The sequence below is a fragment of the Vulpes lagopus genome, chromosome 17 (assembly GCF_018345385.1).
Source record: "Vulpes lagopus strain Blue_001 chromosome 17, ASM1834538v1, whole genome shotgun sequence".
NCBI classification, from domain to species: domain Eukaryota; kingdom Metazoa; phylum Chordata; class Mammalia; order Carnivora; family Canidae; genus Vulpes; species Vulpes lagopus.
Genome location: NC_054840.1, coordinates 16556864 through 16845221, shown reverse-complemented (window position 1 = coordinate 16845221; position 288358 = coordinate 16556864). Strand labels below are relative to the sequence as shown.

At 37.4% G+C, this 288358-nt stretch overlaps 1 protein-coding gene across 1 annotated transcript; it reads left to right on the top strand.

The window, feature by feature from the left end:
* Positions 1-63830: 63830 nt before the first annotated feature.
* Positions 63831-272440, top strand: IQCJ (IQ motif containing J). The gene is made up of 6 exons (XM_041731645.1): positions 63831-63943; positions 238573-238637; positions 244924-245004; positions 257367-257502; positions 267924-267998; positions 272363-272440. The coding sequence occupies exons 1-6, from the start codon at positions 63935-63937 to the stop codon at positions 272438-272440; spliced, it is 444 nt and encodes a 147-aa protein (XP_041587579.1). The 5' UTR covers positions 63831-63934.
* Positions 272441-288358: the final 15918 nt, after the last annotated feature.

Genomic DNA, 288358 nt, shown 5'->3' with positions numbered 1-288358 from the left:
CTTTTATGTTTTCTAACTTTTTAGTGAAGGTCTCACTGAGTTCTTTAGCTCTTCTCTCTAGCTTGGTGAGTATCTTTATGATCATTGCTTTAAGTTATTTATCAGATACATTGCTTATCTCCCTTTCAATTTGTTCTTTTTATGAGGGTTTTTTTTTTCATTTCTTTTAGAGCGTATTCCTCTGTCTCCCCATTTGCTTGACTTTCTGTGTTTGAATGGATTAGACAGAACAGCTACTTCTCTTAGCCTTGAAGGAATGGTTTTGTGTATGGTCATCCCTTATGTAGGCTGTGTGGTTGGTGACTTTTGTTGGCTGGAGCTGTGGCTGATATGGGCTAGAGGTCCTGGGGCTTTCCATGTAGCTAGTTTCCTGTCAGGACAGCTAAAGCTGAAGTGGATGCAGGCTGGGGTACCCCGGGGTTCTGTGTATTGAGGGTATCCTTACAGGAAGCTAAAGCTGAAATAGATGCAAACTGGGGTATCCTGGGGCACTCTGTGAAAGGGGACCTTGGTGGGGAAGCCGGAGCTGATGTGTTATATGGGCTGGGAGAGCCATAAGCTTTATGTGCATAGGGTGCCCTGGCAGGATAGCTGAAACTAAAGTATATGTATGTACATGTCAGGGGATACTGGGGCCCTACACCCAGAGGCCATCTTGACAAAATAGCTGAATTTGAAGTGTACATACACCAGGGTATTTCAGGACTCTCCACATAGAGGGTGCCCTGGAAGGACAGATGAAGTTCAAGGTGAGAGGTCTTGGGGTGATCTGGGTAGAAGGCTCCCTGGCAGGATAACTGAAGCTGAAGTGGTTGTAAGCCACATTGTCCTGGGGTTCTCCATAGGGAAGATAGCTGGTGGGACACTTGGAGCTGAATTGGGTGGATCCTGTGGTGTCCCAAGGTATTTGTTCTGTGCGGGGGATTCCCTGACTGGATGACTAGAGTGTAGGCCAGTGCTCATGAGAGTGCTCTGGGGTGTTCCACACAGGTGATGCCCTGATACTGTGTCTAAAGCCAATGTAGGCACAGGCCTGGGGTTCTTGGTGTGCTCTACACAGGGGCACCCTGGCAGAGTGGCTAGATCTGAAGTAGATCAGCCAAGAGGTTTTGGAGTACTTTGCATTGTAGGTGCCCCAGTGAGCTATGTGAGGCCAAAACAGTACTGGAGTGTTCTGAAGGGTGCTTTGCACCTATGTCAACTTGACATGAAGGCTGGGGCTATAGTAGTATAGACCAGGGGTATCCTGGGGTGCACTGCCTTGTGGTCACCTTTGTGAGATGATTGGGGCTGGCATGGGCTAGGAGCTCAGGATTCACTGAGGCAGCAGGCCAGTTAAGGCACCCAGAATGTAGATTAGTTTGTGCTTTCAAGGTGTAGGGATAGTGTAGACCATGTCTGTCAGTTCCTACCATTCCTAGAGTGTTCCAGTAGCTCCCCTTACTATTTGGTGGAGTTCTAGGGCTCTTTTATATGCCAGTTGTTTTTTTTAAACAGTGGCCTTTTGAATAAAAACAGGAGAAAAAAATGAAAGCATAAAAGAAAACATAAGAAAAAGAAGAAAGGGGGCGGGGGGGAGAAAGAAAGAAAGAAAATAAAAGAAAAAAACTCCAAGGTTTATTTTCTATGCCCTAGAGTGACTGGGGCTGGTGTGGGCTTGGGAACCCGGGGGTTGCTGAAGTGGCAAGCTGGTTATAGGGACACAACTGTGCTCCCATCTGTGCTTTTAGGGTAGAGAGGAAACCCTGTCACTTTTTTTGGTAAGATTTGTTTATTTCTTTTGGGGGTGGGTGGGTGGGTGGAGGGGCAGAAGAAGAGGGAGAGAGAGAATCTAAAGCAGATTCCCTGCTGAGCATCCCTTCCCAGATGCAGGACTTGATCCCATGATCTTAAGATCCTGACTTGAGCCAAAGTCAAGCGTGGGATGTTTAACTGACTGAGTCACCCAGGCATCCCACCATTTCACTCTTTAATACCTCTGACCCAAAGAGCATTTCTGCAGTTCCTTGGCCCTTTTAAACCACGTCTTTCTGTGCCTTGGTACTTCCAGGGCTGGTATGGGCCTGGGGACCCAGGGTTTGCTGGGAGATCAAGCCAGTTATGATGTATAAACCTTGTTCCAGTATGGGCTTTTAAGGTGTAGGGGGAATATAAACTGAGCTCTCCAGTCCCTCTGACCCAGAGAGGATTCCACTATTCTTCCTTCCACTGCTATGTGGTGGAATCCTAGTGTGGTCTCTTTTATATGCTGGTTGCTCTTTACACTGTGGCTCTTTCTCTGTACCCAAGGGCAGAAGAGTCTGTTTCTGGTCCCTCAGTCCTTCCCCACTATTGTCTGCAGCATTGGGGGGTTGGAGTTTCCTTTGTTACCATGTCTTTGTCTCTCTTGGTGTTCTCTTTTGCCAGTCTTTCTGTCTTTTGTTGTGCAGAAGCTGTTCAGTAAGCCCTCAGTTCTTCAGGAGGAATTGTTCTATATATAGATGTGTAATTTGGTGTGTTCCATCAAGTAAGTGAGTTCAGGGTCTTTCTACATTAACCCCTTGGACCAGAATCAAATGCATAGAAATGTTGAATCATTATGTCACACATCTGAAGCTAATATAACAGTGTATGTTAATTATAATTTAATTTAAAAATATCTTCCATAATTCCATATATAAAAAAATAAAGATCATTCATTTAGCACATAGTTATTAAGCACTCAATTTATTGATTGAAACAATTAATTCTATAGTTATTGAGAGCCAATTATGTACCAAGCACTGACTCACTAGAGGGGATTAGGAAAGGATTAACAGTCTTATAATTGGCTAATTCTTTCTAATTATTTACTGTATGATTACCAGGTGTTTAGTCCTCTAACTTGCAGTTCTTAAGGTAACTTGCAATTTTTAAAGGTAAAGTAAAAGTGTGTATGAATAAAGTGAATATAAAACAAGTCTTATTGCTGGGAAGGAGTCTTTGCTTGTGGAGGAATTGCCTTCTGAACTCCAAAACACTTCAATCTACAGGTGGGCTATAAGAATTCCCTTAAGAAGACTATGTAGACTTTTAGCTTTGCTTAAACTATGAGGAAAGGGTTAAGTAAGAAAAAATTAACCTGTATACAAGATTGTGAGGGAATGTTTTAAACTACTTAGGGACACTTGTGTGTGTCCTTTAATTATTACTTTTTTACTTTGTGAAAATATACATAACATAAAAAATTATCATTTTAAGCATTTTCAGTGTGTAGTTCATTGCTGACATTGACATTATTGACCATCCATGACCATCATGACCATCCTCCATCTCTAGAACTTTCTCATCTTCTCAAATAAATTTCATACTCATTAAACAAAATCTTCCCATTTCTCCCCCCACCTAATCCTTGGCAATCATCATGCTATTATTTGTATTTATGAATTTGACTATCCTCATGCTATAGATAGAAGTTTTTTCTCCACAAAGTTTATATAACAAAGCCTAATTCCCAGTGTGACGTACTGGGAAGTGGGGCCATTGGGAGGTAAATTAGATCAAGAAGGTGGAGCCCTCATGAGTGGGATCAGTGCCCTTATAAAAGAGACCCCTGAGGGGGTATCTGGGTGGCTCAATTGGTTAAGCATCTGCCTTCTGCTTAGGTCATGATCCCAGAGTCCCAGGACTGAGCCCTGTATTGTGTTCCCTGCGCAGTGGGGAGTCTGCTTCTCCCTCTGACTCTCCCCCTTCTTGTGTTCTTTCCCTCTCACTCACTCACTCTCTCTCAAAAAAATAAAAAAAAAAAAATAGAGAGAGAGATGAGCCCTGTGGATATGGTAAAAAGCTGTCTATGAACTAGGAAGTTAGATCTCACTAGCTGCCAAATCCACTAATATCTTGATCTTGGATTTTCCAGCCTTCACAGCTGTGAAAAATAAATGTTTACAGTTTATAAGTAGTCTATGGTATTTTATTATAGTAGCCCGAACTGGCAAAGATTTCTAGGTACTTCATATAAACGGGCTTATACAGTATTTGTCTCTTCGCGACTGGCTTATTTCACTTAGCATCATGTCTTCAAGGTTCATTTGCGTTGTAATGTGTGTTAGAATTTCCTCTTTTTTTTTAGGGCTGTATAACATTTTGTTGTGATGTATGTACATTTTATTTATTTTTTCATCTATCAATGGACATTTAGTTGCTTCTACCTTTTGGCTATTGTAAGTAATGTTGCCGTGAACATGGGTGTTCAAATATCCGTTTGAGTGCCTGCATTGTGTTTTTTTGGGTAAACATCCAGAAGTGGAATTGCTGGATCATATGGTAATTCTGTGTTTAATCTTTTGCATAACCACCAAATTTTTCACAGTGGCTGTGTATTTTACATTCCCATCAGCAATGCACAAGTTTCTAATTTCTCCTTGCCAACACTTGTTACTTATTTTTTGTAATTATTTTTGATAATAACTATTTTAATGGGTGTGCAGTGGTATCTTGTTTTGGTTTTGATTTGTATTTTCCAAATGATCAGTGATATTGAACATTTTTTCATGTGCTTATTGGCCATTTGTATATTTTCTTTGGAAAAACATCTATTCAAGGCCTTTGTTCACTTTTAAATCAGTTTGTTTGGTTTTTTTGTTGTTGGGTTGTAGCAGTTTGTTTACTCAAGATATGAATCCCTTATCAGATATGATTTGAAATACTTTCTCTCATTCTGTGGGTTACTATTTCATTTGCACATCTTTCAAGCATCTTTAATATGGCTTAGAAGCATGTATTTACGTGGAAGTATTCAACATTCATTGAGGCACAGAGGCAGGAGAAAAGAAACTTTGCCTTGCACATTTCTCATAATCAAGTTGGTGGAAGAGAATAACAAACATGTAATTAGAAAACAATGTAATAGGGAACAACCAGGGCTAAAAGAGCACAGAGAAAAGAGCTCTGCTGCATTAAGTGTGAAGTGTTTATATCTACTCATTAAAGATGTTCCTCGAAAAACCTCCACTAGGGTTCTCATCCAACCCAGGGTATCAACAAATGCCCATATATGGATGGCCTATCAGAAGGTGAGAACCCAATTTCCATTTCTAGACTGAATTTTTTTTCCCTGGATGTCTTGCAGGTATGTCATAATCTTGTCCTGGCCAGTCTGTATATTTAAAAATAAAATGTGTGAATTTTATTTTATCAAAGAGTGTAATGATTCACCTTTTCATCAAATTCTTTTTTTTTTTTTTTTTTCATCAAATTCTGATTAAATTTATTTTCTTAAAAAAAATCACTGAACTTTCACTTTCAAGGTCATTTTTGTACCTAGATGATGCTTCGATAATACAGAATAAATAAAAAGAAGTAATATTCAGTTCACTTTGTCACTGTCATATTTTTAAAGTTTGAATATGAAACATTATTCACAATGATATTTAGAATTTCACCAAGAAGGTTAGAATAAATTACTTACAACTTCAAGTGATCGCTTTCAATATTCTAGAAAGATTTTGATAGAGTAAATATGTTAGTATTTTAAAAACTGGCAAGAGCTGTGGATCATAAAGAAAACAATATATGTGACTCCACTCTAAAGCTAGACTAAATTTTTAATCTTATCTTTAATTTATTTTAATCATTGAACATTCATTTTACTTATTTATTTAATGATTGATTTTGGATAGCATTATCCTTCCAAGGAGACCAAAACAGAGCAGATAAGTCAGATTTTTCTGATGCATAAGTGCTTTCCTATGAATACATTAGATGTTCAGAATCTATACAAATGCCTTCTGTAAGGCTGCTTATTATTCATAGATGATGATAAAAATGATGACTAACAGTTATGTGTTTTTTATAGTTTATAAAGCACTTTTTACATATATTATCTCATTTTATCCTCATAGAAGATTTGTGAAATAGGCATTATTATCATCATTTCTACATTACAGGTGAGGAAATAAAGGCAGAGAGAGTTTAAGCAACTTGCTCAAGGTTACGGGACAAGAGCTTGGCTCTAACCCAAGCCAGCTAACTACAGATTGTGTTCCCTTTCCATCAGTTGTCACATCTCCTCTCATGTCTTTTGGTACATGAGTTTGCTTTTCTTTAAAGTTTTCTGGTGCCATTACCTGAACAAAATCACTTGTGAGAGCCTTCAAAGTTGTCTCACGTGGAGAAGTTGAGCCTTGTCATTCACAGGAGAAATTTGGTTATTATTGTGGAAGGAGTGAATTCTTAATCTGTCAGATGAATTACTTAATTTCGAATTTGTAGTCCCATGTTGCCAAATGCTTTCTAATAGAAAAGTTTAATCAATCAGGATAATATATTGTTTTGTATTTTCAGTCAAGATTTTCTTACACCATCATCTTTCTTATGAAGGCTGCTTCTAAATTCCCAGAGACTTCTCAGAGACTTTTCAGAGTCAGGGCATCTAGGACAACTGGAGGAAGCATTAGGTCTGTGAGTTTCATTTGTCCAGGCTGGCATCTGCTGAACAGTACATTGGCCCATCTGGTCCCTGAGCATCATTTCTTTCTGCCAGCATCTGCTGAGACTTCTGAGCTCCCAGCTGGCTTCTAGTAATCAGCCTCCTTTGGCATCTGCTGTGGTGTCCTTCTTGTTCTTAGAACAAGGTTCTTCAGAGTTGATTGCTTTTGATGCTGTATCTTCCTGGCTTTTGGCCACAAGGGCCAAAGGTCTTCTGCTCCTTCAGTCTTGCTCAGAAGCTATGAACCCTTGTGTGCTCTCTGCAGACATAGCAACGCAACTGTTCACCAGCCCTGCAGTGCAGGGGAGCTTCTCTACAAGCCTTGCCCCACCCCAAAGTGCACCTGGAAAAGATATTGCCTTACCTATTATTTCCTCCCCTCACTCCACTATAGGCCACATCTATGGGTGGGCAGTATGAGGGTTTTTTCCAAGGAATACTCACCATTGGCCATATATCTTGCTTCCCTAAGACTCACTATTCCATTCTCTAGTCCAAAGATTTATTTTTTCCTATGTGATTTCCTTGAATGTTCAACTCAATTTGTTACTTAAGTGTTAAGTACTAATTACTTATTTACTAAATTACTTAATGAATAATTTTCTTTTATCCCCATGATTCCTTCTATTCCTTCTTTACTTATGAACAACTATTTCAACCTATATAATGTATATTTTTGTTTGTATATCTTCTTAAAAATGCATATTGTTTTAAGTGCATTCATTTAATTTACATGGATTACTATTATTTATATTATAATACATAGTAATAACAATAGCATTATAAATAATATTATTAAAATATTACCCTTTATCTGTTTTGTCCTCATAGTAGGTAGGTACTGATGGGGGACTGGCACAAGGAGACTATACATTCTTTTGTGAACAATGGAAATGTTTTTGCTTATTTGGATAGTTTACTCTTCTTTAAACAGATGTTGAGGACTTCACATTAGCTGGACAATGGTGGAAAAACAAATGCAGCCAACTTTTAACAGCATCTAGTCTTGAGTGTCATGTTGAAGCTCTGTGAGAAAAGATGCATGTACTGCCTCAAATCTCATTTCCAGAGGTGAAAGAGAAGCCAGGAAAGCGTTAATTAGTTGAGAAAATATTCTGTCACTGAAGTATCTGCAGAACCCATTACTATAGAGCCCCTGTGAGTTAGTTGGTGTCAGAGCTGCTGCTACTGCCGAGAAAGGAAGTCAGCTAGTTATGGAAAGACTTAGTCCTGGCTTATGTGAAAGAAAAATATTCTAGGAATCAGCAAGAAATTTAAAAACGCATATTGTAGGGTGAATGGGTGATGGGCACTGAGGGGGGCACTTGACGGGATGAGCACTGGATGTTATTCTGTATGTTGGCAAATTGAACACCAATAAAAAATAAATTTATTATTTAAAAAAAGGAAAAAAAATAAAAACGCATATTGTAGATCAAAATTGTTTACCATACTCAAGCTTTATAAGTACTAAGCCTCAAACCTCAAATCCTTGCACTTCTGGGTTGAGTGTATTCTTTCTGCTGCTATAAGTAACACTTCAAGGCCACAAGTGAGTGTGGGGCTATTTAAGTATTATGATAATTAACCATTTTAGCCTCATTTTCTGGTTGCCAATACCATGGGGGTCAACATATGGCTCTTCTGTCTCTGTTAATGTTAACCTTCAGCACAAGGATAGCCAGACCAGAGAGGCAGAGAAGACAAATTTCTGTAAAATCCAAACATGTACATATGCATAGCCTTATAAGACAGAGGGATGGGATTGGAACAGGGTCAGTCCATATGGGGTGGAGTGATGAAGATGTGGTGAAAAGAGGCAAGAATTGCCATTGCTTCATCGGAAATAAGTCTAGCTTTAGTCCTCGAATCTTGGAAATATTTTTTTTTCATTATTTCTAATGCTTGCTTCCTGAGTCTGAGTACTTCCATGCCACCAGATCCTCTGTGCCCCTTCCAGCATTTTGTGTGCCTGCATTCAGGAAGCATTCAAAACCACATGTAGATCATGCCTTATAAGAATTGTATTATTCCTTCTCTCCTTCCAGGAGGTTTTACATTGTTATTAGGAAATGGGGATGCAGAGCCCTTGGTCTGTGATGATTTGATTTGCATAAAACTCAATCACTTAGATATTTCTGAGATATTATGCTCTGGTAAAAAAAAAAAATATATATATATATATATATAGTCTGTATTTGGGAGTGCAGGGTGGTTCCTGTAATATGTTTCTGAATTTCTTGAGAAATTCAATTGCAAGGCCATCTGGTTCAGGGGTTTATGTCCTTGTCTTGAGATAATTGCATTATCTATACATCAGCAGTGATATTCTCCTTAGCTAACTGAGTCATCTCACAATTTCTGAAAATATTTTGATTTGATCTTTACTTTTGATTAAAGGACTAGAACAATGGAATCCTAGTGGATGGTCACAAAAACATTGAATATAGTATTTTTCTAGCTTAACTTTTTAAAGTAGAGCTAAGGTGGATTTCTTTTGTTTTTTGTTGTTTCTTCCCTTCCCCCGTTAAATCTTTTAGAAAATTTTACTAGGACATAGCAGAAATGCAAACTGGTAAACATTGACTGTAGGTAAAGTACTCATTAAAAAAAATTATAAATGAGTGTAGTGATAGGAAAAGGCTAGAAGAATATAAGGCGGTTTGCAATTCAGGCATTCAATTAATTGTGCCTAAAAGACAGAGAGACAACATATGTATGTATACTGGTGTAACAGAATGAATCACAGTGGACAGACCTGGATGAAGGAAGAAAAATAACTTAAAGGTTAAGACAATAAGGGTACAGACAGGGAGCAGAGTGAAAATGAGGAGAGGTTAATATGAGAAGTTTGAGCCTAAAACATGAGAGAAAAACACCTTCCGATTATAATATAATGAAAATTTGAATTCAGTGTTTGTAATGAAAAACATTAATTTGACAAAAGGAACAAAAAAAGGAAGCAAGTTGAGAAGGAAATCAACCAGAGGAGAATAAGTCATCTGTGATGGTCTATTCATTTTTTATTGGAAACACTGCTATGAACTTGGTTGATATGAAAACCAGTAACCTAGAGTCTAATGCCATTGTTTCCAATTAGCAGTTTTTTAGTCATCATAAGGAAAACCTGAAGTGTAAATGAAATTGATCCAAAATATCCTGGAATGATCAACTGAATAGGAAACTGAATGAGAAATCTGACTGGTTGAAATGAAAAAGCAGGTACCTTATCTGTTTCTCTAAAGAAGTTTCAAATTTGAAGAAAGTCCATGGTATTTTGATAGGGATTGCATTAAATGTATAAATTGCCCTGGGTATCATTGACATTTTCATAATATTAATTTTTCCAATTCATGAGCATGGAATATTTTTACATCTCTTTGTGTCTTCCTCAATTTCTTTCAGAAGTGTTCTGTAGTTCTTAGGGTATAGATCTTTTACCTCTTTGGTTAGGTTTATTCCTAGGTATCTTATGCTTTGTGGTGCAGTTGTAAATGGGATTGATTCCTTAATTTCTCTTTATTCAGTTTCATTGTTAGTGTAGAGAAATGCCACTGATTTCTGGGTATTGATTTTGTATCCTGCCACACTGCCGAATTGCTGTATGAATTCTAGCAATCTTGGGGTGGAGTCTTTCAGGTTTTTTACATACAGTATCATGTCATCTACAAAGAAGGAGAGTTTGACTTCTTCTTTGCCAATCTGAATGCCTTTTATTTCTTTTTGTTGTCTGATTGCTGAGGCTAGGACTTCTAGTACTATGTTAAATAGCAGTGGTGAGAGTGGACATCCCTGTCGTGTTCCTGATCTTAGGGGAAATGTTCTCAGTTTTTCCCCATTGAGAATGATATTTGCTGTGGCCTTTCGTAGATGGCTTTTAAGACATTGAGGAATGTTCCCTCTATCCCTACACTCTGAAGAGTTTTGATCAGGAATGGATGCTGTATTTTGTCAAATGTTTTCTCTGCATCTATTGAGAGGATCATATGGTTCTTGTCTTTTCTCTTATTGATATGATCTATCACATTGATTGCGTTAGGAGTGTTGAACCAGCCTTGCATCCCAGGGATAAATCCCACTTGGTCATGGTGAATAATCTCCTTAATGTACTGTTGGATCCTATTAGCTAGTATTTTATTGAGAATTTTTCATCTGTGTTCATCAGGGATATTGTTCTATAATTCTCCTTTTTGGTGGGGTCTTTGTCTGGTTTTGGAATTAAGGTGATGCTGACCTCATAAAACGAGTTTGGAAGTATTCTGTCCCTTTCTATCTTTCAGAACTGCTTGTAGAATAGGTATTGTTTCTTCTTTAAATGGTTGATAGAATTCCTCTGGGAAGCCATCAGAGAGTTGGAACAAATAATTTTAAGATTTGTGTGGAATCAGAAAAGACCCTGAATAGCCAGGGGAATATTGAAAAAGAAAACCAGAGCCGGGGGAATCACAATGCCGGATTTCAGGTTGTACTACAAAGATGTGATCATCAAGACAGTGTGGTACTGGCACAAAAACAGACACATAGATTAATGGAACAGAAGAGAGAACACGGAAATGGGCTCTCAACTCCATGGTCAACTAATATTCGACAAAGCCAGAAAGACTATCCACTGGAAAAAGGACAGTCTCTTCAATAAATGGTGCTGGGAAATTTGGACAGTCACATGCAGAAGAATGAAACTAGACCATTCTCTTACATCATACACAAAGATAAACTCAAAATGGATGAAAGATCTAAATCAGAGACAAGAATCCATCAAAATCCTAAAGGAGAACACTGGCAACACCCTTCTTGAAGTTGGCCACAGCAACTTCTTGCAAGATATATCTGTGAAGGCAAGAGAAACAAAAGCAAGAATGAACTATTGGGACTAAATTAGGATAAAGAGCTTCTGCACAGCAAAAGAAACAGTCAACAAATCTAAAAAGACAACCTACAGAATGGGAGAAGATATTTGCAAATGACGTATCAGAGAAAGGGCTAGTATCCAAGATCTATAAAGAACTTATTAAACTCAACACCAAAGAAGCAAACAATCCAATCATGAAATGGGAAAAAGACATGAACAGAAATTTCACAGAGGAAGACATAGACATGGCCAACAAGCACATGAGAAAATGCTCCGCATCACTTGCCATCAGGGAAATACAAATCAAAACCACAATGAGATCCCACCTCACACCCATGAGAGTGGTGAAAATCAACAAGACAGGAAACAACAAATGTTGGAGAGGATGTGGAGAAAGGGGAACCCTCTTGCACTGTTGGTGGGAATGTGAACTGGTGCAGCCACTCCGGAAAACTGTGTGGAGGTTCCTCAAAGAGTTAAAAATAGAGCTACCCTATGACCCAGCAATTGCACTACTGGGGATTTACCCCAAAGATACAGATTCAGTGAAATGACAGGACACCCACACCCCGATGTTTCTATCAGCAATGTCCACAATAGCCAAACTATGGAAGGAGCCTCGGTGTCCATCGAAAGATGAATGGATAAAGAAGATGTGGTCTATGTATACAATGGAATATTAGGCATTAGAAATGACAAATACCCACCATTTGCTTCGACATAGATGGAACTAGGGTATTATGCTGAGTGAAGTAAGTCAATCTGAGAAGGACGAACATTATACGGTCTCATTCATTCGCAGAATATAAGAAATTGTAAAAGGGATTATAGGGGAAAGGAGAGAAAATGAGTGGGAAATATCAGAGAGAGAGATAAAACATGAGAGACTCCTAACTCTGGGAAACGAGCAAGGGGTAGTGGAAGCGGAGGCGGGCGGGGCTTGGGGTAACTGGGTGATGGGCATTGAGGGGGGCACTTGATGGGATGAGCACTGGGTGTTATCCTATATGTTGGCAAATCAAACTCCAATAAAAAATATACAAAAAAAAGTTTCAAATTTGGCATGAGAGATATGAGTGATATCTGGATAAGTTGTTTTAGTAATGTTTTTGAGTCCTGTTCTCCCACACAGTTTCAAAGAGTTTTACTTCTCACTCCTCCTCCGCTACCCTTCCATTTTGACTTTTACGTTTTGCAAACGTTTTCCATAAATATAAATTTTTTAGCAATTCTTTTTTCTAGGATTTTATGTTATTGACAAACTAGCACATGCAGGCAAATATATAGGTCTGATCTTGCAGCATTGTTTGTAATAGCAAAAGAAAGAAACATGTCCATCTACCTGAGTAAAAGGGCAATATTTAGAAAATTATTACTGTGTTTTTCTCTTTCTTCTTTTTGAATGCATGAGCATCTGCAGTTAGTCCAAGAAGCTCATCAGCCTGGGAAGGGAGAGTTCAGTTTCTGACTTGCAAAGTTGGATCATACAGCAAGGTAGGAAGCCAGGCAATTGTCTGAAGAGGATTTTGCAGATATCACTATTTCTCTCCTTTGACATAGGAAGCAACCAGAGATGATCCTCCGGCCTTTGACAGCAAAGTGATAGGGCTTTTCCCCCCATATCTTTAATGGTAGAAGGAGCAAGGGAAATCAGAGAAATCCCTGACTGTTTTCTACCCTGGGAGATTTGGGGAAGAAGAGAAAAGAAGAAGAGATTTGGGGAAGGAAGTCAGTGGAATAAAAAAAATATGTATCCTAGTGCTCCCCTTTCTGATTTTTGCGATGAGGACTGGAACATTCTGCAAGAGTTTAACCCTGAGGTGAAAGAGTTTTCTGCTTCCGCATCCCAGGTAGGATCTAGAGAGATCTCTGGGCCATGCCCTCATGCACCTGGGTAAGGCCATGTAACTTTGATATCACATCTTCAAATTCTACATGGTTCCAGAAAACAGGGCCAAAAGAACTGAAGTTTTGTTTTTTTTTAAAGAATCTCTTAGTGAAAGCAAACAGGGTTTGGTGCTATTATTCTTATCTAAAAGCATTGGCCCTGTGGCAATGAAGCTGAACTTGGATAACTGACCACCTATGTGAAATTTCAGAAAGTAACAGCAATGCTCCAATCCTTATTAGTGACTGCCAAGGACCTTTACCTATAATTAAAAGGATTGTCAAAGAGATATGGATAAAGTACTTTTCTTTGTCACTTGGGATGGGGTGGGGTGTGCAGTAGTGATTCCAAAACCTTTACACTGTTAATCCTTTTTCTCAGCTTCCTTTTGACCTGAGGCTGTTGCCCTTAGCCAGGACTCCTCCCCACTGCAGTAGGCTGCACTGATATTGCTCTGTGTCAGGGGAATGAAGATAAGTCACCATTTAGAACATTCCAGTTATTTAGAGCATCACCATTCTGAGTAACTAAAAGGTTTACACTTAGAAATAAATGATGGTTTATCTTCATTTTTTTTTTTTTTTTCTGCTGTGGGCTGGTATCAGCACACAGGCCCAACAGCAGCTGCTCTCCAAATGCCTGTACCCAGGAGTCTTTGAGAGCTGGGCTCAGTGCCCAAAAAAGTACAAGCACGAAAAATGAAAATACACACCGAAGAACATTGGGTAGAAAACAACCCTAGCTTGGAATTAATGAGCCCCAGAAGATCCCATTCTTATCAGGAAAATTTCATGTCTACTGTGTCTAGAGGTCAATTTTGCTTTAAAATAAAATTCTGATTCATTTCAAGGAGGGCTTAGAGATATTTATGATATGCATAGTATTTCTGAGCCTAGTGGCAAATTCTGATTCAGTATTCCTTGTCTTTTTTTTTTTTTTTCTCATTAATCAAGTTCTGGAAACAAGAAAAACACCTATCTCCCTCCTGTCACCCTGAGTTAAAATAGAAGCTTAATATATATATACATATATATATTTTATAATGTGTATATTATATATGTTTTAAAGTAAGCACTTTATTGACAAATAGATGGAGATTCTTTTTTTTTTTTTTAATTTTTTATTTATTTATTTATGATAGTCACAGAGAGATAGAGAAAGGCAGAGACACAGGCAGAGGGAGAAGCAGGCTCCATGCACCGGGAGCCCGACGTGGGACTCGATCCCGGGTCTCCAGGATCACGCCCTGGGCCAAAGGCAGGCGCCAAACCGCTGCGCCACCCAGGGATCCCATAGATGGAGATTCTATTTGCAGATTTCCCATTATCTGGTTTTGTGACGTTGAGCAAGTCACTTAATCTCTATGGCCTTCAGTTTCCTCACCTGAGAAGTGGGCATAGGCTTTGATGAATTTGTTCCAAGGTGCATTCTAGCCCTAAGAACCTCTGAATTCAGGCATGTACCCCACTCCCCCTTTCTGTGACCTTCTCTACCCTCTAAGATGCTGTTTTATCTTTCCAGACATTCAGTAATTTTAGGCTTGGGGCCTGCCCAGACCCCTGCCCTTTTCTACCTCCATAGTTTTTATGTTCCCTGTCATCTCCCCTCCCACCTTATCTCAGTTGGCTTAAGAAGCCAGAAAGCATCTAATGTGGAAGACTACTGAGAGCATTAGCACTTAACTATTTCAGTTCCTTCACTGCAGTTTTTGCCATGGTCACCAGCTGTAATCCTTTGTTTTTGTGGCTATGTGCTTGGTTAATGCCTGCCTCCCATATAGATAGTAAGCCTCAATGTGGGCAGACAGCATGTGCCTTTGGCTTGCCCTGGCCTGACATTCTTAGTACCCAGCCCAGTGTCTGGTACACAGTTGTTTTCCAATATATATTTGTTTGAATAAATGAATGTTTATTCATTTATTCCTGTTCAGGCAGTGCATCTGAACTCACATTTAGCAGGTAGCATAAGGTGGACCTTATTGGAATCCTTGTTCGTTTATGTAGGTCCATCCTATCTAAAGTAGCTACCAGCTTCTCTCCCTTCCATCCACCTCCCATCAACTTTCTCTATTCTTTAATCCTACCTTATTTTATTACTATCACTTAATACAACCTGAGTTTATTTATTACTTGCTTTATTATCTATCTCTTCTACTGTAATGTAAGATTTGTAAGGGCTAGGACCATCTTCACCTTATTCAAGGTTGTAACTTTAGCACCTAGAATAGCACATAGGAAGCTTTTAATAAATGTTTTTTGGCTAAAAAAAATGAAAAATGACTTATTATTTGTAGCTCATTTAAGTGACATGGACTTCCTCTAGTTCTTTTTTTTTTTCTTCCTTTATTTTAGTTCAATATAAATTATAGACTTCTGCCTCACAGTGTCCCAGACTATTACCAGGTACTGTCCTTTATCCTGCTGTCAAGAGCATATTGGCTTGTCATATTTTTGCCATTTCCCCTACAAGGCCCGGAGCAGAAGCCATGTTCTTGCATGACATAGTTCAGAATAGAGCATCATCTTCTTAACTTGCCCTACCCTCTTTGTCTTTATTGTAAATTTTCCACAACTCTGAAAAGAAAAAGAACAAGAGACTTGGACAGAGTGTACTAACTCCTCAATCTAATAATGTTTCCTTCACTAGGCAGGCAGGCATGCGTGGTACCCAGGCCTCTCTGGTGAATGAGAAACATCTGCCCTAACTAAGCCTGATGTCTTGCAAAACACTCAAGGCTCCTATTGGCTTTGAGCACAGTACCCAGGGTACCTTCTCTGCTTGCTGTTGCTGCTGCCTATTTGGTGGTTGCTTTTTCCTTTCTTTGTGCCCCTGGGTGTGTGTTTTTTGTTGTTATCTATAGAACCTCTGAGCTTTCTTATTGTAAAAGCCAAAAGAGGAATTGCAATAACAGATGTTTTTGTTTTGCTGTATAGAGGAGAATTAACGACTTCCTTGTTCAATAAAGGCCATTTTCACGCTGTTAAATATCTTGCTTAATTATGTTTTAAAATCAAAAGTGTCTCTGTTGGGGCGGGGGGTGAGGCACTGGAGATGGGGCAGGGCAGTGGAACATTTGAAATCTTTTCTAAAGGAAAGACTTCCTGGCTTCTAAAGATATCATAAACATATTTTTTATGCTTCTTATAAATTCTTACAATTGTCTGTGTAGCAGGCACAAATGAACTTGAATTTAGCCCAAAGTAGCTAAGTAGTTAACCTATGCTGCTCCTTAAAGTTTGAAAAAAGTCCTAAACATTGAGCAAATAAGAAAATAGATTAGGAAAAAGAAAATGCTTACATTGTAAACTGTTTCTCTACAAACTCTCTAATGAGTTTGATAGAATTAGGAGTCATGAAGCACTGACTGCTTTTCTTATTATGTTGGCCTTTAATACTAGCTTTCTAGCGTTAAAGTAAGCTTTAGTTTGGGAAAACATTCCATTTATAAAGTATCATGCTTTTCATGAATGCTTAACTTTCTTAAAATGGGTTATTTTTCTTAATAATACAGTGAATATTGGGAGCAGTTTCTTACTAATTTGATGTGGATTTCATGAAAAAGGCATTGTTTCTGTATACAATGTACTAACTCCTTAAAGAAAAAAAACTATTGTTTAACCTGTTTACTCACTTGCTTTGTATTGGAATAGCACCATATAAATTATTCCTACGAAGGAATTGCTGTTTTATATGACTTCATTGTTAGCCTTCTCCTTCAGATTTCTTCTATAGCTAATTTAGCAAAACTGCATTCAAATCAGTCCCCGATGAGAGGACCTGGAGTTCACATTTTTGCTTTTAATAGACACATTAGTCTTCCTACATGGTAAGATTTCATAAATGGCTTCTTATTTTTTTCTTGGGAGATAGCTATTATATATCACTCAGTGCATTTCTGGTCTTACCTTAGGGAATTTACAGGGGTTGTCATTGCTTTGGCTTCAGCTGAAACATAAGATGTTTTAAATTAGATCTTGTATTTGTGTTCAGGATTGTTAAAACTCCTCGTGTATATTTTAACAAGAATCGTGTAAAGGTTATGTTGGCTAAGCTAATTTGAATAAGCAAATAATACTTTAATATTTAGTTATTTGAAGGCTACATTATCCCCACCCCCAGTAAGGAGACTACTGGCAGGGTTATTTACATATTGGCATTGGGGCATAAAAGCTATGGAAAGCCATGAGTAGGGTATTATCCTGCTAGGTGAGAAGCTATGGTAGATTTTTAAACATTACACAGTGTAATTCATGTTCATATTAGAAATACAGATAATGCAAATTAACGAAAATGAGAAAAAAAAAGATCATTCATAATGCTTCCATCCAGAAATAACTTAAAATATTGTGTATATCCTTTTGATACTTTTTAAAAATATTCGTTTTTTTTAACACAAAAATGGAATCCTCTCATTAGTTAGTAAAGGGTGCCCAACTAAAAATGTGTATCTTTTATCTGTTGCTTGATAAATACCCTTACTTTATGTCACATATTATACATAGTATTTACAAAGAGAAAATAATGTGGCCACCACCCTAGGTCACTAGCTTCCCAAGTGACTGGTTTGAGATGAATTGGAAAAGCATATGGAAACCCCACAGAGCCTTCAAAAAGAGAGCAATATCATGTAGAAAGCTGCATCAGTGAAGCCTTTAGTTAAAATGAAAGCAAAAAATCCTGATTATGCATGTTCAGTAGACACAAAGCAGGACTAGAACATTTGCATAAAGACTCATACCCAAAATGGTGGGATGGGCATTACATTTTACCTATTTACTTGCCATTTGTCAAAAACTAGAAAGGGTCTGATATTTGATCCTATTTTCAGGCTAATAAGTTAGCCTACTATAGCTTTATGGATGCAGCCATAAGACACAAATTGCCCAGATCTGAGGCAAAGGACTTTATTACTCATGGCACAGTAAGAAGCATGAGCTTCATGTTCATGTCAGTTTCCCTTGTCCCTGTAGTCTCATGACATGACACAGAGAGACCTATAAGTGGGTGTCCCTTATAAAAGTCGGGCATATTTTTTGGTTTATACAAAATGAATGTCCCATAAAACTATGCCCCAGTCCCCTTCTCTATATACATCTTCACACACATAGGAATTTTCCTTACCCTAATAAAATTTTCTGCCCTAGTAGAGTTTTCCCTTTAAAAAATATTGTTATGAAGCAGTTGCTGTATTTCTAAAGAGCCACCAGTTTTGAAGGACAGCTTACCTAAATATCAGTGAATGCAAACAAAACTAGGCAAGTTCTTTCCCTATTAAAAAGGAATGTGCTATGTATCTGGGCCTCCTGCAGAGTTTAGGGGCCTATTTTGGGCCTCGCATGGGGAAAATCAGTGATTAGGTTACTACTTAACGGGATACTAGATCATTAAGTCTCAGAGGAGACCTGGGTATTTTACATTTTAGGCTAACTGCTCCTTTTACGACTTCAGATGGCATCTAATTTGGAGAATAAACACCTTTGTAATTATCCTAGAGACACGGAAAGGTAGTTGAGGTTTGCACCTTTGTTATCAGCATTGGCTCTGCCAGCCACAGTAAGTTTGAAAACTCTGAAGGTAGAGCCTGTATATATTTAGAAAACTCCATTTAGGGCATCCAGTAATTTAGTATTAATTTTCATCCTGGGTGTCCAATTAATATAATTAATATAGTACATTGTGACTTGATCTGAGGATATGAATTACAGTGTTTCTTATTTCACATTGTGAATTTGGGAGGTACATTTGGGTAGGGTTTGGAAGGTATTATTTCAAGCCTGGGGATATCCATGAGTTTGACTGGATTCCACTTGCCTTGTTGGTGAGAGAATCTTTAAAAAGTTGCTAATAATCTCCAGTCCTAACCTAACCTTCTTTCCCAACCTTATTGTTCATTATTTCCATTAGAAGGATTTGCTCAGCCAGGCTGCTTTCTCTCTGGCAACAGAGAGTCAGTCAGTCAGTCATTCTCACCTTCACGACTTCGCCCATAACTTCTTCATGGAGGTATTTCCTAATAAAGCCCAGTGAAGTCCCGATTCTTCGTAAACCTCTCTATATTCGTGTTCCCTCCTCTTAGATCCAAAAGTATCTGTTCTCTTTACTATTTCATTCATTCATTCATTCCACAAATATTTTAAATCTTTTGCATCCAGGGAACAAGACAGATGCTAGTTCTATTTCTACTTGGAAGTTTATTTTCTAGTGGGAAAGATGGACTCTAAAAAATAATTACAGAATTAATTATTATTGTTATAATTCTGAAAAGGAGAAAGACTAGGTGTAAGGAGATTCTACTCATCTGGCACTTGTTTGATGCCATCTTTAGAGAAAGAAGATAGGCACTAGGCACATAGTATCTCATTCCAACCTGCCAACAGCCTTTTGCACGAGATAATGTTATCATTTTTCATAAGAGGAGCCAGCAGCTAGCCAAAGTAAAGGAATGTTGTCTTGTTAATAAATAGTAGAAATTTGACTATTACTTTTCAGAGCCTGTGTACCTATTTGTTATTGTTGTAGGTGAGTTTCTTAACTCCCTCAATTAGAGATTGAAATTTGAAGACAGGAACTTCACCTTGTGCCTTGTTTAATGTGCTGCCTTACTCGTAAGATCTCAGTGGCCAATGGGCTATCTGACTGGATTGAATTATGAAATGAAATAATCACTTTATAGGAACTTGAGGAATTTAGGGGCTAATCTAAGAAAAAGATATGACCACAGAAGGTATTTAAGGGATGATCTAGGATAATAAAGGACACCAGCTTTATTGGTGCTTGTACAGGATTGCAGGAGAAGGAAAGTCCTCATATCCAGAGGCTTATGGTGAAGGGATGAGGGCATCTAGAAGGTGAGGAGGACAAGTGAATTCTTGGGGAGAAGGGAATTAGGAGGGATTTAACATCTACATGATGTCCATCAACAGCACAGTTTGGGGAATCTCTGGGTCAGAGAGTTCTTTAGATCAGAGAGCAGTTGTTTGTTGCCTGTAGTTACAAGCCCCTGTCCTAACACTAGGTAACATCTATTGGATTGAAGTTTTGTGGGGTATGCAAAGAAGATAGGCTCTGAATGGCTAAAAATTTGCTAGTTTGGGCTAATTTTAAATAATTGAAAGTGTTAAAGTTTAAGTTTGGCGCTGGCGAAATTTTAGCTAATGGACCTCAGACTGGAGTGAAGAAATAAATAGCCTAGTAGCCAAACACAGAGACCATCTTAAGCTCATTTATATAAAGTAGTGAAATGTGGCCCACATATTCTTCTGAAATTCAAACTCAGGCTAATTTGGTGGATGCTTTTGTGAGAGGAGTTACTTATTCCTGCTGTTGATTGCCAACAGCACCAAAAATTGTATTTTTGTAAGCATACTTACCTAAGAAAAGGCTTTGGGAGTTATGAGCTCTGCTCATTCCTTTTCTTGCTGTCTTTTATGATTATTTACTGGAGATGAAATGAAGGAGGAAGTGGGATAACTGTGGGCACTCAAGGAACCATCTGCTCTTGTTGGGAGTGGTCAGTGCAGTCCTGATAGGGTAACTGTGGGTGGTCTTGCCTTTTTGGTGGGCAGAGTACTGGAACAAGGTTTGATTGTAAAAGATTGATCTTCAGGTTGTTATTTATTTTATTTCTTGGCTTCTGCATACTTTTCTCTATATCAGTAGCTTGAGTAGGATAATACACTTGGCTTTAAAACTATAACCTTCTATCCTTGCAAACTATTCTTTCTCAGTCTGCCTTCTAGAAGGTTAAGGTATTCTGACTTTGACAGCTGCATATTACTCCATCATGTTATTGATGTTGCATTAAGGAATCTTTCCAATTTTTATCTTGTGTTTCTTCTGAGAGACATTAAAACCCAAGAAAAGACAATAGTGAAGCATTAATTATTTATCACTCTGTGTTGAAATAGTCATTGGTTCTATAAACAAAGCATTAACTGAGTGCTGATCATTTCAGTCTTATTCCTCATTCCTCTAAGAATAACTAAAGATCTCTATCTACCCCTCAAAAAAGTTAGACTGAAGAATTTAATTTGTGTGAACTTGCTAAACTACTGATAAACAAATATTTCTTTATTTTAGAGGAAGTGGACTTAATCCTATTGCTGAACAAGAACTAAAATGCTCATGACATGAAGGTTAATTAATTTTTATGTCATTAGTATTTAGAATACTCAGTAGATTTTACTTATGACCATTTTCTAGTAAATCAAAATGGTATTGATTGGCCATCACTTCATACACTATTCATTTTGGAAAAAAGGACTAGACTAGTTCTTTGGAAAGGATTTGAGGTGATGTGGTAGTCATGTGGCTTAAATAGACAACGATGTCTTTTCTCTCAAATTTACTGTATTGTACTCATTAATCATATTTCATTTTCTTCTCATTCAGCCCAAACCTTTCTATTCATTTGCCTTTTCCTCATTTTTCTCTCCTTTTCTTTTTTCCCCCTTTTTCATATTAACTTCCTTCCTCCTTGTATCATCTGTGCTGAAATTCATATACCTAATCCCAGAGTTAGTAGTTCAACATATAAGGGAAAAGAATGGTCTATCCTTGTCCTATCAATTTATCAAAGTGATAGGTGTGGAGGCTACTGGGGGAGGAGGAATGGGAATGGACGTGATGGGAAGGATTGAGAGCTACCGTATTTCTTTTGCCTTTTCTAAACAAAGCGCTCATTGTGGTAGATTACAGAAAAATCAAAATACCTGAGTTTTTCTTTCATTACATGACAGATAGATTCTCATAGACTTTTACACAGGAGCAGGGTGAGATCACTAAAGACGGGTGATATTGAGAAAGGAAGAGAGCATTGTAGGGTGGACCTCTAAAGACTGCCAATAACTGATGTAAGTAGAGCAGAGAAAGTCACCAAAGACAACCTAGGAGATGAGAAGCACACCAGGAGAGCATGAGGTCGTGGAAACCAACCAAAGGGAGTACTGGGAGTACAAGGGCTGCTGAGCCATCAAACATTCTGAGCTTAGCAATGCCTTCATTCCATTAGCTACATGGAAGTCTTTGGTGATTTTGCTAAGAAAGTTCAGAGATATAAAGAGCAGAAGACTGATTGGAGTGTATTGAGAATGAGACAGCTGGTGTGGTCATTTATACTCATTTCCCCTTCCTCTCCAACACATAGATATTTCAGGAGATATCTTATAATCGCTTTCGAGGATGTCTGCCAGCAGCCAGGTGGAGGAATGGATTGGGAAAGCTTGTCAGGGCCTTGGGTATGTGTGGACTCAGCCTGGGCAGAAACTTTTCAACCAATTATGACTTCAGCTGAGCTCTGGGATCTGATAGCAACATAGTCTACGGATTTTGACTTAAATTCCTATATTTAGCTGTGGGTTAAAATGTCTTCAAAAAGGATGAGACTGTGAGTCAACATTGAATTCAAGCATTGTTAGACACCAGAAATTGTTTATGCTAACAGTGACATTGAAGACTGTGGAAATGGCCAAATCTCTAATTCTAGGCTGCAAATTTTCAAAGCTAGGAGTTTAGGAGAGATGATTTGTGCTCCTGGACACCTATTTGTTAAGCACATCTGGCTAACTTTCAAGGAAAGCTGTTTAGCACTACATTAAGTAGACTTTTTAAAATGAAATTAAAATAATATACCTTATTCATATAATGGCACTTATTTTGAGCCTAAGTTTTTTCATCTAGAGCTTCTGAATTACTTTTAGGCATTTTCTTACAGTTATATTTAGCATTAGGAAGACATACTAATTTTAATAAGCTAAGCCCAAGACTTTGATTTCTTTATCACATATAAGATTTAGCGTATAGTTTTTCCCATAAAGTAGTCTTTCCCATACAATGATGAACTTTACTGGCTAATATTTGTTAAAGATTTTTTTTAATATTTACTTTTTAATTTAGGTATAACTTACGTTTAGCAAAGGATACAAATCTTATATGTATAGCTGACAATTTATACATATGCATATACATGTACAACCATACTCAGATCAAAATATAGAACATTTTTTGTACCCCAGAAGTCTCCCCACAAAGTAATTGCTATTCTGACTTTTACCACCATAGATTAATTGTGGCTATGTAAATTTAGGAGTACCGTGGCTTCCAGTTTTGCATGTAAGAAGCTTAGAAATTGCCACTTTATCCTAACATTATGTAAAAAGCTGAACAGACTAAAAAATAACAACTCTTATAGGATCTGTAAGAGAAGCGAGGTCAGAGGGAAACTAATGCCCTAAGATTGAGACATAGACAGGGGAATGCAAGAAATTATGTTTTCTAAAGCATAGACTTATGAGAGGAGACTGCAGTGGGACCAGCGCTGGGGTAGAAAAACCTAAGCTATAATTGACAAATTATTAGGTACTCAGTGTGGACAACTCAGAGTTGTCCACAGTTGGACAACTCCAGAGAGGGTCATAAATAGGGGTCCTTCACAATAATCCAAGTTTTATATCCAGCTCCATCAGGTTCTTACAGTGAATATCAGAGAAAAATCCCTTTATGCTTCTAGCAGGGGAGGGGAAGAGGAACTATTTTGAAATATTTCAGAGCATTCTGTTCTTAACAAAACCTGACCTCTATAGAAACTATTTTACTGGGGCCTAACCTTCTAGATTATTATCAGAGCCTAATTAACCTGGGTGTAGGAAAATAGTGAACTGTAGCCCATTATAGTCATCCTGTCCCACCTAAGGGGGAAAAAAATCTGAAGAACATAGTTCACACACCAGAGGTATAGGTTCACTAAGAGATCGAGACCTAATCATACAGCTATAGAACACTTCTCCCCTAACACCTCACCAACACATTACTAAAGTTTATTTATAATGGTTTCTTTTGCCCAGTACACCATATCTGGCTATTACAAGAACTACAAGCATACCAAAAGACAAAAAGCACAGTTTGAAGAGGCAGAACAAGCATCAGAACTAGATATGGTTAGGGATGTTGGAATTATCAGACTGGGAATTTAAAACAACTATGATTAATATGATAGGGCTCTAATGGAACATATAAGAACAGACAGGCAATGTAAGCAGAGATATGGAAATCTTGGGAAAGAACCAAAAGGAAATGCTATGGATAAAAACCACTATTACAGAAGTGAAAACTGACTTTGATGGAATTATTACATAACTGGATATAATTGAGGAAAAAAAAATCTCTGAACTTAAGGATATTTCAGTAGAAACTTCCAAAACTGAAAAGCAAAAATAATAAAGGCAACAACAACAGCAAAACAAGCAAACAAGAAAAAAAAAAAGGAACAGAATATTCAAGGACTGTGGGACAACTACAAAAGACGTAACGTATTAAAACATATAAAATGGGAATATCAGAAGGAGAAGAAAGAGAAGAAGGATGGGAAGAAATATTTGAAACAATAATGACTGAGAATTTCTCCAAATAAATGTCAGATACCAAACCAGACTCAGGAAGCTCCGAGAGAACCAAGCTCAATGAGCACCAAATACATTCCCTGAAAACTATACCTAAATATATCATTTTCAAAATACAGAAAATTAAAGATAAAAAATCCTGAAATGGATGCCTGGGTGGCCCAATGGTTGAGCATCTGCGTTTGGCTCAGGACATGATACCAGGGTCCAGGATTGAGTCCTACATCGGGCTCCTGCATGGAGCCTGCTTCTCCCTCTGCCTGTGTCTCTCATGAATAATAAATAAATAAAATATTTTTTAAAAACCCTGAACAAAGCCAGAAGAGGGAAAAATGCCTTACTTAAAGAGGAAAAAGAAGATAAGAATTACATCCAACTTCTCAGAAAACATTCAAGCAAGAAGATAGTGAGTGAAATATTTAAAATATTAAGGGAAAAAAAATCACCAATCTAGACCTCTGCAGGCCTAAAAGAAATAAAGACTTGCTTAGACAAACAAAAATTAAGGTTTGTTGCCAGTAGCCCTGCTTTATAAGAAATATTTCCTTCAGAGGGAAGGAAAATGATAAAGGTTAATAACTCTGATCTACATGAAGAAAGAAACAACATTGAAGAAGGAAAGTAAAATAAATTTTGTTTTTCTTATTTTTTCTTAATTCATCTAATGATAACAGGGTAACAGTTGGGAACAGTTGAGAATAATAATAAAATGTATTTGATTATGTATTTATATATATCTTCTGTATCTATAAATGCATATGTGTATGCTTACATGTAAGTTAAATGATGATAATGATACAGAAAGGGAGGGAGAAATTAAGATTATTATTATTATTTTAAAGATTTTATTTATTTATTTGAGACAGAGCAAGAGAAAGGAAAGGCAGATGAAAAGGGAGAAGCAGGCTCTCTGCTGAGCAGGGAGCCCAAGGTGGGACTTGATCCCAGAACCCTGGGACCATGACCTGAGCCAAACATAGACACTTGACTGACCGAGCCACCTAGGCATCCCGAGATTATTTTTTTATTATTATTATAGTGTATACTATCTGTGAAGTGGAACAGTGGAAATTTTTTTAAAAGGGAAATTTATAGCATTCAATGAATATATTAGAAAAAAAATCTAAAATCAATGATCTGAGTTTCCTTAGAAATCTTGGGAAAGTAGAAAAATAAGAGTAAATTAAATCCAAAGTGAACAAAAAACAGTGAAGGAAACAATTGACTAAAAAGCAGCCTACAGAATGGGAAAAAATAATTGCAAATGATCTATCTGATAAGGGTTGGTGCCTAAATTATATAAAGAACTTATCAAACTGAACATCCCAAAACCAATAATCCAATTAAAATTGGGTAGAAGGCATGATAGACATTTTTTTTTTCTAAAGAAGACATACAGATGGCCAACAGACAATGGAAAGATGCTAAACGTCACTGATTATCAGGGAAATACAAATCAAAACTACACTGAGATATCACCTCACCTGTCAGAATGGCTAAAATCAACAAGGCAAGAAACAGTAGATGTTGCCAAGGATGTGGCAAAAGGGTAACCCTGTTGCACCATTAAGAATGCAAACTAATGCAGCCTCTGTGGAAAACAGTATGCAGGTTCCTCAAAAGGTTAAAAATACTCCTTGGTTGACTACTTCATAGTTTCACTTCTTTAAGGTGTCCATACTATAGCTTCTTTTTCCATCCCTACCTCCTCTGCTCACTCAGTCACATATAGCTGGAAGGCAAAGGCAAGAAGGGTTTATGTTTAGAGAATCTAAGGGGTTGCTTCAGCAGTAGAATTTGCCTGCCTTTAATTTCTTTGGTGCCTGATATCACTGCAATGAAGTGTCCTTTAGATTGAATGAGTTGTGTCTAGAGAGCAGCAGTATCAGGTTATTAGTATAAAGCAGCCTATTTGGATTCTTTCTTGTAGAGCAGCCAGGTAACAGGCTTTGATAGGGAAGAAGTAATGGAAAATTGAGTGTTTAGCAAATGCAGTCTGGAAAGAAAGTGTTTCATAAAGAGAAGAGAAGCTGAGTGTGGAGCTGGACAATAGCTGACTCCAGGCTACCCCTTCTCCTAGTCAGGTCTCCTAGGCTCCCATTTCTGATGATGCTGCCACAGGTCACCCTTCTCATGATCTTGCCTCTCTGTCTCCCCTTAGGCACCAAGCCCCTTCTGGTTTTTTTTTTGTTTTGTTTTGTTTTTTTTTTTTAATCTTAGAGTAGCTCCATGAGCTCTCCAATGCCCCAGTCCCCTGTGGTCAGCTACTCAGGGTTGTAATGGCTCAGCATCACTGACCATGGCCATGAAGATTATGGCTGGTGACTTGTGATGTTTCTATCCACAACATCTGTCAGAACCACTGGTGTGGGGAGATGGTTGGGATGTTTCTGTCACAGTGTGAAGTGATTTGAGATTATTTTCTTGCTCTTCAGCTAAAGGGATCCATCTCATTTATAGAAGATGCCTTAGGACTCTTTCTTTTTAAAAAATATTTTATTTAAATTCAATTTGCCAACATATAGTATAACATCCAGTGCTCATCTCATCATGTGCCCTCCCTAGTGCCTTTGTACTCTTTCTTATCCAAGTTTTGTCTTACGGTATCTGGAGAAATGTAACTCATGTCTGGCTTACATCATTGGACATTTTGAGACAGTTCAACTTTATGGCTGTCCTTGGCCAGGTAAAGGGTTGGGAAAATTCAGAATACATCCCTGCTTACTGTTATCTGCATTCCACTCATTTTCTTTAACATTTTTATTTTAGTGATCTCATATTAAAACCAAATGTAACCTGGAGCTGAGAAATGGATATCTCAAAATGGTGTCCAATAGTCTAGAACCCTGCATGTGAGAGGAAAGAGAAGGGGCTATTCAGCGTCCTCGATACTCTCCTTGCTTGATTATGGAACATAAACACCTCAAGTATTACTCTTTTTGGTCAAATATATATATTCTGTTTCTTGTTCCTGAAAACTCATGAGAGTTGTGTATGATACCTTGAATAGTAGTCACAATAGTCTTATTCTAAAGAGTCAGAATACAAAGGGTTTGGACATGGGCTATAGAATCATAGTACCTGGGTTCAAGTAGGTAGGTAGGTAGGTAGGTAGGGCCTCCTCAGAATGCTAAGGTCTGAATAATGAAAAAGGGGCACATATGCACAAATATGGGGGGAGAGCATCCTAAATAGAAGAATACTGCAAGTGCAGATATTGTGAATAAGCATGTCATATTTGAGAAATAAAAAAAGTATGGAGTAGAACTGGGTCACAGTGAATGGGGAGAAAGTAGTTGGAGAAACAGGTGGAGACAGCTTATGTACAGCCTTGTAAGCTAGTTTAGAGATTTGGATTTTACTGTAAATGCAATAAAAAAAGGAACAATTAGAATTTGATTTGGGTACTTTAGATCACAATCAGTCTAGATGGATTAGGGATGAATAAGAGCAGAATGCGGGGACCAGTTAAAACCCACTGTAATAGTCTAAGGTAAGAGAAGAATGTATCTTGGACCAGACTGGTGAGGTGATGGAGTTAAGTGAAACAGTTTGGATATATTTTGGGTGTGGGTCCACAGAGTTATTCATAGGTTGAATGTGAGAGAAGATGGAGAAGGAGGATCAATGAAAACTCTAACATTTTGGCTTGAGCAACGACTGGGTGGGTGCTACTTATGATAGAGAAAACAAAATTTGGGGGAGAGAAGAGACTATGGGTACAACGTATGGAAATTAAGAGTTCAGCTTTGGTAATAACTGTGTGACATAGAACATTAAACACCTAAGTGGAAATGTCATGTAGGCAGTCAGATATAGGATTTGGTACCCAGCGAGGATATCAAGACTGGTGATATTTGGAAGTCATTGGTATGTAGGTGGCATTTACAGCCTCAGGAATGGATGTGATCTTGGGTATAGAGGGAGAAGAAAGGAGGGCTAAGATCTGAGCTCCAGCAATTTAGAGGTCAAGCAATAGAGAAGAAAACTGGGAGCACTCAGCCAGAGAGGTAAATAAAGTACTTTTTCCAGAGCTTGCCACGTAGTAATAGTAGGTACTATTTCAACCACTACTACTGCCACTGTTTTTATAGAGCTAAAATATATAAAATCTCTAATTTCACTTTTCCCTGTAGACATTATCTTTGATTATACAGTGCCAGCATTTCATGCATGTTCTTTAATTTTCTTATTTGCCTTCACAGTTGAAGACACAGGCAACTGGCTTGAGTCCAGTGAGCTTCCAATTGAGTCTAAAGATTCACTGTTTTTAGCACACCTAGTGATTTCCAATTTTATACCAATTATATTAACTTTATGAGAACTGTACTCCCTATCACTAGTATTGGCACTTTCATTTCTACATTTCCCACTCATTTTATAAGCCAGAAAAGACAAAATGCAATAAAATATTTGCATAATTGCACAAATTGCTATACAAAGATGGTGACTGCCAAAATGGAACTGGTTGCAAGCAGGCAGTGCCATAGTGCGATAGATCTAAATATTTACTACTCAGTTGAGGTATGAAAATATGCATATGAAGACAGTTTTGTGGGGGCCTATATGTTATCGACAAATGCATTTTTCTTCCAGAAGTCACATATATAAAAGACAAGGCACAGTTGCACTTATATGTTCATCACCAAGTGGACCAACTTCCTTTCATATACCTCTTTAGCCCCTTTTCTTCATAGAAGACAAGGATCAAAAAGTTTGGCCTCCATATGTAGCACTGGTGCTTGACGCAGTAATCAATAGCTCAAAATATCGTTTGGTTGAATAGTCCTCTTGTTTAATAAGGAGTTAGAGATTGGCTAACAAAAGACATCACAGATGGGAAGCAACAGACTTAAAGGGAGCTATGCCAGCCACTAATTACTAAGACATACTTGGAGAGCATTGGTACTTGTCTTAACCCACAAATGAGAACTTCCACTGCTTCAGACTTCCTTCCATTCCAACAGCATTTAAAGCACGGTTTAAAGTCAAATTCTTTAGCAATTGGCTTGGCTTCCCAAATGTCAGGCCCATTTTAACTTTAAAAAAAGAATCTTTCTTATGCCATAAGAGATTAAAGAATTTTAATTTCTGTAAGAATCCCCACCCCCTGCACCCCATTACATATCTGCAAACAGTAGCTGCTTACTGATTTTAATCAGTGCATATTTTCTTTTGGACTCTTTATGTTGCTAAAAAGAAAAAAAAAGCCCTCAAGTTTACTTTTGTGACCCACTTCTGAAGGTTGATCATTGATAAGGGTTATCCCATTTTACAAAATTTGCTGGATATTGCAGTATTTATTTATATCTGGAGTGAAGAGATAACAGCACAAAAACACTTTTTGAGAAGTTTAGAAATATGTATCACATATATACATTTAAAGCACAGAAATAAAGTGAGCATTCATAAACTCATTTCCTGTTTAAGAAGGGGAACTTGACCAATGCTACTGATGTTTCCATGTATCGTTGCCCCTTTCCTTCTTTTTTTGCTATGTCATCTTTACATTGTCAGAGCATGCAGTACTTTCATACTTTTTTTTTTTTTTGCTCTATCATCATCTTTTTTTCTAAGGATTTATTTATTTAAGGGAGAGAGAGCAAAAGCATGCAGAGTTGCGGGGATCAAGGCAGGGGTGGAAGGAGAGAGAATCCCCAATGAGTGGGGAGCCCGACTCAAGGCTTGATCTCATCACCCAGAGATCATGACCTGAGCTGAACCCAAGAGTCCATCACTCAAGTGCCTGAGCCACGCAGGCATCCCTGTCCTATCATCATCTTTTAACCTTAATTCTGTAGTTAAATGTGTTCAATGCTCAATCCATTTTTTATATGCTGAAGCTTGTTCAATAATTTATTTGAAGCTCATTTTCCAGTAGAATACTCAGGAAAAGCTTACAGAATCAGTATGTCTGAGTATTTGTGTATTGATAATTTGGCTGAGGAATTCATTCTTTAAAGATGGGTATAAAATCCTTGGCTTATAGTTTCTTAGAATATCTTTTAGAATGTTGTTGAGTCTAAATTGACTCACAATTGTTCTCACTAGAAAATTTTGCTTTGAGAAGTCTGATGTCAGTTCTATTTTCTGCTTCTCATAAGTGACCTGGTCTATTGTTTGGATGTCCAAATAACGTTTTCCTTTTCTTTAAAATCTAGTAGTTTCCCTAGAATATATCTTGATGTTAACTATTGTGGGATAATTTCCTTGAGTACATGGTATGTTTTGAATAAGATTTAAGTCTTTTTTTATTTTAGGCATGTTCTTTTAAATTAAAATTTTTTCCCTGTTTTATTTGCTTTAATTTTATTTTTTTGGGGGGGCGCATTTATGCATATTAGAGCATTTTTTGCTTGTCATTTCTTTCTCTTGGATCTTATTGCTTTCTGTATTTTCCTGTGAATTTCTTTGTTTTCCCTCTTATTATATATTTAGTTCCCCAAATTTCCATGGGTTTGTTCTGAACAAAAGATTCTTAACAGCCATATTTTGGTTTCAAAAGGAAAGAAAATTTTATTATTACTATAGAAACCCAATAGTAACAGAAGAGGAAAGGAATCTACACATAGATAAAGGTAATAGTAGGCAATAAATGAGAATAAGGCAAAGTAACATCAAGTCGGGTACTTATAACATCCAGCCTTATTAGCTGGAGAAGCCCCATAGAAACAGTGAGGCCAGAGTCCCAAGTGAGAAGCCTGAACACAGCATCTTTCCCTTAAGTGAGACTTTCAATTGACCAATTGGGTCATGTTTATAGGGGAAATAACAGGGTTTGAAATTAAACATTTGTTCGCCTATATGCAGTTTGGAGCAAGCTACATTAAAAAAAAAAACATTATTTATTCATGAGAGACACACACACAGAGAGGCAGAGACATAGGCAGAGGGAGAAGCAGGCTCCCTGTAGGGAGCCTGATGCAGGACTCGATCCCAAGACCCCAGGATCACTCCTGAGCCAAAGGTAGACACTCAACCACTGAGCCACCCAGGTGTCCTGCAAGCTGCATTTCTATGTTATCATGTCTTTATATTTTCAAAGAGCCTGGACGGAGTGTGTCTGCCTCTCTCCTCAGATTCCATTCCAGGCAGCCAGACCAGCCTGGAACAGGAGGGGATATGCAACAAGATTTGTAGCTCTTGGTGTCCAGAAGAGAAGGGCCAGTTCTGACCTGGAGGCCAGATAATATATTTTAAATAACCAGGTTCCCAAGGTTACTTACATAGCATGAGTCTCACAACCAACATTTCCTAGCCTGCTTGTGTACATGCAAGTTCAAGTGGGTTCTGCACACAATCATAGAGACATCTATCCATATAGATCAGGGATCTATCTCCTCTTGTGTTCCTTTTGATCATTTTTTTCTAATCTATCTCATCTTTTTCTACATTTCTAATAACAAATGTCCTTGAATTTTGTATTTCTTTTTATGTAATGTTATTGTCTTCAATAAAGAGAATTTGTCAATCGTGAAACAAAATGTAATTTGATTTTTTGTTCATTGAAAGTATTTTTTCACGTAAGTAACAAATTAGGAAAAAATTTATTGGATCATCTATTCTGATGGTAGGGTTGGCAGACAAGGCAGAGGTTAGGTTACCAGTGGAAATTTAGCTTTTAATTACCTTATGTTAAACTATGCTAGAGAGTTCTTCTTCTTCTTCATTGTCCTCCTCTTCTTCTTCTTCCTTTTCCACTCCCCACCCCTCTCCTTCTTCTTTATCTTCTTTTGTTTTGTTTTATTCCCTCTACCCCTAAGACCTTGGGTACAAAATGGAATCCGTAAGGAATTTGGGTAATTCAGCTAGGAAAGTGTGGCTTATGTCTTTGAAACTGTATAAAATTTACCAAACTATTTCCTTCCAAAGTAAAGGATAGATTAAAAAAGCACAGGATCTTTCCAAGGTTTTTTGTTTTTGTTTTTGTTTTAACCTTTTGACCCCCTCTCCATGTGTTATTCTTCCAGTTCCACTCTTTGCCTGTAGCAACTACCAATCTTGTTCTGTGTCTGTGAGCTTGGTTTTGAGATCTCTTTTTCTCAATGTGTGTGTGTATATACACATATTTTTAATTTTTTTAGATTTCACATATAAGAGATTATGTGATATTTGTCTTTCTCTGTCTCACTTATTTCACTTAGTGTAATGCCCTCAAGGCCCATCCATGTTGTCACATATGGCAATATTTCATTCTTTGAAATTTTTTTTCATTCTTATGACTGAATAATATTCCATTGTGTATATATACCACAATTTGTTTATCCATTCATCTGTCAATGGATACTTAAATTGTTTCAATATCCTGTCTCTCTGATTAATGCTTTAATGAACATAGGGGTGCTGTTATCTTTTTTGAGTTAATGTTTTTGTTTTTGGATAAATTCCCAGAAGTGGAAATGCTGGATCATACGATAGTTCTATTTTTAATTTTTTACAGAACCACCATGCTAGAGGTTTTCCATAGTGACTGAACCACTTTGCATTCCTACCAGCAGTATATAGGGTTCCCTTCTCTTCATGTTCTTGCCATTTCTTTTTTTTTTTTTTTTTTTTTATCTATTTGATGCTAACAGTTTTGACAGGTATGAGTTGATAGTTCATTGTGGTTTTGATTTAAATTTCCCTGATGATTAATGATGTTGAGCATCATTTCATGTACTCTTGACCATCTGTATGGCTTTTTTTTTTTTTTTGGAAAAGATATCTATTTAGATCTGCTGCCCATTTTTAAATGGGATTCTTTGTGTTTTTGCCATTGAGTTGTACGAGTCCTTCATATACTTGAAGTAATAACTCTTTATCAGATATAAGATTTACAAATATTTTCTCCCATGCAATAGATTGCCTTTTCATTTTGTCAGCAGTGTCTTTTGCTGTGCCAAAACTTTTTAGTTTGTCGTAAACCCCCTTGTTTATTTTGATTTTGTTACTTTTACTGTTACTGTCAGAATAAAAAGAGGTCATTGCCAGGACCTATGTCAAGGAGCTCACCACCCATGTTTTCTTCTAGGAATTTTATAGTTTCAGGTCTTATGTTCAAGTCTTGAATCCATTTTGAGTTGGTATTTGCATATGATGTAAGATAGTGGTCCAGTTTCATTCTTAAGTATATGGCTGTTCATTTTTCCCAACACCACTTAAAGAGACTATCCTTTTCCTAATGTGTGTTCTTGCCTTCTATGTTATAAATTAATTGATCATATATGTGTGGGTTTATTTCTAGATTCTCTGTTCTGTTCCATTGATCTATGTATGTGTATACTGCCAATACCATACTATTTTAATTGGTAGCTTTGTAACTGAGCTTCAAATCACAGAATGTGTGGCATCCAGCTTTTTTATTCTTTGTCAAGATTGCTTTGGCTATTTGGTTTTTTTGTGGTTCCATACAAATTTTAGGATTTCTGGTTGTACTTCTGTGAGAAATGCAGTTGGAATTTTGATAGGGATTACATTCAATCTGTAGATTGTTTTGGGTACTATGGATATCTTAACAATATTAATTCTTCCAATCCATGAGCACAGAATATCTTTCCATTTATTTTTGTATTCAATTTTTTCCCTTAATGTCTTGTAGTTTTTAGCATATAGGTCTTTCACCGGATTGGTTAAATTTATTCCTAGGTGTTTTATTATTTTTGGTGCAATTTTTTTAAATTAAATTAAATAATTAAATTAAATTAAATTAAAATTTATTTATTACAGAGAGAGCATGTGTGAGCAGGGCAGAAGAGCAGAGGGGGAGTGAGAAGGAGAGAATCCCCAGCAGACTCTGTACTAAGCTCAGAACCTGACTCAAGGCTTGATTTCACAACCCCAAGATCATGACCTGAGCTAAAACCAAGAAGAGTCCAAGGCTAAATAACTGAACCACCCAGATGCCCCTATTTTTATGCAATCATATATATATTTATGCAATCATATATATATATATAAAGATTTTAAATATATATATATTTTAAAGATTTTATTTATTTATTCATGAGAGACAGAGACACAGGCAGAGGGAGCTGCAGGCTCCCATAAGGACCCCAATTTGGGACTCGATCCCGGACTCTGGGATCACACCCTGAGCTGATGGCAGATGCTCAACCACAGAGCCATTCAGGCATCCCTTTTGATGCAATTATAAATGGAATTGTTTTCTTAATTTATTTTTCTTTTTAAGATTTTATTTATTTATTTCAGAGAGAGGGTGAGAGAGCATGAGCATGAGCAGGTGGAGGGGCAGAGGTAAAAGCAGACACTCTGCACTGAGCATGGAGTCCGATGCAGGGCTTGACCGTAGGACCCCAAGATCATGACCTAAGCCTAAGTCAGACGCTCAACCAACTGAGCCACCTGCGTGCCCCTTAATTTCTCTTTTTGATAGTTTGTTATTAGTGTATAGAAAAGCAACAGATCTTTGTTTATTGGCTTTGTATCCTGCAACATTTCTGTTCTGATATCTAGTGATTTTCACATTTTATTCTTTTCTAACCATTTTATTTATGATACATGCTATATTTTTAAAAAGTATGTTTTCTTGATTTCTTTTAGCTCATTTTGATATATTAAGTTTATAGTTTTCATCTGTTGAGTCTACATTTTTCTGATTTGTTGTCATTGGGATATTTTATAGTTCATTTTTTTCTGGCAATCATTTAGTATGGAATTAGTATATTCCTTTCATAGTTCATGAGATGGGTTTTCTTGGGTTATGAGAAGAAGGTTTCAAAGTGATGTGTGGATTGTCCAAAGTAGCTTTCATAACTTTATAGTTTAAAGGCTTTCTTTTCTATTGTTACTATAAGAGACTTAGGTATGGCTTTTTCTGCACAGCTATATCAAGACAAAATCTGGTTCAGGAAGGTTTTCTGCCCTTAGTCCTGTTTTTCTTAGAGCTTTAGAGACCTTGTCTTCAAAAGAAGTGCTCTTACCTTTAGATGGAGTATTTTTGCTCTTCACTATTACTTGAGTTCTGCTTCCTCTGGACTCTTCCTCACTGTATAGTATTTGAAATGTCTTTTTCTGTGGCCTTTCACGGTCCTGCCTTGCTCAACACTTTTTTTTTTTAATTTCCACCAATTTTTTTCTTGGATGATGTTCCAATTTTCTAGAAGAGAATTTGCTATTTAATACCTTTTGTCTTAAAATCACTCTTTTTTTAAAAACCGGTGTTGACATAGCTACCTCAGCTTTCTCTTGGTTAGTATTTGCACAATATATCTTATCCTATAGAGTATTCCCCCTTTTATTTTTTTGTTATTTTTTTAAAAGATTTATTTATTTATTTTAGACAGAGCAAGAGAGATAGATAATAGTCCCATGGGCCCGAATGGGGGGAGGGGCAGACAGAAAGAATCCTCAAGCAGACTCCCTGCTGAGCACAGAGACCAATGCAGGGCTTGATGTGGGGCTCCAGGTGGGGCTGAATCCCAAGATCCCTGAGGGCATGACATGAGCCAAAACAAAGAATTGGGTGCCCAACTGATTGAGCCACCTAGGCACCCCGATACAGTATTCCCTTTTATTCATAGGGGATACAGTCCAAAAACCCCAATGAATGCCTGAAACCATAGATAGAACTGAACCCGATATGTATTATGTTTTGTCTTATATATATATATGCCTATGATAAAGTTTAACTTATAAATTTAGCACTGTAAGATGTCAACAACGAATAATAAATAAAAATTATAATAATATATTGTGATAAAAGTTATGTGAATGTGGTTTCAGAATATCTTGTTGTATTATATTCACACTTTTTGTAGGAGATGAGATGAGATGATAAAATGCCTATGTGATGAGATGAAGCAAAGTAAATAACACAGGCTTTGGGACATAGCATTAGGCTACTATTAACTGATGATATGTCAGAAGGAAGATCATCTGCTTCTAGACCCTAGTTGACCAGGTAACTGAAACCTCAGAAGTGAAACTTGGGATAAGAGGAGGGCTGCTTTCCTTTTTATTCAACTTTTCTGTAGCCTTCTCTTTCATGTATGTACTTGTAAACAGGCTGCAGTTTGTTTGTTTGTTTTTTTCCAATTAGACAACCTTTATAACTGCCAAATTAATTTTCTTCACATTATTTTATTACTAATATCTGGAACTGTTTCAGCCATCTAACCTAGAGTTTATATTATACAATTTTTATTTTGCCTATGCTGTTTGTCCCTTCCTCCCTCTTTTTATGTTTTATTTATTTTCCTTTTCCAAGTTTCCCCCTCTACAGGTTTGAATTTATATATTAAATTCTTTTAGTGTTTTTATTCTTTTTGACTGAAATCTTGCCATTGAATACTAAACAATCCAAGAAAGTCTAAAGTTCTTTAGTATGTCAGGCTCTTTCTTAAAATAAAAAAACACACATAGACCAAGATGCAATCTGGTCATTCTCCTGACTAGTTTACATACTAATATTGTTCATGATAATTATTTTTAATTTTTTGCTGTTAAAATTGGACTTGACCTTCATATGTTTTTGTTACTATCGTATCTGTTGATACTATCATATTGTATTATTTATGTTTCCATTTTCTTCCCTTACCATTCCTTCTTGCAACTTAAACCTTCCTATTCGGATCATTTTTGTTATGTAGCAATAGCTAACATACAGTATTTTTGATCAGTTATGGGAATTCTCAACCATTAGTTCTTTAGAAGTTTATTTACATTCTCTATATTTTCTTTCTTTGACCCTTCAGTTTGACCCTCCTTATATGATCTTGATCTGTCCATACTTCTACTTTATATTTTTGACCATTACAGATTTAAGCTGTATTCTGTACCATCTACTGACCAATTATAATTCTCTTTTTTCAGCTCTCTCTTATCTACAATATAACTCATCTATTGTGTTTTTAATTTTAAAGGTATATTATTTATTTGGTATTTATTTATTTATTTATTTATTTATTTATTTATTTATTTATATTTAAAGATTTTTTATTTTATTTGTTCATTAAAGACGGAGAGAGAGAGAGGCAGAGACAGAGGCAGAGGGAGAAGCAGGCTCCATGCAGGGAGCCCGATGTGGGACTCGATCCCCGGTCTCCAGGATCACACCCCGGGCTGAAGGCAGGCACTAAACCAATGAGCCACCCAGAGATCCCCTTTATTTGGTATTTAAAGGTATATTACTTATTGCTCAATTTTTTTTCTTTTCAAATTTCCTTGGTCATTTTGATAGTCTCTTATTCCATTCTCATTTTTTATTCTAAAATTTAAAGCATTCCTATTCAGGTATTTATTTTATATATGGTATCTAACAATTTCACTTTAGATATGCTTGGAGGTCTTTTTTGAAGTCTCTTGACTCTTACTTATGAAGGTTTATTTCCATCTGTGTTTGGTGGGTTTTGATTGTAAACTCATATATTACTGAGCTTATCCTGTGGAGATTTTGAGGGCTTAAATTTTAGTTGTTTTTCTACAGAAAAGATTTCCAATTGTATCTCCTGATATCTGGAAGGTATTGCCAACCTGGAAAGCTTTAGCCCCTTTAAAGATTCCTTGTTTAATGTGGGTGTTTAGGTTCATCTCTTTCACATTCTGAAAGGCAAGATTCCTGCTATCTTATCATCATTGGCTCCTGGAAAATCCTGACTTTGCTTCTTTATCAGTGTTAATGGAATGGCATTATGCAAGATTCAGCTCTTCATTTTTCTTTTTTTTCCTCTTGGTTTTTGGGGTTAACTCCTAAGCCTCAAAATGCCTTATAAAATATATTTAAATTAGTCTATGCTTTTGTTATATTTCTTCAGAGTATCTGGTTCTGGTCCATCATACTCCTGGAATTGGATGTCAGGATTGTGGATCACTCACTTTTCTCCAAAGCAAATAGTTTCTCCAGGATGTAGTACTTTAAGTATGTAAAATTCAGAGGGCAAAGATATAAGCTTTTGTATTAATAAACAAAGACCTAATGTTAGATCTTCAAAAGAAACCCCACAAGAATCAGCTGATAACATTATTTGTTCCTCTCTTCCAGCATTCCTCCAGGATGCTAATAATTATAATATGTAAATATATAATAATGTATAATTTTAAATTAATTATAATTTATAGTTTCTATGTAGTTTATTAAATAAACTTTTTTCTTTTGGTGTTACATGTGGGCATGGTTCAATAAAAGTGTATATTTTCTAAATTCTTTTTGAGACTATATTTTTAAATTCATCAAAGCAATAAAACATAACAGAAAATTTGGGGGACACAACTACAACTCTGCCTCCTTAACTGAGCTGAGACACCCAGAAAGCACAATTAGAGATGAGTTAGTAAACCCTAAATCAGTGATTCCCCCGATCACAGATCAGTCTGCTGGGGCACATGTATGAGAGGATCCATGAAGCCTGGAAGAAGACACATCCAGAAGGGAGAAGAGAAAAATCTTTCCCTTGATCCATGGGTACCAAAAATGTCAGAATGTCCATTTTTGAATCCTATCCACACTCCTCTGATCAGGATCTGAATTTTTGACAAACTCTTGGAATGACAAGTTGCCTAACAGCAAAGTTTTAGAACCACTGGTCTAAGGTTTCCCACTAATTTTTTAGCAAGAAGAAACGAGATGTTGAAATCAGACTCCTGAGTGCTCTCGGTTGTTCTAATATCTGTGCCTGAGTTAATATGGGGTAGACATTTTATAGTTCTCATTTCAGATTATGAGTTCAGTCATTCTTAAATACGTTGCTTGATACATTATTATGATTTTCATGTAACTGTCACTTTTAATTACAATATGATATTTTAACAAGGACAATAGATAATTTTCTTATGTTGTACATTTAATCCATTTCCAACTTTTGGCCATTATATGTAATACTATAATAAAACTTGATATGTGTGTAGACTTTTTTCTTAAAGCATTATTTCTTTGCACTTAGATACTTAGATTTGGAATTACTGGAAATGAAGACATTAACACACTTAAGACTCTTGTTGAGGATTTCCAAATTGCTTTCTGAAAGGTTATACCAATTCTAACTACTGCCAGCAATGTAAGAATATATTTCAGGGCACCCTGGCCAGCATTGGACATTATCATTTATCTATTAGGCAATTAGTGTTCTTATTGATTTTTAATTTTCTGCTGTTGAAGACCACGGTGTCTACTAAATGAGTCTTTAGAAAGGGTTGGGCTGAGTGAATAGTGAAGAGATGTAGGATGAGGGCATCCCAGTTGTTTGGACATTCATCATAGAATCTAACCAGACCTGTTTCTTCTTGGACTAACAGAATTCAGATTACTTCTCTTCTTTCAGCCTCTGTTTTTTTTTTTTTTTTTCATTCATAAAATGAAGAAGTAGGGCCAGCTGTCCCCAAGATCCCATTTGGGTTCAAGATTCTGATCCATCTCTTGGTGTGGACTTCACATTTCAAATTTGTGCAGACTTCTCTGGTTGTCTTATCAATAGCTACAGGAATCTACCTGTCCACCATGAATATTATTTTCTTTTCCTTGGTTTCCTTGGGAGAATGTATTTTAAATTTTGTTCCTCCTCTGCTTCCCCTTCCACTTTTGAAAATTCCAATTAAAAAAAAAAAGATAATGCAAATATGGTATATGAATATTTACAATGTGATTTGCATTTAACAAATTACACATGATCACATAATTCCCAATGTGATTTTGCATCAGGGAAGAAATGGCAATATGTATTTTATATTAAATGCATAGTATTTAAATAGTTCAATACAAACAAACTGCATTTGAATATTAATCTCTCCAAAAAAGACCTTGCCAGACACGTTAAATATTTAGAACTTTTCCTTAATACAAAGTTCTCGAACTCCTTGAACATTTTCACTTTTCTCTATTATTTGTAATTTGGAGAATCCTATTTTTTACACATTTATTGTCAATTTTGAATATATACTTATGAAGTTTTTCCTCTACAAGGACAAAAGTGAATTAACAGGCCAAGAATCCCTTAGGGTAGAGAGATTTAACCTGTTATGCTAAATGCAGTAGTGGGGAAAGCTGAATATATGGTAAGGGGAAGGAAATTGGTAAGATAGTCTGATCAAGAATGACAGAAACATTGATTCTTAATATTGGACATGGCCTTGGAAATCATCAAGTTGAATCATCTATCTAATGCAGAATCCAGGTACCACATCTCCAGGCAGTTTGTCAGCCAGTTACTTCTTGAATACCTTCAGTGTTTGGGAGCTCACCACCTCATAAGCCAGCCCTGTCTATTAGTATAATTGGACAGTGTTTGGGAAAGTTCGTATTGTTTTGACTTTAATTCTATTTCTAAATGAGCCACTAATTTTAGTTTATTCTCTTGGAGCAATTACATGTGATTAGATAATTCTCAAAGTGATTTTGTATAAAATAATATTCTACAGGCATGTTCAGTGTTCTTATTAATGGCTAAAAATATGTTTCACAAAAAGAAATGATTTGTCAAGTATTCAGTGAGGAAATTGAACTCAAGAAGAAATTGGGTGATTTTTTGGATTTTACATCCAAAGCAAAGACAAAAAAAGCTAAAATAAATAAATGGTACTACAACAGACTTAAAACCATGTGCATAGCAAAGGAAACCCTCAACAAAATAAAAAGGCAACCTACTGAATAGGAGACAATATTTATAAATCATATATCATTATTATAAAGACAAGCGTTAACAGGTATTGAAAGGAAGTATAGAAAAGGGAATCCTTGTGCACTGTTATGGGAAATGTAAATTGGTGCTGCAACCACTTTGGAAACAGCATGGAGCCTCCTCAAAGAGTTAAAAATAGTACTACTATATGACCCAGCAATTCTACTTCTGGGTATATATCTAAAGGAAATGAAATTTCTGTCTTGAAAAGATATCTGTATTCCTATGTTCATAGCAGCATTATTTATAATAGTCAAGACATAGCCACAACTTAACTGTCCATCAATAGATGATTGGATAAAGAAAATGTGGTGTATATACCCAATGGACTATTCTTCAGACTTAAAAAGAAGGAAACCCTGCCGTTTGCAACAACATGGATGGATATTGAGGGTATTATTATTAAGTGAAATAAGTCAGAGAAAGACAAGTATTTTATAATTTCACTTATATGTGGAATCTAAAAAACTGAATTCAACCAAAATAGAGAATACATTTGTGGTTGTCAAAGGCAGAGGGGTGTTAGGAGTATAGGAGAAATGGACAAATGTGGTCAAAGGATGTAAACTTCTCGTTAAAAATAAATTCTAGGGATGTAATGGTGACTGGTTAGCAATGATGTATTGTGTATGTGAAAGTTGCTAAGAGTAGATCTTCAAAGTTTTCATCACAAGAAAAAATTTTATAACTATGTGAGGTGATGGATAAAAGTAAATTTATTGTAACCATTTAACAATATAAACAATATCTAATCACTGTTTTACGCTTTAATATGCCAATTATATTTCAATATCAGTAGAATGAAAGATCAGAAGTCAATAAAGAGATCTTTAAATCAGGATTACAACATACTAATAACGACCAGGAGATTGTTAGCTGTTAACAAGCACAGTACTTTCTTTTTTTTTTTTAAGCCCAAAATATGTTTATTTATTTATTTTTAATTTATTTTTTATTGGTGTTCAATTTACCAACATACAGAATAACCCCCAGTGCCTGTCACCCATTCACCCCCACCCCCCACTCTCCTCCCCTTCCACCACCCCTAGTTCGTTTCCCAGAGTTAGGAGTCTTTATGTTCTGTCTCCCTTCCTGATATTTCCCACACATTTCTTCTCCCTTCCCTTATATTCCCTTTCACTATTATTTATATTCCCCAAATGAATGAGAACATATAATGTTTGTCCTTCTCCGATTGACTTACTTCACTCAGCATAATACCCTCCAGGGCACAGTACTTTCTCATCAGTAAATACTTATTTGGTTTATTTTTTTAAAAAAAACTAGTTAAAGAGTTAACGGTGGTAACAACAACAAAAAATAGTGATGGATAACAACAACAAACATCTAGCACTTAGTGTTTCCTCCATGCCAGGCAATGCTCTAACCACTTTACATACATGGAATCATTTAATCTTTACAACCACTTATATGTACTATTATCCCCATTTTACAGGTGAGGAAACTGAGATATGAAGAAATCAAATTTTCCAAGTTATAAATGACAGTGATTGGTTTTAACCATTTTGATTCAGAGTTTGTGTTCTTATCTATTATGCTATGCTTAGAGTGACTACGTTATTTATCGTTCAAACCAAGATGATTTTGAGAGTGATAGAGGGCACTAATAATAAGTACTTCCAGATAGCACCATAGCAATACTGCTTCTTAAATGACAGCCTGAGAACATACTGAAATCTCTCAATATCACCCTGAGGGGCAGATCCAAGTTTTCTGAGGCCTGGATGTTATGCAATTTTGAGGGCCCTCTTTCAGAAAAACAACATGGTAGCTATGAATACATTAGGTATCAAAATGATTTTTTTTATGAGAAAGGGATCACAACAAATTAGTGAAATCTTGGGGATTCATATATCTTTCTTCTGAGATCTATTTGGGAAATTTACCAGAAACCCTTGTTGCAACTTGGCTTCCCTCCCTCCTTGAACATCATACAACTTACAGATTTCACAGGGGTGGTGCAAACTGGAGCTCTGCATTAGTTTCATGGTAGGTCTGTCTCTGCTCACCATTTTCAGGTCACTTAGAAAATCAGTTGAACACCTAGAATTCTTGTGCTTACTACTTGATAAGATAAAACAGCATTTTAAAATACATGTCCAAGGGTGACCACAGACATGTCAGAGTGGCCAATTTATAGTTCCCTAATCCCAGTAAGTTACCATTTGGAGCCTCTGGAACCTACTAGAACTGTTCCTATCTAGGCAAGTGTGGGGCGACTTCCTGTGAGTACTGGTTCAAGTTTTAGCACTAGCCAGTGTATTATTTTGACATAACCCCGCATCTCCCTCTTCCTATTCTTGATCTCTTTGACCCTTCCCCCCAGGTCAGAGAGAACTTCATAATCTTTATTTTTTTAAATGTTTTATTTATTTATTCATGAGACACACACACACACACACACACACACACACACACACACACACACACAGAGGCACAGATACAGGCAGAGGGAGAAGCAGGCTCCGTGCAGGGAGCCTGACGTGGGACTTGATCCCGGGTCTCTAGGGTCACATCCTGGGCTAAAGGCGGTGCTAAACCGCTGAGCCCCCCAGGCTGCCCCATAATCTTTAATTTCCAGCCTTAGAATATCTGTTTTGTAAAGAAAAGATTAGTGATTCTGCAAGCCCCCTTATATCTAGGAATCTCATAGTGCCATATTCATTAGCAACATTACATTATTACTAATAAAGGATAAGAGAGGCAAGTGCTCACTTATTTGTAGTCCTATGTAGACTTGAATGTTCTCAGAGATACAAATTAAATTCTTATGAATGTTCTACTACGTGGTGCCAAGTCTGTTCTTATTCTTTTCTTCTCCTTTACCTATTTTCTCCCCACTATCCCTTAATCTTCTAAAATAGTCAGTCCAGGAATCTGGGTTAAGAAAGAGTGAAAACCTATTTCAGTTTTTTTTTTTTCATTTTTATGGTGAGGGGATAGATAATGGCTATCACATCTTACCTATTTTTTTTTCTATGATTACCCCTATTGCCTTTTTGTAAAAACAAGTATTAGAAATAGGAATTGGAAAAGTTCCTTCTTACTGTCCCAGTAAAGGACAGGAAGCCTAAAATCTGAATCTAGCTACTGCCTGTCAGGCTAAGTTGTTCATTATATTCTTGTTTGTCCTGTTTAGATTATACATCCCCTGGGCAAGAGGCAGGGTGGTTTTATTACAGTACCCATCGTCTGTCAACACCATCTAAATTAAAGCAAACACTCTTCTCAAATGGCACTTTTTGATCATGCCTCCCTATGCCTTAGGACTGAGAGCTTTGAGTTAGCTATGATACCATTAAAATGGACTGAACCCAAAATGACTAGGATGTTCTTGAGAAAATTCATTTTCTCATCCTGACATGGACTGCAGAAGACACATTGAAGCTGTAAAACACAGCTTGGAAATGACTAGACTAATTTTAGAACCCGTTTACACAGCTGCTCCACTGAAAAGCTGACTTTCATTGTAATTCTTGCTCTGGGAGGGCTTGCCTTTTATTTAATTAAAAATGATCGGCAAGGCAGGCTTTTGATATAGTAATGTCCACAGTAAAACTGCAAAGTGAGTGTGGTTGCAGTAGCTCCCTGACATTCTGTTTTATTAGATGTCAGTTTATAATTAAAAGTTTGAGTGACAGAACTCTGAGTACCCAGCAAAATGGTTTTGAGGATCTTAATTATTTCCAGCCATCTTCCTAGCAAATATATGAGACTGTGAGATTTGACATGGAGGGACACATTCGGCATTTCCCAAACATTCCCTTTGAAAAATGCAAAAATAGGAAATGCTCTAGGGTTTAGAACCCAGGAGAAGGAAATTCATGTTTTGAAATGCAATTGAAATCATCCCCTGCTCAGTGAAAAAGTTACATGTTTGAAGCAGTAGATGTTAGAAGCAAAACAAAGGGAGTCAAGTATCCTAGGGAAAGACATCAGTCTTGGTTATGAAGTTAATTAGAAAAACAAAAGTGCTTTTCCCTTCTAGTTATGCTTGTTATTACTTATGCCATGATATTCATTTTATGGAATGCTTTTTAGAAACACCTAAATTTTATTGAAAAGAATGTTTTGAGATTTTTTCCCCCATTTATGCAAACTAAAGTAACAATACACTAAACTTTGGGACTCTTCAAATGCTTTCTTATTTTGTGACACCTAGGTGCCTAGAACTGAATTAATCACAGTCATCAAATCAAATGTTTTTCTCATAAGGGCTATTTATATATCTGAAACTTCACACTTAGAGAGTGAGCCAGTTAGGAATTTCTGGGGAACCAACCACCTCAATTGTTAATCTTATTAGCAAATTACATAACAGTCACGTGTACTTTATATTAATTGACTCAAGGCTACTGGTAATTTACTTAGGTTTGCTGCCTTCAATACTACCATATTTTAAAGATCAAGTCAAGCTTAACAATAAAACTGTCAAGGTTGCAGTTAAATCTATGTGAAGGCTCTTTTAATGGGTCAAAGTTAGGTTTGTGGACATCATTACTCTTTGTAACCCAGTATTGTTTAATAAAGGGACTGATTAGTTGATAAGGCAGAAACAGTGTAAAGAGAGATTACATGTTTCAAATGACAGATCTGGTGTGGAGTCTTTGCATCCTTGTTTTCTAGAAGGAAATAGTAGCAAGCAAAGAGAAAACAGCCATTTTCTGCAGCCATCGCATTAACAAGTGGCTAAAATTTCTGCAAACTAAATTTTAAAGCTAAGTTCAGAAAATATTAAGCCGTATTAGTTTCCAACAACATCAAATTGTCAGATTTTTAGAACTGTCTGCTAATTTAAATGTGAGAGGTGAATTACAGATTTAAATGAAGTACATGTGGTGTTTGGAGATGACTTTTTTAGCATGCAAGTTCCCCACTAATTAGCTCCCAGGAGGTGAATGAGAGTTTTTGTTGTTCTTCTAGGTTCAGTTTTAAGCAAAGTAAACCAGCAAAGGTAGCCAGCCACAGGCATTCAAAGTATTGTTTAAAATACCACCTCCAGCCCCCACAAAAAAGAAAGATTGTTATATAGGTGATAAACTAACTTTGGTTTACAAAATATACTTTAAAATAATGTGTTTATTATAGCATCTTCTTATAATCATCTCATTTTCAGAATCATAAAGTTAAATAATGTATTTTCTTTTAAAAAGTCTGCTGTGGCCTTTCAAAAAACTTCCAATTAGGGGTAAGTTCAAGTTGCACCATATTTTGGGAAACAAGCTGAGTCTGAAGTGGAGGCATTATGAAGAATGAAGAGACCATTAAACATGTCGATAGAGAACCTCTCAGCTGGCTGTTAGAGAACAACATCCCTCATCAAGTCTTCATCCAAATTCTGTAATGTCCTAGCCATCTTGGCTAAATTGCTCTCCTCGAGTTAATTAGTAATGTTGGGAAAAATAAAGGCCTATTGAAGAAATTATTTACCTTCTGCAGTGTGTGTATGAAAGACCAGATTGGGTTTTAAAATTCTTGGCACAAATTGATAATGTTCTGTGCAATCTCCCACTCTTTCTTCTTTATCATTTTTTTCTTGATGCACAGTAAGTGTTGTAAAGTTTCCTTTAATTCCGTAAAAATAGCACCCAAACTGTATTGAAGTGAATTAAAGCTTTTCCTTTTTTCTAATTTTAATGACTACATGTGTTACATCCTTTAAAGGAGTTGGGCTGTATATTGATGAGAATCACTGTAGTAGCATTGGTCTGTTAATGAATTCATTCAAAGAGAGTTTACTAAGGTCCAACTGTGTGTTATGGATTAGTCAAGGTTCTGGAAATAAAAGTGAATAACGCATAGTCCCTGCCTTTTAAGGGAACAGTGAGTCAGGGCAAGATCTGGAGATGGATGAAGATAATCCACTGTAGTAGTGCTACAGATGGCAGACAATACAGGACATGTTTTATGCTTGAAGGGACTACTATACACACTTACGTGTATTAATGTTAATACGATCCTCACAGAAACTCAGTGAGTTTGGTACTATTATTAACCCCATTTTATAGCTGATAAAACTGAAGCAAAAGAAGTTAAGCAACTTATCCAATGTCACATAATCAGCAAGTAGCTGACCCAGAAAGCCTGGCACATGAATCACTTTATTTCTGCTCAGGAAGACAATGGCTCCATTTTGAACCCCATATTTTTTTCTGCTTCATCTTTCTCCCTACTCCCCTCTCCTACACATGCAATAAGCCATTACTCTTGCAAGGCCCACAGGAGTGTGTAGTTCCTATATTTTCATGACTTTCCTTGTCTGGGCTGGCTTTTGAATGGTCCCCTTGCTTTTTCCTTTCTCCTGATTTTGTACCACAAGACCTGGGTTGGCAGATGAGACACATGGACATCCACTTTCTTATACCTTCTGTATTAGACAAAGATAGACAAGACATGCCAGTAATGTCACTTTGAGATACAGGTTTGAGCTATCAAATAGTATTGGAGTGCATGGTTTTGAAGGAACTTGAGATCTGAAACAGTGACTGAAGTGATTTATGTTTCTAACATTCCCAAAGGTATATAAACAGGGAAACGGTATAATATGCTGATGTAGATGTGGCTTTAAATTTAAGCTTCTCCTTAGGTCCAGAAAGATCCTTATATAAGAGAAGGAAGATTCCGTTTATTCATTCAATATACATTAATGAAGTACATATGTTGCTTTACCTGGTTTTATGGTTTCTTTTCAGGAAACAAGACATGTATACAGTAATGCAATAATAGAATAATTCCGGAGTGCCTGGGTTGCTCAGTAGGTTAAGTGTTCAACTCTTGATTGAGGCTCTGGTCATGACCTCAGGGTTATGAGATTCAGCCCTGCATTGAGCTGCATGCTGGGCATGGAGCCTGCTTAGGATTCTCTTTCTCCTTCCCCTCCTGCCCCTCCCCCTTCTAAAAAATAATAATATAGAACAATTCCAAGAGTCGTCTTAGCAACTAAGTGGCATAGACAGTGCTTCAAAATTTGCATTGATAGTGGATGCAAGGTTTCTGATCATTGGCTTATAGTTAGAATGAGAAAGAATCCTAGAAATAATTTAATCCACCATTTCTCAATTCTATGTAATTAGCACCTATATATATATTCTCTAGTTAACGTTTTTTTCTTAAACCAACTTCCAGTTTTTATTTGCATAAATTACATTATATTGTAATCAATTTTATATGCCATAAATAGAAAAAATATATATAACTTAATACAGTAAAGGTAAAGCAACATTTTAATTCTAGCTAAAGGCTGCCTTTGGAAGACTAAATTCAAGGTGTGCCCTCTGTTAAAAAAGGAGATTTGCTGGTATTAGGGAGGTGTCAAAGCTATACTAACACCAAGCTGAGACTTTCCTCTTGACCTTCTTAGAAACTTAAAAGGAGAATTGAAAAGGAAATAATTTTCTTACTTAGAGATTCAGTATTATTTAATACTTTTAACCAGCTTGTCTACTCTTTCCACTAATAAAAAGATCCCAAACTTTGGGACATATTTTTTTAAAATTTTTTTTTAATTTTTATTTATTTATGATAGTCACAGAGGTGGGGGGCAGAGACACAGGCAGAGGGAGAAGCAGGCTCCATGCACCGGGAGCCCAATGTGGGATTCGATCCCGGGTCTCCAGGATCGTGCCCTGGGCCAAAGGCAGGAGCCAAACCGCTGCACCACCCAGGGATCCCCAACCTTGGGACATATTAATTTAATTGCATCTCCTTAGTTTTCAACTAGCAAACCTATATTCACAAAGATAAATTACTGGGCAAGTCAACATTGCAACTTGGGTTCCCTGATCCATGGTCTTTTTCTTGCCCTCTCTCCCTGCAATTAAAAAACAACAACAACAACAACAACAACACAGAAGTGGGATGCTTTTTAGAAGTAATCTTTCAATTTAGGGCAAGGCCCATCTGAACTCTCTTGTAACTAGTTATGGTTGATGCTTTTAGTAATGAAGTAACCATTGTTTTTCTGCCTTCTTTAAGTAGATTTACGATTCCCTTTACATATCTGCTTGCTTATTTGTATATACTTATTTATGTTTAAACACAGTATATGTGGAGTTTGAATTTTGAAGTTTCTCAAAATTAAGAGACTGAATTAAATTCAGCCTAAGCAAGATCCCCTCCTCTCCTGCTATCCCACTACATTGCCTATGATGAAATGATGAACAGCTGGAGTTTTGCCATTACCCTGGGAACAGTTTATTTTGACCTTGTCACAATCTACCTGTTCTCTATTCCTTGTTTAGTACATCCTCTCATCAGAGAACTTGAAGCATTATATTATGCTCTTTAAAATTCAAGCTAAAGTAGGGCTTAGGACTATACCAAAGCAATATACTTGAGGGGAGCAGTGCTAAGGCACATTATTTTCTCTGACACATTTCATCACATTTTAAAAAATATATTTTATACTTTATACCTCATTGTGAAAGAAAATGAGCTATTAAGCTGTCCAAAGAGGGCAGATTTAAAATCACATAAATGTTTTTTGAGTTTTTTTTTCCCCTGAAAATATTGTCCTATTTGGATCTTCTTGTTATTGTTACTTTTATTGTTCTTGGCTTGGGTTTACTTGTTTTATTGATGCTGCAACTAATTTTTAAGAGTACATTTTGTTTCTTTTTTAGTGAATCTGAGATTAATATCAAATAAATATAGTCTGTAGACTTTTAAACTGTTTTACCTTTGGATATTGGTATATTGCTGCTATAAAAAGCTACCACAATCTTAATGTGTTAAAACAACACAAATTCATTATCTTACATTTCTGGAGGTCAGAAGTCTGACACAGGCCTCACTGGCTAAAATCAAGATATCAGCAGAGCTACATTTCTTTTGAAGCTGTAGGGAAGAATCCATTTCCTTGCTTTTTTACAGTTTCCAGAGAGTACTTGCATTCCTTGGCTCATAGGCCAGCAGTGGCTGGCGGAGCCCTCTCCATCTTCAAAGCCAGCAGTGGCTGGCGGAGCCCTCTCACATTGTATCATGTTGACACTAATTTTTCTTCCTCCATCTTCCACTTTTAAGGACCTTTGTCATTGCATTGGACCCACCTAGATAACCCAGGAAACTCCATCTCCTAAAGTCAATTGATTAGCAGATTTATTTATTTTTTTAGGTTTTTTTTTTATTTATTTATTCATGAGAGATAGACAGAGAGCCAGAGACACAGGCAGAGGGAGAAGCAGGCTCCATGCAGGGAGCCCCATGTGGGACTCGATCCTAGGACTCCAGGATCATGCTCTGAGACAAAGGCAGATGCTCAACCGCTGAGACACCCAGGCATCCATGATTAGCAGATTTAATTGCACTGGCAGCCTTAATTCCCTTTTGCCATTTAGTTAGTTTCAAGGTTGTAGACATTTTTGGGGACCATTCATTATTCTGCCTACAACAGTCTTTTCTTCAAAGTATCTCTTTATACTTTTTTAAAAGAGATTTTTTATCTTTTTTGTTTGAGAGAGAGAGACTGAGCACATGAGTGGGGTTGAGGATCAGAGGGGGAGGGAGAAGCAGATTCCCCACTGAGCAGGGAGTCTGACTCAAGCTTGGTCTGAGATCATGACCTAAGCCTAAGGCAGATGCTTAACTGACTGAGCCATCCAGGAGCCCATCTCTTTATACTTTTAAAAATAAAAATATATCAAGCAAAATATGAATCTATTATAAGGTAATTATCAATTAAATTCATTTTAAAATCAAATATACCTCATTCTGTAGATTAGCATTTCCTGGAGACATGCATTTTAAAGGCTTAAATTCATTATTAAATCTTAAGTTTTTATAATTAGGATGATATCATTGAAAGTTTTTCCCACTGACCATTCAGTCTTAATCTTTTATATGTTTTTGGTATTTGGATGTGAAGTTTACAGAGATATTAGTCAACTCTTTGGTAGGTGGATTTTATGAAGTTTGGTTGTGATGTGCTTTTCAATCCATTGGCGTTTCCTTCCTCCTCTAGTCTATTCTCTCCACATCATCCCTGTATTTACTTCTATTCAAAACTTTTCTTATAATTACTGATAAAAATCAACACCTCAGATCCTCAGTTTTAAGAAAAGACTTCAGATCCTCAGTTTTAAGAAAAGACTATATTCTCCTCTGGATTTACTTTTAATTTGTTCTGGCCTAATCTAAAAAAGATTCAAAGATTCTAAATTGATTCATCATATCAACAGATATTATAACTTGGCACCTACAAAAGTGTGCAAAGTGCTTTCAAAAAAGTCAAAACATGTATGTTTCTGTTCTCAGAGTGGCAAGATGAAGAAATTAAACTAGCATAAGAATAATGTATTAATACAGATTGACAAGACAAGAAATGTCACAGAGAGCACATGATCAGTGATTATTTGGCAAATCAGTGGAACAGGAAGTAAATATGAGTTCTGAGAAAGGATAATTCTCTTTATATTGTGTGCACCCCATGCCCATATATTACCCATTACCACTGAATTAACTATATCAAGCATGCCCCAAAAGTCACAGTAATTCTCCATATCATCATTAACTTATCCTTGTAAAAGAAAGTCTTAAGTACTAGATGCAAGTAAAGTTGTAAAGCTCATGCCAAGATATGGAGGAATTATGATTATTTTCTGATAACTGGGGTTAATAGGCTTATTTGCAGGGGTGGTCAGCATAAAATACTCAGGGTGAATGCTCAGCAAATATTTATTGAAATAAAATATGAGTCAGCTCTTTTTTTTTCAGACTGATGGACACTTTCCTAAAGTTTTTCTATGTATTATTTTAATCTTTTCATGAATTTCATTTAACATTTACTGTGGGAGGGTTTTTCAGTTGTTATGTGTATTACTCAATTAACAATCCACGATGGGTTTAATTTGCACAGTGTTTTCTAGTCATTAATGAGTATTAAATACAATCCAACCTAATATAATTTTAAGTAATATTTTCTGTCAAAGGACCACTTTTATTCATCTCAAACCTTGAGATATTATCCATGTTATGTTTATCCATGCTATTGATATTGTCGCAGATACCTGTATAGGATGGGTTCATTTGACTTTACTTATATAATTTTTAGCCTAAGAATTTTAAAACTACAGAAGACTATGTTTTAAAAAGGCATTTTTACCTTATTAATTCAAGACAAAAGTGTAGAGTTTTCACACCATAGATTTTGTTCTTTAGTGATTATTTACATACTGACTTATTCCCTGGTAATCATGGTTTCCTTAGTTGGATATTACTTCGGGAAGTTTTAATTGGACTGGTTTTAGTATTGAAAAAGACTTTCTACAGAGTAATCCAGTTCTATTGTATGACTCTAATTTCTTGCCTCCCTAATGCAGATATTTTCTTTCCATTATTTGTAATTACATTTTATTAAAAAAAGGGGGGGTGAGAGAGAGAGAAGGCATGACAAGGATATGGATACAGAGAAGGTGAGGCATTGGAATCATTAATCTATCACAACTGCTATGGATTATACTAATATATATAACCCTGACAGATGTCAATTTAAACAACTTCAATAAATTGATAGCATTATGTTCTCAATATCTACCTAGAGTACATTAAAAAGACCTCTATCTAGGTATACAGTTGCATTTTAGAACAACAATACCTAAATTTTATTATTGCATATATAATCTCTAAGTGATCCTCACAACAATCCTGCTAATGTGAGATACTGGAGTAAGAAAATTCAGAAAGCAGCTGGTTGCTGACTTGCAGATGGATCTTGTGAACCAGTGGAGGCAGATGAAGTGGGCAGATGATTTTCTGTGTATGCAATATTCCTTCCTCATCACAACATATCTCTGCTTGTTCCTTTAATCCATTATAGGTATCTTTCTTGTTCTTGTATTCCCATCTTAGTAAGGTTACTTGACAGTAGAATATGTTTTAGCTGGCAGCAGATAACTAGGAATTCTTCAATCTCCTGTCTTATATTATTATTAGTGGCAACTATGGCTCAGATAAAGACGACTTTATAGAGAGCATTATTTTCATGCATGCAAAGGAAGAAAGCATAGCACCAAGAGGAAGGTGCCTTGGCCTGGTAGAGCCTAGCTAGCTTCTCACCAAATCCTTTGTCCTCATATTCCTGCTGGACTACATTTCCTATTCTCCTGTGTAATAGGTGGTAGTCAAGAGATTAGATGATAGTCAGCGAGTATGAGCAGAATTCGTGTGTGCCACTTCCAGGTTTGGCCCGTTATAAACCTCTTATATGTGATCCTCCATACTCTCTCCCTATCAGACACTGGAGATCTCACACTTGAAGTGAGCTGGAAGTCTTGTTTTGAAGATGGCAGAGATACAATATGGAAGCAGCCTGAGTCCCCTGGAGGAGAGTGCCCTGCTATTCTGGGACACTGGCAATATAAGCAAGACATATACTTCTAGAGTTTGAGTTTATGTTTATTTTGTTATAGCAGCTAAAATTAACTTAATTGATATATGTGGGTCTGTCAAAGTCATTTCTCAAGGCCTCAATTTCCTCTTTTATAAAATGAAAGAATTTGCTATTCTGGCCTTTCTGCTCTTCCCCCAAAACACAGAACATTTGGGACTTCTGCACTTGCTGTTTCCTCTCTCTAAAGACTCTTCTTGGAAACACACTGCTTGCACCCTGAATCCTCAGTTCAGGCTAAATGTTACCTTATCGGGGCAGTCCAGGTGGCTCAGTGGTTTAGTGCAGCCTGCAGCTCAGGGCCTGATCCTGGAGACCTGGGATCGAGTCCCACATCAGGCTCCCTGCATGGAACCTGCTTCTCCCTCTGCCTGTGTCTCTGTCTGTCTCTCTCTCTCTCTCTCTCTCTCTCTGTCTCTCATGAATAAATAAATTAAAAAATAAATCTTTAAATGTTACCTTATCAATGAGGCTTCCTTGGCCACTCTCGGTATAACATTTCCCCTTCTCCATCACTCTTTTCTCCTTTTATTTTGTGCTACTTTTCCTTATAATACAGTCACCAAACAATTTATTTGTTTGGCACTCAGTAAAATATTTGTTGAAGAATTGTGTGAATGAAGTACCCTCCAAGGTGCTAAACAGCTATAAAAGATTATGTTTTCTAAATTCAAGAATTTGTAATCTAAGGGGAAAAATAAAACATTTAAAAATCAATTTTAAATACACAAAAAGCATATACAGTTTATCAACATTATATTGGCAAATATGTAAGGAAAAATAGAGATTCTAAGTATTGAGTACTCCTTAAGTATTATACACTAAAATTTTCAAGACATTATTTCATTTGATGACTAATGCAAAATTAGCATTATTTTACCTATTTTATAGATGAGGAAACAGGTTAAGAAGGCTGGAGTGGGAGCTTCGTAAGAGTAAGATCACATCTGTCATATTCTCTGGCATTTAGGAAAGTTTCCAACAGTTGGCAAGAAATAATTTTTTTGATAGAAAATGGGTTAAGTAGCTGATCCATAATAGATCAGTTGAGATTAGAACACATATTTACCTAAATACAGAGTCCATGCTTTTTTTACACTCCTAGGATGGGAAATATGTTTCACTTTGATCTAATTCCTGACTCTGGGCTGTAGCTTTTTCTGTTTCCTCTCATGAAAGGCTGTTCCCTTAGTAACCACTAGTCTGAGTTTCCATTTTATCAGACCTCAGCCTAACCATCACCTAGTGGAGAAGCTTTTCAGGCCCCACCCAGGCCTGTTGTTCCAGAACTTGCATGATAACAAGATCCCCAGATGATTCCTGTGCATATCGAAGTGTGAGCAACATGACTCTAGGAGAATAGGTAATATCAATCATTTAGCCTTGGCAGATAAGAACCCTCTTTACCATCTGTGTGCTTATCTATTATACTTATCCAGAATCTGAGTTCTAACTTTGGCATTATTATATATTATCTAGACTGATTAGGACTGAGTGGAGTTAATGTGGAAATATTTCAAAAATATATCTTCAAGAGTTTAAAAACAAAAAGGTATTGGTTTGCTAAAAATCAGGAAGAGATGGATTCTGGGTCAAAGAAAATAGAACAAGTACATTTGGGATCAGCTAACCATGGCAGTAGATAAACATCTACATGACAAGTTGGAAGAATACTTGATCTAGAGCAGCACTTACCTTTAATAGATGGATATAGAATGGAGGGAAGTTAAAGTAGTGGCAGAATAAACAGATGAAAGTGGCATTAAAGGCACAAGGACAGAACAAGGCCATGTAGGGTCTAGGTGAAGACTGATCTTAGCAGTTAAAAATAGGAGGGGGAAAATGCCAGGGACAATTAAATTTGTTAAGAAGAAAACTATGAGTGTTCTTAGAGAAATAATTATACTCGGTAGTGAAAATTATGAGTGTTCTTACAGAAAATAATTACACTAGGTAGTGAGGACACAGGTTATAATGTGACAGGTTGCAAAATCAAAGGCTACCAACAACAACAAAAAAGGCTGATGAAAAAATGAACCATGGATACAGATCATTTATTCATCAAATTTACCATTAAAGGAATCACAGAAGGAAGAGTGTTTAGATGGAAGGGCCATGGGTTCAAGAATTACCTCCTGAGACCTGGGTACCTAGACTCTCTGTGCTGAGTCCTGCATCTTAGAGGCCCCAGTTTGTATCCTTCCGTAGTTGTGCCCTTCCCTATTAGGTCAAGGATTAAGGAACCCAGGAACCTGCTCACCTGGAGTCTCTGGCCCCCATTTTAGAGTATGGTCTCGTAAACTAGACTTCAGAAATCTCCACCTAAATGTCTCCAAGGTCATTTCCGGGACCCTTGAAGACTTCTTTCTCTGGTCTAAAATCTTGAGGCTAGGACTGCATAACTAGTGTGTACATATTTAAGCCCAAGGGGTGTGCAACAGGGGTGTTTATGGCCATGGATTGGGAGTGATCTGAAAAGAGCTTGCACTTCTCTGGGTTGTCCACTCACATGCCTATGAGGCCCCACATATTGCTTGATAGAGGTGGGGATATGAAAAGAAAGGGGCTAGGCTAACGGGTGGGGGTGGTAAGTTCTAACCAGGTTATTATCCCAGCCTGGTATGGGATTCGAGTGAGGTTTTCAACTCAGTTCTATAACCCATGAATCCTTTTTTTCTAAGAGAAAAGATGTCTTCATAATTTAGGAATTTAATTAATTTTTCTTGAATCATCAATTAAGGAAGTTGAGTAATACACAGCTGAATGCAGTTATATTTACTGATTCTTCAGACATTCAGAAGGCATCAATATGGTATTTTCAATAAATATTTGTAGTCTCAGTGCAGATGTGGGACTAATCAGAGTGCAATAGGGGAAAATATAGATTAAACTCAGCCCCTATTTGTAATGCACTTCCACTTTTAGAAAAGATCTTTTATCATGAGAGCCATTCCTACTATACTAAAATTAACTACCATGCGATTGTAGCATTTACTGTAACATCATGCTTGTGTCTGGCATCTGTGTTTGTCTCCCTGTTAATTCCTCAACCTTTCCATTTATTTTTCATGTTCACAAAGGTTAATTGACATCGACTACTGTTTATATGAGGAATTCCTTGGTGAGTCTTAGTGGTGGCCACTTTGTAAGGTTTCAGTTCAGTTGAGCAAGAATTCTGATCGTCAATCTACAAGGCTCTCTGGAAGCCTAGCACTTAATTGAAGTGCATTACCCCCTGACTGGGCTGGATTGTTAGGCATGGGGGGTGGGAGTTTGATTTTCTTGTCTCTCTCTTTCTTATGGCTTAATCCTCCATACACTGATTCCCTCTTAAGGTTTTTATAGGCACTTTCTCCCTTTGCTAAGACATTATGTGGATAGAACAGTAATGATTTACTAGTGATTCTCTGATGCTTTGGTTTGAGGTAGGGCAATAAGACCACAATACATTTGTATGCTGTGTTTGGTTTGATATACAAATTGGTACACATGTTGTTGTTTTTCCATACATCAACACCATAAAGTAGTCTAGGTAGACAAAATACCCATCACACTGTTGGGAGATCTGAGGCTAAGGTCACAATGCTAGGTGATGGAGCAGCAACTGAGACCCTAGATCTCCTGACTCCTGGTCCATTGTTTGTCCCCTATCCCACATGGAACATGGGTCCATTTCCTCTGAAGTGAAGATTAACTGTGCTTGCTGTGGAACTCCTTCGTATTCTGTACACTTTGAGAATCACTGCATAGATGTCACTTCTTAATTTTGAGTTGGCAATTGACTCCTAGTCACTTGCCTTTCATACTTTGGATTTCTGTGGGTGGTACTTGCACACTGCTCTCATTTTATTCCACTGGCAGATCTTTCAGGGCTTGAAAGATTGTCACTCGCTGTTATCACTTAAATAATACAACATATTTGTTTTATAGCAAAATATGTAACAATAAATATAGAATTGTGTGTGTTATAGTATCTTGTGATTTTTTTAAAAGATTTTATTTATTTATTCACGAGAGACACACACACAGAGAGAGAGAGAGAGAGAGAGAGAGAGGCAGAAACCTAGGCAGAGGGAAAAGCAGGCTCTCCATAGGGGGCCCAATGTGGGCCTCTATCCCAGGACTCCAGGATCACACCCTGAGCTGAAGACTGACGCTCAATCACTGAGCCACCCAGGCGTCCCATATCTTGTGATTTTATATCTACGATCACCAGATGGAATCAATGTAAAAAGCTTGGTTGGGGGTAATTTAGCCTAATCACTATTGCTGTACCAGAGGGGGGAATTATATCAATTTTCCCTTAGGTAAATTAGTTTTTAGGGTTGAGATGTCTGTCTAGCATGACAATGTCTATTATCCTCTCTCATGAAATCACTTCCTTATCCTTTGCCATTTGGATCCAGAGAAACAATACCCATAATGCCAGGGAAAAGGGACTAATACCACTACCCCAGCTTCCTGTTAGGGCCACAGGCCCAGTAATGGCACCCAGCCAGCACTTTGGCTGGTGCTTCACGCAGACCCATGGCTCTCTGCCTCCCAGCTGTCTGTGCAGGACACCATCTGTGGCTGCTGGCCCCGTGGCGGTGACAACCTCTGGGGATGGGTGGACACCAGAGGCTTCCAAACCTCTAGCTTCTGCCTGAGATGGTAGCCAGCTCCTAACAAGTCTTCCACTAATGCCTCAATTTTATAGTATCTAAGGATGGATAGGCCTGAAGATGGGCCTGAAGATGGACATGGGTGCACCATTGCCTGCATAGGCTTTCAGGCTCATGGAGGAAGCTGGGTGGCTTCTTTAGCTTCTTACTGGCTTGATGTATGGGAATTGTCAGGGATCTTCCAAGCAGTAAGCATGAATTTCTCTTCATAAAGAGAAGTCACAGGTAGAATGATTTTGCTAAACTGTCACCTATGGTACTGAGGCTTTGTTTTATTTTAAACTTCTTTACCTATGAGTATAAGTGGCATGGAATTGCACGATCCACATGGTCTCATTAGGTATATGGTATACTTCTGCCAACCTCACTTGCAGAAGCTGGGTTCTTATTTAGTGCTGTTTGCATGAAGTCTTATAAACAAAGCCTTTTTTTAAAAATAATTTATTTATTCATGAGACACAGAGAGAGGCAGAGACATGGGCAGAGAGAGAAGCAGGCTCCATGCAGGGAACCCGATGTGGGACTCAATCCCAGGACCCAGGGATCATGCGCTGGGCTGAAGGCAGACACTCAACTGCTGAACCACCCAGCAAAGCCTTTTAAATCAAAGGAAATCAGAGAGCACAAAAGGTAATCTGACGTTAAGAGACAGGCCCTTATATTTTTCCATTAACTGTGTTTGTCTGAAATATCTGAATGGTTGAAGGAGCTAGAGAGCATTTGTCTCCCTGACTCTGTCCTCATTAGGCGGGATGAGCACTAAACACACACATGGGTGTGTGCATGCACACACATGTGTATACACATAAACCCTGCAGTTGGGTTCTTGTGAGGGTGCAGTCCATGTTGCTGTTTACCATTTATCAAAATATGTGAGATCTCTGTTACGAAATGTTCTGTCTCCAAAAACAGATATTTCTTCTCTTTTAGAAAAATATCTTTGGCTGGATCTCTGGTACTTTAATTAAAATCCTGGTTGCTCTTTAAAAAAATGTTATTGCATTTCAGACAGCTTGGATGTAAAACAGTAAGGCCAGGAACCAGAACGTGTTGCCAGTGGGATAGAAGGGACCATGAGGACAGATCAAAGTGCTGCCTGGGCTAGCTAGCCTGACGGGTCTCTGGGGATGGCTCTTGGGGAGAAACCTGCCACTTAATGAGGATTAGCCCATCAGCCCGAGTCCCTAGGCTTGAAGGTAATTATTGGAAGCAGTCCCAAATTTTCTTCCATTTGTGCCCTTGACATTTTCTGGGCTGTTGTATGCAGGAAAAAAAAAAAAAAGTAAAAGATAATCATTAAATAATTAATTAATTCATTTATATAGTGTTATGGACTGAATCCTTATGTCTCTTTAAAATTGATACATTTGAAGCCCGAACACTCAATATGATGGTTATTGGGAAGTGGGACCTTTGGGAAGTGGTTAGGTTTAGATGAGGTTATGAGATTGGAGCCCCCAAAATGAGATTAGTGTCCATGTAACAGAAGAAACCCAAGAACTTCCTCTCTCTGCCCTGTGAGGTATAGTGAGAAGATGGCTGTCTCCAAGTCAGGAAGAAGTTCTTACCAGGAACCAAATCTGCTGGCACCTTGATGTCAGACTTCCCAGCCTCCTAGAACTCTGAGAAATAAATGTCTGTGGTTTAAACCACCCACTCTGTGGTATTTGTTATGGCAACCTGAGGAGACTAAGACATATTTTATTTATTCATGGCACTTATTTAACTGTTGTCTCCCACAGTAGACTGTGAGCCACATGAGGTCAGGAGCCACCACTGTCTTCCCCATTGCTGTGTCCTTGGCACCTCGCTGGGAATGTGGGAATGATAGATGCTCAAAAAAAAAACTTATGGAATGGATATGAAGGCACATGGCAGAGTAGGTAGGAGGAATATGAAAATGACTAAAACATAGTCCTTGTCTTTATAGGCTAATGGCATACTGAAGACAATTGGATACTTGGATACTTTTGATTATTATGAGTTACTATTTCTTAAGTAACTTATGATGCCTCAGGAACTTTTCATATTTAAACTCTCAAAATAACTTGATAAGGGGGGTATTTTTTCTTTTACAGAGAAAGAATCAGGATGAGGGAATTTTTTAATTTTTATATTTTTTAAAGATTATATTTATTTATTCCTGAGAGACACAGGAGAGAGGCAGAGACACAGACAGGGAGAAGCCGGCTCCCCACAGGGAGCCCACTGCGGAACTTGGTCCTGGGACCTGGGATCAAGCCCTGAGCCAAAGTGGTTGCTCAACCACTGAGCCACCCATGCATCCCAGGATGAGGGAATTTCAATGGCTTACCCAAAGACACAAAGACCCTATTTAGAGAATAGTGTCTTCAAACTCAGGTCTGTGTGTCTTCAGTGCTACCATCTTTGGAAATTTGTGCCTTTCCTCCTCTTAGTGTTTCAAGGTCAGGCTTTTCAGACTTTCTTAACTGAGACCCGGAGTAGATAGAAAACATTTATTTTTTTAGTAGGATTGCTACATGAAGAGGATTATATTTTAGTTGGTCACCTGAGCTTTGCCTTAAAAATATCTGCTAAGGTTGGTTTCTTCTTGAGTGAATGAAGGTGGTGCTGAGCACAGGATAGTCAGTGGGGGAAAGAGGCTAAATGAGCCCTCCCTTTTGAGCTATTTTTATTGTCATGGTGAGTGGGCTTGTGGGACATAGAGTGAGCTGTGATGTAAGTCAAAGGGGGCAGGCAGACTGGCCTCTGAGAATGTTGTGGCCATATTCTTCTCTTATACTTCTGAGGGGTGGCACAGGATACTCCTCCAGGCCATAGATTAGAAGTAGAGCCTAGAAGAGCTGTTCTCATAAGCCCCAAACCTGCCTTCTTAGGCCCTCCCACTTATTTGAATGGGATTGCCCATGGAGGCAGGAGGTCTGGCTATATCACCATTCTGTTTGATGGTTCCAGGATCTGCCATTCACCAGGGGGTCCTCCAGGCTGTAGCTGAGGCAGTTGCTGAAGCAAAGGCTGGAGTTGGCAGACAATATGCTTGTTTTCATGCTCTGAATTCCTCCATGGTTCCCTCTGGCCTCCTCTCCCCCCACCATCAACATGGGAAAATGGAGAAGGAGAGGCCTATGATTCTGGGCCCTAGAGCCTCAGGCTGAAGGTTCACCTTCATGAGATTTGATTTGATGACTAAGGACATAAAGCAGTAAGATAGTAGAAGTTGGGAATTCTAAGTTTTTAACCTCAGGTGTGCTCTTATGTAGGTGTCAATATAGCATAGGACTGGCTTTCTCAAAGAAAGTGCTCATACATTTTGGCAAAGAAATTATAGACTCAAAGCCAGTCCTGACTTCTCATTTTATAGATAAGGAAACAGGCCCAGAGAAGTTAAATGAGTGAACAAAAAGATTTGGGCTTTTTTACCCCCCTTTCAGCTTTGGCTTCCAAATCTGTTAGAACCTTACAGACTCAGGCTCTGGGCCACACTGATTAAATATGGGCCATCCCCATAGTAGAGAGAGATGAGCAAAGACACAGAAGTACTGGTCAGTTTGAGTAGTTTGAGTCTATATGCAGCAGTGGATGGGATACCCTCCTCTCAGTTACTAGAGGGCTGATAATGATTGTCTTGAATTGCTGTTAGGTGTATGAAGTGGAGGAGGGGATTTAAATCTGAATCATTTGGGGAGATTTTCAAAACTTGTGTACAAACTCTGCTTGCCTCTCCCACCAAAAATGAATCCAAATAGGGGATCCCTGGGTGGCTCAGTGGTTTAGTGCCTGCCTTCAGTGTAGGGCATGATCCTAGAGTCCTGGGATCGAGTCCCATGTCAGGCTTCCTGAATGGAGCCTGTTTCTCCCTCTGCCTGTGTCCCTGCCTCTCTCTCTCTCTCTGTGTGTCTCTCATGAATGAATAAATAAAATCTTAAAAAATGAATCCAAAATAGAAGAAGAGATAGCAGTGAGCATGGGTATTTGTAAATAATTCTGATATGCCTATCCCTCACTGGGACCCATTGTGGTATTACCTGACAATGGTAAGCTCCTTGAGGGATGATCATGTCTTAAGTGTCTCTGTATTTTCCAAAGTGGAGTGTCTAATTCACTAGATATTTGCTGAATAAATGGATGAAGCAGATGGCAGTGGAGAGATAAGAAAAAATATCCTAGACAGAAAAGACTGGGCACTGGAATGTGAGGAAGTCCGGAGGCTGTTCAGTCAATATGTGTTTATTGAGTGTGCTTAAAGGTGAGCCCAGCCATCTTCAGCTGTCTTGCCATCGACCTTCTATCAATAAACATAAACACTGTTTTGCCCTTGACTGCAAGAGTTAAAATAATAAATAGCTTAATTGGTCATTATTAATTCCACTTGGAATTTATTATAGATAAATGTGGCCTTGAAAAGAGAATCACTCCTACATTCAGCCCATGCATTTTATCGTCGAGCCTCCCAAAGGTGCGTGTGTAGTAAAACAAATAAAATCGGCCTCCCACCTCCACCCTCCCATCGATAGCACATTTGCTATTGAGTCCAGGCAAATGGCCATTTGCAAGGTTGGATGAGTAGTTAAGCCACACAGGCACAATGTAATATGACAACATTCTTCATGGTAATATCGTCCTTCTCCTCATTACATTTGAATATAGATTGCCAGTGTGTGATGCTTCCAACCTCACTATTCATGAGCTGTGGAATTTTTCAGACAAGGTGAAGTCCATATGTGCTCCCCAGACATTATTGACTTATTTGTAAGCCTAAACAAAATCACAGCTATTGTCTCTAAGAAGTTAATTTGCCAAAGCTCTTTTCTTTCTACCCTTAATTATGTATATATTTATAGGCTTGAGCCACCTGCCTGCTCAATGCTCGTGTATAACCATATCTCTGTGTACCACTTAATGGCTCAGGGCTCTTCCTTTATGCTCTCTTTGCTTCAAATTCAACATTTAAATATCTGTACTCAGCTTACCTTCTGAGTATTAAAACATTTTTTCTTTACTTCCTTGAAAAGCTGCAAACAAGCCTTTTAACATTTTATCTGGACCAAACAGTAGTGGTTACACAAGAAACGAGAACTCTGTAAGTAAATCTGTGTATTTATATGACTAAAGTGCATTATAAAAAGAAGCAGTAAATCCAGTTTTCTACATAAAAGGAATTAGATTTTCCAGTTTACCTCTGCACTGGGATTAATAAAATGTGCAACAAATAGCTGATGGAATGATCCATTTGAAGTTTGTAAAGGCATCTTGGGAAGCTGGCTGGAGTAGCCTTTTTATTTTTTTCAAAAAGGATGCCTTTTAATTTTTTGATTCAGTCTTGTTCTTGAATGACTGTTTTAAAATGAGCTGAGAGACTGTTACCTGCCCATTTCTGCATGGCTGAGCAAATTCACCCGTAAATCCAAGTTTCTCTTCATTTCCATCACTATACGTCTCCAAATTACAGAGAATTCATTCCTGAGCTGGAGAGGTGCCAGAAGTTTCTCATCTAGCTGTCTGTGGGCTGCCTTTTTCTCTCCCCTCTTTGAGGCTTTCTGATGCTTAGAGTGAGCTCAACTCAAAGGTTTCCAGCCTCACACTCGCCTTACATTCCCCCACAGTCACACCGAGCTCTGTGATTCTGAGGAATACCGCGTGCCAGCACCCGATTCACAGTCTCCTTTTACCTGCAGGTGTTCCAGAAACTTCAAAATGCGTCTGGTAATGTATTTGCTTCTCTAAACATGCCACTTTGGCATGCATTATATGCAGCTGCTTATTCTTTTTTTAAAATCTGTCTTCTGAATAACATGCATGCTAAAAAATGTCAAAGGGGGCTTGTAGCACAGTGTAAGCTTAATTATTGGTCTAGGTGTGTGTGTGTGTGTGTGTGTGTGTGTGTCCTTGTTAATGTAGGCATGTTTGCATAAATATGTATGATTTATGCACATATATGTCTGCACAGGCAGATTTCACTAAAGAAATCTCACTGAAAGCACTACTTTTTATGTACATACAGGTTTTCTAATCAGATCTGTAAACATCTTACACAGCAGCAAGTAGAGGAAAAATACGTTTTTCATCCCCTTGCAAATGGCATGTTTTAGGTACCTATTTGAAAAACCCTCCTTTCTGTCTTAAAAAAAAAGGTGATTATGTATGTGTGTGTATTTGGGGTGTGGGGGTGTTGGTTTTTGAGAATTTGGAGAGAAGAGTTATCTTCCTGCTGCATGAGAATTTCTACCCCGTATTACCTGCTTCTTAAAACTCACTAATCACTGAGGAGAAGAGATGTGGTTCTGCTTAGAAGTAACCCCAGGGGGATGTTGAGCCGCAGTGTTCAGCAGGCATTTTAGGTATTCTAAATACTACTGCTTGAATAATAAGTAGATGGGGTAGATTTGCTATTGCCGAGTCCTGCTCTGTTCTCTGGCTTGTAGAAATCACAATCACACTGTACATTTAGGATGTGCGTGTGTTTATTGAACTCTAGTAAAGCAGCAATGAGAGTCTGGGCTCATAAATCACATTATTTATTTGCCAGTGTTGGGTGGTAGATTTCTAAAATTAAGAAATTACTTAGCAATTAATAATACATTCAGCATCCCTTGTCTCATTGGGTGAGATTTACATCCTTGGGACTTGCTCTTCTAGTTATAGAGACAAATGATTTAAGGTTCAAGACTTAATTGCTATTTCAAATCCTTAAGCTAGAAAGATGCTTATAATACTTTATTTAAAAGACTTATTTTGAAAAATGTGTATGTATGTTTCTAACAGTGGTGGTGAGCTAATTATGCCTATAATGTGCTATATGTTTAAGATATACAACTTGATTATTATTCACTTGAATAATAGAAATTTTCTTTCTTCATTTTATAATAATTCTTTCACTTTGCATGATGTTCTTGCTCTTGAGAGATCAATAATTATTATTATAAAGATGAGGATAATGTAGCAACTTGGAATTCAAAGAAAAGTAGGTTGGACTAGCAGTTTTCTAAGAAATTAAATAATAATAGATTTTCCCAAGTAGGTTTTCTAAATGTACAGTGGGTTTGTTATTTGAAAATGGAAAGATCTTAAATGTAAACTTGTTAAGTGGAACAGGCTAGGATAATAGGAATGCCTTCTTGTTATAGTTCCTCACTACAATTAAAATGAGGTAGTAAGTAGGTTATTTTATATTGGCTATTAATTACTTTTGCTTCATGGTATTGATTATAAAACAAACAATTGATTTTTTTATTGCCTTTGAATTGGAGATGACTGTAAACTTCAGTAAAATAGTTAACTGAATTGTAACAATAAAAATGTATATTCTTGAAAATCAATGTGAAAACTACTTTTACTTTTTAGCATTCAAAATCTAATATTTCACCACTTCTAGAGCTGTGTACTTACAGAAGGTTGTGTATATTTCAAGAAAATTGCCTGTTAATGCTGATTTTTGTCAACCTTGTCCAATTCATAATTACTCAAAGTAGCACTGTAAAAGTGCATTTCAATATGTATGAATGGTCTCTTGAAAGGGCATATTATATTAGGAGCCATTAAAAACCCATGTAGGCTATTAATGTTATACTCATGTATTGCTCTGTGTGTAAGGATTTTTATTTTAGGTACCATTCATTTCCAGTATTTAAATACACCTAAGATTGTGATCTATTTGATGTGGGAACCTTGTCTTTGAGTGTGAATATCTTGATAAGGGTTTCAAATTGGATGTATAGGATGGCTGGAGATTTAGTAGCACCTTTTAAATATGTATTGCAATATGTATCAATGCATATATACAAATATTGGGCTACCTAAAAACATTCCTTGCATTCAGCCACATTACAAAGCACTTTCATCTTACCTTTGAAGTTGGTTATTTTGTTTGAAGCCACTTTCATAGGCATAAAAAGAGGTTTTATTTTTCTGAGCCTATATAGCACTGTGTAGTAGCAGGAAAATATTCAGTGCCATTTTGTAGGGAATATTACATCTACTAAATAGTGAGAGGAAAAATGCCTTGTTTCTGTTTCTAATTGTAATTTCCCACTGCCTTTTAGATGTATGGTAGACCAGGACTTTATTGTATAAAACAGATTTGTATTACCTACAATACTTGAAAGGATTGTAAAACACTTCTCCATACATTAACTTTCCCATTATATGACCGAGGTTGTTTTATGAAACATTTCATTTTTAAAGCTGACATATAGAAAGAGGATATAGAAATATAATTTGTAGACTTACCATGCACCTACAACTGAAAAAATTCATCCTTAAAGTAAGCATTTATTGAGCATAGCTTGGCCAAGCCATCTTCTATCCTTGGGCAAAAGAGTGAGTAGAGGAGAGGGGTTCTTATCTAAAGTCACAGGAGATGCTAGTCCTGCTATTTCATCGTTAACAAATATTTATGGACACACAGACACTTTCAACATAGCTTGAGAATTTTATGCATATGGTGTGTTTGTATGTGTGTATATATATATATGTATATGTATATATATATATACATACAAATATAGTTTGTTTATTTGTTCCTAGTTTCAAGATGATACCATTTTAGAGTTTGCTCATAGAGAGGAATGATCACAGTTGGAATGGGTAGAATAGAAAGGCTGGTCAAGGAAACTCTGGAGAAGGTGAGTTCTCAACCAAGTTTTAGAGGAGATTATTAGCAGGATCTGATAGAAATGGGAAGAATAGACATTTGAAGTGAATGGCAAAGAATGATGTTGGCAGGAGACAAGGTGATGCCATTACATGGAGGAGAGGCGCCATATTGGGAGTAATATGGAGGGAAATTGAAAAAAATCACAGGGTTGAGTTTGAAATATTTGAAGATAAAATAAATTGAAGATTTAAGTAATATTCATTAGCTCTACCATATCCTGCGGAAAATCTTTCTCAAGTAAACATTTCTTCTATTTTATCATAATCAATAACCTCTATAAACAGCATTTCAAAGTCTATTCAGTGACAAAATGTAACATTTCAAGAACATTTATTATGGGCCACGCACTGTGTTTAATACTTTCAGTGCATTATCTTGTATAGTCTTCATATACTATTAAAATCCTCATACTGCAAATGAAGATGCTGAGGTACTGAAAAGTTATATAACTTGTCTAAGGTTGTACAAAGTCAGAAGTGGCTGAGCTGGGATTTGAACCTGGTGTCTAGAGCCCAGACTTTAAACTACTACATGACAAGACCACTAAAATTGATCCCTTCATCTCTAGTTCCAGGTCTAGATTGGTGTGATCAATTGCTTATTATATGCATAATTTAGGTCCTCTGAGAACAGTTGTTGAGAGAGAATTATTGAGCAAGTAGTTTATTGGGGAAAACAGTATAAAGATAAAAGGGGAGGAATCAGAATTGGACAGAGAATGCCTTTAGATCTGACAGTCTCATCCAACTTAATGGTAATCTTCAGGGGGAAGGATTGCCTGTTTAGAGGGCCCCACCTTGGACAGAAATTGCCAGGCTGAGTACCCTTAACCTACCTGGTCTCTGACTAGGTGTTCCTAGGAGGGGGTATGGCTGTGACTCAGAAGCTGAGACAGATCTGATCTTGAATGTTCTATAGGTACAGGCTCTTACCTAACTGCACTTTTTTGCAGCTCAATGGCAAGTTCTTTCTTGAAGGGGGATCTGAATGGTGTACCCCCTTAGTTGCCAAGGTGATGTCTCTACAAAATCTGTAAGAACTCAGGGTAAGGCAAGATAGGCACCTAGGATAAAGAATTGAAGGAGGCACTCAACTGTACTTAGTGCTGAGTGGATACCTGAGAAGTTAATTTTGTACCATGATTATTTTGCCTGCCTCACCCTAGTCCTCAGAACCCCAAATTCAAAACACTTAGAATTTTGTTCATCATTTTCCTCCCCCTAACACAGCTCTTTCAGTCTTCTCTCAGATCCAATAGCTGCTTAATGGGTCTTTCCATCTCTAGTCTCCTTGCTCCTCTAGTCTCCACTGCAACAGCACCATGAGGTAAATGCAACTCTAATTTATAATTTCAATGTGTAATACTCTTCATTGGGTCCCTGTATCCTAGAGAATAAATTTCAAGCTTCTTTCTATGGGCATAGAAAGACCTCACATGATCTGATGGTGTGAAAATCTGGACCCAGTGATGGAGGAATTTTAATACTACAGCTAAGTGCTTATTTTTATATGGAGAATAAGTTATATTTAATTTTGGGGTTGTAGGATAGGCAGAAATTTTTAGGACTGAGAAGAAGATATTCTAATGTGAAGGAAGCAGAATGAAGTAATTTGACAGAGATTAGAGGGAATGGGCTGTTTGTATGGAATTTGGAAGTATATAGGAGGTTAATGGAAATGGAAAAGTAAATCAGAACTGATCAAAGGACTGTAGCTGTGGATATATATTTTTCATCTGAAGGTTTTGGAGCAGAGGAGTGACATGATCGAAATGGTATTGTGTGAAGGTGAGTATGATCATGATGTAGGGACTGCACTGAATGGAGAGCAGTCAGGAGTCAGGGAGATCAGTTGGAAGGCTTTTTTGCTATTACAGGTAAGAGGAAATGAAATCTTGAACCAGGTATGTAAAGAAGAAAAAGATATAAGAAAATATGATGTGCAAAAAAGGATTTCAGGACTGATTAAAGAAAGGGGGTAAGGAAGAGAGTACTCAAGAGGACTTTAAAGTTTGAATTGGGTGACAAGAGGCTGATGTATGGGAACCAGCAAGGGACACAGAAGAAACTCTTTTAAGGGAAGATGACAAGAGTTTCAGAGATCTCTGCAGATGAATCTCATTTATTTTCCCAAACAAATGACACACAGATCTTTCATTTTTCTCTCATCTCCGGCACTGCTTATTCAACTCCTCAAGTTTTGCCTGAGTTTAACTCACTGCCCTAATCCTTTGAATAGAATGTTGAGTCATAGAAGACAAAAATTACGTCTATAGACACCAGCCATTCTAACAGGGCTTAGGTTCTTTTTCTCTTAATTCAACTATACCTTTTTTTTTTTTTTTAAGATTTTATTTATTTGAGAGGGAGAGAGAAAGAGCAGATTTCTGAGCTAGAGCAGAAGAGCAGGGGGAGGGAGAAACAGACTCCCCGGTGAGTAAGGAGCCAATGTGGGGTTCAATCCCAGGATGCTGGGATCATGACCTGAGCCTATGGCAGACATTTAACCGACTGAGCCATGCAGGCACCTCCAACTATACGTTTCTTTGTATCCTGCGGTTTCTAACTGCCAGTTTGAGTGAGTTATTATTAATTTTCAAGAAGACATTTTTGGCTTTATAGACCTGATCCAGGTTAGCAGAGCCTGGCAGGTTGGCCTAATTCATTGAAGGCTTATCTCATGAGGTAAATAGAAGAGCTAACACTGTTATCATGAGATGCAGACATCTTCTCATAGAGAAAACCCTGAAGCCACTGCCTCCCATTGCCCAGCTAACAAAAGGACAGAGGTAATTGATTGAACATAAACAGAAAAAAAGACTAAATTCTTGGCAAATGAAGATCCACATAATATAGGATTGTGACGTATAATTGAAAACGTGATTTTTAGTGAAAGGGAAGTAATGACAAAGACTTAATGCTACCTAAGCTTTAGGTAGAGGAATGAATAATTTTTTTTTATGGATTTGCAATGCAATGTGAGGAGCTCAAAGCAAATATTTAATTACCCTCAAAAGTAAACATAATAATGGTAAAATCTTTGTGTTCTTCCAGGCTGACTTGTTTTACTGTATAGCATAAGAAAATACTTGTTCTAATATTACATTGATATCCATGGGGTAAAAAAAAAAAAAAGTAACTTTTAAGAGATAATCAAATTAATGTCCAAAGCCTAGTAAGCAACCACTCACAGATTTGTGCCTACCAAGATGTGTTTATCCAAAGATAAGCTCTTCACTGTGTTGTTTATTTGTTTGTTCTCAATGATAACATAGATCTGATGCCCCATTTATAACTAGGGCTGCCAGACACAGAAATATAGGAATTGCACACTCTGATCTTCAGAATATGAAACTATCATAAGAAGATGAGTAGAAATCTCCTTCCCAGCCCCAGACTTAGATATAGGACAGTATGTTTTCCTGATTGCATTAAAACAAAAAAGCAATAAGACACTGAAATATGAAGGCAAAGGTTCCATCTCTGTGAACTTGGATGATTCTGTGCTTTACCCTCAACCTTCAGGGAAGTGATCTGTACTAGAAAATATTTAATCTTGTGACAGACTAATGTTGTCGATACTATTGATTATTACTAATTTTACAGATGAGGAAACTTGCTAGAGAGATTTAGTAACTTGCCCAAGGTCACACAGCAGGTAAGTAGCAGAACAAATTTTGAACCCAGAGCCTGTAAAACTCTCATATACTGTGCTGGACACTGGGTATAAGCAGAGCAGAAACAGGGCTTTCCTATCTAGAAGCCTCTTTTCTGCTGCATTTCCTCCTCTTGCTGCTCTTAGCTTCCTTGGATTCTATCTCTTTTCTGTATACTATAAGGAAATATTGTTGTAAACTCAGGAACCAGCACCAAGCTATTTTGTTAAGAACTGATAAGCATCTGCTTGCTAAGATTAAAAATATGTTGCTACCATATTCTTGTGATGCTTTCCCTGCAGTGTGGAATCTACCTGCTTATCCTTGCCCAACTATTTCACTCTTCTTAAAAGGGCTTTGTTGATGTTTAGAATTAGGAGACTATAATTCTGCCTTCAATTTTGGTTCACTTTGGACAATTTGAACTCACACTTTATGGGAGAGAGCAAATTGCCTCTCTATGGTACTGTATAACCATATGCATATGAATTAAACTACATGCATAAACATTCTAACTTTATAGAACTCTGAAGGGAGAGTTCTAGGTGTGATATACAGAGAGAGAAGGGAGAACTAGGTGTGATATAGCTCCTGGTAAGCTCTATTTGTTGACAGGGACAACCTCTATTTAGCCTCCTTATTCACCTCATTCTGAAGACTTGATTTCCTTAACTGTAAAATGGGTATCATGACAAGTAGCTTCTCTAAAGAAGTATGGTCCAGTAGAATAAATAGAAGTTTCAGAATTAGACATGTCTGTGTACTAATTCTCCCTCTGTCACTTTGGCAGGACACTTTAATATCCCTGAGGAATAGGGATAAGATTGTTGTGAGGATAAGGTGGTTCATGTGTTATTCCAAGCATAAAATAGTCATTTAATAATTATGTTTAACATATCATAGGCGCACAGAGGCAGATAGATGCGTAAGTGGTTAAAAGCACCTCACTCTGGACTTAAAACTCCGCAGTTCCAATCTGAGCTCTATGACTTATCACCTGAGTGATGTTGAGAAATTTACTTCTTTGTGTTTAGTTTTCTTGTATGTAAAATGGGAATGATAAAAAGTACCTTCCTCATAGGGTTGGCGGGGGCAATACATGACTTAATGTAGGGAAAGCACTACAAATAGTGCCTGGCACATGGTAAGCATGAGTGTTAAGCCTCTCTTTAAGAAATTGAGTTCACTGCAATCTTGTTTCTTTCCAGAATGAGGAGCCTCGTAACTCACAGTATACCTAAAAACAGGAATTTACAATTTCTTGATATCCAGTGTCCACTGAATCATTGATATTATATACCTCAGTCTAACAGTTTCTCATACATTCTATACTGTTGTTGAAGAAAATCAGGCTTTTGCGTACCAATTATAAAAAAAGAATAAATTGGTACAGCCACCTTTAAAATGGCAATTTCCAACATCTATCACCATTTTATCTTATTTTAATATTTTTATTTTAATTCCAATAAGTTAAAATACAGTGTTACATTAGTTTTGTGTTCAATATAGTGATTCAACAATTTTATATATTACTCAGTGCTCATCAAGATAAGTGCATTCTTAATCCTTTCCACCTGTTCCACCCATCCCACCCATCCCCCACTCAACTCCCCCTCTGGCAGCCATCAGTTTGCTTCCAGTTTGATATTTCTGTTTTTTCCCTTTTGTTTGTTTAATTTCCTAAATTCCACTTATATGTGACATGTCTAGAAAAATGTTGCTATGGTTTGTGCATATGCTCTCTTCTAGTATTTTTATGGTTTCAAGTTTCATATCCTTTTTGTGTTTATTTTTGTATATGGCGAAAGATAGTGGTCCAGTTTTATTCTTTTCATATAGCAGTCCAGTTTTCCCAACACCATTTTTTAAGAGACTGCTTTTTTCCCATTGCATAACCTTGCCTTCTTTGTCAAAGATTAATTGACTATGTATAATCATAGATTTATATGTGGACTTACTATTCTGTTCTATTGTTCTATGTGTCTGTTTCTGTGCCAATACCATACTGTTTGATTACTATAGCTTTGTAGGATATCTTGAAATCTGGGATTGTGATGCCTTCAGTTTGTTTTTCTTTTTCAAGATTACTTTGGCTATTTGGGTATTTGGGGTCTTTTGTGATTCAGTACAAATTTAAGGATTGTTTGAGTTCTGTGAAAAATGCTATTGATGTATCTATTACTGTTTTAAGTGCACATATCTTTCGACCTATCAGTTTTACTTCTGAAAATTTACCTATAGATGTACTCACATAATTGAGTAAAGATGTGGAGTTGTTGCTTTGCAAAATTATTTGTGATGTTAGAAATCTATTCAGTAAATATACATATACAGAGAAAAATATTTAAACAATTTATGGTATATCCATGCAATAAAATACTGCAGAGGAGATTTTAAAACTGTTAGAGTCATAGGAGTGGATATGAGACACTGTACAAGTGTATTTTTAAGAGGAAAAAAAGCATTTTTAAGAGCAATCTCTATAGAATGAGTGATATTGTTTGTGTTAAAAAATAGATATATTTATATCCTTTGCTTATTTAAGTATAGAAAAACTCTCCACATATATATGAGAAACCGTCAGTAGTGTTTACTAAGGAGAAGTGGAAATGTACATTGAGTGGGCACTTCTACCTTCCACTGTACATGTACTATTTGAATTGTTTAACACGGGCATGTATTGCTTTTACAACTTAAAGAAGTAGTCAAGAAAAATCCCTTTATTTCTCCTACCTCCAGATATTATTTTTTAAAGAAATTATTCCATCATGCAAATATCATGCTAAGCCTAGGTGTAATATTTTTGAATTATTGAGCCAAGTGTTATCCTAAGTTAAAACAGAATGTGTAGCAACTCAATCAGTGCCAAAGCTCCAATTGCCTCCCAGGGAGCAGAAACCAAAATGACTAAGGAGATTTCCTAACATCAAGTCACAGGAGAGTCGTAAGTCCTGTGACAAAAATTCCTGGTGTTCAAAAGTTCATGCACTTAGAGAAGAAACATTAAGTCAAACAGCATCAGATGGGGGAAGGTAACATCTATTCAGTGACTTTTCCTCAGGACTTATTTAATTGAATGCTAAACATGGGAAAACATTCCACATGGGATTGTTTTTTTTTTTTTTGTATATATTAAGGTTTCTCTGTATTTCTGAAGCCCTTCACACAGTTTTTTGCAAAATGCTATATAAAAGTTACATTGCTTTTGGGTTTTGAGGGCAGAAGTAATTTGCATGGAGAGGTTAATCAAGATTTTTGCCCTTTGTACTTTTAAAAGTGCTTACACATACATTGTCTCATTTGATACTCACAAATGAGGTATTTAAGAGAAGTATTGTAAAACTCATTTTCCACATAAGGACCTGAGGTTTGGAGAGGTTAAGTGACAAGCTTAAGCAAGTCAGTGTGGAGCTGAACACATAAGGACTCTTGGTTATGTCTTGGCCGCCCTTGCCACTGGTAGCGAAGGGCATGGCTGTGTAGCAGAGTCATTTCTATGATTGTAATGTTGGTCTAATACTTTCTTGAAATCACTTTAATTCTGGTTTAGGAAGACCCAGGCATGACCAATTGAACTTTCTTCCCAATGTGAATTATAAACACACTTATTTAAATGGCTAAAGGACATCTAGTAAAATTGAGATAGACTCAAGTTCCCATTTTGATTCTACTCCTTATTAGCTATGTAATCTTGGGCAAATTGTTCTCTTATCTTTAAAATGGGAATAAGGATAGCATTAATCTTTCTGGGATGCTTCTAAGAGCTTAACAAAATAATGTATGAACAGTGCTTGATAAAATGCATGGAACATATAGCAAGGGTCAATAAACACCAGCTACAATAATAATTGTTAATAATACTATAAACAAGAGTTCAGGCAAGACTCTAATAGAGACCAGATCTTTTGTGCACTTGGAGATGACATCCAAGAGCTGCATCCCAGGGTGGACAGCAATCAGTTTCTTTCTTTTTGGAGAGAGCTACCTTAGAACCATAAAGAGCTAACTAATCACAGGTAGAAAATTTGCTTAAAACTTCAGTAAGTGGGATCCCTGGGTGGCGCAGCGGTTTGGCGCCTTCCTTTGGCCCAGGGCGCGATCCTGGAGACCCGGGATCGAATCCCACGTCGGGCTCCCGGTGCATGGAGCCTGCTTCTCCTCCCTCTGCCTGTGTCTCTGCCTCTCTCTCTCTGTGACTATCATAAATAAAAAAAAAAAAAAAAAAAAAAAAAAAAAAAACTTCAGTAAGCATCATTGCAGGGGCTTGGGAATCTTGGACTTCAGAGACCCTCCCTGACCAGAAATAGAGCTCACCAGTTTTACAGTTTGTGGTCAATAGTAGGAGGAGGTAGGCAAATCTCTTAAATTTCAACTTCTTAAGTCAGATTTTGGGGGAAATCTGAGAAACCAGAGCTCAGATAATTATAGCTCTGTGTAATGAATAGTGAAGGGATTTATTTGCTAGTTAGCTTAAAACCACCTTACTAATTCTTTTGAACTCTTTAAACTTAATTTTCTTTACTATATAATTAATTTATGCATACTGCAGCAAATACACAGAACTTGAACAGAGAAAATAGAAGCTCTTTGAAACATATTAATTTTGGTATGCAGTTTTTGACACTTTTGTAAAAAGTGTATTTTATAAAGCAAAACTTTACAACAGTCTGTGTATAGTTTATGGCCTTCCAAATCCTAAGTATGTATATCATGCACATCTTTCCATGTCAATAAATGCTTTTCTAGAACTTCATTTTAATGATTATATAGTATTCCTTTGGATGGGCATTTCATAATTTAATCTTCTAATGTTGAATGCTTAGGTTGTTTTCTTCCAACAAGAAAAATTCCTGCAAGAAAAATTCTTCTTGAAAAATTATTGTACAAATCCTTAATTCTTTCTTTAAAATATATTCCTAGAAGTGGAATTTCTAGGTCAAATTGTAAATGTATTTTTAAGGATTTTGGTGTCAATTTGTCTTCAGGTTAAATTTGATCAATTTTATCCTTATTATTAGTGCACAAGTGTAATAAAATTATTGAATTTTTAGTATATTTTATTTATTTATTCATAAGAGACACACAGAGGCAAAGACATAGGCAGAGGGAGAAGCAGACTCCCTGTGGGGAGCCCGATGCAGAACTTGATCCCAGCACCTGGGGATCATGACCTGGGCCGAAGGCAGACGCTCAACCACTGAGCCACTCAGGAGTCCTGAGATCATTGAATATCTAAGTAAACAAAATTTCTGTTCATTTAATTTAAAAGGTGAATACTTTTATAATAGCCTGTATTGCTATGCCAGGAGTAAAGAGTAATGCCAACTTCTATTTTTTGTTTTCATACTCCAAACACAATATATCCATAAAATAGTGTGTTCATTTTTCTGGGGAGTTTGATAATGATATCAGTATAATATGATTAGCTTTTGATGAAATGTAACAAAATTTGGAAGTAATTTGGAGGAAAAGTTACTACAAGCACACTTCCACTGCAGTGCATTAATTCTACTCACATACCTTTTAAAGGTGTGAGAATAAAACAATCAAGGACATATAAATCCTTCCACTGTGGTTATCATCACATCAATTTTCTCTAGAGTTGAAAGTAACCCTGCCTGATCCTTTCGGCACCAACTAGGTTTTTCAGAGTGGAAATGTTAAGATTGGAACCTTTTCAGTAGAAATTACTCTTGATGACACCAGCTCTGCTGTCAGAGTAACTCCTGCTGGACAGAAAGTGTCTGAATTAATGGTCTAATAAACTGAGTAAGTGTTTCATTTTAGCAAAGGATTAATTAGGGGAAAAGAAACTAACATTTATTTGGGTTCGTATTTGACATATTACGTTTTTGCATTTAATACTCCCTATAAACCTATGAGGTAGGTATTACTGTGGGCATAATGAAGCAACTAAATAAATCATCTTCCCTAAGGCAGCATAGCTGGTGAGCTGCAAGCGTGGGATCTGAACCTGGGTTACCTGCTTCTGGAACCTATGCTCTTTACACTGCTCTTTCTTACCAGTTATACAGCAAACCTGACTGTTTCTTTCCTAGAATATTCATTTTAAGTGGAATACACTGTTAGCCAACTAAACTGTAGGTTCTCTTGTATAAATCAGCATGTCAGAGACTGGGTCCACTTATTAATGCTGTTTCAGTTAGGATACATTTGTAGACCCCAAACAGAAAACCCACTATCTTGCTTAACAAGATATCCTGAGACAGAGGATTTTTTGGGATATTTGCAGAGGCTTGGGGACTTCATTAGGGATCTACATTCTTTTCATCTTGCTGCTCTGCTACATTCAGTGCTGGCTCATACTTGCCTTTTATAGTTGTGTGGTGATTTCAGGAGCTCCAAGTACATCTTCATACAACAATATTTAGAGACAGAAAAATGGAATAGCTCCTTCTCCCACACCTTTTTTTTTTTTTTTTTTTTTTTTTTTTTTTTTTTTTTTAGCAAGGCAAACTGCCCAGTAGATTCTCTTTTGTGTCTCATAATACAGAACAGTGTGGTGGGCTCCTTCCTAAACCAAACACTGGCATGGAGAATGGCTTAGGCCCATCAGGATATATCCCCAGGGCTGGAAAGAATGAACCCTGAAACTAGGGCCAGGTAGCAGGAAGAAGCAACTGAAAAGGCTACCAATAATGTTTTGTGGAGATTTTTTTTTTCCCTAAGTAATTGTGTATATACTTTGAGGTTCTTCAATGGGAGAAAAGTATACTGTTGCTTTTTCTGGAGATATATATATATATATGTATATATAATATATATATATTTCCAATTTTTATCACCTTCTAGTAGAGAACTAGGTAAAAGGTATATAAGATCTCTACGTATCATTTCTAACAACTGCATGCAAATTTATAATTATCTAAAAATAAAAAGTGGAAAAAAATGTGTGTGCTAGGGAAGATTTTTGTTTGGAAATGTCGAGTTTGGGGAGCTAAAGAAGCTGAGTAGAATGTTTTAGGACAGTTCTAGGATTTAAGGACAATGTTAAGGATGAAGGGAGTTAATAAATCTGGAGGCTGTTTGCATAAAAGTGGTTAGGGAAGTCTTTGGTGAGATTCCCTGGGGGTTAGAGTAAAGCCATAATAATAATAATAATAGGAGCTCATATAATTGATGAATTACTAAGTGCCAGGCATTATGCAACTCCTTTAGCCCTATAATGTACCTACTATTAATAGATCCAATTTCAGATGAGGAAACTAAGGCTTAGAAGAGTTAAGTAACTTTGTCAGGGTCACAGAGCTGGTAACCAGAGAAACTAGTCTGTGTGACTCCAGAGGTTACTCTACCTCCAACGGTAGAGAAGATCCTCTGTAAAAGCATAAGAAACATGATCATTACCAAATCTTGGCAGGAAAAGAGAAGCTCATGAAAGTGACAGAGATAGTAACCCTGTTTCATCCCGTTTCTGTAGCCTCAGTTTTAATGAGGCTTTATTCTTGTCCTCTCCTTCGGTTTTCAGAAAATCCCAGTGTGCTGGGAATGGATAGACTCTGTGCATGGGGTTGGTAGGTTGGCAGGTTGGTTCTAAAAGTATGTGGTCCACAGAGCTGGTGGGTGGGGCTGCTACTGAATCTCTTACTGGAGCCAATGGACCAAGGCCCAAGGGAGGGAAGTAAGACCACTGATCAGGACACTTGGCCCAGGCTGAAAAGTAGGATGCATGCAGTGGAAAGAAGGGAAGGAGAGGAAGTAAAGGTCAGCTGTGAGGAAACCAATGTGCAAGAGGATGAAATTAGATCATTCTGGAGCTCAGTCCGGGGTTATGGAGAGCCTGCAGTGACCTTCCTTTCCATAAGATCTGAGATAGTCAGGGCCCCTCCTTTGAAGAGAGAGCTGAGTCCAACATAACCCATTTGTCTTGTCTCAGGCTTCCTGCCTTTTCTTTTCATTAAATTGGCCAATTGGAAAGAATCAAATTGATCACTTGTCTGGTTTCACATGGGCATAATATAAAAGCCTCACCAGATTTCAGGAAAAATAATTTAATTAATTAATTAATTAAAATTTTACTTAGTTAACATACAGGGCAGTATTAGTTTCTGAAGCAGAGTTCAGTGATTCATCACTTACATATAACACCCATTGCTCATCACAATAGGTGCCCTCCTTAATACCCTTCACGCATCTAGCTTTTAGTTTCTTGAGTGCCGATTTCACCAGTTGATTTGTATCTTAGCTCCTAAAGATGTAGCTTTAAAAAATAAACTAACTCCCTAAAGTATACTGAAAAGAACCAATTGAGGAATTTTAAAAATTATATTAATAATTAATGTTGACACACAATAACCCTAATTTGAATTATTCTTAGTGTTTTCTGAGTACTTCAGCACTGTTATTTTTATTTTTATTTTTATTTATTTTTATTTGAGAGAGAGAGGAATGAGGTGGGAGGGGGTGGACAGAGAGAGAGAGGGAAAAGCAGACTCCTTGCTGAGCAGGGAGCTTGACAAGGGACTGGATCTCAGGACCCCATTCACGACCCAAGCCAAATGCAGACACTTAACTGACTGAGTCACCTGGGTGCCCAGCCCTGTTATTTTTATAGTTTATCAGTTTTTACTACAATAACATTGCTTAAAAAAGAATACCCTTAGGATAAATGGATGATTATAGGTATAGAGTAGAGAAATGCAGGTGAGTCCATAGTGCCAGAAATCAAGGCAGTTCTCTTCCTGATTTCAAATTACTTTACAAAGCTATAGTAATGAGAACAGTAAGTTTTTGGTATAAAATCAGATATATAGATCAATTGAACAGAATAGAGAGCCCAGAAATAAACTCAAGCATTTAAGGTCAATTAATTTTCAACACAGACACCAATAGTTCACAATGGAGCAAGGATAATCTCTTTCCTAAATGGTGTTGGGAAAACTAGATATTCACATACAAAAGAATGAAATTGAACCCCTATCTTATACCATACACAAAAATCAATTCAAAGTGGATTAAAGACCTAAATGTAAGATTGAAACCTATAAAACTCCTAGGAGTAAAAAGCTCCTTGATATTGGTCTTAGCAATGATTTTTTTTTTTTTTTTTTGGATTTGACAATGATACCAAAAACAAAGCCCAAAAAGCAAAAATAAACACATGGGACTCCATCAACCTAAATCTGTATAGCAAAGGAAACAATAAACAAAATGAGAAAATAATTTGTGGATTAGGAAAAAATATTTGTAAATCATATATCCATTAAAGAGTTAATATTCATATAAAATTATATTATTTAATAATATCATTAAATTATTCTATTCCATTCTACTTTATTCAATTATATATATGGGACTCATACAATACAGTGGCAAAAATACCAAAAAACTCAACTGAAAAATGGGCAAAGGACTTGAATAGAAAATTTTCCAAAGAATAGATACAAATGGTCAAGAGGTATATGAAAAATTGCTCAACATCACTAATAATCAGGGAAATACAAATCAAAACCACAGTGAGATATCACTTCACACCTGTTAGGATGTCTATTATCAAAAAGACAAGAGATAAACATAGGTCAAGGTACATGAAACAGGGAACCCTTGTATACTGTTGGTAGGACTATAAATTGGTACAGTCATTATAGAAAATAGTATGAAAGTTCTTTAAAAAATTGGAAACAGGGATCCCTGGGTGGCACAGCGGTTTGGCGCCTGCCTTTGGCCCAGAGCGAGATCCTGGAGATTCAGGATCGAATCCCATATCGGACTCCCGGTGCATGGAGCCTGGTTCTCCCTCTGCCTCTGTCTCTGCCTCTCTCTCTCTCTCTCTCTGTGACTATCATAAATAAATAAATTAAAAAAAAATTGGAAACAGAACTATATGATCCAGCAATCCCACTATTAGGTTTATGTCTAAAGGAAACAAAATCCTATCTCAAAGAGGAATCTGTGCCTCCCATGTTTAAATTAGGATTATTCACAATAGCCAAGATATAGAAACAACCTAAATGACTATTGACTGATGAATGGATGAAGGAAATGTGATATATATATTTTATATATATATATATATATATATATATATATATATATATATATATATATATATATATATATATAATATTCCATTGTATATGTATACAATAGAATATTATCCAGTCTTTAAAAAGAAGGAAATTCTGGCATTTATGACAGTATGGATTAACCTAGAAGATATAGTAAGCCAGACTCAGAAGACACATACTACGTATCACTTACATGTGAACTAATAGAAATGAACAGTAGAATGGTGGTTGCCAGGGGCTGGGGTGTGGGAGAGGAGGTAAAATGGAGAGAGATTGGCCAAAGGGCACACATTTTTAGTTATAAAATGAATAAGTTATAAGATGAATATAGTAACCATGGACAGCATGGTTACTAAAATTAACGATACTGTATTGTATATTGAAATCTGCTAAGAGAAGATATCTTAACATTCTTCCTAAAAAAAAAAAAAAGAAGTAATTGTGTGAGGTGATGGGTGTGTTAACTTGATTGTGGGAATCATTTTACAGTGTATGAAAATATCAAATCAGCAAAATATATTACATTTCTGTTTGCCAATTTTACCTCAACAAAGCTAGAAAAAAAATCAAGGAATTTCTGAAAACCTAGAAGTAGCATTAAACAGACAGACACACACAAAGATGATGTGAAGGAGCTCCCTTTGGCAAATTTTGGGACAGTTTGAATATCAAAATAATAATAGCATTAAAGGATTATAGCTCATTAAATAAAATTTTCAAAAGTCCATGGTTTGATAGTGATACTGAAAATAAAGGACGAAAGAGGAGTAAGGAAAGTTGTTCTTTGTAAAATACCAGCTACTCAGTGAAAACAATGATGGAATTAGACTACTATTTTTAAATTTCTAATAAAGTAGTCAAAGATTATCAGTGGATGTGAAAGTCATTTTGAAGACTCAGGACCTTCTCATAATCTTAACATATCACCCCTCAGATGACTTAAATTATTAAAAGGGGAAAATGTGCCTCTAGAGTGGAGAGATTCAGAGGACACCATCGTACCCAAATTAGCATTGCTGAGTATGGGACAAACAGACATTATCTATTTCCTCATGTGTAAGAAGAATACAATATCACTTACATAGTACTCTTGAAAAAAATGTTAAACCAGAATATAATTATAGAAGTAATCTGACAAGTCCAAAATCCATTTTATAAGACAAGTGGCTGGTATCATTAAAAAAAAATCCAGTATAGTTAACCTACAGTGTTATATTATTTTCAGATATACAATAAAATGATTCAACAATTCCATATATTACTCAGTGCTCATCAAGGTAAGTGTACGCTTAATCCCTGTCAGCTATCTCACCACCCTGCTCCAGCCACCTCTGCTCTGGTAACCGTAAGTTCCTTGGCTATAGTTAAGAGTCTGTTTTTTGGTTTCTCTCTCTCTCTCTCTCCCCCAAAACCATTTGTTTTGTTTCTTAAATTGCACATGAATGAAATCATATGGTATTTGTCTTTCTCTGACTTATTTTGCTTAGCACGATACTTTCTAGGCCCATTTTGTTGCTACAAATGACAATATTACATTGTGTTCTATGAGTACAATTCCATTGTATGTATATACCACATCTTTATCCATTCATCTATCAATGGACACTTGGGCAGTTTCCATAATTTGGCTATTGTAAATAATGATGCAATAAACATAGGGGTGCATATATACTTTCCAACTAGTAGTTTTGTATTCTGTGGGTAAATACCCAGTAGTGTGATAACTGGGTCATATGGTAGTTTTATTTTTAATTTTTGAGGAGCCTCCATGCTGTTTTCCATAGAGGCTGCACCAGTTTGCATTCCAACCAGCCATGCGTGAGAGTTCCGTTTTTCTTCCCAATCCTCTCCAACACTTGTTGTTTCTTGTGTTTTTGATTCTAGCCATTTTCAAAGGTGTGATGTGATATCTCATTGGGATTTTGATTTGCATTTCCCTGATGATGAGTGATGTTGAGCATCTTTTCATATATCTGTTTGCCATCTGTATGTCTTGTTTGGAGAAGTGTCTGTTCATGTTTTTAACTGGATTATTTGGGAGTTTTGGATGTTAAGTTGTATAAGTTCTTTATATATTTTGGATACTAACCCTTTATCAAGTGTGTCATTTGCAAATATCTTCTATTCAGTAGGTGTCTTTTAGTTTTATTATTTCCTTTCCTTGGTAGGAGCTTTTTTCTTCTTTTTTAAAATTTTTTTTTAAATTTATTCATTTTATGAAAGAGAGAAAGAGACAGACAGACAGGCAGAGGCACAGGCAGAGACACAGGCAGCGGGAGAAGCAGGCTTCATGCGGGAGCCCGATGTGGGACTCGATCTCGGGTCTCCAGGATCACTCCCTGGGCCAAAGGCAGGCGCTAAACCACTGAGCCACCCCAGGATCCCCGAGCTTTTTCTTTAAATGTAATTTCAATAGTTTATTTTGCTTTTGTTTCTCTTGCCTCAAGAGGCATCTAGGAAAATGTTAGTATGACACATACTAGAGAAATTTGCAACCTGTGCTCTCTTCTAGATTTTTTAGGGTTTCGGGTCTCAGATTTAGGACTTCAGTCCATTTTGAGTTTATTTTTGTGTATGCTAAAAGAGATTGGTCTAGTTTTATTCTTTTTATATAACTGTCCAGTTTTCTGGACACTGTTGAAGAGACTTTTTCCCATTGCATATTCTTGCCTCCTTTGTCGAAGATTAATTGATTATGTAATTGTGAGTTTATATATGGACTTTCTATTCTGTTCTATTATCTATGTATCTATTTCTGTGCCAGAACTATACTATTGTGATTACTATAGCTTTGTATTATATCTTGAAATCTGGGATTTTTATATCTCCAGTGTTCTTATTTCTCAAAATTGCTTTGGCTCTTTAGAGTCTTTTGTGACTCCACACAAATTTTAATATTTTTTGTTCTAATTCTGTGAAAAATGGTGTTGACATTTTGATAGGGATTGCATTAAATCTTTAGATTGCTGGGATCCCTGGGTGGCGCAGCGGTTTGGCGCCTGCCTTTGGCCCAGGGCGCGATCCTGGAGACCCGGGATCGAATCCCACGTCGGGCTCCCAGTGCATGTAGCCTGCTTCTCCCTCTGCCTATGACTCTGCCTCTCTCTCTCCCTCTGTGACTATCATAAATAAATGAAAAAATTTAAAAAAAATCTTTAGATTGCTTTGGGTGGTACAGGACGTTTTAACAATACTTGTTCTTCCAATCTGTGAGCTGGAATACCTTTCCATTTGTTTGTGTCATTTTCAATTTCTTTCATCAGTGTTTTATAGATGTTAGAGTATAGGTCTTTCACCTCCTTAGTTAAGTTTATTCCTAAATGTTTTACTATTTTTGGCACAATTGTCAATGGGATTAATTTCTTAATTTCTCTTTCTGCTACATCATCATTAATGTAGAGATATGCAATGGATTTCTGTATTTTGATTTTGTATTCTATACCCTTGCTGAATTCATTATCAGTTCTAGGAGTTTTTTGGTGGAGACTTTAGGTTTTTCTATATATAGTATGTCATCTGCAAAAAAGTGAAAGTCTCACTTTTTCCTTACCAGTTTGTATACCTTTTATTTCTTTTTCTTGCCTGATTGCTGTGGCTAAGACTTTCAGTACCATGTTGAATAAAAGTGGTGAGAATGGACCTTGTCTTGTTCCTGACCTTGGGGAAAAGCTCTCAGCTTTTCACCATTGAATATAATGATCACTGTGGGTTTTTCATATATGGCTTTATTATGCTGAAGAATGTTCCCTGTAAACTTACTTCGTTGAGAATTTTTTTTTAAATCATGACTGGATGATGTGTTTTTTCAAATGTGTTTTCTGCATCTATTGAAATGATCCTATGGTTATTCATTCTCTTATTGATGTGATATATCACATTGATTAATGTGTGAATATTGAACCACCCTTGTATCCCAGGAATAAATTTCACTTGATCATGGTGAATAATTTTTTAATATATTATTGGATTCAGCTTGCTAATATTTTGTTGAAGATTTTTGTATTTATAGTCATTAGAGATATTGGTCTGTAATTCTTTGTGTTATGTGTTTATCTGGTTTTGGTATCAGGGTAACACTGGCCTCAGAATGAATTTGGAAGCTTTCCTCCTCTTCTATTTTTTTGGAATAGTTTGAGAAAAATAGGTAGTAACTCTTTAAACATTTGGTTGGATTCACCTATGAAGGCTTCTGGTTCTAGACTTTTGTTTTTTGGGAGTTTTTGATTATTGATTCAATTTCATTGCTGGTAATTGGTCTATTCAAATTTTCTATTTCTTCCTGATTCAGTTATGGGAGATTATGTGTTTCTAGGAATTTCTTCTCCATCTCTTCTAGGTGGTCCAATTTGTTGACATATGATTTTTATAATATTCTCTTACAATCCTTTGTATTTCTGTGGTATGAGTTGTTTATCTTTTTTGCTCATTTTGTTCATTTGAGTTCTCTATTTTTTTGATAAGTGTGGCTAAAGATTTATCAATTTTGTTGTTTTTTTCAAATAATCAATTCCTGGCTTATTAATCTCTGTTCCATTGTTTTTTCAGTTTCTATTTTGTTTATTTCTGCTCTAATCTTTATTTCCTTCTGTCCACTGGTTTTGGGTTTTTCTTTTTGTATTCTTTTTTTCTAGGTCCACTAGGTATAAGGTGAGCTTCTTTATTTGAAACTTTTTTTGCTTCTGAGGTAGGCCTATATTGCTATAATTTTCCCTTGTAGAACAGCTTTTGCTGTATCCCAAAGATTTTGAGCTGTTGTGCTTTCATTTTCATTTGCCTCCATGTATTTGTTTATTTCCTCTTTGATTTCTTAGTAGAGATATTCATTGTTTAGTAGCTTGTATTTCTGTTCTTTCCAGAACTTTTCTTGTGATTGATTTCTAGTTTTCATAGTGTTGGGTTGAAAAAGATGCATGGTATGACCAATCTTTTTGAATTTGTTGAGACTTGTTTTGTGGCCTAATGTGTGAGCTATCTGGAGAATGTTTAAAAGAGCGAGTATTCCATTATTTTACTATATTTTAATTTGGAATGTTCTGATTATACCGGTTAGATCCATCTTGTCCATTGTGTCATTCAAAGACACTGTTTCTTTGTTGATTTTCTGTTTGGATGATCGATTCATTGATGTAACTGGAATGTTAAAGTCCCATACTATTTTTGTTCTGTGTCAACTACTTTTTTTTTTTAATACAGTTTTTTTTTAATTTTTATTTATTTATGATAGTCACAGAGAGAGAGAGAGAGAGAGAGGCAGAGACACAGGCAGAGGGAGAAGCAGGCTCCATGCACCGGGAGCCCAATGTGGGACTCTATCCCGGGTCTCCAGGATCGCGCCCTGGGCCAAAGGCAGGTACCAAACTGCTGCGCCACCCAGGGATCCCCTGTGTCAACTACTTTATGTTTGTCATTGTATTACTATCAGTTGCTTTCTTTATGTATATATTGGGTGCTCCCATGTTGAGTGTATAAATATTCACAATTGTTATATCGTCCTGTTGGACTGTTCCTTTTATGATTATATAATGTTTTTCTTTGTCTCTTTTTACAGTCCTTGTTTTGAAATCTATTTTGTTGGATGTAAGTATGCTAGGCTGGCTTTTTTTTTTTTTTTTTCACTTCCATTTGCTTGATAAATGCTTTTCCATCCCTTCACTTCAATCTGCAGGTATCTTTAGGTCTGAGATGAGTCTCTTATAGTCAATATCCATTCTGTCATCCTATGTATACATATTTTTGGAGTGGTTAGTCCATTTACATTCAAAGTAATTATTGATAGGTACAACTTTTTGACATTTTGTTACTTGTTTTATGGTTGGTTTTGGATTTCTTCACTTCCTTTCTTCTCTTACTCTCTTCTCTGATAGTTGGCTTTCTTTAGTGATGTACTTGGATTATTTTCTCTTTATCTTTTGCATATATATTACTGGTTTTTGATTTGTGGTTACCATTAGGTTTATATATAACACCTTATGCATATAGCAATCTAATAAAATTGATGGTCATTTAAATTTTAACCCATTCTTTACTCCTGTCTCCCCAATGTATTAAGTAAATAGTATCATACATTGTATCCCTTTATTTTGTGAATCCCTTGACTAATTTTTTATACGTGCTTATTTTTATGGCTTCTGTGCTTCCTCCTTTTCTTACTCCTACTTTTGATCTTTGCTTTCCACTCAAAGAGTACCCTTTAACATTTCATATGGTGCTAGATTAGTGATAATGCATTCCTTTAATTTCTGTTTGTCTGCTAAGCTATCTATCCTCCTATTCTGAATGATAATCTTGCTGGATAGAGTATTCTTAGATGCAGGTTTGTTTTTTTTTCTCTCAGCACTTTGTATATAACATGCCACTCTCTTCTGACCTGTAAAGTTTCTGCTGAAATATCTGCTGATAGCCTTGTGAAGTTTTCCTTATAGTAACTATCTTCTTTTTTTCTTGTTGCTTTTAAAATTCTCTCCTTATCACTATTAGCATTTTAGTTACTGTGTGGCTTGGTGTAGACCTTCTTGGCTTGATTTTTTTAAGGGTTCTCCGTACATCCTGGATCTAGCATTCTGTTTCCTTTCCCACATTCATGAAATTTTCAGCTATTATTTCCTCAAGTATTTTTTCTTCCTTTTCTCTCTTATCCTTTTGAGATCCCTATAATATAAATGTTATTACACTTGATGGTGTTGCTGAGTCCCATAAGTCTGTTTTCATTTTTTATTATTTATTTCCTTATCTTTCCTTCTTCCTTGTTCACCTTATTTGCTTTCCATTACTCTGTCTTCCAGGTTGCTGATCTGTTTTCTGCTTCCTATATTTTACTGTTTATCTAATTTACTATATCTTTACTTTCCATTATTGAGTTTTTCATCTTATTGGTTCTTTTTTATGTCTTCTCTATCTTTGTTAAGGGTCTCACTGAGGTTCTCCACTTCTTTCTCAAGTATAATGAGTATCTTTATGACCATTACATTAAAGTATCTGTAAGGCATATTACTAATCTCTATTTCCATTCAGGTCTCTTGCTATGATTTTGTTCTTTGCTTTCATTTGAGATATATTTCTCAGCTTCCTTGTTTTATCTAACTCTCTGTATCAGTTTCTATGTGTTAGGAGTATCAACAGTGTCACCTGCTCTTAAAAGTAGTGGCCTTAGTAAGAATAGTTCCTGTCCTGTAGTGCAGTGTCCTCTGTTCACCAGAACTTGGTACATCAGAGGTATTTCCAATGTGTGTTGTGTATACTCTAATGTGGCTGAGCCACTTTTGTCTTCAGTCCAATTATCTGCAATGGCTGTCTTTGCCTATTGTGGGCATGGTTTTATTCCTGTGTTGTTAGTAGGCCAGTCTTGGTCTGCCTTGGTCTTAAGTTTTCAGACCAGGCATTTGCCAGAGATGCAGTACCACCAAACTGCAGGGCACTTTCCCTGTGTTGTCCCCTGAGAAACTTTTCTTTTTTGGTGGGCAGGGCTTGCATTCAATCTATATGGCCTGTGGAGTTGGATGGGTGTGTGGAGACCTTCCTTCCTGAAGCAGGAGTTACTTTGGTGTGGTACTGGTCCCTGTGTTCACTATTTGCACATTGCCAGACTTGTGGCACCACTTTGGATGGGCTCTGGCTAAGGGCATATTTGAGGGGGCAGATCCATAGGAGAATATAGGATGGGATGTGCTATGCCAGTAAGGTCTGCAATGGTCTGCTGCAGGAGGGGACCTGTACCCAGGGTCTGAGGCAAGCTAGATTGGAAGTGGTGGGTCTGCAGAAGTACGTGGGAATAGGGAAAGGTATTAGCAAGGTTTGTGAGTATCTGCATTGGGAAGGGACCTGGACATAAGGCCTGGCTGGAGTAGGTATGTCATCAGGAGAACAAAGTAGGCAGGGCATTCTGTTAGCAAGTTAGGTAACATTGTTGCTGTGCTGGTTCCTGCAGATGTCTGTGTGTCTAGGCTAGGGGGTGCAGGAGGGATATTGCTTTACCATCTTATTTTTGTTCTTGGAAAAATCTCCCAAAGATCCCTGCATCTCCATCACATACTCTGAGATTAGTAACAAATTTTCTTGTATACCCCAGGCAGTTTTCAGACTGCTGCTTCTATGCTGTATCTCCCACCCCTACTTTGTGCAAAAGCTGTAGAAAACATTTTAGAGAAAACAAGGGAAATTTAAACATGGACAGAATATAAGATAGTGTTGAATTAATGTGATTTATCTTAGCTGGGATATTGCACTGAAGTCATGTAAGAGAATACTCTTATTCTTAGAAGATATATGCTGAAGTACTTAGGGTTGAAGTGTCATGATCTTTAATAACATACATATCAATATCTATTTTCAAATAACTAAATTTTTTTATGGACTTACAATTTGATGCAGTTGGTTTAGATATTTAATTTATTGGTTATTAACTTGGACTTTTCTCATTTCTCAAAGTTATGAGAATTCATTTAAAACCCTTCTATGAATATCAGGAAGGGAGACAGAACATAAAGACTCCTAACTCGGGGAAACGAACTAGGGGTGGTGGAAGGGGAGGAGGGCGGGTGTTGGAGGGGAATGGGTGACGGGCACTGAGGTGGACACTTGACGGGATGAGCACTGGGTGTTTTTCTGTATGTTGGTAAATTAAACACCAATAAAAGTTAATTAATAAAAAAAAAAAAATAAAAAAAAAAAATAAAACCCTTCTATGAAGGATGCCTGGGTAGCTCAAGTTGAGTGGCTACCTTTGGCCCAGGTTTAGGGATCAAGTCCTACATCAGTCTCTCTGCAGGGGGTCCTACTTCTCCTTCTGCCTATGTCTCTGCCTCTCCCTGTGTCTCTCCGAATAAATAAATAAAAATCTTTAAAAATAAAATCCCTCTATGGTAGTTTGAACTCTGTCTCCCATTTCATCAGTTTTTTTGTTTCTTTTCACCCTCATACTTTCTCAGCTATGATGAAGCAAATGCCTGGATTTGTATTAGCCTCCCGTGTCCTTTAGAATCCTTTCCCTGCACATTGGTATAATAAGCCTGCATGATCCTTACCATTTTATTAGATTCTTACAACAATTTTGCAAAAGGTATTTAAGTCTTTTCCTTCTTTCCAACTAGCCTTTGTTTGAAAATGAATCTATCTCATTAGTTTCCTAGAGAAAAATCATTTAGAGAAAAGTCAGGGACTTTTATATCACCACTTCCAATGCCTTTTGTTAACTAATTATTATATAACAAAGGATACATATGAAAATTTTATGTATTTTCAAAATCCCAAGATTTAGCTCCCCCATTTTCCATAATATGGCAGCCACGGTTGACTACATTGCATACTGCCTTCCTAATGGATCTTCACCAAAACTAGTGAAACTGGAGGGACAGGGGGCCACCCTCTTTCTTTTCATGTTGGGGATATGGAGACTAGAAATGAGCTGTGCCACACAAGTAATTCATGGTTAAGTGATAGGAACAGGGTCTGAGCCCCTTGTACTCTAACTGAGGCTTCTTCTTTACATACTTCTCAGTAATGTCCCAGTCCTATACCTTCTAGCCATTCCAGCAATGGTATTTCTGTGAATCACAATTGTATAATGAGAATCTGCTGTATGTTCAGGCCAAAACTGGACATCAAAAACAAAGACAAATGCTTTATTGTCTCTGGCCTCAAAATGCTGTGTGATGAAAAGGACGAGATATTAGATATATCTTATAGAAATTAGGTATATTAGATATAGATTAGATATAAAAAATAAAATGAAGAAATTGCTTAAAGTCACTTCTGTGATCTTTAGGATCTTACCTTTTACGTCTCTGGAGTTTTTCAGAGAGACTGTTATCCCTTTGAACAATGGATGTTTCTTTTCACTTTTGGGAATTGTGGCTAAACATGTATTTCTGATGATTCCTTTCATTCTAGAATTAAACCCAGGCCTGGAGAAATGTCAAAAGAACAGATATCATACCACACCTCACACCGTCACTTCCTTCACTTTTTTTTTCTTTTTAATTCATGAGAGACAGAGAGAGAGATAGAGACACCGGCTCCCTGCAGGAAGCCTGATGTGGGACTCGATCCTGGAACTCCAGGATCATGCTCTAAGCCAAAGGCAGACACTAGACCACTGAGCCACCCAGGCGTCTCACTTCCTTCACTGTTATCTTTCTTTGTACTTCTATAAAATGGAGAGAGCCAAATGTGTCATCACTGGATGGGTTCATGGAGGAACAGAGAGTGACAGAGGAGCCTCTTGTGAATCCTTAGAATAAAAGGATGAAATTAATGCTGCTAAAAGATATCTGGTAGTTATCCAGTTTTAAGTTTATGTAATTGTGTTTTAGGAGATAGAATTTGATCTTGGATAGATCAAATCATGAATGATGTTTTAAAGACATTTTCCTTATTATCAACTGTTGATGTAATTCATTTCATTATAACTAGGTTGGTATTTATCTAGTATGCACCTGTACAGCAGGGCCAGTGTTGTTACAATATTGATATATTTCCACATTATTTGATAGTAACCATTGCTCTATATAACCACTGCTCTGTGAGATCCCTCATCTCCACTCTCCTTGAACTTCTCCAAAACTGGCTGTTCCATCTTTATCTCCAAAATTCATCAAGCAAAAGATGAGTGCTTGGTACAGCAAGGAAACTGGTTGTTGTATATTTTGAATATCTTCCTTTCCCTACTAATTAGAGTTTTTAATTTCATTTCCATCAGTCATTCAGTTCTTCCTCTAAAATATTTTCACAGTTTATAGCTGGAAGAATGTTTAAGACTATTTCAAAATCATGACATTAAGTGAAAACTCACAGTCTTAGTGGTTTTCTAATTATGATAGTAAAATTAAATGTGGATAGTGTTCATATTACTGAATGCTGGATAGAGAAAATCCTCTTTTTTAGAGTATAGAGAATATCAGTCAAGAGGAAAATTAAGATGGGACCAAGCATGATGTAGTTTTGCATACTGGAGGTATTCCATGCGTGTTGGCAGATCATCCTATAGGGAATGAGGCTGTTCTGTGTGGAAAAGAGTGCTGGTCAGTGGATATCAGCTATCTTATCAGTGTGTTTTGCTTTAAAGGCAGCCTTCCCCAGTTACTGATTTCTCTTGATTCCATTTTTGTCCAGAGAACAAGGTCCTGATAGTGACCTTCAGGAGTTGGCCTTAGCTATCCCTCATGATGCTTTCTCTTGGACCATGGCCTTAAACCTGTTTAATGTCTTCCAGACCTGGACTCTTTCTGTCTTGTGGTTTCACCAGATATAGCTCAGATCTTTCTGAGATCAACACTTTCCTAATGCTGGTACCTCTGTCCCTAGCCCATGTTCGGTTAAACATTTTTTTTAAGGTGTCAGAAAAGCTAAATTCATTAACTTATTTTATAGTTCAAGTGAAAATATTTCTATCCAAATCTCCACGAGAGTGTGTTTTTGTATACAATTTCATTTATCTACTATTTATACATAGCAGCTGCACATATTTAGTGACTGGGATGTCAGATTGCCTTTCAGATTCAGAAAAAAGTAACCACAGCTGGCATGAGATCTGCAGAATGGCTATCTTTGACTATATTTTCCCTAGCTCTTTCGCTATGATGAATGTCATACCAGTTAAAAGCATGTTTACCTGAAATGATTCTTTTCCCAAACAAGAAACATGACTTTGAGGGCTGTACATCAATTGCTAAGCTAATAAAATAATCCTCTTTTCATTTCAAAGTCTATAATCTTAAAACAGAAGTCTCTTTTTCTCTTCTCTTTGCAACAGTCACTGGATAAAGATTCTGCTATCGTAATCCTATTAAAATGTATTCACTTTTGCAATACACCTTGATAATAGTATTTATTCCTCTAAGCACCTAAGAAGAAGAGCGATAAGAAAAATCTATTTAAAATTTCAGGGAAAAATAGTTGCAGAGGGAGGGGAGATATGTTAAAAGCTTAGAAATGAATGGTAACTAATATCCATAGTAGGAAGAACAATCATTAATTTATGAGTTAGTTTCTATTTAGTCTCTAAGTGGGAAAGATAGTAATTTTCCAGTTGAAATTCCCTATACTGATCATATGTATCCACACAGGCAAGTGTTAGATAAACTGAATTTCCTAAGCACTGAACTAGACACTACTCCTCAACTGTGGCATCTCTAATATATCACCCTTCATGGGTCCTGATGGCTTTAAGGTTGCTAACACCATTTCAGAAATTAAACAAATGATTAGCTTTGACAGGAGGTGTGTAAACAGAGCTATAATTAGTGAATTGGTTCTGCTAAGAACTTTAGGTGGTACTGTCTCTTAAGTTGATATAGATACTGTGCTTTCGCTTCTTCATTTTGTATGGGAGCAATTAAAATTCTGGTAACTTCTGACATTTTTGCCTTGAGTGAGGGGATCTCTCTCTTTCTCTCTCTTGATCTCTCTTTCTTTTTAAAGAAGAACCAATAGTAGTTAAGTTTAGTATTCTATTCCTGATATGATTATGTATTGATCCAACTTCATTTAGTAAGAGCTGCATAAAATGATTTGCCATTTTTTTCTAATTTTTTTTTGTTTTAAATCAAACTGCATTTCTACACACTTATGTATGTACCTTACATCTAGCACTGGGCTTTCATTTATTTTCATAATAGAGTTTAGGCTATCTTGTAGTAGTGTTATATTTGAGATATCTCTGTGGTTCAGATTACTGAGAAAATAGCACTTTTATTTATAAAGTTTCAATGTGAAAGTTGCTCATAAGTTAGTAAAAACTTAATGCTTAATATTATTAAATGTCCTCTTAGTTGTAAAATGTGTACATAATTATAACTTTGCAGAAAACTTATAGTATCCATTTTATATTTTTAAAACCTGAAGAATTACTTATTTTGTAGGTAAATTCACTTGACTTGTGCTTTACACTGTTAGGCACTGATGTATGATTTGATGAACATTTATAAAGCTTTCTGAAATATATCATGTTCCACTCCTGAGGTGTTCAGTAACTAAAGAAAAATAGAGTCATAATAGCTTATAGATTGATTTAAAGGTGTTTTAAGATCTACATTCTCCTCAAGTAAAGAACAAATACATAAAGCAACTATTAACAGACATTAAAGAAGAAATTAGCAGTAACACAATAATAGTAGGGGACATTAACACCCCACTTACATCAATGGCTAGATAACCCAGACAGAAAATCAACAATGAAACAGTGGCTTTGAATGACACATTGGAAAAGTAGCAGATACTTTCAGAACATTCCATCCTTAAAGAGCAGAATGCACATTCTTTTCAAGTGCATGTGGAGATTGTATGGTAGATCACGTTAGGCCACAAAACAAGTCTCAGTATACTTAAGTAGATTGAAATTATATCATGAATCTTTTTCAACCAAAATGCTATTAAACTAGAAATCAATCACAAGAAAAAATCTGGAAAGAACACAAATACATGGAAGCTAAATAACATGCTACTACAAATTGAATTGGTCAACCAAGAAATCAAAGAGGAAATAAAAAATAAATAGGAACAAATGAGAATGAAAGCACAATGGCACAAAATCTTTGGGATACAGAAAAAGCTGCTCTAAGAAAGATTATAGCAGTACAAGCTTTCCTCAAGAAGAAAAATCACAGGTAAACAACCTAGCCTTACACCCAAAGGAGCTAGAAAAGAAAGAAAAAAACCCCAAAACTAGAAGGAAGGAAATAATAAAGATTATAGCAGAAATAAATGAAATAGAGACTAAAAAAATCAATACAACAGATTAATGAAGACAGAAACTAGTTCTTTGAAAAGATCAACAAAATTGATAAATCTGTAGTCAGACTCATAAAAAAGGGAAGAAAGAAGACTTAAATAAAACCAGAAATGAAAGAGGAGAAATAACAACTTACATCACAGAAATACAAAGAATTATAATACCATATTATAAAAAATTATATGCCAACAAATTGGACAACCTAGAAGAAGTGAATAAATTCCTAGAAATGTATCATCTTCCGAAATGAATCGGGAAGATATAGAAAATTTGAGCAGACCAATTTCTAGCAAACAAATTGAATCAGTAATCAAAATACTCCCAACAAACAAAAGTCCAGGATGAGAAGTCTTCACAGGTGAATTCTACCAATTATTTAGAGAAGTTAATACCTATTCTTCTCAACTATTCTAGAAAATAAAAGAGGAAGGAAAGTTTCTAAACTCATTCGACAAGGCCAGCATTACCATGATATAAAAACCAGAAAAGACACTATGAAAAAAGAGATATGGAACAGTAAGTCTGATTAACATACAAACAAAAATTCTCAACAAAATATTAGCAAACTGAGTCCAACAAGACATTAAATATATATTCACCATAATCAAATGAGATTTACTTCTGGAATGCAAGTCCCAGGAATATTTGCCAATCAATCAACATGATACATCACATCAACAAGAGGAAGAATAAAAACTATATGATCATTTCAGTAAATGCAGAAAAAGCATTTGACGAAGTACAACATCCATTCATGATAAAAATTCTCAAAAACCTAGGTTAAGAGTAAACATATCTCAACATAATAAAGGCCATATGTGGAAAATCCACAGCTAATATCAAACTCAATGGTGAAAAACTGAGAACTAAAATCAGGAACAAGACAAGGATGTCTACTCTCACTGGTTTTATTCAACATAGTACTGGCAGTCCTACCCATAGCAAGCAGACAAGAAAAAGAAATAAAAGGTATCCAAGTTGGTAAGGAAAAAGTAAACCTTTCACTATTTACAGATGACATGAAACTATAAAGAAAACCCTAAAGACCACATTAAAAAAACTACTGGAACTAATAAATTAATTCAGTAAAGTCACAGAACACTAAATTAATATACCCTAATATACAAAATTACACTAATAATGAGGTAGCAGAAAGAGAAATCAAGAAAACAATCCCATTGACAACTGCACCAAAAGTAATAATATATCTAGGAATAAACTTAACCAGGAGGTGAAAAAGCTGCACCCCCAAAACTACAAAACATTGATGAAAGAAAGAAAAGATGACACAAATCAAAAGATACTCCATGCTCATGGATTGGAAGAAACACTGTTGTTACAATATTGATACAACCCAAAACAATCTAAAGATTTAATGCAGTCCTTATCAAAATACCAAAAACATTTTTCACAGAACTAAAATAATCCAAAAGTTTGTATAGAACCACAAAAGCCAAAACAGTCTTAAGAAAAAACAAAAAAGCTGGAGGTTTCACAATCCCAGATTTCAGCATATTAATATAAGCTACAGTGGTTAAAATAGTATGGTACTGGCAGAAAAATAGACAGTAGTAGATCAGTAGAACATAATAGAGAGTCCAGAAATAAATCCATGCTTTTGTGGCCAAGTAATCTTCAAAAGAGAGACAAGAATATGCAATGGAAAAAACATAGTCTTTTCAACAAATGGTATTGGGAAAACTGAACAGTTATATGCAGAATAGTGAAACTGGAGCACTTTCCTACACCATACACTAAAATAAACTCAAAATGAATTAAAGACCTAAATGAAAAACCTGAAATCATAAAGATCCTAGAATGAAACATAGGCAGTAATTTCTTTGACAACAGCCATAGAAACATTTTTCTAGATAGGTCTCCTGAGACAAGGGAAACAAAAACAAAACTAAAGTACTGGGACTACAGTAAAATAAGAAGCCCTCATACAACAAAGGAAACCATCAACAAAACAAAAAGATAACCTACCAAATGGGAAAAGATATTTACAAATGATATATTCAGTAAGGGGCTAATATCCAAAATATAAAGAACTTAAATTACTCACCACCAAAAACCCAAACAATCCAATTAAAAAAAAAATGTGTGGGAGGCATGAATAGATGTTTTTCAAGGAAGACATACAGATGACCAACAAACATTGAAAAGAATGCTCAATCATTAGAGAAATGCAAATTAAAATTGCCATGAGATATCACTGCACATTTGTAATGATGGCTAAAATCAAAAACGCAAAAAATAACAAGTGTTGGTGAAAATGTGAAAAAGAAGGAACTCTCGTGCATTGTCGGTGGGTTTGCAAACTAGTGTAGCCACTGTGGAAAACAGTATGAAGTTTCTTCAAAAAATTAAAAATAGGATTACTATATGATCCAGAAATTTTACTACTGAGTATTTATCTAAAGAAAATGAAAACACTAATTCAAAAAGCTATATGTACTCCTATATTTTTGCAACATTATTTACAATAGCAAAAATATGGAAGCATCTCATGTGTCCATTGATAAATAATGGATAAAGAGGATGTGATACACACACATACACATGCACACACACACACAATGGACTATTACTCAGCTATAAAAAATGAAATCTTGCCATTTACAACAACATGGATGGACCTAGAATATATAATGCAAGTGAAATAGGTCATATGTGGAATTTAAGAAACAAAACAGATGAACCTGGGTGAAAGAAAAAAAAAAGAGGGAGGCAAACCATAAAAGACAACAATAGAGAACAAATTGAAGATTGTTGGAAGGGGGGTAATCAGGGGGATGGGCTAAATGTAATGAGTAATGGGTATTAAGGAAAGCAGTTGTGATGAGCACTGGGTATATATGTAAGTGATGAATCACTAAGTTCTACTCCTGAAACTAATATAACAGTGTATGTTAGCTAACTGGAATTTAAATAAGAACTTGAAATAAGAACAAAAAAATAAAATAAAAAAGAGAGACAAAAAAACAGACTTTTAAATACAAAGAAGATGCTGGTAGTTGCTTAAGGGGAGGTGAGTGGGGTGAGGTGCAAAATAGGTAAAGGGGATTAAGAGTACACTTATCTTGATGAGCCCTGAGAAATGTGTAGAATTGATGAATCATTATATTGTCCCCTGAAACTAACGTAACATTGTACATTAATTATATTTAAATAAAATAATTAAAAAGAAAAGCAAATACATTTTATAGAGTACTTTAGGGCAAAAAGTCCAAACTAAAACTTGCACTTTTGAAGTAAAATATTTATGAAACATGTTTTGTTTCATGTTTTCCTTTTTGGGGGCTAAATCTAAAATTCCATAATGCTGGTATTTCTTATAGAAGTTTGTGAAGGATCTTCCCAAAGTTGACATTTAATCACCCACTTGTCTGCAGCAGTTTTAAAAATATTTTATTTATTTATTCATGAGAGACACAGAGACAGAGAGACAAGACATAGGCAGAGGGAGAAGCAGGCTCCCTGCGGGAAGCCCAATGTGGGACTTGATCTCAGGACCCTGGGATCATGCCTTGAGCCAAAGGCAAATGCTCAACCACTGAGCCACCCAGGCATCCCATGTCTGCAGTATTTTATATCAAAGTTGGTGATTTCCTGGGACAGATGCATCCCTCAGTTCTTTTTACATCAGACAGGGACACTTTATATTCCTGGTAACTGCTTAGGCTAAAATGTGGGGGATATATATATATTTTTTTTTTTTTTTGAGAAGGAATAATGCTGTTTTAGTTTCCCAGTTTTGAAATAGAAATCCTGCAGTGATTTAATTTCATGTATATTAAATTTGCACACACCTATATGGGTTTCTTTGTTTCATTTCAAGAACAAGCTAGTGAGGCAGAGAGAACCTCTGTCCAGATCTTGTGCTTCTTGGCCCACAAGGCTCAGCAGGGCTAGTTAGTGGAGAATTGACAGATTAGAAATGAGCAAGCAAATGTCTGTGATTTTAGGGGCATGTCAAGCTACACAGAACCATTTGCTCTTCTTCAAACGTGCCTTAAGTGTTCTCTAGTTTCTGGCCTTCTCCCACAACCCTCTTCCTTTTGTTCCTTCTCTTTGGACTCAGATTCAGAATTGAGTTAATCTCACTTCTCAGCTCATTTTATGCTCTCATCAACAGGTCATGCAAGGTCCCTTTCTTGTTTTATGAATTTATTTTCTCCTTAATCTCTGATCACCATACTCATTCTCCCTCTCCAAGACATACACTCAAATATGTTTGATGTGTGATTCTTTATAAAATATACAGTCATTGTGTATATTTAAAATCATATAAGTGTTATTGTGTTATAGCTCTCATTCTTTCTTCCCTTTCCTCTCAATAAATTTTGCATATATATTCATGAGCATACAGCTAGTTCACTGCTACTAATTCTGCATAGGTTTTTATGTTAAAAATTTACCATATTTTACTTACTATTCTCCTAGAACTCCTGCTCACCTCAGTGGCCTCCCCATCGTTTCTCCATATCCTGAAGTTTAGGCATATTGACTTCTTTACATTACGCTAAAGTAACAGAAGTCTGCTTCCTGTTGGCTCCCAAGCTCACCACCTAGATAACACCTGTAATTGTATATTCTTTATATTTTTCCTTAAATGTAATTTAGTTCAAGAAGTCTTTTCTGATATCCTGTCCAGAGTATGCTTTATTCCATGTTGATTGTATTTTCCTTGTTGAAATAAAAATGGCACTTTATTATAATGCTCTACTAGCAAGTAAACTCCCAAGGAGGCTAGATCATATCTGCTGTGCTCACTGTTGGATGGCTAACTTCTCCGTAACTAATTCAATGTCTAGAACATATTAGATATTCTATAAAAATGTTGTTGATTGAACAGACAAATGCATGTATGAAATCAAGACATGACCCCTGAATCCATGAACTCTTAATGCTCCTAATGACACAACACAAATAGTATCCTCATTTTATTGGAAACTGAAGCTCAGAAAGATTAAATAAATTGTTAAAGATATATACAGGTGAATAATGGAGATGAGATTCAAATAAATATATCTTTGTATGTGGTGATATTTTAGATTCAAAAGCCTTTAGGGACTAACCGATGACTTTTTATTACTGACAATTTTGTTATATTGAGTTGTCTCCTAACTGCAGTTACCTAAGATATTTTTCTAGAGCTATAGGCTGAAGAGGAAGATAGCAGATTAATTCATCAGGACATCTCTATTGAGGTCCTGCTATTTTCCAGGGATTGTCTTAGGAGTTGAGAATATAGTGGTGGAGGTAATAAGCAAAATCTCTATTTCATTTGGGATGCCTGGGTGGCTCAGTCTGTTAAGCATCTGCCTTCAGCTCAAGTCCTGATCTCAGGGTCCTGAGATTGAGCCCTCCCCCTCTTGCTCAGCAGGAAATCTATTTCTCCCTCTCCCTCTACCCTCTCCCCCTGCTTATACTCTTTTTCTCAAATAAATAAAAATATTTTTAAAAATTTCTTTAAAAATTTCTAAAAAAATATTGTATTCAAGTTCATATACTCATGAGATAGACAATGAATAAGTAAATATATAGTTTCAGGTAGTACTTAAGGGGCTTGAGAGAGATCTTGTATAGGTAGTAGATAATTTGAATTGATTGGTCAAGACATTTGAATACATGACAAGAGTCTAGACACAGAAAAATCCAGGGCAAGAATGTTCCAGGCAGAAGGAAGAGAAAGTATGAAAACTGAGAGAGGAGAACAAGCTTGGTGGTTTGAGGAACAAATAGGAGGCCCCTGAGGTTGTAGCTTGGTGGACAAGTGGAGACACAGTAGATGGTATCTTAGTCCATTTGAGCTGCTATAACAAATACCATAGACTTAGTGGTTTATAAACAGTGAAAATTTGCTGCTCACAGTTGTGGATGCTGGGAGTCTAAGATCAGGGTGACAACATTGTTGGATTATGGTAAGAACCCTCTTCTGGGTTGCGAACTGCCAACTTCCCATTTTATCCTACCTGAACAGGTGAAAGAGCTCTTTAATGCCTCATTGATAAGGACACAAATTCCATTCAAGAAAATAAAGCCCTCTTGACCCAATCACCTACAAGGTTTCCATTATATATATATATATATATATATATATATATATATATATATATATATATAATACTCTTTTATAATTATCTGTATATATATATATATAATATAAAGTAATATATAGAATATATATAATCACTATATATATATATATATATATATATATATATATATATATATATATATATATATATAAAATCACCTTAGGAGTTAGGATTTATCATATGAATTTGGGCCGGGGAAGGACACAAGTATTAAAACTGTAGCAGATTGTTAGGCAGGTGATGGTATACATAGGTCTTATAGGCCATGATGAGGGCACTGTGAATGTGTTAGGAAGTCATCGTGAGGTTTTAAGCCACAGAGTTAACTGATCTGACTTACATTTTAAAAGGATCATTTTGAGTGATTATAGGGGCAAAAAAGGTGAAAGGTGAGATACCAATTAGGAGACTATTGCCATAGCCCAATGTGATAACTGCGGGAATGGTAAGTAGTGGTTACATATAATGGTAAAAAATGGTAAATATATTTCAAAGTATTACAAATAAGGTTTACTAATGCATTGAGTGTGTGTATGGAGGAAGGGAGGTGATTGGATGATAGATATGAGGGAAATTAAGGAACCAAAATAGGCTGCTTATAGGGAATGATGGAGCCACTGACAGAGATGGGAAAGATTTAGGATGGAACAGACTTCAAGTGAAAAGCCAGGAGCTCTGTCTTAGACATGCTTGGTTTGAGATATCTAGTAGACATCTAGGGACCTTATCAAGTAGAGACACAATCCAGAGCTTGAAGGAAAGTTTAGGCCTTAGAATACAAACTTGAGAGCTGTGTATAGATAGTTTTAAAATCAGGCTCAGAGAGTAAAGAAAGAGAAGTGGGTGAAGGATTGTAGTTCCAGAGTACTTCTACACTTGGAAGTCAGGAGGAGGAGGAATGCCCAGCAAAACACTGAGAAAGAGGTAGAAGGGAAGAGAGAAAAAGTAGAGAAAACATCCAAGAAGAATGGTCAGCTACATGATAAACAGGTGAAAAGACATTGATTGCTGGAACTGGCATAAACCAGATTCATGAATGACTTTCCCAAGACCCACTTCCTATAGTATGGCTGAAAAGCTAATGTATATACTTTTTATTTGTTCTTTATATTTTTATAAATCAAGTTTTGCTTTATAGGCATCAGAGGATCCTATTACGAAAATGTCTTTATGGAAGAGAGTCCTTCTATGAAGTCATCTGTTCTGTTATACTGCAAATTAACAGTCCGCAACCCCCCCCCCCCCTGTAATTTTTCTAATGTGATTCATGTAGAGGTATCTTTCTTTTTCTTTCTCAAGTGAAACTCTCATTACTTTACTGGATCTGCCTAACTGCTTGAAATCCTTAAAATCTTTAAACTTATTTTCCGAAAAATGACTATCTACCAGATAATGAAGCTTCTGTCCATTTTGTTTAAGGGCAATATTGTTGAGTCTGATAGTAATATTAATAAGCTGATAAGTAATAAGTAATAATCGTAATAAGTCTGAAAGTAACACTAATAATAATTTATTAAGCATTTACCATATGCCTTGGCATTATCCTAAGTTCTTTCTATTTATTTACTTATTTAATTCTCACAACAGCCTAACTACTGTTGTTACTTTCTTTAATGGAAAGATAGGCACAGAAAAGGTAAGCAAACTTCCAAAGCTCAGGCGTTTAGTAAGTGGAGGTCCTGAGTACCCAGAGCTTTCTAACCATCAAGATAGATTGTCTTCATTTACTCACTCTTTTATTGGGTGATCTTGTGGTTTGGGGCACTAGTAGCAAGGAAAAAGGTATCTACATCCTAAGGACTCTCTGTCATCCCCAACTCCTGCTTACCCAGGTTGTCCCAGAATAGCTGTATAAATTGAGCATATGCATATTGCATCTGTGTGGTTTTTTTAAAAAATAATTTCTAGAAAACAACTTGGTGAGTGTGAAAAGAACTTTAATATTGGGGTGGGTGAAGATGATATTAATCTCTAGTTCAAGTAAGTGAATCGAAAACTTGCATAATGTTAAAGTGCCTGCCAGGAGCCCTGAACATTTGCCATTGTGATTGCTGTTTAATTTAGAGATTGTAAATATTGACAAATTGAGATGAAATTTCCCAGCTCCCCTTTTCTGTCAGCAATAAGGACACTGAAGATATGGTTAAAATTAATTACTTGATTTGCATGCATTTTGTTAATCACTCATTCCCTACAAACCTGATATTTTCCCATCTTGTAGAATAAAATAAAAAAAAAATTAAAAATGGCAACAAGACTAGAAGAGATAGAGGCTTAAATTTATAACTGTTCACAGATTCAAAAGTAAAGGCAGTTCTTTGGCCTCTTAGGTGTTTAATTTTTGCTGTCAAAGAGGAATGCTTTCTTCCCTACATAAAATAGATGATGAAGAAAGAAAACAGCAAAGAGAGGCTTTTTTAGGGGAGGGTGGATTTGTTTGCAAAAATATCCTATATTCTATCTGGTTACTTAAACTGAGTCTTAAAAAAAAAAAGACTCTTAAGCAGTGATTTACATAGCAGTATTAGCTATAAACTGTGCTGCAATAATTTATTGGTGAATTTCATGCCCCAAGATGGAGCTCAGCAGTAAATCCCCATCATCTTGATACCCTCTCATGCCTACCACTTAGTCACAGAAGCAACTATTTGAAGTCACAAAAACATCGAATGATTATGCACAAAAACACAAAAACTCCTTGTATTTTATTGTTTTTTATTTTTGCCCTCAGATTTCTAAGAAACTACTATAATGAAAAATGATGTTATTTGGAAGTCTCCACCAGATGGTAGGGAGGGAATAAAATGTGTGGGAAGGGGGTTGGGATCAACCTATATTGGATGCTGCCTGGGCCCAGGACTGCAAGACACTTTGAACACATTATCTAATTTAATTTAGGATTATCTAATTTAATCCTCCCAACAACCCTGTGAGATGGGTATAATTGCTCTTGATTTATCAATGACAAGCACTTAGCTCAACCAGAAATCTTTGTACATGGGCATTTCTGCCTATCTCCAGTCTTACGGTAGCCTTGAGCTGGGTAGAAGCTAAGTAGAATGAATATAGCACATGACACTTAATGAGTAGGTTGCTAGAAAATTGTTTCCATGCTTGCTGTTTTCGTTATGATTTCCCCTTTTGTTGGGTAGAAGGGATTAGCTCCCCTACAAGGCCTTTCTCCAACTGTGGTAATTTAAATACGTAAATCCACCTTTCTGTCAAGCTCACTTGAGGAGAGCAGGACATTTAAGGAAATGATTTTACAACCTACAACTGTTAACTCTTGGTTCACTAAGGACCCTATGTGAATGATATTTATGTATTCTCAACTAAGGAGACAACTGCACTTCAACTCTCAAATACTCAAATTAAAAAAACAACAAATAAAATTTCTCAAAGGCTAAGAAAGCACATAGTGCCATAGACTTTTTAATCATATTAGCAAAAAAAATGCCAGTTGTAATTTTGTATTGTTTGCCAATTAAAAACTCTACTTTTTCAGTAACAATCCTATTCCCTGTTATTTTACTGGTTTCTAGAGTCAACCTCAGATCCTATATTTCTATAGCTGGTGTGTGTGTGTGTGTGTGTGTGTGTGTGTGTGTGTTGATTTCCAAACATGGAGTTGGGACATTTGTACTAATAAAGGGTTTTGTCTAATTTATGATTTATTTACACATGACTAACTTATGAAGATGTTCATCATATCCACTTAACTATTAAAAATAATAAGTAAACAAAAAACTACCTTTCCTAAGAAAAATTTTAGAAATTATATAACCAAGATCTCTAATATGTATAAACATTAATAGCATAGCTTGTATATGAAGCATCACTTCTATCTTTTGCAAGAGAGAGAGATTTAAGAGAGATTTATAATATTTTATCCTCATACAAATAAATGTTGATAGAAATATAGTATTCTAGCAGTCAGATATGTTTTTCTTTCTCTCTGCTTTCTAATTCATGCTTTAGCAATATCAGACTATTTATAGCTTTCTGAACAGTGGAGCAGAGAGACTGAAATGGAGACCTTGTTCCAGGTTTGACCTGAACTTTGCCACTTATTAGCTGTAGGATCGTTGACAGATGAATCTCTCTAAGGCTCAAATTTTCATCAGTAAAATGGAGATAAACCTGTTATGAAGATTAAATGAAATAGCGCACCTAGAGAGTTTAACATAGTGCCTGGTGCCCAGAGCCATGCAGTGAAGGCTAGCTGTATGTTACCATCATTGTCATCACATTATACAGTTTTATCCTTACGTGCCTTTGCGTCTATGTTTCCTCTGCATCTTCTCCCACTTAGTCTTGTTTCTGGTGAACTCCTTATTGCTTCAAAGCTTGGCTAGAAAGGTAGTTTTTCTAGGAAGGCTTTCCTGACCTCCAGCCCAGGCACAATGATGTGTTCCTCTTCAGTGCTCCTTCCTCATCTTGTGCTTGATTCTACTGTAACATTAGATGCCCTGCCATGATGGTTATTGACTGAGTGAATGTCCTCTCCTTATCTAGACTGTGACCATTACAAGGAACTATTCTTTCTTATTCATTGTGTGTTCTCAGCACCCAGTGCAGTACGTGGCAGACAATGGGCACCCCATGGATGATTTCTCAGTTGAATTTCTAACACACCGGTTGTGCTTCTCAGTATAAAAGAGTTCAAGGACTGTGAATCTGAGAATTAAGGTTTTTTTTTTTTTATTGAAGTTCAATTTGCCAACATATAGTATGGCAAAGGGTGTTTAACAATAAATAGTCTTCTCTCCACCTGTTGCAACAAATTGAAATCTGTTTTCATACTCAGTACGCAATCTGAAATTGTGGTTAAAGAAATTTTAGTGCAACGTTGTACACAATGAAGCTTAAATGAAAATGACATAAGAAAATGACTAGGTCCTCTGATAATAGAAGAAACTTAGAGCAAACCTTATCGATGTGGTTTTGCAAATCATAGTTTTAAATGCTTACACTCGGCCCCCCTGGTCTTATTGTAGGCCTCTATGCTGCCAGTATTCCCACCTTGTGGTTTATTTTCACTAGGGACTTATATATACTGCTGCATTGTTTTGATTTACATTTATGATTTTCATATTCCCAGTAAGCTCTAAGACAAAACTTTGTGCATATAGAGAGTGTCCTCTAATCTCTTACCAGAAAATTAATGGAGTACATTCATAGTAGTGGGTAGAGTTCAAGTATTAAAATGATCTTCTAACTTGAAATTATATAAAACTATCCAACAAAAAGCTCTTCTGTCTTAATCACGTCATATTGAAAATATTTCTTTTTGAGCCAGCTTTCTACTCTAGGATATTAAATGGAAAACAATGAAAAAATAACTTCAAAGAATAAATTGACCAGTATCTTTCAAAGCTTTCTGGAACTATATTCTAGAGGTTATGGTCCCTGTCCTATGACAATCTTTAAAATTAGGGCTTTTGTTTTGATGACAGTCTAAAAATCAGTCTAGGCATCTTCTGGACCATCTTGTAACTGAACACTGGGCTTACATACATGCGGGTGTTGGGACAAAATGATCCTAACTTTCTATGGCTGGGGAAGAAGACAAGAAACTGGCAAAATGACATCCCTTATACATGGCAAAGTAGGCTTGCTTAGCCCAAAAGAACTTGTGTTTTAGCAGTCAGCACCACATGCATATTTTCAAAGGTGATTCAGTTTTAGCAAAAGCACATAAATTTGTCACAATAGAATAATGCTATTAATTGGATTGTATTGGTTTTGTAGTTTTATTTGTATTTAATTTTCAAATTTGTTCCCATTTGATTATTGCTTAAAAGAACAATAAGCACAAGGGATTTAGTTTTACATTTATGCATATTTAAATAACATTTTTTAATGTAATGCAGTATTTTGTTTTGATATTCTTTTTTTTTTCATTGAGTTCTTTGAAAACAAACCATATAATTAATCCATTTTGAGAAATGCTATAATGGGTCCTACTTATATTGCTGATTTTTTGGGAAGTGTTTGTCAGTAAACTAAGAGCCCCTTATTATATGACATGTTGCATGTCATGGGTGCTCAGCAATCCCTGACTACCTGGGTTCTTGCCCTCATTCTGCCACTTACTCTTTGTGCACAAGTTGCAGACTCAGTTTCCTTATCTAACTGACTTTGTGCTTGGATTTAAGGATCTGTTAACTCCTTCCATTTCTAAAATCTGAGCCTACTCCATAGATTTCTTCCATTTGTTTAGTTTTCTACTTCATCACCCAACCTGACCTATAAAATTGGATTTTTTCAACTTTTTAGACATCACTGACAACACTGACATGTTTGACTTCATTCAATCAGTTTTCTTGAAACATGAACTCACCTTTCCTATTGGAAGTTGTAAAGTCTTTTCTTTTTCTTGAAAGAAAACAAATATAAAAACACTTAACCCAGACCTTTGGACATGCAGAACTAATATATCCCCTTTGAAATGACAAAGGCTGCTGGATAGAATCCTGGGTAATGTTAAATGTTCCCTCCTCTTCCTCTGATCTGAGGTCATCCGTTCTCTTAATTGGTGTGAAATCTCTCCAGAACTATGACATACATAGAACCTGATCCATAATCCTGCTCACCCTTATGTTGGGACTATGGGGGAAGCTAAAACAACTCAGCTATGTGCAGCACAGTTGAGGTCCCTTGAACAGACCTTGTGCTTAATGGATAGGTGAGCTTGTTTGAGCAATCTTAAGACATACCCAGATTATTAGTCTCTCTGGGGGTGGCAGGGAGGGAAAGAGCTGGAGGGAAAATAAGGAGAAAAAGGGGGTGCTTTCCCAATGGAGTAAGTAGAGTAGAATGGGCCCTCCTCCAAAGAGGTCACTTAGCCCCAGCTAGAGGCCTAAATCAACCTTTATAAGTTCCTGAAGAAATTTCCCATTTAAGAAAATTCATCTCTAATGTGTGATTAATTCATGGTATTGTGTGCTGGGTGGCAGATTGGAAAAAGGGAATGTAATCTTATAATAACTTTTTGGTTGATGGGTTATAGGTGAAGTCAGGTTTGTTTTTTAAAGCCAAAAAAAAAATGCCACAAAGAAAAATGTTTATAGTTGCCATTTGGTTTAAAGAGCCCTGGGAAAAAAAAATAAAAAAATAAAGAGCCCTGGGGCTCCCATCTTTATTATGAAATATAGTCTTAGAACAAAAATATTTAGCTGTGCTTCTGTAAATTAAAATCTAGTTTCTCCTTAGGCTTATGATTTGAAGTCAAGTTTCTGACTCAAGTGAGATAATTAAAAGGAAAACAAAGCAAGAGGATGATAGATGTGGCCCACAGCCTTGGCATACAGAAAAGTCCCAGCTATTTTTCTTCAGCTCAGCATAGACCGTAGATTTATCATCAGGACAGCAAACATATTCAAGGGGAGGAAAAGAAAGAGAAGTTGCGTATAAGCCTTGTGACAGCATCTGTCACCGAGAAGCAAATGAATATTCGTATAGGGACAGTCCATTTAGAGAATTCCTTTTTATTGTACTCTGAGTTGCTTTATGTTCATGTAATAAGCAACACTGAGTTCAAAGATAGCTCTGCCCTTACAACACTGATGATATGAATATCCTTGGCACCGCGATACAGTAGGCTGAGATAGTAATTACATCATCGGTACCTGTCAGGAGCTGGGCACCCAAGTGAAGGCACTGGCTGGGGAAAGCACTTAGGGATGGAAGACCTGCAACTCTAATTAACTACTGCTTACTCTGTGATCTCTGGCAATATAAATTGTATGGACTCGATGAAGCCTGAAGTAGTCTATAAGATGGATGGTGCCATAATAGGGGGATAAGTCGAAAAACATTTATTTTTATACATTCAAAAATTAAGAGACAGTGATAGCTTAAAAACAGATGCAAATATTTGACAGCATAAGCTCACTAGAGACAATAGAAAGTCAAATAATAGTTCTAATTGATTATTCCTTTCAGTCTGTACTCGGCTGCTGAGGGTAATTTTGTTATTATCTCCTTCTCCTTCTCTCTATCTTAAAGAAAAAAAGAAATTAGTCAGAGGTTTGTGTACTTCAAATTGACACTTGTTAATTTGCTGACCTCATTTTCTCTGAGTTGGAGGTGACTGAAGCAGGCTCTAGGGCACCTGAGTGGCTCAGTTGGTTAAGCATCTGTCTTCTTCAGCTCAGGTCATGATCTCAGGGTCCTGAGAATCGAGTCCTATGTGGGGCTCCCTCCTTAGCAGAGAGTCAGCTTCTTCCTCTCCCTCTGCCCCTCACCCCTGCTCATGCTCTCTTTCTCTCTCAAAGAAATAAATAAGAAACAGGCTCCAAGTTCCCTGAGTGCATTTGGGTTTCTGGATAGTCTTGCCATAGAAACAACATTTTCTGGGGTTCTTTGTTGTGTGAATAATTCTTTATATTTCACACTTATCAGTAACATAGGTTTAATTTCACGCAAGACTTCTCATTTCTAAATGGTTTTAAGTAGTTTCTTTGGGCTAAATTCTGAGCTCCTTTACACCCTCAACCTAATGAAAGAAGAACTGGGATATGGGGCTTGGCCTCTGCTTGGCCTCTTTGTTTCATCTGCGAGTAGAAGCTGAAGATGTTAAAAGCAGCTGCTGGTTTCTCAGGCTGCCCAAGAAACACTTTTCTTAGCTTTGCCGCTTCCTCTCTTTTTTCCATCCTCTTGCTCTGTTCCTTCGGTTTAGACAAAGATGAAGAAATTTTTCAGTAGAGCCAAACAAAGCTAAGTGGTCAGATGTCCCAACCTCTTCACCCTGGAGTAAGGACCAATATATAAGTGACCAATTCAAACCAAGAAATATATGTCAACTATAAGGGTCTATAGAATGTTCCATAGATTCTATATAGCATTATTGCTTAAAAAAATCAAAGTCTTGTGTAAAATGTCAATACTGAGATTTCTACTTGTTCCCTGGTATAGTTCATTTTTCTGGGATGGGGCTGAGAGGGATGGGGCTTGGGATTTCCACCCTGATCCACTACAGCAGCAGTGCCATCACTTGTTTTCCCTAATGGCCTCATGTGGAAGTTCTCATTTAAATAATGAGTTTTGGGATGCCTGAGTGGCTCAGCAGCTGAGTGTCTGCCTTTGGGTCAGGTCGAAATCCTGGGGTCCTGGGATCGAGTCTTGCATCAGGCTCCCCACAGGAAGCCTGCTTCTCCTTCTGCTATGTCTCTGCCTCTCTCTGTGTCTCTCATGAATAAATTAATAAAATCTTTAAAAAAATAAATGATGAGAGTTCTGTATCTTAAAAATGCTTTAAAATCAATTCTCTAGAACAATGGCATTCATGATTTTTTAGAATTGTGCATCTCATTAAGTAAAAAACTTTTTTGGGGTATACTTTCACTGTAAGTATATTTATACAGCACTTTACCAACATATTATGCACATTTAAAAATGTCCCCCCCCCAAAAAAAAAACCCCAAAAAACAAAAATGGCCCAAGGGCAGCCCGGGTGGCTCAGCAGTTTAGCACTGCCTTTGGCCCAGGGCATGATGCTGGAGACCTGGGATTGAGTCCCACGTTGGGCTCCCTGCATGGAGCCTGCTTCTGCCTCTGCCTGTGTCTCTTCCTCTCTCTCTGTGTGTGTCTCTCATGAATAAACAAAATCTTTTTAAAAAATGGCCCAAAATTGGTTAATTAAAAATGTAGTTATAATATTTTCATCCTATACCTCAGCGGATCGTCTTGCATATCTCCTACAGTGCTTGCCCTCTACTTTGGAGCCCATTCCTAGAGTTATATTCATAGTACAATGACTTCTGTAAAAGCAACCTCAAAATCTTGGTGACTTCACACAAGAAATGTTTTTTTGTGTGTGCCCAGCTTCTGCGAGAGCAGGGCTCTGCCTTCTGGGTCAGGGAACTGGGCCTTTTCCTTTGTGTGACTCTTGTCATTTTTCAGGCACTCTTCCTCCTTCACATTCAGCTGGAGTATGGGAATAGAGCTAACATGGAAAATTGCAAAGGAAGGCTTTAATGCACCAAATCTGAAAATGGCATACATCACTCCCTTCCCTTGATTCCCTGGGCACAACTCAGACACATGGCCACATCTGGGGAAAGCTGTGAAATGTGCTCAGCAGCGGGACCAAGAGGAAAACAGGATTTGGTGACACCTGCAATGCTTCTGCCACCAGAATGAATGCTACACTGAGGGGGAGATTTATCCTCTTCTGCCCATTCTCCCCGGACTTGAAGTCTCAATTTTACTTTCAGTTTGTTGAATGAGGCATTTAGAGAGGGAGATATGCGCCTATTTTTCAGTTAGGGATTACGTTCTGCTGAGTGTAACAAAAACCCATCTACAGAGGCTAACTGAAAAGGATTTTATTTTCTCATGTCATAAGAAGTGCGGGGGTGGGCAGTCCAGACCTGGTGGAACTGCTCGAGGGAGTTGTCAAGTACCCAGGCTCTTTCCAGCTCCCTTTTCAGTGTTCTCATCTCTGTTTTTTTTTTATGCTCGTTGTCCCCAGATGGCTGGTCTTTCTCCAGATATCTTGTTTGTTTTCTAACAAGATGAAGGATGGAGAGGGGGAAATAAAAAGCACAAGTGTGATTTGAGTTTGTCCTATTTAGCAACTTCCCTACAGCCCTTCTGGTAGACTTTGCTCATATCTCCTTGGCCATAATTGTGTCCCAAGACCAGCATATCCAGCCATTGCTGCAAGGGAGTTCGGAAACTGATTATTTTAAGCTGGATATATTGCTAACCTGAACAAATTTGGGATTCTATTACTTAGAAGGAAGAGAGAAAGTACTCTGTAGCCATTCGATAATTTAGAAATCTCAGTTTCTGCATATGTCCACCGTGGTGAAAGGATACCAAGCTGAGTAGATGCCAAGACATAACTTACACTTTTACAATTTTTTGTCTAGACTTCAATTTGGCTGCTGCGATCATTTATAAACGGCATTATAAATTAAGCCATATTTTCTTTGAGGTTGAAATTCTTTACATGTGTATTTCCTTTTTGCTAACTATAATATAAACCTTTTGAAACACGTTTTTTAGTGAACGGGAGCATAAGCATTTAAAGCTCACTGTTGTATTGGTTACCAGATGCTCCTGAGCCAACTGGTGTGTGACAGAGAGCATCAGGGACACACCAGCTCTCTATATTCTGGGTTCTCTAATCTTGATCCCTGCAACGATCCTGTTCTTCAGGAAGCACGTACTTGGCATTAGATTATTCTCCACGTTTCTTGATACACAATTAGATTATATGTGGGGCTAATAATGAAATGAAGAAATTTTTGCAGCCCTTAACATTGCTACTTGGTTTGATATGTTTGATATGACTGTTTGATATTAGTTTGGTAGCAGAGGCAGTTGTGTCTCTTTTAAAGAATAGAGAACATGCTCCTTGCAAGGTCTGAGAGAGATACTTTACTTTGGCTGCTAGGAAACTCAGAGCTAATTTAATGCTCATGAATAATGTCTTATTTCAGTTGCTGATAAAATTATTCTCATTTTTCTCTAAATAGCTTCTGATATCTTTCTCTTAACTTCACATTTCTATCTGCTGTCGTGTAAGGATTTTATCACAAATTTCCTTTTAAAATGTAGAGTAGAAATGAAAACTAAAGTAAAAGTAAATGAGGAAAATCCAGATTGTTTATTAATGTCTTATTCTATCAAAGCGATTTCCTTTGGTAGGGAGTAATTTAGGCTGTCAGATTTGTCTTAAAGTCTTTGGAGTGTAGAATGGCACTTTTACTTTGGAAGTAAATAAATAAGCTACGTTCTTCAGTCTGTTCATCTTTGTGCATTTTAACTGGTGTTTAAATCTTGAGGGGTGTTGGCATGAATGGGTAATTACCACCAAGATGAATGGTGATGATATTTGTTATTACGATAATTTTTCTTTTACTTGAGCTTTCAGAGGGAAGCAGCGTTTATCTCAGTCAATCATTAAGTTTGGAAAGGTAAGGGCATTAAATTTTTCTGTTATTTCAAAATAGTAAATTTTATTTTATTTAAGATTTTATTTATTCATGAGAGATACAGAGAAAGAGGCAGAGACATGGACAGAGGGAAAAGCAGGCTCCTTACATGGAGCCTGATGCAGAACTTGATCCCAGGACCCCGGGATCACACCCTGAGCTAAAGGCAGACGCTCAACCACTGAGCCATCCAGGTGTCCCCAAAATAGTAAATTTTAAATGTGATGGGCAGTAAGTAAGTTATGCTTAAAACAATACAACAGTGTATTAATATTAATGGGGAATATAACTGGCGTAAAACAAGCAGCAGGTGAGAGAAGAGTTCACAGCACGCACATGAATATATGTCCCTGTTATAGATATCCAGGATATCCTAGTATCCTCACTGTAGATATCCAGGATCGTAGACACTCCTGTCCAATTGGCTTCTGGAATCTGTGTGGGGTGGCCACGGGACAGCTGCTTTTCCTGAGGGATGTAATGGGGAAGATGGTTTAGAGCTTGGATGAGTGGGCTGGATTGTCCATAGACTTGTACTTGATGTCCTTCGAGACGCAGGGGAAGTCAGAGGATGGAAACAATGAGGCAGACAGACCAGGAACTGGAGACCATGAGCTAAGGGGTGACTTTCCCCAAATATCTACATTCAAGCACCAAACTCCGGAGAGTCTGAGAATTATAAATTTTAATCTTTCAGCTTTAGGTTCTTTTAGGCTCAAGAACCTAAAAGGGCAATGCTGATATGGATGAGGGGTTAGAGGCTCGTTGAGGGTAGAGGTTGCCTTATTTTGAATGAGTTGTGGTGAGGAAAAGTTTTAGGGCATACAGAATTAGGAACTCCATCTAGACTCTTTCCCTGGACCACGAAAATGTTAGGGGCAAGCCTAAAATATTCCTGTCTTTCCTCTGTTCTAATGTACAATGTCCAAGCTCCTTCAGGTGGCTTTCAGGGTCCTTACCCACCTGGACCCCAATCCTTTACACTCTTGCATCATCCTTTCATGCACCCTGTGTTTCATACCTGTGTTCTTTCAGTGTGTCATTTTCCCTAAATATCACTGCTTTCCATCTAATTCCCCAAGACAGAAAAGTAGAGTCCTGCTTCATGGTGCTGGCTCCCTCACATTCCCAGTCTGTGTCCCACTCTGGAGAGCTTCTGCTTCTCATTTCTTTGTAACCATCTGTCTGGTATGAGTTGGCATAATTATCACATGGATTTCTGCAGAAGCTTGGCCTCCCCACATCTACTCTGACCTCTTTCAATCCTGGCTTCACTCTTGGCTAGGGTAATCTCTTTGATATTTGGTATGGGATCAGGTCACTCTTTGCTTGAAAGTCTGCAAAGGCTACTATGGATAAACACCCAAAGTGTGGTCCACAGGCACTGTTGGTGTGGCTCTGCCTACCTGTGCAGCTTCCCATCATACTACTCTTCTCACTTTCTGTCCCTTACTCATACTGCTCTTCTCACAGTTGCTTCCTTAGCTATGTGTTCCCCAGGGCTCCATCTTTCAGCTGTCACTTCAGAGAAGAAATAAGTAGATTCCCCGTAATATGCCCGTATAGCACAACATGACTTATCATTGTACTTGTCATTATTTGGAAGTATATATTCATTTGTGTGATTACTTCATTAATTTCTCTCTCTCGCTTGCTAGATTGCGCTACATTCTATAGGTCAGGGCTGTATTTGGTTTTGCTCATTGTAACCTTAGGGTTAGAACAGTGCCTGGCCTAGTAGGCACAGTACTCCAAACATACCTATAGAATGGATGAATGAACACATGTATGAACAACTATCTCAATGTGCTTTTCCACGGTAGCTGATATAAAAGCAAAGTAACAGTAAGCTTTAAAAAAAAATATCTACAGTTTAGTCTGTGCCAGGCACTGTTCTAAATGTTTTACATTTATTAACTCAGTGTGCACAACATATCTACAAAACATGTTCTATTATTCGCTTCAATTTTATATCTGAGGAAACTGAGGCACAAAAGGCAAAAGGGCCCATTCTTTTAGTGTGGGCTGCATGTAGTGACTTTCTTCCAAACACTGCAGTATGGAGAAGGGGGAAAAGAATACCTTTACAGGGAGAAACCTGACAAACACTACCTCACCAGGTGGTCAGGCTCAAGATCAACAGTCCTCAACATCAATAAGTTATATTGATAGCATGTTCCCTTGATAGGATGTGATAAAAATGGTGCTTTACCTTTGTAATCTTCCTGTTCGAAACACAAGACTAATCATGGGAAAAAAACATCAGACAAATCCCAACTGAAGGACATTCTACAAAATACCTGATTAGTCCTCCTCAAAACTGTCAAGGTCATTAAAAACAAGAAAAGCCTGAGAAACTTTAACAGCTAAGAGGAGTCCAAGGAGACAAGGACTAAATGTAGTATGGCAGGCTGAATGGGAACCTGGAACAGAAACAGGACTTTAGTTAGAAAGGAAGACAATCTGACTATGAATAAAGGATGGGATTTGGTTAATAATAATGTATCAATATGTTTGTTAATTGCAACAAATGAGGCATATTATGTAAGATGTTAATAAGGGTGTGGGGAATAAGGGAGCTCTCTGTTCTATCTTTGCTTTTTTTCTTTTTTTTTCCTTGCTAGACCTAAAACTATTTTAAAAAGTAAAGTTATTTTTAAAAAACAAGCAGGGTCATAGAGCTATTGATGGATGTAGACAAAATTCAATCCCTTGTTAACTGACCATATTCCCTGCTCCTGACCTATACATTACAAATTCCAGTGTTCAAATTTGGCCCACTCAGTACAAATCTGGATGTGAAATTGTGGCAGTCTTTATACCCACAGGAGACCAATCTGGGGGATTTCCAGTTATAAAAGGGACATAGATGTGCCACAAGAACAATATTTTAACCAGATTAGGGAAGAATTGTAGGCAGTGAGTTGGGGAGTGGAGATACTGCCTACCCTCAGACGAGGTTTGTGTCAGGCTGCAAGTAAGGTAACTTCTCCAGCAACTTATACCAAAAGAAGGGATGAACTTATTGCTAATGTCTGGATGGCACTTACCTCAATCTCCTTCTGTTGAAACCTATGTATCATTTCCAGTACCCCTATTATTCACGAAGCTACTCTGATCCTCTCATAAAAATTAACCCTGGCAGTTTGAAAGAGCACAGGCTCTAGAATGGTTGCATGGGCATCCTGTCACTGCTGGCCAAGGTCATGTGACCCTAGGCCAGGTATTCAACTGTCTAGATGCTCAATTTTTTTCTTCTAAAAACTAGGGATAAAAATTCTTTCTTCTTAGGGTTCTTGTGAAAAATAGGAGGAAGGGGGAATATGAAAGCACCTAGCTCAGTGCCTAGGATGTAATAAATTCTAGGTAGAAGTTAACTCCTTTATTTCCTCCACACTGTCCTCTTAACACAGTACAGATGTCATTATTAAGCCCTGGTTTTAATCTCTCCTATTAGTTATATACATGACCGTGTCACCATAATCACAATTCCTTGAAGGGCAGGATCATATTTAATTTATTTATGTTTTTAAAAAGTATTTTAATGATTTTATTTATTTGTGAGAGGCAGAGAGGTAGGCAGAAGGAGAAGCAGGCTCCCTGCAGGGAGCCGAATGTGAGACTCGATCCTGGGACTCCAGGATCACGCCCTGAGCCAAAGACAGATGCCCAAGCACTGAGCCACCTAGGCGTCCTTATGTTTTTTATTTTTATTTATTTTTATTTTTAAAAATATTTTATTTATTTATTCATAGAGACACACAGAGAGAGAGGCAGAGATACAGGCAGAGGGAGAAGCAGGCTCCACGCAGAGAGCCCGAAGCGGGACTCAATCCAAGGTCTCCAGGACCTGCAGGCGGCACTAAACCGCTGCTCCACCGGGACTGCCCAGTCCTTATGTTTTTTTTTTTTGTTTTTGTTTTTGTTTTGTTTGTTTGTTTGTTTTTGTCCTTATGTTTTTTAAAGTTTAATTCCAGTTAGCTAACAGAAAGTACATACTTAGTTTCCTATTATGTTTCAAATTTTTATTTAAATTCTAGTTAGTTAACATATGGTGCAATACTTGTTTCAATAGTAGAATTTAGCGATTCATCACTTACATCTAACACCCCATGCTCATCATAAGTGCCCCTTTAATCTCCATCACCCATTTAGCCCATCACCCTTCCACCTCCCCTCTAGCAACCCTCAGGTTGTGCTCTATACTTGAGAGTCTCTTTTTTGGTTTCCCTCCCTGTCTCTTTCTTTTGCTAACTGACCATGTGTTCATCTGTTTTGTTTCACCCACATCTGGGTGAAGTCATATAGTATTTGTCTTTCTCGGACTGACATATTTCACTTAGCATAATACGCTCTAGCTACATCCATGTCATTGCAAATGGCAAGATTTCACTTTTTTTGATGGCTGAAAATATTCTATAATTTCTTTATCCATCAGTTGATGGGCATTTGGGCTCTTTCCATAATTTGGCTATTATTGATAATGCTGCTATAAACATTGGGGTGCACATGCCCCTTTGAATCAGTAGTTTTGTATCCTTTGGGTAAATACCTAGTAATGCAATTGCTGGGTCATAGGGTAGTTCTATTTTTAACTTTTTGAAGAACCTCCATACTGTTTCCCAGAGTGGCTGCACGGGCTTTCATTCCCACCAACAGTGTATGAGGGTTCTCCTTTCTCCACATCCTCACCAACATCTGTTGTTTCCTGTGTTGTTCATTTTAGCCACTCTGACAGGTGTAAGGTCGTATCTCATTGTAGTTTTAATTTGTATTTTCCTGGTACCATGTGATATTGAGCATCTTTTTATGTATCTGTTGGCCATCTGTATGTCTTCTTTGGAAAAATGTTTATTCATGTCTTCTGCCTATTTCTTAACTGGATTATTTGGGTTTTGGGTATTGAGTTTGATAAGTTCTTTATATATTTTGGATACTAACTCTTTATCAGGTGTGTCATTTGCAAATCTCCCATTCCAAAGGTTCCTTTTAATGTTGTTGATTGTTTCCTTCACTGTGCAGAAGCTTTTTATCTCAATGAGAGTTCACTTTTGCTTTTGTTCCCATTGCCTCCAGAGATGTGTCTACTAAGAAATTATTATGGTCAATGTCAAAGAGGTTGCTGCCTGTGGTTTTCTCTAAGATTTTTATGGTTTCCTGTTTCATATTTAGGTCTTTCATACATTTTGAATTTATTTTTGTGTATGGTGTAAGAAAGCGATCCCATTTCATTCTTTCATGTGTTGCTATCTGGTTTTCCCAACACCATTTGTTGAAGAGAGTGTATTTTTTCCATTGGATATTCTTCCTTGCTTTGTTGAAGATTAGCTGACCATATAGTTGTGGGTCCATTTTGGTTTTGTCTATTCTATTCCACTGATCTCTATGTCTGCTTTTGTGCCAGTACCATACTGTCTTGATGATTACAGGTTTGTAATGCAGCTTGAAGTCCGAAACTGTGAAGCCTCCAGCTTTGCTTTGCTTTTTCAACATTCCTCTGGCTATTTGGGGTCTTTTGTGGTTCCATACAAATTTTAAGATTGTTTGTTCTAGCTGTATGAAAAATGCTGGTGCTATTTTGATAGGGATTGCATTAAATGTGTAGTGTGCTTTGGAAGTATAGATGTTTTAACAATACTTGTTCTTCCAATCCATGAATGTGGAATGTTTTTCTATTTCTTTGTCTTTCTTAATTTCTTTCATAAATGTTCCACAGATTTCAGAGTACAGGTCTTTTACCTCTTTGATTAAGTTTATTCCTGGATAACTTATGGTTTCTGTACAATTGTAAATGGGATTGGTTTCTTTTTTTTTTTTTTTTTTTTTTGGGATTGGTTTCTTGATTTCATTTTCTGCTGTTTTATTATTCGTGTATAGAAATGTGACAGATTTTGATACATTGATTTTGTATCCTGCAAATTTGCTGAATTCCTGTATCAATTCTAGCAACTTTTTGGTGGAGTCTTTTGGGTTTTCTATATAGAGTATCATGTCATCTGTGAATAGTGAAAGTTTGACTTCTTCCTTGCCAGTTTGGATGCCTTTTATTACTTTTTGTTGTCTGGTTGCTGAGGCTAGGACTTCAGTACTATATTAAATAATAATGATTAGAGTGGACATCCCAGTCTTGTTCCTGATCAGAGAGGAAAATCTCTGTTTCTCCCTGTTGAGGAGGATACTGGCTGTGGGTTTTTCATATATGGCCTTTATGATGTTGAAGTTTGTTCCCTCTATCCCTACTTTCTTGATGATTTTTGTTAAGAATGGATGCTATACTTTGTCAGATGCTTTTTCTGCATCTATTGAGAAGGTCATATGGTTCTTAACCTTTCTTTTATTAATGTGATATGTCACGTCAATTGATTTGCAAATATTAAGCCACTGCTGCATCTCAGGAATAAATCCCATGTGATCATGGTAAATGATTCTTTAATGTCCTATTAGATTCAATTTGCAAGTATTTTGTTGAGAAAATTTGCAGCCATGTTCGTCAGGGATATTGGCCAGTAATTTTCCTTTTTATTGGGGTCTCTGTCTAGTTTTGGAATCAAAGTAATCCTGCCCTCGGAATGAGTTTTGAAGTTTTACTTCAATTTCTATTTTTTGGAACAGTTTGAAAAGGATAGGTGTTAACTCTTCTTTAAATGTTTGGAAGAGGGCACCTGGGTGATTCAGTCAGTTAAGTGTCTGCCTTTGGCACAGATGTGACCCTAGGGTCCTGGGACTGAGTCTCACATTGGGCTCCCTGCTCAGTGGGGGGTCTACTTCTCCTCCCCCGCCCTTGCTCCTCCCCTCTACTCTTGTGCACTCTCTTTCTCTCTCTCTAATAAATAAAATCTTTTAAAAAATAAAATATATGTTTGTTAGAATGCCCTTGGGAAGCCATTTGGTCCTGGACATTTGTTCATTAGATTTTTGATAACTGATTCAATTTCTTCGGTGGCTATTTGTCTGTTCAATTTTTCTATTTCTTCTTGTTTCAGTTTTGGTAATTTATATGTTTCTAGGAATTTATCCATCTCTTCTAGATTGCCCAATTTGTTGACATGTAATTTTTCATAATATCCTCTTATAATTGTATTTCTGTAATGTTGATTTTGATATCTCCTTTTTCATTTGTGATTTTTTTTATTTGGGTCATTTCTCTTTTCTTTTTTGCTGAGTCTAGCTGGGGGTTTATCAGTTTTATTAATTCTTTCAAAAAACCAGCTCCTAGTTTCATTGATCTGTCCTATTATGTTTTTATAATTTCAATATCATTTTTTCTGCTCTAATCTTTATTATTTTCCTTTTGCTGGCTTTAGGCTTCATTTGTTATTCTTTATCTAGCTCCTTTAGGTGTAGGGTTCGTTTGCGTATTTGAGACTTTCTTCTTGAGGAAGGATTGTATTGCTATATATTTTCTTCTTATGACTGATTTTGCTGTAACCCAAATACTTTAGGCCATTGTGTTTTCTTTTTCACCTGTTTCCATGTATTTTTCTTATTTTTTCTTAGTTTCATGGTTAACTATTTATTGTCCAGTAGGATATTTTTAACATCCATGTATTTGTGATCTTTCCAAGTTTTTCTTGTGTTTGACTTCAAATTTCATAGCATTGTGGTCTGAAAATATGCATGATATGATCTCAAACTTTTTGTGCTTGTTGAGACCTGATTTGTGACCCAGTTTGTGATCTATTCTGAAGGATAACCCATGTGCTTTAGAAAAGAATGTGTATTCTGCTACTTTAGGATGAAATGCTCTGATTATCTGTTAAGTCTGTTTGGTCCAGTGTGTCATTCAAAGCCAGGGTATCCTTGTTGATTTTCTGCATAGATTATCTGTCCATTGCTGTAAGTAGGATGTTAAAGTCTCTTCCTACTATTATAATATTATCAGTGAAGTTCTTTATGTTTGGTATTAATTGTTTTATATATTTGGCTGTTCCCAAGTTAGAATAAATATTTACAATTTTTAGATCTTGTTAGGTAGACCCCTTTATTATGATACAGTGTTCTACTTCATCTCTTGTTATGGTCTTTCATTTAAAATATAGTTTGTCTGATATAAGTATGGCTACTCTGGCTTACTTTTCATGTCCATTAGCATGACATATGGTTCTCTACGCCCTCATTTTCAAACTCCAGGTATCTTTAGGTCTAAATTGAGTCTCTTATAGGCAGCATATAGATTGGTTTTGTTTTTTTATCCATTTGGATACCTTATGTCTTTTGATTGGAGCTTTTAGTCCATTTAAATTCAGAATAATTATTGAAAAATATAAATTTAGTGCCATTGTATTACTTGTAAAGTTGCTGCTGCTGTAGACTGTCTCTGTTCCTTTTTAGTCTTTGTTAGTTTGGGTCTCTCTCTGTGATCAAAGGGTCCCCTTTAATATTTCTTGGAGGGCTAGTGTAGTGGTCATGAATTCCTTTAGTCTTTGTTTGTTCTGGGGACTCTTTGTCTCTCCTTCTATTCTGAATGACAGCCTTGCTGGATAAGGTATTCTTGGCTGGATGTGGTTTCCATTCAACACGTTGAATATATCATGCCACTTTCTTCTGGCCTGCCAGATTTCTGTGGACAGATCTGCTATGAACCTTATTTGTCTTCTCTTGTAAACTAAGGACCTTTGTTTATACCTTGCTTTTTTCAATATTCTTTCCTTATCCGTGTATTTTGTACATTTTACTATGATATGTCTTGGTGTTGGCTGGCTTTTAAAAATTTTGATGCAAGTTCTCTGTGCCTCCCAGATTTGGATGTTTGTTTCCTTTCCCAGATTAGGGAAATTTTCAGCTATAATTTGTCCAAATCTTCTACCATGTTTTCCCTCTCTTCTTCTTCTGGCATTCCTATGATATGAATGTATTATGCTTTATGAAGTCACTGAGTTCCCTATGTCTACATTCATGATCCTATATTTTTCTTTACTTATTCTTGTCAGCTTCATTATTTTCCATAATGTTATCTTATATAATCTACTCATTCTTCTACTTCTTCCATCTTGTAGTCAATACATCCAGTCATTTTCATATCTCAGTTATAGCCTATTTTATTTTGGTCTGACTAGCGATCAGGTCTTTTATCTGTGTAGTAAAGGATCCCTTGTTGTCTTCTATGCTTTTATCAAACTCAGCTAGTATTGTTTTAAATTCTGGATCAGGCATATTACTTATATCTCTTTTGATTAGATCCCTGTATGTGACCTTTTCTTCTTCTTTCTTCGGGGATGAATTTCTCATCTAGGCATTTTCTGTTGGTCTCTGCATTCTTCAATGTGTTAGGAAAGCCTACTATGCTTCCTTTTCCTGAGAGTAATGGCTTTATGAAGAAGTCATATAGTGTTCAGGGTCTGGTGCTTCAGGAACTGTTTCTAGTGTGCTATGTGAACTTTGACTGCTGTTTCTCTCATGTCTGTCCTCTGCAGATTTTCTCCTTCCCTATAGTGGACAGTGTTTGGACCTTGTTTAGAAAGTGGTGAGTTTTAACTAGGTATGCTCTAGTCTGCTTGTTGAAACAGGCCTGACACTTTTTCAACTAGAAATGAAGCTTTGAAGCACTCTATGGTTAGTAGACTTGTTGTGTACAAGGTGTTTGTGCTGGCCTTCTGGGGGAAAGGCCCATTGCTCTGGTGTCAGTCACACTTGACCTAGTAAAGAAGCACCTGAAAGTTCAGGGGGGCAAGAGTTGGTGTACACTGCTCAGGCCTCCAGTGTTGGCACTGTGCTGCTCACTGAAGTCAGTCTGGCTAATGGGCAAGGGAGAAAAATGATGTCATCTGTCTTCTTTGCCTCCAGAGTGAGGAATTTGTGTCTGCTGCTGTCTGGGAAGCCCTCACAGAAGAGCAAACAATGTTCCCTTGTTTGCACCCAGCATCCCCCAGGCCCCTTCCCTTCAGCCTGTCTGTTTTTGGGGTTTCTGCCTGCCCAGCAGCACAGTGCATCTGTGTTTTATCTCAGAAATGCCAGTTGAGTTTCAGAACTCCATACTTTAGGTACCCAATGTGGTATGGACCCATGCTGGTCCTCTAGGGGAGAATCTCCTGTGCTGGGGCTGGTGTCAGTTTGTCCCAGAAGGCAGTTGCACCAACATGCAGGATCTTGGAGCCTAGAGTAAAGTGCAGCAAAAGCCTAGGTCCGGGTTAGCTGCCTTCAGAAGATATCAATGTCCCTATGCTTAAGGTACAGGGAAGCACAATGACCTGCTAGAGCTTTTATCCCCTGAGAGGCAATGCCACCTCTCCCAGATGTACTACAAGAAGGGAGAAGCGTCTCTCCCAGTAAATCCTGGGAGGTCCTTAGGTTGTTCCATTCACTCCTGGCCCTCTGCCCTCCTTCTTCACAGAAGCACTCCAGCACCTGCCAGGCTCAATACCAGCCATTATACACACCTCTAAAATTCCATTCTTTGAGCTCCACTGGTTATAAGAACTTAATAATCAGCTCCTCTCATTTTCCCAGTCAGTCATGTTGGGTAAGTGTTTTCCTTGTGCTATCTCCTGTGAGTTGCTCTCTCTCCTCCTGTCCCTCCCTAGTCTGTCTCCATGATCGGGGATCCCTCCCCTCTGCAGCAACTATAATCCTTATCTCCATCAAATTATGTCTCTTCACCCCTACTTTCTACGGCGTGGCTTCTTCTCTCCCTCTAGTTGTACAGTTTGTTCTGTTAGTCCTCAGATGGATTTCTTGGGTGTTCACAATGATTTGATATTTATCTAGCTAGGAGGCAGGCATAGGGTCCTCCTACTACTCCACCATCTTAACTCTCTGCCAGAATCATGTTTAATCTATCTTCATATTTCCAATGTCTGAAACAGAGCAGTGTAGGTTCTGAACAAATGATCAGTTTAACAAAACAGAATTAAATTGAATTAAACTGATTGAAAAGGCTGGGTGTTTTTCAAGTAATTCTTATTGTTAGGGAATTAGATTATAGTTGATAAGCCCACCTAATGATCCCTGGGAGCTACCTAAGGCTTTCTTTCAACCTAGTTAGAGATTGTTTTAGTAAACATACTGACATTTATTTTCATTGTTTGACAAAGAACTTTGATCATCGACTGTTAATAAAATGCTTCTAAGTTAACAGAAATCAGCTCGCCATTGCCTTAATGTACCTATTTCAGCCTGGGCTGATCCTAGTTGGAGGGCAGAAAACTAAGGAAAGCCAGATACCAGTGATTAACACATGGGGGTCATCCAGTGGTTGACAATTCCTAGCTGGAAACCCTGGCCAGATTCACTTGGCCACTAGCCACACTGGGCACTGGTGCTGTGTTTTTGGCTGCTGTATGGCACAAATTAGGGGGCACTGAGGTGAGGCAAATGGGCATGATGCTGACATGCTTCTGTTAATTTGGTAACAAGGAATTCCATGTAGTTAACAAGCATGTTTTAAGTGCCTCTTGTTGGCAGAGCATCACCATAGACAAGTGGATATGATATTATCTAAGCCATGGCTCATCTGGAATGTGTTCCTCATTTATACAGTAAATAGACAAACTTTCTACTGTACAGGAGTTTTGGGGCTGTGGTAAGGGCACTGACTTTAAGATTCTTATTTGACTCACTGGCTGTGGGTACTTGGACCAGATAGTTAATCTGTTTATGCCTCTGTATATTATATTGATTTTTATTTACAATGAGCCCTCATGACAATGGTTATAAAGGCTCCTAGCACAGTGCCTGGTACAAAAGAAGCACTTAGGAAACCATAGTGGTTTTAAGATTCAGCAGTATTTATTCTTTTAATCATAAATTAATCTGTGTTTCAAGATTGAATTTCCCAGTCATACGTTATTCTCAGGATGAACATCAATTTCACATGGATTGCATTTCTTAAGGCTCTAGAAATTGGAAGACTTATTGTTCTTGGACACAGAAGACATAATAAATCTAGTTGTGTTAATTGAGAAGAGGGTGGCAATTAGAGAATTTTATCAAATCTATTATCAGTAATTACAAAATATAGCTTGAACTATTATTATCAAAACTTTAAAGGAAAGTCACATTATTGATAGCATGCTTATTAACTCAGTGGGAATGACACTTAATTAAAAACCAGTGGGGGGTTGCCTTTGGGTTTTCTGTACACAATGTACCAGAGATTTTGCTGCAATGCAGAAATGTAATAAATGCTTCTCATTTAATGTGAGAGTTCTGTAACTTCACAGTGCTTATTTACGTGATAAATGGTTATCATTGATCTCTCATAAGTTATTACTGCTTTCTATTTAAAAAGAGACCTCGGTCACTTTTATTATAGTGTATTTGAAAGACAGTAGAGGGAAATATTGGAAATCATTGCTTCCTGGTTACCATCTTCATAAACCTGTAAAGCAACTCACAGGTTTTTTTTTTTTTTTCATTTCATTTTGGCTGAATAAACCAGTCTAGTGAGATGGTTCTATTATCAGGCACAAGCAATGTTAAAATTCATGGGATAATAAGTTGAGATTACCAGAGAATACATTCATAAGACAAATTTTGGAGGTTGTAAATTTAAAGTACATTCTAGGACTGCAAATTAGTAATAACTGAGATTAGAGTTGGTTGTGGATATATCTATATATGAGGCAGACGAATGGATAGAAATCTAGACATCAGGAATTAATTTCAGTCTGCCTATGTCATTTCACCGAGTACAGACAAGAATATTCTTATCCACCTGATAATGGAATGGATGTTAGCAATATGTTTTTACTTGTTATCTGAAAATACAAAAACAGAGTTCACAAATATTTTTTTTAGTAATGCCTATTGGAATTTCCCTCCTCAGATGTGAGTTTCCTCTGCACATTCCACATTTTTTGCAGTGTTGGTACAATGATCCCTTGTCTCTAGACTTACCTCCCTTCTTGTTATGTCTTACCTGGACTCTGGCAGGAGATATTTCTTACTACCATTCTCATCGTCCAGTCCAACAACATTTTAGTCCATCCTTTGTGGTCAAATTAGTTTCCCCAAAGCTCCACTCTAAATGTGTCGCTTCCCCCTTCTCCCTCCAAATACACAGAACACTCTCCCCACAATGCCTTGGGAACAGATTCCTTCTTCTTCATGATACAGACTGACTCATCTTTTTCTCCCTATTTCTCACACAAATATTACATATTCCTCCATGTTTTATCCAAATGAAGTTCACCTTGTTTCCTGAACACATGTGCCCTTTGCTCTTTTGCCTCTGTGCCTTTTTTCCTTCTGGTCCTGAAACACCTTCTTACTTATCCCCATCTTCATCTGCTAATGCCCTATCCATTGGTAAAAATAACTGGAAGTGCCAATTCATGACACATTCAACAACACATTTTTCTATTTTAATTAGAAAAATCACTCAAACAACATTTTGCTAATTTTGGAAAATAGAGGAAAAAAATACAATAGAATCTATGATGTAATTATTGATATTTCCATTTAATATGTGAGATAATAGTAGATTCTCATGCAGTTCTAAAAAATAATAAGAGATCCCATATACTTTTCACACAGTTTCCCCCAAAGGTAACATCTCACATAGCTATAGTTTAACACTACCAACCAGGAAATTGGTGTTGCTACAATCCACTGACCTTATTTGGGTTCTGCCAGCTTTCCATGCCTTCATTTGACTATGTCTCTGTGTACACATGTGTGATTTGTGTGTGTGCACATGTGTGTATTTAGTTCTATGGAATGTTTTCACATATATAGATTAGTCAAGACTGTGGTCTGCCACAGTCAAGACTCAGGACAGTTCCATCATAAAGATCCCTAGTGTTGCCTTTCTATAACCACAGCCACCTCCCTCCCCTCCCTTTCCCTAACCTCTGGGAGCCACTAACCTGTTTCCAGCTCTATAATTGTTATTTCAAGAATGTTATATAAGTGTAATTATATTGTAAACAGAAACCTTTAAATAGGACTTTTTCAATTGTTTGCTGGCAAGTTCCTCTATTTCCCTCATATCATCTTCAAGACAGTCTGTGCTGCCCATTGTTGCCTTTACAGCTGAGGCCATGCATAGACAGTATGTGGTAGAATGCAGATTCCTGGGAACTGGCAGAAGTATTAGAGAGAGCTTTGAGTTTCAAAGACCACAGATTTGACGAATCTTTGAACCCCTCATACTTAGGTCTCTGAAATGGTATAGCATTAGGCAATATTTGACATGGAGTGCATTTTGGTCAAAGCACACATAGCTAGCTGTGTAAGATCAGCTTCTTCATTTGTAAAATGGGGGTGATAATAACGTCAACCTTATAGGTTTGGAATGAGGATGAGATATATACATTGCATACATTTTCTGGTACATGGGGTTTGAAACATAATAGTTCCTCAGGTGTTGCAGAACATCTGCTGTATGCCAGAAGGTGTCAGGGTCAGAGAAAATGGTGAGCAAGGCTAGATGAACCTTTATAGAATATCCACTTTTAGTTAACTAGAGTATGTTTTCAGATGACATATGGAAGCAAGACTAGAGTATAATCTAGTCTGATCTACTTTTCTACGAAAGTAGAGGTTTTAAGTTAGAATCATACTTCTCTTAGTTAAGATCCGTTTATAAATTAAAAATATCCTTCTTTGGTACCATTTAACAATTCTCTCCATGTCATTAATCGACAAAGATTGCAATCCCTTGCTGGTTAGATGCTAGAGAATCAGAAATAGTTTTGTATCACACCTTTAACACTATGTAGTCTACAGATTTACTGGCTGATCTCTTTTTAGAAGGTATGCCATTCAAATAGCAACAGTTAGTTAGATGTTAATTGTTATCTCTGTTTATGAATTCTTAGGGAAAAATAAAATTCAGACTAGTGAAGAAAGATATTTGCAAAGTTAATAAGAATTATCATAACAAACACCTGTTAGTGCCTTTCTCATTTTATATTTCACATATTATCAGTCAGTGCTTAATCGTTTCTATTTTGCTAACTTATGTACCAGGAAGCCCCCACACCCTATTGCTTATTCCCCTCTCTTCTTTGATCAAAGACATTAATTATCGCCTACTTTTTAGAAGAAAAGTGTTAATTGCTTCTTTGATCCTTAGCTCCTTAATCTGTAAAATATCACTAAAATCTAACTTTCTTACCCCTCAAGGTTATTTTAGGGAACAAATACGGCAAAATATGTAAAAGAATTGGTAAATAGCAAAGGGCTTGCAAATGTGAGGTATCAGGAAGAGCAGCAAAAAGGAATGAGCACATACCAGGAACCAGACAGTTCTGTGTCCAAATTCCAGCCCTACCATCTTGTGCTGGTTGTGTAACTTGGAACAAGTAACTTAACTACTCTTTACCTCAGTTCCCTAATATGTCAAACAGGAATGTCATTATATATATTCTTTCTTATGGTTGTGTCTGGTTACTTTCCATGCCCTCCTCCTCACTGCTGAATCTTTTCTCTGCTTTTCTCAATGCTCTGAACATCTGATACCTAATAAAGAATCATGCAGTCTCCCTTGCCAGTTGACTACCAGTTGAGATTGGCCAGTGGGAAGCAATGACATTCAGATGGTGATAGGAAAGAGATGCCGGGCAACTCTTTGCACTCTTCAGCTTCAGGCCCTAGTCTCTGGCAAGGTTTATACCCTTCCTTGGACTCAGCACCCTGGCCCACCCCTCCCTAACTGTTCCAGTTCTCTCTTTGCTCCAGGAACAGTATCTTTTCCTGGGAGGGTGGTGATGGCTTCCTAGTGTTGTTGGACTCTGGGTACCTTGCCACTCATTATGGGTTCTGTGAACCCCATCTGTACCTCTGTACCCTTCATTAAAATCTGTTCCATTGAACCAGCTGTGCTGATTATTATTCCTGTTGAAATCTCAACCTGTATATGTGGGAAGGGATTAAATTTAAGCATAAATGAACATTATTTAGCCTTGGATCTGGCACATAATAATAAACAGGGGGTTTGGGGCTTTCATTTGTCTACACTGTTTTTGCTTAATTTTTGTGCAGAGAGAACTTCTTTTTGATTCTCATGGCTTACAATAAATCTTTTTTACACTAAACACATGATTTTTCTTTTTTCTTTTAAAGATTTATTTATTTGTTATTGGGAGGATAGGGAGAAGCAGAAGGAGAAGAAGAGAGAGAATCTTAAGTAGATCCCTGCTGGGCACAGACCCTGACATGGAGCTCGATCTCATGACCTGAGCTGATATCAAGAGGCAGATGCTTAACTGACTGAGCCACCCAGGTGCCCCAAACCTGATTTTTCATACATATTATTCTTTCATGGGTTCTCTTCTGCTATCCCTTCCAGTGAATTCCTAGATCCTCATCCTCATCTAGTTTGTAAACTATAATTTTTCTTGTACTAAGTGCTAAAGATTATGTGTTAGTTAGCCTAGCTTCTTCTGGAGTTTTTATGGCATGTATTTTGATTGGAAAGATTTTGTTGTTGCCTTAAATATTTAGGCTCAGACCTGGGAGCTTCCTGTGGGTCTTCTCCTTCAGCTTCCCTTCTATACACAATCTCAACAACTCTCAGGTACCCTGTCCTTTCAAGCTCTAGGCAATTAAGGAATGTGATATGAAGAAAAGATTTTTAAAAACCTTACCACTTCCTCCATGATATCTAGGCATGGATTAATTTGATGCCATTTGAAAATCCTTCTGGTTAGATTTTTCTTCTTTTCCTAAATGACTGAGTGAGCACAATTAATTTTAAAAATCTATTTTGATACTAGCAAGTGATTTTTTTTTAAATTATAGGATTTCTAAAATGAAAAAGATTCACAAATAATGAAGTTGCATGACCAGAGACAGATAATATTGTCAGTATTCGGGGTCTAATTCAAGTCTGTTTCCTACCTTTAGATGCTTAAATTCTTGGGATTTTAGAGATAGAAGGAGGCTTACTGATCACCAGTTTTTCCTTCTTACAGATAAGGCTATTGAGGCTTAAATATAATGCACCCATATTACACATTAAATATAATTTTCTCTGCAGGAAAATGAACATGATTTTTAATTTGCAATTTTACCCTGAAAATTATTTAGCTCAAAAGCTCATATAATTTAGAATGTCAATGATTTCTTGTCAGTTATCTGCATATTTGGAAACTTGGGAAAGGAGACCATCTCACCTTCAGATGTTTTACAATATAATAAAAATTTTATACAAAGTTGAACACTTAATGAAGTTGACAATGTTATTTTAGGAGATGTTTAATTATATGTTTATTATTTTCATTTTTGAAGGTTTCTCTGAGAATTTTAGAGTCAATTATTTCTTGTTCAGGCCTCAGTCTGTTTCATTGTTCCCTGAGAATCCGTGACCTGGACTTTGTGTCAGTAATATTTGATGAAGAAAAGTGCCCTGCTTTGCTTGCACATTTTGCTTTCTTTAATTAAATTTATAAATTTTCACACAAGCAAATGCCATGGGTACATCAAAAATAATGCTATTAAAAGAAAAGAATGGGGATCCCTGGGTGGCACAGCGGTTTGGCGCCTGCCTTTGGCCCAGGGCGCGATCCTGGAGACCCGGGATCGAATCCCACATCAGGCTCCCGGCACATGGAGCCTGCTTCTCCCTCTGCCTGTGTCTCTGCCTCTCTCTTTCTCTCTGTATGACTATCATAAATAAATAAAAATTAAAAAAAAAAGAAAAGAATGAAAGAATGAACACATAAAAATACCAGAAAAACTGGAACCAAAGACTATAATTCTTAGAAGTTGTTAGAGGAAAAGCAAAGAGAACAAGCAAAAGCAAAGAGAACAAGCATGCATACAGGAGTGTGTACACACACATACATATGTGCATCCGAATTTTCTTTTCAATTGAATAGTGGATCAGCATTCTCAAATTTCTGTTTTTCTTTCCAAAAGAGTCAGTGGAAATGGGAACATTTCTCCATGCTCAAAGTCCTAAGGTCAATAGCAACATGCTTTTGAATTCACTATCCCTAAAAAACTAGAAACAATGTTTTTCCAAATGAGCAAATCAGTTCCTAACTTAAAGCCTCAGTAGCCTGTGGCCTCTAAGAGTATCAAAATACATGGGTCCTTTAAGGGACTTTAGCAAGGGGATAACAAGTGACAGAAACATTTTATAGTTTGTTAGAATGGGATTGTCTAGGAGTGCCCTGCTAAATCAACATTAGCAGAGTAGAAAGGAGTTGTGGTCACTGTTTCTGTTAAGACTGTATTGGTTATCTCTTGCTGTGTAACAATAAATTTCCACACACTTAGCACCTTAAAACAACATATTAATTATCTCACAACTTTTATGAGTCAAGACTCAAAGGATCATTTGAATGGGTCCTCTGCTTAGGATCTTACAGATTATAGTCAAAGTGTCAACCAGGTCATGTTCATATCTAGTGCCCTGACTGGGATAAAATCTGCTTCTGAGCCCATTCAGGTTGTTAGTAGAATTCATTTTCTTCTGCTTGGACAGGATAGAGGCCCTACCTTCTTGCTAGATGTCAGCTGGAGACTGCCCACAATTTCTAGAGATTGTCTGCTGTTCCTTGCCATGCTTTTTCCCCCCAATATAGCTATTTACTGTATTAAAACCAACAAGGGGAGTTTCTAGAATAATCTGATATGATAGCATGGCAGTCTTATATAGCATAATGTTATTATAAGAATGGCATTTCACTACCTTTGTCATTAGAAGCAAGTCGTAATTCCCTTCTACAGTCAAGGGGAGATGTTTACATAAAAGTGTGAATACCTTTTACAGGCTTCCAGTTATGGAATGGTAAGTGGTGGAGACTAAAGGTATAAAATAAGGAATATAGTCAGTGGTAGTACTGTAATAGCATTGAATGGTGACACATGGTAGCTACACTTGTGGTGAGCATTGCAAAATGTATATAGTTGTTGAATCACTATGTTGTACACCTGAAACTAATGTAACATTGCATGTCAACTATACTAAAAAAAAAAAAAAAACGTGAATACCAGGAGGTGGAGATCACTGAGCAGTCACCTTAGAGGTTGTCCAACAAAAGAGAATACTAAGGATCTATTTGTTTGCATGAATTGGTTGGTTCAGCCTTTTTAATTAGGCATTTTGAACAGTCTACTTGTGGAAAGAGTCATAGAACAAACTCAAGAATGACTAGAACCACACTTCTGTAAAAGCTTATACATCTCCCTTTTAGGCGTGGCCTTTTCCATCCTTCCTGGAACTCTTGCAGAGGGCTTGCTAGTACCCAAATGGTTATCATTTCCCCCAAAAGTAGCATAGCCAAACTTGCCTTTCTCAGCAGCAGTCCAAGCAGAAGATGAGCCCACCTGCTGTCAGCAAAAATTATCCATACCTGTTCCATTCCCTTTGATCCCTATAAGCAATTGAGAAATTGTTCTTATAAAGCAACAAAACTCCAGTATTCAGAGTTTGATAATAACCTTATTTGTTATTCAACACAGATTGTATTTTCATGCTAATAGGGGGCAACATTATGTCAGCCCAGGGTTGTAAGAATTACAAGGATTTTAGTCACTGAGGCAAGACCACCTGGGAAGATATTTGGGCACATTATGACAAATGTAGGCCTAGAAAATTATACTTCTAGGACAGTTGGCTTGTGCTCACAGAAGCAGGAATTCTTACAAAAAAAAGAGAGGAAAAAAAAAAACTGTCTTCTAAGGAATTATTTGAAACCAATTGGACCAGTGCTAGTTCTTATGCCTTTGGCAGCTTTGCTGACTGCAGCCATCTTTCAGTTCATACTTTCTCCTAAATTTTTATGATTATCCTTTGGATTTGATATTTCTTGCAAGTTTTACATGGTATTTGTCTCTCGTCTCTCCATAACTCTGTTTTCCTTTTTGGATAAAGTATTTCTGTGTCACCCTCATGCTTTCACCCATGTTTGACATCTGATCTCATCCCAAGCCCAGTTTTGGCCTAGCTATCTCCTCTAGGCACTGGAGGTTATAATGACTTTACCCCAGTATACAGCCCCATGCAGGAAATATTGAACTATGTGATGAGGATAGCATTGCTAGCTGCTGAAACAAATCTTAGGAGGAGTATAATACAATAAGAATTTATTTCTTATGGACACAACAAGATCATGCAGGCATTCCTTGTCAGGCAACTCACCCACAGATACAGTGATGTTGGGACCCAGGCTCCTTCCCTCTTGTGACTCTACCATCTTTAACATACCTTTCTCCATTACTGTGTTAATCTGCATTAAGCTGTGGAAAGGGAAAGATTACAGAAGGTTGTTAATAGAAGGATTTGGGGGCAAAGATTGCAGTAATGCCAATCACTTCTCACTTTCACTGGCAACACCCAATGCAAGGGCGTCTGGGAAATGTGATCTATGTGGCCAGAAAGAGGGGAATATTTAGCTGGCAGTTTCTGTCCAATGGATTGTTTTGGCAGCCATGAATCTACACTCATATTCATGTTGGGAAAACTTAGTGAGCAGCACCTTGGAGGAAAAGGACAATAACCCATAGTTTATTGATGTAATGTTTATGCAGAACTTCATATATTTCTGATACTGCTCTAAGTATTTTTTAAATAATAACTCATTTAATTCCTATACAACTTTATGGAGTAGGTCCTGTTATTATCCTCACTTATACAAGGATGGGAAAACTAAGTCACAGAGTAGTCTGGTAGATTAGTCAAGGTAATAGCATCAATAGTGGCAGGGATGAGGATTTGAACCCAGGTGTCCTGCTTCAGAGTCTATGTTTTACTATTATACTACATGAGCTCTCCAACTTCATCAATACTGTGACTCTTTCATCAGAGTAAAATCTTTATTGGTAAAGAAATTGGATACTTTAGTACAGCCCCCTGAGGAAAGGCAGTATTATTCACATTATATTGATAATGCACTGTAGTCCACAAAAGTTGAGGAACCTCCCCAAATCTCACAGAGTGAGTAAATTGCCATATCTCTGTGGAAAGAATTTCACTTTGAATTAAATTTGACCACATCTGGCTTTTGTAGGTGGGGCTTTGAGTGTGCTCCCTTCAGAGGATATTTTGGTGCTACTTTTATAGGCAAAAAATGTAAATGTTTCGTCAGAGGTAAAAGACTCATTTAATCCAAGAAGGACAGGGCAAGGGCAGAAGTATGAATTAATTTCAGAGGTTGTCATCTTCAAACTGTCATGAGGTCTTCGGCATGGTAGGAATTAACAGCACAAATATCAAGAATGTTTCTATGTCAGGTATTGCCACCAACCATGTATTAAGGACTGCAGTAAGCTTTAGAAAATCCTTTCTGTGACTCAAGTTTGCTTATTGTTGAAAAATAATCCATAGAGCTATTGATGTGATCTTTGTACTTCTTTATGAGCGAAGGTACAAAGAGTATCAAAGAATATTTCACAGCTAGTAATCTGACCCCTACACTTCATACAGCAGTTGATGTATAATACCTAAGGATTTGTCTTTTAAACATTTTTCCTTGAATATTCAGGTTTTATCAAATTCACCATAGGAAAATAATGCCTTTTAAAACATAAAACAAAAAATTGGGGATAGTATCTGATTTATAATTTTAATTACATTTTGGAAATAATTCTGTCTATAATTTTTTAGCTGCTCTTTATTCTCTTCATTTTTGACTTACTATCTTAGTCCATGCAGGCATCTATAATAAAATACCACAGCTAATCAAGAACAGATATTTATTACTTATAGTTCTGGAGGCTGAGAAGTCCAAAATCATGGTGCTGGCAAATTCCATGGCTAGTGGGGACTTGATTCTTTATTGATGCCTATCTTCCTTCTGTGTCTTCCCATAGTGGAAGGTGCAAGGGATATGTCAGACCTCTTTTATAAGGGCACTAATCCCATTCATGAGCACTGTATCCTCATAAATTAATCACTTCCCAAAGACCTCACCTCTTATACCATCTTATCATATTGGGGGCTAGTGCACACGATATTCAGACTTTTCCATTTTTATACTACCATACTGGGGGCTAGTGCACACAATATTCAAACTTTTGAATTTTACGTTTCAAGATCACATACGTGGTCTCTTTCTTGGATTAAGTTGTGAGCTTATTAGTGCCTGTTTGTTATAAATGACATGATTCTAACATTATTAACAAATGACTTTGCTTTAGGAAGTCTATTTTATCTCTAATGTTCTCAATATAGAAAGTATAATGAATCTCTTTTAAAAAAAACTAAGTTCTGTTAACTTTAACAATATTTTTAAAAGCAAACTTTATTTTTTTTTTCTTTTTTTTTTTTTTTCTTTTTTTTAAAAGCAAACTTTAATAACAAAACAGATGGGCATTGAATTTTTACCATTCCAACTTAACCCCTTATATTTCTATGTATTTCACTTTTGTCTTTATATATACCAAAAATCACAGTATTTTCAGAGTACTTTGAAGTTTGGAAATTAATTTCATAAATACTATTCATTCAATATATCCATCATAGTTGTGGGAAATAACTATAATTATAGTTCTCCGTTTACACTTACAGAGACAGAGGCCTGAGATACTGAGGACTTGTCGTGTCACACAAACACAAGAGGCAGCTTGAGGCCTAGTTTTTTCACAAGGACTCAGGATCTGGATTTTCCTGCCTCTTTCTGTGGGCAGAAAATTAATGTGAGTATTTTCATGGAAATGCCAGTAGTTGGTGTCAGGCCAGGAGTTAAGGGCCTTCTGCATGTTCCCAGAAATCTGCCAGGCATTCAACCTTTTTCAGAAAGACTTTCATCCTCATAATAGCATTTTGGAGTCAGTGTTTGTTTTTTTAAAGGTGAAAACCCCTAAAATTCAGAAAGTGTACCTGATTTACTCAAGTGTTCATGGGTAATAACAGCAAAATCAGAATTCAAGCCTCCAGGGATGCCTGGTTGGCTCAGTGGGTGAGCGTCTGCCTTCAGCTCAGGGAGTGATCCTGGAGTCCTAGGATCGATTCCCACGTCGGGCTCCCTGCATGGAGCCTGCTTCTCCCTCTGCCTGTGTCTCTGCCTCTCTCTCTTTGGTCTCTCATGAATAAATAAATAAAATCTTAAAAAAAATTTTAAGAAAATCAATTATTTGCTTTCAAGAATGAAATCCTAAAAACAAACCTAGGATCTGTTTGTCACTTGGCCTAAAATCAAACAATTATTTTTTTCTCCAATGTCTTGAAACAATGCCTTTCTTTCCTTAAGAAGTCAAACTAACATTTAACTAAATCTATACACTTGGATTCATATATTTATAAAATGAGCTTTCCTGAATAAGGAAAGGATATGAAATCAAGGAACATTTTTTTTTTCTTCCTGAGTTCTGCTTAGTAAGCATGTTGGATTTTTATTTAACATTTTTATTTATATCTGTGCACTGACATTGACATACTGAAAAAGTGAATCCTAAGTTCTATCAACACTTTGGCCCTGAAGTAACAAAATTAAAAAATAAATAAATTAGCTATTTTTGGTGTTTATTTCTTTTTTATAGAGCTATATTTGAAAATACTTTATTTAGGGACACCTGAGTGGCTCCGTGGTTGAGCGTCTGCCTTTGGCTCACGTTGATCCTGGGGTCCTAGGATCGAGTTTTGCATTGAGCTCCCCACAGGGAGCCTGCTTCTCGCTCTGCCTATGTCTCTGCCTCTCTCTCTGTGTCTTTCATGGATAAATAAATAAAATCTTAAAAAAAAGAGAAAATCTTTATTTGGAAAAATACATTTTATGTGATAGTATATTATTAGCTCTTTTACTGTGAGACTGTGACTTGGATGCATCCCAAATTCTCACACCTGTGTCATAGAAAGTTTCTGTTTTCCTGGTGTTATTTACACACATCTTTACTGTCAGGCTGATAAATGATCCCCTTCCATGAGACCTGGTTCCACCATTCTTCTCTGAAGGCTCAAGTCTACTTGCCAAAGTCCTGCTTGGCTGGCTGACCCTGGTCAGCAGCTGGGGATAACAGGTTGGCAATTGTTGGAGCAATTGCTGTGGAGACCAGCAGGGGAAATGCCTGATGGACTTGCTAAAAAGCCCAGCAGCAGTGGGCAGGGACACCCACTGGGGGACAACTCAAAGAAAGACCCTCTTCACATACTTACCTCCACTTGAAGCAACTACTAATGAGGCAGGCCCTGAACAAATATTTATTAATATATGATATAAATATTTATATTTATTTATTAAGAACTTACATTCTCTATTTGGCCTTACATTCAGTGCATTCCTAAAACTGTTATCACAGATCATGTGAGGATTAGATTTAGGATGCTGTTTTATGACCATGTTACTAATGAAGTTATATCATATCATGTCATGTCATATCATATCATTAGACATGTTGCTTAAAGTTTCATATCCAGTAATGATCAGGGCTAAGATCCAAACCCAGATCTTCTGATGAGTACCCCAAAGCCATGTTTTTTGAAAATGGTAGAATAAAATTAAACATTTTGTAAATAAGCTTTAGACAATTTCAGGTTAACAACAAAATTGAACAGAGAGTATAGTGTCCTCTGCCTCTGCCTACACACATCTTCTATGAACATACCCTACCAGAGGGGTACATTTGTTATGAACCTACATTGAAATATCATTATTACCCAAAGTACATGGTTTATTTTTTTTTAATTTTTTTTAAATTTTATTTATTTATGATAGTCATACAGAGAGAAAGAGAGAGAGGCAGAGACACAGGCAGAGGGAGAAGCAGGCTCCATGCGCCGGGAGCCCGATGTGGGATTCGATCCCGGGTCTCCAGGATCGCGCCCTGGGCCAAAGGCAGGCGCCAAACCGCTGCGCCACCCAGGGATCCCCCAAAGTACATGGTTTAGAGTTCACACTTGATGTTGTACATTTTATAGGTTTTGAAAAATGTACTTTGACATGTGTCCCTTATTATGATATTATACAGAATAGTTTCACAAATTTTCAAAAGAACTACAAAAATACATATTCAGACTCCTAGTCTAGTGACTCTCACATTGACCAGCAATCCCAGGAGTAGGAAGGGAAGGCCTGGAGATGGGCAGCTGCAGCTAGACTGCCATAGAGACTGTGTGCAAAGGCCTGTGGGTTACTTGCTGAGCTTGTTACAAATATCTAGCATCTTTAGGTTTTGAATAGTAACTATACTTTTAAAATTTTGGCACATGCCCATAGTTCTAAATCATTAGATGGTTTCCATAGAGATGCCTAAAAGTAAAGCCTGAATTGTGGGGAAAAAAAAAGAGAGAGAGAGAGAGAGAGTTCAATACAGGGGCAGTGATCTATAGGGGTTCTAAGTACAGGCTCTGGAATGAAAGTACTTGAGTTTTTCTCTTGACTCTACCACATGCTAAATCTGAAACATTAGGCATGTTGTCTACTGCCCTGGGCCTCAGTTTTCTCATCTATAAAATGAGAATTATGGTGTCCATCTCTATCAGTTCCCCAAGATTGCTATAACAAAATACCACAAACCAGGTGGCTTAAAATGACATTAACTTATTATCTCACACTTCGGGAGGTTATAAATCTGAAGTCAAGGTGTTGGTAGGACTATGCTTCATTTCAAACCTGTAAGAGATAATCTTTCCCTTCTCTTCCCAGTTTCTTGTGATTTGCTGGCAATTCTTGGCATTTCTCTCCTATGATAGACCCTGCTAGAAGTCCTTAAAGACATCCCATACACTCAGGCCTTAATTGTATTAAGTCATGAATGTATTTGCTTTTATGGAATAAATTACTTATGATGACATATCATTAGAACATGTCCCATTGTCCTTTGATTACTTTGAGTGCATACAATTTAATCAGCCTCTTTGTTATTGCTTTAAAAAAAATAAGGGATTAGTGTCCTCCTTTAGAGTAGTTAACTCTTCAGCTGGTTTGAGTAACTCAAGGTATGGCATATTCACTTACCTTGCACTTTGTAGAGTCCTTACCAGTCCTACATCTGCAGAGTCTAACTACATTATTACCGTTCCCTCCATTTGAACAACTGGTTGTCACAGTTCCTTGAAATGGAGGGTAAATATTTGATTCAGTTTTGTTTTTTGATTTATAGTCCAAGTAAAAAAAAATAATAAAAAAAATTAAAAACTATGACTTTCAATTGAACTGATCATGGTTCAGTCTATTTCCTAAAGGTTCCTAAGGATTGTTCAGAGGTGACAATTGCTTGTTGGGACACTAGGAGATCTTGTGTTCTTTACAGTAGGCATCCAAGGCCCCTAGGGCAATCAGAAAGAAGGCTGTTTTATTTAGATATTGATGATGGTAAATGCTAAGCAGGAAACTGTCACCTAGAGGCCATTCACTGAGAGGACAGGACTTTTATTTATGCAGTGTAGTGCCAAATGCCAATACTTTCTCTCATCCCATTGAATCTTTTTTGCCTTAATAATTTGATTATTATAATTGATTTCTTAAGTTATAGATATACAGCCTCAAAGGGTCTACAGTTGTTATATATAAGCCTTTGATACATATTTCTGTAATTGATATATATATATATTAGGTTTTAGTAGTTTAAGTGGCCATGTGTTTGTCTTCTTTGTGCCCAAAATGATTTCCATGAAAATTACAAGATACAATCACATTTGAGTGAACTATTTCAAGTATATTAATACACATGTTAACTATTAGATTTATGCAGCATACACACACATCAGCTTTGAGAAAGGAAGTTTTATGCTTTGGGAACAAAACACTGAAGTCACCATCTCAATGTCACATAGCCAATGGTGAGATTTGAAGAAGTCACTCATAGCATTTGGTATGCAATGCTTATAAAGCTGTGGCTTCAGTGGACAAGAGCAGGACTACATTTAAAGAATCAGGGCCTGCATATGTTCTTTATTTGTATTTCTCCCACTTAAAGAAGTCCACACAGATTCTTAGTGTTATTTCTACTGTTCAGTAGCCTGAACCTTCCAATAGCATCTGACTCTACCCCCTTCTCAGAAGAATCTCTGCTCTCATCTATGCTGACTTTGGTTTTTATCATTCTATTCTTCTTCCTTTTATTGCGCTTCCCTGCATGTTACTTCATATCACCGAAGGCACAAACACTCCAGAGACACTTTTTATCCTTAAAGAAATAGGGCAAAAGTTGGGGAAGGGAAGCTAAACAGCAGTTGCCTAAGTGGTCTTTACAGTGTAGGGGAAGAAAAGAAGGGTGTGAAACTCCACATGTAAATAATTGTCTCTAAAATAAATAGTAAAAAACATTTGCTTCAAAATTCTAATCAGTTCTTACTGTGAGCTTTAGGAATAGTGGAGCCAGGAAATACACTAGATAGACATCAGGGAAGAAAGTGATGCTGTCATAGGTGAGTACTCCATACAGGTTTGTGCATTTATATTCACTTGTAGATCCAAGACTAGAACTGAAGCCTCTTGATACTTCACTTTTACTATGATTATGCAAACTAGATGTCTGGAGTTTTCAGTGATGTGCAAGCATTCTAGACTTGAAGGTTTTGTGTACATAAATAGAATAGCCAGCAGACCTTAGGCATAACTTAGGAATCATAAGGATCTCTGATACTGGCTGTAGGTGGAACAATGTTATGGTAGATAAATGCTTTCATGCACATTATCTCACCAGTCCTCACAACAAGCCTGTAAGTTGACAAAAAATAGTCTTATTCGCTGAGGAAATATTGAGGATCAGAGATGCTATATGACTTCTTCCAGGTCACATTGCTGGGTAAGTGATTGATCCAGAACTAATTCCCAGATCTATTGACTTCTGGTCTATTTTCAGCCTTTCTGCTAAATTCTATGTATAGACACACACACACACACACACACACACACACACACACACACACAACACACGTCCTGTTGTACATTGGGAAGAACTTTGCAGGATCTTGGTATCTTCTTCAGGCAGAAAAAATAATCTTACTAACTATAAGGGAAATAAATCAATGACTCTGATCATTTAAAAAAAAAGATTTTATTTGTTTATTCATGAGAGACACAGAGAGAGAGAGGCAGAGGCACAGGCAGAGAGATAAGCAGACTCCCTGCTGGGAGCCAATATGGGACTCAATCCCAGGACTCCAGGATCACACCCTGAGACAAAGGCAGATGCTCAACCACTGAGCAACCCAGGCATCCCCAATGACTCTTATCATTAAAGAAAATGTCTTTATTCTTAAGGAATTGGGTATGAACAATTGAACGGCCTCATATCAAATAAGGAAAGTCTTCATCCTCTTTTAGTTTCCTTAAATTGTTTCCACCTTTCCTTAGTTTTAATCACATGATTAAACATCCTTGCAGAAAGAAATCTGAGTGATCATATTCTTTTCTTTCTTCATTTCTTTCTTTGTTTCTCCCTCCCTCCCTTCTTCCTTTCCTCTCTCTCTCTCTCTTTCTTTCTTTCTAGCTGTCTTATTCTGAGCTTGAAGCAATGAGATCACCTTCTGGTTCCTTCCACTGGTGTTATTCAAGTTAGTAGAAAAGTCTGTCTCCTTCATCTCCCAAGATCTTCAGTCTTTTGCTTTCTTTGAAATCTGACCTCTGAACAAGGCTGTAACATCCAGAAAATAGTAGCTGAATTGATTTATTTCAGATTGTTGCTATGGTGATTCCCTGCCAATATAGGCAAAAAATGAAGAAGGGAAAAGAATCTGTTGAAGAGAGTGATGGAAAAGCTGGTCAAACTGAGGAAAAGGCATATTGCAGGGCTGAGGAGGGCATTTATGGTTCATCTACTCATGGATAGAATCATGTCTTCTTCTAAATTTACTGTTAATTCAGCCACAGTGATCATAAACAACCAATTTACATTTGAGAAGAAGCAGTGAAGGTTTTTGTTATCTGGGTAGAAAAATGCATCACAAGTAGCCTTAAAAGTCGCCAGACACTTTTTCTCTAGGAAGAGGAATAGTGAATATATATTGTAAAAGAAATTTTTGTGACAGGAAACATTTTGATTCTTGAAATAGTTCTCAAGGTTATGCTTTGTTAAACATGATTTTTGAAATGATAGGAGAAAGACTTATTTGGAGAAAAAGTAAATGAAGCAACCCATTTTTATGGATTTATTCATTCATTTCTCCAACTTTCCATCCATTTTTCATTCAACAAATATTTATCAATTTTTTATACTAGGCTCCAGATATATTCATAAATTCAATGAATATTAATAAGTTCAGCATATGTTTATTAGGCATCAACTACACCCAAGGCAACATATGGTTGATGTGGGATGCACAGCTGGGAGTCTCTTCTCAAAGTGATTATAAACTGGGGGTAGGATGGATAGTTTAGAACCACAATCCCCACAATGAAGAAAATAATAATCAGAGCCATTGAGTCGCTATTTCTGCCTCAAGAAAGGCTACATAAAGGAGCTATTTGGAAGAAAAACAAGGATAAGAAGGGCCTTGATAGGTGCATGGAGGTGGGATAGAGGGAAATGTTTACAATCATGATTAAAAGAAGTTGATCACATTGGCCTCATTTAGCCTTGGAGATTGATGCCATTTGTAGAAATGCTCTTCACTTTACACTTACATTATTGACTTTGGAAGGTAGCTCAACTTGACATGGCTTGAAGAAATGGCAAATTGACATCTGGGTCTTCATCAGCTGTCCCTTAAGCCTGCTCCTACACAGGATTGGTACCACAGATGGTGAAGGGTTAAGAGTCAAGAGTACATACATACATGTTTTGAGCCTGGCTCTGATACCTACACTATGTTTAACTTTGGACAAGTCACTTAACTTCCTAGGACTTTTCATATGTCAGGACAAAGTAGTGAATAGTACCCTCAGCCAAGTAGTAGTAGTTCATAAGAACATAATATTAGAAAAGGCTATAGTAGTTTAAAATACATTTTCAGCTGCATAAATAAAAGCTTCAGACATAAAGAAAATATGCTAATTCTTACATGAACCATTAATCCATAAGCTGTGTAATTCTCACTAAGAACTTTGTGATTCCATCACATCCTTCAGCCAATATTAAATAGTCAAGGGCTGTCAGGTGTGTTCAGATTCCTAAGACTTCATTATTATTAAAAATACACTTTGAAGAATTATCATAAATAATTAAAATAAATGTCAGTTATTAAAATAAATGAACAAAGACTGTATCCCTGTTTTTCACACAGAATTTTTCAGCATCTATGAATTAAGTAGCTCTCCTCATTTAATGCCAGGATTTAGCCTTGAGAAAATTCATTTTTCAAGTTTGTATAATTTCCTTTTAATATGTCAATGTAGAATTTATTTTAATTTTTACTGGAGTCAAGCATTCATAGCAAAATGATGTTCCATTTGAGCTCCTTTATTTTAAGAATGGGAGAATGGACAGAGAAATTATTTAGTGGAAAGGAGCGTTATTTATTTATTTGTTCCTGGGATTTGGAGTTTGCTTAAAATATTCATTATGGCACAAAGACTTTGTGACAGGTTGTAAAGCATTATGCTTAGCTGAAGCCCTGTACTTAACATTGCAGTTACTACCTTTGCCCCTCCCCTCCTTCGTGGTATCTTGAGACAGAGTAATAGGTTATGTTCTCATATTAGGGCAGAAAATATAAGACCTCTGAAGTACAAGCATCAATTTCACTGACTTTATCTATTCTCTTTCTTAAAAGTTTATACCCTTGTTATGGGACTGAGTTTGACCTAGGTTCTGAAACATCCTACAAATCTCAGTCCATCCTTTAGCAATTTATCTTTTTGGTGAAGGCTAGATTAGGAGTGAGGGGATTAAGGAAAGAGAAGCAATGTAAGAATTAATGTCATGAAATAGTTAATGTGATTGAACTTTTTATGAACTTAGTTTGGTCCAACATAACTAATACATGAAGTCTTGTCTACATAATTTTTATATCTGAATCTCTCTCTTTGAAACTTACAAGAAAGGACATGACATAAAGTCTCTAAGGATGCTAGCTATAATGAGATAACTATAAAATTGCAAAATCCATTTATACCAGCGGTTCTCAAAGTGTAGCCCCTGAGGCAGCAGCATCAACAGTACCTGGGAACTTGTTTAAAATGCAAATTCTTGGGCGGCATGCCAAACCTAATGAATCAGAATCTCTGGGGTTGGAACCCGAAGCTCTGCTTGTCTAAGTTTTCCAGGTGACTCAGATACCTACAAGCTACAGTTTCAGAACCACTGATTTATAGCATTCTTCATATCCTGGCCTGTTCATTTGTTGAACTAAATTGAATAGCATCTGACTTTGGGAAGGTTAGATTACTTGGCTATATTGTTATATTTGCTTTATTCTTCATTTTCTGTTCTTTTTTCATCCATGGATTCTATGACTCTCATAACTAATCTTAAACCTAAATTTCTCTTAAAACTAACGTTTTCTCTTAAAACTAATGTTTCTTCTTTATTTTTGGCTGCTAGGAAGTTCAGAGCCAAATAGGAGGAGGCCTAGTACAAGATCTCATGGCCTCCTTCCTGGTTCTCTTTTTATTTTATTTTCTAACCCTGTTATCCCTTTGCCACAATCTCCCCACACAATTGTTATGTGTTGAAAATTTTGAAGGATCATGTACTGAATAAGCAAACTTGTTAATTGACAAGGGTCGTAAATGGATAAATCTGATACGATTCCCTGGTGTCAGTTCTCAGTGTGTTTGTTTTATGTACAAACTGAAAACTTCATTTGGGATATTCTTGAGAGAATCTGTAAGACATAAGCTTAAATATTCAGACTCATTTTATCTGATAACTCCCACATACTGACATCTTTCTAGTACAAAGTGATCCATTAGCTTAAATACATTGAAACTGAAAAGTCCTATTTACCTCTTAGAGGCACTGTCTTTCCCTAATGGTAGTGAAATTTTTCATCAAGGATTCCTTTGCCATCAAAGTCATTCTTTTTGACATTGCAAAATCACCTCTACGTAATGGCTTTATTAACGCATTGAGAGCCAAAACGTGATTGTAAAAGAGGGATTTTTCTCACGACTGCTTTAAGATGGATAATGACAAAGGGTCTCTTTTTTTTTTTTTTTAAATTTCAACTTTTGAGACAGTCAGACATACAGTACCCACTCCTTTGGATGGCTCTGACACATTTTGGCAGCTTCGCTATAATTAACAAAGTCAGAGTAGAGCCTGATGTCAGCCATGTGATCTGGGTCACCAAAGTCCTGTTTTATTTAACTTATGGATGACACCTCTAGCAGTTCTTAATTGTGTCAGATCTGTGTAGCAAACAACAGATATTTAGGGGAAGATTCATCCTCCTGTATATTTTGTAATGAAGCTTGTGAGCCCACTAAATAATTAACATAAAACAAATGAAGACTAATTTGCTTACTTTTAATTTTTACCCAATCCACATTAGTTAATAATTTACAAGGTAAAAATGAATAGAAGATCAAAATGACTTCCCTTCTGACTCCCGTGTCGGTGTGATGGTAGAGAGACTCTGCCTTATTGACTGCTCATTTGTAGGAGAAATAACCCCAGAGAAAACAGTGTTCAATTGAACCAGGTTTTAATAAAAGGAGCGGCAGACTCTGGAGGTTTTTTTTCTATTTCCATATAATCCCAGGATCATTTGTCTGGAGCTGTTTTTGAATTATTCATACCAATGGTAGCTCTTTCAGATATTGAATGTGAACAGTTTCTATGGTACAGTTTCACAGGCAGCGTCTTTTTTGCTGGCGTTTTAAAAATAGAACGTTTTATTCTATTCCAGATTGCTCTTGGGTGCTTCTGGGTGGGGGTATATTATTAGCAAAACACTAAACATTAAAAGGCTGTTTGGGGGCTAATTCTAAGACTTCTCTAGGTAAAAGAGGAGAGGACAGAGAGCGATAATGAGAATATGATATTCCTGACAAAGTGTTCTTTGTGTTGACTGGGTTTTGGAAAATCCTGGCATAGTCCTGTTGTAAACGTTGTTCAGGACAGTAGACTTAATATTTATTCGCATTCACTGCAATCTTAAGTAAATTGGATTTATTTTGATGATCTCATTGTTCTAATGCCCCATTTGACACCAAGCTTTGAGTCTACATTTGCAGCCTCAAGTTGAAAACCAAGGCTCTTCATGGAGGCCTCAAAGGACAGGGAGATACAGCTCCTACTTCTCCTAAGTCACCTCTCCCCACTCTTCACTTTATACCCCAGCCATTCCAAAGTCAATCAAGTTCTCCTTCCACCAGAAGGTTCTTTTAGTCTCTTCTTTTCACTTGTTCTATTTGCCTAAAATGCCAGCATGTCTTACCCACTGACACCTCCATTCTCTTTACTATGACCTATGTCCTCATTCTTTATACTAAGGTTAGTGCTCATCTCTTCCTCCTCAGAACTGGTTATTGATTGCGTGGATTAGAGAATTTTCCCAGAAATAAACTCTGAGCCAGCAATTTGAGAGCAAGTAGTATTTTGGGAAATGATTCCAAGAAGAACTGGTAGGAAAGTGGGTGAGAAGGAGTGAAGCGAGTCAGTGGAAAGTATATTATAAGCAGTTTACTGTGGGCAACTGAGGCTGGAACATGCTGAGGGACTGTGGGAGCCAGTGCAGAATTAGGCCACATAGGAAGAAATGATCTGAATTATATCCTCTAGTTCCCATCTGTCACTGGCTGAGGGCAGAGGACTGCTCCTGGAGTCCTTACTGAATTCTTTATATTCTGGCCTGTGTACGGCTGTGAAAAGAAGACTGGTAGAGAATTATAGAGCATTCAGGAGAATGTATAGATATGTCCTGAAGCAGTGAGAACCAGGGGCATATATGTCATATATGTCTGGCACCAGAGCACCCATTACATTGCCCCTGCTACACACACACACACACACACACACACACACAACATCCACACACGTACACACACTGGTGCTTTGCTTCTATAATTTGAGGGTAAAGAACTGCTTTTTTTTTTTAGATTTTGTTTATTTATTCATGAGACACAGAGAGAGAGGCAGAGACACAGGCAGAGGGAGAAGCAGGCTCCATGCAGGGACCCCGACATGGGACTCGATCCTGGGTCTCCAGGATCACACCCTGGGCTGAAGACGGTGCTAAACCGCTGAGCCACTCAGGCTGCTCAAGGAACTGCTTCTTATTCATCTTGTGCCCTCTGTATTCTAGCATAGTGCCCAGCACACAGTAACTATGCAGTGAACCTTTGTTGAAGCAGCGAGTTTAGAATGATTGGGTGGCTCTATTATGCAGCCCCTCCTGAGTTTTGATTTCAGAGGCCTCCTCATAAGCACACTCTACCGATCATTAAGGCACCTTCCTCTCCTTCCTTCCTACTCAGTTCTCATGGTTCAAAGAGAGTCACTCCATATGTCAAGTGACTACCCTGATGCTTTTATGTTTCTACTTTTAGAGGAATATGGTGGCCAGTTCCATCCCCTACTCTGAGATGACCTCACTCTGTCAGGCCTTTTCAAATGAGGTAGTAAAATGGTGGAGGAGCTCTGTGGGAAGGTGGTGGAGAGTGGAATTGGTGTCAGGCTTTTAGTTCCTGTGTTGCTTTCCACTTTCCTCCTCTAACACACCAAAACTTAGGGACAGACACTCCCAAAGCCCTCATTTTTTTAAGGAGCAGAACCTCTCTTCTACCAGGAGTTCTCCGTAAATTCAAGGCAAAGAGCAGAGGCCCCTTTCCTGAAAACAACAATCTTAGCCTGGTGGTAGGGGAAGCCCACACCCTGTCGTGTCTTCCTTGAATGCCAGTCTACCTTATGTTTTGTATTAAGGGTCTCCTGCTGAGTCCTGGATCCAGCCTACTTGGCCTAGGCCTTCTAATTTAGTCTGAGTGGCTTAGCTCTGTCTGCAGAATTGCTGTAGCCACCCACTGTTGTGTTTTCTCACCGCAGTTTTCCCCACTGTGTTGTCCAGCCTCTCTTTGTCTCCCCATCTTCCGCCTGCTTTTCTGGTTGTTCCTCTACCTACCTCCTTTCTCTGTAGTCTGTCCTCTGTGGAGCTGCCTTTCTTGTGGCCGTGGCCCTGAGTAAACTTGGTCCAGTCACTTACAAACAAATAAAAACCAAGGGGGTCAAACTAAGTGATTTTTAAGACTCCTTCTAAGTCTCAGATTCAAATTCTATAACCTAAGATTTTTCCCAATACCCCTCCCTGCCAGGGAGGTATAATCTCTAGGTTAGCAATCTATGCTCACTTTAATGAGCTCTGAATGGTACAAGGCTTTGTACTTTCTCTACTCAGCTGAGTAGAGAAGTGAGCGAGGTGGACACAAAATGATTCCTGTCTCCAAGACCCACCATCTGGTTAGAGAAATGGTCACTGACTGTTCCTTCTGGAAGAAAAAAAAATGAATCACTAATCCTGAGACTGTTGGTCACAATATCTGTGAAATCAGATTACAACTGGTATTAGTGGAGCCTTGTGATGGCAGCAAATGCTGAGCTGAAAAAGACTGCAAATCTGACTACCTGTGGGGGGAGGGGGGAGGGGTGGGCTGATGGGAAGGGGGGGTGAAAGGGTGGGATAAAAAATATATATATAAAGCTAAAAAAAAAAATCTGACTACCTGAAGCCATGGTCTCCCTTCTCTGAAGATCCTAACCGCCACAGTCTGGTTCTCTTGGTGTCCTACTGTGGTATGAGGGAGGTTGTAGGTGGCTCTTTAAGATCTTCATATGTCTAAACTAGAGGAGACCACAAGTTATAAAGGCAGACAAAAAGGACCTTGAGTCAAATATTCTTTCAGCCATTGACAAAATGTCGGATTTTCACCTCTTTGAATCTTGATTTCCTCACCTGTACATGGGGATAATATCTACTTCCCAATATTATATAAGAAGAGATTCTAAAAACAGTTTTGGGTTATTTACAAGGGCTCAATTGTTGTGTTGAGCTTGGAGAAAATAGGCATAATCTTTTCCCCACCCCAATTTCCATTCTCGTAGTGAAGATTGAAATAGAAACAAATAATTGCATCATAGTCTGGTAAATCCAACAGTAGCTTTAACGAATTAATAATTTGCTTGCAAACAACATATGGAAATTTCAATAATATTTATCTCCTACTTGGAAAGAATCTATGCAAAGAGGTGATATAAGGCAGTATGTTGCAGGTTACTCATTTTTGGAGAGCTGAGAGGGCCATTTTGTGCAAAGGCACAAAGGTAGATAGTGAGGTAGAAGGAACACCAGGTCTAGGAGCTAGTTTTGGCTGTGCTAGTTTTTAGCTGTATAAATATAGCAAGTCCTTTACTCATAATGAGCCACATTAGATATAGAAATGGACGTGTATTCTCCTTTTTTCATAGGACTGTTGTGTAGATCAGATACAATAATGAACTGATAGAATTATGAAAATTATGTAGAACTGGATATAAACTTTAAGGAAAAGAAAAACCTTGCCTTTCATCCTTAAAATGCATACCTTAATGACAGTAAGAAAATATTCTGTAGAGTATCTCTTAACTAATTTTTCTTTAATCAACTCCCCAAATAACTGAGCTTGGAAGCCATGTCCAAGAAGATCCTCCTCCTCGTATCCGACATTGGCTTCTTTGGGCCTCTACCTCGCAGGCAGTTCTAAGGGCTTGACTTATGTCTTTGAGCAAGGCTTCTTTATACTTCAAGATGCCCTTCAGGACTGATACCTCTGGTAGTTCCTTTGGTGGAAAATCTCTCTCTGAGGCTATTGTGAGTTCAGGTAATCTCTAGACAGGGTGTCATTCAGCATTATAGTCACAGCTGTCTGGTGTCATAGCTGGAGCCAGTGGCTATGTTCCACATTCACTGTCCTCTAATATATATATATAAATTTCATATTTCCTCACATCATTTCCTTCTATTGCTCTTTCCTCTCTCTCCCCTCTATCCTTTTTCTTTATCTCCCTCTCTTTTATTTTACTTTCTCCTTCACATTTGTCTCTCTCATCCTCTTTTCAGCCTTTCCAGCCTTTCCCGTCCTTGTTTCCACACTTCCCTCTTCCAGGCCAGTGCAACTGAATTTCCTTGTAAGAAATGTAGCAGAAATTTCTTTCATTAAACACAAGGGTGGGGTTTCTGTGGTAATCTTTGCTAAATGATATTTCTGACTTCTGTCTTCAATGAAGAGCAGTAACTAACCTGTCATTTCTGCTTGCCAAACACTTAGATACTATGGATCCCACTTCCCAACTCTAAGAACTTTATAGAAGACCACATGTTCTCCTTCTAAAATATTAACACTGTCTTTGTGGGGTTTTTTATGGTGTTGCAGATGAAAATATTTGAATACAGGCAATTTTTAAACAAGATAGCTTTTATGTCAATTTTTGACGTGAGAAAGTGAATGCTCTTGATGAATTTCTAGTCACTCAGGCTAATTTTAATGTGCTAATTTTAATTTGCCTTTCTAAAGGATTATTATAGAAACTGAATGTTATAAGGCTTTAAAAACATACAAATGATTTGAAATACTACAAAACAGCCAATATTTTAGGTAAAATCAAATAATGATTACCTTGTAGTTTTTTTAAAAATAATATTATTACTCATTTAACCGCACTAACAACAGTACAGATACCAGACTTGTACTCAGTGAACATCTACTAAGTGATTGTAGATCATCTCTGAGATAGTAAAATTCAGCTTTTCTGGCTAGTTTTAAAATTACCCAACCTATTTTGAATATTGAACTGTAGCCTTAACATATACCTGAAAAGAATGCCAGAGACACTGAACACATGCCATCTCATTTCTAAATATATACACATATTTAGCACTCTTTATGCATTTTAACAACCTCCTGATTTTATCTAATTCCCCACATGTTTTCATCAAATATTTCTTAAGCCCTGCTATGTGTTCGATTTTGGAAGTGAGAGAAATCTAAGATAAAGCTAGATTCTGTTTTGGAGGAGCTTCTAATTTTATTGGGAAGAGTGAATATATTTATAAGAGATGAATAAAATGGCCAGTTCAAGTGAGTGTCACAGAAGTGTAAAGGAGTAAGAGTCAGCTGGGAAGACTTCTTGAAAGAAGTGGGCATTGATCAAGGCCCTGGGCTGGGCTTAGAAGACATTGAAGGGTTTCAGCACTAAAGCAAAAGTGCAAAAACCAGTGCCACAGTCGATGAAAAGACATTAAGGGATTTTGAACCCTCCCAGGGACTAGTAACTTATAAAGACTTACCTCCCAACCTGGCTACCAGACAGAAGCCAGCACGTGGTAATTTTTACCAGTAGACTCGGTGTCTTCTAGCAGATAACCCAAATGTGGCTTTGTACCTGTGCTGCTGGATCTTTGCAGTGGAAGATTTACCTTCTTAATTGTGTTTTGCTTAGTCCAATGTTGAACTTAATTTGTATCCCCGAGGCACACAATGGCTGGACAGTTGGAGGGAGGGGAAGGAGATTGAGGAGAAGAAATGAAGAGAAAGTGTTGTACAGGGAAGCTGGCTCAGGATTTAGAATTTATCACATATCATTTGCACTGAGGACCGTCCTCTCACAGGTAATTCTATAATTCACTGTGGTATGGTTAACTGACCAGAGTTGTTTTACAGGTTGCTATATTCTATTCAAAATCAATTTGTTTATAAGTGATTCCCTTCAAAATTCATGAGGATAGGGGTCTCTGGGTGGCTCAATCAATTAAGTATCTGCCTTCAGCTTAGGTCATGATCCCAGGGTCCTGAGATTGAGCCCCACATTGGGCTCCTTACTCATCGGGGAGCCTGCTTCTCCCTATCCCTCTGCTGCTTCCCCTGTTTGTGTGCACTCATTCTCTCCCTCTCTGTCAAATAAATAAATAAAATCTTTAAAAAAATTCATGAGTACAAGTTTTCTGTCTCTTGCCTCCGTCATACATACTTGTTTCTGGTGATTATTTTCTTCAGCAAAAATAAACAAACATTTAATAATGAATCTGGTCAGAGGAAGCTTTAGGCAATATTATTGTGTAAGCAAACATTTATCTTTATACAATGTGAATAATGAACTCCTTCTAGCCTATTAGCAGGTGTGAGATAAAACCATGGAACACTCTCTGAAAGATTTTTTAAAATAGGTATTACATCCATATAATCTTAAATACATGTCTATGGGTATTTATATAGATGTAAGTATGCATAAAGGTAAAAGAGAACAATTTCTCTCCTCTCTTTGTCTACCATTGACGTGATGCCTGTGGCCCCACATGCAGATAACGACTGTTATTAGGTTTCTGTGTATCCTTCTGTTTCTAAATAATTAAAAGAAGTGTTGTGTGTTCAGAGTAGTGAAGCTTCCTAGTGATGTCATTACCCTTGTTTCCTTGGTAGTTGTCTACAAGGGAAGTTTCAGGAACTCTCAGAATCCAAATCTGACCTGAGTATTATACTGGTAATAAGTAAAAAAGACAGTTACATTTGTTTACAGATGTTCTTACCTTAGGATCATAGGAAGTTAATTAGATCCACTGGTAGTGTTCTAAAATTTGTATCCAAGATTTATTTTAATTCAGTGTAGTAAGACATGTGGTCGTGGAAATGGCTGTCATAAAGGAGTAAAGGAATTTACCAATCTCTAGAAATACAAGGCATGCCACACCATACAGGGTCACATGGGGAATAACTGGGTTGGTTAGGAGGCAGAAGAAGAGAAGGGGAAGCATGGCCCAAAGCCTTTAATGGGGTTTTCAAGGGAAGGAATGGATGAGGCAGGGGTAGGTATGCTGAGTAAACTTAGAATTGGATAGTTTGAATAATTTTAGCAGGCTCTGGATTATAGAGGCAATCCCTAGTTGTCTTGTACCTGGCCTGGGGTGATTTTGGGTAGGAATAATATTGACTTGGTGTATAAAAACTCCTTGATAAAGGAGATGGTTGAGAATGTGGGCTCTGGATTGGTTGGTTTATATATCAAAGATGTGTTTGCAGGGGAGTCTTTTGCTGTCTCTAGGAATTACCTAGTCCTAGAAGGGGCCATATCTGCAAGATCAAGGCCCCAAATGCCAGAGCATCAAAAATACAGAAAATAATTGTACTCAGTACAGCTAGGTATTTATTATTTACTGTGTTAATAATGAAGCACAGGTACTACATAATCACAGTTATGCTTTTAAAAACATTTCAATGATTATATTTCATTATAATCAGCTCCCTTTGTAACTGTCTACAATCTACTCTCTGTTTTTATGAACACTGTTCTGAGGAGATCATGGTCTTCACCAGATTGTCAAATGGTCCACAGCTCAAAGACGTTAAGCTCCACAGAGAAATTCAGTTTCTTACCTTGCTAATCGTTCTGAATCTTCTATTTTTCTTTCTTGTGGTCTTAAGTTTATCTAAACTTAGGACTGGAACAAGTTATTGCAAAAGATGCTTCCTTGGTCCCACCACTAACACCTAAACCTTTACCTGCTCTTAAACCTTCCAAACGGACCTTGTACTAAATGGAAGAGATATTCACAATGCTATGATTTATTGAACACTTAACTACATGTACAAAACAATTCTATACATCTTATGTATTATTTCATCTGCCTCTCATAGCCATACTATGAAGTGGATATGGTTATCACCATCATTTTACAGGTGAGGAAACCTAGGCATGGTGTGCATATAATCCGACCAAGGTCACACATTAATGATGGAGCCATATTGAAGTTGGGCAGTGTGGCTACAGTTCTCACATCCTGAAAACTGCATACACCATACCTGAGATACAGGCATAATTGAGATCCATGCTCTGAATACATGTACCAGAAAGAGCAGTTTCTCTTACCAATACTTCATAGTGATTAACTGTCTGAACTTACACAAGCTCAGAAGCCAATCTGAGTGTAAATATGTGAGTAGTTAGTTGTTGGGTCCAGAAGGTTCTAAGTCTATAATAAATATTAATGGTGATTTATAAAAAGAAACTCTAGAAATGAATTCAAGGTGTGATTAAGCTGTGTTTGTCAATGAATTAGTTGGCAAGGTAGATTCACCCTTTGAACCTCATTGAACCTTACTCTATATAACTTATAAGGGCCCATAAAATCTCAAAGTAACTGAATCATTGCAAAAGCTTGTCCCTGACTGCTCTATCAGAGCCAATGATCAGTAGTGACTTTTTTTTTCTACAATAAGAAAGAAACCTCAGACTCCTTGCCTCCTTAGTGACCTGCCTTTTATAGTATTGGGTTTGTATAAATCATATATTTGTAAAGTATGGAGTGTCCACTTACTTTTTTGCTACTGACGTTGTGATACATTGCTTTGTATTATTGTTCTGGAAGTATAAGGGGAAATCATGCTTATGCTCTCTCAGTCAAGCTTTGCCTTATTGTATCAGCCTACTATATAATTAGGCTTAGATTCAGTTGAATGAGACAGAAAACTTAAAATAATTGAGTGTTAAATACAATGGAGGCTTATTTTTCTCTAGTCATTCCAAAGATGTTTTGAAATGTACACTGTGATTAGGTTCCACTATCCTTACATTTGGCCCTTGAATTTATAGTCTACTTGTGGCTGCTGAAGCTCCAGCAATGACATCTTTTTTCCAGGGAGTTGGGTGGAGAAAGAGAAAGCAATGAGTGTCTGCTATCATTGTTTTAAATGAAGTCTATTGCCATAAAATACTGGTGCTTACATCTTTTGGGGCAAATTTAGGCTCAAATTCACTTCTAGGCAAGGGAGACTGAGAAATGTATGGAGCTTAAAGTTAAAGGTTCTACAGCTAAGGAAGAAGGGGAAAATGGATATAAGCATCCAAGTAGCAGCCTCTGCCATGCATACTACTTGGATGCCTTTATTATGACTGAAGCATTACTAGGGCAGCATACCATAAGCTCAATTGTCTTATGAGGAAAATAAATCTGGACATATATGTGCAAGCCCAAATACCTAGTGTGACTGTAGCACATGTCACAGAGTGTTAAGGTGGTAGCCTTTCAGGCAGCATATCAGGTTGACAGGGTCTTCTGAATATGAACTCTCACCTCAGAGACTGCTTCAAGAGTGTTAACTCACATACTGTGTGTCAGTGGAGGTTTGGAGATGGCAGGACTTTTTGGGTTATTTCTGTCTGAACATAAAGCTGCTTCTGTATTGTCAGTTACAATAGCAACTATACTGAAACAACCTCATTTTGGGAAGAGTGGGCTATTGTTAAATTTTGTTAAAGTACATTTTGTAAAATATAACATCTATTTTTCTAAAAATAAATGCATATATGTCTTTGGAAATCTTTGGAATCTTCCAAATATCCCATGTATTCATTTGAGTCGTTGGCTTATTTTCCCACTTTTCTGATTTGCAAAGAAATAATTTTATTGATGTTTTACTCCAGCAGGTGGAAATCATAACAGCATCATGCAATGCAGGGAGTTGCTAAGCAACCATTTTCAGTGTTAAAAAAAAATCCAAACAAACCTTCCTTTTAAATGTCTGCAGCATGTGAAAAATTAGACAACTCTCCATCCAACTTTAAATGAACTCACACAACTTATAAAAATTACATCATCCTTTTCTGTTTCCTATTCTTGTAACTTTCATCAACAATGCCACAGTCTTCAAAGGTACAATTTTAGACCTGGGTCAAGCTAACTGTGGAATATAGCAAATACAGTCAGAATTCCTCACTTATGGCTTTGCCAGTGTGACATCCAACAGTACAAGGATTCTTGTAATCCATTTTTTATATTCTTTGAGTTAAAATTATGTTAGCACAAGTCTTGGGTGCTTTTGAAAAGTGGATTTTTTGCTGGCTCTGGATGGTAGTTAAGCTTTAATGCTAGCTCCCTCACTTCCCAAAATAAATCAAGTGATCCAATATGAGAGAATTGGTTCAGGAATTTGGAAATACTACTTTTCTCAGCACCAAGTGCAACAACATAGTTGGGGGCATTTATATATGTTTTTCAGTTATGCTGCTGTGTGAAGGCAAGTGGATGGTCTCTTAGGATTCCAAGAATCCATTATGCAAAGGGAGAGCTGAATGACTTCATCTAACCAGTCTATAGTTGATTTTAGGACCCACAAAGGCTCAGGAGTCTTCCTTGAAGAAAGAGGGAAGAGTATTTTGGTATCCAAAATGTGCTCCCGTGGCATGGCTTTCTAGAGGTCATTGGGAGTGACCCCTAGAAAACTGGGGTAGATCTTGGTGCCAAGGGGCATGTAGCTAATACATGTGGAAATGATGGAAACCTACCCTTAACCATACCATAGAATTAAATTCCGTAGGAGGCAACCGGTGTATTTCCTAGTCTGGTTGGTGGTCTTACACACACAAGCTGTCTTTTATCAAACTGGAAAGTGGCAGAGTTTGTGTTTGACCCCTATTTATCTCCTCTGCTGTGTCAAGTGAGAACATTCTAGTTACCTAAAATCCTAGCACAGGTGTCTCTTGCCATCTAAATGTGAGCCCACTGGATTCAGCTAGCGAGAATTGCTGTATATCTATAGCACTTTATAAAATGAGTTTTCACATTCCTTATGTCGTTTGCTTCCCACAGCAATCCTATTAACAAGGCAGGGCGGAATACTTGCTTCACACTTTCCAGTGAGGAAAACAGGTCATCTACTTGGTGGAGCTGGAATCGGAAACTAGAATTCCCTACTCTCAGTTTTACCAGAGTTAATTCGCAATCTCTCTGTCTTGTATCTCTTTCAGTGGGCTCTGCTGAGTATTTGATTAATTAATATATTGAAATAAATACAGTACATTAATTATTACATCAAAACTCATTTTTTAAATTGAGTTCAATTTTCATTGGGTCATCTTAACGTAAAGGATTGTTCTTTATAGACAATGTTTGAATCTCAGTCTTGGAATATAATGCCATGCTTCGCGAGAATTTCAGGTATCATGAATTCTTTAGAAGACAGAAGATGGTATTTTCAAGCAGAATTCTTGAGTTAATTAGTAAGTCAATATTAATTGAGTTTCTACCATGTGACAGGTTCTGGTATTGCAATCAGAAATAAAACAGACATGAAAAAAAAGTAATAAAACAAACATGATCCCTACTCTCATGTCTCTTATATCCCAGGCAGCTCATTTGTATTCACAAAATTAGTATATTTTGCCTTTATACAAAGTTACCTCTGATGTGAAGGCCTCGGTAAGATAATTGGATCCTGACAGAGAAGAAGAAGAGAAAACACAAGAGATTAAACTTTATTGTACAGGGTACCAAACTATTTGGGGGTCATTATTCTTTTCAGGGAAGTTTTGTATTACCTGGATGGGCTGGAGAAGGCAGGAAGGGTAAGGAAGCCTAGTGGATGCTATAAATAAAATCCTTAGTCAGAGAAAATAGCCTTTTATTTTATTTTATTTTATTTTATTTTATTTTATTTTATTTATTTATTTATTTTCATTCTAGGAATATGCTTGGCCTCAGAGAGGAGGATGCAGTGCACAGGGAAATTTTTTTTTTTTTTTAAGATTTTACTTATTTATGAGCGAGAGAAAGAGAGCATGCACAACTGGAGGGTGGGGAGAGGGAGAAACTCTCCTGCTCAGCAGGGAGCCTGACCCAGGACTGGAATCATGACCTGAGCCAAAGGCAGATGCTTTACCCACTGAGCCACCCAGGAGCCTCATAGAGAAGGATTTCGATGTTGTTGAGGGAGCAGGTTGTGAGACCAGCCAGTCCTGCTTGAGGCCCATCATCTACAGAAGAGGTGTACTGTTTTGGATCCTTGCTCACTCATTTCCTTTCACTATATACTGTGAGCTTGAGTCGGAAGTCTTCAGAGAGAAGGACTAGAATGAGAATGAACTTGAAGAAGCTTCTGGAAGGAAGTCCTACTAAAACATGAACAGCAAAGAGCAGAGACTCCTATAGTATAGTCTTCCTATAGTATACCTACTATGTAACTTGCAAATGCTTTACAAAATTACTAGTGATAACTTTTAAAACCTTCTGTCAATTATACTTGTAATGTAAATTTTTATAAGAACTCAGTGAAATATAATAGTGGTTTCCCATCTACCACAATAACCAGTAAGAAGTGATCTTAGACATGGTTTCACGGGGCATAGCTGACTGTACACCAGTTTCACAAAATCACCACGTTTTGAGAAGACATATAAATGACTGACTTTTTCACAGTCTCTAAGTGCATTTGTTATTTCATCATCTCCCTTCAGGGTCTTGACTCTAACTTAGATTATTTGGGCTCAATTGTACTCCTTGACTTGAGGGTAATTTGGGAGGTCAGATTTGGGGGGTATACAAAGGCAGTACTGAGAGAGGGAGGGAATAGCCCCAAGATGTTTAGCCATTTTCAAATATCCTTCCTGGGTGGTTTAGGGAGGATGAGATGTGAAAATTCTGACCTGTTTGATACCATCCAATGTCAGACCACCACACCTCAGCAACTCACCATCTGGTTCAATACAAGTAGATGGTTTCCCACCGTTTCTAGAACTGCCTTCTTGATATACTTTGGAGACTCAATTAGAGAAGGAAGTTTACTTTATGTCAGCAAGTGGTTAGCAGCCTTTCTTGGTGGCCAGATATCTTTGATCATCCCTGTGATCTCCCACCTCAGAAAAAGAGGTGTTTGCATACAACTCATTACTTATGATGCTAGGGTATTCAGAGACCCTGTACAGCCTGTCCACGCTTCCACTGAGAGGTCAAGGAACCCAAGCTAAGAAGAAGTTTTCAGGTATATTTGTTCAGTGTCAAAGATGTTTTATTTTTTCAGAATATTTTTGAAGATTACTAGGTAAGTTAGAAAGAAAGGAAGAAACAAAGGGAGAGAAGGTGGGGCAATGAGAACTCAAACAATATGATTCCCTTTTTATTTTTACTTTTTCTCCAGTTAGAGTACTCACTTACGTAAATAACTTTTGAGGACTTGTCTAAATGGGGCAGTTCTAATGACTAGGAGGGACCATAAATTATTTTGGCTGGTTTGCTATTTTGAAAGAGATTATAGCCAATGAGCCTTTTATATGTTTTAATGGGTTAAACAAAAACTTAATAAGTAACAAGAAAATGAAAAACTGAGCATCCCTCCTGACTCATAGCCTGATGCTCTCTCACTCTTTCTTTCCTGTTTCCTCCCTTTCCCTTTCTCTTTCCTTTCCTGTGTAACTTGACTCTGGTGGTCTGAATCAGAGATCTTTCCAGCTGTGACCCTTCTTGCCATCATGGACAAGGGAGGCAGTGAACCTTGTATGTTCTGTGCCTGGTGGCAGCTTGGCCCAAAAACCTTACCTGTGGATTCCTCATCAGCTTTCTCCTAAAGCCCAAGTTTAAAAAAAAAAAAAAGAGTAGTAAAAGCAAAGTCATCTGTCATTTTAGTATCATCTAATATTAGCTTTCCATTCACAGTTAATTAAGGTGCAATGTTTTCCACATTCTTTTAGGCATTATTGTATTTAAATAACTTTTCTGATCTCTCCTTATGCTTGTGGAAAGTTTTGCCTCCTTTTTCTTTATAAGTTAGTCATTTAGTAATCAGCCATTTTTTTTTAAGTAGGCCCTCCAACACAAGGCTCAAACTCATGATCCTGAGATCAAGACCTGAGCTGATATCAAGAGTTGCACACTTAACCAAATGGGCCACCCAGGCAATTCTTTAAAGTAATCAGCAATTCTTTAAAATAAATAAATAAATAAATAAATAAATAAATAAATAAATAAATACCCAACTTTATATTTAAAATCATTATTCTTAGGAATCAGTAGGTGAACAAATATGAACCATGATTAGTCTCACTAATTACAAAAATATGATAAAACCAGCAGTGAAGTATCTTTTAAAATCTTCCTCCAACCTTGAAATTAGCCAATACTACTTCTTTTTTTTTTACTTTTGTTTCAAGTTTTTTTTTAATTTTTAGTGAAGTTCAATTGAATTAATATATAGTATATTACCAGTCTAAGTAGTACTTAGTAGTACTTAGTAGTAGTAATTAGTAAGTACTAATTAGTAGAATTTAGTGGTTCATCAGTTGCATATAACAGCCAGTGCTCAATTCCCTCAAGTGCCCTCTTCAATGCACATAACCCAAACACTCCGTGCCTCTATCCACCTCCCCTACAACAATCTTCAGTTTGTTTCCTAGAGTTAAGAGTCTCTTATGGTTTGCATCCCTCTCTGTTTTTATCTAATTTTATTTTTCCTTCCTTTCCCCTATGTTTATCTGGTTTTTTTCTTAAGTTCTACATATGACTGAAAACATTAATATTTGTCATTCTCTGGATGACTTATCTCACTTAGTATAATACTGACTAGTTCCATCCACACTGTGGCAAATGGATATATATATATATATGCCACATTTTCTTTATCCATTCATCTGTCCATGGACAACTGGGCTGTTTTCATATTTTATCTATTATGGACATTGCTACTATAAATATTGGGGTGCATGTGCCCCTTTGGATCACAATATTTGTATTCTTTGGATAAATACCTAGTAGTGAATTGCTTGGTCATAGAGTAGTTCTACTTTTAGCTTCTTGAGAAACCTCTGTACTGTTTCCAGAGTGGCTGTAGCAGCTTGCAACTCATCAACAGTGTAAGAAGTTCTCCTTTTTCGACATCCTTGCCAAAATTTGCTTCTGGACTTGTTGATTTTAACCATGTTGAACCACCCTTGTAGCTCATGAATAAATCCCACTGGACAAGGTGAATAACTTGTACTGTTAGGTGAATAATAATAATAGACTGTTAGATTTGATTTGTTAGTATTTTGTTCAGAATTGTTGCACTCGTGTTCATCGGGGATGTTGGGTCTGTAATCTCCCTTTTGGTGGTGTCTTTGGTTTTGGGATCAAGGTAATTCTAGCCTCATAGAATGAGTTTGGAAATTTTCCTTCCATTTCTAATTTTTGGAACAGTTTCAGAAGAACAGGTATTAATTCTTCTCTAAACATTTGGTAGAATTCCCCTGGGAAGCCATCTGGTCCTAGACTTTGGTTTTTGGGAGATTTTTGATTACTGATTCAATTTCCTTACTGATTATGGATCTATTCAGCTTTTTTACTTCTTTCTATTTTAGTTTTGGTAGTTTGTATGTTTCTAGGAATTTATCTCTTTATTCCAGTTTACCTAATTTGTTGTCATACAATTGCTCATAATCTATTATAATTTCTTGTATTTCTTGCTTGTATTGTGTTGGTTGTGATCTCTTTCTTTTATGATTTTATTTATTTGTGTCCTTTCTCTTTTCTTCTTGATAAGTCTAGCTAGGACTTTATCTATCTTGTTAATTCTTTCAAAGAACCACCTCCTAGTTTCATCAATCTGTTCTGTTTTTTTTTTTTAATTTCTATGTCATTGATTTCTGCTCTAATCTTTATAATTTCTCTTTCCTGCTGATTTAGGCTTTATTTGCTGTTCTGAATCCAACTCCTTTAGGTGTAAGATTAGTTTATGTATTTGAAACTTCTTTTGCTTCTTGAGGAAGGGTTGTATTGCTATATACTTCCCTCTTATGACTGCTTTTACTGTATCCCACAGGCTCTGAGCTGTAGTGTTTTCATTTTCATTTCATCCATGCATTTTTAAATTCTTCTTTAATTCCCTGATTGACTTGTTCATTCTTTAGTAGGATGTTCTTTAACATCCATGTATTCATGGTCCTCTCAAGTTTTTTCTTGTGGTTGACTTCAAGTTTCATAATATTGTGGTCTGAAAAACATGCATGGTATGATCTCAATATTTTTCTACTGGTTGAGTCCTAATTTGTGACCCAGTATGTGATCTGTTCTGGAAAATGTCTCAGGTGCACTCAAAAAGAATGTGTATTCTGCTGCCTTAGGATGAAATGCTCTGTTTATATCTGTTAAGTCCATCTGGTCCAGTGTATCATTCAAAGCCATTATTTTCTGGTTGATTTTTTTGCTTAGACGATATGTCCATTGCTGTGAGTGGGGTGTTAAAGTCCCCTACTATTATTGTATTATTATCAGTGAGGTTTTTTTAAGCTTTGTTATTAATTGATTTATGTATTTGTCTGCTCCCAAGTTAAGGACATAAATATTTACAATTATTACAGTTAGTTACAATCAAAAAATTCTTTTTGGATAGACCCCTTTAATATGATATAGTATTCTTCATCTCTTGTTACAGTCTTTCATTTAAAATATGTCTGATATAAGTATGGCTACTCTGGCTTACTTTTCATGTCCATTAGCATGACATATGGTTCTCTACCCCTTTACTTTCAATCTCCAGGTATCTTTAGGTCTAAACTGAGTTTCTTTTTTTATTTTGTTTTATTTTTATTTATTTATTTATTTATTTATTTATTTATTTATTTATTTATTTATTATGTTTCTTTCTTTATTTATTTTTTTAATTGGAGTTCAATTTGCCAACATATAGCATAACACCCAGTGCTCATCCCGCCGCGTGCCCCCCTCAGTAAACTGAGCCTCTTATAGGCAGAATCTGGTTGGGTCTTGCTTTTTTATCTATTTAGATACCTTATGTCTTTTGATTGGAGCTTTTAGTCCATTTACATTCAGAGTAATTATTGAAAGATATGAACTTAGTGCCATTGTATTACTTGTAAAGTTGCTGCTGCTGTAGACTATCTCTGTTCCTATTTACTCTTTGTTAGTTTTGGTCTCTCTCTGTTATCAAAGAGTCCCCTTTAATATTTCTTGCAGGGCTGGTTTAGTGTTCATGAATTCCTTTAGTTTTTGTTTGTTCTGGGGACTCTTTATCTCTCCTTCTATTCTTAATGACAGCCTTGCTGGATAAGATATTCTTGGCTGCATATTTTTCCCACTTAGCACATTGAATATATCATACAAGTCCTTTCAGGCCTGCCAGATCTCTTGGACATGTCTGCCGCCTTCCTTATATGTCTACCCTTATAGGTTAAGCACTTCTTGTCCTGAGCTGCTTTCAGAATGTTTTCTTTATCTTTGTAATTTGCAAGTTTCACTATAGTGTGTCAGAGTGTTGACTTATTTTTGATGATTCTGAGTGGAGTTCTCTGTGCCTCTTGGACTTGAATGTTTCCTTCCACAGATTAGGGAAGTTAAATGATTAACAGCTATAATTTGTTCAAATAAACAAATTATAAAGAAATCTGTTCTGCCCTTTTATTCTTCTTCTGGGACTTCTATAATGTGGATATTATTTTGTTTTATGTAATCACTGAGTTCCCTAAGTCTACCTTTATGATCTAATAGTTTTCTTTCCTTCTTCTTTTCAGCTTCATTATTTTCATAATTTTATCTTTTATATAATTGATTTGCTCTCTTGCTGTATTCATCCTCATTTGTATAGCCTCCACATGAAACTCCATCTCACTTATATCATTTTTAATTTTGACCTGGCTAGATTTTAGTTATTTTATCTCTACAGCAAGGAATTCTCTAGTGTCTTCTATGCTTTTTTCAAACCCAGCTAGTATCTTTATAATTGTTTAAAATTATAGTTTAGACATCTTACTTATGTACATACTGATTAAATCCCTGGTTGTGAGTACTACCTCCTATTCTCTTTTGGGGTAAATTTCTCCATCTCATCATTTTGTACAGAAAAGAAAAGAAGAAAGAAAAAGAAAAAAGACAACAATAACAATAACAAGTAAAACTTCAGGAAGTGTTTCTGGTATATACCATGTTTACTATGCTGTTGCATTTTGGCTACTCTTTTGCACTGGCCCATCCTCTACAGAGTTTTTCCTCGCTTATAGTGGGGAGTGTTTGGACCTTTAACTAGGTGTGCTTTAATTTGTTTATTAAGATAGGCCTAGGGGGAAAAAAAAGCCTGATCCAAGACAACAGAAAAGGAAAAGGAACAAAAATGCAAGTAAATAGACAAACAAAAAAACTGTAAACCTGATTGCAAAGAATAAGAAAGAATAAAGAATAAGCAAAGAAGAAAAGAACAAAAGTAAGACATCTGATCTGAAAAATAAGAGAAGGAAACAAACCAACAAATGAAAAAAATATTATAAGCCTGATACCAAAACAAAACCAAAAACAATTTGGATATATATATAAGATAAATAAAAATAAGAAATGGAAAAAATAAAAAATTTTAAAAATTAGGAAAAAAAAAAAAAGCAGTCCTGATCCTATTTCCATAAGAAGCTGGTGTTTTGGAGCATTCTCTAATCAGTAGACTTGGTACATGTGGGAGGCCTTTGTTGGTCTTCTGAGGGAGAGGTCTGCCAGCTAGCTCACAAGCTGACTTGCCCTTATAAAGATGCCCCTGACAGGTGCAGGGGGATTGGGTTTAGTGTAGGGGACTCCAGCCTCCCTTGGAGCCAACGGGTTTCTCTCTGAAGTCTGACTATCCTGGTGGGTGTGGTGAGGGAGGGGTGGTGGAGGAGGGAGAATGTGGCATCACCCCTTCCTACTGCTCTCTTGTCCCTGGGAGTGCAGGGGAGCTCCTGGCCACTGCTGTTCAGGAGACCCTTCAGAAAAGTGAACAATCTCCTATGTCCCAGGCTTTCAGCAGTTCCCTGCCCTTAACCTGTCAGTTCCCAGGCCATTGACATACCCAGTGCCACTGATGTCCTGTATTTTATCTCTGGTTGTTGGCTGGGATTCAAAATTCAGAATTTTAAAGGGTCTGGCAAGGTGTAGACCCACTCCTCTCTGGAGGAGAGACAGCATATCCTGCACTGTCCTATCCTAAACAAGCAGTCACACAGTGCACACAGGGATGCTAGAGTTTATTGTGACGTACAGCAAAAAGCTACAACCAGGTTATCTGCTGACTGAGTGCGATTCAGTCACCTATTCCATGCTGTCCCAGAAAAGCAGTCACATGTCACATAGAGGTTTGAATCTATTGTGGCAGAAAGCAAAAAAGCAGTGGCCAGGTTATCTGCAGTCTGCCCGTGTCTGCTCTCTGCTCAGTTCTGTCCCAGAAAAGCAACCACTGGGCATGCACAGGGTGGTTTAAGTCTATTGTGGCTTACAGCGAAAAGCTGCTACAAGGTTATCTGCCTTCTTTGAACACCTCTGTCCCTGCTGTTGAGCACTGTTCAATGGCTCCCAGCTGGCCTTTGTCCTTGCATAGGCAAAATATACTCTTCCAAATATACTCCAGGAAGGGGAGCAGTCTCTCCTAGTGTAACCCAGGGGATCTCCTTCCTGTGGTTTGTTGATCCCTACCCACTATGTTCTCTCCCGCTCTCTCCCTCTCTCTGACTTTGCTCCACGGAAATGGTTCTCTTCCGATGGAGTCCTGTGGTTTTCATCTCCCCCAGTTCATGGTTCCAAATGTCACATCTGCCACATTCTCTCCCTCCATCTCTACAGATTATTTTCTTAGTTCTCAGATCATATCCCTGGTTGTTCAGAATAGTTGAACGTTGATCTAGCTGTGTTTGAGAGATGAGGAAAACAATTTAGTGTTTGAGGTATAAGGCAAGTTCAGGGTCCCCCTATTACTATGCCATCTTAACTCTTCTCTCTGAAGTTTTAATTTAAATTTTAGTTAACATATAGTGTAATCTCGGTTTCAGAAATCTAGCCAACAACACTTCTATCTCTATCTTAATCTCTATTTGTCCGTATCCTTGTATTTATATACTTCTCAGTTTGATTACATGCATGAATGTACCTATACATATGTGCATATGTATATATGATGTGTATGTAAATGTAATATACATACATATATTTATATATCTTCAAGAGCAGGTGATTGATTTAATAAATTAGTGATATATCCTCATAATGGAATAGTCATTAAAAATGATAGCTATAAAAAGTGGCAATATGGAAAAGTGTTGTGATTTAAATTCAAATAGAAATGTATAAATGCTATGATTCTGGGATCCCTGGGTGGCGCAGCGGTTTGGCGCCTGCCTTTGGCCCAGGGCGTGATCCTGGAGACCCGGGATCGAATCCCACGTCGGGCTCCCGGTGCATGGAGCCTGATTCTCCCTCTGCCTGTGTCTCTGCCTCTCTCTCTATCTCTCTGTGACTATCATAAATAAATAAAAATTAAAAAAAAATGCTATGATTCTAACCATGAATTTATATTTGCACATGTACACATAATTGTATAGGCATTTGTGCACCAGAGCCATTGGACACTTCTTTTCCAAACATTAGACAAATGGTTCTCAAACTTTAACATCTATCAGCATCATTTAGAAGGCTTTTTAAACTCAGACTCCCAGACCCCATCCCAAGGATTCTGGGGTAGGGCCTGATTATATATATATAATTTACCAGACAAATAAATCAGAACTTCTAGGAATGTGTCCCAGGCTTCAGCAGGTTCTGGAAGTTCCATAGTTGATTCTTATGTGCAACTAAAGGTGAGGGTCCAAGCTTTTAATCTACTTGATTAACCAAGTTCTCAGACTTGGATGCACATCAGAATTGCATAGAGGGCTTTTTGAAGCAGATTGCCGATTCAGTAAGTCTGTGGCTGGCCAGGCAACTTGCATTTCTAACAAATTCCCAGGTGATGCTGATGGTGCTAGTCCAGGGACCATCCATTGAGAGACATTGCTTCAAAGTTTAGAACCTCATGGTCTGTGCTAGCTGACTGAATCTTAACACTTCCACTAGTGTCACTGAAATTGCAACATTTTGGAAAGTATTGTAACAATATGTATTAAGAATCATAAACACCTTTATGACTGTTGGTCTAGTAATTCCACTTTGGGAAATCTATCCTAAGAAAATAGACTAGATATGGAAAATAGCTATGAGCTTGATGTTTACAGAACTGCCTTTTATAATGGTCAAAATATTACATAGCTAAAAATGTCCAAAAGTAGGTGATTGGTTCAATAAATCATGGTACATTCCCATAATGGAATAGTCATTAAAAATGATAGCTGTGAAAGTTGGCATTGTGGAAAAGTGTCGTGATTTGAATCCTCATAAAAATGTATAAATGCTTATGATTACAGCCATGAAAAAGGACACATAGGAAAAAAATATCAGAAAGATATAAACCAAAACAATATATGTCATCTCAAGATGATGGGATTTTTTTTTCTTTCCCTCATTTCCAAATTTTCCATGACTATGTTTATCAATTTTATAACTACAGTTATAACTACTCTATACATATATACATTTTTATACTTAGCATCAAATTACTTATCGCCACTTCTCTTCATGATAATGTGGTTTTATCTTGGTCTGAGGTAAAATTTCTAAGAATTTTGTATTTGCCTGCAGATCCTAATTGCAACTTTTCCTGAGTGACAGCACATGCTCTGTCTCCTACAGTTTCTGTTCAGATATTCTCTGAGTGATGTTAATTACCTCAGAGGTGACATTGAAAGCTTAAAGTTTCCTATTAGGTAGAGAGCAGCCAAAGAAAGAGGCAGGGGGCATGTTGATGTTTCCTTTTTATGATAATTGATAAGGCATTCAAATGAAACTCATCTCTATTCATTATGCCTGCAATATCTAAAGGATTGGTAAGAAACCCCAATTATATTCTTTGGTACTGTGCTGGTTCACCGGAGGAGCTGAAAGTTATTTTTTAAGTCACTGTATAAGACAATGTATAACACGTCAAATCCCATGACTGGAAATATAATTTCAGGAGATTGTTCACTATAATTAAAATAGATCTCAGATGTACATGTCTTAGGGCATCTTGCTCTGCAGCCTTATTAAGACTAGATCACCTGCCATAAACACCCCTGCCATCTTCAGGAGTAGACTGAGGATAACCCTTAGGATGACACACACACAACTCAAATTGACAAAAGTTATTATATTCCATGTTTGGTCTTTAAGTATTTCTTAAAATACCGAGTTTTTGTTTTTTAATTGTATTTTTCTATAGTTTCTTTTTTAAGCTATTGACATTAACAGTGTTCAGAAATGAGATTTCCTTGGAACTCAGGATGATTTTTCACATGTTAACCCAAGGGTTTCCTGTGTTTTTGGAGGGTATATTTTCTTTTATATTATTATGTAAATAGAAATATCTCGATTTGTAAACAAATTTTGCCAATTTCATTGCTGACCATTGTCCCTTTTATTTAATTCCAACATTCCAGGATAATTTTTCATCTTGCTCATGTGCACTCCTTCTTTCAGATATTTGTGGTAATAATTCTCTCTTCTGCACCTGAAAATATCATTATTTCCATTCTCTCTAATTAGGGTCAAGAATTCTAAATTTTCCTACCATACTTTGGAGATATTCTCCATTGTCTTTTGCCTCTTTTGTTGCTGATGAATCTGCTGCCAAGTGATTGTCATTTCTTCTGGGCAGCCTTTCTTTTCTGTCCATAGCTCTTTTTCCTTGATATTTTGCCATTTTACTATAGTATGTAGGGATGCGAATTTGAACTATTTATTCTGCTTGTGTGTTATGTGATATTTTCACTTTGACAGCTCATGTTTTTCTCCAGTTCCAGAAAATTCTTAGCAATTACCTCCTTCTGAAAATTCTGTTAGACACATCTTAAAACTTCTCAATAAATCCTCCATATTAATTCTCTTTCATAATTTTCATCTCTTTATATTTCTCTGCTGCATTATCTGGGATTTCCTCACTTCTGATTCATTAAATCTTTCGCACTTCTTCTTTAATCTACTTACCTACTGAGTTTTAAATATTTCAGTGACTGCATTTTTCATTTATAAATTTTTTTAAAAGATTTTATTTGATTATTTGAATGAAAGACAGCACAAGTTGCAGGGAGAGGCAGAGGCAGAAGGAGAGGGAGAGAGAGAAGCCGACTCCTCACTGAGAAGGGAGTCAAATGCTGGGCTCCATCCTAGGACCCTGGAGTCATGACCTGAACCAAAGGCAGACATTTAACTGCCTGAGCCCCTCAGGCACCCCATATAAAATTTTTAATTGTTTCTTTTTTATATCTCCTAGTTCTCATTTTGTATTTTCTTGTTTTTGTTGTATAAGCCCTATTTGTGCTTTATGGGTGCTATCTTCTCCTTGATTTCCTTAAAGATTTTAAACAACAATATTTTCTGATTGTTCAAGTACTTCTCTTTCTTTAAGTATAAAATCTTCTTTGGTTATACTTTTTACCTATGTTTTATGACTAAAGATAGCTTTCAAAATTATTCTTTACATTAAACAGGAAATATATCCAATGTACAGAGATTAGTACAAACACCCATATATATACCTCCAGCAATAAAAAATGTTAAAATTTTGTCATAAATATTTCAGATTATTTAAAAAGTATAAGCATTATACTTAAAATTTATGTTTAAATATGCTATTTATCTTCAGTTTCCTTTTACTGCCTTATAAATTATGGCTAGCTTCTGTCCTAAAGTGTGAGTTATGTTTCTTACGCAATCTATATTATCCAATAATGTTTCCATAATATTTAATTTTGATATTTCTTAAAATTTGCAAAAATAGTTTATTATGCTATTTTGCAATATCATTTTTTCATCTTAGCCATGTTTTTGAGATCTGTATTGGTGTACACAGGGCACACATTCATGTACATATCTCAACATGCACATGTTCGAGAATTTCTCAGTAGAAGGTATTTATTTATTTATTTATTATTTTTAAATATTTTATTTATTTATTTATGAGAGACAGAGAGAGAGAGAGAGAGAGAGGCAGAGACACAGGCAAAGGGAGAAGCAGGCTCTATGCAGGGAGCCTGACGTGGGACTCAATCCTGGGTCTCCAGGATCACACCCTGGGCTGAAGGCAGCACTAACCTGCTGAACCACCCAGGCTGCCCTAAGTAGAACCTATTTAAAGTGAAATACCTAGGTCCTAAGCTGGGTTCATTGTCAACTTCACTAGGTAGTATAAAATTGTTATCTAAGTCGTTGTACTGATCTATATTCCCCTCAACCAACAATGTGTGAGAACTTCCATTTCTTCTCATTGTCATTGATAATTTTATTGGTGATTTAACTTTTAAAAAAATCATCAGCTTTATTTTCAATGAGTTTTAACAGAAATATACACCTTACTATAATTAAGCTAGACATTTCCATGACCCCAAAAAGTTATTTCTTGCACCCATGGTCCCTAGCCACCACTGGTTTGATTTCAATCATTAGTTTTCCTTTTCCTAGACTTTTGCTTAACATCATGTGTTTCTGAGATTCACTCATGTTGTTGCACGTATCAGTAGTTTGTTTCTTTTTCTTGTTTAGTATTCCATATAGATAATCTACATGTTAATGGAAGATTGATGGAAATGAAGATTTTTCCGGTTTGAGGTGTTATGAATAGAGGTAATAGTCATCCATAAATTGGTGTATGAATTGAGTAAATACCTAGGATTAGAATTTCTGAGTTGTATGGTAAATATATATTTAACTGTATAAGAAACTGCTAGACTGTTTTTCCAAAATGGCTGCACCATTTTGTATTCCTACTGCTAATATATGAGGTCCAGTTGCTCTATATTTTTGCCAACACTTGAAATTGTCAGTCTTCTTAATGTTAATCGTTTAAGTGGGTGTGTGCATTGCCCTAATGACTAATGATGTTGAGCACTTTTCATGTGCTCATTTTCCATTCCTGTAGGCTGTTCAGTAAAGTTTTTGTTCAATTTTTCCCCTGTTTTGAACTAAATTGTCTTCTCAATATTCAGTTGTAGGAATGTTTATGTATTCTGAATAAAGGTCTTCAATAAGATATATATTTTACAAATATTTTCCTTGGAGTGCCTTTCTGTGGATGTCTTTGGATTGCCTTTTTGTTTTCTTACAATGCCTTTTAAAGAACCCAAACTGACTTTTTAAAAATTTTTCTATTTTTAATTTTATTTTTACTGTTTTGGTTTTTATTGTCTATTTCATTTTTAAAAATATTTTTCCTCAAAAATTTGATGTGATATATCCATTTTAGAAGAATACAGATATAGAATGAATGAGTTTTTAGAAATCTAATATTTAATTAGTAAATATCTAACTACTCTTATTACACTTAATAATGGCATATATTTATTTAAAATTAATACTAGATATTGAAATGCCTTATATCTGTTGAAAATGTAATTAAATTTTAACTCTCTTTAGCAATAGCAATAGTCCTGTGTTCTGTAGCAGTATCATCTAACAGAAATGTAATACAAGCCACAGATGTAATTTAAACTTCCCCACTAACTACATTAACAGAGTAAAAGAAAAAGGTGATGATAAGATAAGCCCTGGGTGTTATACTATAAATTGGCAAATTGAATTTAAATAAAATTTAAAAAGAAAAAGGTAGAAAAGAAAAAGGTGAAATTAATTCTAGTAATATATTTTATTTGACCCAAATATATCTAAAAATGCTGTCATTTCAATATATAATCAGTATGAAAATTAATGAGATATTTTAGATTCTTTCATACACTGCTTTATTTTATTAAAATGTGGCACAAGCCACGTTTCAAGTACTCCGTGACCACATGTGACTAGTGGTATGTCATATTTACTGGCTGGTACAATTCTAGAGGAAAGGTAAAATTTATTTCAGTTTAATAATATCCTATAGTATACATAATGCTGTACTAAATGTTGATAAAACATATGAGATTCAACTGGGTAGCCAGGAGAATACCAAAAAAAAAAAAAAACAAAACAAAAAACAAAAAACAAAAAACCACAATTTCAGCTTTGAAGACTTCCTGGAAACACCATTGGGTAGTTTATTAAAGCTCTATTTGTTTATTACATCCTGGAAAATGGATGTAGGTCTCAAAAATTCTATTAGTGAGAAAAATACTTTTACCATTAAACAGAAAACAGGAGGGAGGCTTTTGTTTAGCAACTGCACACCCAAGTTTCTTTCTACCGGCAAAGTAATTAATAGTTTATCAGTGTTATTGTTCAATGACCCATATTAGTGGGGCTCCTTCTGAATGGTCTTCATTCGTTTAATTATCACATTCCCACACTATATAAGAATCTGGTTTTGTGTTCTTCTTTCCTATCCCTGTTCAACAATCCACATGTAGCAATTTTCTAGGTCACTGCATGCCTATTAGAATTCCTGGTGAAAAACAACAATTAAAAATACCAATTGCTAGAAGGTACATGGAGCAACTGAAACTCCTACACAGTTGGTGGGAATGGAAAATGGCATAGCCACTCTGGAAAACACTTTCTTATGAAGTTAAACATATTTACCACCTAACTGAGCAATCCCACTCTGAGGTGTTTACTGAAGAGGATGAAAATTTGAGTTTGCACAAGTTGAGGAATTCCAGGAACTAGAGGTGGGGGAAGGCAATGACCGTGAAAAAGCATAGTAGAATTTTTTGAGGTGATAGATCACTTTTTCATCTTGACTGTATTAGTAGTTAAGTAATTGTAGGCATTTGCCAGACTCAAAGAGTCATACATAAAAAAGAGTGACCTTTACTGTATATATTACTAAAAGAAAAATATATTGGGTTACTATTAAATGCTAGGACCAAAGGAGGGACAAAGGTAAGAGAGTATAAATGTGATACAATACCAGTTCACACAAAGTAATGGGATTTGATCTGGAAACCAATATGACTTTGATTAATTCAACTCAGTAAATGCATATTGATTGCCTACCCTGTGTCAGGTACTCTTTTTGGTCAACAGACAGCTGCTGACTTCAAGAAGCAATCTACTTTTTTGTATGCTATGCAGCCATAAAATTAACATGTTTCTAGTTTATTCTCCTCCAAAGTTAAGTAAATACACTTCTAAGCATGTTTGCTTTAAAGCAAACCCCAGGAGGGACACCTGGGTTGCACAGTCAAGTAAGTGTCCAACTCCTTATTTCAGCTCCAGGTCATGATCTTAGGGATGTGAGATCAGCCCCCAGTCGAACTCCCAGTTGAGCCCCAGATGAAGCCCCATGTCATGGAGGCTCTGTGGTCAGCAGGGAGTCTGTTTCTTTCCTTCTCCCTCTCCATCCTGCTCCTCCCCCATGCTTGCACTTTCTTTCTTTCTTTCTTCTTTCTTTCTTTCTTTCTTTCTTTCTTTCTTTCTTTCTTTCTTTCTTTCTTTCTTTCTTTTTCTTTCTTTCTTTCTTTCTTTCTTTCTTTCTTTCTTTCTCTCTTTCTCTCTCTCTCTCTCTCTCTCTCTCTCTCTCTCTCTCTCAAATAAATAAATAAATAAATAAACAAATAAATAAATAAATCCTTAAAGCAAACCCAAGGAAGCTGTTCAGAAGGGACATAAAGCAGTAGCAGTTTTTGAAATATATGCTCATTTCTATTCCTTCTCATGTTTGGGATATCATGAGTGAATTAACCGGGAAGTAGGTGATATTAAATAGAAGAGTGTCTTGCTACTAGGAGTAATAGGAAAAGGCCCATCACGGGAAAGTGTGTGCTAAGATATATCATACGTCTCTAGTGCTGATGATTCTGTTCAAGATTCGACTTGACTGACAGCTACTTAATCCTGGGTGAATGACTTGTTACCTCCTAATGAAACCACTCATTCTGATGATGGAAGCCGTTGTAATTCTGCAATCAGCCCAATAAAGTCATTCCTGGTGGGGATGAAGCAGGAGTCTTAGCACAAGTGAATATTTAGAGAGTGACAAAAGCATTATCTCACTGTGCAACACTCTCTGGGTGGCTTAAGGTTATACCCACATGGGCTTTATACCAATACCAATTTTCTTTATCTGTTCCTCATATTCTATCCCTGGGTTATATACTGTCTAATCTTTTCATTGTGTTCTGCTCTAAAGGGAGCAGATCTGTGGGACATCCAAGTAGAAAATAACCTCTATATTTGCATAGTGTTTAATGGCTATAGAGCACTTTTTTCCTTTTTAATATTTTATTTAAATTCAATTAGTTAACATATATATAGTATATATATATATCATTAGTTTCAGAGGTAAGTTCAATTAGTCATTAGTTGCATATACAATGCTCATCACATCACACGCCCTCCTTAATGCCCATCACCCAGTTTCCCCATCCCCCCCTCCCCTCCAGAAACCCTCATTTCAGTTTCCTATAGTTAAAAGTCTCTTATGGTTTGTTTCCCTCTCTGATTTTGTCTTATTTCCCTCCCTTCCCCTATATTACTCTAGTATCTTAAATTCCACATATGAGTGAAACCATATGATAGTTATCTTTCTCTGATTGACTTATTTTGCTTAGCATAATACACTCCAGTTCCATCCACATCCTTGCAAATGGTAATATTTCATCCTTCTGATGTCTGAGTAATATTCCATTGTATATATACCACCTCTTCGTTATCCATTCCTCTCTTGATGGACATCTGGGCTCTTTCCATAGCTTGGCTATTATGGACATTGCTGCTATAAATATTGAGGTGCAGGTGTCCCTTTGGATTTCAATGTTTGTATTCTTTGGATAAATACCTAGTAGTGCAATTCCTGGGTTATAGAGTAGTGCTATTTTTACCTTTTTGAGGATCTTCCATACTATTTTCCAGAGTGCCTGTCCCAGTTTACATTCCTACCAACAGCATAAGAGGGTTCCCTTTTATTTGTACCCTCACCAACAATTTGTTTCCTGACAGTGATTTTAGTCCTTCTAACTGGTGTGGGGGTGGTATCTCATTGTGGTTTTGATTTCTATTTACCTGATGCCAAGTGATGTGGAGCATTTTTCATATGTCTGTTGGCCATTTGTATGTCTTCTTTGAAGAAATGTGTCTGTTCATGTCTTCTGCCTATTTCTTGACTAGATTATCTGTCTTTTGGGTGTTGAGTTTGAAAAGTTCTTTATAGATCTTGGATAGTATCCCCTTATCTGATAAGACATTTTCAAATATCTTCTCCCATCCTGTAGGGTGTCTTTTGGTTTTGTCAGCTGTTTCCTTTGCTGTGCAAAAGCTTTCTTTTTTTCCTTTGCTTTGATGAGGTCCCAATAGTTCATTTTTGCTTTCATTTCCTTTGCCCTTGGAGATGTGTCTAGCAAGAAGTTGATGCAGCCAAGGTCAAAGAGGTTGCTGCCTGTGTTCTGCTCTAGGATTTTGATGGATTCCTATCTCACATTTAGGTCTTTCATCCACTTTGAATTTGTGTATGTGTGTGTATATAGTGTAAGAAAGTTGCCCCATTTCATTCTTCTTCATGTTGCTATCCAGTTTTCCCAACATCATTTTTTGAAGAGACTGTCTTTTTTTCCATTGAGTATTCTTTCCTGTTTTGTCAAAGATTAGTTGACCATGGAGTTGAGGGTCCATTTCTGGGTTCCCTATTCTGTTCCATAAGTCTATCTGTCTGTTTTTGTGCCAGTTCCATATTGTCTTGATGACGATAGCTTTGTAATATAGCTTGAAGCCTGGCATTATGATGCCAACAACTTTGGTTTGCTTTTTCAACATTCCTCTGGCTGTTTGGGGTCTTTTCTGGCTCCATACAAACCTTAGCATTTGTTCCAGCTTTGTGAAAAATACTGGTGGTATTTTGATAGGAATTGCCCTGAATCGGTAGATTGCTCTGGATAGCATAGACATTTTAAGGACGTTTGTTCTTCCTTGGACAGCCCGGGTGGCTCAGCGGTTTAGTGCTGCCTGATCCTGGAGTCCCGGGATTGAGTCCCCCATCGGGCTCCCTGCATGGGGCCTGTTTCTCCCTCTGCTTGTGTCTCTGCCTCTCTCTCTGCATCTCTCTGTGTCTCTCATGAATAAATAAATAAAATCTAAAAAAAAAAAAATATTTGTTCTTCCAACCCACGAGGATGGCATGTTTTTCTGTTTCTTTGTGTCCTCCTCAATTTCTTTCATAAGCATTCTATAGCTTTCAGAGTACAGATCCTTTACCTCTTTGGTTACGTTTATGTCTGGGTATTTTATGGGTTTTGGTGCAGTTATAAATGGGATTGATTCCTTGATTTTTCTTTCTTCTGTCTCATTGTTATTGTATAGAAATGCGACTGATTTCTGTGCATTGATTTTATATCCTGCAACTTTGTTGAATTCCTGAATGAGATCTAGCACATTTTTGTAGACTTTTGGGTTTTCTACATACAGTATCATGTCATCTGTGAAGTGAGAGAGAGTTTGACTTCTTCTTTGCCAATTTGGATGCCTTTTATTTCTTTTTGTTGTCTGATTGCTGAAGCAGTGGTGAGAGTGGACATCCCTGCCATGTTCTTGACCTTAGGGGAAAGCTCTCAGTATTTCGCAATTGAGAATAATATTCACCATAGGCTTTTCATATATGGCTTTTATTATATTGAGGTATGTTCCCTCTAGCCATGCAATGTAGAGAGTTTTAATCAAGAAAGGATGCTGTATTTTGTCAAGTGCTTTTTCTGCATCAGTCAAGAGGATCATATGATTCCCATCCTTTCTTTTACTAATGTGGTGTATCATGTTGGTTGATTTGCGAATGTTGAGCCACCCTTGTAGCTCATGAATAAATCCCACTGGACAAGGTGAATAATCCTTTTAATGTACTATTGGATTTGATTTGTTAGTATTTTGTTCAGAATTTTTTTATATATTTTTTATTGGAGTTCGATTTGCCAACATAGAGTATAACACCCAGTGCTCATCCCATCAAGTGCCCCCCTCCGTGCCCATCACCCAGTCAACCCATAACCCCACCAGCCTCCCCTTCCGCTACCCCTTGTTTGTTTCCCAGAGTTAGGAATCTCTCATGTTTTGTCACCCTCTCTAATTTTTCCCACTCATTTTCCTTCCTTTCCCTTAAAATCCCTTTTACTATTTCTTATATTCCCCATATAAGTGAAACCGTATGATGATTGTCCTTCTCCAATTGATTTATTTCACTCAGCATAATACCCTCCAATCCATCCACGTCAAAGCAAATGGTGTGTATTTGTCATTTCTAATGGCTGAGTAATATTCCATTTTATATAAAGACCACATCTTCTTTATCCATCTATCTTTTGGTGGACACCAAAGTTCCTTCCACAGTTTGGTTATTGTGGACATTGCTGCTATAAACATTGAGGTGCAGGTGTCTCGGCTTTTCACTGCATCCGTATCTTTGGGGGTAAATCCCCAGTAGTCCAATTGCTGGGTCATAGGGTAGCTCTATTTTTAACTCTTTGAGGAACACCTCCACTCCAGTTTTCCAGAGTGGCTGTACCAGTTCACACTCCCACCAACAGTACAAGAGGGCTCCCCTTTCTCCACATCCTCTCCAACATTTATTATTTCCTGTCTTGTTAATTTTCAACATTCTCACTGGAGTGAGATGGTATCTCATTGTGGTTTTGATTTGCATTTCTCTGATGGCAAGTGTCCAAAATTTTTGCATTCACTTTCATCAGGGATATTGGTCTGTAATTCTCCTTTTTGGTAGGATCTTTGTCTGGTTTTGGGGATCAAATCACATTAATTTTTTTAATCCTCAAAACAGTGCTGTCTGGTAAATAAAATCAATATTATTAGTTGTAGAAAGAAACAGGAGTCTGAAAGTGTTGTAAGTTGTCCAAGTTGCCCAATAAGAATGGGATGGAATCAGCCCTCAGTTTTGAATCTTCTGATCCTTAGTCCAGTGCACTTTGGGCTCTATCATGATACCTTATTACTAATTGTGCTGGCTCTTAGTCTAAAAAGCTATGAAAGATGACATAGTTTTGTTTCATTTTAAATGATATTCTGGAGTACAGGATATAGATCCCACAATGACCAAGTGTCTCTATCTCAATGCCCATGAGTATGAGTTACACAGAACCAATGTTAAATGAGGAATTATGTCTATTTCCTCCTTTGATCCAAACACTATATAACAGTTGTCTTTGTGTCACTTGGTTTATTAATATACAATTCAGATGGAATAAGACATAACCAAGGGCAACAAGATGGCAGTTGCCTGATCTGCGTTTAAGAGGCTGTGCTGGATTGAGGGGCAGAGGGAGAGAGAATACAGGGCTCAATTCCACAACCCTGAGATCATGACCTAAACTGAAACCAAGAGTCAGACAGTTACCTAACTGTACCACCTAGGTGTCCCTGAACTGTTTTGACAATGGTCAAGGTTCCTACAGAGCCTCTACTTCCAACAGCAGTGATCCTGGAAGTTTTGTGTCCACTCTGATTTTTCCTGCTTTCAAACTGGTAACTGGTTGATTGGCTTGTAGAAATACTGATTTTAACCAATTTAAGTAGTAGTTACTGTGATGTAGTTATTTGAGAAAAAATGGACAGGCTCTTCTGGCCTGAACTGTCATGTTATTGGAATATATACCTGTTCTAAAAATTCTCACATTTTTTCTTCTTGGCTTAAAGTATCTGCTGTAGATGTTAGGGGGAAAGATGTGAGATACTCTGCCAGTGTCGGCTACTAATAAATTAGTATTAATTAAGTGAGTATTTAGTGTATACTTCTATGAAAAGAGATGATAATTACTGTAAAATAACTACTTCTTTAAAGTATTTTTTAAAGATTAACCTTTAATACATTATTTCTTTCACTTCCACAACAAAATTATGGGGAAATTTTGAATGAGGAACGGAGACTTAGAGATTAAACAACATGTTCAACTAAAAAATGGAAGAGCCCGAATTCCACTCCAGATTTACCTTTGCTGTGATTCTGTGGGCAAGACACAGCCCTCTACTCAAATAGATTCAAGTGTACAAGGGATCCTGAGAAAAGACTAAGCAAGTGGAGAAATAACAGTTCTGGGAAATACAATGGGGTCTGTAAGAGGAGAATGAGCAAATATGTCTTGATATTTGACAAGCGTAACTCTCACCTGGGTTAAAAGCAGAAGAGGCTTCGTGAAGGATGTGGCATCTAAGGTGGGCTTGGAAGGAAAGATAGGACTATTGTGGCATATGGGGATGTTTATCTGTGGACTGTAAATGTGCATGAATAGAAATGCTGATTCTGCATTATCAGCAGAGAACAAAACATGGAAATTCTGGTTCCTAAAGTTTTATTTGAAATCCTTTATTCACTCACGTGTCAAAACTCAGAGCTAGCATTCTCACATGCACTCTCTCTGTCTCTTTGTCTATCAAACACATGCATGCACACACACACACAAGATAATCCTAGTGATTGCATGTATACACACACACACACATAGTATAATTAGTGTAATATAAAAAATTATCCTCTTCAAAATGTTCTTTTTCTCAGGAGGAGTACTTAAAGGCAAAGGAACATAATATTTGCCACTTAAAAATGATCTAATAAAAAGTGTATATATGTGTATATATATATAATACATTATATATGGACCATCCTTAAGGAAGAATAAAGTAGAGTGCATGGATGTATGTATGAATGGATAGATAGAAAAATGGGTGGAGGGAGAGAGGGAAGGTAAGAGAGAGGGAGAGAGAGAGACTAAACATGTGAAACTTGCTAACAATTAGTACATATGGTTCTAAGTGCAGAGTAGGTGAGTGCTCATTATACTATAACTCTTCTTTGCTTTGTATTTTCCATTAAAAGTTGGGAGAAACTATGGAGGATATAAAAATGGCAAAAGAAGTAAATAAAAAACCCCCAGGAGCCCCCAGTCTTATATAGCCACATTAATGTATTATAACATTTGAGTGAATTCTCTTCCAGTTTTTTTTCTAGATATATGGATGTTTTGCCTAATTTTGTCATCAAGTTGTATGTATAGCTTTACAACATGCTGTTTTTCATTTAGCATTATACCCCAAGCGTTTTCTCACAACAGTAAAATCTTTACGTCCAGTCAATTCTTAAGGGGAAGGGAATGAGTTTCTATCTTTTTAAAATTTTATTTATTTATTTATCCATGAGAGACATAGAAAGAGAGGCAGAAACATAGGTAGAGGGAGAAGCAGGCTCCCTGTGGGGAGCCTGATGTGGGACTTGATCCCTGGAACCTGGGATCATGACCTGAGCCAAAGGCAGATGCTCAACCACTGAGCCAGTTGCCCCTAGTTTCTACCTTTGAGGAGAAAAGTAACATAGAATTTGTGGACACATTTTAAAACCACAGTTACCTTTTCCCATCAAGGGTTCACAGAGTAAGGGGATTGTCAGGATAGATATCATTTTACAGTAGATGTTGATTCAATAAGGGCTAAACTTTGGGGTCTAGAATAAATCTGAGGGATCTAGATCAGCCTAAATGATTATATATCCCTAGCACCTGGCACTATGTAAATGCCAAAATACATGGTAGACACTGAATGTTGAATGACTAAAGGAGGGAAAGACTGATTCTGAGTGGGTGATGGCTGGGTGATGAATGTCAACTTTTAGGATCCCAAACCATAATTAAACTAACCCTTCAAATATGATGACTCAGTGAGCAATCTGGTTGTATTAGTTCTGAATTACTTCTTTAACAATAAGACAACTCATTTCAAAACAGTTCACAAAACTCAAACATTGTGGAAAGCCAGGTTGAAACACTCATGTATATGTTCAGGATTTATAACCAGCAAATAGAACGTATAGTCAAGAGCAAGTCAATAGTCCCACGTACTCTAAATATTATTAGGAGAGAGCCATTGCTTTTGAGGAACAGAAAATGTTCTCACCCTCTAGGCTCAACAAATTCAGATGGGAGGAAAGGTGACTGCTACTGTTCTATCTTACTTTCCCTTTTCACCAGCTTGAATCACTTGCTATTTTTGAGAAGTTGCTTCCTGTCTAGCAAGATGCAGATAATGGCAGAGCAGCAAATTTCTCACTCATCCATCTGAACTAGCAGGTCTAAACCAGCATAGCACTTTTGAGAGAACTGGTGAGACAAAACGGAATGACATCCGATTGGACATCTTTGAAAGATTCTTGTGACGCACTTGGCTAGTTTTCTGAAAAGTGAAAGCAAGCCTCAAGGTGACAGAATTCGGTTGCTTAGCTAGAGAGTTCTGAGAAATCCACTGAGCTCCCCTTTAACACAGATATTCAGCAACCAATCTTGGGACTTGCCTCAAAGTTTCTGTTTTGAAGACACTGGATTGGACATGCTGGTATAATAGAATATTTTTTTTTAATCTAGAGGGATTATTCCACAGTTAGAGGCAATTTGCAGCAATTTATTTATTCAGCATATATTTAATGAGCTCTTATTAGACACTTGCTGATATGCCAAGCCCTGAGGATACAGGGTAAACGAGAGAGAAATAGTGCCTTCTTCCATAAACATTAAGGTCCAGCTTTTTATTCTTGACTGAAAACTCAGTGGCAAACTCAGAAAAGACTTGACCTTTTGAGCTTTTCTTGGTCTTGCCAAGTGGAGGAGAACTTGATTATGATAGACTTTTTGCAGTGCTTGCTCTGAGGGAAACTAGCTATCATGTTGACAGAACTTCTCAAGGAGCTCCTTGGAGAAGTCCACATGGTTAGGAACCTTCAGGTGGATTCAAAATCAGCAAACACTATAAAGTTGAGGCTAAGTGTACCCTTTTATTTTTTAAAAAAATTTTAGGTTGTATATGTTTTATTTTTTTATTTTATTATTTTTTATTGGAGTTCAATTTGCCTACATATAGCATAACACCCAGTGCTCATCCCTCCATGTGCCCCCCTCAGTGCCCATCACCCAGTCACCCCAACCCCCTGCCCACCTCTCTTTCCACTACCCCTTGTTCATTTCCCAGAGTTACGTGTCTCAAATGTTTTGTCACCCTCACTGATATTTTCACTCATTTTCTATCCTTTCCCCTTTATTCCCTTTCACTATTTTTTATATTCCCTAAATGAATGAGACCATATAATGTTTGTCCTTCTCTGATTGACTTATTTCATTCAGCGTAATACCCTCAAGTTCCATCCATGTCGAAGCAAATGGTGGGTATTTGTTGTTTCTAATGGCTGAGGAATATTCCATTGTATACATAGACCACAGCTTCTTTATCCATTCATCTTTCGATGGACACCGAGGCTCCTTCCACAGTTTGGCTATTGTGGACATTGCTGCTATGAACATCGGGGTGCAGGTGTTCCAGAATTTAACTGCATCTGTATCTTGAGTCCCCAGCAGTGCAGTTGCTGGGTCGTAGGGCAGGTCTATTTTTAACTCTTTGAGGAACCTCCACACAGTTTTCCAGAGTAGCTGCACCAATTCACATTCCCAGCAACAGTGCAAGAGGGTTCCCCTTTTCCCACATCCTCTCCAACATTTGTTGTTTCCTGTCTTGTTAATTTTCCCCATTCTCACTGGTGTGAGGTGGTATCTCCTTGTGGTTTTGATTTGTATTTCCCTGATGGCCAGTGATGCGGAGCATTTTCTCATGTGCTTGTTGGCCACGTCTATGTCTTCTTTGATGATATTTCTGTTCATGTCTTTTGCCCATTTCATGATTGGATTGTTTGTTTCTTTGCTGTTGAGTTTGATAAGTTCTTTATAGATCTTGAATACTAGCCTTTTATCTGATACGTCATTTGCAAATATCTTCTCCCATTCCGTAGCTTGTCTTTTTGTTTTGTGGACTGTTTCTTTTGCTGTGCAGAAGCTTCTTATCTTAAGTCCCAATAATTCATTTTTGCTTTTCTTTCTCTTGCCTTCATGGATGTATCTTGCAAGAAGTTGCTGTGGCCAATTCAAAGAGGGTGTTGCCTGTGTTCTCATCTAGGATTTTGATGGATTCTTGTCTCACATTTAGGTCTTTCATCCATTTTGAATTTATCTTTGTGTATGGTCGAGAGACCATAAGAGTAAGAGAGTGGTCTAGTTTCATTCTTCTGCATGTGTCCAATTTTCCCAGCACCATTTATTGAAGAGACTGTCTTTCTTCCAATGGATAGTCTTTCCTCCTTTATCGAATATTAGATGACCATACATTTCAGGGTCCACTTCTGGGTTCTCTATTCTGCTTCATTGATCTATGTGTCTGTTTTTGTGCCAGTACCACACTGTCTTGATGACCACAGCTTTGTAGTACAACCTGAAATCTGGCATTGTGATGCCCTCAGCTCTGGCCTTCTTTTTAATATTCTCCTGGCTATTCAGGGTCTTTTCTGATTCCACACAAATCTTAAGATGATTTGTTCCAACTCTCTGAAGAAAGTCCATGGTATTTTGGTAGGGATTGCATTAAATGTATAAATTGCCTTGGGTAGCATTGACATTTTAACAATATTAATTCTTCCAATCCATGAGCATGGAATATTTTTTCCATCTCTTTGTGTCTTCCTCAATTTCTTTCAGAAGTGTTCTATAGTTTTTAGGGTATAGATCCTTTACCTCTTTGGTTAGGTTTCTTCCTGGGTATCTTATGCTTTGGGGTGCAATTGTAAATGGGATTGACTCCTTAATTTCTCTTTCTTCAGTCTCATTGTTAGTGTATAGAAATGCCACTGATTTCTGGGCATTGATTTTGTATCCTGCCACACTGCCGAATTGCTGTATGAGTTCTAGCAATCTTGGGGTAGAGTCTTTTGGGTTTTCTATGTAGAGTATCATGTCATCTGTGAAGAGGGAGAGTTTGACTTCTTTTTTTGCCAATTTGAATGCCTTTTATTTCTTTTTGTTGCCTGATTGCTGAGGCTAGGACTTCTAGTACTATGTTGAATAGCAGTGGTGAGAGTGGACATCCCTGTCGTGTTCCTGATCTTAGGGGAAAGGCTTCCAGTGTTTCCCCATTGAGAATGATATTTGCTGTGGGCTTTTCATAGATGGCTTTTAAGATGCTGAGGAATGTTTCCTCTATCTCTACACTCTCAAGAGTTTTGATCAGGAATGGATGCTGTATTTTGTCAAATGCTTTCTCTGCATCTATTGAGAGGATCATATGGTTCTTGCTTTTTCTCTTGTTGATATGATTTATCACATTGATTGCATTATGAGTGTTGAACCAGCCTTGCATCCCAGGGATAAATCCCACGTGGTCATGATGAATAATCTTCTTAATATACTTTTAGATCTTATTGGCTAGTATCTTGTTGAGAATTTTTGCATCTGTGTTCATCAGGGATATTGGTCTATAATTTTCCTTTTTGGTGGGGTCTTCGTCTGGTTTTGGACTTAAGGTGATGCTGGCTTCATAGAACAAGTTTGGAAGTATTCCATCTCTTTCTATCTTTCGGAACAGCCTTAGTAAAATAGGTATGGTTTCTTCTTTAAACGTTTGATAGAATTCCCCTGGGAAGCCATCTGGCCCTGGACTTTTGTGTCTTGGGAGGTTTTTGATGACTGCTTCAATTTCTTCCCTGGTTATCGGCCTGTTCAGGTTTTCTATTTCTTCCTGTTCCAGTTTTGGTAGTTTGTGGTTTTCCAGAAATGCATCCATTTCTTCTAGATTGCCTAATTTATTGCCATATCGCTACTCATAATAAGTTTTTAAAATCGTTTATATTTCCTTGGTATTGGTGGTTATCTATCCTTTTTCATTCATGATTTTACTAATTTGAGTCTTTTCTCTCTTCTTTTTAATAAGGCTAGCTAATGGTTTATCTATCTTATTAATGCTTTCAAAGAACCAACTCCTGGTTTTGTTAATCTGTTCCACAGTTCTTCTGGTCTCTATTCCATTGAGTTCTGCTCGAATCTTTATAAGTGTACCCTTTTAGGTGAACTTGGCTCTGCTATAGACCCAATGACTGCCAGCATGGAAGGAGCTTCTCATGAGAAGGGGTATTCCCTTTTCTGCTTAGTCAGGTGGCCACCATGGGCAACATTTGGACTGTATACATTTGTAAGTTTAATTAGAATTTTTCATATTGCAAAGGGCAGAAGTCCAAACATTGTGCTGTCCTTAGGAGCAGTCATAGGGAAGATTAAACAATGGCAGCAGGCCAAGTTTCTCAGTTTTGCTTTCTTTGGGTATGAGCTATCTTATAGCATCCCTTGATTTCATTTTTCATGGGAACAAGATAGCTGCAGCCTCAGAAACATCATATTCTCACACCCTGATCCAGAGAAAGAGTAAAAGCTATTTTTTCCAATGGCCTCAGGAAAGCAGCTCCTGGAATCCTACTGCTCTGGTTGGTTACATGGCTAAAATTGAACCAGTCATGTTTGGCAGGATATGCTAACTGGCTTAAAACCAGTTAGTGGAACAGCCTTAGTAAAATAGGTATGGTTTCTTCTTTAAACGTTTGATAGAATTCCCCTGGGAAGCCATCTGGCCCTGGACTTGAAGAGTCAAAACTCTTCACTCAAGCTGGAACAGTCCCACCCAAGCTAGTCACTGACGTTAAGGGACAGGTGATTTTTTTAAAGATAAACTCAAAATGGATCAGAGATCTAAATGTGAGACAAGATTCCATCAAAATCCTAGAGGAGAACACAGGCAACACCCTTTTTGAACTTGGCCACAGTAACTTCTTGCAAGATACATCCACGAAGGCAAAAGAAACAAAAGCAAAAATGAACTATTGGGACTTCATCAAGATAAGAAGCTTTTGCACAGCAAAGGATACAGTCAACAAAACTAAAAGACAACCTACAGAATGGGAGAAGATATTTGCAAATGACATATCAGATAAAGGGCTAGTTTCCAAAATCTATAAAGAACTTATTAAACTCAACACCAAAGAAACAAACAATCCAATCATGAAATGGGCAAAAGACATGAAGAGAAATCTCACAGAGGAAGACATGGACATGGCCAACATGCACATGAGAAAATGCTCTGCCTCACTTGCCATCAGGGAAATACAAATCAAAACCACAATGAGATACCACCTCACACCAGTGAGAATGGGGAAAATTAACAAGGCAGGAAACAACAAATGTTGGAGAGGATGCGGAGAAAAGGGAACCCTCTTACACTGTTGGTGGGAATGTGAACTGGTGCAGCCACTCTGGAAAACTGTGTGGAGGTTCCTCAAAGAGTTAAAAATAGACCTGCCCTACGACCCAGCAATTGCACTGTTGGGGATTTACCCCAAAGATTCAGATGCAATAAAACGTCGGGACACCTGCACCCCGATGTTTCTATCAGCAATGGCCACAATAGCCAAACTGTGGAAGGAGCCTCGGTGTCCATCGAAAGATGAATGGATAAAGAAGATGTGGTTTATGTATACAATGGAATATTACTCAGCAATTAGAAACGACAAATACCCACCATTTGCTTCAACGTGGATGGAACTGGAGGGTATTATGCTGAGTGAAATAAGTCAATCGGAGAAGGACAAACAGTGTATGTTCTCATTCATTTGGGGAATATGAATAATAGTGAAAGGAAATATAAAGGAAGGGAAAAGAAATGTTGGGAAATATCAGGAAGGGAGACAGAACATAAAGACTCCTAACTCGGGGAAACGAACTAGGGGTGGTGGAAGGGGAGGAGGGCGGGTGTTGGAGGGGAATGGGTGACGGGCACTGAGGTGGACACTTGACGGGATGAGCACTGGGTGTTTTTCTGTATGTTGGTAAATTAAACACCAATAAAAGTTAATTAAAAAAAAAAAATAAAGTAAATTCAGGCACAAATAGAAAAATAAATAGCTATGCATGCTTTTGCCATGGTTTTGTCTTTGGCATTCTCAGCCTTCTTTTATTTTCATTTTTATATTTTATTTTTTAGGACAGTTATAGATTTACAGAAAAATTGTAAGCTGGCACAGAGGGTCCCCAATATACTACAATCCAGTTTCCCCTATTATTAACACCTTACATTAGATGGTAATAAACCAACACTTGATACATTATTATTAAGTAAGGTCCGTAATTTATTCAGAGTTTCTTATTTTCATCTACTGTCCTTAAGTTCCTGAATCCCATTCTGGTCACAACATTACAATTAGATGTCATGTGTTCTTAGGCCCCTTTTGGCTATGGCAGTTTCTCAGACTTTACTTGGTATCCTACTTCACCTTATAACTTAAACCAAGTGTTACCTTTATAAAATCAATGTGTCCAACTCATAGTAGGATTTGAAGAAATTACTTGTTGGATATTTGAATTAAGAAAAGCTGACTTTTATAGTCCTAGTTCCCTTTGTGGCTTTAGAAATTTTTCCTCTAGGGGGATATGCATCTTAAACTGGAATTTAATTTAAATCACAGTAGATGATACTCTAAGCATGAAATTACAGGTTCATTTGGGGAAGGTGGTGGTGATGAGATTAGAGAAGAAGGAATGTGTTATTTAGCCATTGGGGATTTCAAAGCACATCTTAATTCATACTATGGAGACAGGTTTATGTAAAATCTCATGTCATGGGTAGATTTTTGACATAATAGAGGACAGTATTCAGAAGACAGCAACTATATGGGATGTTTGGGAGGGAAAATTACTAGTTAAAGAAATAACAGCTACTACGGATTACTTGCTTTATCCTATTGAAGGAAAGGAAATTTGGAAAGGGAGACTGAGACTCTTGTAGATGATAAAAGGTGATTATTTATTTATATATCATCTTTAATAGACCCTGAGGCTGGAGAGAAGTACTGATAATTTTTTAAGCCTGGCTTATCTATCTGTAATTAACAAATTATTATTTAGCCCTTCACAAATTTACTAATAGCCACCTTTAGCTCTGGGACATCTAAGTCCAGGATGGTTCTAGCAAATTATGGCTCTTTTCATGATTTTATGCTGCCCATATTCATCCTCTTGTACTAGAGGGAGATAATGACAGACCATTCCTGAAACTAACAGAGAACGTCAGAGAGTCTCTAAAAATGAATTGTGTGGGATTTGCTGCCCTAGGGCAGTTAGTGCTTAGTCTTGGTGAAGGGTAGGAGTCTTTTACAAGAAGACTCAGGTTGGAACACCTGGGTGGCTCAGCAGTTGAGCATCTGCCTTCGGCTCAGGGCATGATCTCAGGGTCCTGGGATGGAGTCTCGCTTCAGGCTCCTCATGAGGAGCCTGCTTCTCCCTCTGCCTATGTCTCTGTCTCGCTGTCTCTCTGTCTCTCTGTCTCTCTCTCTCTCTCTCTCATTAATAAATAAATAAAATCTTTAAAAAAAAAGACTACTCAGATTGGGGTAAGTCAGGGAGGCTGTTAGTGGCTTGCCCCTTCTGTAAACAGGAATGGAATATCGTAATGGGCCAATCTCAAGCTCAGACCAATCCTGAGTACCCTTGTGAAGCAGGCAAAACTGATGTTCCATATCCCAGTTGTTCTTTTTCCAGCTCCTTTCTCACTGATGATCCTGATCCCACCCTCCTCAAGCTGTAGGGCCTTTATGCTAAGGTTCTCACACTCCATTGTTTCCTTTTCAAAACCCACTCTTAGGAAAAGGCCTAACAAACCCATTTATATCAGAATATGAATATCTGCAAATGCTCAACCTTTGTCAAGGAATGAACCTCTGGTTGTAGAATTTCAGACACCAGGCAGTATGGGTAGGATGTGAAGAGTGGATATGGTTTTAGGTAGGATCCCTCCTATCCTAGTGCTCCTGAAATATGGCCTTAAGTACCCGGATCTCACTTTGTGTACCTGGGAAGCTCTGAGCTGGGAAGTGAGATCAAGATTAGTACTCTGTGACTTGGAGAAAGCCCTACTTTCCCGAGTTAGACTTTTCTATTTGATACAAGAATCTGGCAGTGACTCCAGTGACTTGGAGAAAGCCCTACTTTCCCGAGTTAGACTTTTCTATTTGATACAAGAATCTGGCAGTTCTTTCAGCATATTATTGAAGAAAACAGCCACTTGTCTCACTGCTCTGTATTTCAGGTGCATGTGTTTAGTTCAATAAGTATTTCCTGAGCACCTGCTTTTTCCAGGTGATGTGTGAAGCTCTGAGCTAGGTTAGGTAGCACTGACTTCTCAGGCTTATGGTCTCATCTGGAATGCCTACACAGGAACAGGTCATTCCGCTAGGAGGCCCATTAAGGAGTTCATTCTTCTCTGGCTACAGAAGGAGAAGTGAAGGACAGAATGAAGCTGGGAGATGAGGGGTGAATCCTGACTAGGAAGGACTGCTTCAGAAGCAACAGGGAGTTTAGCAGTGCCTTGTTGGATTTGACAGGAAAAGATGGAGAAAAGGAAAATCATTCCCAACACAAAAACTAGTCATAAAGTACATGACTTGGTGAGGCTGTAGCCTGAGAAGCACAGAAAGGAAAGGGAAATAACTGTCAGCAAAATTTTGGGACTTGTAAGGTTCTAGCACTGACCTCAGATAGCCTGGGTCCCAGGTTTGGCTTCACTGTTTACCAGCAATACAACCTTGGACATTTTATTAACTTTTCTGTACCTCATTTTCTTATCTGTGAAAACGGGGATAGTAGTAGTAGCTAACTTATAAGCTTGATGTCAGGATTACAAGATATATCTAGAGTATATTCTTGGAAAAGTTTATGACACATGGCAATGACTCAGAAAGTGTGCTTATAGGGATCCCTGGGTGGCGCAGTGGTTTAGCTCCTGCCTTTGGCTCAGGGCGCGATCCTGGAGACCCGGGATCGAGTCCCACGTCGGGCTCCCGGTGCATGGAGCCTGCTTCTCCCTCTGCCTGTGTCTCTGCCTCTCTCTCTCTCTGTGACTATCATAAATAAATAAAAATTTTAAAAAAGTGTTCTTATATGGTTAGGGTACCACTAGACTTTGCACCAAATAAACCTACAAATTTCAGCTCTTAATACAACAGAGGTCTATTCTTCACTCATATAATTGTCCTAATGGGACATGATACGGGACCTCCTGTTCTCAGAGGTTTATCAATTCAATGACTTCACCATCCTCTAGGATCTATAAATGCCCATGGCATTTAGTCAGCATATGGAGGTTGGAAAACCCAACTCTTCTTAACCTTTACTCAAGCCTGAAGGCAACACATATCACTTAGTGAGAACAGGTCCCATAGCCCTACCTGGATGGCAATTGCTTCACAAAACAATTCTATGCCCAGGAGGAGGAGCATGGATTTTGGTGTACAATTAGCTGTCCCTGCCTCTGTTAGTTAGAAAGATGAAGAAGAAGAGGAGGAGGAGGAGGAGGCTCAGGTCTGATCATGGAGTATCTTGGCTCTAGATTAAGGTTCAAAATTTTGCTCAAACATATCATGGTTTGGTGGGAGCAGCAGTGATACCCCCATCATACCTCTAAAATTCAGTGCTCAGTTTCTCGTGTTCCCTCAGGTGGGAGTCTGACACTTCCTGAAGCCCAGGGAACAAGTGGTCATCTTCTTTTCCCTGTCATTGTTGAAATGAAATGGGTGATGGGATTTATAGCTTATATAAGGCTTTTGAGTTGGTTTATTAGAGTGAGTTCATGCAGAGGGTTAGCCAAATAGCCCTCCAAGTTGAAAAATAATAACACTGCAGCTTTATCTCTGCTTTTATCTGAAGAGCTACAAAGCACTTTACAAAGCCTGACAGCATCCCCCTGAGGTAACTAATATTATAGCTATTTTAACAGGGAGATTTTATCTCTATTACAAGTTGGTATAAAGCTATTCTGAAAACACTCTGGCCAAGGTTAAAAATTCTATTCAGGAAAAAGAAGCAGTTGGACACAAACTCTGTTTTCTACTCTTCCCATTAGGGACTGTATAGAGGTCTATATTTTATCATTATGATGATTTTCTTGGCTCTATCTCTGGTACATTTCTCCATACAAGAGACCAATGGTGCCATTGAAGCCCTTTCAAACATTTTAGGAGAAAATTATTTCCCTTAAGAAGCTAAAATTTTCTCCCTAGAGGAGTGACACTGTCCTATGAGTCCAGAGGGGAGAGAGCAAAGTCTTCCCTTTTAACTAAGCTCACACATGAATTTATGCTGAAAGCATTAGGGGGCCTTTGCTGTTTAAGGTATCTTGGTAGATGCTCTTGTTTGGGAAAATCAGAATTTTGGCTCTTAAAGGGATACTTTCTCTGGAATATCTCTCTATTTTATTTTTATTAATAATAATTATATGCTTTGGAGACAAACAAACATCCTTTAGAATCCTGGCATTCCTATTCTCATCAAGGCTGAATTTAAAGTGAAGAGAATTTCTCTTATATCCATTAAGTGCAAAATCCTTATTCTGGTGCTATAGATCCACTCCTCGGACTGTAAGATGGATAGTTGCATGTCAGACATTTACAGAATAGTACTCTCATGAATCACTCATATGAGGGAGTGAAGGAAGGAAGATTGGACAGAGGGAGAAGTTGAACTGTGAAGCAATTGTAACAAGGCCTCAGCCAGTACCACTGGGAACTTGAGAACTAGAATGGGCCATCCAAGTTGTCAAGAGTTAGGTCAAAGGGCCTAGCTTTTATATCCTTGCATTGACAAGCCATTGGATATACATTGCCTTGGGAAGCAGTGTAACTTTGAGCAAGGAAGCCCTTTAAGTGAAGAATAATTCCTGGGAGGAATTCTGCTGTGTGCCACCACTGGCCAATACTCTTCACACCTAGGGGACTGTATGTGTTGTTTCTGAAGGGCAGCCTGAGCACTACACCATAACATCTACTATAAGTTCACCTCTTACATGCTCAAATCCACTGTCTTCAAGTATTAAGTTCATTCCATTTGGGAAAAGATTCTCAAGAATTATGGCTAGTCTCTTTCAAGGGAAAACTTATATGAGGAAGGTTAGAAGATAAGCCTCAGCTGCTATACTACAGTTGGTCTCAGGGCAATAATGATACTCATCATTTCCCTTCTCTACTACCCACCCCTCACCCTCAAAACTCTTACAGTCAAAGTAGCGTATCTTGTGTGAGGCAACCCAGACCCTCACCTCTGAAGGGTCTGAATCTTTGGGCACCATGCCCTTCTATATCTGTGACTGCTACACGTGACCTTCAGAATTGGGCAGGAGAGTACCAAGAGCTGCCCCTGTAAGTACCTGGTCAGAGAGAAATATTACAAGCTAGGATCTGTAGACCTAAATAACCTAGAGCTGTGAGGATGGGAGATACAACTTCCCCAAGAAGGTAACTAGGAGTAATGATAGTGATGCCATTCCTACTTCCATCCTTGTGTTCCAGATCCCTGTGTTTTAACTATTGGTAGCATACTGCCCTTAAGGGCATTATCTCCAAACTGATAGGTCAGTGAGCCTCCCAAATGTCAGCTGGGCCTAGAAGCTTGTGAGTTGTACAGGATGTGATTAAGAGTGCTGGATGCAATACTTATATGCTCAGTACTCTACCTTCTTTGCTCTAAAGTGGGTTCCTTGGTTCAATGTGATGTTATGTGTGATTCTAAATTGGTGGATCAAACATTCTGTAGACCTTTGGATAATAATACAGGCTGAGACCCTATGGATAGACAAAGCAAATACATACCTAGAATATATGTCAATTCCAGTCAAGGTTAATCATTATGCTTTTAAACAGAAGAGGTTTAATGTAATCAACTTGCTACAAAGTAGATATTTGATCTTCTCATAAATGGTGCCATATGAAGCTCATTGGTCTTTTTTAATAGAAGACGGGACATTTGTCAGCAGTGAAAGCTAGGTATGACTTGGTGTGAAGGATCTTGTACTGTCAGGCCCATGTATTCCTTCCATCCCTGCCATCATGGCTACTTTGTTCATATGGTCGTGCCCAAACTGGCATGGCTAATGACAGAGGCTGGTTGTCATAAAGTGCCTGAGTCATTCTGTCTTCTTAGTTATGAAGGGTTGTCAATATTGGAAGTCCTCAAAATGTGTTGAATTTATTTTTTTCTTTCCTCAGTGTATGGCTACCTGAGTAAATGGTCACAGATCCCATTGGGAGGACTGAGGAAATACTACCATATGCAATTTCCATGGTGTTTCAGGATCTTTTCTCCTGGTAATTCAGCCTTTCCTACAGCCAATGGGCTATAGGTCTGAAAACTTACTCAGGCATGAAAATTGTGTGAGAAATTTAAAAAGTGTGTTGAAGAATTACCCTGGACTTCCTGATAATCCATTCTTACTTTATTTATTAGCTATGCAGTACCCTGTGGGCTGCCTAATTATCTTGCCCTTGGAGATGGTGTGTCTTATTAACCACTTCCATAGCTCTCCGTGGGTAAGTACCTTTGGAAGCCACTCTGATGCTCTGTTTTCTGGAATAACTGTACCTACTTTGTTTCTGATGGTTTTAAGTGTCAACACTGGGCCTCTATTATTTTGGGAACTGGTCAAGTCTCTTGTTATAAAGGAACCCAATTCTATAACAACATCTGTCAATAATTCTTTACTATAAAGGATGTGTACTCCTCAGCTTCTCACTGATTCTGATATCCCATCAGCAGTACATTCCTTATCATTATGACACTCAGAGTGACCTGTGAGCTCTCTGAGTCCACTGAACATAGTTGACTGAAGATTTTCCTAGCTTTACATTGTATACCCCTTCTAGCATGCCACTATTCTCAGCCATTTGATCATTTCTTCCATCTTATGTCATGACAATTAGGCATGATTTGATGGTATGATCATGCTTCCTTGAACCATTCTATCAGCTAGCACCATCTCTGAAAATCCTTGGCAGGGTTTTAAATCTTGTATCACAGGATGATGTCCCTATATAAAGTCTATAAAATCTTCCTTATCCAAATTTATGTTCTCTTTCTTGAGCCAGTATCCTTAAGATTCAGTCCTGTCGATCCTCTCCTGAATCCTGCTGGTATATATGTTGCTAGGTCCTGTATCTTCTTCAGGGTATAGTGCCTTTCCTCCCTCAGCTGGTTAAGTTATGGCTTGATCCTAGTTATTGGTCAGGTGACCAGTAGGGGAGATAGGGATAGACTCTGAGGAAACATATGCTGTCTTTCAAGTCAAAGTTCTTTGTAGTATTATTACCAGGCAATGGGGGAGTGATAGCTGCCAACAGGGAGAGGTGGGCCTCCTCTATAAGTCCAGATGGTTCAATGGCATCACAGTTTTTTAAAATTTTTTAAGATTTTTAATATGTCAAACCAGGTGTCCTTAGCCCAAGTCTCATGGTACCATTCCCCCTCAAACAGGGCTTTAAGCTTTCTTAGCAGACGTGCTAGGTAGTGAATTCAGGATTCTCTAGAAATCTGCTACCATTGTGATTAAGTCTCCAACCTGAATACATCTCAGGTTATTCTGACCTCACTCTTCCTCCCCACTCCCAACCACCTTGGAGAGGAAAATCTTTATATTTTGCCCAGGAGGCCCTCTGAATTTTTTTAAATTTATTTGAGAGAGAGAGAGAGAGAGAGAGAGAGAGAGAGAGAGAGATTGAGCATGCACATGTGAACAGGGGGAGGGGCAGAAGGAGAGGGAGAGAGAGAAGCAGACTTCTTATAGAATGTAGAGCCTGACCTAGGGCTTGATCCTACAACCCTGAGATCATTACCAAAATCAAGAGTGGGACACTTAACTGATTGAGCCACTCAGGTGCCTCTGCCCTTTTAATTTTATACTTCTCTTTGAATTAGTAGTCAATCACCCTTAGTCTTTCTTTTCACACTGTCTTAGCTCAGATTCCCTGAGAAACAACTCTGAGATGAATGTTCTTCTGCAGAAAATACATCTGGGTATGTTTTTCAGGGACAATGCTCATGATGGAATTATGGAAATAAAGGAGAGGGGGAACAGTGAAAAAATTGGTACAGAGGCTTCAGCTGATCCCACTGAGAACTCTGGAGTGATGATGTACCATCAGAGATGTCTTAAATTGGGGCATCTAGGTGGCTCAGCAGTTGAGCATCTGCCTTCACCTCAGGGCATGATCCTGGGGTCCTGGGATAGAGTCTTACATCAGGCTCCATGCAGGGAGTCTGCTTCCCCCTCTGCCTATGTCTCTGCCTCTGTCATGAATAAATAAATAAAGTCTTTTTTTAAAAAAAGAGAGATGTCTTAAATTGATACAGAGGATTAGGTCTTGTGTCCCTAATTAGGCCTTGTGTTGACCAGTCATTGAATGTAAATGACCCCCAAAAGGATGTGTGATCTTGGTGAAAGCAGTTCCTCTTGCAAGGGCTTTCCAAACTGTGAACCAGCACTTGCGGCATCAGGAAAATGAATGCTTTGGTCCTGAAAGAACATCTCAGGAATGTACTACAGCATCCAGGATACTTGGTATAAACCTTCCTAGCTGGGCCTGAGACACAAGAGTTTTCACTCCCACACTGAAAATAAGCACAAGACTCAAAACTCAAAGGTCTGTCAGATTATGTCTCAAGAGGAAAAGAGAGCATTGATCTTTATTTTTGTTGACAGGCCTTCAATAGTAGACAAGACACTAACTAATATCTCTGTAATTCACCCTGTTACTTATAAAGATCACAATACACTGCCTGGATAAGTGCTCAATAATGACAATAAGAATAACGATAGCAAATTTTATTAGATGCTTACTCTATCTTAGGCACTGCTCTAAGTTCTTTTCACATAATAATATTCACCCCACAAATAACTATGTGATCAAGATATAATACTTATTCTACAGATGAGGAATTAAAACACAAAAAGATAAGTATCTTTCTTATATTCACACAGCTAAGTGAATGGTAGAGCTATGATTTGAACCAAGGCCTAATTTTAGAGCCCATGCTCATGATCGGTACATTATTTTACTCTAATTGCTAGCAAATGCTAGCTATTATTTTTATTATATCTTTACAAGTCATGGACATATAGTAATGTTATAGGAAAGGGATTGTGGGATTTTACAATTAAATCTACATTTTGATGGATGTGGTCCATTTTAAAATGAGAAATCCTACATCTTTTGTGTTTTCCTGTAGGAATGTGGTTCTCAAAATTGGCTGAGCATTAGAATCATCTGGGTAAAAATATTAAAATTCCCAACATTCAGGCCACATGCCAGAACCAGATGCCAATCAGCATCTCTGGTGGTGAGACCCAGACATCAGTATTTTTTTGGAAGTGCTCCAGGTATTTCAAATGTAGCCATATTTGAGAACTGCTGTCCTAGGGCTCCATCTGCCTCTGTGCCTCCCAGCAAGGGTCTGCATTTGGCTTTCTTCCCTCTCCATTGTCTTTACAAAGAAGCACATTCATTGTCCATGCCTGTAATGGCTCAGTGTCTCTTTCTAAGGTCTCAGACTCACTCCTGTACCACCATTAAGAAGTAGGCATGATTGTTGACTTCAATTTTCCAGAATAAATTAAGGCTATGAGAAGCTAAGTAACTTACTTACCCAACGTCACACAGGTAAGAGTAGCACATCTAAGATCCAAATCCAGGCACTCTAGTTCTAGGGTCCATGTGATTTACTGTTATACTACATCACTGGACATCTCTATCCATTGTTTGAATTTTACCTGCCAAACTAAACATCTTCCACCTCCAGCCTTCTCCCATGCCCCACTCTTCAAAAAGAAAACTAACATTACCCATTCTCTTGCATTGTTTGTATTCTTTAAAGGCACCTAAAACTTAAGGTTCAACTTGAATACCTCCATTTCCTTTGGCTCTTATATGTAATAAACCTATTAGAATGTTAGCCAGAAATTAGAAGATGACCAATAGAGTCTGACTAAAGTGAGGAGTGTGGGTTTGGAAAGTCCAGTTAGATTCATGGAGGAGATAAAGGGTAGATAAGTACTAAAATCCAATTAGTTGTTAGCTCCTATTGATTCTGCCTCCCTCTAATCTCCCATATCTGGCATTTCTCCACTGCTATAATCCAAACCACCGTTCCCCCTCTTCTAAACCAATGCCCTTGTTTTCTTACTCTTTTCTCTCTACTCCAGTCCATCTTTGTTCCAGGTAAAACTGGTTGAAACATAGGTTTGGTCATGGCATCTGAGCCCACCCTAGATCAGCTTATAAGAGGCACATTCTCAAATATGGTAATGATTTTCATAGAATATTAGAAAACTGAGAATATAATGTGACTTGATCCAACAGTTTCTCCTGAAGGAATAGGAACTATGAAAATAAAAACATAGTTATGCCTTAGAGGCCATAGGATTCAGAATAAGAAGCACAAAGTCATTTGCCTACAGGAGCCAGGCAGAGAATATAGATAAGCATGTGGATTAAGGAGGTGGGAAGCTGAGGCAAATAAGAGCTTCTGCCCTGTGCAAAGGGAGTGACACATCTTCACCTTGGGTAAGATGGGCCTGGTATGGCCAGCTTTTCTCAATTCTCCCCATTAGCCAGAAATTCAAATTTAATATGATATCTCCTGGCTTTTAAATGTTGGAAACCAAATCAAATTTTTTACTGCCATAGTACAGACAAACAAAGTATGCCCATGGGCGCTGATGTGCTCTGTGGCCTCTGGTTTGCAACTAGTGGTCTAGGGAAAGTTATTTTCTCCTTTATGTACTCTGACTCTCTGGTTGAATTGTAAATAACCTAAGGCCTTAAATTTTAAAAGTAAGTCCTGTAAATCCTAATGAAAAGTGCTCTCCAGCAATCTCTGAAATGAGCTTTATCATTTTAAACAAAGAATGTGTGGCAGAAGTGGAGACATGTCCTCAATGGTTATAGGGTAACTAGATGGACTGTGAAATTTTAATCAAGTAGAAAAGCATGTGTAGTTCATTGCACCAACATTTCCTCATAGAAGCATTTTCCCCTGATTCTAAACAAATGGACAATTGAAAGAGATAAATCGAATCTAACATTACTGAGTATCTACAATATACAAAGCATACTACTAGGTATAATAACTATGGTGTCAATTCTCCGTATGACCTTAGAAACATAGCTGGGTGAACACTTGCTTCCCCTGCGCACATTCGAAGTAATAGTTGACATGGTGACGTTAAAACAACAATGAAAAGCTATTAGCTTTGCCAATAAGATATCAGTGGTTAGGTTGTGAGATACATGGAAAAGATAATCATGGGTAAAGTTTTCTTCCTTCCTTCCTTCCTTCCTTCCTTCCTTCCTTCCTTCCTTCCTTTCTTCTTTTCTTTCTTTTTCTTTCTTTCTTTCTTTCTTTCTTTCTTTCTTTCTTTCTTTCTTTCTTTCTTTCTTTCTTTCTTTCTTTCTTTCTTTCAAGGTGTATGGGGGCCGGGGGGGGGGGGGGAGTAGGTCAAAGTTCAAAGAAATAAAGTAACTCACCAGAGATTAAATAACCAGTAAGGGGATATACCCAGGATTCAAACACAACTCTATTTAATGCTAAAATCTGTGCCTGTTCCATTGCACTCCACCAGTTCTCCACTTTTAAAAAAAGGAGTCTTAAAGTTGGGTGGTACTGTTATGAAATCAGTGATCTGAAGAATATTATAAATGAAAAATCATGGGATTTTAATCTATGAAAAGAGACATAGCTCCCAGGTGCTTCTTTCTACTACCTTTTTTTTTTTTGGAGTTCAATTTGCCAACATTTAGCATAACACCCAGTGCTCATCCCAAGTGCCCTCCTCAGTGCCCATTACCCAGTCTACTACCTTCTAATACAGACTAGAGCAAATGGGGCAGTTGTCCCAGTACTCATTCTCACTTTGGTGAGCCGATAAGCCAACCAAAATGAATATTTTCATTTTCTTCCTGAAAACAGAAGTAAACTACATTCCCTCGCCTCTCTTATAAGCCAGAATGGCAATATGACTAGGTTTTAACCAATAGAATTTGAGCTGAAGAGGAATATATCATTTCTGGACCAAAAAACTTAAATATATGTCTATGGTTCCTATCTGTTTTTTTTCCCCCTTTGTGTGAAATAGATGCAAATTGATGGCAACTTGGATCAGGGAAATGATGGCAGGGCCACAAGATGAAAAGAACCCAGGCCACTGAATTATCTCATAACAAAAAACCACTCACCAACCTAGAACACTCACATTGGACTATGTCAACAAGAAATTAACTTCAATTGCATAGGAGACCTCATACCCTTTGACATCTATTTGTTACAACAATTTACAATGCCCTAATATAGAAATTGATACCATAAAGCCAGTACTGCTGTATAAAAGCCTAAAATATGTGGTTCTAATTTTGCAGTCAAACAGTAAAGAAATAGATATTTCAGACTGAGAAGTTGGAAACCCAGTGGTAGAACATTTGGTAATGGTTTTTCTTGCTTCATTAGATAAGACATTCAAGTAAAAATTGGCTGTTTGAGATTAAAAATGGAAGGGAATATGGAGAATCCAGAAATTTAGGGCTTCACTGGGCTTGAAAAGCCAACTGCTCCTGAATTTAAGCAATAAAAGATCGACTAAGGAATGCATTGAACAATAAAACCTCATACAATTTTTGTAGTTAATCAGAGGAATCCCAACTTGTGATTTCCCCTTCTTCTAGGTGTCTGCTTCCATGTCTCTGCCAAAGTCAGAGGGAGAATTTGCCTCTTTAATAAATATTTATTTAAAATAGTCCCCAAGAAATACAGAATTCCCTTCATTATTTCTGGACTTAGCTATCTAAAGTGTTTTCCATTGTGGTAGCAGGTTTAGCTGTTGTGTATTCAGACTGTGTGGTCTGTGTGTGGAGGCATAATAATGGCCTCCAAAATTTTCCACATCTTGATCTCTGGAACCTGTGAATTTGATATTTTATATGGCAAAGGGGACTTTAAAGATATTATTAAGGACCTTGGGATCAGGAATTTATCCAGGTTGGCTTTAAACATAATAACTTCCTTAAAAGTGTCAGAGATGTGATAACCAAAGAAAAGCATCATATTCAGAGAAAGATTTAAAGATGCTTTACTGTTGATTTTGAAGTTGGAGGAAGGGGTCATGAGCCAAGAAATACAGGAAGCCTCTTCAAGCTAGAAAACACAAGGAAACAGACTTTCCCCAGCATCTCCAGAAGGAACACAATCCTGCAACACCTTGACTTTAGCAGTGAGTCCTATGTCATACTTCTGACCTCTGAAACTGTGAGATGCTAACTATGTATTGTTTTAAGCCACTAAATTTGTGGCAGTTGGTCACAGAAGCGATGGGAACAGACAGTTAAAGTGAAGATTTTAGGTAGGGCAAGGAGAGAGCTTTTCCCTGGCTTGATTAGATAGTCTCTGAGAACATCACTCAGAACATTCATTGGGAGCTGAAGGGAGTGACTAAAGTCTTTCAGATAGGGCTAAAGTTCAAAACAATCTCATGTGGAGCAGGGACAGTCCTCAACTCACCCTACTGGGTCACAGTGTTCTACAAGTAGAGTGTATATCTTTTGCAAGAAGAAACTAATTATGTTCAAAGTAGTGAAATTATAACTGAGAGAAAAAGATACCCAAACCCAAAAAAGGCAGTATGGTGTAGTAGCTAAGTGCACATATTCTTTGTTTTTGTTTTTTTTTTTAACGGGGAAAGCCTGTTTTTTTGTTTTTACTGGAGGCTCAGCTGGCACATGACAGTTCATAAAATGGCTTCAGAGGTAGGGGCTGGGGTTTTGGTGGGGGAGACAAAAAATAAACTGGGGTGGGAAAGAAAACAGCCAGGAAGAGGTAAGAGCTGGCCGGTTCCTTCTCAGCCTGATTTAGGGGAGGGAGCTGGTGCCTCTGAACAATAGGATGGATCCCTTCCTTTACCCCTTGGTAGGGGAGAGAGAGAAAGCAAAAGGCTATTTCATATCTGTGTGATGTTAAGCAAGATATTTAACCTCTCCATGACTCAGTTTTCCATCTGAATAAGAGGATAACTGTAGTATTTTTATAAGATTATTGTGAGGAGCAAATGATTGTGTATCTAAAGCACTTAGAACAATGCCTGGCACACAGTAAGTGCTCAATGAGTGTAAGCACTACTACTTGCTACCTACAGGATGAATAAATATCATTGAGACTCATAGTCGGTTATTGGCACAATCAGGATCAGTATCCAGATGTCTTGGTCTCCTGATTCATGGATTTCTTTTCCCATTAGACAGAGTGACCTTCTGAAATAGCTGGTAGAAAAGAAGCATTAACCATCTTCTAGTGGTATGACATGGCCGTGGCATTAGAGAGGAAGTGAAGTGGTCTGGTTTAGCCTGTTGCCTGGATTTCTTTATGAATCAATAAAGATTCTTTGGTTGCGATCATAGAAACTGCTTGGCTGATGTAAGTGAAAGGGACCTGATTGTCAGGATTGGTAGTGGTTGGTGTGCTCTCAGGATAGACCTCAGAAGCAGGAGCATAGCCATGATCCCCTAGCAGGAAGGGCCAGGTTAGGGTGGGACCACTGATTGAGTCTGATAAGTGTGTCCATTGCTCAAAGTTTGAATTCCACGAGGAGAGCATCTAATTTATTAAGCTCTAGCTAATGCCCTTCCCCTAACTATAATGTGGCAGAGAGGGAAAGGATGTGATTTCTGGTCTCTCATTCATATCAAGACTATACACAGGACTACACCATATCTTTACTGGCTTCTAAAAATCCTCATGAACAGATGAGAGGAGAAAGCTAGAGGAGAGGATCCTATCTAGGCTTATTTGGGTGATATAGAAGTATGCTGTGGGAGAGGTAGTTAAATAAGGAAGCATAGGGAGTTCTCTGTACTGACAGGGAGCTGCCATGGTTTAATAGCAATGTAGAATCTGACAGTGAAGAGAAAGATAAGTGTAAGAAAGAGATGAAGAAAGAAATAAAAGTTAAGAGAAATTCATCAGTAAATCATAAGGAATTGTTAAAAATGGCCTGGCTGGATCATTAGGAAGTGAAAGAGCTGGAACACATATGTTTTTGTAAGAAGAAAAGGCATCATTAGTATAGAAACTGAAGGCTAATTGGCTGATTACATTTAATCATTATATGAGGACCTGTGCTTATTATGTATATATATACATACAAGCTAAAATTAATTGTAACCTGATTTAGTAGTTCTACAGAGACCACTCTGTTATTTTGAAAAGTGAAGCTTTGGATTTTATATAGTAGTATGAACTAGAAAAACCTAACCAAAGGTATTTTGTGAATAATTAAGCATCCAGTGGGGGGGAAAATGTGATCTAGAAAAAACAACATCATTAAAATATGATTCTATGATATATTTAATTCCAATGCATATATGTAAGCATGCCTGGATAGTTCTTTATGGATGTGTGCATGTGTATGTGAAAAAGCATTTATTTTGGAACAAGTCAAATAGAAGACCAATTCTGTCAAGAATTTTGGGTATAAAATGCCTTGTTTTGTTGCTGTTGATAATGGCTTTAAATCTGGGGGAGGGTTTGTTTGTTTTGTTTTGCTTTGTTTTGTTTTGTTTTTTACTCTTCTCCATCATTGAGTGAATGAGTCAATTATGGTCTAGGTTGGAAAGCACAACCACCATGGTCTCTTCCTTCATGGGGCTAATAGCTTGGCTGACTCAATTAAGAGACTGTTTTTCCTATGCATAGAATGTAAAAGCATAAACATACCACACTGGAAGCTGGGAAATGCGGGTTTTGTACCGTTCCCTTTAGTTCATGTGTGATCTTGAGAAAGACACTTCACTTCTAACACTTCCTATTCACTCATAGGTTTCCTGAAATTGTATGTAAAATTTGCGTGTAAATTCATGTTCATATTTTTGGGGAGAGAATGTCTGTAACTTCATTAGCTTCTCCAAGATCCATTTGCAACTTGAAGGACCCTTTAAGATTCTAGTGGTTAAAACTTACTCTCACATATAAACCCTAGTTTTTCTTTTAGAATGTTCCAAACCAAGAATAGTTCCCAGTCTGAGAACTAGAAGGGAAGATAACATCATTTGAAGGATCAACCTCATTTTCTAAACATGAAAACTAAGGGCCAGATGGTTTATCAAAACAGAAGCAAATTGAAATATAAAGATTTGATTTAACAGCAGGTTTCTCAGTTTATGTTCCCTGAGGTATTTCCATTCACTTGACTTTATTTCCTGGATGCCTCCTGCAGATCCCCACACAGTCTTTCTTACAGGTCCAACTTGATTTTCTCTTGAAACAGATAAGGATAAAACAGTTGCTGGCTGTTCCTTCATGTTTTTTTTTTTATCTTGTTGGCTCTCCCCAATATGCACCCCAACTGCCAAAGCATAGGGAGGCTGTATGGTGGCGAGCTAAGCAAATTGTAAATACCCAATCACCACGCTTGTTCTGGGGCTGTCTAAGCAGCAGTAGAGCATAATTGTGCAGATTGCTGTGTGTGCCATTTGGAGAAGGAGGGAGCTGCCTCAGTCAGCTTTCTTTTTAGCTCAATAATCGCAGCTGAGCTAACAGACAAGTAACACAGATTCTTTTTGATAAGATACAATGGGTTTTTAATTGACTCTTACATTTCTAACTGCTTTTTGACCCATACCTGATAGTTGTTAGTGGATCCAGGATTCTAGGAAATGTATCATTTACTAAATCCCTTTCTGTTGGCTGTTTATTCTTACTAAGAAGTTAGGTAACATGAAGACTTTTCCTCCTTTATTCAAAATGTAAACTCCCAGCATCACGGAGTGAGTTGGGGTGTTCTGCCTCTTTTTCACTAGTCATTTAGTATAGGGTTGTTACTGAAGGGACAAGAGACACTAAATTAAACATGTCAACAATGGTTTTGGAGAGTACAGTCTATAGAGTGATTATGCCCATTTTTGTTATAAAGAAACTATGCACTGTGAAGTAAGGCCACTTGTCAAAGACAAGAATGGACATTCTAGATCTTGAGTTTTCTGGTCAGTATGTACTCCTTTTGTTACAGTATGGCCCCAGACATCACCCTCAAACCTGACTCATTTGACCAACAATCTAATCCACCACTGCCCTTTTCTCATAAGGGGTCTGAAATATCTATCATTAGAAGTCATTTATATATCAGACTCCAAAGGTCACATCATAGGCTCTACAAGGCCACTGTTAAGTGTTAGTTGTAGCTAAAAAGAGAAAGACAGTGTTCAAGGGGGCTGCTGTATCTTTGCATGTATGTGTATGAGGTGAGGATGGGTGGAAAGAAGGGAGGGAGGGAAAGACTGAATAATTCTCAGAGAGAGAGAGAGAGAGAGATCTGAGCATGGAGGGCAGGCCATCAAAATGAGCACCACTTTCCAAGTGGGCATAAGAGAATGGTTTTTCAGGTGTAGGAGAGCTCAGTCCCCAGATGGGGGATGTTTCAATCCTTGTACATATGTTAATGTTAGTTTTTTGTGGGGTAAGAGGTTGCATCCCTGCGTATGAAAGGGCTTTGTCCCTGTGTGGTGAGAGGACAGGTACCCCAGGTAGGAGAGGATTGAATTCTTGTGCATATAACAGGATTGGTTCTTTGTGGCTGTGAGATGAACGCAGCTCTGCATATGAGAGAGAACCAGGTTCCATTAGGCATGAGAAGGCAGAGACCTATGTACGAAAGACTGGGCCTCATTTATGAAGGAATGTTACGGTTGTCTATTGTTGTATAACAAACTTCCTAGAACTTAGTTTCATAAAATAATTATCCTTTTATTGTATCTCACAGATTTATGGGTCAGAAATCTTCACAGGACATAGCAGAGATGGTTCACCTCTGCCCCTGCATGACTGTGGCCTCAGCTGGGATGGCTCAGGCAACTAGATGATAGAGTGTCTTTCCTGGGTCATATATCCACTGTCTCAGTTCTAGAAGTTTGTTGCTTCTTTACATTGCATTTGCTGATGCTGGAATGATCAAGAGGGCTTCACTCTTGTGTTTGGCTGGATTCAGCTGGCTGGAACAGTTGAGGCTGCCCAGTCATCTTTCCAAGGGGTTAGCTTGAGCTTCTTATGTGGGGGCTGACTTCTCCGGAGCTAGTGCTCTAAAAGATATGAAATTGAAGCTGTGTTTCTCAAAGCCTGAGACCCCCAAAATGGCAAAGTCACTTCTGCAATGTTCTTTTGATTAAAGCAGTCATACAGCCTTCCCAGATTAAAAAGAATAGAGCATCCCATCTTTCATTGGGAAAAATGTCTGAAAATTTATGGTCATTTCAAATCAGCTGCAATGATGGGTGAGTCTCCGTGTGTGTAGAGGGCTGGATCCTTGGGTATGTAAGAGGACAGGATCTTTTTATGCATGTGGAGAGGTAATTTCTGTTGGGTGGACTCCAGAGATAAGTGACCAATGTGGGTGTGCTGGAGGTAGGAGAATCTGATAGAACAAGGAGGTTTCTGAAAAGGACTGAGTGAATGCCATGCCTCTCTACTCTGCACATTATAGGCTATACCTGTCATCTCTGGTGCCCTTGGGTGGCACACTGATGTAAAGGGTGGCTTGCCAGGCAGGTCCTGCTGTGGATCTCAAACTTAGAATTCCAAGTGGCAGGTCTTCTTTAGCTTCCACTCTGCTCCTGCCCCCCTGGTCTCATGTTTCTTTTCAGGTCAACAAGCAGGAACCATTTTTACAACATGTAGTGTGCCTCTGTTTTGCCAACCCCCAGTTTCAATAGTTTGCTAGAAGAATTCACAGAACTCACTGAAACATCTTGGTATAGTTTATCCCAAGGAAAGCATACAGGCTAAAAGTCAACGAAGAGAAGATGCACATAGGGAAGAGACAGGGAAGTGTCAAATATAAGTGTCAAATTTTTTCTCCCCGTGCTTTTCAGGGCATATTATGTTCCCATCACCAGTATGTGACAATACACAGAGAGTATTGTCAACTAAGAAAGCTCATCTAAGCCTTGGTGCTCAGAGTTTTATTGGGACTCTGTTATATTCATATGATTGATTAATTTTCTGTGTGGTTAATCTTAGTCTCAGGGTCAACTAATATTATATAATCCAAAGTCCCCACCCTAAATCACACTGATGGTCTTTCTGGAATGGCCAGCCACTACCCTTATTCATATTGTTAATAATTTGGCTAGCTCAAGGACCACAACCAAAGATTGTCTTACAGGAGCTGAAAGAAAAGGCTAGACCTCTTTTTTAGTAAGGTTAAATTATTTACTATACAATTTCATGTAGAGAAGGCAGCCCGCAATGTGGATGGGTACCTCTCACCTACAGAATACTCTGAAAATATATCAGAGAAATACTGAGTGACGACCAGGAATTAGGATAACATGTTACTCTGTTAGTATGTGAATTCTGGCAACTGTAATGTTTTCTGCTTCAAAATTATAAAATATTTCAGGTTTTCTTTTCTTTCTTTTCCCAGTGTTCTCTGCAGCTCCTCCTAACCTTGGGAACAACCTTTTATTTGTTAGAAAACATTAAGAAAATGAACTGGGTGAGCAGTGTCTCAATTTATCTCCACCAGAATATTTTCCTTCTTTCCTTTTCTTCTTTGTTCCCTCCTTCCTAATTCAGAGAGGAGAGTGTTGGCCTAGGCCATTCCCTCCACCCTTGGAAATCTATCCCCCATCTATTCCTCTGGACTCAGTTATTCATCTTTTTTCAGTTTCAGTTTCTCCTTCTTCACTGGAATATGCTTAAACACACCAATTCCTCTAGCCACCATCTTGTATATTTTGGTAACTTCCAGTTTAAATTTCCAATTTAAGCTATTTCCTACTTTTCCTTTTTTCCCCCTAATTCCTTCCACTGGTAGTCATATTGATTGTAACTGGCATTTATGGGGTGCTATGTGGATAACCAAACACTGTTACATACCATGGTAGGATTCATTGTTTTTGTGTTCTTAGTTAGCTATTTCTGTTTTGTCAGGTAATAACACCCCAATTTTGCAGAGCGATGTCTTCTCCATTAAGGGCTAGTAATCTGCTAGGATTGTAAATCAAGATGCCCTCCCTTTTCTTGCTAAGGAGTTGTTATGTGATCCTGGCCAGTAAATCAGGTATTCTCCTCCCCTGGAACAGGAATCTTATCTGAGTAGTACAAGATTGAAAGTGGTTAGCATACCTTCATCCCTGAGACTTGTTGGAACATGCAGACCATTAGATTCTTCCCCCTGCATCCTCTAACCTTGCATTGGTTCATGTATTTTCCCGAGACCTAGCTCTTCAGCTTTTCTTTTAATTCTATTATCCTTTTGAGAAATTATTTCTTTTCCCCTAACTTAGCCTGTCAGTTTCTGCCTCTAGCAACCAAAGAATCTTCATGGCACATTTTGATTCTCTATTAATCTTGTAAAGTTTGGGGGAGGGTAGGAAAGCTAATATTTACTGAAAAAAATTTTCTAGTTTAGCTAATTTATTTATTTATTTATTTTAAATTTTTAAAAATTTGAATATAGTTGCATACAATGTTGCATTAGTTTTAAGCATAACAATATAATGATAATTTAAGTAAGTTTAAACTCAGAAAGATTGTATACCTTGTCATAAGTCCCATATAGTTTTAGGGGTGCCTGGATGCCTCAGTTGGTTAAGCATCCAACTCTTGATTGTGGCTTAGGTCATGATCTCAAGGTGGTGAGATTTAGCCTCACATCAGGCTCTGCACTCAGCAACAAGTCTGCCTGTCCCTCTCCCATCCCTGCTTGTACTCTCACTCTCTCTCAAATAAAAAAATAAAATCTCTTAAGTCTCATTTAGCTCTATTACTCACAAATTTCTGGAGACATCTGTATTCACTACTCCACTATCTACTCCTCTCTCAATTCTTGAACCCTAATAATTTGGTTTCTCCATCTTGCTCTCTTATAAGATCCCAAGATATTATTACTCAATGGCCAACATCATAATAGACTTCTATAACTCTATAATTATGATACAAAGACTTTGAGTCCAGAAACTATAATTCAAATTCAAGATATTATAAAATGATCAAAGAGAAAAATAAATGTCCAATACACTATTTTTGAAAAATAAATAAAAAGATGACTTTGAAAATCACTGTTGCATTGATGGGTTTCAGAACTATTGCTGCTCTGGTGTGATGGGGGTAAGGAGGCCTAAAGAAATCATATCCCCCCTCACAGACATTGTAAATAAGATTTCTGATCATTCATCAAAAGTTGATGAGAAAGGAAGTTCAGTTTTGGGGAATACAGAAAAAAAGGCCAGGAAATTGTTTTTGAAAATATGTATCTTTTTGGGAAAATTTGTGGTAGTTATTAGAAATCTAGCTCCATCTGGTTGGTGTTGGGAGAGGTAATAGCTAACTTCATCTTGAACCTTTAGGGCACTTGGAAATTGCGCTGATTTTTCCAGTATGCACCCTGAGCTGAACAAGCTGAAAAACAAATGCAGCCACATCTTCTGACTTCATTTGTACACTTGCTAAGAAAGCAAGCATACAATAGTTTGGAGGCAATTAGGGCTGTGGTGCAGAGCAGCATTATTTTAAAATTTACCCTTTAGCACAGTTGTGACAAGATAATGAATGTGAATTTGCTACTACGGGAGTGGAGTAACTTAGAAGGAGGGAAAAATGAGCTCATTGAGTGTTCATGGACCATCAAGTCCAGAGCTCTTTCAATGTGAAAGAGCCCTTTTTAAGTGGGTTTTTTTTTGGGGGGGGGTGCTCCTGACAGATGATAGAAAAGGGCCCAGACTATTCTTCAAGGAAAAGCCATCTCCAGAACAACCATGCCATGTTCAGCCTTTGCTCCCAACTTCACCTGGCCCGGCTATTCATACTGAGTACCTTATGGTTTCCATGCTAGTCTACCCTCCTCCCTCATAAGAGAAACCAGGTCAGCAGTCACCTGTCCCAGTGCACGCACCAGGAAAGGCTACAAATTGCCCTGTCCATACTCTGCCCACCCATAGTATTCTCTGTGATACTCTCCTCTGGGCAATACCGAACACAAACCTGAGCCTCTCTTTCTTGGCCTCTTGAGTTCTTGGTACTTTTCAGTCTCTTTCCAATGATACTGACACCAGGATAGAATTCTTGGTCAGTAGGATAAAAATCAACTCAATTTTTAACAGTCCTCCTTTTACAAAGGAGACTTCTTTTTTGTCCAACTTCTTATCTCTGGGAGACTCTTAGCTTGCCAACACTGTCACTGCCTGTAGTAGGTTGAATAGTGCCCCCATCCCCCAAAGAATATATTCATTCCTAGCCCCGAGAACCTGTGAATTTAACCTTATTTTTAAGAGGAGTCTTTATAAGTGTAATTAAAGATCTAGAGATCTCTTGAGATGAGACCATCCTGGATTAGGGAGGGCCCTAAGTCTAAAGACCAGTCTCCATAAGGAAAAAACACAGATATGAAGAGGAGAGCATAGAAAGAAGGCCATGTGTAGACACAGAGAGAGATTGGAGTTAACAGATGCAAGCCAAGGATTGCCTGGAGCCATCAGAAGCTAGAAGAAGCAGGAAGAATTCTCCATTAGAGCATATGGGGGGAGTATGGCCCTGCCGATGCCTTGATTTTGAATTTCTGGCCTCCAGGTCTGTGAAAGAATAAATTTCTGTTGTTTTAAGCTGCCAAGTTTGTGATTATTTATGCAGCAGCCTTAGGAAACTAATACTTTGTCTGCTTCAACCCGGGATGGGCTTGGATGAAGCTGCTCAATACTAACTTGGATTTATACCATAATAGTTGGGGTGGGCCTTAGTGGTGAGGATAAAACAAATAAGTGAAGAGCAGTGAATTCCCACGTTGAGGTTGAGAAGGTTGAATCTGCCTCCTCCTTGGGGACTTTATGTTCTAGTTTTTAGCACAAGATCTAAACATGCTTGTTTTTTAATGTCATGCTATTACGAGTTATCTTAACTGTAAAGACAGACACAAGGCACATCAAAATAAACTGATAAACCCAAGGAAAAGTGGTCCAGAGCTCAGAGGAAGGAGCAGTTGGATGGACTGAAGGGACTGCCATAGTCTTATGGAAGCAGTGCCTGACCAAGAGTGGGCTAGTAGGAGCGGTCGGTCCAGTACAGGCAAAGAGTGCATAGTTTGTATGGAACTAAAAAATAATATAAACCAACTAAAAGTCAGTCTGGTTTTTTATTATCACCGTGGGCCGATAATTAGAAATTATGTCAGTGAGATAGTACTACTCCTCACAAATCTTTCATTGGTATAAGTTTTAAATAATTGCTGCAGTATTGATCTTAAGATTATATGATCTTAAGATATGATCTTAAGATATATGTATGTTTCAAAATAGCACATTTGTATTACTTAGCCTTTAATAAGCATTGTGTTTTACACTGAAGTTAGTTCAAGCTATGACCCCTGACATACAGGGTTAACTACATGTACTTGTTTTGAGAGTCAGTGTACACAGTGAGGAATTGTTTGAGGTCACTTGGGCATTGTTCATGTCTCCAACACCTGGTACTACATATTCTTGTGTGTAAGTAGTACATTCATAACAAGCAATGATAGCACATGGATTCTAAAGACAAAGGGACAACTTGAGTTACTTCCAATTCTGTCATTCTATGCAACTACTTTGAATTTTTATTGGTAATTGATTTTAAAACAGTGAAATGGTAAACACAAACTACTTTTGTTTGGTAAACACAAATTAGTTGTATTTCACACATGAAATATTTTACTGAATTTGAATATCTTTAAAATTGAAATGAATTATTTTTAATTATTGTTTAAAAGCCAAAGAGCAAATCCAGAAAATATGGTTATTACTCATTATCATATGGTTATTTCTGAAAATAAATTTTATTGTATTGGTAAGGTATTAAAAATGTTGTATTCTGGGTGTCAGGTAAAATACATTATTGTGTGGATTAAGAAAGGCAGATGTAGAATTTGAGGAATCATGGGTTTTAAGGCATTCCTCCAAATTTAAATCTGTTGCTTAAAATTATCCTGGTTAATTTAACATTATCTTAACAAATATTTTACAGAAAAGAAGGAAGTTATGTAAATAATTAAGGTGGCCATATGTCCTGGCTTGCCTAGAACACTTCTGGTTTAAGCCTGTTACCCAGCAGTATAGTTAATAGAAGCTTCTTTCTGCTCTCCAAAGTGTCCCTATTGGTAATCCCTTAGATAAGTGGCAAGTTGTTCTTATACAGAACCAAGTTTAGAAAGTATTTGTTTGTTTTTCTAAATATATGGACTTTAGGAACCATCTATTAATGAGTAGCATTTGGGGTGCCTACCTGGCTCAGTCAGAGGAATGTGAGAATCTTGTTATTTGGTTGTGAGTTTGAGCCCCATGCTATGTGTAGAGATTACTAAAAAATAATAATAATAATAAAATAAATTTTCAAAGTCCCCTACTTTAAAAAGAAAAGAATGGCAATCAATAACTTTACTATTAATTATGAATCATAAATATAAAAAAAACAATGAATAATGAAGGGAGATTATGAGTACATTTAAATGGCAATAAATTCCCTTTTCATTGGTTGGACATTCAGAAGCACTGGTGCGCGTCATCAAATTTCTGTTCCTTTGGAAGTATGCCATAGTGATGACACACAAGCTAGACAGAAGAGAAATTTTTGAGGAAATTTGAAAATTCTTAGAGCTGGAGTAAAGTCAGGCAGCATGGAAGGGAAGATAGTGGAAGGTGTTAAAGGAGATAAAGATGTTCTTGTGGTGGACCATATGGGTAAAGGCAGCTGGAGTTCAGTAGAAGAGAGACTATCCAGAGAATAAATCAACAAACCAGATTTAAAATAAAAGGTATAATCTGAATTAGATAGCAGTTAAGATTGGGATGACATAAACCATGAGATAATTTTTCCCCAGGGTAGTTGTAAGTGATAACCAGCATAATTGTTTATGTTCCCCCACATTTGTTTTAATGCATGCCCTTTCTTGGATTAGGAATAATTGTTCCCATCTTATCCAGTGAACAAATTCCAAGCTGTCTTTTAAAAGGCAGTGGAAAATGATGGTTTTAAGCCCTGATATTGCAAGCACAGTTCCTGGGTTCAAATCGAGCATTATCACTTTCTAGCTGTGTGTTCCTAGGTAAACACACAGGAACTCTGTTTTTCCTTCTTATCTGAAAAATGTGGGTTAGTGGGGATGTGAAGGCAAAATGAGTTAAATGTTTAGTATCTGGAATGGAAGCTGGTTCCTAATAAATGCTGCATAAATTAACTGCTATTATTTAAAACTCAATTCATAAAATCAACTCCTCTTGTGAGTGCTTCCTGATTCCACTTCCAAACTATCATAGGGCATCCTCTCATAAGGCCTTATGTACAGCCTGCCCTGTGTTGTAACTGTTTATCTGCCTACTTATTTTAAACTCCTTTTGTTAAAGATTGGGTAATATAGATTCCTACACCCCACTGCCTAGCTGAGTTCTTCATAATAGTACGTTCATGATAAATATTGAATGAACAAATGAATGAATGAATGAATGAATGAAGAGTGCTAGCAATTCATCTCTCCAAGTCTCAGTCTTTGAAAGGGGTAATACTCTTAAGGAGAAACTAAGCCAACTTTAGCAGAAGAGGACTCTAGAAAGAATTTACTTCTTAACCACTGAAATCTGGCTTTTCCCCTTACTACTTGACTAGAAGACAGAAGTGAACCTTACTGTCGCCACAAACAACCTCGTACTTGTCAAGACCAGTAGATAGCTTTAAATTATATTCTTTTTTTTTCAATTATAATCTTCTTAATCATTGGTGGCCTCTTATTGGAAACCCCTTTTATGATCCTATTTTCTCCTCGTACTTCACTGGCTACTGATTTTCAATCTACTCTGTGGACTTCCCTTTATCAGTTCAGTCCTTGAATGTTCATGTCCCTCAGAGCTATCTTTATTTCTCATTTATTCTTACTTGACACATTTTCCCTGGGAAATCTCATTCTTCCTATTACTACCTGTTGATACCCAAATTTCTTTCTCTATCCTGGACTATCCCCTGAGTTGCAGACATGCCTTCTGGGAGAATCCACTGGACCTTAAATGCAACAAACAAAAACACAAAACTGGACCTATTATCACCTCTATCCCTACTCCAACCTGTTTGTTCTCTCTCTCTCTCTCTCTCTCTCTCTCTCTCTCTCTCTCCCCATTCTTATTAATGACATCTGTTACTGGAGTCAAAACCTTAGGAATTATTGTAGACAGCTATCCCTCTTTCCCTGATCCTATCAAGGGCTAGTCCTAGTTGTTTGGCCTTCTAAAGATCTCGTGGCTCCATCTTATCTTTTCTAGATCCTTACTGCAATTGCCTAAGTTCAACTTTCAACAGATTTTGCTAAAAATATTCCCAAATCTTTCTATTTGGGTCCTCACAGGATTCACTGGTTCTGCATGGTTTTTAAGCTTAGTTTCTTGAATTGAGGCTTCTCATCAAATAAATGCTCAAATTCAGACCTTTCATCTGCATAGCATAAGTGTTAGGTCCCTACCTGATGATTCAGTTTTTCCATGTGGCCAAGGGCAGGCTGCTTGCAATGAGTTTCCCCTACGCATACATATATCACAACTTCTTTCTGACTTCCAGCCCTATGGAAGAGACCTTTTCTACCTTATCACCAAGTATTGTGCATGCACAAACATAAAACCCACCTGTGAGAGATGCATTAACCCAGTGCCTCTGCGCGCTACAGGATTTCTGCTCTAGCTCATAGCTGTGGCTGTTGGTGACTTCTTTGTTTCTGTCAGCTGGAGATTTTCCTTCCTTAGTTTTGAGCTTGGCTGTGTATCTACAATTGTTTTTAAAAAGTTTATCCAGCAAGTCCATGTGTTTGGAGAGAGAGGGGATATTGCTACCCATTCTCAGTCTGCCACACTGAGGAGAAAATCTACTGTTAAAAAATCGTTCCAAAAGAGTATAAAATCACAACTCTCATATAGAGCTGCAAATAGACATTTTAAGGATTTTGTTTAACTCATTCCTGAGAAAGCCAGCAAAGATGTTATACCAAATCAAAGAAGAAATTGAAAACCAGACATATTTATAGATCAGGAATATCGAAAGAAAGGTACAAATGGGAGTAAAACTAACCTCTTACATAGTAGAGAGAGAAAAGTCAGTTGAACTGCCATTGGACAGGACAGAGTTTACCTGTCTGTAGGCAAAGATTATTTTGCATTGTTTACCAGTTATCTACAATTTACAGAGTTGTGAAATAGCTGAAAGGCAATGAATAGCTGGAGGATATGTTAGATTTAAATAATGCATAGTGGGCAAGGACCCCTCTCACATCCGAGAGCTTTCTCTGTATCTTTACTTAGTAAACTTCTATCTCTTTACTCACTAAAATCAATCAATCAAGCAAACAAGCCTAGTTTTTCACTGAGGCACAATTCCCCCCCCCCCAGCCCGCCATACTTGCTATAATTGTTTGTTTCATGTCTTTTTCAAGTTTTTCTCAGTAACAGGGGTTGTGTTCAAGTCATTGCTGAACACTCAGTGCCTAGAATAAGTTACGTTACTTGGAAATCTCTCACTAACTGCAAATGGAATGAATGAAAACTAAATGTCCCCTGTAGAAACTAGAGGATTTTCTCCCCTCTCTTAAAGAGGGAGAATTTTTAGGAAAGAAAGGAGAGGGGAAAAAAACATGTATGTGTATATGTATATACATATACATGCATACATGCGCGCGCACACACACACAAACTTGGAAGAGGATCTGAGATGCCTTTGTCCTCTACTTTTCTTTCTCGCTAACTCCAGGCATTAGCTAGACTTGCTACTAATTGCACAGTGTCACTGCATCATTGATGCATGGCACTGTTGTAGATGAACTGCAAATAAAAGATACTTCTTTTTAAATTGTCTGTCATCAGGTCTAATTTCTTAGGGCATATTTGCCAAAGTATCTTTCTTTTGATAAATAATGCCAGCTCTTCTCCTGGAGTACATGTAAATAAAATTCTTAATTTTCTTTTCAGATGATTCTGCATCTAAATTGCTTAATGACTGCTGCCCCTTAGGTCCTGCCTTATCAGGGGGATCTTAGGGGCCCTGCCAGCAACACCATCAGTCAGGTAATTTACATGAATAGTTCTTTAATAAACATCCAGCCCCCTTATCACTGTTCCCTGCAGGATCCTCATTAGTCAGTAACCTAATTCAAGCTTGAAAGAGTTCCATTATGGTGCCCTTTGTTTCCTACCCATTGCCTAATTTTCTGTTCAGCAGGACATTTTTTTTTCTGCAGCCCATGACTTGTTTCTTGACTGACATACATGAATTTTTTTTCTTCAAAATAAATGAGTGCATAAATGCACACTGTCCATTTCCTATTAATGGTGTGTTCAGTTTGGCAATAAAATAAAATGTCAGAGGGGTTTTATCAAAACAACCCCTGATATTATCTTTAAAAACAAAACAAAGTAATAAAAAAAATAGAAGTCAATAACTTGACTGTGAATATACATGAAGGTAGAAAGTCAATCCAAACCACACAATCAATTTAATCATTAAAATAATAGCTCCCATTTTACCAATTTAAGAGCTTGATCATCTCTACCCTTTTTGTCCAACAAATTTGAGTTGAAACAATAATCTAAATTAGAATGTTTCACTTAATAGAAAAATTTAGAATATTTCAAAACTCTTTAAAATCTTACTCTTTAAAATCTTTAAATTACCTAAGTCAGTAATTTTCATCCGTAGCTGCACATTACCATCACCTAGGAAAATTTTAAGACCTGCCAATGAACTGATCCCATTCATAGATATTCTATTTCAATTGGTTTGAGATGAAGCCTAGGAAAAGGTAATTTTTGAAATCTCCATAGGTAATTCTAATGTCTAACCAGGGTTGAAAAACTCTAGACATTTTGTTGTATAGAATTCTATTCTTATAAATAACATTAAGTTGTGATTTTCTTATTATTGGATGACTGAGTTGTCATCTAGATTTCAAGGTGGTCTGTCAAGACATTTTTCTTCAGAAAAATAAAATGATATATTTTGTATTAGCGGAGCATGTATGACATGCTTGGCTAGATTTAATCATGGTGGCCTAAGAGTTTGTGACTATGTATATTCCTGTTATATAGGAATCAGAAGCATGGATTCCCACTCAATCTCTATTACATAGGAACAATAATCTTGAATTTGCATATTATGCTGAAAACAGGATTCAATTTGCAGTGTTTCAGTATATCAAGTATCTAACCTAATATACTGCCCTTCCTATATATCCTGTCCATCATGTAGGGAACATCCTTCTACTTAATTCTCACTATCCACAACCTCCTCTTGTTCTTTTCTCTTTTATGGCTGTTCCACATCACAGCATCTTTCTCAAATTCTTCCATTTACCTAGCCAACTTCTTTTGTTTTCCAGGTCTCAGTTGAGGAATTACTTCCTTAAGTGACCTTACCTAACAGTATCCACCTCTAGGGTTCTGCATCCTCCTATGTGCTCCCAGAGCCTGTCCATTTAGGCATCCACCCTGAGTCACACTGACCTCTTTTCTTACCTGACTGTCTCACTAGAAAGCTCCTTGACAACAGGGGCTGTGTTGTCTTCACTATTGCAGCATTGGTGGCAGTTGCTGTTCCAATTACTTGTCTACTCTATCCTTATAAATCTTACAAACAACCTTTTCTGACAGTTATTGCTATTATTCCCATATTAAACATGATAAAATGAGGCAAAAAGGTAATTAACTTGAATATCAAAATTCACACAATGTATGAAGAGGAGTTGGTAGAATTTGAACCTGAGCAGTCTGACTTCAGAGTCTGAGTTCAATAAATATACTGACTAAACAAATATGTGTGAATGAATACAAAGTCACAGGGGCCTAGGGGCATGGTGAGTGTAGCTCCAACTTAGATGTGCCCTAAGGGATTATGCTGAAAGATTGGGAACAGTGATAAATATATTTTCCCAAAAGAGAAGTGTGTGTGTATATGTGTGTGTGCTGGGGAGGCTGAGAAAGAGAGAGAGAAACAGAGACAGAGAGAGAATGAGAACATATCGTCAAACACAAAGAAAGGTGCAAGATTTTGACAAGTCAGCCAATGACATGTCTGGGATAGGCCCAAGGGTCAAGTCAGAAAAATAAAAATGCAATATTGTATCAAAGCTTTATGAACTGTTTGTCTTTATGTAAAAGAGAGCAAGAAGAAGTGTCATAATCTATCTGTGGTTTAATTGGAACATTTGAAACTCCCTAGGTGACTTGGCATGAGAAAAAGATTTGAGAGTAAGTTTCAGAATGGTTTCTGTTGTCAGTGGGGTAAATATACAGCGGACAGAATTCTGTATTTTATTTTTATTTTTTTCGTCAAGTTTTTGTTTAAATTCCAGTTAACATTGTAATATTAGTTTCAGGTGTACAATGTAGTGGTTCAACACTTAACTACAACACTGGTTGGTGCTCATCACAAGTGCCCTCCTTAATCCCCGTCACTTAAATAACTCATCCTCCCACCCACCTCCCCTCTGGTAACCATCAGTTTGTTCTCCAGTTAAGAGTCTGTCTTGGTTTGCTTCTCTTCCCCCCCCTCCACCATATTCATTTGTTTTGTTTCTTAAATTCTACAAATGAGTGAAATCATATGGTGTTTGTCTTTCTCTGATTGATTTAGCTTAGCATAATACTCTCTAACTCCATCCACATCATTGCAATGGCAAGATTTCATTCATTTTTATGGCTAAGTAATATCCCATTGTGTACCCTATGATACAGCAATTACACTACCAGGTATTTACCCAAAGAATACAAAAATACTAATTCAGAGAGATACACACACACACCCCAATGTTTATAGCAGCATTATCAACAATAGCCAAATTAGGGAAAGAATTTAAATGTCCAACAATGGATGAATGGATAAAGAAGAAATGATGTGTATAGACACACACACACACACACACACACACACACTGGAATATAACTCAGCATAAAAAAGAATCCTCTATTTTAAACCCGATTTGGAGGCTGTATGGGTAAAACCTTTCTATTAGTTTTTTTTCCATTGCTGCTGTAATAGATTATAAATTTAGTGGCTTAAGCACACAAATGTGTTATCTTACAAACCTAATGGTCAGAAGTTTGAAATGGATTTCAGTGGGCTGAAATTGAGTGTGGAAGTCTGCATTCCTAGTGAAAACTTTAGGGGAGAATCTACTTCCACCTTCTAGAGGCTGCCTATATTTCTTGGCTCCTGGGCCCTTACTCCATCTCCAAGGTCAGCAGTGTAGCATCATCAAATCTCTTCCATACTCTGACTACCCTGTCTCCCTCTCAGAAGAACCCTTGTGATTGCATTAAGCCCACCTGGATAATCTAAAATAATCTCCCCACCTCAAGATCCTTACTTTAATCACATTTGCAATGTCACTTTTACCATGTAGAGGAACATGTTCATGGGTTTCAAGAACATCTTTGGAGGCAGAAGGCATTATTCTATGTTTTTCTTTTAAGTTTATTGACCTGTATCCATGCTTTAATATGAAAGGGCTGGTCTCATTAGGAGATATGTGTAAACTGGTTCATTTTTCTGCATTTGAGAAATGACTTCTGGTCCAGGCTAAAAAGACTTCTTCAAAATTTCCACTTCATGTTGAAGTCTGCAATATTCTCCTATTGTCCATCCCACCAAATGAGGCCCTGGGTAAGTGGAGAAGAAAGCCTAGTTAAACAAGATTGCATTACTCTGTATTCAACAATATCTCTGAAGAAGTTTGACAGAGAAAAACAGAGTCTGTTTTTCTTTGCTCTTTATGTTTTTGAAATTTTTCTCTGTTGAGGCATGAATGAAACCTAATGGACAATGAATGAGTCTACAATGGGTGTATTTCTGTTCACACTAGATCTCAGATTTCCATTATATGTGTTCCTTGATAATTCCTTTTTCATTCTCATATTGTCAGCCTTTTAAAGGCAGTCTCGGGATCCCTGGGTGGCGCAGCGGTTTGGCGCCTGTCTTTGGCCCAGGGCGCGATCCTGGAGACCCGGGATCGAATCCCACATCAGGCTCCCGGCGCATGGAGCCTGCTTCTCCCTCTGCCTGTGTCTCTGCCTCTGTCTCTTTCTCTCTGTATGACTATCATAAATAAAAAATAAAAAAATTAAAAAAAATATTTAAAGGCAGTCTCTGCAGCAGCCTAAAAATAGGAGTAAGGTTATTGAATTTTGACCCCTCCAAAAAATGCATATATCGAAGCCCTGACCTCCAGTGTGACTACATTTAGAGATAGGACTTTTAAAGAAGTTATTGAGGTTAAAAGAGACCATAGGGTAGGGGGCCTAATCCAATAAGATTAGTGTCCTTATAAGAAGAGACACAGATACCAGCGAAGTATGTAGACAGATGAAAGGCCACGTAGGGACACAGCAAGAATGCAGCCATCTGTGGGCCAAGGGGAGAAGTTTAAGGAGAAACCAGTCCTGCCAGTACCTTGATCTTAGACTTCCAGGCTCCAGAAATGTTTGTTGGTTAAGCCACCCAGTCTGTGTTATTTTGTTATGGCAGCACTTGAAAACTAATACAATCTCTTCTTCTAGTCATGGGGACAGGAAACACTTAAGACAGTGGCTGTTTCATTGGCCAGAGCCCCCACATCAGTGCAGTAAAGATATAGCATCCTAACTGTGGATCTGTGATGAACATGAAACATGAACAAACATTAACTTTGTAGTTTTAGAACACTAAGATAACTATGCCATGTTATATACATACTAGTTGTCATTTACATGTTTTGTTTGTAGAAGAGGGAAAATATATTTTGTCTCTATTCATCTTAGGTTCTCAGGCCCTGTGTATTAGCCTGACAAAAGAAAATTTAACAAGAAAAAAAAAACAAAAAGAAGTTGACATTGCATTGCATATATACATTGGGAGTAGTCAATGATGAATAACTCAAGGGAGTGGTTAGAACTTGGGCTTTGCATCTCAACAAAAGAGCAAGACATTTTTAGAGAAGTGATAAGAACGTGGAAAAGCACTTTGAGTTTCTAGTGCAGCAAATTGTGGGAAGATAAATACATGGGAAAACTAGTAGTAGATAAGGCCTAGTTTTAGTAAGATGAGTTAAACAGACTCCTCTGGTGGTCACTGGAATGATAAGAGTCTAGAATTGTCTCTGAGGGTTAATTTCTGTCTTTTCTGGTAGAGAGGAGAGGGGAAGCTCCTTTGTAAATTTGTCTTGCTTTTAAGTAAATAGGGGAAGGGCCGAGTGCTTTTTAAATGTTTCATCCTCAACTGCCTTCAGCTCAAATAATCAGTATACCAAAGTGGCATATTTTTTGGATGGCATATTCTGCTACCTTTCAAATTCTTTCAGAATCTGAGAAGCCTAATGATACAAAGGAAAAATCTTATGGAGAGAATAATTCAGGTTGCCAGCATTTGAAAGGTAACTTAGAATAAAACAGCAAAGAGCAGGTAAATTAAGAAGTCAGGGAGAAAAAAAACAAAAACTTCGTTTTTGTTTTTGCTGCCTTTTCAAATTTCAAATAGAAGGTAAAATTATTTATGGTCTTGAAGTTAGAACAAGCCTGTATTCAAATACTGCTCTCTGTGTAATACTAGATAAGTGCTTAAATTCTCAGATTTTTAGTTTCTTCCGCTTTAAAATGGTGATGATTAAAATAGTTTCATGACCTTATAGGGGAGAATTTAATTGTATAATAAATATAAGGTGATGCAGAGTAGGTGCTCTGTCATTTCCAGGCCCCTTCCCTAACACTACAGATGCTTAACAAGAGACTGTCAAGGGTTAAGTTATGCTTTTCTGAAAAGTTATTCTCAAAATGATCTCTGCTGCAGTCCTAGAATTCTGGAGGAAAGGCCCTGAAGGTGATTGTCCCTGAGTGTTTTCCCGCAGAGAATGAAGTTATTATAAATTACGACAATTTTCTCTAAGTAGAGGCAAACACTGTGGCTTTACAAGGCACATAATGTCCTGCTCAACATCTCAAAGATTTCATGGAGATTTGAATATAGAATGCCTGTCAGCTTTTTGCTTAGTCCAAATTCCTCCAAGTAGCAAAAGCCCCTGCTGTCTCAGTCCCTTAAGCGAGACCAAACTAGCTTTTAAAAGAAGTTTCAGCTCCATTCACTCTTGCAATCTGGTGGGCTTATTCCTGGAGCCAGCCTCTCTGCTGGGGAGGTGATAGAAGCCAAGAAAGAATTAAGAATGAAAGAAAGAAAGAATTTCAGAATTGAACACTAAACTAGAAGACACAGAAAAGTGAATAAGCACGTAGTGCCTTAAGAGAAGTAAAAAGTGAAAAGGAGGAAAATGCTTAAAGTCAAAAAACAACTAAGGAATAGAAAAAAGATTTGAGAAGGAAATATGGCCAATACTGTAGACATTGAAAGAAAGATTCAACATATTCAATCCCTAAAGAAGAAAATGAAAGCAAGGGAACCAAATAATATAATTAATCAGGAAAACTTTCTGATTTGAAATTACTTATTGAAGAAGGACTCTGTGTACCTGAGACTAATCAGCCCAGAATGGCAAATACCAAGACATATTCTAGTAACTTTTTGAACTAAAAAGAAAAAGAAAAACAGCCATTGGATACTGAGGCAAGAAGAACATGTGAATTATAAGGGAAAAAGTTATATTATTTTCAGATTTTTTATTAGACACAAAGAAAATGGAGTAACATATTTAAAATACTCAAGAAAAGAAAGATGTTATATACTTGAAATCAAAACTCCAAAGTATAAAGAGCACTATAGGGGAGGAAAGGCTTTACCCTCCTAGGTTTGATGCCTGGCTATGAAATAAACTGACAACAGGTAGGTTAATGAGAATATTAATATAATAAATAAAAATTTATTAAATTTTAATATATTACATGCACAGGAGCATCATGAGGGGAAAATGAATAGCCAAAAAGACTGTGAGATTTGAGAGTTTATATATCATCATAATAGGGGAGGGAGAGAGAAGATGTAGACAACTTATGGGAAAACAAATGATTTTTAGGAAAGATAAATGAGTCCTTAGAAGAATAGATGGGAGAAATGATAGTTTACGACAAAGTTTGTCTGGGTGTGGTATGGACATCTAGTCTTCTCTCCTGTAGTAAGAGTCAATCTTGCTTGGTTGATGAAACTCCCGGGGGAAGGGATTTATGGATTCCTTTTGGAAGATCTGTTGTTGGGCTGATCAGAGGAGCTCAGAGAAGACCTGTCCCTGCATTTGCAGTTTTTCAAGTGTCTTCAGCTCAAAATAATCAATATACCAAAGCAGCATGTTTTGGGGGGCATGTCCTGAACTCTTTGAATACAAATTCTTATAGACATAAAAGAACTTAGGGAATTTTGCTTCTAAGCAGAATTTACTAGAGAATAAGCTTCAGACAACCAAACTGACTAGAGACAAATGAGCTGATGGAGCCGTGGTAGGTGATAAATATATGCTTACTGAAAAATAAAGATTAAATAAGGGTCAAAGAGAGAGACTATACTATATAATAGTCAACAATATATTATATACAACATATAGTATATAATATGCAACAATGTAGATGTAACAAAACCATGAAAATAAGTGAGGGATTAAATTATATTCTAGATATGATTTATAACTCTTTTTATACAGATTGCAATAAATTTTCCTACTCTAAAAAAAGAAGTGAAGGATAAAAAGTGAGGATAACATATGTAAAGAATTATTTTGAGTAATCACAATGGGTGGTAGTAGCATTAGCAATGTACATCTATGTTCTTATATATAATGTAATTATGGAGTGAACAATTATGCAATATTCTAATTCTGTTACCTCCTATGTCCTTGAGAACCAGGACTTTGGTGTGGAAATGGAGATATAGACATATTATTAAAAAGGTTAGGTTAAAACTCTGCAGTCCTGAAATGGAATTGGAAGTCTCAGTAAGAGCCCATGTGGTATTTTATTTTATATCCTAACTCTGTAACTGAGAAGTCTTAGAAACAATGACCAATGCAATGGTAATGAGCATTCCTATTGCTGAGATCATGATATTAAAATATCATTTCCCACTAAAAGAGACCAGGGCTTCTTAAAATAATGGCTGATTCCTGGTTTCTTCCAGAAAATGTATAAGTTTGGATGATTTTGTCAGAGCAAATAGCCTGGCAGTTATCAGAAAGTACTGGGTTTTATCAAAAGGACTGAGTAGTCAACTTGAAGAAACTCTCACTGCCCCAAAATGGGATAATTTGAGTTTTAGTGATAAGAAAAATCATAATTAGAAATACGTAACTTTTAAGAAAACCAATCAAATTTGGTTATACTCATAAATTCTTAGTGATATTTTAAAAATTGGCCACCTTTGCAGGATGACAGAGAACTACTTCATCTAGTAAACTGCTAAAAGAAAATAAAGAAGATTTATTCTTCTGCCTCTTTTAGATGAATGTACTAGTGGGTACGTCAATAGTAAATAAAGTTTCTTTATAAAATTATTTCATATAATAAATATAATAAAAGTATATAATTAGCACATAACTATTTTTAATCCCCCCATTAATGGATGTAAACTCTGAGCATCAATAGTTGTAAGCACTGAGCTTCAATGGTTCTATCACCAGAGATACAGAGATCACCAGACCATTATGAATCTTTTGATGAGAGAAAATGCCTCTGCCTAAGGCCTTGCCAAAGGAGTCAAACTAAAATCTGATCAAGCTTTTGGATCCAGCTAGAGAACTTGAGCATGAACTTTTCCATTAGCATATAAATCAGTAAAATCCAGACTGGGAAACTCTGTAGTTCAACTTGTCTGAGTTTTTCAACAAACGTATTTTAAGGGAAATAAAAATATGGAAGAAGAGTCTATAAATTAAAAGAAATTTAATTTACCAAAATTGTGAAAAATGGGAAACACAATATACTAGTAAGGGTGTAGAGAAGGAGTCTAACTCATGTATTGCAGGTAGGAATGTAAATAGAGTTATTCTAGAAAAGAGTTTAATAATTTCTTCTAAAATTAAAAATTCACTAACTCCTTTCTATGATCCAGAAACTGCATTCTTTGGCATTTATCCCAAAGGAGTAAAAAGTTATGTTTACACAATCATCTGTACACAAATGTTCATAGCACCTTCATTCATAATAGCCACAAACTGGAAGCAACCTAAATGTTCTTCAATGAGTAACTGGATAAATAAACTGATACATCCATAAATGAAATGCTACTCAACAACAAAAAGAAATATTACTATTATTACAGACAGCAGTGTCAATGGACCGCAAAGAAATTATGTTATGTGAAAAATACATCATGTGTGGATCCATTCTGGAATATTCTTGAAGAAATCATAGAGATGGAAAATAGATTAATAGTTGCCAGCGTTGGGATTTGGGAGAGAAGAGGGTTGTGTCTATAGAGAGGTAACTTAAGGGAGCCTTGTAGTGATGTTAACAGTTCTGCATCTTGATCACAGTGGTCGTTACACAAAGGTACACATGTGATAAAATTGTATTGCACTATGAGCACACATACACTCATAAATGAGTGAATATATAATTGATTAAATTCCAATAAGCTCTGTGAATTGTGTCAGTGGCAATTTCATGGAGCTCGTAGTGTACAGTAGTTATGCAAAAATGCTTATATTGGAGAATAAAGAGTGAAGGGTGAGTGGGACCACTTTGCATTTCCACAACTTTCTGTGAATCTACAATTATTTCAGAAAAAAAGTTTAAAAATGGGCAAGGCTGAACAATAGCAGTTGAGAATGCACATTTGGGTGAGAATACTATAGTGAAATGTAAAGGAAGTGGTTACTATATAATTTGTGATAATGGTGGTTAGTTTTGGAGGGAGGAAGGGAGAGAGTTGTAACCAGGAAGGGGCATGTAAAGGGGCTTTGATGAAGTTCTATTTCATGATTTGGGAGATAGTTATAGGAGCTTACCTTATAATAATTCACCAAACTGCATTTTTTGTGCAAGTGTTACATGTTTTGTATGTACATGTATATATACTTTCTCTAGATTTACTTTTCTTTGTGGACCAGAGGAAAAGGTGAACAGTGGCCATTTACGTGCACACAGTAGATTGCTTTCAGCTAATGCTAGACAGCTGCTGAAATTGGGAGGCTTAATGAACTGGTGCAACTCTCTTAGGTTTATGTCCTTGCATTAACAGGGAAAATCTCCAAATGATCCAGGTTTAAGTAAGGGAATGCATTCTGAATTGTTAAATTAGACTATTTTGGTAGCAATGAACATAGAAAACGCCATGCTTCACCTTGAGAATGCATGTTTTTAAAGATACCAGGAAATCCATAGGTTTGGCTGTGGTGAATTATAATCTAATGAATTTGCCATTATCATAAATTATTAAGCCTCCACAAAATTGTAGCTAATTGGATTCCGAGGTCTATTAAAGCTTATAACCACTTATATTGATAATTTCAAGACCCTCTTACATAAAGTGAGCATCTTTATTATTTTAATTCTGAGCTTCTGGGAAATATCAGGACTGTTTTTTTTTTTTAAGGAAATGTCCCAGAATGTATTTGATTTTACTCAACTTGCTCTGGGCAAATGCTGGGATATATTACAATGACCTTTAAATGTGGCATTATGGATTTGATGGCTGTCTCCCCACCTTAGCACTTCAGTGCTCCTGGTGGCAGAAAATGGCCAGGTCCAGAGTGAACTCTAAACAAATGCTAGCTGGATGAAGCCTATTGCGTGCATCAGGTTTTTCTCAAAGGTATTTTCCCGTAGCATTATTCAAAGGGGATTTGGCCAGATTTCCACATAGCAAAGGGGAAACATTTACCCAAAGAATATGGAGTAAATGTTTTATCAAATAAGGAATGCATTTTCAGAAGAGCTTCCGATCAATACAAGTAAGAACATGGATGTTACAGCTCAGGTGTAAGAACACAGTCATTGGAGAATTCTGGATGAAATCCTCAATTTGAAGATTTTCTAGCTATTGAGAGTGACAATTTCACATTGAATATAAGGGTAAATGTAGCTGGTAAGGCAATTTGATGTAAATAGGGAGAAAAGAGAAGAGTAGTCTGGTAGTCTAGTCACCAGGCTAAGGATGGGAACTTCAGGGAGCTGAACGCAGGGGAGTTAGTAGTGCTCATCAACTTAGCGATCCTGGATGGTAGAGAATGCCATTTTGTGTTTTATTCCAACAATTTGCTATTCTCCCCTTTCTCCCTTTTTCCCTTTCCTCATCCTCTATCTTTAGAAAACCTCCTCTGTTTCCTCCTGTATATTTCCACACAGTTGTTAGATAACAGTCATGGCACTATATCTTGAGTACACAGAGATTGCATGTCTAAAAGATATAATAGTAGTTTTAATAAAGAGAGCTCAACTGAGGTTTAATTTCCTCTTTGGGACTCAGCATTCTTTCTGAATAGTCTGCCGTAGCTGTGTGAGGGAACAATTTCAATTTTAACATACCTTGGTTTAGAATAAAGTACTTCTTATCAAGATTGTTCACCGACTTATTATGAAGCAATTGGGGCAATCACTAAAATCGTGAAATCTAATGATACAAATCTAATGGGGAATTTCACATATGAGCAGAATAAAGTAATCTCACTGGGAATTTCTTGTTGGTTTAGAAAAGCAAAGCTCTGTTTATAAAATATTTTCCCTTCCATGTGGATTCCTCTATTCATGAAAATTAACCCTTGGTTTAAAATAGATAAATCTATAGGAGAAAGACTTCTTCTTCTGCATGATCCGGCCTAGACGTGTTCCTAGACACGTGTGGTACTCAATTTTTAATAGAATATAATATGCAGGGGTAAAGTGGCATTCTTGTTTGTAATGATGTCATGGCTCATCGCATGACAAAACGGATGTGGACACACTGTCTTTTTGTTTTCTTGTCTGTCTATCTGCCTTGTGTCTTCCTCCTCAGTAAATGGCATTCTTATTGAGTAAGCCGTTAATACATGCATTGGAATTTTACGATTCAACTTCCGTGGCATTTCTATCACCGATTTTACATTCTGCACGCAGGCACACCATTCTAGTCAATTCTAGCAATTGTCCCACCAGGAGCACACAGATTGGCAAATCTTTCCTTGGCCCTCTCTAGAATATCATTTTCTAAACTCTGTTGTCACATACACACAAGTCAGGCTTACTTATTTGACTGATCTGTTATTCTGTCCTGAATGGCAAAATGTTTAAACCAGTTTTTTTGGATAAAAACAGTCATTGACAACTCTGTGACTACTTAAAACTCATCTTGAGGTGCGCAGGTGGCTCAGTCAGTTAAGCATCTGTCTGACTCTTGGTTTTGGCTCAGGTCATGGTCAAACCAACAAACCCACGTTTGGCTCCACACTCAGTGCAGAGTCTGCTTCAGATTCTTCCTCCCTACCCCTCTGCCCCCTCTGCCCCCTCTGCTATCTCTCTCTCCCTTTCTCTCTCTCTCTCTCTCTTAAATAAATAAATAAATAAATAAATAAATAAATAAATACCAAAAAAACTCATCTTTCCTTCTCTGGTTGTATTGAGCTTTTCAAGCTGCAGGAGGACAGGGCTGTGCCTGCTTGTCTTCTCCCCTGTCCCTATTATATCCTCACATCCAGCACAGTGCTTAGCACATATGACTATATTTTTGTTAAGGGATGAATAAACAACAAATAATGATGAAAGGAAAGTTTGCTGGTTTGCAGTGCTTTTTTTTTTTTCATGTTCTCTCTCAAGTTCTGCTTTCAAGTTTATGCTTTCTGTGTTGTAGCTTCCATTCAGTCTCTAAGTATCTCTTCTTTCCTTTAATGAATTTTATTGAATATTCCTCTTAACACCCAAGTTATTGCTGTGTGCCAAAAATTATGCAGGGTGCTAAAATTTACCGTACTTGATGTGCCCATGAGATCATAATCCAAGCTCAGAAAGCTCAGCATCCACTGAGTCTGGTGTGCAATCAGCTGTAGAAGTGAGTATTCCTAGTTTTGTACCATTGTGTTTGGAAAATATTTGTGGTATGATTTCAGTCTTCTTAAATTTGAAATATTTGCTATGTCACTTTTTATGTGATTTAACCAGGGAATTCTTCTGTGTGTACTTGAAGAAAAGAGTGTATCCTGCTATTCTCAGATGGAATGTTTTATATGTATGTTTTAGAACCAAGTATTCTGAAGTATACTTCAACTAAAAAATGTTCCTGTTGCAAATAATAATTTTAAGTGAAAGTACTTGTTTAAAATAAAGCATATCAGAGGGGAAGTGGGTGGAAGGATGAGTGAAATAAGTAAAGGGGATAAAGAGCACACTTATGATGAGCACTGAGTAATGATGTATAGAATTGTTGGATTACTATACTGTACACCTGAAACTAACACAAAACTGTATGTTAACTATCCTGGAATTCAAAGAAAAAACTTAATAAAAAAAAAACAGAAGTGAATTTTCCCTCCCCTAGTATAGTAACGCCTACTTTATTTGCTGTTATATGACAGACATACCTGGGTTCAAACTTCTCCCTCTAAGACCAATGATTTCCATTAAAAAAATGGAAATAAAGTCCTATGGTATTAAAAAAAAAGAATGTTACTCTTAGAACTACAAATTTCTTTTGCTTTATGCAGTATTGATAGAAATAATACCATTACATACTTCCAGCAATTTTAACTTAAAAAATACCTGATATTAACCTTCCATCCTGACTAGGGTAGTGCTTATTAAATTCTCCACCCAAAGGGATGCCTGGGTGGCTCAGTGATTTAGCACCTGCCTTCAGCCCAGAACGTGATCCTGGAGTCCTAGGATTGAGTCCCACATTGGGCTCCCTGCATGGAGCCTGCTTCTCCCTCAGCCTCTCTCTCTCTCTCTCTCTCTCTCTCTCTCTCTCTCTCTCTCCCCGCCCCCCCCCCGTATGTATGTGTGTGTGTGTGTGTGTGTGTGTGTGTGTCTCATGAATAAATAAAGTTTTTAAAACAATAAATAAATTCTCCACCAAGAAATCTTGAAGGCAGAGAATAGCATGGGTATTATTGTTGGAGGGATGTGGGGAGAAACAGCCATTGCAAACCTAAAACTTTATTTGACATCTCCTATTTTCAATTTCAAATTAATGCAAACTTTGGACTTCCTTTTAAAACCATGTATTTGGTATTCATGGAGTAAAACTGACATCCTGGGTATATCTGTCCTGATCTAAGGCTCCACGTACCCCTCACCTATTGCTGACACACCCCACTTTGTGAAGCCCAAAAATAGGGTTTTTGCAGGTTTGAAAGATATTTAAGCTTACTGAAAAAAACAATTCTACCCCTAAACACTTAGGCTATATTAAGGAAAATAAAATACAACTTAAATGGGCAGCATAAGGGCTATTCTCAGCATAGCCATGTAAAGCTGTAAGATTATCAAGAAGCAAAATTTACTTCCAAAGGGGGGAACATCCAGGAAGTTTTCAATAGGAAACAGCATTCCAGGCAGTTAAGAATCTTCCTTTCTGGGGGATCCCTGGGTGGCTCAGCAGTTCAGCACCTGCCTTTGGCCCAGGGTGTGATCCGGAGTCCCGGGATCGAGTCCCACGTCAGGCTCCCGGAATGGAGCCTGCTTCTCTCTTTGCCTGTGTCTCTGCCTCTCTCTCTCTCTCTCTCTCTCTCTCTCTCTCTCTTTTTCTCTCTCTCTATCATGAATAAATAAATAAAATCTTAAGAAAAAAAAAGAATCTTCCTTTCTGTGTTCAGTGAAAATATAGATGAAGATCTACTTTTTAGTTTTCTGTTTCCTCCTCCCACATCTAGTCTGTGATTGCCTTACCTCCTATCTTTTGATAATCTTATCTTTAATGAATTATTGCATTTGCTACAAGTCAGGAAACAAAATTAACCTTGTGTGATAATTGTTTTCTAAAGAAGGCTCTAAGTGAAGACTTTCAGGTAAAATGGGTGAGTTTAGGGGCTGTGTGAGAGGTGTTTGAGATGCAAGGAACCAAATATCCAAGTATAAAGATATGTTTCAATGTATACAGTTCCCTGAGATACCACTCTCCAGATAATTGAGGTAATGCTTTGCTTATTATTTATGAAGAACATGTACACTATATTATTACTCTTCTGTTTGTTTCAAAAAAATTATCTTTATTGTTGTTTTATTTCAAGTCACACCTGGACTAACTCATTCCAAGTATTTGAGCACCTGATCTTAACTCATGGTTTTAATGACATGTTGATGTTCCAAGAGCATGAAGTTGAGTGGAGGTGGATCTGTTAGAGAAAGGGAGAGGTTAGGGATGGGGCAGGTTACACAGCACCATCATATGAGGTCCTGCCAGACCCTGAGGCTTAAGGTCTAACAGCTGGTTGAAGGGAAGCAAGTGACTGGCCTCATGATGAGGTTGGCATTTTAGGTTGCTCACTCTGTCAGAATAAATCCTTAACTAAGGACAGTGCAAATAGAGAGGGCGTACTCTGGAGACAACTAGAATATAGAATTGACAGCACTGAGTGACTAATGGAAATGAGTTTAGAGTGAACCAAGAGAAGTTATCTAGGTATACTCCCCTGGTTTGGAGGGGCTAGAGAGATATGATAACAAAAATTTCATAATAATGAAAATAACATTATTGAGCACCTACCATGTACCTGGTGCAAATTGAATGCTTTACATGAATTTTTAATCATCAAGCAGCATGGCAATTCTTGGAACTTGGTATAATTAGTGTCTCCATCTTAAAGATGATGAAACTGGGGCTCAAAGAGGTTTCCCAGCCTGAGATCATAAAGCTAGAATGGAGCAGAGGTGGGCGCGACAGGAGTAACAGGTGAGGTATGATTGCTGTCCTCAGTAAGACAGGCACTTAAGGAATCTCCTTATGGATGGCCAGTACTTTATTGTACGAGGAATGCTTTTAAATATATTATTTTGGTTGATCCTCACATAACACTATGAAGTAGGCATTGTCATCATCATTTTACAAATGTTGAAGCTGAGACCTAGAAAGAGTAAGTTTGTTGTCTAAGATGACACAGCAAGTAGATGACAAGTCTGGTTCAGATAAGAAATGTGACTACTTTGCAGAACACTACAGCTTCTTCTCTATCGGCCTCATTGGTGAGTTACTGCCATTGCTCATTCTGTTGCATGTTCCATGGTATTCATGGGAGGAGTGAAAAGGATAAAGTTTAGATTCTGGAATCAGACTGCTTAGGTTGGCATGCCATTTTTCCTATAAGACCTTGGTCAAGTTATACAATCTTTCTGAGTCTGTTTTCTTATCCAGGGAATGGGAATAATAATTTAACCTTTTGCTATTTTTATGGGACTGCAGTCATAATTTTAAAAAGATAATTTATACAAAGTGCCTGGGACCTAGTAAAATTCAATAAATGTCAGTAGTGATAACAGTAGTTCAAAGAAGTGACATGACATTAATTATGGAAGGAAAGATTAAAATTTATAAAATTGCATTTGAAGTGAACTTTAAAGGATTTCGGAAGGTAAAGAAGGAGCAATACTGAGGTTATGGAATTAAGAGTATTTTTAATCCTGGATATTATTTTTGTTTAGAGTTTATGAGTAGGAGAGCTAAATTACTGGAGTGTACTTAAAGAAAAGCAATTAGGTAACCCAAGTAATAGTTCTGGTGAGAGTCCCTAAGGTCCTGACCATGGGTGATAGTGGAAGGAACGGAAAGAGGACAGATCTGAGGTACTACAGAGCATGTAAGGAGAGCTCTTCCCAGTGTGCATTTGGGTTGCTTCCCCACAATATTACTTGGCAAAAAATTAAAAATGCAAATTCATTTTCCAGTGGGGCTAAGAAAAAATCTAATCTGGACAGCATTTGCTACACCAAAATGAAATACATTCCAGAATCAGGTATAAATGATTTGGGAGTTACATAATGTTTTGATTGCCTGCACTTTGTTTTTGTACTTTGGCAGAGGAAAACTGGAGTTGGTGTACAGATTCACTAATCCACCTTTGCTATTGCCTGCATTCTGGGAGGTGTTTATTTGATGACTTACATACTTGTGTGCATGTGAGTTTTCCACTTGAAATGGTATCTAGGATTCCCCCCTCCCCCCAGAATACAGAAGTATATAAGATATAAAAATATCTATCCCTAGTAGTTTTACTTAGTATTTTAATCTCAGCTGAGTTTTCATGGTTGTCTAGCTCTTAAACTGAATTAACTTTGAGTAGAGTGATTTTTTCTTCAAATTTTATTTATTTATTCATGAGAGACACAGAGAGAGAGACAGAGACATAGGCAGAGGGAGAAGCAGGCTCCCCATGGGAAGCCTCATGCGGGACTTGATTCCAGGACCCCAGGATCACAACCGGAGCCAAAGGCTGATGCTCAACCACTGAGCCACCCAGGTGCCTCTGATTACTTTAAAATTATTACTAATAGTGTTTTAATTCCTCACATCCTAGATTGAATAGGAGTAGTTAGACTTTTTGTAATGATCTGAATATTCATTTTATAATGATAACTTTAGACTCTCTGTGATCTAAAACTAGCAAATTTCTTGAGACCATGCATTATCTTAAAGAGAAAGGAGACATTTAAGCCTAAGTGGTATTTTTCAACATATACCTGTCTGACAATCCTGGGGTTGGTTTATTATGTCTGACAGTCCTGGATCCACTGGGGCCATCCAGCTGCATGAGGTTGTAGGCGCTTATTCATATTAGAGCAAGGGGTGACATGGATGGTCTGGTTGTAGGTATATCCTTCCAGATGAGTATCCTTTTACACATCTACTCCAGTAGAATCTCAAGGTCTGAAATCATCTCAGGTCCAAGGTGACCAATGACTTATATGGTCATAACTGGGTTTTTACTTAATATGTTTCTCTTTGGCATCTGTTCAAATGAGCTCAGATGTTTGGCATTCTCAGAACTGGCAATCAAAGACTTTTTTTATATCCTAATGCCTACGAACATAGCCTGGTTGGTCAAACAAGAATAAAGAATAGGCAATCACAACAATTCCCATCATCATATCTTATACTGGTGAGTTTGTAAGTTTTATTATGTATGAGGTAGCAAATTACAATGCTACAGAGAACTGGCATTTTGAAGCCTAGAACTACCTCACTCTATCGCTATAAAATCACAGCCCCTCTGCATCTCTGTCGGACATTCAAAATGTCCTTAAAGTGCTAGAAACAGGCAATCTGTTTTTAAGTCTACTACCTCATATTTGTTCCCATAACTTATCTGAATGAATCCTTTAAATGAGCTGTTGATGTCCTATTAGCCACTTTTTCCTCCCAAAGAAATTCATGTTCAGCTGCAAAACAACTTCCTGTGTGAAATTTACAGGTCTGTCAGCCATAAAAAGCATTAATGCATAATACATAAACAAAACGTATGCTCTTTTTGCAAAAAATCACAAAAGAAAAAAAGAAAGGAATTTAGTCTCTGCTTTCCAAAAGGAGAAAACATGAATCTTGCATTTTTATTTTTGATGCCGTTTTGCCTTAAATATATGAGATGACTATTAATGCCCATATTCACAGCAGGAGTAGAAGGGAAATGACAGTAAATTGTAAAGCACATTTACATTATAACAAGGCCCATGGAAGCATTGTAATTCACACAGTTATTTCAACAGAGGTTTGGACTCCCTCCAATTTAATTTTCTGAAGTTGGGCTGTGCAGCTGGGTCATTCCTGGTCTAATCTGGGAAATGTATCTCTTAAGGCTGTGGATCAGAATGCCAGCCTCCCAGCTGTCACCAAGGAGCATCATTTACAGCCACTGAGGTCTGAGGGCAAAGCATCAGAATCACTTTATGTGGACACAGCAGCCTAGCTAGATTTATAAATTCTGTTGCAAAGAGCAATAATCAATATTTCATGTTTAATGATGCAGAGCTAAAATTAGTATAGATTTTATGTCTTCTACTTTTCCAAATTATGCAAACATTAGTAACCCTTTTTTTAGTGCCCTTGTTACATTTCCATTAAAAAAAGCCAGTGGTTTGGGGGGGCGGGCAGTGAGGAAGGTTGGTGATGTTTAATGATTGAATAGTCAAAAGTGTCAAAAGTAATTTCGGCTCTTAATTTTTGTTAAATAGTCACCTTTAAGTTAACATAAAATTATTTCCAACACAAAAAATAATGTATGTCATTGGCACAGGTTATGCACCTATAGCTACACAATGAAGTAAAATATATATATCGTTTTCAGTTTTTAGTTACTTTAAATGCTCTGGGATACGCAGGGAATAAAATGGCCAAGGCATAAGTCAGAAAAGTTAAAAGGTTGGTGTTTAGACACAAGTACGCTTTAGAGAAAAAGTAATTTTTAGTGGATTTCTTATTTTAAACTTGTTCAAAGTAATAAACAAGCAGGCCTGTTTAGACAGTAGAAGTGGCAGCGACAGAAAAAGAAAAAAAGAACAATATTTTGTTATTGGGTAGGTTAAAGGGGCTAAGTGGCCATAGAGATGAGCTTTATCTAACCCTATAGATATATTCTCCTATTTGTGACAGGAGAAAAAACCTAGGATTAAGGTAGGAGGGAAAGCCAGATACAGAAGAACAAAATCCAGCTTCTGCCATCCAGGCTAACAGCTCACACCCAAGTAACTTCAGAACAAAACTCTATGACAGTGGGAAGCATAGCCTTTGGCAAATAGTCAATCAATTATGCCCCTTAATAGTATAGCCTGCATTTCAGAGCCACCTATAACACAAGTTTTATTTGGGAAAATGGGATTAAGGATATGGAATGCTATATGTCTGCATTGTGCTTAAATCATTAAGGTTGTGTTTTGCAGAGAGGCTTAGCCAAAATTTCAAAAAAGACAGAGGTTAAATAGAGAATGGTAGAAATTATCTTCTTATCCTGTGAATCAAATGGAGTCAGAAAATTGGGGCTAGGCCTTTCAAGCTGGGACAACTTCTCCTATAGGATCAGCCATCAAACAGACATATTCTTCTATTATTCAATATAATTAATTAATTGATTAATTGAATTTGTGGAATTACAGAAAAGGAATTGCAAGTGAAAGCAAATTTAGGATCCTTGAGTCATGTCAGCCTGATTCTAGTAAGAAGACGGATGACTCACTTAAAAGGGTGATTGAAAGAGTTAACAGAGTGGTTACATAGGGAGGGTGTAGGGAAAAATCATAAGGGATGGTGATGCATCTGGGTCTATCAATAGCTGGAAAGGGTAACAATAGGGAAGGAAAAGGAAGTGAATGAAAAGAAGAAAAGGAAAGAAAGGCATTGGAGGGGCAAAAAATGAGAGCAGTTATGAGTCTATGGCAAGAACCACACCTTGTTGGAGAGGCCACCCATGGGAGCTGTGGCCTTAATTATACCAGTCTATGCTTTTAGTAAGAGATAGGAGGAAAGAAAATAAATACTCCAACTTCTTTCGTCTACTAACCACTGATCTTATGCAGTGCCTCCCACTGCTCAAATCCTACCCAAAGGACAGAGGGGCTTGGTTGATAAAGCCCAAAATTTTGAGCCTTCCAGAACTCAGAGGAGAGTGGAGATGAGTCAAGAGTATGAATAGGGAGATGTTGGTCAAGTGGTACAAAATTTCATTTATGCAAAATGAGTAACTTTTAGAGATCTAATGAACAGCAGTTAACATTACTGTAGTATAGACTTGAAATTTGCTAAGAGGGTAGATCTTGAGTGTTTTACCACACCAAAAACAAAAACGACAAAAAGAAAAAAAAAAAAAAAGGAAAGAAAAAAAGAACAAAAAGGAAGTGGTAACTATGTAAGGTGATAGATATGTTAATTAGCTTGAGTATGGTGATTATTTCAAAATGTTTACATATGTCAAATCATTAAGTAGTACAACTTAAATATATATAATTTTTAATTGTCAATTATATCTCAATAAAGCTGGAAAAATATAATGTTAAATAAAAACGAAAGTTACCGAATGATTATAAAGGTGCATTAGGAGAGGTAGAGAAGAATCTGCAGAAGACATACAATTTCTTGGGAGTTGGGGGGCCATTAAGCAACTAAGATTTCTTTTCACTTCAGTTAGAATAATGTGTTTGATACATTTATAATTCATTTATTCAACAGATATTTATTAAGCACCTCCTAAATGCCTCACTGGGGAATACGCATCTCAGTGTGAGCAAGTCACCATTCCTGATTTCAAGTATCTTAGTGGTGAGGGAGCAGGGTACATCAATCAGGTAGAGAAGTAACGTTAAAATAGGGATCACTGTGAGTAGCAGGCTGGGGTATCTGACACTCTTGTTGAGTTCAGAAAGCTTTTATGGACTAGGATAATGTTGGGAGCTTCCTACATGAAGAGTGGGAGTAGGAGAGTAGAATAATTGGGGACAGACTATCATTGAATGATCAGTAAGACAGGATGTAAGTTCCAGGATTATGTGAAGTTTCTTATGACCACACTTAGGAAAGGAGTATGTGGGGCAGGGCTCATGAGGTGGAGTGGGAAGAGACAGCTGGGCCCTGTTGCACCAGACCTCCCTGGCTGAGGAATTTGGAATCTATCCTCAAAGCACTGGGGAGCTACTATTGGTTTCTAGTAGGGAAGTGGCATTGCCAGATATGGAATCAGAGACAAAAGGAACTAGTAGGAGAAATTAGTGATGAAAAAGACCAATTTGTATATGTTTTTAATGGCAAATTGAAACAAAACTTTCTCAAAAAGTGAAACTCCAAGTGAAGATCTGTTGAGCAAGCAACTTCCGTATCCATTTCCAAGAAAATGAGGACATGGTTTGGAACTTCCAGGCCAATTGAATTGAAGTGTTTTTGTATAGTTAGCTTAAATAACCAAATGATGAAATCAATCCTCCAAATTGTCAGCAGAGCAGCTGTTCAGAAAGCTCTTGTTAGTCATTGACCTTATGTTTAATATGATTTCCTAGAACGTGGATAGTCAGATTGAATAAAGTACTGCATCAAAGCCCTCCCCACACAGCAAGCTCTCTGCATTAAAAGAACCAAGGAAAGGAGAGTGGCTGACACAGAGTGCAAAAGCCCTTTATTTCGTATACCCCAAATCCCCAGGGGAAAAGGAAAGAAGAAAGCACGCCACAGGCACATCTTAGAGAAGAAAGTGTTGGGACTCCTAAGAGCCCTGTCTCTTTCCTAATCATAGTGCAGGGGGTAAAAAAGAACAAGTTTATGTCCTAAAAATCCTCCTTTGGTTTTCAAGAATAACTATGGATTTCTTTTCAATCTACTTCCTTTCTGTAACAGCTGCTTCATCTATTGCTTATGTCATGAGGTGGGATGGGATATGATGAAGGACTGGGTGGGAGGTTTGGGGGAAAATAGAGGGTAAGTGTGAGGACTTGTTCTTAGAATAAGAAACCAGTGTCTTTTGTGCTGAAGAACTAGTTTTACCTTGAAAATAAAAAGCCATGTATAAATGCTAAAAGGATGTTCTATCAATCTGTTTGTCTACCTGCTTACCTATCTATCAATCATCTTTATCTTCCTACCCATTTATCATATATATACTCTGCCTATACTGTACTGGCTTCCACTTACTGTGAAAAGCACACATGTAAAAGAGTTAAAATAAAATTAAAGAATTTCACACAGGTGAAAGAGAGGGGTATAATTGTACTAACATCATGGAAAAAGTAGTTCTGACAATTTAGCTTAAGTTTCAAGGCAAAATAGACAACTTCTGTAAGACTTACTAGTTGTCATTGTTGATGAGAAGAAGTGTACTATTGTATCAGAAGGGGAAAATATACCTCATAGTAAATCCTAAAATTTTATTCTTTTTATGAGAGAACCTGTAGCAACATGTACAGTGTCTAATACAGCAATTTTACAAAAGATACAGAGATGTTCTTCTTATGAGGTTTGTTATACCAATATTGGATATAAAAGCAGCAGCCTTTAATAAAAAGAAACTGAAGACCATGACGTGCTTCAGCCTTTGTTCTTCTGAATAACACATTTTTAAGACACCGACAAAACAAACAAGAACTGGTCAGTTCTGAACTTTTATAGTTCCATGTCTCATCTAAGTTAGGGTTTTATATACAGTAGCCCTAGGTTATGGCTCATACTGTCACTTCTGAGTTTGGATTCTTTCAACTTAAAGAAAATAGAAATCTCAACCAAAAGTGCCTTAAATTAGAGAATCTATTGGGTCATGAAAGTGAAAAGTCCATCAGTATGCTGGTTTCAAGCTCCAGTTTGACCCAGAGGTTCACAGTATCACTAGGGCATTGGTTCTTTAGCTGTTTTCCTTGGTTTCTATCCTCTCTGCTATGTTATCTTTTTCTTCCAGTTAGTAGCTCTTAGCATGGCAAATACTTACATTGAGTTCCAGAGTTCTTCATACTTAAAAATCCTTATACTGTAGAATTCAGAGGGAAAAACTGAAATTCTTCTCTAGTTAACCAAAGTGAAGTTTAAAAAATTACCATTGGTTGAACAACTAATTTCAAAATATAACGCTGAGTGAATTATACCAGGTACAAAAGAATAGATAATTTTATATGAAGTTCTACAACAAGCCAAATTAATCTATGGTGATAGAAATCAGAACAGGAGAGGGGAATTGAGAGAGAAGAATTCAAAAGGAAACTTCTAAAGAGAGAAATGTTCTTTATTTCATTTTTAGATAGTGGTTCTGCCAATGTATGCATTTGTCAAAAGTTGTGTGTTTATGATATGTGCACTTCACACACTTGGAAATGAAAGCCTAGGTACTAACTGTCATGCTGGCTGATGTAAGGAGAATTGACTAAAATGAAATTAATATGGGAAACAGATGGGAGGCTCACAGTTGGTCTAGACCACACTGAGAAGCAGAGGTCAAGTTCTGGATAAATTTTAAAGTTGGGATCAACAAATTAGCTGATTGATTGTGTGTTAGGAGAGAAACAAAGGCCTGCAAAGGCTACAAAGGCTGAATCCTACTACAAAGGCTGGCTCCTAGGGTTTAGCTCTGCATATCTAGGTGAATAGTGATGTCATTTGCTAAAATGAGGAAGAAGTGGTGAAGATGGAGTTTTGGGTTGGAGGATAGAGGCCAGGAAATCAAGACTTTGGTTTTGAATGTGAGATGCCCATCAGATGTGCATCTGAAGCTGTCAAGTAAGAAAGTGGATGTAGAAGGCTGGAGTTTAGAAGAGAGGTCAGGTGCAAATATAAATTTAAAGCCTTGGGACTGGATAAGACCTGAGGAATGAGGATTGATATGGAAGAGGGCAGAAGCCTAGGATAAACTGCTGGCATATTTGCAGAGGAGCTAAGCTTTTGTAGGAGTGAGGAGGATCTGGGAGAAGCAATGAGAAGAAGATGGGGTCTCATACCTCCTTTAGACTGTGCTGGGTATAGCATGTGGAAAGAACTGGCCACCTCTTAAGCAGACTTCAAGGGAGATGGTGTGTTTAGGGACTCAGCTAAGTTTGTCATCAGCAAAGTCTTCTATATCCTAAAATTCTTTTCTAAATGACTCTATGATTTTCTTGCTCTAACAAAAAACTTAGCCGTTCCCAGAACAGTGAGGCAGGGTACAGTCAGAATAAGTTGAAGGGAATGTTCCAAAAAGTTGAGGCGATAGAGGATTTTGCTAATGACAGACTGTGAGTTCCAAAGGTCTCAGTGGAAAGGTTGGAGGGATTGGGGAAAGGTGAGTGACTGGGTCAAATTTTGGAATGCACAATGCAGTATAAAGTTTAAGAAATTGAGCATGGGGGATAACCTAGGAGACTTGTATATCTAGGAACTTAGAAGTATGTTGAGACTGCTTAAAAGCCAAAAGACCTCATGGTCTTTTTGGGACAAATGTGTAATTCTCATTAGAGATTCCTCTTGGTACTTCAGCAGTTTTTGTGAAGAGGCAAGTAGAGGCAACCAATCACTGTAGCCTGGAGAATGGAATTACAGAGACTATGGATGCCTGAAATGCAGGGAAGGGGTGTGTGTGTGTGTGTGTGTGTGTGTGTGTGTGTGTGTGTGTCTGAGCACGGTGACTAAGGGATGAGGGGAGTTACCAAAAGACAGGAGGGGATGATTGCTAAATGGCTAAACCCAGCACATGCTCATTAGAGCCCTTTACCCAGCAACCATCAAACATAATGCTGTTGACAGAGTAAATCTGGGAAGAGCATGAGTGGATCCATGTAAACACATCCTCACTCAGCAAAAATAACAGGAAGCACTATCTTTAGTGGCATAAAAAATTCATACAATTTGAGTGGCAGCATTGTATGTTAATTTGATCAAGAATCAAATTGTATTGTATGTTTAAGCACTTATCCATTGTTAAGTCCAGAACTCTCAACAGTTATCTCAATTTTGCAAACAATTGTTCTCCAATATTATTACCCACAAGTACACGGGGTCAATTTGTAAGTTACTTCTTTTCTTTTTCACAGGAAGAAATGAAACGATTGCAGAACCCTTTAGAACAAGTTAATGATGGAAAATATTTACTTGAAAAGTAAGTAAAAAATACCAAAGGAAATTAAATTATGTTTGAAGTTAAAAAGCTTGCAAGAAAAAGAAAAAACAAAACACCTGGCAAGGCAAAAATGAGTGAGTAAATTTGACAGTTTCTTTATGATACCACTGTGGTCAGGACCCAGGTATATGGCTCATTTGAGATACAGTTAGGTAGATTTATGGCTAGTTGAGGTGTGATACACAAGCTACACTGATTAACAGAATAATATGATGCATGGTGCTGTGTCTGAGGGCTTAAAACTTAACAACCTTTCCCTGTTTTTGGCTTTTAATCAATGACATGTATGGAAGGCAGTCATAAAATTTGCAAAAAGCATAAGGGTAACACTGACTAATAGAATGAACATTTAAAATAATACTACAGAAAGGAACAAAAGTGCTCTGACCTCAGGAATCACGTGATCTGCCCCCTCATAACCCCTGAGAACCACTCATCTGTTTTCCATTGCTATAGTTTTGTCTTTTTGAGAATAAGATCTTTTGTACTGAAAAAAAAAGCAAGAAAGAAAGAGATGAAATTTAAAAGATACAAGTGAACTTTTCATTTATATTTTCAAAAAATTGTACAATTAGAGCACGTGAGAGATATATTCTGATTTCAGTTTGTGTGAACAGATGCTTAGAGGTTTTATCTGATTTTAACACAGACCGTGATTTTATATGGCTTCTAAAAATATTGTCACAATATTAGACTGATCAATGGACATGCATTGTCAAGATAAAAGAAAAAAATGAACATTTACTGAGCATTTACAATATCCTCCATATTAGTGAATGCTTACAGATGTTTCCTCTAGAATTCTGATAATTCTGTGACATAGGCACTGTTTCTATTTTATAGATGGAGAAAGACTCAGAGAGCTTTCAGCACTTATCTAAATATATTTAGCTAAGAGTAGTGAGGATGAGAATTTGGAAGCCACCAGTGCTCCTGCTCTCAACCACTGGCTAAGCCCCAGTGCCAAGCCCATGTGGGTGCCACCGGTGGCTCTGGTCACCACATTTAAAAAGCACATGATGCCCCAGAGGGGCATCTGGGTGGCTCAGTTAGTTTATTGTCCAACTCTTGATCTTGGCTCAGGTCTTGATCTTAGGGTCATGAGATCAAAGCCCATGGAGGGCTCTTCCCTGGGCATAGAGACTGCTTAGGATTCTTTCTCTCCTTCTCCCTTTCCACCCACTTCTCACATAATTCTCTCCCTCTCTTTCTAGAATAGAATAGAATAGAATAGAATAGAATAGAAAAATTAAAATAAAATAAATAAAAATATGCATTGACCTCCCACGAGTATCAGAGGAGATCAATTAAAATTGTGAGGGATCTGGAACCACATGAAACTATTACAAAGAGCTGAGGATGTGAACTTGGAGAAAAGAAATCTCAGAGGGAACATAATGGCTTTCCTTAAACATCCAAAGGAATTTTCCTATTTAAAAAGGAGCTAAATTGCTCTTCTTGCTCTAGAGAGCATAGCAAGAATCAGTGAGCAGGATTTATGGAGAAACAGCTTTGTGACTTAGAAAAAGAATAACTTTTGTGAAAATGCTGCCTGCCCAACAAAATGGACTTCTTTGTTAAGGAGTGAGATGACAGAAAGTAGATGTACCCAAGAAGAGTGAAGTGTCCATCCATTTGAAGTGCTAGTGAAAGCATTCCTGAAAATGGAAAATCTTGGATGTGATTCCTCTTTCTGATTTTATTCTAGCTTTGTGAGACTGGACAACTTATATAATACACACACCCCCGAACCAGCTTCCTCATCTTTAAAAATGAAGACAGTAACAGTGACTGGGCAGTCTTAGTGAGACCATTAACTGAGATACGCACAATAGCACAGTACCTTCAATGTCAGCGCCTTCTCTTTCCATCCTGGTGGCTGTTTGGAAGACAGTTCAGGTTCATTCTGTCTCCATGATTCTAAGAAGTTGCTTTGTCATCGCTTGAAGGACAGTTCCAGCCCTTTGATCAAATGAAGTTTCTGAGTTAACTTCAGATTTAATTTATCCTCGTCATGTCTACTGTCATTAATGTGAATAACTAAGAATAAATTAGCTCAGCACCACCCCACCCCATCATCACTAGCAATATTGTAAACAATAATAACTAAAAATTTTTTGACAGTGTAGCTAGAAAGCTTTTCCTCTATGGAGATTAGTGTGGTAATGACATTAGATCAGTAGTTCTTCATACTGGATACCCTTAGAATCACCTGGGAGTTAATAAAAATGGCATAAGCCTTGGCATAACCTCCAACCTAGACAAATTGAATCTGAATCTCTGAGGATGAGATTAGTATTTCTTAAAAGCTGACTTCATGTGATTCTAATGAGGAGCTGTGGATGAGAACCAGCGGTCTAAGTGCATTTTAGATTCCTGTTGGTTATTCAATAATCTCATGTAGCTTCGTTCTCATGGGACACACTTCTCTGTGACCTTCAGCCCTTTTGATGAGGGGACACTGAGCAAATGGTCAAGAAAGAGTTCCTGAGACATCTTTGGTGCCAAAAGATGCTTTTATTAAATCAAGGGGACAGGGCCCATGGGCAGAAAGAGCTGTCCTGTGATCTTGAGGAGCCATTGATTATATACATTTAGGTTATGGAGGGAGGGTGGAGATAAAGGAAGTCTCTAAAGATATTTCCTTATGTTAAAGAAGACTTACAGGATCCTGGAGGTCTGGCTGTTCTCCAACTAAGGTTGCTTTTAGCCTCTAGCAAAACATCAGCAGTATTAAGGCAGCTATGAGTTCCTTGAGGAATGTCACACTCTGCATGTCTCAGGTATTTGTCAATAGGCTGCAAGTTGTAAGGAAATTTAATTTATCTACATTTGCCTTTGCTCTCCTCATCACTTTCATCTATTAAATTTGGTTATGCTGATATTTCATTATTGATTTTAATATAAGAAGTGAGCTCCAGAAGTTTTTTTCTCGCTAATTGACCACAACTCTGTACTAAACTTCTCACTAATACCAGCATGTATCTTTCCCAGCTCTCTGCTCTCCCAGGAAGATTTGTGAAGGTTAATGGCAGATATGTGGGCTTCTGTCTCCTTCCTCCCCTATTCTTTCCTTCTTGTTACCCAGAAGCCTGGGAAAGCTAAAAGCTTTTGGAAATAGCCAATCTACTTTGCATGCCTATTTTTCCTCATCATGATTGAGGAGCTCCAGAGATGGGAATTAAAATCTCCCCTCAAAGCAAACAGGCCTGTGGGGAGCTTCCCTTTCATGTTTGTCCAGGACAGAGAGAAAACAATGGCTCCCAGCCCTAAAACTATGCTCATTTGCCTGGAATTCTAGAGATTTTCCTGGTTGGCTTTGGGGCAGGGCTGTGTCCTTGAAAGCTGTCAAATTTGATTGAAAAATTGGTGTACTTTGAGTGAGCAGTTAGGCATTTCATTATGGCTGTAGCTGACTTAGGTGCTGATGTAAATCATCTCAGCTACTTGAAATGACCATAAGTTAAGTGATAGTGGTGTCATAGCAGTTGATCAGTTACTCCCCCTTGGAACATTACATTTATTCTGAATGCTCAACAGGGTTTTGTGGTAGACAGTCAGTGTGAAGGGAGGGGAGGCTGCAACTCTGTTCTACTTGAGACTGTGCAGGGCCAGGCCAGTGCATTTGTATACACATACATGCACCTACTCAACAAAGCTTTCTCTGTGCCCATAAACAGAAGAGTAATGAGTAAGGCCATTAATTAAGAGCCTGCTTATGACTGTATTGTTTTTGATAATCATTCATTAACTTAAGTAAGACCTTAGGCTGACTGCTATTTGTTGTAAATATTGAATCAGGCTGGGTTTCTGGTGTGATTTGCAATCACACATTCACCTCACATATCATCGTTTTATTACCCGCAGGTAATTATTGATGGAATGAGCTAAGCTATCCAATTAAACCTACAGGTATTCATAGTTTATAGTTTGTTGAGGTTGTATAAATTATAACCCCAAATTAGCAAAATTTATTAATATATACATATTTTTTCTTTTTATAAAAACTTAAGCTTTGCCTTTGGTTGCTGAATAACTACAAGTCCCACACCACCTCACATGTATCTCTGTCGCCCAGTTTGCTAAGATGCTAGTAAGGTGTTCAATTAACAACATTTTAAAGTATCTTTGCTGTAAGGCCGTTGTCCCTACAAGATCATAGCAATGTACAAACAAGACTTTTTATGCCCGTCAACCCTGGATTAGGTTTCTTCTGTGTTTACCCTTGAATAGCATCCATCACACTTGTAGTTATTAGTTTAATATCCATCATCTCCTTGATTGTAAAACCATAGAACAGGGATTGTGTCCAGTGTTTTCACCATTGTATCATTTGTGTTCTGCATCATTTCTGATACATAGAAGACATACACTATATTTATGAATGAGTGAATAAGGATGAATAAATAATGCCAGAATATGAATGGCACAGAGCACACAAGAGTAGTTTCTTCCTTACCCCCTCAACACCCCAGCTGGGTAATCACAAAGCTATATTGTGCTGATGGCACCATCTACCGGCCATATAGGAATTTATCTAACCTATTGTGTGTTTCCCCACCTCTTGGTTATTCTTTACTAAAGAGGAGATATTCCTAGATATCCTCTGCACAATTTTTTTTTAATCTTTTTCTTTTCTTTTCTAAAACCACAGTGCTGGTCCTTGATTATTGAACCAATTTGAATACCTTCCTGAATATTTTCTATCACTTTCCTTGCTCATTCCTACCAAAAATCACCCTTAAGCATCCCATTCAAGTTTCCCTGCTCCAAATGTTTTAGGTGTCCCTGCAGCAATGTTTTTCACACTGTTGGTAACAATTAATTGACGATTTGTTAAATTAATTTGATGAGTCACCATTGAAAGGTAATTTTAAAAATCTGAAATATAAGATTTTATTTATTCATTCATGAGAGACAGAGAGAGAGAGGAAGACATAGGCAGAAGGAGAAGCAGGCTCCTCGCAGGGAGCCTGATGCAGGATTCGATCCCAGACCCCAAGATCACACCCTGAGCTGAAGGCAGATGCTCAACCGCTGAGCCACTCAGGCATCCCTGAAAATCTGAAATATAATAAAAGATATCAGCATACATTACATGTAGTTGGAGAAATAATATTCCCTGATATTTTTGTTTCAGTTTTAAACACATGTGCTTACACATGTGCACACACAGACCCTTAGCACATGCGTGTAATGGATTGGGATGTCAAATATTTGACCTGTGAAAACCACAATAAGTAGGATCAAGTTTAGTAAGTATGATATTATAATCCTTCAACCAGTATTTTGTGGTTGTGAGACTCAAGTTTTAATGTGGTTTCTGCTACATAGTGACCTGAGCATAATTTCTTTGAGCTTCAGATTCTCAACTGTACAATCGGGAGAATAGTTAATTGGTAGAGGCTACTGTGGGAATTGAATAATATAATGCATGTAAAATGTCTCTGACACTATTTTATATATATTATGTAGCCGATGACTATTAGTTTTCTGCTTATCCAAACTTATTTCCTACTTTTATCCTCCATTATCACCAAATTGCTCCTTTTTGTCCAAAAATAGCCTGAATTTTTTCACCTCTACTCCTTTGTTTTAGTATCCCTCTCATATGTATTATCTTTCACATCTCAATTTACCTAATTCCTGTCCATTCTTTAAAACCCACATCAACTACCACCAAATCCATAAAATCTTCTTTGATCATTGTAGCACCCAGTGATTGCCTAATAAGCTCATTAGGAGCAGTGATCAAATATCTATAGACTCCTGCCAGCAGTTTTCCAGGGTGGAGATTATATTTTGTTCATAGTGGGAGCTCTGCAAAAGCCTATAGAATGAAAGGAGGAAAGGGTCAATGGCAGTGGCACCTTTGGGGTGAGAATGAGTGAGATCCTCTCTTGGGCAATGCCATGGGATTTATAACACCCGCCTTATGTTTTTCTTCTCCTCCTGAAATGGCCCAGTATTCTGCTTTCCTCTTTGCTTAAAGGAAATGACTTTCATGCCTTAAATATGAATGTTGAGCTGAGGAGTAAAAATTAAAAGAATGCAAAGGTAAATAGAAAAATAATATTTTCTTTTCATGGTATAGTTGTTTATCCTTTATCCATCAATAGCAACCTTTAGGCCTCTGTGAATTAATTAAAATGAACAAGATCAGATGTATATCTGCTTTTTCTAATAAATATAAATTAGCAGTTTTATTGCTATAAAGGTTAACTATATAGACTCAACTATACTGAGACATTATTTCTGTTTCTAGTCACCAACTGGCCATGGATATGGAGAATAACATTGAGAAATATCACCTCAATCTACAGCCCCTGGAATCAAAGGTGAAAATGTAAGTTATTTCAAAGTTTACATTAAAGCATTAGTTTTACAGTTCTTGTTTTATGAAATTCTAGCCTACTCTGGAATTTGAGGGTATAAGAATTAAGAATTTATTTATTTCACATCTATGTGTTAAACATTATTTCCTTTGTTCTGGGTAGCAACAAAACTGTTTTGGGCAAACATCACCACCTACTGGATATTATGGAGAATTATTTGGTTGTCATCACATCTTCATTTCTTGGATTTTTCCCGTTCTAGGCAGCGTGCAGCTCTTCAGCATCCATTAGCATTTTTCACTGTCTTTCATCTTAGTAACTTGGTTAATCCCACCTTGAAACAACTTGGCTGTTGTTCCAAGCTATTTCTTTATTATACACACACATATTTTTAATCCTCTTCCTCCTATTTCTATTCCATCTCTCATCCATATATTTTGGAAAAATATCTCTTCTTTTTCTCCTCACTTACTGTCGTCTTCCTTTTTATTCTCTCTCTTTTTTAAGATTTTATTTATTTATTCATGAGAGTCGCAGAGAGGCAGAGACATAGGCAGAGGGAGAAGCAGGCTCCTCACAGGAAGCCTGATGTGGGACTGGATCCCCGAACTGGGCTCACACCCTGAGCCAAAGGCAGACACTCAGCCACTGAGGCACCCAGGTGTATCTTTAGTCTCTCTTAATAAGACCAATCCCCTTCCCACTACAAATGACCGATGAATAAAGATAGTGCTTAGAAGGGATTCCTGGGTGGCTCAGTTGGTTAAGCCACCAACTCTTGATTTCAGTTTAAGTTATGATCTCAGGGTCTTGAGATCTAGCTCCACCTTGCCCCCCCCACCCCCCACCCCCCCCCCACCCCCCCGCATTGAGGGCTTCCAGGTTAGGGGCCTCATGGAGTTTGCTTGGGATTCCCTTTCTCCATCTCCCTCTGCCCCTTCCTCTGCTCACATCCTCTCTTTCTCAAATAAATAAATAAATCCTTACAAAAAATAGTGCTAAGAACACCTCAGTATTAACAAAAATGAAACTAGTAACTTCCAGAGTGAAACAGGCTATATTCTAGAACAAAATAGCAACTTTCTAAAACTATGTTTAAGGAGAGAAGGAGTCTATCATAATCACCTTAGAAGCAATTTTTAACTATATTTGTTTTCTGTGATCCTTTCCTCTTCTGATCTTCCTTCAGAGGTGCATATAAGAATTTTCAGTGAGGTCATATGAAATCTCTCTCTCTCTCTCTCTCTCTCTCACACACACACACACACACACAGAGCTTAACACTCTGAGAGGCATGTATCCGAGAATTTAAACATGTCTAAGCTGGCTAGGATCACTGATCATTTGCAGAAAAGCCCAAAGAGGAATCTTTTAGAAAATAAATCACCCTGAAGAAGGGAGCCTTGAGGTGTACAACTTTGAAGAACAATAAGCTATGGATTTAGGAACTAATACAGAAATGATGCAGCCATATAATATCCTACTGGATAAAAGCAAATATTAACATAAACCCCTGTCAACTTATATTAACCCTGGTTATCAATGAAAAGCTTGTTTCTGAGCGGAAACATAGAGATACCTTGAAGATAAAATTCAAATATGGCTTCTGAACCTGTTGGGTCCCCCATTAGGAAGTTCTGTGTCATGCTCACTAAATGAATAATAAATCAGGCTACCAAATTTTATGCAAGCAATGTGTCAGCCTTGCTATACAGGATTTTAGTTTGCAAACATAGGTTACTTTATCCTTAGGAACTTTCTCATTAAGATAACCTTCTCTTAAATGAAAAAGTGCTGGAATTGAAAGTTGTTTGTGTGAAAAATTAATTAGACTGTTTGATTTGAATGCTGAAATGAAGCTAGGAAACCTCCCTGGTCTTTTTTGGTTTTCATCATCCCCAATATGTAGAGGCAGAGGGGCAGATGCCTGGAGGAGGAGCAGGCAAGAAAAAAATATCTCTGGCTGAGATTCCAGCCAGCTCAGAGAGTCTGGGACTTTCTGTGTAGCTAGCTTAATGGAGGAGTCTCAGTTCAGTGAGGTGCAAACAGAAAGGTTTTATCTCTTCTAATAACTCTGAACCCCGTTTCCACTCACTGGAGGGGGATGAGGGAGAGAAAACTTAATCTTGTCCAATAATGGAATTTGAGTCCCATTGGAGAATTTAGTCCAGTTCAGTGACTCTTGTCTAATCTGGTTATTAAATTCTTAACTCTCATGACAGTTTGAACATCTCCCTTCTACACACATTAGATCTTTCCAACAGCTGTGCAGCTTGCTCTCCTTTCTCTGTATTCTCTCCTCTTTCTGGTTGCCCCTTCTCCTTGGTATCATCTCTCCCACCCTTCATGTGCTGAACACCCAACTGCCCCAGCATGCCTATTAATGGTAAACACTTAGCTTCCAAGCAGTTGTTTCCTTAAAAAATAGCTCTAAGGGTTGGGATCCTGTGAGAAGAAAGGTCATCTGGTCTCCTGTGAGTCCCCACTGATGTTGTGGGCTGTGCCTCTCATTGTGTCCCTTGTTCTGGAGGGGGACCGTCTGCCGCAGACTGACCTTGGCATTCTCATCAGGGTGGATCTTGGCAAACCCTCATCCCCACTTCCCAAGGGATTTTCTTTAGCCCTGAAGAACATTGGATATGAAAGATGGGTCCTTGTCTCAGGTTCCAGAGTCACTGTCAGACTTCACAAGCTTTCTCTTACGGTCTTCTGGCTTTTGTTGGTGGGACCCTGCTGAACATCTATCTTCCTCTGGTAGGTAGAGAGAAGTGAGGGAAGTGAGGATTACTACACTGTAAAATTTGTTTTCCTGGAAACTCTCCTCTGTCTTCCCTGACAAGGAGGAGAGGGTCAGTAGGTCCCAATAAAGGTTTTTTGGACAGTCCAACCTCTGTAAACCTGAGGTGGGATGCTCCTTGGCAGGCCAATCTTTGAACATAAAAGACAATAAGACAGGATGAGAACTGTTCTCAAGTGTGGGCTGCCTCCATTGTATACCTGCACTAGTGAGAACCTGAGGTGAGGGTTGGATGGGGCGGGAAAGACTCTCAATTATTTCTTCACACTAAGGCCAACTAAAAAGAATTTGATAAGAAAGCCTAAACCTTTACGTGGATTGCAAAATATCAGTGGAAAGAAGTCAAGACCTGCAGGGAAAGAACACATGTGAGTGTGGGGGTGGAATTTAGAGGAAATGTCAGGAAGGGCACATTACCTGGTTCATGAATGTAACCATTAACAGGTAATTTTGAGTTTTTGACTTGAAGGATCAAAGGACTGTGTCAAAAAGGAAAAAGCAATCAAGATTGCACGGCTATTAATAAAAAGTCATTTGGGGGAGGTGAAAGGCAGGTTTTCTGAAGATCAAGCAAAGGCAAGCCTCTCAAGTCAGAAAATTTAGTGAAAGCAAAAGTAATAGTGAAAGCACCACAGTGAAGACTCTCAACCCAACTCGACTAACGACAAATATATTCTTAAGAGGCAGGGCTGGAATGTGGGCCTGGGGATAAAGGCACACATCAAAGGAGCTTTAGCATAAAGAGGCTTTAGCACAAAGGCCTGGCTGCCAAGGAAGGAAATGGGCTCTCCAAATCCCATAAAACTATTACCCTTCACATGGAGGTCACACCTTGCATGTTGTGGTGAGATCTAAAACACACCTTCTGAATACAAACCATCACTTAACAGGTGTTCATTAACTATGTGCAATCCCTCTCCTGATGTTTTAACAACATATTTATTTTGTTATTTATTTATTTTGAATACAAGTTATCTTTTGAACACCTGCTCATTAAATGTGTCTGATTCATTTTTTTATTACTGTATTTGATGATTTAGTGACAAAACAACGTTTAGATTCTATAAAAGAGAGGGAAGGAAAGAGACAGACAGGCAGACAGACAGACAGATAGACACACTCGAGGAACAAGACAATTCCCAGAAGAATTTCAACAAATAAAGCCTTGTTAAATGGCATTTGTTTGAGAGTAACGCCTATCAACATTAGTCAACGTTTTAATTAAAAGAAGATAGAGAGAAGAATGGTTGAAAGCATGGGCTTTGGAATTAGAGCAATAGAAGAAATCCCAGCTCTGCTCCTTACCCACTGTATGATCTTAGGAACACTGCTTACCTGTCTGGGCCACAGTTGCACTCCTCTATAAAATGATAACACTAATCATCTCCAAAAAGATTGTAGTGAGCTTTCAGTGTGAAAATTTAAAAAAAAGATTGACCTAATGTGTCTTTCCATGAGTTATACTGTTTCTAAACATGTTTTTATGCCAAACTGGGCTAATAGAATATCGCCCTTGGAGCACCTGGGTGTCTCAGTGGTTGAGTGTCTGCCTTTGGCTCCAGTCGCGTGACCCCCGGTCCTGGGATTGAGTCCCACATTGGGCTCCCCACAGGGAGCCTGCTTCTCCCTCTGCCTCTCTCTGTGTATCTCTCATGAATAAAGAAGTAAAATCTAAAAAAAAATGTTGCCCTTAAGGATCCTTAGGAATCTAGTATATCATATTGATATATATGATTAGCACGTTACTTACAAATTTTTTAAAGTGTTTTATTTTCTTAAGTAATCATAATGCTTTATCTAAGACCTTTATTTATCGAGTTTGAGGCTGACTTAGATACCTTATCCTGGATTCCTTGCCCAGAGGTTATTGCTATTCCTATTTTTGGGGTAAGCACAATATAGGTCAATAAGTTCAGTATTTTGCCCAAAGAACACAGCTAATGAGAAGTAAACTGAGTAACTGTAAACTGTAAACTGTAAACTGTAAACTGAGTAAACAGTAAACTGATCCTCCCGCAAACATACTGATTTTCCAGCTATATATGGAACAATATCCCTTGAAAAAAATCCTAAAAACTGGCAGAGCAACCCCTTTTACAACAGGCAAATAAGAGGGACACCACATTGAAACAGAAAGGAAAGGCTGGGATGTAATCTTGCAGTAAACTCCACCCCACCCAGTGCAGTGCTCACAATCAGGAGGGAACTCAAAACACAGAGCTTCTTCCTGAGGAATGAAGGATTATATTCTACATCAGGCACCCCAGCTACTAAGATCAGCACCTGAAGGACAAGCCCCCAAAACATTTGGCTTTGAGGATCAGAGGGGTTCCAGTGCCCATGAGACCTGCAGTGCTAAGGCCAACTGAGGTAGGGCTCTTCAAGGGCCCATGTGCAGACTCACCTGTCTCAGGGCCACATGCAGAAGTAGCCCTTTGAAAACTGCCCAAACTTAATGTGAAAAAGACTGATCTCCTAGATTTGAAGTTTGGGTCTGAGAGCCACGAGCCTGCTTGGGATACTCTCTGAGGTCAGAGAATGGTGGAAGCCGTCTCCCACTCTCTGCCTTACTAAAGCTAGCAGGCACCACCTTTTAAATTTTTTTCTTTTTATTTCTTTATTTTTTTCTCTTTTCTTTCCTCCTCTCCCTCTCTTCCTCCCCCTTCTCCTCCTGCTACTCCTGCTCCTCTTTCTTCTTCTTCCTTCTCTTTTTTCTCTTCTTTTTTTTCTGTTTTTGGCAGGTGCCATCTTACACTCCCCATCTTTCTTGCTCCAGCCAGTGAACACCATCTTTGTGTTCTCCTTCTGCTCCACTCCAGAAGACCAGTATCTCCCAAAGGATAGCTTCTACACAGATTTGATAGCCTGGTGTTGGTCGCTACCACCCAGGGAACACCTCTTGATTACCTGGACCTAGAGTCCTGGGGGTTTGTATTCCTGGGTCTCATGGGACTGTGGCAATTAGAGAGACAGTTCTTGGCAGACCACCACTCCCAGGACACTGTGTAGACAGCAGACTGAAGTACACATCTGCTCTTTTTGAGAAAGAAGTCTATTTGCTGGTCCAGGAGCTTTGGCCTGAGCTTTGAGCCTACATGGGGGGTCTCAGGGAATGGAAGCCAGTAAGTACAGTCTTTACACTGTCCCTCTGCCTTGCTCTACCTCACTAGAATCTTTGAGGAAGGAGATTTTACCTTTGCCCTAATTTTTCCTGCTGCTGCTGCTGCTGCTGCTAGGGGATACCTCTATACTACCTGGCTCTAGTGGCACTTGCAGTCCCCATAGGACTGTAACCAACAGAGAAAGAGTCTTAAACAGCTATCACCTCCAGGGCATGGCAAGAGGCAACAGATCCAGGAGCTCAGTATTGATGTAAAAAAGGCCTATTAGCTTATCATTATAGCTGCAGCCTGAAGGGCAGGCTTTTAATTAAACACACATCGAAGGACTGACTGTAAACTTTTTCTAAGACCTCAGAGGGTAGACACTATCTTTCAATTTCCTCTACCACACTCCAGAATACTAACATATCTTGAAAGGGAGGTCTTATACATGTCTGGTGTCCCAGTCTTTACATCTGGTGCCTTGGGTTTTGTGGCTGCTGCCTAGGGGATACTCCTTGATCACTTGGCTCAGGTGGCCAGGGGGCTTGCATTCGTGGGTCCTATAGGACAGTAACAATTGGAAAAGCAATTCCTGGCAGGCTACCACCCTAGGGCCCTGAATAGACAGCAGATGAAACACACCCTTGGCCTCTCTGTGAAAGAGGTCTATTTGCCTACCTGAAGTATGGGCCTTAGGGGCAGACTTCAGATTTGGCACACATCTATAGGCTACAGAGATGCTCTCAGGGAATATAGGCCTGGAGATACCATCTTTGTGATCTCCCTAACCCTTACTGCAACTTACACAAATCTTCCAGGAACAAAATAATACGCTCATCTAGAGCCCCAGATTTTGCTACTGCCACCCAGGGGACATCTCCAGATCACCTGGCTTGGGAGCCCAACAGAGTTTACAATTGCAGCCCCACAGGAACGTATATATTCTCATATTTTAAAAGCTACTACCTGAGAGTTTGGCTTCCATTCAGCCTGAATTTAGGTTCTGATTATGATCCTACCCCTTAGGACACTGACTGGTCTTGGCACACCTTCCACTACTGAGAGCTATTAAAAATAAAATAGGCTACTTGGACAATCACAAAGGTTGAGAGACAGCCAACAGCTAGGGCAAGGTTGAGCAATAAGGTTCATCTGCCACACAAGGCTAACCATTTAAGACTCAGAGAGGTGGCTGTTGCACCTAACACATAGAAACCAGTAGAGACTGTCAAGCAAAATGAAGAAACAGAGGAACATGTTCCAAATGAAAGGACAAGATAAAGCCACAGAGGGGAAAAAAACCTTAATAAAACAGAGATAAGTAATTTATATAGTAAAGAGTTTAAAGCAATACTTGTACAAGCGCTGACTGACCTTGGGAGAAGAACGGGTGAACACAGTAAGAACTTTAAGGAAGAGAAGAAAGTTCTGAACAGAAGTCACAGAGCTGAAGAATGTAATAAATACATTTAGTTTCTAAGCACATTTCCTCATGAGTTAAAACTTTTTCTTCTTTGAGGATTTATTGAATTATTTCTGGTACACAATGTTAGGAGAATATATCTCCTACTTACCATATTTCTAGAACTGTGGCAATATGGTGGACACATGTAGTTACTGCCCTCAAGGGATTCATAATCTAGTGGAGGAAGACTTATTGGAAAAGAGTTGTCTGGATTAGCCTAATCTGACACCCTTCTTTGAATGGTTAATATCCCCGAGATCAGCTGTTCTCTTTCATAGACTCAGTAGCCCCTGTGTGCCTTATTTCTAAAGCGCTTTCTCAATGTTGCCCAAAGTTGCCCAAATTCCATCTATGAGGAAGTGAGGAGTTGCTGACTGTTAAGGTGGTCATAGGTATTGGTGAAGGAACCTGCAGAAAGATCCAGAAAAGCATAAGTCCACGATGCTTAGGAAGGACCAGCAATCAAAGTACCAGCAATCTAAGTAGAAAGTACCAACAATCAAATGAAGTCAGGAGTTACAAACCAGCCAGAAACTGGAATGGAGCGGAAGCAGGCTAGAGATACAGACAAATGCTGTGGAAAACTTGCCTGTTGTATGTAGCGGCCCTTTACTAGCATTTGGGCAGGTTTGTATCAGGATACAGGGTTGAGGCAGACACCAAATAATGAAAACATGGTTTATCTGTTAGGATAGCTTTTAGTCACACATAGAAAATTTATCTAACAGGCTTAAACAAATAGGAGTTCTATTTACCTACTCAAAGTTAGTATGTGACAAGCCAAACTCATCACTTTGTTTTCTGTCTTTTGCTGAACCACGAGGAGGAAACACAACATAATGGAAAGACAGGGGATCTGGTCCAAATGTCAGATCTGTCAGTTAGTTCCCATCTTGTTTCTTGAAATTTTCAAGGACTCTTGGTTGCAAGTAAAAGAACTCAACTCAAACTGACTCATGTTTTAAAAAGAGATTATATTGGATCACCTAACAGCAACATGCAGGGGCTAATGTGCTTCAAGCGTATTCTAGACCCAGATAGTCAAGCATCATCAGACATCTCTTTCCTCCTTCTTCTATAAGCTCCGCTGTGCACATTATTACTTCATTCTTGTGCGGGCTCTCCCAACATTGTGGCCATGGGTTGGTGGGTCCCCAAAGAAAAATGAGTGCTGGAATAAAAAGAAGGAAAAATTAATGTTGGGCAGGCAAAAACTGTCACTATGCTAATAATAATGCTTTCCTCACATTACCACTTGTGGTAAGAATTGAATGAGAAAGTACAAATTAAAAGAGTAACGTAATGTAATGAGTTGGTTATTTTCCAAGATACTCAGCCTTGTGTCCTCTTTGATGATGTCCTTTTTTTCCATCCCCAAATTCAAACATCCTTGAGTAACCATGTATTTTGAAGTTGTAAACATTATTTGGTAGCATTTAAGAACTAGTAACTTTCAGGGGCACCTGGGTGGCTCAGTGGTTGAGTGTCTGCCTTTGGCTCAGGTCGTGATCCTGGGGTCCTGGGATCCTGGGATCGAGTCCCGCATCGGGCTCCCTCTGCCTGCATCTCTGCCTCTCCCTCTGTGCTTCTCGTGAATGAATAAATGGAATCTTTAAAAAAAAAAAAACTAGTAACTTTCAAATAAAAATCAAGATTTCTGACTGTTCTGATACATAGTAAGATTTGGCCACAATCAACTGTGCCACATTGCGGTTCCCCCTCTTAAGAGGCAGATACTGCCCAATCTGCCCCCAGACCAGTCCTTGGAGACATCTGGGATCCTTCTCGTATCTTCACAGCTTCATGCCCTATCACTTTTCTCTAGAAACCTCCTACCTTCTGCCCAGTACCTTCACTTCCAAGGCTTTGCCCAAAGGCCTTTCCTTGTCCTCCTCATCAGTCCAAATCCCATCCATCCTTCAAGGCTAATAAAGTACCAGGACTCATCCCAGTTCTCAGAGCTCTGTCTTCTAGGTAAGGACATGTTGTGTATAAGGACATCCAGTGACAACCAGGACTGCACTGGCTGTGAGCCCCTAAGTGGTTGTGAGTGCAGCCACGGGCACTGTAAAAGAGACAGGGATGTACAGAGAAATGTCAGAGGCAAGCGATGACACCATCCCTGAGATAGAAGACAAATAGGAATTGAACAAACAAAAAAATTATTGAAAAATGCATTTATCGTCTACCTTGAAACAAGCCTCTGTATTTATAATTCAAAATATAGGAACACACAAAATGTGCTCTTTTACTGCAACCTGCCTTTAAAGAATTGTTTGATAGCACAGCTTTTTTTAGAAGTAAAAGTGTCCATCACCCAGTCACCCCATCCCCCCGCCCACCTCCCCTTCCACGGACACTAAGGGGGGCACTTGATGGGATGGGCACTGGGTGTTATACAATATGTTGGCAAATTGAACTCCAATTTTAAAAAATTACAAAAAAAAAAAAAATAGAAGTATAAGTGCCGAGGTGGTGTTCAGGGCTTTCTCTGTAGGCTTAAAAGAGACTTGTGAGTAGGAATTCTGGTACAATTAGGATAAGAAGGCTGAAAAGTGATTTCCCATGACTGAGGGATGAGGTGCTTCGTCATTTCATTTTAATTCACTCTTTTGGTAAAATAGCATTTGGAGATTGTATTCAGAGAACTAATAATAGAACAATTGAATCTGCAAAGTTCTCATCGTTGTGGTCAAATGGGAGTAAACAGTGTGTCGTGTAAGTAGTGTCCTATGATTCAGAGAGTAATAATAGCATGATTTCACCATTCAAAAAAAATATCCAGTATAGCAATTTAGATAACAGTGATGTGACTGGCCTCTCATTTTTAACGTCTGAGTTAAAAAAGAATCAAGTATAGCATAATATGATTTCAACTAAGTAAAATTGTTTCCATATATGTGGAAAAGGATCATAAGGTATGTATTCAAAAATTAAAATAACTTTTGTATTAAGGAGGTAAGGGGGCTTATAGGTGATTTTCATACACATTTTAAAGGTATTTAATTTTGTCACATTCTCTGTCAACAAAAGAGGATATCCACCCACCTGGAAGAAAGGCATGTTGTCTTCTTAATATCTGGCTTAAGGAAAACTGACATATCACTTTCTAGGCACCATAGAACTAGGAGGTGAAAGGGGAAGCTTTAAGTGCAAATTCACCTTTGCAGATCTCAGATTTTGCCCAGCAAAATCTATTTGGTTCTTTAAAGGTGTCACACTGCCCCCTGGTGTTCAATAAACTAAAATGTAAACTATCAAACGTCTATTACATTTTCTTTCTGTATTTTCTGAATTATCAAGACCATGAGGGAGCAACAGAGAGAGAGAGAGAGAGAGAGGTTGAGAGAGAGAGATATATACCTTGAATATAAATTTGTGGGTATTCTAAAAATATTTTATATTTTTAAAATAGCCTTTATTTACAACGTCACTTTTTTTTTTTGTTTGTTAAGCCTCTGATGGGCAGACTTACTAGCTTTAGGTGCCCTCCAGTGGCAGAACTTGTTAGGACTCTGGGAGACCCTAAGTGCTTCAGAGGATGTCGAAATTATTGACAATTTCCAAAAGTTTGCTACCCCCTACTGAGATGGGTCCCTGAAGAAGCAATGGGACTACCAAACTCTTACAGAACTTTCTTTGAGATTCTGTTTAAAATCTTTAAACCAGGACGCCTGGGTGGCTGAGCATTTGAGCGTCTGCCTTTGGCTCAGGGTGTGATCCCAGGGTTCCAGGATCAAGTCCTGCATCAGGCTCCTTGGGGGGATGGGGGGGGGCTACTTCTCCCTCTGCCTATGTCTCTGACTCTCTCTCTCTCTCTCTCTGTGTCACTCATGAATAAATTAATAAAACCTTTTAAAAAATAAAATAGACTAAAATCTTTAAACCAAAGAAAAATAAATAAATAAACAAATAAATAAATAAGGTTGTATTTTGAGCAAGGATTGTATAATAAAGTAGTAATCACATATAATCCAAAACACAGCCATATGCTTCTTTAATAGAGTCTGAATTACATATATAATTTGGAGTGCCCTTTAAAAAAAACCCAAAAGATATCTACTTTTGCAATTTTTTAAAAAAAGATTTCATTTATGTATTCATGACAGACACAGGCAGAGGGAGAAGCAGGCTCCCTGAGGGGAGCCAAATGTGGGACTCAATCCTAGGATCCTGGGATCATGACCTGAGCTGAAGGCAGATGGTCAACCACTGAGCCACTCAGGTGCCCCCTATTTTTACAATTTTTAAAAAAGATTTTATATATTTATTTGAGTGAGAGCACAAGCAGGAGATGGCAGAAGGAGAGGGGAAAGCAGCCTAGCCATGGAGCAGGGGGCTCCATGGGGGGCTCAATCCCTGCACCCCCTGGGGACTATGACCTGAGTTAAAGGCAAATGCTTAACTGACTGAGCCATCCAGGCACCTCTACTTTTGCAATTTTGTACAAACCATGAAGAGCCCCTCTTGGAAGGGTCTTGGAAGAAACCCCTGGCCTGTAAGAGCCCCTGAAGCTTATGCTTCATAGCGTCAGAGGAAATTGGCCTCTGATCCAAAAGTATTGGCACCCTCTAGAGCTGCATTGTAATCACTGTCTAGAGCCTAGGGAGGACAGATTTTGGCACAGGAGAGTCTTTCAATAAAGTTATATTAGTGCATGAGTAAGTGATATGTCAGCCTATTTATTATTCTCATTTGAAATATAGGATGAGAAATGGAAATATCTTGCATTCTGTAAATCAAAGTACATTTACATGTGCAAACTAGCTTCACTTTGATGCCTCTAAGATGACCCCCGTAGACTAATTTAGCGTAGTGGAGCCTGTGAACGTGAAACCAGTCAAATAGAGAAACAGTACAGGTCTTCTGATTTCCTCTGTCACATTCTATGTGTTACATTTTCTCTGTCTCCAAAGCCAATTCCTTCAGACTCCTTGTGCTTTTCTGCGTCTGTGGGCTGTGACTGGGTACTGACGGTGCATGTGCTGTTTTGTTTTGTTTTTCTAGCATTCAGCGGGCCTGGCGGGAGTACCTGCAGCGGCAGGATCCCCTGGAGAAGAGGAGCCCATCCCCACCCTCTGTGTCCTCAGAGAAGCTGAGCAGCTCGGTCAGCATGAACACCTTCTCAGACAGCAGCACCCCCGTGAGTGCCATGTTTCCTTTTTATGGCCTAACTGGCCAATCATTTATTTGATCACCAGGTCTTTGGTTCCAAGGAAGAAATCTTGAGATGTGAGCAGGTGGTTTGTTGTTAGGAGTATCTGCATTGCTTACTTGCTATATTTGAACCCATGGTGAGGGTTTTGTCATCTTAGAATAGAGACATGATTCCTAAGCACTTCATCAAGCCTGAGAGAGTCGGTTCCATTTGACCTCAGCCTAAACTACTCATTTGCATGTTTGCATTTCTCAATTACTATCTTTTTCCTTTCCTTTGTAACAGTGTGTTTCCTTTAGTCTGTGCCTCTGGTGGAGCTTTGTGGTGCTAATACGATAGAAGATTAGCTTGGTTATAAGGATTATAAAAGAGAACTTATATAGGAAGAATTGAAAGGAGTCACAAACTCAGGGGTTGTGACTCAAATGCCTACAGGGGCCAGTTAAGAAACCCATGTGGCTGATGTGGACTACGCTGTGACTAGCTACTGAAGAACACAGGCCTTACCTAAAGGGGTAGCCCCTTGGTTCCTGGATATGTTGCTATGTGGGGATGCAGGACAGACACTCCCAAATGTGATTTCTTCCTTCAAGGGATGCCAGAAATTCAGATTTTTAAATGTTGGCAACTAGTAAAAAATATTTTAATGTCACTAGACCATGCCTACAGATCACAGTTGTCCAAAGGCCACCTGTTAAGGGTTAAGGAATGGGAACCTCTGCTGAAAATTTTTATTAAAAAAAAACAAACAAACAGACAAACATATCAAATGTGGTAGGAAATAAATGATTAGGCAACTGTATTACTACAGAGATTTTTGAATATGGCCATTGTGATTATGTATGATAGTGACTGGAATACACAGATAGAAGTTGGGAAAAGAAAGGAAGTAACTATACAAGTGTATTATTTAAAAAAATATATTTCTTGACTACTTTGTGATCATGTTTATTCGTTGGTAAGAAGGCTCCCTAGTGGCCAAAATGATGTATTCACATTGGGATCAAGCAAAGGTTGCTTTGACATGTTTTCAGATGATTGCATAGCATGTTCTTTAATAAACGGCTTTATCTGTTATGGATTCTAAAGAGAGAGCAATAACCTGAGTGCAAGTAACAGTACCAGAAGATCTATTTTTAGCAGATACCAGAAATTGAATACTCAGTGAATCTGTGCTTTTTTAAAACAATTTTCAGGAGAGTAGTGATTTGTCTGAACTGGTCTCTTGATCACTAGAGGGCACTGATGAGCCATATTAGAAAATGTCAAAGTAAAGCCTATTTATCTCATGATTTGCAAGTGAAAAATAATATGAAATAGAGTGTTTAGGATACCTTTGCTGTGAATAACAATAGAATTAATTTAATAGAAATTAAATGACTGAGAATTTTATTTGAATGATGGAAACTGAGTATCTGAAATCATTCTACCTAAGAGTTAAAGATTTGGATTACTGCCTTTGTACTTTCTCATTAGCCCCGATTCCTGACAGTATGAAACCATTGCTGTGTCCAGTGATACATGATGGATTTAGTGTTGCTGTAGGGTAGCTAACCTCTGGGCTTTATTGAAATTCTGGAATAATCTATGGGTTGTTTTTTTGTTTTGTTTTGTTTTGTTTTGTATTTTAAATATATTTACCCTGCCACACCACTTATATTCTAGCCCCTTAAGTATTGGTGTGCATAAATGCACGTTCTATCCCCATGGGCCATCACATAAATGTGATGTGCGATATCTTTTGCACAGCTTTGCTAACAGTTCTACCTTATTTAATTTAGCCTGGCCTCTAGGTCCCCTGATGTTTCTTCGTAAAGCAGATTTCCTCTCTCACATGTCCCCAGCAATTTGGTTTCCTATAAGGTGTCTCAGAATGAATTGGGAGTGGCATCCTGCTCCACTACTGTATCATCGTGCCTTGTCTCTGTGTTCATGGGACCAGGATAACTCTCTTCATTATGTGCAAGTCTCACTCAACTCCTGATTGCCTATAAACAGTGAGAATCAAAAACATTTTCAAAAAACATTATTGGAATTAGCTTCAGAAAGCAAGCAGATCCTGTCCAGAATTCTAGTAGAGGTTATTGATTATAACAACTTTGGCATTGATGGTGGCAGTAGCATGACACTAAATATGCAAAACAAAATATGAAAATATAAGTTGCTGGAACATCCCCGAGTCTCTAGTTTGTCAAGCAGGTAAAATATCCAATATATAACTTTTTAAAACTTTATTTTAGTTGTTTGGAGCTGGTATATCTAGCTAAGGTTGTTCTATTTCTCATAATCATCACTTTGCTGGGACCTCTTTCAGTAGATTCACTCTCACATCTTTTGGTCGTCATAGCCCCATGAAAGCAAAGTGACTTTGCTCTGCCTTGATCAGCCTACCAGACCCACTGGGTTCATACATACTCTCAGGGTGTTCCAAATAGGAAGGCTTGATTTTAACTACTCTCTGATGAGTAGACCTGAAGTTTATGGAGGGGATAAGGATGATCCCTGGCCCACCTGGGCTAAGGCTGTCATAAAGAGAGGAGTTTTCCCTAATAACCAATGAGTCCATTTGGAACTTCAGGGGTAAAAGCCTTCAGTCCAAGTCAAATGTTTCCAATAAGGTGTTTCTGTAGGTGATTCTCTGGGACCCTAATTCCTATCAGATATCTCCAGCTTGCTGAACTCAGCCCTCTTTCTCTGGGCTTGGTCTGTCACTGTTGCTGCCTAGACCATTCTCTGTCTTCTTGAATTTGATCAGCTGCCTGTCTTATCCCAACTACTAGCCCTCTACTGTCCTCTAACACAGCCTCAATTGGAGACCAGTCTGCCCTTGTCTAACCCCTGGGTCTTTCTAGCTCCTCTGCTTCATGTCTATCATAACTGCAATTATTGCCCATAGTAGCTGTCTTCCTCATGCATGTGCTACATGGGAGGCCAGCAACCTGAGCTGGGTGAGTCCCTGTGCTGAGCTGAGAATGATGCTCTTGCATGCTTTTTCTCTCTTTTGGCTAATGGTTGATATAGTAGTTCTGAGAATATTTCTGCTCTAAAATATATTAGAAAGTTATGTTTCAGTATGAGCTCTCAAAATCATCATCTTAATAAGAGCTGAGCACTTGTTGTTATGTGACAGACAACTTGCTAATGCTTTCCGTGGATTATTTCATTTAATCTTCTCACTGACCATATAAAGGAGGTATATTATTATCGCCATTGTACAGATGATGAAAATGAGACCTAAAGAAATAACTGACTTGCCTTGAGTTACTCATTGGGCTGGAGCCATCATGCTACACTATTCTTCTATATTATACCATTTGAAAATAAGCCTTCATTTAGACATAGTCAAGTAGAGGAAGAAATAACCTGTGTATCAATCCATTTCTAAGGTTGTTCCACAATTTAGTATGTATCAACAGTGAATGAAATAATCGAGAAAAGAATCCTCATTTGGTTTTATAAATTGCCGCATTCGGTGCTCTTTGATTAAAACCTCAAACCTCAGCTGCTCAGTGCCAAATTAAACAGCAACAGGAGGGAAGATTTATATGAAGTTATGTTACTAATTTGCATATTAAATATCCTCATATCACAATGTATCATGAGATAACAGAAAAATTTATTTTAAAAATAGCAATTTTGAGTACAAGTTATTTTGAAATGGAGCTTGTGGTTATCAAAGTGAGAAAAAACTTTTTATCATAAAAGTATTAGTTATTGAGTGGAGTACAATAGTGTAAATGATTTGTGTATTCTTTATTAATCAATTTCATATGACTAAGTGCTTATTCTTTTAGTTCTCAGCTCTGAAAAATCTGCATTTGTCTAATAGAATATCATGGACAGAATCCTAAATGATTTGGTAACCCTTTCACAAATCATTAGCATATGTCTCAGATAAATTCAGAAAATCTTTGGATTGTTTGGAGACATTTTCAATCCCATTTGGCTCTAATTGGTTCTGTCTGCCTGAACCTGCCTTCCTGGCTTATTCCCATGGGTTCCCATGTTATGGTATGGCCTGTAGAGGGCTCTGTGGCTCATGGAATGAGGCCTTGGCTTAGTGAGAGGCTGTGACTTAATAGTAGTAGCTCTGCCACTATTTTTCTGAGTTTGAGATGTACCACTTGAGAGATCATTCTTCATCTGCAAACTGGACACCCACCTTAGAGATGGAATTGTATCTCTATGAATATTAAATGGCACTACATATGTAAGACATAGCACAGTGTGGGACCCAGAAGGCTCTCAATAAATGTTAGTGGATTCTGTATCTGCTCTTGGAAACACTCCATGTGTTCAAAACTCTGCAAAACTTGTGAAGAGCAGAAGTGGAATTTTTAACTCTATTCACATTGAAGGGCACATTGCTTGCTTCTTACATGTATATACAGATATATATGTATGTTCTGAGATTGGACCTGTACGTTACAAAAGTAATACATCAAGCATTTGTTTTTTTTGTTTTTTTGTTTTTGTTTTTGTTTTTGTTTTTTGTGTCTCAATGAGTAGGCCTCTTCTGAGAGACCACACCCATGTACATAGTAAAAGCAAGCCTAGGTCACTCTGCTCCCTTCAGATCTGGGGAAAAAGAAACAGGGGGATCTGTAGCATGTTGGGGGTGAACAGGGTTATGTGGCCTCACTTCTCAGATAAGTCAATGCAAAAGCACCCTTCCAGCAGACATGACAGCCTGCACAACTCCAGCCATAAGGCCTCCTCACTTCACTCCTGGTCAGGAAGATTATAGTTCTTTTTTTTTTTTTTTAATTTTTATTTATTTATGATAGTCACACAGAGAGAGAGAGAGAGAGAGGCAGAGACACAGGCAGAGGGAGAAGCAGGCTCCATGCACCGGGAGCCCGACGTGGGATTCGATCCCGGGTCTCCAGAATCGCGCCCTGGGCCAAAGGCAGGCGCCAAACCGCTGCGCCACCCAGGGATCCCAGGAAGATTATAGTTCTGAGCAGGTGCAAAGATCAGTGGTCTGGACCAGCTAAAGACCCCATTATGTCAGTTGTCTTGGAGAGAAGTCGACGGAGCTCTCCTATGTTTGGGGCTGCTTGGGTTACCCTAGCTTTTAGCAAGAGTAGCTGGATAGTTATGATCCACCACACCTTCCCAAATATGCTATCAAAAGCCTGTACTGCTCTGTCTACCAAACATGACACGTACACCTGCATTCAAACTGCTTTATTACCCTCAAGTTTTATTACCCATTTTGAGACTTACAACTTCCAGCTTCAAATACATCAGGAAAAATCCTAGGAGTAAAAGGATAAAGGCTTCTTACAAAGTCACACTTGTTTTGAGGGGGAGCTCAGATCCTAAAAGAGGATTACCTGGGACTTCTTCCAGTACAGTCTTGAAAGCTATGAAATTGTAGAGAATGTAAGCCTTGTGCTACTTAATAATTTAATAACCTAGATTTTCCAGGTCAGGGACAAGTTACAGTATTATGTCCAGCTGTTGTTATAAACTTAGGTCCTGTGAGTTTTAATGTTCAGAACCCAAACTCTATCTTTTATCCAGCCTCTCAAACCCCAAAATAGCACAAATTGTCAGTCTGTTCCTCTCAAATTTTGGTTCAGAGACTATAGTAATCATATGTAAAAAGAGAAGACTTCTTGGTATTTACATAAAAGTAGATTTAATTCTCTTTTCTTCAAACTAGAGTCTTAGAGAACAAAATTTTCCCCCAAAGTTTTATAAATTACATTGTGCAATATATAACCATATATGATAGTTTGAATTGATAAATTTTTGTTATCTCTATGCCAAAATACTCCTTTTTATGTCTTTGAATTTTGATTGGTATAGATTCTTTTTCCCAAATTAGCCTTTCAAGTTAAGGATTTGAGGACATTGTTCTCAATAGATTTAAAAATAAGTCTGTTGTTTGGTGATTACATTTTTTTTGAGGACTGCTAATACTGATCATTTTCCAGGTTCAGATTGATAAGCAAAATCGACAATTTCTTGTTTGATATCTGACTCACTCATCCATAGTAATATAATCAATCCTCCTCAGTAGTCTCAAAGTTGTTGACCTTTAAGCATAGATGCAAAGGCATTAAGCATCTCACTTTTGCTAAAAAGAGTTGAGAAGGAACTTGTTTTCTTTCCACTTAACTTCAAGTTCAGTCTGAGTATTTGTCCTCATGTAGATCCTGTCCTTATTCTACAGCTTTGGTGAGATACAGTGTTAAATCCCCTTATTTAAACTCAGAGTGCACCCGTGTCATAAAATCCAGTTCAGTATTACAAATCAGTATTTCACTCATTGAGTGAGTATGAAAGATGCTTTAGGGTCCAAGAAGAAGTTGGATATGGTAGCACTAGAGTGAGATCTACTATTTTCATTTTATTCTAGAAACTTTTGCTTGAGGCTCTTTTGGACTTTCTTTCTGTCAGTAAGACATCATTGGGGAGGAGGGTAGTTATTCATATCCCTAGATTGGGTCTATATCATCTGTTCACTCATTCAACAAATATCTGAGTGCTTACTGTGTGCTGGGCCTTTGCCAAGCACTGGAGATACAATCACCCAAACAATGGTGCCTGGGTGGCTCAGTGGTTGAGTGTCTGCCTTTGGCTCAGGTCGTGATCCTGAGGTCCTGGAATGGAGTCCTGCATCAGGGTTCCCACAGGGAGCCTGCTTCTCCCTCTGCCTATGTCTCTGCCTCTCTTTCTCTCTCTCTCTCTCTGTGACACTCATGAATAAATAAATAAATAAAATTAAAAAAACATCATCCAAATACACATATCCTCTGCCCTTACTTAATTTACATAATTCCCCAGGAGTGGTTGGCAATTCTTGTCACAGTTTCCCTGGTAAATTATAGGAGATAGTGGTATTTTATTAATTAATTTTATAGAAGGTTTTAGGTATTATTATTAATAAAAATCCAACTGCTGAAATATTTTCTAGAGCAGAATTTTCCATAATGTGGTACCCAAAATATTAGTTTCATAGGATATTGATGGATGTTAATTGCAGGAAGGGTGAAATAAGCTAAATTATTTATATCAGGACCTCTTAGAGCCTTCCCAAACTAATACACATTTTGAATTTGTGGGAGGAGTGCTGGCTGTTACTGTTTTTCATGTTTTTCAAACTTCTTTGATCATGAAACCCAATAAGAATCACATCTTGGGATGCCTGGGTGGCTCAGTGGTTTAGGGCCTGCCTTCAGCCCATGGCATGATCCTGGAGTCCCAGGATTGAGTCAGGCTCTCTGCATGGAGCCTGCTTCTCCCTCTCCCTCTGCCTCTGCCTGCCTCTCTCTCTCTGTGTCTCTCATGAATAAATAAATAAAATCTTTTTTAAAAATTACATCTTATTAGACTATTAATACATGGAACACTTCAGGAAATGGTGTTCTAGAATTAGTACTTATTGAAGAAAAATTCCAAGAGCTAGAATTTCTAAGTGGCTCAATAATAAAATTAATATGAGTTGAACAATGCATTTTTAAAAACTTCCAATGAAATTTTTATACTCCTTTTTATAGGCCTGTATCATAGAACTATATTATGCAAATACAAATATTATTAAGCTACTTCACATGTAACACTTGTTATAGTAACTGGCTGGTAGGGTTTAAATAAAAAGAACAAGTCTGGTTAACAATGTTACAGTATCAGAGATGTAGTTTTAGGAAGCCAATAAATAACTCCTTTTCCCCATCTTGATTTATGAACTTATTTCAAAAGTCAAGAGATTTAGGAAAAGAGATATCAAAATCCATCTTTATTTACTGTCAAACCTAGATTTGAGGGTGTAACTCTGACTTGTGGCACCACTGAACATCCTATTACTGACCTTTGTAGAGAAACCTACCAATAATCATGGGAAGCACTGAAAATTGCCAGCCTCACCCATAGATCTTGTGCAGGGAGGTGGATTCCAGAGAAGAATGGAGAGAGAATGATACTGGGCTGCCCAGTCCCTTCGCCCAATCCTCTCATCAGGGTTACTTGTTCCACCTTCAGGATTTGAGTGTGAGAGTATTTAGGAAAGTTCTTCCTCATGGAAGCCTGAGGACATGAGGAGAAGGTAGCTCCCAACATTGGATGCTTCATGCAGCAACAATTTGGCCTTTTATTATAATAAATGTCAAATATTTTTACCCATTTTGGTTTTTATAAGATTGTATACATTGTACTATATTAATCATTGCAATATTTTCCAAATAAGAATTACTTTGGGAATGTTAAAAAAAAAAATATATATATATATATATATATATATATTTTAGAACCACAGCGGATCTATTACATCAGAATATCTGAGAAGAGGCCTGAGATTCCATATTTTTTTAAATAATGCTCCAGGTAATCCTCATCATCATTAAAGTATTAAAAAAAGCAGAATGTTATAGGAATTGCAAAAAAAGGTATTAAATTTTATTTGGTAACCTTACATAAATAGAACACACAGGTGATTGATATTTCTTCCATTTTTTATTTCAACGTTTTATCATGGCATACATCTACATGGGGAGGTGCTGAAGCATCTTTTTCCTGATCTGATACCAAAACAATTACTATTGTTTTAGTGGAATTTTTCCAGTGGCACTGGTTGTATAGAAAATCCCATCTTCTCTTCTTAGGACTTGTGGTTCTGTCAAAAATGTGACAGGGTATTTATACTATGCTCTTCAAGGAAGTTTTCTGTTGTTTGATCCATTTTGGTTTTTATTAAAGGGGATACATTCAATAAACTCTGATTAGTTTCATGTAATTTTCTGCTTTGATTGTGAAGATTATTTAGCTGGAATGAAAGGGGATTAGATTATTTAACTATTCACTGACAAGAATGTCAACTATGACCGGAAATCTTCAAATATAATGTGTGACTACATAGTTGAGAAAGATAAAAGAATTCCATTAACAGAATAAAAATGGACATTTCTCATGCATTCTTTAAAATAGTATCTATGTATCCTATCACCAGTTACATATACAGATGATAGTTAAAATTTTAATTGTTACTTCATTCAGAGCTAAAAAATATCTAAAAGCAATAAGTTAAAGTTTCCTTACCAACATTTGAAACATAGTCAGATCCTTGAAGTAAGATTGTTTTATGGCTTTGAAACATTTTAAAATTGGGGGGGGGGGTCCCTGGGTGGATCAGTGGTTTAGTGCCCGCCTTCAGCCTGGGAGTGATCCTGGAGACCCACATCAGGCTGCTGCATGGAGCCTGCTTCTCCCTCTGCCTGTGTCTCTGCCTCTCTCTGTGTGTGTCTCTCATGAATAAATAAAATAAAATACTAAAAAACAAAACAAAAAAAGAAACATTTTAAAATTTTAATTGCATAAAATGTTAGAAGTCAAAGACAGTTGCCTTAGTTTTTATTTTACAATTTTCATGGATTGGTTTTTTAAAAGAATAAGTTTTTTTTAACTTGTTAAATATTCTAAAAGATTTTTTAGTATATTCTATGCCTCTACAGTTCCTCTAGTTCCCATAACAGCTCCTTCTTCACTATATTCACCATGAATTAATTACAATTATTCATTTCCTAAAGCAGCACCAGAATCTGATTTTAACTGAAACAGACATGCTGCTTCACATGTAAGCAATAAATTGATTTTCTCTTCATGGCAGTATTTTGATAGGGTTAAGTATATTGATAGAAGACCATCCTATTTAATGCAAGTAGATTGTCAAGAAAATCACTATGCCAAACACTTCTCTAGAAGGACTTCATCTACATACAGCAGCAACTGTGACCTGCTTTAGAGATGACATCATTGGGTGTCATGTGGCTCTTTATACGTTTCAGCTTCAGAAAGAGATAATCTGTGAAAGCCACAAGAGCCTGATTTCTGCTGTGATAATCTTCAGCAGACAGAGGCTAAGGCTACAGTGAGGCATACCTGCTTACATAGTGTGTGCAGTGCCTCGTTGAATTCTGAGCTTTATTTCGTTTTACTGTTTTTTATCAAAAAAGTAGATGCAATGATAGGATGAAGTGAATTGGATGCTTTGGACTAATGGGAGCTTATTTTCTGCATGAAGAACGAGAACTTTTATGGAATCCTCTGTTCTCTGGGTAGCCTGGTATTCTGTAGGGGTGTGTGTGTGTGTGTGTGTGTGTGTGTGTGTGTGTGTGCGCGCATGTATGTTTTCAATTTGAAGAACACTGAAGAAAATCAGCAAACTTCATTTCCCGAAGAGCTCTCTCTTTTTTGCAATACTTGAAGATTTCTGCTCCAAAATACTCTTTGAGCCGCCTGAGCATCGTGGTTGGTAACTGAAGGGCAAAGCGTCTCCTTTGTAGCATGTGTTACAGAAATTCTTCAGATAACTTTACTTGCTAACACAGGCGACTCTTTATGGATTTCTTTCAAAGCCAGTTCGAATAAATAACTCTTTCCTCTCAAATGGGCACGGGTAGCTCTTCAGCACCATGGAGAGGTCTGGGCAGTGTGGGACTACGTGGGACTGTGACCAGAGCAAGCGATCTGACAGTGTAAGTTCTCCAAATGTCTGTTGTCTTTTTTACATGCATCATAGCTTTGCATACATAGAAAGGAAACTCTGAAGTCTAACTGAGCTATGCTAAATTTAGCTATACAAAGTGATGGCCTTCATTACATTTCAAATTCAGTATTAATTACTTAAAGATACCATATTAGGAAGCGTTAATATATTAATTTGAAATATTACTTTCTCATTGCAACAGTTGGTATGTGAATGTTTGGCGCCTTGTATTTTGAGAATCAAAGTTTTTGTTTTAATTCACCATGAATTAATTTCATTGCAGTTAGACAAAACGATTGCTTTGCAAATAGCATATTTATGCACACATTAAAAAATTCCAACTGTACAGTTTGTTGTCATTTGTAAAAAGAAGACTCTTTTTGAGAAGTAGTTTCTGATTTGTGTTTAGAAGGACAGTTTTAATTTTTTTAATTGCAGTTCATACTTTCAGTTACCAAAAAGAGCATATGTCTAGGTACACTAATGTTTACACATAGGGGATATTTGATAACTTATAAAATTGTAAATTTACTGGTATAAAATATATACAGTAAAAACCTAAAGTAAGTTGAAAGGACAAATCCTTTTATAAAATGACTAGGTAAGGGATGCCTGGGTGGCTCAGTGGTTGAGTGCCTCCCTTCGGCTCAGGGCATGATGCTGGAGTCCCAGGATTGAGTCCCATATCGGGTTCCCTGCATGGAGCCTGCTTCTCCCTCTGCCTGTGTCTCTGCCTCTCTGTGGGTCTCTCATGAATAAATTAACAAAATATTTTTAAAAATGACTAGGTAATAGACCACTAAAAGACACTTTTAAGCATCATTGGAAATATTTTATTAGTTTCAAAATAGTCCAAATTAAGTGTGCAAACCAGAAATTAAAGCAACTGTTTATCCAAAAATGTCTTGAATACCCTCCTTTAGACTGTCAAAGGTGTAGTTCTATGATATGACATTACATAACCAATAAAGATAAGAAATTTCAAATTGCTCCAAGAGTGACCCCAATAGATATTTTATTAACTATTCAAATTTATTTAAGAGAATAGGGTCATAAAAAAGTAATAAAACAAATAATTATATTTTCTCAGGTCAATTAAGTGAGGCTTGGAACATTTTTTATAATGAACCATTTATTTTAAAGTTTAATAAAACTATCTTTTTATATATTGTAATATGGAATTTATTTCCCTCAATAGTTCTTCTCATATGTAAAAACCAGTGGTAAATGTAATTTACCTCTAATTCAAATATAACTAATTTTAAACCCCAATTTAAATATGACTAATTCTTCTTGTTATAAAAAATTTCCAAGTGAATTTGCTGCTGCTTCTTAACTCTTTAGTAATTTGGCATTTGATTTTTAGATAAATGGCATTTACATTTCGACAGTGTAAGAAGTGCAAGATTTGGGAGGATGTGACTTAATTTTACATTAAGAAGATCTTGTTACACATTTTTGCCTGCTTAGCTGAATAGATCCACTGATGATTTCTTTAATTGGTTTCAATATTTAAAAGAAATCAGTTTTTGAAAGGAGTGAAAGGTAGAATTATGATTCCAGTTCTTTTTTGTTTTCTTTCCCCAAATTTTAAAATCCTGCTTTGATTTTTACAGATGTGTAGTAGTGCCTTTCAATTTTTTTTGTATATTTTTTTTATTGGAGTTCGATTTACTGACATATAGTAAGTACAACACCCAGTGCTCATCCCATCAAGTGAAATACTGTTGGGTGCACTTCTGTGATTTTAAAACTTTGATTGTTTCTATATGATAAACTGCATTCACTTTTCTGCTGGTAGTGGACTTTGGACAAATCATTCTGGTTGATTAAACTGTAACATTCTAATTTGGAATATTTGAGACTCATGTCATAAAATGCATCTGCTTTATGTCCTGAAATGAGTAGAAGTGTACCTGATTCAGAAATTTATTCTCTGTAAATTTATTCTCTTTGTCTCTGTATTTCTCTCTCAAGGATGTTACTCACTTATGATATTATCAGAAATGTAACATTTTGTATTTCTTTTTGCACACATTTTAGTGGTGTATTTATAATAACAGCTATCTAGCACATACATTTTGTAGTTGAGATATGGTTGTCTATGTGTTTATTTAACCAAAAATTATTCCTATATGACAAACTATAAACATGTTTTGGCTTCTGCTTTGAAAGCCTTTCAATCATTGTTGAAATAACATAAGTCATCTGAACAATAGAAATACATTTGGAGCTATTTAGACTATGAACCATTCACATTTCTTCTTCTTCTTCTTCTTCTTCTTCTTCTTCTTCTTCTTCTTCTTCGTCGTCGTCTTCTTCTTTTTTTTTTTTTTTTTTTTTTTTTTGTTTATAACATTCTGGTGGTAGCAGATGTGTGTGAACAATCTTAAATTTAGTTGAGTGACATTTTGCTTTTCTTGCCAATATAAAAATATGTTCATGGATCTCTTTTTTTATGGTCCACCCACCCTTGCAAAGGCTAGATAACCTTTGACTACAAAGGATTTAAGGGCATATTTACTTAGTTGAAAGCCACCCTAGTTAGGATGCATTGCAGTGTGGCTCAGTATAGATGCAGCTGATTGGCAGGTGTGGTTTTTCTTTTTTTCAACCTATTTTTGGAACTAAGAAAGTTAAGTTGATTTTGGAAATTTTTATGACATCCCAGGTACAGACTCACTTCTATTGCACCAGTCTCCATCAAAGCTTCCAACTGAAAGCAGCTCTTGTTACTAGAGTCCCAATAATACTAGTTTAAGTAGGGGAGAGCCTGAAAGTAGAACATGTTGGAAAGTCCCAAAGGGTAGTTTCTTATAGGGAGATAGAGATTCTTGAGATTATTGTAGTGAAGCAGGACCCTAATTGGTTCCAAATGGATTCTGGGTTTTAGTAAGTGTTTGGCATTATACATAGGGTGACATCAGATGCGCAAGGGCAGTTCTTTAGCTTCCTAGAGAATCACCCTGGGTTGATGCTTCTACACAGAGATTTCCATCAAGTGGTTTTTGGTTTTAGTTGTCACATTTTACAATTAAGTGTTCCTTCCTCTCCCAGTTTTACTCACAAGACACATTCTTACTTTATAGTACATGTTGGGCCAGAGTAGATATGACTTAAGTGATATGAAATTAGTATTAAATATTACTAGAAACTTTGCAGTAATCTGAAATGTTTCAGAGAACTGAAAAGGACTCCGAGACTTTCCAAGGAAGATATCTGAGTAGTTGAAAGAACAGAAATAACCTCCAAAGAGAAATAAATCTGAATACCATGCATTTCTCATTTTAACTAGTGTTTCAAATCCCAGTACCTCTAAATGAATCTGGCTCCCTCCCATAAGTAAACTCAAGCCAGAGCATGTAAAATACAAGTACATACCCGGGCAGCCAGTTACTGGGATGAATTCAGGTCATTTCCATCTTGCCTAATTTGTTTTGTGCTCCTAATTTTCATCTTACTTGGATCTTTGACACCATCTCATGGGCACTTCTGTACTTGACACGCTACATTTCATAGTGCCTAACATCATTAATAAGACCCATCTTTGTGGAAAACTCATTTTGAATTCAACATTCTGCAGTGATATCAATAGCATATCTCTCCAGGATGCTCTTTTGGTGCCTGCTCTCTGACCCCTCTGTAGCACAATGGCAGGAACATTTCTCCCCCTGGATTTTCTTTGTGGGTGCATTGGAACTGATGGAACTATACTGGGCAGGTCAGAATATTGGCATAGAAAGCAGGTCTGTTGATGATCCATGATATATTATTTATATGTCTTAATAATTGTTCAAAGGTAGACTCAGCCTAACAACTTGAGGATAATTAGAAAAGAATATCAAACTTCAGTGCCTTAGAGCAAGTCATACAAATTTATCCATTTTAAGTTTTATTGGAATTACTAGGAATATTAACAAAGGCATTGTATCAGAACTTCAGTATGACTTTGAAGTTTTTTTTTCCTGTTATCTTTGAGAAGATAAAAAACTGTGGATGAAATAATAATACAAATTGGTACATTTCTACTGATTAAGTAGCCTTATCAAAATAGTGTTAACTAGGGATGCCTGGGTGGCTCAGCGATTGAGCATCTGCCTTCTGCTCAGGGCATGATCCTAGGATCCAGGATCGAGTCCCACATCAGGCTCCCTGAGAGGAGCCTGCTTCCCCCTCTGCCTACATCTCTGCCTCTCTGTGTCTCTCATGAATAAATAAAATAGATGTTTTAAAAAAGTGTTAACTAATTAATCAGAGTTAGCCTGGAGATAAGTTTCTAGTGATGTGCAATAGGTTTCTGTTATTTTTATCGATGATCTTAAATATAATTTTTTCCTACCTCTTATTTTATAGTTGAGGAAATTTCATTCAGGAGAGGAGAAACATGCTATCAAAAGTCAGATAGTAGGACAGCCGCAAAGTTGGAGCTAGCAGGTTTTTTGATTACCAGGCAAGGGTATGTGGGGTATGTGGTCTACAAGGAACCCCAATGCTAACTAATTGGTGGAAATTTTATAAAGAAATGTTTTAATTTAAAATAAGTGTAACTTTTTAAACTTTGGAGCTCTCCTTCAATGATATTAGCCTCCTTATACAGCAATGAACTTCTCATCATCAGAAATATGCATGAACAAACTGGATATTCTACATCAGAGATGATGCAGAATGAGACCCTATGGTGTGTGTGTGTGTATGTGTGTGTGTGTGTGTGTGTGTGTGTGTGTGTCTAGTAGTTGGACTAACTGATCTCTAAAATCTCTTTCAACTTGAACATGGAAAGGGGACATTAGTGCACTGTTTTCTCCTTTAAAAAGAGAATGAGAATAATTTCTTCATTCAACAAACATATATTGGGTGCATGTTCAAGGCATTGTGTGATTGTCAGAACTGATATTACCCAAATTTGACTGAGCCCCCTGAGAAACTACTCACTCGAGAAGGAGTAAGAAAGGGGGAAATTGAGAAATGAGTTAAGATGGAGGATGGGAAAAAAATCATTAAGGGAAGTGGGGTAAAATGCATCATTTGAATCTATTTGTGAAGGGAAAACAAGGTCAAAGGGGAAAAAAGTAGAACCAGTGTTATAATTTATATCTCTGACATGGAGATATTTCAATGAATTAAAAAGACCCAAAGATTTTAAATTTATTGATCTCTAATAAATTCTACAATTCTATTCAGAACTGGCAAATCTCTAATGAGCTTCTTTGCTTGCATCCTTTCAACCTGTATGCTGTAGTTACAAACCTACTATTAGAGATTTCATCTTAACTGTCATCTGTTCTTTTCCTAATTGAGGGAAATTTCATCAATTCAAAGATTCAACATTTACCTCTTATGTCATAGTTAAATAAAAATAACAGCCTTTCCTCTGGCCCTGCTCTAAATTTGAATTTTTTCTTGACCAACTAGTTTGTGTTTGTTTGTTTGTTTGTTTGTTTTACCAAATGTAATATATATTTAGGCTATGCTATAACAAATCGATATCCAAAAGTATGATAGCTCAAACACAGCAAAAGTTTATTTCTTGATTAGAGGTATCAATAGCAGACTGATGAGTAGGTCAGTGGGGCAATCTATCTTCATATAGTCACTTAGGCTCTGCCATCTTCAACAAGTGACTTCCAAGGCCACCCTAAATTCATCTACATTCCAACAAACCAGAAGGGAAAAGGAAATGGAGCAGCACATGTGGAAGGTTTTAGTGGGCCAGGTCTGCATGAGGCACGCATCACTCAACTCACATACTTTCTACTGAACTCAGTCAGATGACATACTTAACTGCAAAGGAGACTGGGAAACATAGTCCTATTGGATACATAAAAATAAGACAAGAGAGCGGGTATTAGATCATTTAGTACTTTCTGCCATACCTGGACTTCCTCCACCAGGAAAAAATTATTCCTCCAAACCTATAGTTCCTGCTGCTACAAACTTGACATATGCTTCTGCATTTGCTTGATGTTAGCTTCTCTACATCCTTGGCCACCGCCTATTTCAGTCTTCCAGGTTACAAATCAGCATACCCTGACCCTAGTTAATTGCAGCTAAAAACGAATTTATTAGAATAATAAAAATTTATTCATTAGAAAAAAATTAATTTGTTATCAGCTATCTCACTGAATTGACCGGAAGACTAGAAAATCATGCTCAGAAGAAAAGAGGGCACTAAGAGAACATGGTTGACCAGAACCTCAGAGAAAGGCACATCTACAGATGGACATTGTTTAAGTGCAGCTGGCCTCATGGGCCTTTGATGCAGTGGTCATAAAGTGTTCTAAAACATCCCTTGCATCCCTAAGATGCTTCCTCCAGATTCAGAGCCCTGGATAGGTTCATCCCCTTGACTGATTTAGATTGTGTTCAAAGACAGATTGCTAGGAATCAGGGAAGGAAAGTTACTTTTGTAGTTGGGGAATAGAATCCTATTTCTTGCTGTAACTTCCATTAAGAGTGGGTTCTATAATTATGGAATGGGGGTTCAGATGCACTAAACTAAATGAAAGAAATCTACCATGCCTGCTGTTTTAAGATGCCCTAATGCTGCATTAGATCTATTGACGGCCTTCACCGATTCTTACTAACTGGCCTCATGCCTAGACTATACCTTATTGCTATGCCTAGACTGTGCCTTGTTCCTCCTGGGATGTGTTTTGATCACTTTCACCAGTTTATTCCCTCAACCAACCTACTATTCTCTGTGAGACTTGCTCTAGTCCTTTTTGATATTAGTTGGACTTGTCAGAGTACTTTGGCATTGTTTTGAGAACTAAATTCAGACCTGGGACCTATGTGATAAGTCTTCATGGCCAGGGCCCAGATATTTGACCCACCTCCTGTGGGGTTTTCTCATCTGTAAAATGAATGAGTTGGCTCAATTCCCATTAGTCTCAAAGGGACACCAAGAGGCTTAACAAGATGGTGCTTTGAGATATTTGGAACACAGGGTGGCATTATCACATTATTATTTTCACAAGCTGTTCACCTGAAGCGAGAAAATAAAGAGTGGAAATTTAATGCCAGGGAGGTTTTTTGGCACTTTGTCAATTCGACATTAGCTTTGAGGGCTTTTGGAATTTTGCCTGAAATTTTCAGTACCAAGCAGCTAAAAGCTGTGTTTTTCTGGGCTTGTGATATTTCTGTCCCTAGGGATGGCATTAAGCATTTGTGAGGGATGAACTGTGCCAGACCCATTTTCCAGTGTCCCACCAACAGACACAAAAAAAGCAATGCACACTCTGTAAATTGCTGCTCATACTCACGTTTCACACTTGGAACAGCACCTCTGACTTGTGCCAGTAGAAAAGGGATGGGATATATGCATGTGTTAAGGAAGCTCCCTGTCTGACACATAGACTGTTTATGGCTGGATGGCTTCTATTTGAATGATCAGATGAGCCCTACTGAAGGCCACAGAACCTTTTTTAGACCTTTGAAAATCATCCCCATCATAGTCTTCTTTGAAAGAGAGCTATTGGTTATACAAATGTCACTTTTGCCAATTAAACCCAACAAGCTGATTAGAAGATAGGGAGGAGAAATACTTTTTTTTTTTTTTGGAACTTTTATTAATGATTATGGAAGGAAGAAAAAGGCAGGAAAACTTGTTGGAGTCCAGGGAAGCATTTATTTACGTGACTGAAATTTAAGCCATGTGATAATAATTATATGGGAAGGTTCTAAATGGTTTTCTTTATTTGGACCAGAGTCATTTTCAAATACACGGGCTTCTACATATGTACCTAAAATACATGTTTAAGTATATTTTAAAAATAAAAATATGCCATTTATATGTTCAAATAAAAGAGGTTAATAGGAATTGTTCTGTGCCAAAAGCTAAAAGCTCCAGCTTCAAATCTGCTGACTCTTATGTGAGTATGTTTTGCATCTTTATAAAGACCAACAAATCTGAGCTTTGTCAGGAAGGGTGCTCCTTGCATTTTTAAAGAAAGTGTAGAGCACCTGGGTGGTTCAGTCTGTTGAGCATCTGCCTTTGACTCAGGTCATGATTTCAAGATCCTGAAATCCAGCAACACCTTGGGCTCCCTGTTCAGAGGGGAGTCTGTTTCTCCCTCTCCCTCTGTCCCTTCCCCTGCTTTCTCTCTCTCTCTCTCTCTCATAAATAAATAAAATCTTTAAAAAATAAAAGTAAAGTGACCACTAGTTTATCTAAACTTTGGAAGTGAGGCTTCTACTTAAGTGAAATCTACCAATAATGGCAGGATACCTTTTTTGGGTTTTTCCTATTTTTAATGACAATGTTTCTAATTACATTATAAACTTCTCTAGCTTATTTTATAACAATGCTTATTTATTTCTAATTTTAATGTATATCTATGCTCATTTTAAAAAATATAGAGTTTGGGATCCCTGGGTGGCGCAGCGGTTTGGCGCCTGCCTTTGGCCCAGGGCGCGATCCTGGAGACCCGGGATCAAATCCCACGTCAGGCTCCCAGTGCATGGAGCCTGCTTCTCCCTCTGCCTATGTCTCTGCCTCTCTCCCTCTCTCTCTCTCTGTGACTATCATAAAAAAATAATAATAATAAAATCTTAAAAAAAATATAGAGTTTAAAAATATATCTCACCCTTAAGAAAAAAATATCACCCTTAATCCAATAGATCTAAACTATCATTGTTAATATTTTGGTGAATTCCTTAGAGTTATACATATAGACTAGAAGTTTTATATGTATGTATACCTTAAGAAATATTTACAATATTTTGAGCTGTTGAAATGTAGTGTTTTAATTTATGTCATTAAAATTCCTCAGTCTGATGAATGTTTGTATAATATTAAATCATACAGATAGATAAGCTATAATTCATTGAACCATGCCACTATTGATATCAGCAGCATCGATATTGGAGGTGTTTATGTACTTTTACATTTCTGTTTCCTTACAAGAGATTACTCTCAGTAGAATAAAAATTTTTATAAGATTTTCTAAGGATCTTGATTTATCACATTTCTAGAACTGTTCTGCCAATAGCATGAATCTGATAGATCGAAAATAGCATGTGTTTTAAATCAGATTTCTTTTTTAAATTTTTGTGGTGTAACATTTTCACATATTTAGTGGGTACTTAAATTTATTTTATGAGCTGCCTGGCTACCTATTGTTATATTGAGGTTTCATTCTTTTCAATTATTTGTAAAAGATCCTTAAATATTATGTGTATTAATCTTTTGCCTTCATATTTGTGGAAAATATTTTCTTTTTTTTTTAATGATAGTCACAGAGAGAGAGAGAGAGACAGAGACATAGGCAGAGGGAGAAGCAGGCTCCATGCACCGGGAGCCCGATGTGGGACTCGATCCGGGGTCTCCAGGATTGCGCCCTGGGCCAAAGGCAGGCGCCAAACCACTGCGCCACCCAGGGATCCCTGGAAAATATTTTCTTAAATTGTATGCTTGTTTATGTTATTTCAATGTATAGAATTTTAAATAATTATTTAAATAAAATCAAATCTATATAGTATCTTTTTTTACCTACATTTTTTTAAAGGTTTCATCTTTAATACTTGTCTTAAGTTCATTAGAAATTCTGACATATGGTAAGAGGAAAAGAAATAATCTTATTTTATCCCAAGTAGTTTACCCATTACCTGAGTGCCATTTACCAAATAGTCTTTTGTTCTCTACTGGGTTGTGACATGATCTTTTTCATATATTAAAAATCTATCAGAATCTCTTTCTGAACTACTTTCCTGGTTACATCTGCCAATTCTAGCAGACTGTCTTACATATTACTACCTTGTTATAGATGTAATATCCGGTAGAGAAATTATCCATTTCATTTCTTTTCGTGTTCTTAGTTGGTCATTTCATTCCAGATAAACTTTAAAACTGTGTAGTTAGCTTCCAAAACACATCTTTGGCAACTTTAATTGTAATGGTACCAAATCCTTCAAGTGATATGGAAAGAACTGATATCTTTGCAAATTTGTTCTGCTATCTAGGAATACAGCATATGTAGATAAGTAAAGATGTAGATATAGATATCAGGAAAGATCTGAAATTTCACCATAAACATTTCCTACTTTTTAAAATAAGATTATTCCTATTATAAATTGGTTCCTGGACGCCTGGGTGGCTCAATGGTTGAACATCTGCCTTTGGCTCAGGTCATGATCCCCAGGTACCAGGATCAAGTCCTGCATCAGGCTCCCCGTCTGCCTCTGCCTATGTCTCTGCCTCTCTCTGTGTGTCTCTCATGAATAAATAAATAAAATATTTTTTAAAACGTTTTTTAAAAATTGGTTACTTTTTCTACCTCTAAATGATTATCCCTAGAATATTGGAAGCAATTACATTTTAAATTTTGATTTGTATGTTAACCTATTGAAAACTTTAAGTTTAAATTTAAGTCTTTAAGAATTTTCAGTTGATTAGAGGGGGGTTTCTAAGCATGCAATCTTTTCATCTGCAGAAAATACTAAAGATGCCTCCTTTCCAATAGTCATATTGTATTGACTAAGTAATCCAGCCCAAACAATGTAAGTTGTCTCATTAACTTTACTTGATATGATGAGTTATGTTTTAAAAATTAAAGATTCTTGCATTATGTTATTCACTGTTTGGTTGTAATGGGTACTTCCTAAGTCGTTTTTTATTTCTCTTTTCTGGTATGTTAAGTTTTCATAGCTCTTTTAATAAAATTAAATTAATCTATAGTTTGAGATATTTTTCTCAAGTTTTCAATTAGGGCTATACCAGCTTCATAAAATGTACTAAGAAGCTTCCCAGATTTTCTTTTGGCCTCTAATATTTATGTAGCATGGTAATTATGTGTTCCTTGAAAGTTTGAAAAAAACTTCTTAATAAAGTCATTCATACATGAAGTCTTTTCTTACAGGTTTCTAAAATAAAATTTGCATGTCTTCCATGATTGTTGTATATTCAGGCTTTCTACATCATGAGCTAATTCCGGTGCTTATTTTTCAGGATATATCAGTGAATACTTTGAGACTAGTTAGGATTTTATAAAGGTTATTTTATTTTAGAAATTTCCCTACATATATTCTTTTATTACTTTCCATATTTCTAATTTGATAGTTTTTCCTGTAACAATCAGCAATTGTATTAATCAATTTCTCTGTATCTTCTAATGATACATTTCATTGTTTAAATTTAATGTTTACTTTGCCTATTAACTTCAAGGATATTTTGTCATTTTACTCATTATTTCTTCAACTTAATGCATAGTTAACTTATTTCATTGGATTAATATTTTAACGGTAAAATTAAAGTCTTGAATTTGCTTCTAATTCAGTGTAATCTAATGAGCAGTATCTTCATTTTCCTTATCTTTTTTTTTTTTTTTTAGACTATTAGAGGGGGGGGGAGCAGCACAAGCAGAGCTGCAGGCAGAGGGAAAGGGAAAAGCAGGCTCTGTGTTGAGCAAGGAGCCTGAGGTGGGGCTCAATCCCAGGACACTGGGATCATGGCCTGAGCTGAAGGTAGACACGTAACCGACCGAGACACCCAGGCATCTCATTTTCTTTATCTTCTAAAGATTTTCTATTTATATATTTTTCCTTTGACTCAATTATTATTTACAAAAATAGATTTTTTAATATGGTAAGAATTCCAAAATTTTTAATTATTGAAAAAGTAATTTCTTACTTTAGTAAATTGAGACCCTAAAATATAGTCCTTTTATTTTTTTTATTTTAAAGATTTTATTTATTTATTCATGAGAGACACACAGAGAGAGACAGAGACACAGGCAGAGGGAGAAGCGAAGCGGGCACCCTGCAGGAAGCCTGATGTGGGACTAAATCCGGGGTCTCTAGGATCACACCCTGGGCCGAAGGCAGCACTAAACCACTGAGCCATCCGGCTGCCCTAGTCCTTTTATTTCTTATTTGGGAGCATTTGTTTAGGGATTTTTTTGGTTTTCATATGGAAATATGGTTAATTTATGTGAGCATGCTATGGGTGCTTGAAAAGGAGTTGTGATCTTTATTTTAGAGTACAAAAGTTACTATATTAATTATTTATATTCTTTATCTCTACTTAGTTTTTATGTTTCTCTGATAAGTAACAGTTACAAAATTTGTTCTCAATATTTGAGTCATTTTGATTTCACTGATCATTTTATAAGCAGTATGTAATTGAATTTTGTTTTGAACAGTAATATGTCTTTTTCTTTAATCAAGGGTTTATTATAATAACCATAGTAGCAAACTATTATTAAATTTCATTTTCTCTTGCCTTGTTTGCTGCTTTGTATTTTTCATACTTCATTGCTATTTTTTTTGCTTTCTCTCTCTTCAAGAATGAATATTTTCTTTTATGTACCTTATAAAATGAATTGGGATATACGCATTCAACTTTTATCCTGTGGTGTTTAATATGTCTAAATTAAAAAATAAAAACTGAAATTGCAACTGTATAATACTAAATTAATGTTCACTCATTCAATAAATATTTATTAAGGACCTAGTTCTTTCTAGGCACTGAGCTGGACACTAGCATTAGTAATACAGTAGAAACTAGGATAGCCTCTGTTCTCATTGTTTTTGATTTCTCTCCTATCTTATTATCCCTTCTCTCACTGCTCAGTCTTTATTAATATCTGGGTCATGGAATCCAGATGATCATTTCTGTGGTTTTTTATGTGGTTTTTTATATGAGTTATCTTTTGACATTAACTTTTAGTTTTATGACCCTTTAACTAATTACATTTAATATATATTTTATAGTCATTTATTTTTTTAACCACTGTCTATGCTACATCTTCCTCATTCTTATTTTTTTTAAGATTTTATTTATTTATTCATGAGGGACACACAGAGAGGCAGAGACAGAGGCAGAGAGAGAGAAGCAGGCTCCCTGTGAGAAGCCTGAGGTGGAACTCAATCCCAGGACTCCGGAATCACGACCTGAGCCAAAGGGAAACAAACAACCCCTGAGCCACCTAGGTACCTCCTCATTCTTATTTTTATTTTTGTTTTTATCCTATACTAATTTTTTGAGACAGCAGTAAGATTATTTACTGGAATATGGAAGAATATGTTTTGTAGCTTTTGTGTGTGAATTCTAGTGTAACACACTTCTGGTTTTAAATGATGCCTCGAAAAAAATTAAGAAGATAAAATAAAATAAAATGATGCCTAGTGGGTATCCCCTCATGTAATTGCGTCTATTTTACCACTAAAATACCTATGAAGTCCAAGAAAGGATGAAAATGAACATCAACATTGAAAGCCTACACTGACTGAAAAATTTTGCTGGAATCTTAGAGGAACCTGTACTGCCAATGGAACAGTGCAAGTGGACAACCTTGAGGGCTGACACAGGTATCAACTCACAAAGCAGCTTCATAATGTAAACTATCAAGGAAGAAAGGGAATGATTTCTTTGTGGGAAGGGTGTTCCTATTTGGTAATTGGAGCATTGTTGCATCCTTCCCCTCACACATACACACACTGTACCATCTTTCTGTAATCTTGTCAGTAACCTGTTTCTCCATCAACTTTCCCCATTTCAGCAAATTGCTACTGACATGGTCAGGAGAGAGCTCTTGAAGTCATCCTTGATTACCTCCCTTTCTTACCACCCATTCACATCTAATCCACCAGGTTTTGAGTCTACCTTCAAAAATATCTTTTAATCCATTCAGCAGTCAATGGACATTTGGATTCTTTCCATACCTTGGCTATTGAAAATGAGGTAGCTATAAATATTGGGTGCATGTATCCATTTGGATTAGTATTTTTGTATTCTTTGGGTAAATGCCTAGTAGTGCAATTGCTGAATCACAGATATACAATGGAATATTACTCAGCCATAAAAAAGAAATGAAATATTGCCATTTGGAATGACATGAATGGAACTAGAGTGTGTTATGCTAAGTGAAATAAGTCAGAGAAAGAAAAAATACCCTATGATTTCACTCATGTGGAATTTAAGAAACAAAAGAGATAAGTATAGGGGAAAGAATAAAAAAGAGAGAGGGAGGCAAACCATGAGAAACTCCTAACTTAGAGAACAAACTGAGGGTTGCTGGAGGGGAGGTGAATGGGGAATGGGCTAAATGGATGGTGAGTCTTCAGCAGGGCACTTGTGATGAACACTGGGTGTTATATATAAGTGACGAATCACTAAATTCTACTCTTGAATCTAATACTACACTCTATGTTAACTAAGAATTTAAATAAAAACTTGAAATGTAAAAAAATTAAAAATGAAAGTGTTAAAATCTAAAAAAAGAAAAAAAAAAACAAAAGGCAAATAAAACAAAAGTGTCTCTTCATTAGTACTGCCAACACATTGGCCTAAACCACCATCATCTTTCCCCCAGATCACTACCATGGCCTCCAATGTTGAGTTCCTCTCCAGCTCTCACCCAGTTTCCACAAAGCATCCACTACAAAATCCAAATTTATTGAAACTTAAATTGGATCACACCATCCCTTTACTTCAGTAGCATCCAACTGTACATTAACTAAAATGCAAACTCCTTACCCTGATCACACACTTACATTTCTTGCTCTGGCTTTCACCTGTTTCTAGTCTATGGTCTGAAACTGCATTGCAATTCTGAGGTCCTTGTTGATAATGCCAAGTAGCAATATATCTGGAAGAATTATAAGTAAGGCAAAGAGCAGGTAGTTATGCAAAAGAGATCTCAGACAAATAAGAGGCATGTGTCGTTTCTCCCTCCATACCTCTGTTTGTTGTCATGGATATCAAATTAGCCATTGAGCTTTCTTGAAAGCCTAGTATTCTCAGGATGTCATTTAGACAATTTGACTCAATAGTTATTGAATAGAAAATAATACTTTATCTTTCTTACTCTGTGGGAGGGAGGGAAGTGAGAGGGAGATAGAGCTTTCTTTCAGATAATTATTTTCATAAGATGAAAATTTAAGTAACACGGCATTTCCAAGAAGCAAGGGGCACAAAGATTAGAGTTAGATGTAACGTCAGAAACTACAAGACAGTGATCTTGGGTTCATCCTAACTCCAAAGACAATAGTCTTCAGGTGCCATGTCTTAGTGATCATCCATCTGGAATGAATCTCCTGGTGCTGAACAATGTGGATAAGTTATTTAACCACTCTTGGACTCAGTTTCCACATTTACACAATGAGGAGGTTGGATTAATTGTTCATTAAGTTATTTGGCAAGTACACTCTGATGGCTTGATGTACTAGGGCAAGTAGCATGTTTCCAAAACCCACAAACATTTGTTTTAGCAGCATTTGATAAATGAGGATTCATTTTATCCTATTACTAGCAGAATGTCAATGCAGTTCCATCTCTTCATCAATAGTAAATGACAAATACTGATATTATCAATTAGATTTGGTATTTTCAATGAGAAAATCCTTATAAGCTTTTAAGATTTTCAATGAGAAAATTCTTATAAGCTGAAACTGCTAATGAGATGCTGTTAAAATATCCTCCTTTGTATGGTAAAACAAATTCAAAAATGATAACTTGCGGATCTATAAGTATTTATTTATAGCCTACCTTTTGGCTGATATTTGAGCTGACATTTTTTCTTTCAACAGAACTCTCAAGTAACATGCCATGATTTATAATTTTATCTGTTTATTGTCTGCATATGCTGCAGAAAGTTGAAAAAATATTCAAATCCTGCCAAAAAGTATTTAGAGTTATTTTTTTTTTCTGCTACGGAAATGTCCACCTTCAAAACATTTTGAAGTCTTCATATAGAATCAAGGTTGGACTTTTTAGAGAAAAAAAAGAGAATGAGAGCAAGTTTTTATCTTTATCCAAAGAAACCTGAAGTAGATTTTAGAGTCTTCAAATACTATTCAAAATCTAGAGTGATAATAGATTTCTATTTAGCAACTTGAACTGCCTTGTCTTCATAGGTATTTCATACCTTTGTCCTGCTTGTCCATAATAATTAGAAATACTTTTTCTAAGTAAATTAGAATGGATCAGAACCAGACCATTCACAGAGGGAGAAAGATATTTTTCTCCTCCTTATCTGACTTTATCAGTGTCCTTTTGCCAGCTGACCCAGATTCAGGCTTTGGAAATAGAAATGTCATGTATCCTGTAGCATATTTCTACTACCCTAAGTGATTCAAGATAGAAGTCATACCCTACATAAAAGGAGTGTCCAATAAGGAAGTTTACAGCTGTCCCAATTGTTCCTTTCATTCAGTGTCACTTCTGATTTCAAAATAACTAAGATTTGCCCATTTAAAAATATCATCTTCTGTACCCTTTACTCTCCTGCCCCCTTTCTCTCCTTTGGCTCCCCCTAAATCTCACTTCTGCCGCCGCAGGAATCCTCTCTGTCCCATCTGACAGAGAATCCTTCCTCTCATGAGACAAGACCCACTTCAAGTTCTAACCTCTCATTCCTCTGAGATATAGCGCTTTAACACCCCCTGCTCTTGTGGCACTCTCCTTATAGATCTCCATTGCCATGTTGCCACTGCTCTGTGTTAGAACTCTACATGCTTGTTTTTCCTTCTAGATGGCAGATGTGGTTGGCTTTGACCTTTGTATTTCTCTCAAGACATTTATACCTAAAGTTATCCCATAAAATATTTTGAATTGAATTCACTAGTATGTAATCATTCTTAATATATAATTAATATTGTTCCCATGTCAATGATGGGAAAACACTAAATAAAATGATGGTTAAATATGAAAAGGGTAGAAAATTCAGGGATTATCAATGTTTTCTTTTCATACTGGATTGCACAGTTATGTTTCATTGCCCCAAACCTCAATTTCCAATAATAAATAATGTCTTTCCTGAGTCAGGAGCTAGGGATGGATAGAGGGGCAGGGACTGTTCTTGGTGACCCAAGCCAGACATTATACTTCTCATTTTTTTAGGTTTTATTTTAATTCCAGTTAGTTAACATACAGTGTTACATTAGTTTCAGATGTACAAGATATCATTCACCAATTCCATATATGTTCCCCAGTGTTCATTACAAGTACACTTCTTAATCTCCATCACTTATTTCATCCATTCTCCTACCCACCTTCCTTCTGGTAACCAGCAGTTTGTTCTCTATAGTTAAGCATCTGTTTTTTGGTTTCTCTCTCTCTCTCTCTCTCTCTCTCCTTTTCCCTTTTGCTCATTTTTTTGTTTCATAAATTTCACATATGAATCAAATCATACAGTATTCATCTTTCTCTGACTTCTTTTACTTAGCATTAAACTGTCTGCTCCAACCATGTTGTTGCAAGTGGCAAGATTTCATTCTTTTTTATTAGCATTCTTATTTTTTATAATAAATTTATTTTTTATTGGTGTTCAATTTACCAACATACAGAATAACACCCAGTGCTCATCCGGTCAAGTGCCCCCTTCAGTGCCCGTCACCCATTCACCCCCACCCCACCCCCCGCCTTCCTCCCCTTCCACCACCCCTAGTTCGTTTCGTCAGGAGTCTTTATGTTCTGTCTCCTTTTCTGATATTTCCCACATATTTCTTCTCCCTTCCCTTATATTCCCTTTCACCATTCTTATTTTTTTTTTTTGTTTTTTTTTTTTTGTTTTTTTTTTTCACCATTCTTATTTTTAAGGGAGATTAAGTCACTTGTTCATCCCCTCACGGTCAGTAAGGGCTAGAACCAGAATCTGAACTCAGGGCTATCAGAAACCAAAAGCCTGGCTCTCCCACCTTGTTGCACTCACTTCTAAACAATCATGACTTTAAAATATTAACAATGAAAGAAAAAATGTGCAGATGCACCAGGTCAAAGAAAGCCCATCTTTCTTTTGTAAGTTTGTTTCCATATGCCAGAAGCCTCAGATTCACTAAATTTGAAAAGGGTGGAGATTATTTCCACTCAACTTATTCTTACTGTAAGACCTTTCATGTTATCAGAAAGACCTTTCTGATGACTCTATAAATTAGCAACTCCATTCCCATCTACCAAGCTCTACCCCCTACAATGCTGTATTTTTCCTCAAAGCATTCATCCCCATCTGACACATTATAGTACATTTGCTTCTTTGTTTAGTGCCTGTCTTCCCCATTCTAGAGCCTAAGCTCCATGAAGGTGGGTACTGATGTATCCCCAGCATCAAAGGGTGCCTGGCATGTGCACATAGCAGACTCCTGGTACATATTTCTTGAAAGGATGAACAAACACAGAAGAGAGGACTCTACAGTTCACCTAACTGATTCAAAATAGTTACTGACAATACCTCAATGATAGAAAAATCTGGAGTCTTTTTTTTAATTTACTTTCCTACAGCCTAAAAGATTTCTACCTCTGCTCACCATCCTACTTCCCAAACTATCTCCTACATCTCCTTTTCTCTTGTTTCTGCCATAGGCAGCTTTAATCACAAGTCATCCATACAGATCTAGAGGTGTTAATACTTATTGCAAAATTTCTTGCAGCAAATCTTATCTGTCACCCAGGGGCTCCCCAATGTCTTAATTATACTACTGCATACAATTCAGCACATACTTTAGAGGTTTAAAAAAACTTTAATTGCCAAGGTTTCTCCCTATTTCTACTCCAATAGCTTTAGTAGTCTAGTCGCTTATGCTGGGAGCATTTAAGGGAACTTTAAGTTAGGTGCAGATAGAACAATGAAAGGAATGGACACTCCCTCATTGCTTGCAAAGTGGATCAGTCCTAATCCTGTGAACCAGGTCTGCACCTAAAGCCACTTGAACACATGATGCTCAATAGCAAGGGATTGCAGAAACCTCCATGGAGAACAACATGACAGTATTTGTAAAAGACCCGCGACACTGAAATCCAAGCACCAGAAGTAGTGAAAGAGACTAAAAGCATAGGAAATAAAATCTAAAAATTAAGCTTCAGTCTTTTTTTGTAAAGACTTTATTTATTTATTCATGAGAGACATGGGGGCAGGAGGGAGAGAGAGAGAGAGTGGCAGAGAAACAGGCATTGGGAGAAGCAGGCTCCATTCAGGGAGGCTGACATGGGACTCGATCCCAGGACTCTAGGATACACCCCAGGCCGAAGGCAGGCGCTTAACCGCTGAGCCACCCAGAGATAACCAAGCTTCAATCTTAAAATAAACCTGGTTGCCCTATGCCACATCTTTGCTAGAATTAAGTATTTTGTTAAAGTTAATTTTTGAGACTTTTAAATATTTATTTTCAGTTTGTGTACTCTGGCCCTCATTGAATTTCAGTAAATGCCACCACCAGCATCTGCCAGATGCTTTAGCCAGAAACTCCAAAGTCCCTGCCTCTCTACCTCCAATCACCAAATTTTATTGGTTTGTTTGTTTATTTTCATTTTAATAATCTACTTGGCCAGTACTCTAGGAAAAACCTGGAATACTGCAATGACCTCTAGTATGGTCTTCTCCCATTTTTACAGATTGAATTGTGTCTCCCCAAAAGATGGTGAAGTTCTAACCCCCAGAACCTGTGAATGTGAAGTTATTTGGAATTAGAGTCTTTGCAGAGAATCCAATTTAGATGAGTTTATTAGGGCAAGACTAATCCAATAGGACTGATGTCCTTATAAAAGGGGGAGATTTGGACTCAGACACAAACACAATGGGGAGAACTCTGAGCGAAGATGAAGGTAGAGGTCAGGGTGCATCTACAAGCCAAAGGCATGCCATGGGCTGCAGCAAACCACCAGAAGCTGGGAGAGAGACATGAAATAGATCCTCCCTCATAGCCTCAGAAGGAACTCGCCCTCCTGACACTTTGACCTCAGATTTCCAGGCTCCACGATGGGGAGATACATTTCTGTTGTGTAAGCCACTCACTCTGCAGTACTTTGTGGCAGACACCTTAGGAAACTAAATCACCTACCTTCTCATTATCTCAAATCCTACTTAAATTTTTAAAAAGTTATACAAGTAACATATTCTCCTTATAAAAAACACTCACATTTTTTGAAAGCATTCTTTAAGTACCAGAGACTAAAAGTGCTTTATATATTATTATATCATTCAGCCCTTTTATCAGCCCTATTTTCACCTTCATGTTACAGCAGATGAAGACACTGAGGATAGGAGTAACTTGCCTGTGGTCACATGGCTGATGTATGAGCTGGGATTCAGGACCACATGGTGTGGCTCTAGAGGCTGTGTGTTCAGACACCTGGGCCTAGCCCCGTTGATTACCACATGATACCTTCCCCAAACCCCTGAAAGTAACCGCTGTTAGCTTTTGTGTATAATGTGCTCCATTTGCATATCTGTATGTATACATGTATATGTGTATATGTGCATCTCTATGAAAAGTATACAGCCTTCAGAAGCCTAAAAGGATCATACATATCTTCTTATAACTTGCTTTTTTCACTTACTTTATCCGAAACACCCATTTTAATGAGTGCATATATTCTTTCTGCTTAGTAGCCCACTGTATTGTTTTGTATCATGACTA

Bases quoted from the DNA above. Each gene is read 5' to 3' on its own strand.
- IQCJ (XM_041731645.1), top strand. The intron at 238,638-244,923 runs GTAAGTAAAAAA...TTCTGTTTCTAG, and splicing joins GGAAAATATTTACTTGAAAA to TCACCAACTGGCCATGGATA. The intron at 267,999-272,362 runs GTAAGTTCTCCA...CTTATTTTATAG, and splicing joins AGAGCAAGCGATCTGACAGT to TTGAGGAAATTTCATTCAGG.